Source organism: Musca autumnalis, unplaced genomic scaffold (assembly GCF_047663935.1).
Source record: "Musca autumnalis isolate F117 unplaced genomic scaffold, ASM4766393v1 scaffold_3, whole genome shotgun sequence".
In the NCBI taxonomy this organism is placed as follows: Eukaryota; Metazoa; Arthropoda; class Insecta; order Diptera; family Muscidae; genus Musca; species Musca autumnalis.
The window spans coordinates 251431732-251720089 of record NW_027411866.1 but is presented as its reverse complement, the minus strand read 5'-3'; the positions used below and the strand labels follow the sequence as shown (position 1 = coordinate 251720089).

The window sequence follows — 288358 nt, the reverse complement described above, 5'->3', positions numbered from 1 at the left end:
CTTTGTTTTTGAAGTGCTTACTTAAGCTAAAGTAGCATCTGTTGGCCAATACAATTATGTTCTTTATTTCACAACAGATGTCGTTTGTTGTGTTTACGGCGGTCGCGAGGTATACGAAGTCTTTTACTACCTCAAAATTATAGGAACCAAGTTCAACAGTTGGCCCGATCTCAATGGACTCATTGCGCGTCGACACCATCAACTTGGTCTTCTCGCCGTTTACCGCCAGACCCACTTCAGCAGATTCTCCTTCGACCTTCATAAAAGTATCGGTTACTTCTTTTACTGATCGTCACATGATGTCTATATCATCAGCAAAAGCAAGTAATATGTGGCTATTGGTGTAGGTTGTGCCACTTCTTTTGACGTTGTTGAAAAGATCACCCGAAAGGCTGTCTCCTTGCCTGAAACCTCTTTTGGTACAAAACTCTTCGGAGAGGTTCTTTCCTATTTTAACTGAAGATCTTGTGTCAGTTAGAGTCATTTTTCAAAGTCGAATGAGCTTTGCGGGGATACCAAATTCAGACATGGCTTGGAATACCTTTGAACGTAGCGGGCTGTCGAAGGCTACTTTATAATTGACAAAAAGGTGGTAGGTGTCGATCTGCATCTCTTGGGTCTTCTCCAGGATTTGCCGCAGGGTAAATATCTGGTCAATGATGGACTTGCCAGGTCTAAAGCCGCATTGGTATGGTCCAATTATTTCGTTGACCATGGGCTTTAGTCGTTCGCACAATATCCCTGACACTATCTTGCAGGCGATAGGGAGAATACTTATGCCCCTATATTTGGAGCATAAAGTCTTATCTCCTTTTTTATGGACGGGACACAGGATGCTCAGGTTCCAATCGTCGGGTACGCGTTCTTCCTGCCAGATGGAGCTAACTAGCTGATGCATACACATTATCAGCATGTCGCCTCCAGTTTTAAACAGCTTGGCTGGTAGGCCATCAGCTACTGCTGCCATATTATTCTTCAGCCGGTTGTTTGCTGTCTTTACCTCATTTTGGTAGGGTGGTATACATTCAATACCATGTTCTGGGATTGGATCTGTGGTATCTTCGTCGACTTCGCTACTATTGGGTACCAACAGTTTGGAAAAATGCTCTTTCCACATCCTAAGCACACTATCTGTATCAGTTACCAGTAGTGCGAATCTCTAACTCATTTTTCGAGTTACCGAAAAAATCAGTAAAATTAAAATACTTATAATTTTGGTAAAAAACAAAATTTTCGGTAAGTTAACAACCAAAATAAAGCTGTCGGTAAGTTCCACCGATATCAACAGTGTTGTCAACTTTTATTGATACTTTTCATTCATAATTTTGCGTTTTCATTACAGGATTCCACTACAGATTATCTTGCTGATCTCCACAGGAGGATGTGCAAGTTCCAAAGTTCTCTTCGGTAGCAGCACGACACTCCTGGTCATACCATGGATTCCTTGGTGGAGGTTTCTGGTATCCAAGTACTGATTTTTCGGCTGTTTGCATGGAGTGGGCAATGATTTGCCATTGTCCTGATATGTTATCGGGACGAGGAGTGCTTTGATTAAGCAGTTGGGTCAGTTGAGTGGAATATGCTGTGGCTATATGTTGTGATTGCAGCTTACCGATGTCCAACTTCCGTGTTGTGTCTGTTCGCACTTTGTGTGCTACGTTTAATCTGGTACGTACCTTTGCTGCAACAATTTAGTGGTCCGAGTCTATGTTTGCACCTCGGAACGATCCAACACGCTTGATGCATGTCTTCCATCTATCACAACGTGATCAATGGATTTCTTGTTCTTAGATCTGGCGATAGCCAGGAGCCCTTATGAATATCGAGATGCTTAAATCTGGTACTGCTAACTACCATGTTTCTTGCAGCTGCAAAGTCTATCAGCCTCATACCATTCACTGTGGAGACTGAATTTCCCGACTGTTGGGCCAAAGATATTCTCCTTTCCAATTTTGGCATTAAAATCGCCTAGTATAATTTTAAGGTCATGGGCAGGGCAACGGTCATAAGTTTCTTCTAAGCGCTCTTAAAATATATCTTTGTTCTGTTCGTCCTTGTCTTCAGTGGGAGCATGAGCGCAAATAAAACTGATGTTGAAGAATTCATTCACTGGGGTGAAGCTGGAGACGAGATGTTTTAACCTCCGACCAACTACAAATCCACAACCAAACTCTTGCATTGTGTCATGGCAGCTATAATACAGTGCGTCACATTTAGGTGTTGTTGTCACGCCTTTCCGTTCCATCGTATTTCCTGTATGGCAGTAATGTCGGCCTTGTATTTTTTAAGTACATCTGCCAATGCGTAAACTGGACCTTCTCTCTAAAGAGTGCAAACATTCCAGGTGCAGATTCGCAGATCATGGTTCGTCAACTTTAGAGGTTTTTTTCTTTTCTTTTGTCTTTTCATAGTAGGTTGTTTTTTTCTAGGGGAGGGTTACTAACCAGACGCCCACATCCAAGTTTTTAACGTTCTTATGGGTAAACGCGCGGCAAATCTTACTGACTCTTCTTTACTTGTTGTATTGTTAAAGAATGACGTCTGAACTTCATCTCAGTACCAAAGAATCAAGGGTCAGAAATATTACATAAAATTCAACCTATATCTGACAAAACAAAACCCAACTAGAATTTTTGTCATCTGGGTATTTACTTTCAAAAAATCCTTAGCTCAAATTGTTTGCACAAGATTACCTTAAAAATGTTGCACAGTGTTGACTTTGGGAATCTCTATTAATAAGTTGTCCATCTTACGCTCAATAAGTGCAATTTCTTGAATATTTTTAATTTCTTATTTTCTCTTCTCAAGTCAGTTTCACAACGAAAGGAAAAATAACCCTGCAACAACCCTCTCAATTTCCATTGAGAGTTTTCATTAGAAAGGATAACCAATTTTTCCTTTTTATTAGTATTAAAAAAGTATTAAATACTCCTGTAAGTGTTTTTGCGAAAACAAAGAGAGCAGTAAATGAGTATCCCGGTTGGTATATGTTTGTTTTAAAACTCATAGCTATTATAAGTACTAAATTTGGTACCGTTTTGATGTTGCATACAGAGATATAGCTGGAATTTCTAACATTTGTAATAGGGTCGATATTGGTGTTTAGATTTGGGGGAAGTACAATAAGTGTACTAGAATTATAATACTAAATATTGAAACACTGGTATTGAATGAACCGACAAATGAATTTTGTTTTCAAAATCACTGTTGAGATTAGATTAGAATATTTATGAAAATCCGCCTTTAAATGTATGAAATGTTTCTACATGTAATACCGTCGATTTTAAAAATTGTGCGTAATAGTGCAGTATTGCTTTCGTTATAATGCACTGAAATCAAAAAATCTGAACTTTTTAGAAAGTACATTTGAAAACGTAGATCTACACGACTATTGTTTTACAAGAAAATTTTACCATCTTAGAACAAAAAGGCCTAAATTAAAATGTCTTAAAAAGTTGTATAGGGGCAATGTCAAAGCGTGCGCATTAAGTAACATTTTTTAATAAATGTTTTCTTTATTTTGATATCACAAGTTCCGAAATTACAGCTACTTAGGATAAGAGATGGGCGCGTGCCTAAAAAATTTGGCACGAACAGGCACTAGCACGGACCAAAATTTTTATGCACATTTACGCACAAACACGGCTTTTTTCGAGAAGGCACGAACACGCACACTCACGCACGAAATTAAAAAAAAGAGAAATCGATATTGTAGGTGTATATTTATTTGTTCAAAAATATTCATATGGGGTTTTCTGAGTGAAATCGGACATTTTTTCAATACGAGATTTTTGATTTCCTTTATTTTTTGCTGTGGTGATGCTGCTCATCAACAAAACATTTCAATATATTTTCTGATTATTTTCGACCAACGCTACAGGGATTTGGCGTTGTGAAAAGGTCGAATTCTGTAAAAACTATATGCAAAGAAATTTTCATAACTTTTTTAATATTGGTTCAATTTGAAAAAATCCTTTTTTGTATATTTTGTTGTATTTAATAAAAATAAAAAACAATTTGGCATAGAGGACTCGGATTCAATTTTCGCGATTTAATATTTAAAATCAGTTTTTTCAATTTGATTTTCTTGAAATTTTTTTTGTATAAAACTACTATCTATTACAAAAATTTTAAATCCTATTTGGTAGTGGGACTCGAATGATTACTATTTTTTCTTAATTTTTCAAAATTTGTCAATATAAATTTTCCTTTATACAAGTTTGAAACATTTGTTATTTTACCAAAAAATTTAAAAAATATTTTTTTAACATTTGTTTTGTTGTTTTATTTAGGAATTTAGGAATTTTGAAAATGGATTAGCAATTATTGTACCAGCCGGACAATAAACTAACTAAGATGATGATGAAATAACTGCACCTCGGGGATTATATGAATGAGCATCCAAACCAAATATTAAAGGGTTTTTTTTCCAGAAGATTATTATTTAGATACGAAAGAAGATTTGAATATGAAATATGTAATGTTTCAACATATCGCGGGCAACAAAAAACTTCATTACAAAAATGTTAAGTCCCACTTAATAGTGGGATTCGAATAATAACTATTTTTTCTAATTTTTTTAAAATTTTGTCAATAACGTTTTTTCTATATACCACTGCGCAAAATATGTTATTATGTTTTTGGTAAAATAACATATTTTGCGCAGTGGTATATAGAAAAAACGTTATTGACATATTACGTTATTGACATATTATGTTTTTGGTAAAATAACATATTTCGCGCAGTGGTATATAGAAAAACGTTATTGACAAAATTTTCCAAGTGTACAGCCTTCTTGGGGGAAGACAGAACATTGTATTAGTTATATTCATTTTATGTTCTTGGCAGAACTGAACTAGTCTGTCGCTTTCATTCCTTTCACCTAGTCCATATAGTCCTGTTATTCCAGGAACTCTTTCTCCTCCTACCTTAGCATTAAAGTCACCTTGAATTATAGTTATTTCGTGTGGCTTTGTCATTTTTAATAGATCCTCGACTTCCTTGTAGAAAATTTCGATATCGTTATTGCTTTTATCAGCAGTTGGTGCATATACTTGAATAATGTTTATGTCAATAGGCTTGCATTTTAATTTAAGAAGTAAAGAGCGATCAGATTTCGGGATGAAGCCCGTAACACATTTCGCGACGGCATTTTTTAAAATTACTCCTACTCCATTCCTATGGTTTTGATTGTTATTGCCCGAGTAGTAAATTTTCATGTTTTGAGAAGTGAACTCTCCATTTTTGGGCCACCATGTCTCACTTATTCCGAGGATATCGACGTTTAGTCTTTCCATTTCCGATATAGTGTTGGCGAGTTTACCAGCCTCATAGAGGCTCCGCACATTCCATGTGCCAATTTTTAGATTTTGATTTGTTTTACCTCCGGGGATTCTTAGCACCCTCATGTTACCGGAGATTGAGGGCCATATATTTTTTTCTAGATTCATTAAATTAAATTAAATTGAGTGGTTTTCAAGGAAAAATATATTTCAGTGGTTTTCTGTGGCCTTCTGAAAGGTTTAGAGTTTTCCGTCTCCGTATTCAGCCGCTCCTCCTGAAGTTCAGACGCTGTTTGCTGCCGCCAATCCTTTGGTCAGACGCTGCCGTTTTCCATTTTTTTGTTTTGGTTCGCCCCGCATATTTTATTTCTGCGGTACCCGTCATATCTGATGGGCGTTCCCCTATCCACCACCTGGGGAGGCGTCCGATGGGAGAAAAAAAGTGAAAAAAAAACAACTCCGCACGGATCATTGCTTTTACATTAGCTAATAAAAAATCATCTCCTTAGACGGCGGAAATAAAAATGTCCCTATAAGATGTGTCATTGTTGGTACAAATCGTTTAAGAAATGATTGTTTAATTTTAGCTTTCAAATATTTAATGAATTGAGTGAATGGTATCAATTGAGCAGACTTTTAAAAGTTTTTTAGACCAATGGGCAAAAATGTGCATAGTTGGGTACATTTCCGAGCTAAATTTTTCGGAACACTCTTTGAATATTTTATGAAAATAGGGTATATTGCGTTAACCCTCTAAATAGTTTTTGTGTTTGCTTCTCTCATGAACAAAACAAATTGCAAACAAACATTATCTTTTTATCGCTCATACTCTGGCCTCTCCATAACAAAACAGCAATAAGTACCAGATTACAAAAACGAAGCAAATAATTTAAGGCATTTTTCGGTTTTATATTCTTGTTCGATTTTCGTGTTTAGTGTGGCCTCTTGTACGACTTCTAAAGGAAGACCAAAAATTTAGCACGATCGTGTCACATAGTGCATATCGTGCTTAGTCGTGTCGTGCAAAACCGTGTCGAACAAAAAAAACACGATCACGCACGGCCAAAAATGTATTCCGGCACGCCACGCACAAACACCGGCGTTTTTCGAGAAGGCACGAACACGCACTACTCACAGCACGACACGCGCCCACCTCTACTTCGGATGGAAAATGTTGATAAAATCTTCAAAATACACGTACCGTTCTGAAATTTAAAATGTGGGTCGCTGTTGATATACACTGTACAACATTTTTAAGGTGATCTTGTGCAAACAATTCGAACTGAGGATTTTTTGAAAGTAACGACCCAAACGACAAGAAACCCTAGTTGGGTTTTGTTGTCTCAGATCCAGCTCGGATTTTATGGCCCAATCTAAACATGGTTAAATATTGAGTTTTTAAAGAAATTCGGGGCTATATCTCCGAAACCAATGCGAATCTTCTTCTGACCTCTGAAGCAAACTTGTAAATAAGGACAAGATTAAAATATTTGGAGAAATAATGAACTCGAGAAACTACATTTATTGCCTCAAATTTCAAAATATATGCAAAAATACCACAATTTTAATACATTTCGCAGCGTATCTCCAAACCCGTTAATTTTTTCTGAATATTTTATTTCGGAAAAATATTTTCTGAAATGTAATACACAACTCTTCAGAACATGTCATTGTTGTAAAATGCCTCTATCCCGTTGTTTTCAGTACATTTTTTAACGACGATTTAATAAAAATGTCAATAATGTAGTGAAATCCGAAATGCGAGAATAAACTGTTGGTGTGAACTGTGTTTGAAATACGTGTTGTAATAGATATGATACAAAATACCGCTGAAACAACATGAAGTATGCAATTTAGAGTTTCAGAATGTTCTGGAAAATTTTTGCAAAAGGTTACTTGGTTCAACTCCCAATAGTTTAGCCGATACCGACCAGAATTTCAACAATTATGTAACATTTTCTATATTTTATAGATTTTGATGCCCTATATGGAGTTTTTCTTATGTGGTTTCTTCAAAAGATAAGTTCTACTAGTTTAGGGCTACAATATTGCTAAAGACAGCAAGGCCAAATTCCTATTCGTTTCTGAGATAAAAGCCTGATAAATGCAAGAAAGTGTAAATTTAGCCCGGTTTAGATGAGGCCATAAAATCCGAACTGGATCTGTCAGGACAAAACCCAACTAGGGTTTTTGTAGTCTAAATATGTACTTTCAAAAAATCCATACTTGAAGTTGTTTGCATTTTCAGTGTTGCACAGTGATACAACGGTGCGATGATTTTTGGAAATTCGAACTAAAGGTATACGAAGAGTATTTAAATGAAATTTCTATTAAAATAGATATTAGTACATCAACATTTTCAGTGTCCATGATTTTCATATTAAATATTGTTTATTTGTATATTATTCCCCCTCCGAATACCAAGTAGCGGACATTTTGCTAGTATCGCATAAAATTAAATCGATCCACAATCTGTTTTAAATTCCCATTTGCCTGAAATGACGGACATATGAAAAAAATATTATTACACGTGCATGCATACATTCAAACTGAGTCATGTGGGAAACCGTTAGATAATGTCGAAAAAGCAAAGTACGTACAAATCACAACAAACAATTTCTGTCAACTAAATAGCCACCATTCTTGTATGTCGTTGTGGATGAATGAATTTATATTCGGTATCAGATTATTTCTGTATGTGACAGTCTGTCAGGCATGGCGATATTATGTGACAGTACAAACATGACTATCGGCTATCTTGTCAAAAGAAATAATTATTTTCTTATCATGATGCTGCTACCTTATTGCCACCATTATTCCAAAGGTCAAGGTTATGAGTATAAAAATGCACAATAAGGAATAAAATCCAACAAAAGGAAACTTAAATCCGAAAAAATTTTCTTAAAAAAATAAATACTAAAAAATCCTTTGAAAATACCCTGCCAATTTGTTTAAATGCAGTGCAGCAATTCCCAATGCCCCCTTTACTAGTATTTACACTGCTTCTGTTTCTGCAGTGTAAGTTTCCATAAAACGGATTGCTATTTTTTTGAGAAAAACTTTGTCTTGCCATTTTTTTTTTTGAAAACTTTGTTCTTGATATCTTTGCCGTTTTTTGTTGTCATATGGAAATTTAACACACAAAACAGAAATTTAATTAGTGGGTGGCTTTGGTTTGTGGTATTGCTTGATATATTGTGTGAATTTCTAACGAACATGTGAGGTAAAGAAGAATGTGATAATGGAAATTTTATACTATCTACATTCAAATATACATACATAATATGTATCCAGATACACAAGTTGGAAAAATTAATATTTAAACTGAAAACGACACATATTTTTCATAAGAGTTGATTTTTTATTACTTTCATAAATCCAAAAAAATTAAAGGTATGAATTTTTAATTTTTTCGTAAACAAGAATCCTTTTGGTCCATTTTTGCGAGAATTATACTCCATTCATACATTTTGTCTTCTTTCCTGGTTAATGAAACAATATTCTTGAAATATCCAATCATATAAATTACCTCCCGTGAACATTAACTTAAGTTGACATTTCTATGAAAATGTGAGAATAAAACAATGTTTTCATATTCGTTTTCATAGCTCCTTCTTATATTAAATTTGCATAATATCAAAAAATGGTGATTCTAATTTGTTTTATGAAAACAATAGGTCTGTTCACCCAAAAGTTTGTAAAAATTTGTACAAACTGTTACAAAATGCTGTTCGATAACAAACTTGTAAGTAAAAGAGAGAGAGAGAGAGAATTAAGAGAGAACTTTGGAGAGTTTTGTTAATGACAACTTACAAGCTTTTGCAAGCAAAATTTTCCTTGTAAGAATTTGCAAGTTTGATCAGCGGATTTAAACTCAAATGTTTTGTGGCGGACTTTGCAATTTTTGGTAAAAAATTAAACAAACATTTGGTTATTAAAAAATTACAAGATAAAAAGGGAAAAAATGACAAAATAAATTATGAAATGAGTTAGAGAATCACACTACTGAACTTAATTTCATTCAATTTTCAGAAAATGTTCAGAGATGTCCAAAATGCTATATATTTGTAGACGAATTTCGGGGCCCTATTGTTTTATAATTGCTATATTTGTTAAAAATATGAGTACATCGGCGTTCATATAAATTTTTGAGACAACGGTGGTTGCGCCCGGGATGAAGAAAAGCGATATATTTAAAAATCTCCATCAGCCACGAACACTTAAACATATAAGTCTCAATAAGCGGGAGAATTCGAGAGAATTCCTAAGTAATCATATTACTAATGTTGCAGATTGTGACAGTTGTATAAAAGAAAATTGCTAAAAAAATTTTTCAGCAACATTTAGTAAGTAAAAAAAAAAAACTAATTATTTTGTTTTCATTACAAACACGCCATCAGAGGCATTTTTCAGATGACTGATTACAGCTGACAAAACCATTTGTTGTTATCCCTAGGCAAAGTGTGTTCACTTCACTTCAAACTGTTGCTTTCCTCGCAACACAAAATGCTGTGTGTTGTGTGCCAGTTATCCAGTTTGAGTCTGTGGTGCCACATGGAAAATGTTAGAGTTGAATGGTTTTCGGTAAATTAATATCGAAATGTATGACAAGCCGTTGTTTGGAAAAATACATAGATTTCTTTCCTTGTTTATCGACTGTATGTGTCTATTGAAACAAATTTGAATCTTGTCACCACAAATTGACCGAACAACTGTAATACGGGACTGGATGATTGATATACATATAAACTGCCATATATACGAATTCAATTTATGGCAGGCGAGCAACGGGATTGTATTGTCAAAAATCAATTTTTAATCAATTTTTTGTTTAAATACATACTTATTGTAAATACATACTTATATTGTTTTGTATCTTCTAAGAATAATAGAGCCCGAAAATATAGTGTTCGCCTCTTCTAAAGAAATTATAGAAATACGATGTGAAAAGGTTAAGTTAATTTTTAAAATTGAAAATAACTAACACAAGGTACGGGCAAAGTTGTAAATGTCAGAGCCCTTGATGTTGACATGAAGAGTTCGGCGGTGGAATTTTCTTTATTTTTTGGACCTGTAAATGTCCACAGCCAACGAAACTGGGTGGAACCCATCGATTTGCATTCACTTTCCTGAGATAAAATATCAATTTTTGGATTGGAAAGGTAGAATTTTAAATTATCTTTACCATATTTCCTCTGTTTCGGACTCATAAACCTATCAAATGTGACTTTTTTGTAATTTTATTGTAGTATAGAAAATTTTGAACATAATTCAGTATAAAATGTTGTCTTTATAAATTGTTTCTACCGATTTCTTCACAAAAATATTTTTTGGAGCTCTAAACATCGATTTACATCAAATTGCAAGACCCTTGTTGGCGTGATACCACTGACCGTCGATAGCACGATAATGCAATAGGAGTGTGACTCCTTCGAAAGTTAAATAGCAAGTGAAGTTGCAGGTGGGCAGAATAACGTTCACAAGGCCGTGACATCAACTACGACCGCAGCATTGGAAAGCGCCCCTCTGCATCCGAACTAAGCGAATACGGCTTCCAGGAGAGTGAGTAGAAAAGAGCAAGCTCTCTTCTACAATCCGAACTAGGCGAAGACGGCTCCTGGAAGAAGTGCAGAGAAGATATCCCCATAGGGCTCATAAGAGCGGCCAATTAGCGTGGGTAATTGGAATGCTCGGAAGGGGAAACAAAGTATAGAACATATACATTGGCGTAACCAATGTATCGAACTTATACATTTGCCGCCCACCTTGACGCGCTATCTGCAAGGCAACAGGGTTAGACTAAATTCGCGAGCAAACTTAAACTAGAGTTAGTAGGTTGTAAGGTGTGATTCGATTTAGAGGTACGTAACTGAACTTTTACAAGTGTGTGCGAGTTTTCGATTTACTAAACAACGATTTTGTTGAAATGGTTCGCTTTGATCGACTATGTAATTTGACTAGGTGGTATTGGGCCTGTAAGGATGTAACCGAATATAGTTTTCTGAGCCACCGGCGAATTCAAAACAATGTGAGGTGACTCAGCCGACAAAATTTTGGAATATAAATCTTCGCCCAATAGCAAATCTATCGGCTTGTCATCGCATGTATCTGCAAGACCGAGGTGAGATAATTTGGAACGCAGATTCGAAATTGATGACAACGACGACAAGTTTTTCGAAATGTTAGGTAAGACTAACACATTAGCGTTTAGGATACTTTCCGAATTTTTAGGTGATGAAAGATTCACCGAACAAATTTCTTTCGATGTACTATTAGTATTTACACCAGGCAGAGTGGTGTGACTTGTTCTCAAATGAAAGTTTTTGAAAGCGAGAACAGTGTCGAAGCAGATGATCTTGATTTGTGCACATCACACAAGAATGGTTCAACAACGATTTCGGGGAACTTTTAGATGGGAACTTTTTAGAAATTGAACAAATAATTGTTGATTTTTGTGGAGATCGACGAGGTTGAGAATGTGATTTCTTATGAGGTTCGACACCAATTATACTATCAAGACACGACAAGGTTTGAATTCTATCGGTAAGGAACGAATCTAGTTGTTTCCATGTAGATAAAGAAGATTTGTCTTTGATAGTTTGTTCCCAGAGAGCGACAGTGGTTATTGGTAAACGTTGTAAGCAAAAGTAAACTATTATTGGATCCCAGTGATCCGTTACTACGTCATAAACTGACATTGCAGAAATGCAACTATTTATGCCACGTTGAATTACTTTGAGACCAGAGATTGATTCATATTCAATAGTTGGAAGGCCGAAAAGGAGTTTGAGATGATTGTTTACGAGGATACGCTTATTATCGTACGCATCCACCAATGCCTTCCAAGCCAATTCAATACTACGATGGGTGAGTGGAAAATTCGAAACAATTTCCCGAGCTTCACCGCTGGTATTTTGAACCAGGTGACATAATCTTTCAATGTCACTCAATCGAGAATTCTTTATGAAAATTGTGCTAAAAAGATCTCGAAATGTTGGCCATGACATAAAATCTCCACTAAAGACTTCGATGTCGATAGGAGGCAAAACTAAATTGTGAGAAGGTGGATCGACAAGAGAGAAACGACTAATGGAGTGTGGTTGGGTTGAAATCGATGATGCGAGCGATTCGCTGGGATGTAAAGGAGAAGTTTGGCTTTCTTTACAATTATTTGGCACAAATGGTTTTGTGTTCAAACAAGTGAATGGTGGAGCAGATGCACTAACGTGGAATTCCTCCGAAGGTGGGAGGTGTTGAGGAAAAATTGGTGGATTGTTGGGTGGGGTTGGTCCATTCAAAGATGGAGAAGACTTGGACGATTTTAGCTCGTCTAGCTTCTGGTTAATTGCTGAAAGGCAATGTTGGTAAGCCCGAAAAGAGCTGTCGTATTTACCCTCGACGACATTTTTGTCAGAGGGTTGAGGACTCTGTGATGTCGCCAGATGGTCAAGACACTTCTGATGAGTGCTTTTGAATGTTGTCCATAATTGATTAAGCTCGGAACCGTATATTTCGAGATTAAATACGGTGTGCTTATCAGGATTTAGTCGTTCGAAATACGCCTCAAATTTAATAAGAGCGTCGGCAGCTCGAATGAAACGCACGAGGGGAGTTATGGACATGATTGCAACAAATTTAGGGGATGGGGACGAAAGAGGGAAACGAATCAGTTCCAAAAAGGTATGTCGGCTCAGAAGTTTAGGACAAGACTAACGAGTCCAAGCGTCGCAAATTTAGAAAAGCGATAACTATGGAAATACTTTAAGCGAAATTCAAACTATAGAAAATGCGAATCCTACTAACTGGGGAAAGAAAAAACCAAGGGGTACAAACGAGTGTGAATACTCAACCAATGAAAGGGTCGAAAACTATTCTAATTTGCGACAATGAAATATAAAATTCCACCAGTAAAGTATGAGAATTAAACAATGGATAAGAAATTGAACACAAGACTGGGACTAGGTGCCGACTAGGTTGTATAGATCTGACCAAATTCACAATATTATTTATGAAAGAATTGAACAATGACGACAAATATAAATTTTCAACTGAGAATTTAGCGCAAGCAACGAAAAACAAGAAGAAAATTTCCAAAAATTGCAAATTTTGTCAAATGTTTTACCCAAACCTAGCTTGCAGGGTGTAGGGTACAATGAACAAGACGTCAAAAAAGCCAAACAAATTTCAAGAACGAGATTTCTAAACGAAAGCAGCGGATGAAAATCAAAAAATATTTATATTGGTGGATTTTTTAAAGTTATTTGCTTCGACCAATGAGAAAATGTACCAGTACCGACTGTAGGGTACACGATTTTTAGATGCAAGATTTTTTCAAAAACGACTAATTTGTATAAACAATATCGATAAATAATATCGATATTATTTGTAATTCAATTCAACCAAATTCAATATAATTATTTTTATAAACTGCAAAAATGCCGAAAGTAGGGCGCCTTAACCAAAGACAAACAACAACAATTGGTATTGTAGCACCACACGAAGTAAAAAGCAAAAAAATCGAATCGAAAATATTCAACAAAAAATATAAGAAAAAATAAATATTTTGAGACAATATGTCCCACTGTGCGAGTGTCGACTACGAATACCACACAAAAGGTAATAAAACACAAGCAGAGAAATGGCAGCAAAGATCCCACTCAAGAACCGACGCTACAAACGACCAAGCAGTGATCGACAGAACTTTGTTGGTGTGTTTACAATGTAATCTAACCGACGCTTTATAATTGTGCGTGGAAAGATGTACGTTGTTATTGCAATTAGAATGCAAATTTTCAAATAGGAATATTAATACATCCAGGAGAATAAAAACTAATGCGTTTGGTTGGTGAAGAACGATCTATACAACAAATAATAGTCCGGTCAAAATAGACATGCGTATAAGGGGGAAATAGCAAAAATTCCCACAAAGCTGAATTTTGGTGGAGAGCTAGGGTTAGCCATTAGAAGCAACGTCCTAAAAGTCCCCATCGATCCCATGTGTGCAAAACAAGTTATTCGGGGTCAAAGGTCATTTTTGGAGGCATTATTCAGTTTTTTTAATTTTTCTCAAAAACGGTAAGACTTAGCAAAATCCGGCTAAAGTAAAAGTTGTAGATTCAATAATTGTCTACAAGAGTGGTCTTTATGATTCTTAAAAAAGACTTACCGTTTTTGAGATATCGCGATCTAAAAGTCAAATAAAGAATTAGCCGCGTAAGAACATTATGAGGCGAACCGGTTAAAGTAATGACACTATGTGTTAGATACTTCCGTAAGCTTTCAAACGATATCCACTTTGCAGTAATCGGTACAGTAGAACCGGGTCTAACCCGGTTTTTAAATTTGGCCTTTCGGGTCGAATAACCGGCGAACCGGATCCGCAACCGTTGAAAATTATACATTTCCGTAATCAGCGCAACAAACCCTACCTCCGGACAAAACTTGAAAAAAATCGGAGAGTTTTCGTTGGGGTCGTTCCCGTTGGGCTTTCGATTATACATGTGGGATAAATGGGCTATTTTCGCATAAAATGACTCTAACATTGAATAACTCTACTAAACACGCTCCGATTTTGTTGGAATTTTTTTTAGAAGATAGCTATAATTTCGCTCTTCAAGAAAATATATATTTTTTGGGGGGACAGACCCGATAACTTCGCTTATATTAGCCGGTTCGTCTAAATAATTGCATATTTCCCTTATAAGTGCATAAAAATCATGTGTTTTTTAGAACAGCTATATCTCAAGAATGGTTCCTCCTAGGAAAAAAATTATAAAAGTCAAACTTGTAGATAATTTTCCTGTCTACAATATTTACTTTAGTCACTTTTTGATTAGATCAACCGTTTTAAAAAAATAAATCCGAAAACCTAAAAAAACCCTTAAAATTTGACCTTTGACCCCGAATAATTTTTTTTGCACACATGGGGTCGATGGGGACTTTTAGGACGTTGCTTCTAATGGCAAACCCTAGCTCTCCACCAAAATTCAGCTCTGTGGGATTTTTTGCTATTTCACTGTCTATTTTGACCGGACTATAAACCAAACGACCGTATGACTGTAGCAATGTGCGTTGTTAATGTAAATTTGCCCATGCAAATTCTCAACTAAAGGGCTTCGTTAGAAAAGACCTTGGGGAATAACAACAACAATAATTACTAATAAAAGAGATTGAGAAACGAGATTTCAAGAAGTAGCCGCAAAGTTATTGGAAGAAAGGGTGTTGTTATTTCTCACTGCTGGCTGGGGATATCAACAAGAAAGCGGGGGTGTTTATGAAGCCTTTAAGTGAAAAATAAATAAACACTGCGAAATGAATAGCGAATAATTGTAGAGATATTGTTGTAATTATTTCTCTAAAAGGGTTCTGCCTTAGAAAGCAGAACCAAACGAGAAAAGTAGAAAACAACAAATTCAAAGGAACAGCACTGCTAGAAATGATCTCTGAAAAGATCAACGACAAATGGAAATTTGTTGTTGTGTTTGCTATTAAAGAGTTTTATTTTCGAAAATAGAACCAACATAATAAAGGGCAACAAAAAATTGAAATAAGCAGCACTGTTGGCGAGGATCACTACAATTACTGCTACGACTAAGTGGACTGTATGTAATGTGCGAAAGGTGAGGGAACAACAATGATACACTAGCGAAAGTGCAATTGACAAAGCGACCAATGCGCGATGTAGCGATCAATTTTTAGAGGAAAAATGTATTATTTTTCGAGAGATTATTATTTTTTTTTTTTAGACAACAAACACTCGCGTATGCTCAATTTTTTCACAGAAACTGTTTTACGTACCTGTGTTTTGTTGATGGAATGTATGATGATGGATGGATAATCATGCGAAATGATGAGTTAGATCCACCACAACGATAACAAAATGCTCTGATGGCAACAACAAAGAATCCAATGTCCGAGTTTCTTCTCTTCTTGAACAAATGTAATTTGTTTTGAGGGCAACAACAAATGGCTTCGACTGGAACAGATCCGGCTCGATTGGATCAAAATGTTGGCGTGATACCACTGACCTTCGATAGCTCAGGGATGAAAAGAGAAGAAAATAAAAGACAAACACGAGTGTAAAAGTTTCAAATATATTTTCGGTTTATTGGTGGTAAAAGTGAGTTTCTTGGTACAAGAAACAGTTACCTTTTGTATGTGAAGCTACGAAACGATATTGCAATAGGAGTGTGACTCCTTCGAAAGTTAAATAGCAAGTGAAGTTGCAGGTGGGCAGAATAACGTTCACAAGGCCGTGACATCAACTACGACCGCAGCATTGGAAAGCGCCCCTCTGCATCCGAACTAAGCGAATACGGCTTCCAGGAGAGTGAGTGGAAAAGAGCAAGGAATTCTCAAACTACAAGTGAAATGTTTCGAATTACAACTAAAATTATTCCATGTGAAAATGGTATAGAGACAACTGAATGATTTGATTCGATTGTTTGTATAAAACAATAGTATGTGGATAAATATTTTTTATTAAGGAGCATTAAAATGGAAATGAAACATTTATTGATTTAAACAAATCAGTAATAATATTTTAAATAAAAGACTTTGTCTTTTTGTTTTTGCATATAAATCATGACAATAGATTTATATGAGAAAACGTTTGTTTAAAATTTAAGCTCTTTAAACTCATTCCCCATTTCAATAATTGTTGTTTTGTAAAACGGTCGTTTTTATTATTATGAAGTTAAGTACAACCTTATGAAGCTATGTCCAAATAAAATTGACAAATAACACAAGCCAACAGTTATTACCGTTTTACAACTCCTAGTTTATGTCATGGCCTTTGTGGCGTATAAGTGTCGGCGCTATTAAATTTACCATCTGGCATAAAGTATACGCACCCGCTACTTATATTTGTTCAAACAAAAGGCATCAAGCTAATTTTGGTACTTTACCTGGAGTGTTGGCCAGGAAGAGTGGATTAAAAGGTATTCCCTAAAAAAATCTTCAAAAAACTATGTTCCCAGAGAAGTGTTCTGTGTATACGTATGGTATATTTAATACAGACATACATATAATTGTGCTAAGGGTTACATATATCGTATGCGGACTGATAAAAATATGTATGTATTGGCAATGTTTATTAGTGCGCACACAAATCTGTCATATGTTTCATACACACTTAATTTTTAAGTCAATAACAAATATTTACTCACATTGTGGCCTTTTTGTTGATCATGCATTTTGCATTTTCTGTTCATACGTATACTCAATTTTAAAACGTGCTTTGAAATTAAAGAAAATTTGAAATATTGAATGTTAAAAATACAAAAAGAGGTTTTGTGGAAAGCTTGTTAAAAAAGAGGATTACACAAGAAAACAGGAATATAAAATCATAGTATGAAATAAACATAACGGTCTATCAAGTTGATAAGCTTATAAATCACCCTATAATGTGATTACAAAAGAGGTGAATATATATTGTTGGTTCATTTCATTGGCCCAAGAATTTGAGATAATCGTCAAAGGAGCATCTACTATGAACGAAGCTAGAAAGGCACCCAAAATTTTCTTACAATTGGCACATATGACTACGACGATAACGGTTATTGCAGATATAGTCAGGAGTATGACACTTATTTAAATTAAGGTTATATCCCAATGCGGATCACATGCATCAAAATAATTAGTATCAATAGAAAGGTGAAGAGATGGTATTCTATGTATCCATAATATATGGCAACATTTTCAAAGTGATCTGTAGTGACTTGGTTGTCTTGGTGAATTAGCCTTTATCATATAGCCTCCGGATATACATACACAGTCCCACAATCTCCACAATGAAACTCATATCCATTTCCATGCCGGCTATAAAATACATGGCGATACTACTATGATACAACAAGAGTGTTAAGTGAGAAAAAATCTCACAAATTGGGTTTTACTTCAATTAAATGTTATGACTGTCATTCGTCTGAATATCTTTGGTGAAATTCCATCACTCTGTTTGATAATTATTGTTAGATCAGCAATTACACTTTGTAGTCGTTCTTTAAAACATTTTTTATAGATTAATGCAGCAGTATACATATATATGTAGATACAATTTTTTCATTGGTTGAGAAAATATAATTTTAAATTCGCGTTTTCAAGAGATTACACAATTTTATCGGCTAAGCCCCCTAGTTTTGTCCTTATTGAAATTTCTGTATGCAATTTCAAATGAAATATTTTTTTTTACAATACAAACATTCCTTTGTCTATTCTTAATGGTTTAATTCATGTATGAGTGTCATGGTTGTAGCGTAAGTGTGTTACTCAATAATTTTACTGACTTTCAGATAAATATCTTGTAACATAACTGAACATAAAAATGTCCCTTAGTCACTTTTAAACCAACATATTTTGGTCTGGTAATCATAACATTTTATCTGGTCTAAGAAACAAAAAAAGATACTTGTAGACCAATACCCGTACAAAGAAACCCGATAACGAAAAATCTTCAGAAAAGCAATTTATGTTTTTGGGTTTGATTGTAAATTTGGCTTAAATCCCATCGTAGGAATTTATTTTTTCACTTTTAATTAAATTTTTAAAATCACAATACCTACATCATCATTGTAATGTATCCTTAAATAAAGATAATGATTGAATTAATTATTAATAATCTGCCAAAAAAATATAATAATAGGCAATGATGAATGTGGTCAGTTTTAATCCGATTAGAATATTAAATTGTTTTAAGTTTAATCTTTGTGTGTAGGTTTCAAATGAAAAAATTTAATTATTAAAATAAATCATATAATATAATTTTCTTTCACAGCTGAAATATTTTGCAGGTTTAAAGGGAAATTACATCATCAGCTCCGATTGCATTTACGTAATACCATGGTATATATTTCATTTCAAGGAAACTTAAATGCAGAGATATTTCTAGGAAGGCCATTATTTATTAATTTTTATACCCTCCACCGTAGTATGGAGGGTATATTAAGTTTGTCATTCCGTTTGTAACACATCGAACTAATCATTTGCGACCCTATAAAGTATATATATTCTTGATCAGGATAAAATTCTAAGACGATCTAGCAATGTCCGTCTGTCCGCCTTTTGTAATCACTCTAGCGTCCGCAATAATTGAGATAGAGTGCTGAAAATTTGCACCCGAGGATCTTTTTTCCATAGGCAGGTCAAGTTCGAAGATGGGCTATATCGGTCCACTCTTTGGTATAGCCCCCATATAACGGTACCTCCGAATTTGAGGTATTTTGACGTTCTTCGCCACATTTGCAGACCGAATTAGCTATAATTTGGCACTTAGGGTTCCTAGTGATCAACAAACTTATTTCCCAAAGGATATGGGCATAGGTCTATGTTTTGGTATAGTCTCCATATAACGGTACCTTCCGATTTTCGATATTTTGAAAATTTTAGCCACAATTTTTAACCGAACTATCTGCTATTTGACATTTGAGGTTGTCAGTGGTCATGAACTATCCACACCAAGCATCATCAACATAGGTCCATGTTTTGGTATAGCCCCATATAACGGTACCTCCCGATTTTCGGTATTTTGAGAATTTTAGCCACAATTTGTAACCGAACTATATGCAATTTGATATTTGAGGTTCTCAGTGGTCACTAAACATATCCACCAAACATCGTCAACATAGGTCTATGTTTTGGTATGGCCCCCTTATAACCGTACCTCCCGATTTTCGGTATTTTGTGCATTTTAGTTACAATTTTTAACCGAACTAGCTGTAATTTGCCATTTGAGGTTCTCAGTGGTCATGAAACATCCCCACCAAACATCGTCAGCATAGGTCCATGTTTTGGTATAGCCCCCATATAACGGTACCTCCCAATTTTCGGTATTTTGAGAATTTTAGCTACAGTTTTTAACCGAAATAGCTGTAATTTGACATTTGAAGTTCTCAGTGGTCATAAAACATCTCCAACGAAACATCGTGAACATAGGACCATTTTTTGGTATAGCCCCCATATAACGGTATCTCCCGATTTTCGGTATTTTGAGAATTTTAGCTGCAATTTTTAACCGAACCAGCTATAATGATCGGTATTTTGAGAATTTTAGCTACAATTTTGTCTATTCAAAAATAATCGTCAATATAGGTCCATGTTTTGGTATATCCCCCATATAACGGTACCTCTCGATTTTCGGTATTTTGAGAATTTTACCTAACATTTTTAACCGAACTAGCTGTAATTTGCCATTTGAGGTTCTCAGTGGTCACGAAACATCCCCACCAAATATCGTCAACATAGGTCCATGTTTTGGTATAGCCCCCATATAACGGTACCTCCCATTTTTCGGTATTTTGAGAATTTTAGCTACAGTTTTTAACCGAAATAGCTGTAATTTGACATTACAAGTTCTCAGTGGTCATAAAACATCTCCAACGAAACATCGTCAACATAGGTCCATGTTTTTGTATAGCCCCCATATAACGGTATCTCCCGATTTTCGGTATTTTGAGAATTTTAGCTGTAATTTTTAACCGAACTAGCTGTAATGATCGGTATTTTGAGAATTTTAGCTACAATTTTGTATATTCAAAAATAATCGTCAAAATAGGTCCATGTTTTGGTATATCCCCCCATTTAACTGTACCTCACGATTTTCGGGAATTTTCAGTGGTCACGAAATTTCTTCACTAAAATTCGTCAACATGGGTCCATTTTTGAGGGTCTACATTGTTTTGATGAAACTACCCTCAATTTGACTCTTGAAGTTCCCTGCAGCTATAAAACTTTTCCGCCAAAAAATTTAAAGATAGGTTGACTCTTTGATATAGCCCGTAGGTGGTACCTTTCACCTAGCTGAACATATTTTTATAGATTAGATTAGATAACACTTTGCAACAAAATGGAGGTGAAAGTTTGGGGCACAGAAAATTCCTCTTGGGGAAGAAAGGCCTTGGTGAGTATATTATGAACCCCGAAGGACAGATCCGCCGTGAGTCGAACTTCCGCGTTATGGCGTTATGAAATTTTTGTTAGAGACCCTGTGGGCAATCAGGAATTAGCGTTATATCTTTGTTCACTGTTGCTTAAGTGCTCTACAACAAGTAAAAAAGTATCAGTCGGCTTTGCCGACAGAGATATACCCTCAGCCTGTGTATCAGAGCTCCGAATACTCGCTCGAATTCCACTCGCGAGTGAAACTCTTCTCGAATTCGAGCAAATTAAGGGGGGAAACTTGCCCCCTCCCCAACACCAAACAAAAACTTATCCCACCCCCAAATAAACTTGCCCCACAACGACCAAAAATATAGCAACCAAAAAAATTAGTACCTCCCACGGAAGAGATACTAAAAAGAATGGATCTCCCGTCACCACATATGGTACCATAGGGGGATTTTACACCTTTCGGGCTGTTTGCTCAAGAAGTATGGACTTGCCCCTGGAAAAACTTTTACCATCGCAATTGAGGCAGCGAATGTAAGTAGCTTCAACAAAAATCAAAGTGATTCCATGTCAGGTCATAAAGTGAACTTATTCGAACTTTTGTGTGGGAGGTACCGGACGGAGTGGACAAATATAGTCCATATTTGAACCTGATCTATATCTGGCAGATATATTATGGACCAATTCGGCCACTCCCTTCAAAAGTTACCGTGCGAACAATTTTTCCGAACATTTTTGAACTTTTGTGGGGGAGGTACCTGAAGAAGTGGACCGATGTGGCTTATCTTCGAACTTAAACTATGTTTGGACAAAATATTACTAAGGCCACATTTTGAATCGAATCGGCAGATCCGTTCGAGAGTTATCTTGCGCTCCAACCACCTCACACCGTGTCATAGGGGTTTTTTGCAACTTTCAAGCTATTTTCTCAGGAAGTGTGGACTTGATCCTGATGAAACTTGTACCGTCGTGTGGGGGGCAGTGAATACAAGTTGCTAAAACAAAAGTTAAAGCGATTCGAGAGATGGCCCTAAACTGAACTTTTCCGAAATTTTGTGTGGGAGGTACCCGAAGGAGTGGACCGATTGAGTCCATATTGAAACCTTATCTAAGTCTAGTACACATATCACGATGGACAAAGTATTTACCAAATCGGTTACTACCTTCAAGAGTTATCGTGCGCACAAATGTTCCGAACATTTTCGAACTTTTGTGTGAGAGGTACCGGAAGGAGTGGACCGATATAACCCATCTTCGAACTTAAACTAAGTTTGGGCAAAATATTACGAAAGCCAAAATTTGAACCGAATCGGTTCATCCGTTCGAGAGTTATCGTGCGCACCAGCCAGCCAGACAGACAGACAGACGGACGGACATTGCTAAATCAACTCCAAATTGTCTGAAACACATTTCGTCCAAACATACTTGGGGTCTAAATCCATTATTTCGATGAGGCACATTTTGCCCGTATGAAAGTGTATATACCCTTTCTAGCCTAAAGGCTGAGGGTATAAAAACAACAAACAAAGATATAATGCTAATTTAGGATGGCTTACAGGGTCTCTTTTGCAAAAACTTCATCACGCCATAACGTGGAAGTTCGACTCACGGCGGATTTGTCCTTCGGGGTTCATAATATACTCACCAATGCCTTCTTCGGGGTTTTAAATATACACACACCAAGGGCTTTCATCTCCAAAAGGAATTATCTCTGCCCCAAAATTTGTGTTCACAGTGTAATTTAAGCAATAGTGGGAGTCAGTAGGAATCTATCCATTGTCGAAAAGTTGTTCCACCTAAAATTGTGCAAGGACCCTAATTATTCAATTTTTATTAAGACTATTTTATAGTGGAGGGTATAAAAAGTTCGGCCCGGCCGAACTTAACGACTTTTTTCTTGTTATATTCTATAAATGTAATACTGAGCATGCCAAATTTTATAAAAGTTGGTGATATAGTTCATGAATTGTACCCAGATAAAAATTAATTATACAGTAATACAGTAGCATGAATGTAATTTCTTTAAAATCTAAAAAATATTTGTATCATTAGAGAGTATGATTAAATTATAACATTTTAATAGAGACTACAAAGACTTACCTCAGGTGCTAACTGAGTATTTGTGTAAGAGGTGCATGAAGAAGTGGCACTAAATATATGCGCATTTCGGGGCCCTTATCTCGGAGAGTAATGGATTTTCCTAGCAAAAAAAAAATCAACACGTTTCAAAAAGTGAACTTAAACTGGTTATAAGCGCAAAAAATGCAGTTCTTTGAAGAGGTACCTAACGGAAACACCGCAATCGTCCATCTTGGAACTTGATCATTGTTTTTCGTTTAATCTTTTTAAATTTTTAAAGCTTTCGGGCCATTATGATATCATTGTAAACAGGACTAAAAGAGCAATCTTCGCTAAATCCACCGTCCTCAAAAAGCCATTAAACTCTGCCGAAAATGTTGAATTTTTGTGGGGGAGATCTAGAAGTAAGTAGAATAATGTCAGCAATTATCATGTCAACCGGCCATTTAAGTTGGTTACCGTAGGATTTTCTACAGCTTTGAGGTCATTAAGTCAGGAAGCATGAACTTGTACGTTATGTACGAAATTTTAGGGCTTGTTATTTAAGTTAAGTTACTTAAGTTATTTTTTTCATAAGCCATTGGGGCCAATATTTTATGAAGTTAAATTATATTATTATTATTATCAGGAGTACAACAACTACCTTGGATAAAAATGCTCGAACTGCAATCAAATATATTTGAACTTTGTAGGGAAAGTATCTGAAGGCGTAGACTTAATCTTCAATTGAAAAGTGCCTAAATAAGCTTTTCATTGTAACCATAGTTATCGGGGACTCAACCAATTCTTCTGTAAAAGCCATGCTTATGATATTCCAATTTGGTTTACCTCAATCTTCTTCGATTTCAAAGCATTTATCTTTTAGAGACTAAAGGAAACTTATATTTCGAAAAAAAAAATTTTTGCAATAGTTGCTACATGTTACCATTTAGCACGGAGAAGAAAATACAATATATAAAGTTCTAGTTCAGGAATTAGTAGAATTTTTCAACCTTGTGGGATGCAGTTGTCTTTAGGAACACCAACTGTATTTTTATGAGATGTATTTAGGATGATATTCAGATTTCATTTTTTAAAACACAAAGGTTTTTAATGAAATTTGTAATCTGTCTTCAAGTGAAACTCTTGTGGAACTCTGCTCTATTCTTCTAAAACCTGGCACAAGGAAAAAAATATATTTCGAATACATGATAATAGTAGTAGCCATATTACAAGAGCTAGCAAAGGAGTATACAATATGTCCAACATAATGATACCTAAATTTGCTATGAACCAGCGTAGGTAGGAAAGAGGGGGTGAAATCAATAATTATGTTAAAAATATACATTTATACAGAGTTTTATTTAACTTGCTTCGGTGTCCGTTTATTTCAAATCTTGTAACCCATTTTTAACACAGTTGCCGTTGAACAATCGAACTGAATCTTTGCACACTTTTAAGATTTGGATGACAATACATGAATATGAAACCAAAACCAATATGAGTCCATTTTTTTCCTATAGCCCCCATATAGCGGTACCACCCGATTTCAGGTGTTTTGAGGATTTTGTCCTAATTTTTAGTCCGAATTGACTGTAATATGGCATTTGCAGTTCCAAATTTTACAGAAACTCCTCCACCAAAAATTGTGGACATGGGCTAGATTTTGGCGTAGCCCCCATATTTCAGTTTTCAGTTTCAGTGTTTTTATAAGTATATTCTTCCTTTTGATGGAATCCCTCAAATAAAACGCTTGCATTTAAATTAAACATGGTGACAAAATTAAACGACACGTGTTTTATTTGAGAGATTCCATCATGAGGAAAAATATACTTATTGAGGCTAAGCGACAAATTATTCTCGTTTATAAATCAAACACTGAAACTTATTTTTTTAAAATTATTTTTTTAATAATAAAACTATCCACTTTAGTCGATTTAACTACGAGAGCAGTTCGGAAACTTCTTAGCCTAGCACAAAAAGCGCGGTATAAACAGAAAAAAGTTAAATGTTTTGGAAACTTCAATCTCTGTTATGAACACATGTTAAATTTTGTTTCGATCTGGCAACTCCTTCATATAGAAACAGGTGTTCAAAAAAGACGCATCCGCAATTTTTTTACAATGGAAAAATTGGAAATGCGGGCTGTCATTAAATATTTACATAAAAAAGGTTTATCGGGACAAGAAATTCATAATGATATGGTGAATGTGTTAGGTAAAAGTGCTCCTTGATATGCAACAGTAAAAATTTGGATTGCTGAATTTAAACGTGGTCGTACAAGCATTGAAGATGAACCACGTAGTGGACGTCAAAAAACAGCAACAACCACATAAATTGTAGCCAAAGTGCATGATATGGTATTAAATGATCGACGAATAAAAGTGCGTGAAATTGCTAATATCATGGGCATCTCAAATGATCGAGTCCATTTAATTTTGCATGAAGAACTACAGATGAAAAAGCTTTCTGCAAGATGGATGCCGCATTTGTTAACAGTCGATCAAAAACGCATAAGAATGAACATTTCTCAAGCTTGTTTGGATCGTTTTAAGCGAAATAAAATGGATTTTATGCGTCGTTTCATAACTGTTGATGAGACATGGATCCACCACTATACTCCAGAGACAAAAGAACAATCCAAACAATGGACTGAAGCTGGAGGAAGTGCCCCAAAGAAGGCAAAAACAATTCAATCGGCTGGTAAGGTTATGGCAACGGTTTTTTGGGACTTCAAGGGTATTTTATTGATTGACTATCTACAAACGGGTAAAACAATAAATTCAGAGTACTATTGCAACCTTTTGGATCAATTAAATGTACAAATTCGAGAAAAACGTCCTGCCTTACAACACAAAAAAATAATTTTTCATCAAGACAACGCACCAGTGTTTTAACAATGGCTAAAATCAACGAATTAAAGTACGAGTTGCTTGACCACCCACCTTATTCTCCTGATTTAGCTCCCAGTGACTTTTACTTGTTCCCAAATCTAAAAAAATCCTTGCTGGCAAGCGTTTTACCTCAAATGAAGTAGCAATTACAGGTGTAAACCAATATTTTGTAGACCTTAAGGAACACTATTTTAATCAAGGGATAGAATTGCTAGAAAAACGTTGGACTAAGTGTATTGAAGTTTCAGAAGATTATATTGAAAAATTAAAATATTTTTTTGAAAAACTAACTATTCTCTTTCATTGATAAGCTAAGAAGTTTCCAAACCGCCCTCGTATATCCAGTAACCGATTTGGTCTAAATATTGCACATCGTAATATTTCTTCCAAACTAAGCATTAAATCGTGGTATTGGAAAATACTCCTTAAAAATATTTGTTAAAAATCTAGGAATGCTTGAATTGTTCATTTAATATTTTCAGCTTTGGCATAGTCATTAAACACCGATTTATACCCCACAGCTTTACGTTTTGCGTATTTTAACACAGAATGTCGACAAGAATTCGCCACTTCAAATTAATTTTTATACCTCCACCATAGTATGGAGGGTATATTAAGTTTGTTTTTCCGTTTGTAACGCATTGAAATACTCATTTGCGACCCAATAAAGTATATATATTCTTGATCAGGGTAAAATTCTGAGTCGATCTGTGCACGTCCGTCCGTCCGTCTGTGGTAATCACTCTAGCATCCACAAAAATGGAGATAGAACGCTGAAATTTTGGGAAAATGCGTCTTTTGTTTGCAGGCAGGTCAAGTTCGATGATGGGCTATATCGGTCCACGTTTTGGTATAGCCCCCATATAACGGTACCCCCCGATTTACGGTATTTTGACGTTTTTAGCTACATTTTCAGACCGATGTAGCTATAATTTGACAGTTAGGGTTCTTAAGTGTCAATAAACTTATATAAAAAAACTCGTGGACATAGGTCCACGTTTTGGTATAGCCCCCATATAACGGTACCCCCGATTTACGGTATTTTGACGTTTTTAGCTACATTTTCAGACCGATTTAGCTATAATTAGACATTTAGGGTTCTAAAGTGCCAATAAACTTATATAAGAAAACTTGTGGACATAGGTCCACGTTTTGGAATAGCCCCCATATAACGGTACCCCCGATTCATGGTATTTTGACGTTTTTAGCTACATTTTCAGACCGATGTAGCTATAATTTGACATTTAGTGTTCTTAAGTGTCAATAAACTTATATAACAAAAGTTGTGGACATAGTTCCACGTTTTGGTATAGCCCCCATATAACGGTACCCCCCGATTTACGGTATTTTGGCGTTTTTAGCTAGATTTTCAGACCGATTTAGCTATAATTTGACATTTAGGGTTCGTAAGTGCCAATATACTTATATAACACAACTAGTGGACATAGGTCTATATTTTGGAATAGCCCCCATATAACGTTACCGCCCGATTTCAGGTATTTTGACGTTTTAAGTCACATTTCTTGACCGAATTAGCTATAATTTGATATTTAGGGTTCTTAGTGACCAAAAAACTTATATTCGAAAAAATTATGAACATAGGTACATGTTTTGGTATAGCCCCATATAACGGTACCTCCCGATTTTCAGTATTTTGAGATTTTTATCTACAAGTTTTAACCGAATTAGCTGTAATTTGAACATTTAACATTTGAAGTTCTTAGTGGTCACCACACCTTTTCACCAAAATTCTCTGAAATTTTGGAAAAATGCGTTTTTTGTTTGCAGGCAGGTCAAGTTCGATGATGGGCTATATCGGTCCACGTTTTGGTATAGCCCGCATATAACGGTACCCCCTGATTTACGGTATTTTGACGTTTTTAGCTAGTTTTTCAGACCGATTTAGCTATAATTTCACATTTAGGGTTCTTAAGTGCCAATATACTTATATAACAAAACTAGTGGACATAGGTCCATGTTTTGGAGTAGCCCCCATATAACGTTACCGCCCGATTTCAGGTATTTTGACGTTTTAAGTCACATTTCTAGACCGAATTAGCTATAATTTGATATTTAGGGTTCTTAGTGACCAAAAAACTTATATTCGAAAAAATTATGAACATAGGTACATGTTTTGGTATAGCCCCATATAACGGTACCTCCCAATTTTCAGTAATTTTGCAATTTTAGCTACAATTTTTAACCGAACTAACTGTAATTTGACATTTGAAGGTTGTAGTGGTCACCACCCATCTGCATCAACAATTTTCAACATAGCCCCAATATAACGATACTACCCGATTTTCGGTACTTTGAGGATTTTACTTAAAATCTTTAACCAACGTATGTCCATGTTTTGGTATAGCCCCAAACAAACCTCCCGATTTTCCGTACCTTAGCTTTATTTTTTGGGCGAACTTTCTGTAATTTGAAATTTAAAAGCCAACAAAAATTCTGCAACAAAAATTGTTCATTTAAGTTCAAAATTGCGTATAGCCCACATACCTCCGAACTAGCTGTTAATGACATTTGAAGTTCCCACGTTATGTACCGATTTTCGGTATTTTGAGGATTCTAGCTGCAATTTTTATCCGAATTAGGAGTTATTTGACATTAAAGGCTCCCATCAAAAACTGACATTTTAACGTACCCACTTAAAGTTGGGGACAGGAATGAAAACTAATTATTCCATTTTAGTTCAGAATATGTTATGCTGGAGGGTATGAAAAGTTCGGCCCGGCCGAACTTAGCGCTTTTTTACTTCTTCTTTTTGTTTTTATCCGAAGAACAACTTTTCCAAAGGTACCAAAAACATTAGCAATAAAGTATTGCGAATATTTGGACTTGATTTCATGCCATAAAGTAAACGTTTCATACACATTGCAAATCATTATTTGAACAAAATTCTTTTACAAAACTTTTTCAAAGTATCGTAAAACACGAAGAACAACAAAAGAAGTTATGAAGAAATTATTTATGTGGGTATTTCTTAAAAACAAATCAATTTGCGATTTATTTTGCCATGGGCTTTAAAAATAACTAGTATGCAGATTCTATTGTAGGGACGGGGCCGACCAATTGCTATTCTTCACCACTCCACTTGTGCATATTTTTTTACCGGATCAAATTTCTGTTAGGATGGATGAAAAACTATTTATTCAAAACAAGAAATTATTAAAAACATTTATATTTCACACAGGTTATGTTGGAAAGTTTATAACAATGCCTTTGATAGTATTGATAATTGAGGATGCTAAAAATGAAATCATAACTCTGGCTTATGATGTCAAATGGCTAAAGGCTATCTGAAAAAAGAACTATAATCCCACTTTCTAAATCAATCATATTTTCATAAATGTATACGGATTATTTAAGAACAATATGGACACAAATAGTACTCATTTTAACGTAACCATCTAAAAAATTTTAGGTTGATGTCCACGATTTTACATGATTTCACCAAAATAAATACAATTACATAATTTGCGATTTTTAAGAAAATGTATCAATTAATTTAAAAGTTATGGCGATTAGAATAAAAACGCAAAAATGCAATATTAGGATTAATTGACACCTTTTACTATATATTTTATATTTTTCCACAGTCTACAACCTATTTGGTTTTGGTTTAAAGCTCTTCTGTTCATCTTTTGTAAGCAGTTTACACTATTTGAATTTATCTTTTAGAAGCAATGCATTTACCATTACGACTAACTATTTCAAAAATGAAAATTTGGATAGCTCATCGCATTTTGCAGCATTCTACCGTTACATCTGGAACATAATTTTTCACAAAGAATATACACTTAAAATATCTTAAGTTTTCAGAAGTGGTATTGATAAAGTGGTAGCTGGCAATTTGTTTGATCAACAAATTTTAAAAGTATTTAAAATTTATTTACTTTTTATTGAAAAATAATTTCAATGAAAATTTAAGATAAGAATGGCTTTGAAATGTTTAAGTCCAAAACACACAATATCTGCATAAGATATGGGATAAATATTTAACACTTTCAAACTGTATAGTTGTGGAACGGGGAATGACGAGTAGGTAGGCGATTTGGATGAGAACTATAAACTAGTTACGTGAATTTCTGCTTTTATTTCTTATTTGCATAGCTTATATATACAGTTCTCATGATATATTTAGGTTGCGTGAAGAAACTTATTTCCTCTCCACGATCCTTATAAATGTTTAAAGCTTTAAATATAATTTACAATGTATATGACGAAAAGTATAATACGCGAAATAATGCAATGCACCACGAAATATGACCATAAATGAATCAAACGAAGTGTTTTTGATCAAAGCTCAAAATTGTTGCTATAAAAGTTAATTTGCGCGGAAGTTATGACCGCGTAAATGAATGAAAATAGGTAAAACACGTTGAAGCAAACGAGTTTTTTATGTTGTTATTCGATTAGCGGTTCAACCGTTTAAAATACGGATATCTGTCCAAAGCAAAAGTAGAAGAATAGACAAGTGAAAAGTCGTTAAGTTCGGCCGGGCCGAACTTTTTATACCCTCCACCATAAAATAGTCTTAATTAAAATGGAATAATTAGGGTCCTTTTCCAATTTTAGGTGGAACAACTTTTCGGCAATGGTTAGACTCCTGCTGCCTCCCACTATTGCTTAAATTACACTGTGAACACAAATGTTGGGGCAGAGATAATTCCTTTTGGAGATGAAAGCCCTTGGTGTGTGTATATTAAAAACCCCGAAGGACAGATGCGCCGTGATTCGAACTTCCGCGTTATGACGTGATGAAATTTTTGTTAGAGAGCCTGTGGGCCATCAGGAATTAGCGTTATATCTTTGTTCACTGTTGCTGTGTAGACCCTCAAAAATGGACCCATGTTGACGAATTTTAGTGAAGAAATTTCGTGACCACTGAAAATTCCCGAAAATCGGGAGGTACAGTTATATGGGGGGATATACCAAAACATGGACCTATATTGACGATTATTCTTGAATAGACAAAATTGTACCTAAAATTCTCAAAATACCGATCATTACAGCTAGTTCGGTTAAAAATTGCAGCTAAAATTCTCAAAATACCGTAAATGGGGAGATACCGTTATATGGGGGCTATACCAAAACATAGACCTATGTAGACGATGTTTCGTTGGAGATGTTTTATGACCACTGAGAACTTCAAATGTCAAATTACAACTATTTCGGTTAAAAACTGTAGCTAAAATTCTCAAAATACTGAAAATTGGGAGGTACCGTTATATGGGGGCTATACCAAAACATGAACCTATGTTGACGATGTTTGGTGGAGATATTTCATGACCACTGAGAACCTCAAATGTCAAATTGCAGATATTTCGGTTACAAATTGTGGTTAAAATTCTCAAAATACCGAAAATCGGGAGGTACCGTTATATGGGGGCTATACAAAAACATGGACCTATGTTGACGATGCTTGATGGAGATGTTTCATGACCACTGAGAACCTCAAGTGGCAAATTACAGCTAGTTCGGTTAAAAATTGTAGCTAAAATTCTCAAAATACCGAAAATCGGGAGGTACCGTTATATGAGGACTATACCAAAACATTGACCTATGTTGACGATGTTTCGTGGAGATATTTCACGACCACTGAGAACCTCAAATGTCCAATTGCAGATAGTTCGGTTAAACATTGTGGCTAAAATTCTCAAAATACCGAAAATCGGGATGTACCGTTATATGGGGACTATACCAAAACATGTACCTATGCCCATATCCTTTGGGATATAAGCTTGTTGATCACTAGGAACCCTAAATCACAAATTATAGCTAATTCGGTCTGCAAATGTGGTGAAGAACGTCAAAATACCTCAAATCCGGAGGTACCGTTTTATGGGGGCTATACCAAAAAGTGGACCGATATAGCCCATCTTCGAACTTGACCTGCCTATGGAAAAAAGACCCTCGGGTGCAAAATTTCAGCACTCTATCTCAATTATTGCGGACGCTAGAGTGATTAAAACAGACAGACGGACATGGCTAGATTGTCTTAGAATTTTATCCTGATCAAGAATATATATACTTTATAGGGTCACAAATGATTAGTTCGATGTGTTACAAACAGAATGACAAACTTAACTATGGTGGAGGGTATAAAAATGAAGATTACACTTTTAGTGTATCACATTTCAAAATCTCCACTACATCCACCTTTTTATGGATGCTGACAGATTTTAGGTATTTTTTTGTAGTGATCTAACTGCGAGTCAATGAAGAAACTGACACATAACTCGCGTTTTTACGAAAACAGCGGTTTAAAAAATGTAGTGGCATAGGAACTGTATCCGGTTTATCCCAAAAAATAGTGTGTGATGCTACATGCACGGTTCTTGTTAGATTTTATCGAAATAGGTTTATGTCGATGATTATACTTTGTGCAAATTATTAGATTTATAGAGTTTGTTGCACACTAAACAGCAGACGATGCTACATCATAGCGGCCAAAGTAAATCCTGGCACATGTGTACAAATTAAAAGAGAAGAAGCCGCTGTATTGGTAAACCGCATGCGCATCAAGTTATTTTGAGGATTTCGCGATTTACACGCATTTCAAAATGAATATTAGCTGATACTAACTAAAAGAGAAGAAAAACTTCGACCTATTTCTTCTACATTTCCTTCGACTAACTCACAAAATAATATTTAACAAATATTTCTTTTGCAAAAATTTTATAAATTTCCTCAATACGTTTTTTTTTTTTTGCTATAATATGCAAACCACTAAACGGATTTGTATAGTTTAATTTTCATTTGATTACGTACATATTTATATATATATATATATATATATATATATATATATATATATATATATATATATATATATATATATATATATATATTTTAGATGAATAAACAGCTTGAATTTTAATAAAACAAGTTGCAAACTACCAATTGTTTTGAATTCTTTCCCAATTTCCGCGACAATTTACACATTTTTCACAAAACATATAGTATGTAGGAAGCCATAAATTAACAATAAAGCCATAAATTAACAATAAAAAGCATTTTTATAAGATTTTTTCTAATAATCAGAATTGAAACCGCCATAACTTTTGCGCGAAATATCCAAAATTAGTATCTCGAGCAGATTTGAGAATGTACCAAAAATTGTTCATGTAGCGTCAAAAAAAAATTTTTTTGCAGTGTTTTATTTAACTTGCTTTGGTCCGTTTAGTTCAAATCTGGTAACTCATTTTTAACACAGTTGCAGTTGACCAATCGAACTGAAACTTTGCACACTTTTCAGATTTAGATGACAATATATGAAACCAAATTTTAGTCCACTTTATAGTGTTTTAACGGTGCCGATTCGGTCCAAAATTTTGCCTTCGTCATATTTTGTTTAAGTTCGAAGACAAGCCATATCGATACAATCGAGTGCACTCCTTCAGGTAATGCCCCCACAAAAGTTCAAAAATGTTCGGAAAAAGTGTGCGCACGATAACTCTTGCAGGGAGTGACCGATGTAATCCATACTTTGCACATCCTAATATATCTAGCAGATATAGATCAGGTTCGAATATGGACTATAGTTGTCTACTCCTTCTGGTACCTCTCACACAAAATGTCGGATAAGTTCACTTTAAGACCTACTCTCGAAGCACTTTGATTTTTGTTGAAGCTATTTGCATTTGCTACCTCCATTATGACGGTAAAAGTTTTTTTCAGCGGCAACTACATATTTCTTGGGAAAGCAGCCCGAAGGTGTAAAAAACCCATATATCACTATATGTGGCGGTCGGAGAGCACGATAACTCTCGAGCTGTTCAACCCACAAAAGTTCAACATTTGTGCCTTAGTGCAGTTCATTCCTAATCCAGATTTTTGTCGGAAAATTCAATTGTCCAAAAAGGGCCACAAAATTCTGAAGAGACCTTAAATACATTCGATCAATCCGTAGGTTAAAGTTTCACTTCACATTGGCTGAGGGTATATATCTGTCGGCAAAGCCGACTGACACTTTTTTACTTGTTTAAATTGCATTTCAAATCTGGTACCTCAATTTTGACACAGTTGCAGTTGACCAATCTAACTGAAACGTTGCACACTTTTCAGATTTGGATGACAATACATGAATATGGGCCCAATTTTTTCCATAAAGCGGTACCACCCGATTTCATTTTTGTGAGGATTTTATCTTCATTTTTGCCCGAATTAGCTGTCATTTGGCATTTCCAATGACACAGACATTTCCCCACCAAAAATTGTTGACATAGGTCCAGGTTTTGGTATAGCCCACATATAGTGTTACCATCCGATTTCAAGTGTTTTAAGTATTTTTTCTTCATTTTTAGCCAGAATCGGCAGTAACTTGGCATTTGGAGTCCCCAATGGTACAGAAACTTCCCCACCAAAAATTATGGACATAAGTCCAGGTTTTGGTATAGCCTTTATATAACCCATCGATTTCAGGCATTTTAAAGTTTTTATCTAAAATTTCGGCCTAAATTGACAATAATTTTGTTCTCAGAGGTCAAAAAAATGTATTTACTAATAAAAAGTGAAAAATAAAATATAATTAAAAAAAATTAAGTTTCAGTGTTTTATTTAGAAATGCACTTAAAACTAGAAAATAATTTGTCGCTTAGCCTCAATAAAAATATACTCTCAAATAAAAACGCTTGCCGTTTAATTTTGCCTCCATTTGTAATTTAAATGCAAGTGTTTTATTTGAGAGATTCCATCATGAGAAAGAATATTCGTATTGAGGCTAAGCGACAAATTATTTTCTAGTTTTAAGTGCATTTCTTAATAAAACACTGAAACTTAATTTTTCAATTTCTTTTTTATTTTTAACTTTTTAGTAAATACATTTTTTTGAGAACTGAGATATCCATAACCAATTGCAGTCAATTTAGGCCGAAAATGTAGATAAAAACATTAAATTGCCTGAAACGAGTGGTACCGTTATATGGCTACACTAAAATCTGACCCAGGTCCAAAATTTTTGGTGGGTGTGTTTCTGTACAACTGGTAACTCCAAATTTAATGTTACAGCAAATTCGACAAAAAATTAAGACAAAATCACGAAAACACCTGAAATCTGGTGGTACCGCTATATTGGGGCTATAGAAAAAATGGATACAAATTAGTTTTGGTTTCATATTCATGTATTGTCATCCAAATCTGAAATGTGTAAAAGTTTCAGTTCGATTGGCCAACTGCAACTGTGTTAAAAATGATTACTAGATTTGAACTAAATCGGATGTTACGCTATATGACTATAGGAAAAATGGACAGCTATTGGCTTTGGTTTCATATTCATGTATTGTCATCCAAATCTGGAAAGTGTGCAAAGTTTCAGTTCTATTGGTCAACTGCAACTGTATTAAAAATGAGTGACTAGTTTTGAACTAAATCGCCCTGTACCATTATATGGGGACTATAGGAAAAAATTGACCTATATTGGTTTCGGTTTCATATTCATGTATTGTCATCCAAATCTAAAAATTTGTACAAAGTTTCAGTTCGATTGGTCAACTGCAACTGCGTTAAAAATGAGTTACTAAGTTTGAACTAAACGGACACCAAAAAAAGTTAAACAAAGCACTGTAATAAAAAGGTTCCACACCACCACTTTTAAATTTTATATTTATAAAAAATACTATGAAAAAAAATCTAAAAAAATATTTCGTGTTGCACGAATAGGTCAGTCATTTGACTATTGTTGACTATAATAATTATACCCTCAGCATTTAACGAGGGTATACACACTTTCATACGGGCAAAATGTGCCTCATCGAAATAATGGTTTTAGACCCAAAGTATGTTTGGACGAAATGTGTTTCAGACAATTTGGAGTCGATTTAGCAATGTCCGCCCGTCTGTCTGTCTGGCTGGTGCGCACGATAACTCTCGAACGGATGAACCGATTTGGTCCAAAATTTGGCGTTCGCGATATTTTTTCCAAACTTAGTTTAAGTTCGAAGATGGGTTATATCGGTCCACTCAATCCGGTACCTCCCCCACAAAAGTTCGAAAATGTTCGGAAAACTTGTGCGCACCATAACTCTTGAAGGAAATAACCGATTTGGTCCAAAAGTTGCGCATCGTGAAATTTCTACCAAACTTAGATGAAGTTCCAATATGGATTCATAGGTCCACAAAATTTCGTAAAAGTTGAGTTTTGGACCGCTCTCGAATCGTTTTGATTTTTCTTGTATACACGGCCCCCATACGGCGGTACAAATTTCATCAGGGGCAAAACACTACTTCCTGAAAAAATAGCCTGAAAGTTTCAAAAAACCCCTATGACACCGTGTGTAGTGGTTGGAGCGCAAGATAACTCTCGAACGGATCTGCCGATTCGATCCAAAATTTGGCCTTCATAATATTTTGTCCAAACTTAGTTTAAGTTCGAAGATAAACCATATCGGCTCACTCCTTTAGGTACCTCCCCCACAAAAGTTCAAAAATGTTCGGAAAAATTGTGCGGGCGGTAACTCTTTAAGGGACGGACCGATTTGGTCCATACTTTACGCATCATAATATATCTACCAGATTTAGATCAGGTTTGAATATGGACTATATTTGCCTATTCCTTCGGGTACCTCCCACACTAAATTTCGGATAAGTTAAATTTAAGACCTGCTCTTGACTAACTTTGATTTCTGTTAAAGAAACTTGCAATCGCTGTCTCAATTACAACGGGAAAAGTTTTTTCAGTGGCAAGTCCATACTTTTTGGGAAAACAGCCCGAAGGTTGTAAAAACCCCTATAACATCATATGTAGTAGTGGGAGAGCACAATAACTCTCGAACTGTCAGACCGATTTGGTCCAAAATTAGGCCTTCGTCATATTTTGTCCAAACTTAGTTTAACTTCTAAAATGGCCCATATCGGTCATCTCCATAGGATACCTCCCCCACAAAAGTTCAACACTTGTTTCCAAGTGCAGTTTAGGCTCTATTCGGAGATCCTTTTGAAATTTATACCGATGATGTACAGCCATATTATGTTCTCCGTGGACAAATCCATGCTTCCAGGCATACTGGTCCAACAGGTGTGCGATAATCCACTGAAATCGAAAAGATATGACTCTCAAAATAAAATCCACTTCCGTAATGCACTATGTCGGTCCATTCCGTCCTCCGTAAAACTTTTGAAATTAAATCCTAATCCACATTTTTGTCGGCAAGATCAAATATCCAAAAAGTGCCACAAAATTCTGAAAAGGCCCAAAATACATTCGATCTGTCCGTAGATGAAAGTTCCAATTCACATAGGCTGAGGGTATATCTCTATCGGCAAAGCCGACTGATACTTTTTTACTTGTTTTTATCCCATTTAAATATTGAAGAAGGTCCCGCAGAAGCCACTTTTAATTGATATGATATATGGAATAAAGCTATACATGATATAGTGTGATATATTGGTAATGATATGATAATAAAATTAGTTAGAAACAAGCAATTATGTCATGTTGATTATGTGGCCCTAAAACTTGATTTCGGTGACATATCTGCTTGCAGTGACTTAAAAAATTTACCAAAGTTCTAAAAAATATAAATTTTAAAAGCTTTTTGTGCCGAAGCTTTTTTATCGACGATTTTATCTAATCTTAAATAAAAATCAAAATATGTTACAGCGATACGAGGTTGTAAAAAAGTCATAACCTTAATGTATATCCTTAAACATTGCTCATGAAATTTTGCATTAAGTACCAGCGATATACGAACATTTTTTGGTGCCTCTTAAAAGCTTAGAAACACATTGATTAAAATTACCATCGACGATTGTAGTTGTCGTTGCAAATTTTATTTTCCAAAAAATTATAAACTTTTAATTTTGCTACAAAAACAGACTCTGTATAGCTATTGCGAATAGCAGTGCTTACTTAAATATTATTTACATATTCCATTATCGGTGATTTCACAACCAATCAATAAACTATTCCAAATAATAATAATACACAAATGTCCATATCAGAAAATTTATTGTGAAAAATAAATGGAAATTACTGATTTCCAAATTGCAAATTGTCATGTTTTCAACCATAATGCAAATTAGCTTTTAATTTTATTGGAAGCAATTTCAAATGTTTGTTTCAAATATACCAAAAACTACAATAAATGTTAACATCCCAGTCAGCATTTTTTGAAAATTGTAATCAAATTCGAGTCTTTTTTGATCCGACTGCACGATTAAAAAGCTAGAATATGAGCTCATTTTCTGATCATAAATGACTCCTTTGTCGGTAGGAAAACATAACCTCAGGCGACTCTTCTAAACAAATCACAAATGAGTTTTTTTCGAGTCGTATTTCAATCATTTATTGGTGTTTTGTTGATTAATTTCGGACCCTTTTTCGAGTCTTTTTAGAGTCATGTTTATAATCATTTATGAGTCTTTAGGGAGTCATTTATGAGTCTTTTTGTTAGACGAAATAAACTAAAAAAATTTTCTTTTTATTCTTCTTTGTTTCTTTCCTTTGTTTTATAGTCTTTTCTGCTTTGTTATGTCTTTTAATTATCCTTTATGTTGCTTGGTGGTTAGTATACTGCTTCTTCATTTCACTTGGCAAAACCTGTTGTGTTGTGTTTGTCTGTACCTTTAATATTATACGTTACATTTATATCAAAATGTTGTAGAAAGTGTATATGAGAATTTTATTTTTTTTATTTACAACCAAATAAAAATAAAACAAAACAATCAGTTTTTAATCACCTAACTGTTCAAAATATGATCAGAGTATACATAATTATAATCACTTTTCAAACACCTGTATGACCCTTTTTTGATTAAGCATTTTTCAATCTTCCAGATGATCAAAATGTGACAATAAATAACAAAAAATTGTCACATTTTAAACACCTCAATGATTTATTTGTGATTGCTACACATTTGTTGTTGTATTTTAAATTGAACTCTTTTTAATCATTACAGGGAGTCACTTTCGAGTCCCTTTCTGATCATACAAGTGACTTAATCAGTTTTTGATCACCAAAAGGACTCTAAAAAGACTCCTCAATGTGTTTTTTGAAAAAACAGTCTTCTAAATGCTATCTGGGATGAACAGTTGTTGCCGATAAATCCACATTGGGGTATATTGTTGGTATAAGCAAAAATGAAAATTTTAAATTTGTTTGCGGTTAACTCATAACCACATTCGGAACATTTTCAATTCAACTGTATCGTATTTGTTGTATATTGTAGTCATTGAATAAAATAAAATATTTTAACGAAAATACTTCTAATATTAGCCCAGCATAGAATGTATTTCCCAACGATTTGGTATTTAGCTATTAACGCAAATTCAAAACACCACAGGTTTTTAATGTCATCCATCCATCCACTAGGATTTTCACGATCTATGATTTATATGATCCGGACCGCCAAAAAACTAAAATATCTTGGGGTCCCAGCACAATCAAACGGATATTGTAAATACTGTACCCAAAAAATAGGGTGTTTCGAAAAAATATCGCACTAAATTTTGGACTTTGGCAGTGGATTACTGTGATGCTGTCTGGGCTACATAGTCAATATACATATATACAATATGCATATATTATGCGTAATCGCGAGTACGTTGATACAATTATTTTTTTTGAAATACCCGAATGCGCGTCGCAGTTAGATCAAAAATACAAAAAAACACCTAAAATCTGGCTTCAAAATGTCAGCATCCATAAAATATGGATGTAGTGGAGATTTTGAAATGTGATACATTAGAAGTGTAGTCTTCATTTTGTATTCTTTTACTTTTACATTGGACAGATATCCGTAATTTAAACGATTAAACCGCCAATCGAATAACAACGTAAAAAACTCGTTTGCTTCAACGTGTTTTTACCTATTTTTATTCATTCATAGCTTCCGGGAAAATTAACTTTTTTAGCCACATTTTTGAGCTTTGATTAAAAACACTCCGTTTCATCCAACTATGGTCACATTTCGTGGTACACTGCAATATTTCGCGAATTATAACAGTACAAACATTGGCTTCATCAATGTTTATTTTTTTTGACTTTTCGTCATATACTCTTTTGGTTGAGAACAAAATAACAGAATACATACACATGTTGATACGGACAAAAGCATGTATAGTTACCCAGCAAAATGTTCGATGCCAAAGAAGCTATTCAAGAATGGGTGCAAGTGAAATGGAATGTCATTTTTTCAGCATCTTCACTCATTCTTTTTACAAGAGCGTGACCCCCAAAAGATGCAATTCATTTTCAGATCCTAAGCATGTCATCTTTACTAACTCGATGGAATGACATCTTCAACAATTCTTTGGCATGACATCTATACCAATCCTTTGGCATGCCATCTTAACCAATTCCCAAGAATAGCATTTTCACTAATCTTTGGCATGTCATTTTCACCAACCCTTTGGCATGTAATTTTCATGTCTTGTTCGGAAAATGGAAAATGCTGTATAGAAAAATGATTTTCATTTTTTTATTTTATTAATTCAAAGTAAATAATGAAATAACTATAATTTATTTATCATCATAAAGTTTACATCTATAATTGCAGTTTGTTCTCGTTGTAACAGTAGTTAATATGTTTGTATTCTCATTTTTCTGCTTAATCTGACTCTGGGTCTATCAGTCGTAAGAATGTGGCTATTTCGCTATTTATATGGTTTGTAACCACAAAGCTGCAAACTTAAGTTTCTTAGCAGGATTGGTAGGGCAATTGAAAAGGAGCAGTGTGTCGTGGGGGCCTGAGCTGTATGCTGGGCAGATGTTTTCCACGGTGTCATCAGTACTTGTCCTATAGGAATTTTGACTGCTGCACCATCCCGAGCGTATTGACCCAAAACTACTCTTGTTTATCCTGACAGCTGGCGCTTCTCAGCTGCGATAGATGGTGGATGTTCTCCAAGGACCGCATTCACACGATAACTGTTTACTGCATCTGCGACTGCGTTCGTGTGAATGCTACTTAAACCTGGTTGAAAGGCTTGTTGATCTAGAGGTTGTCTCTTGTAACGTTAGACTTCTCTTTCTAGATTATGAGCACGGCTTGTTCTGAGTGAGTCCTCGGCTAATATGTGTGGAGATGGCCTTCAGCGCAGTTGTTGTGCTGCTTACGGATCCCATGCTATTGATCAACAACTGGAAAGTTATTTCTGATGCTGGAAGAACTATAGCCACAAGGGTCCTTTTGCTACGGGCGACAAAAACGAAATCGGTTTGTAAGATTCACCTTTGCTGGCATCCTTTTCGGGCTTCAGTAGCTGGCCTATTTTCCAGACATCGGGAACGATGTGTTTGGCAAACGACAGGTTGTAAATTTAAGTGAGAAACTTGACTTCCGGCCGTCCCAGCTGTTGCAGTCTAAACACCGCCGCTGCACGCAACAGAGTTTACTTCCTCCGCAACAGGGTTTGATTCATCTTACAAAAGGATTTTACTTCCCATCAGTGCAGTGCAGATTTCGACATTGACTACAACTGCAGATTACTATTTCGTGAATTTTATTTTACAACGTTTTCGAAATGTTTGTTGTTTTGTAGGGATCTACAAATCGACTTGTTGAGCAGGGTTCTCTAGAGCAGGCAAGGAAACTTTTATAGTTGGTATGTTCCTTTACTTTTAAAAATGGTAATTGTTGCAAAAATGGTAGAAGTGGTGAACTGCTCTCATATAAATTGTATGCTTTTAAAAGTAAGGAAACACTTTGGGGGTAAAAAGTGGTAACCTCAGGCACGTAAAGGAACACGACTAATACCAAAGAGTGCAGTCCGACTCTACTTTTAGCTCAATGATTGGGACTTCCTAGCATAATAAATCTTACATTGCTTTAAACGTACATATATAGATCAATAAAAGAATATATACATGTGTAAAAATAAAAACACAAAATTCATCTCTATTGGATCAATGGAATGGGTTCAAATGCTAAGGAAAAGATCGGATCTATCACGACTTCCTTTGAATTGGTTCAAACGCTGATGAAACGATCGGATCTTTCACGACTGCCTTCGAATGGGTTCAAATGCTGATGAAAAGATCGGATCTTTCACGACTTCATTTGAACCAATGCAAAAGATCTAGTGAAATCATGGTATCTCATGGAACCACTTCCATAAAATTTTGCTGGGTATGTATATTGTGGCTATACACTATAGGTAATTTGCCCTGTTTTTGAGACAAAAATTAATAATAGCGGAATTAAAGGATTTTTTAACTTTTTAAATTATTTATATGCAAAAGTGAGATAAAACAAAGATTTTTACAAATAAATTCGGATATAACGAACTACGGTTATAAGCAACTACGTATATAACGAACAAAGCTACTTTTTCCAATGCAATTTTCATTAGTTTTCTTATACACAACAAACTGTTGAAAACGATCATGGTAGTAAGAAACAAAAATTTTGTCCCCGCGAGTAGATTTCCAACGAATTGTTACTACAGTTTTGTATATTTTTTGAATATACGTTAATAAAGACGAGTTTAGTACTGCTCTAAGCCGTATCAATGATTAATATGTAATAGAGAGATAAAATAAAGCTTACTACTGCCGCACCGTTTATAGAAAACCACGGATATACCGAACAATTTGTCGCCATTACTTATTTTATTGCAATGAAATTGTAAACAACAACTTTTTTACGTTCATTGTTTATTTCGTTAAATCAAACTTCCACAATTTGAAGACTTTTTATTGAGAAGTAACCCAATAAAATCTCATAAATATCAAAAAACGGGCAAAATCGGGTTTTGAAACCTAGTAATAACAATGCAGAAGACTTTCAGTAATATGTTCTAGGTGGCAAAATCACGGCCAAACACAGCCAATTTAGTATAAGTCTATATGAAGTGAGTTTAAGAAAAATAAAATATTTATTTCTGACTTTTTGTGTGTTTTGGTCGCTACCCAAAATGTTTAAGCTATATTATATATGAAATAAATTCCTCTAGCAATTGCCAATCTATTTCATTTTACATATATTTATATTTGGTTTAATTTTCCGCGGTTTTAAATAAATTGAAATATGCCTTACAATGAAAAATATCATTCATATCAATAAATTTTGACATGTTCTTTTTTAATGCCAACTAAAAAATTATTATTATTAAAAGTTGCAAAATCGACTTTTTGCCTCAAAAACAGGGCAAATTACCTATAGTGCTATGGAGTAATATCAATATGTTTGTAGTTATATTTGTTCATTTGTATTATTCACATTCGATGTACCGTATGTAGATATTGTTGTTATTCAACATTTAATTGTTGAATGCATACAAAAAATTGTACAACTTTCATTGTGCAATGAAGAAGACAACAAGGTAGAATCACTCAAAGGCACTTATCCAGATACTTGAAACTCAAGTAACGAGCAACAATAGATAATATCACTACATAAAAAATCTTCATAAAATTATTGCCTTGCTTATTCTTGGGCTTCAATTCAGAAAATAAACTCATAATCCTATTTGCTTTAACTAAAAAGAGGAAGCAAAAATAAAATCTAGTTCGAAAATTCAATATAATTTCTCAAATATATTTATTATTTGTTTTAATTGATGTCATTTAAACCTTCTTGTATGGATCGTGGAAACAAATTCCCAGACTTTCCCGCAAATCCTCTTTATAAGGTACACAGAAAAAGCAATCACAAATAATCAATACAATAAATATGTACTTATTGAGTTATTGGTTTTGTGCGATACCCTCTTGCAACACACAACACAACTATCATGCATGCGATGTGTTCGCATAGTGCGACACACATACAATGTAAATAAAATACTTACACTACAAATAAATATTTTCATAACTCGTGCTGGCTTTTAACAGAAGAACCGACACTTTGTGCGCTAAAAATCCCTTTTTCGGTTAAAGCCATTGTGTCATTTAGACACGGTGAGTATGCTAGGAATTTCGAAGGACATATTTGCCAATCCTAGTCGAACTTTTGCGCTATGGCGTGATTAGTTTTTTTGCTGGTGACTCTAAGAAGTCTCAGATATCAGCGTTAAATCTTTCTTCGCTCTTGCTTTAGTATATAGTTGATTTTTCTGGAATAGATCCTTGGGACGCCTACGCCTAATTTCCGTTACATATTCTTCGCGTTAAGGTACTGGAAACCCCGTATAATTAAAAGAAACAACAATTAAGAAAGGACTATAGTCGGACAGGGCCGACCATGCGATACCCTACACCACTTTAGAAATTAGCTTTCATGGAATTTATTTTATATTATTGCGAAACATTATATGTTATTTTAAAATTTGTATTAAGAAAAAAACCGAAATTATTTAAAAACAAGTAAGCAAAGGTTATAGTCGGACGGGGCCGACCATGTGATACCCTACACCACTGTCCCTGGGAATTAGCTTTCAGCAAATCAAAATTCCTTTATGGAACAAATAAGCTTATTTAAGAAATACTTTTTTGGATTCTGCCACCTTATCACATTAAGCTTGGGACCTACAGTTTATCGCCGAGTCCGAAGGGCGTGTCGTAAGACACCATTTTTTGAGAAGTTTTATATGTCGCCAACATTACTGAGGTGTATTTTGCCACCGTTGAAAACTTGATGTTACCTCACCGAGGAATCGAACAGATGACAATCTGTGTTCAAGGCTGATGTAAAGTTGAAATATAGCTCCACTTTATTTTTTTTTTTTTGCTTTGATCATATCAAATGTCTCCGAAGTCTATTATTGAAAAATCGAAAAATGTTTTGACATATCTAATAGGGTTCCACCGTGGTGCAATGGTATGCACACCCGCTTTCACCCTGAATGCCCGGTTTCAGTTCCTAGGCCGGGCCACATGAAAGTTTCAACGGTGACAAAATACCTCTCAGCAATGATGGTCACATTTTCTGAGTATTTCAGCCATGAAAAACTTCTCTACATGCAGTGTCTTAGGACACGTCGTTTGGACTCGGCGATAAACATTAGGTCCCTAATCGTTGAGTTAGTATGAATAGGGGTGAACTCATTAATATTAGAGATGCCTGCCTTGTCCCTACTGGGATGTTTGTGGAACAATTATGTGTATCATTATACATTTCTAATAAAAGTTCCAAAATTGGAAAATTGACATTGGTAGCCTCTTCTGATACATCTATAAATTTTCTTTGAATATCAGGATCCTTTTTGGAATACACCTGATATAAATAAATATATAAGCCGCTGCAAATATACCCAATTAAAATGCAATTTGTCATTTCTGGCCGTGAAATTTTCGACAGAGGGACATTGCTCCAATTTTATTAAACACTGCAAATGCTATACACAAATTTTCAAAGAGAACATTGTGAGTTTAGCACGCCTCTAGCGTGCTTCTGATTACACTACAAACAAATAACTGGATATATGTATTAGGCTGTAACTCTGGTATCTGAGCACGTAAATCAACATAATTGGCATCAATGGAAAGGTCAAGAAATTACCTTCCAAATTTTATTTACGTGGGCGGAGTGTATCTTCAAGGAATACATATATAAGCTGTATATTAAAAATTTTCACAATTTTCATACAAAATTTGTGGTCCATTTAACCCGCTAAGTATTATCTGATCACTATATCAAATTGCAAGCTTCTTCTTTGTCATATACTCTTACCTTAGTTAAAATTTGATTCGATCGGACCATTTTTGCGAGCTACAGAGCAGCTACAAAATCGGATAAAAATTATGTATTTGGTCCATTTCACCCGCTAAATATTTCACGATCATCACCCATAACAATAGGTGTCTATTCTGGTCTGAACCCGACCTCCATGCAAAATTTCGTGACGATCGGTCCATAATTGCGGCCTGGAGTTTGATTAAAATTTATAGTGGACAGACCGACGGAAGGACGGACGGACACACATCTCAGAATCGCTCTATCTCGTCGAGATATGAAGATTGGTATACCACATTGGGGGTCTACGACCGATATTTCGTGGTGTTACATGAAACTTGTAATACCTAAACAAACTTATTATACCCTTTCCACATAGTGGTGTAGGGTATAAAAATACCTTTAGGTGATTTTTACCAAATTGACCAAAGAACAAGTAAGAAAGCACTAGTCAGATCTGCTGACGGACATATACCCTCTGCCTCTGACAAAAAAAGAAGCAAATACCATAATTATACCGTACATAAAAAATATTGATTTTGTATCACATACCGTAATGTGGGGCTATACCAAATCACTGACATACATATACCAAGAATTTGTAATAAGCAAATTTCTGATTCAAATCAATATAGTTTATATTCGAACCCGATATATAACTAGAACCCGCACATTCCAAATTTAATTGAAATCGGATATATATAGCGTGCTTCGTGCACTAAATGCTTTAAATCGGGCGAAGATATATATGGAGGCTATATCCAAATCTGAACTGATTTTTACCAAAATAAATAGCGTTCGTCCTTTGGCCAAAAAAACTATCTTCCCCAATTTTTATGCGAATCGGACAATAAATGCGACCTGTACTTTGTTTACAACAATACATGGACAGACAGACGGACATGCGTAAATCGACTCAGAAAGTGATTCTATGTATATCCCTAAAAGGAACTATGGGTCTATCTCGTTTCTTTTTGCATGTCACAAACTACTGCAGAAAGACATAATACACCTTACCACAAGGTGGTGTAGGGTATAATAATGATAAATGAACGCACTTTATGTTCGAGAGTAGCTCTGTTTTTTAACTGCTATATTGCTATAATTTGCATCAAGGTAGTTGTCAAGAGTTAGTTTTCAAGTTTAGCGTTCCTAATTTTTCGGAAAACGCACCCCAGAATTCAAACAAGTAAGCCAAGGCTATAGTCGGACGGGGCCGACCATGTAATACCCTACACCTTTACCCCTGGGAATTAGCTTTCCACATATCAAAATTTCTTTATGGAACAAATAAACTTATTGTAAGAGGTAAATATGTGGATTCTGGTACCGTATCACACCAAGCTTAAATAATAACATAATAATTGTTTCACAAGCATCCCCCAAAAGGGACAACGCTCAATGATATGGAACCCACAGCTTATCTCCGAGTCCGAACGGCGTGTCCTAAGACACCACTTGTAGAGTAGTTTTACATGACTGAAGTACTTAGGAAATGTCGCAAACCTTACTGAAGGATATTTTGCAAGCGTTGAAAATTTGATTTTGGCTGGCTGGGGAATCGTTTTGAAAAAAAGGCGGCAAAGGGACCCATTCTGCAATGTATGTATAACACGTAAGAAATTGTCAGTCGGCTTTGCCGACAGATATATACCCTCAGCCAATGTGAAGTGAAACTTTCACCTACGGACAGATCGAATGTATTTAAGGTCTCTTCAGAATTTTGTGGCCCTTTTTGGACATTCGAACTTGCCGACAAAAATGTAGATTAGGAATTAACTGCACTAAGACACAAATGTTGAACTTTTGTATGGGAGGTACCCTTAGGGAGGACCGATATGGGCCATTTTAGAAGTTAAACTAAATTTTGACAAAATATTAGGAGATCCAAAGTTTGGACCAAATTGGTTTCCCCATTGTCCTAGCATTTAAGTGACATTTTTTAAATATTGGGGAGAAGTACCGGAAGCTGTGGACCGGTATTGCCCCATGAAACTAAGTTTGGATATAATATGACGAAGACCTAATGTTGCACCAAATCGGTTGAACAGTTCGAGAGTTATCGTGCTCTCTGACCGCCACATATGGTGACATAGGGGTTTTTTTACACCTTTCGAGCTGTTTTCCCAAGAAATATGGACTTGCCCCTGAAAAAACTTTTAACGTCGTAATTGAGGTAGTGAATGCAAATCGCTTCAACAAAAATCAAAGTGATTCGAATGCAGGTCTTAAAGTGAACTTATCCGAAATTGTGTGTGCGAGTTACCAGAGGAGTAGACAAATATAGTACATATTCGAACCTGATCTATATCTGGTAGATATATTAGGATGTGCAAAGTATGGCTTACATCGGTCACTCCCTTCAAGAGTTATCGTGCGCACAATTTTTCCCGAACATTTTTGAACTTTTTTGGGGGAGGTACCTGAAGCAGGGGACCGATATGGCATATCTTAGAGTTTAAACTATGTTTGGACAAAATATTACGAAGGCCAAATTTTGGACCGAATCGGCAGATCCGTTCGAGAGTTATCTTGCGCTCCATCCACTACACACGGTGTTATAGGGGCTTTTTGCACCTTTCAGGCTCTTTTCTCAGGAAGTATGGACTTGCCCCTGATGAAACTTGTAGCGTCGTATGGGGGGCAATAAATACAAGTTGTTGCATCAAAAATCAAAGCGATTCGAGCGAGAGCAGGTCCTAGTCTGAACATATCCGAAATTTTGTGTGGGAGGTACCCGAAGGAGTGGACCGATTGGAACTTCATGTAAGTTTAGTAAAAATTTCACGATGTGCAAAGTATGGATCAAATCGGTTACTTATTTCAAGAGATATCGTGCGCAAAAATTTTCCGAACATTTTCGAACTTTTGTGGGGGAGGTACCGGAATGAGTGGACCGATATAGCCCATCTTCGAACTTAAACTAAGTTTGGACAAAATATTACGAAAGCCAAATTTTGGATCGAATCGGTTGATCCGTTAGAGAGTTATCGTGCGCTCCAGCCAGCCAGACAGACAGACAGACGGACGGACATTGCTCAATCGACTCCAAATTGTCTGAAACACATTTGGTCCAAACATACTTGGGGTCTAAAATCATTATTTCGATAAGGGACATTTTGCCCGTATGAAAGTGTATATACCTTCGTTAGCATAAATGCTGAGGGTATAAACATAGACAATAGACATTTCTGCGGTGGCAGATTTGTAAATAATTAAAATGTTAAGCAATTTGTGAGATTTTGTTTATTTTGTGTGTGTGTGTGTCAAGGAGAAAAGTTGCATAACTAAAAAATTTTTAAAATTTTAAATTCCTTTCCTCTTAATGCCTTTGCGTACAACAAAAGTAGCAAAATGTTCACTTTTCTTTAAACAAAAATGACGATGAATGAAGATCTCTTAAGAAGCTTTTTACACGAAAAATGTGGGCGAAGAAACAGTTTCAACATGTTTGGCAGATTCTGATTTGCCTGGACTTCGACTTTGACATTTGTTCCCGTTTTTGCCATTTTTTCGTTCCCATACTTTTTGTTTAACAAATTTGTATGGGGAACACATTTCTAGCATATCGCTCTCTTTTACGAAAGCACACATTCATATTTTTTCGAAAATTATATGAACCCAAAATACCATATCTGTCGTATGAGTTACGATGTGAATTAGCTATGTGCCATCTGAGATATGAGTACTTCTAAATAAAACAACATTAGAATTATTTACAATGACATGGATTAGTAACTCGCACTGTAGTGGACATTTGTAACTTCGCTTTGTAAAAATCGCTTAAATTAAAACGCAAAATTATGAATGAAAACCACCAGTAAAAATTTACAACACTTACGGTGTCGGTTGGCCCTTGCGGCAACTTTATATTGCTCGTTAAGATGTCGTCAAATTTTGTTCATTACCGAATTATAAGGATTATGAACATTTTTACCAATTTTTGTCGGTGCTGACTCTAAATTTTGTTCAGTTTTTTACATATAAAAGTTTTGCTTCTTTTTGCTGACATTCATACATGTAGCCATATACCTACGGAGAAAATGTTCGCCGGAAATGTCACGATAATTCCATTAATGCTGCTAATTCACCTATCCTTGAAAAGAAAAAAGTGCATTATGGGTGGAAGCAAAAACTCGATGCAAACGTTAAAAATTCAAAAGCTGAAAGAGCCACATCCAGTTTTTGTAAAGGAAAGAAAACATGAACATTTGTAAAATCCTTGTTTTATATTATTTTACAGTAAATGAAAACATACCATCTAACTTTCACTTAAAAAGAAGAATTTACGACATGTACAACTGAGTGAATTTTATGGTTTATAACGAAAGAGACAGATCAAAAGAAACTGGAAATATGTTGTAATAATTGGTTTCAAAATTGGCTGTGAGTTGAGACAGGTTAGCAAGGGCTTAATTGGGGATTGACCCTAAATGCTCTTCCGGTAAAATATTTTTAATTAAGGAAGTTAAAACGTAACAGCAAACCTAAAAGTTCTATATTAGGAACCACAATAGGTTCATCTTTCAATGATAAAAAATCACATTTAAAATTACAGAAATAGCTTATGTAAATTTGGCATAAAACTTTTTAGTGGGGAATTTCTTATTTTTATGACACTGCATTCTTTTTATCTCAATACCAAGTGACAAACACTTATGAATTTAAAAACCACAATGCAACCGCATAGCGCGTAACAAAAATATTAATCTGAAACAACTTTGTTTCCATTTTTTCTCTTCAAGGTTCTGTTGTTCGCGATAAATGTTGGCATTCCGCATGTATAATGACAAATGCCACAACATAACAATTTTAACGAATGTACTTCTCGTCTCTTTAATGTCTAATGTACTACTATAAATCCTTTACTATAACTTCTTTTAACTGTATTTCGGTCCTAAGTGAAGGGAACACAGCTTTTCAAAAGATTTTTCTACAATCGACGCGTTGTAAAAGCATTGTCGTTTCACTAAACAACCATCACCATATTTGTGTTAATGATTGAGTACTGTCAGCCACTGTAACAAATAAGCAATATGTGTGTGTGTGTTTACAAAATGTATACGCCCCAATGATATTTTCAACTTTGCATTACGATTCCCTTAATCAAAAACTCATACAACTTTTACGGGTGGAACTTTTTATGCCCACCACCATAAAATTTTCTGAACTAAAATTGAGTAATAAGTATTCTTTCCTGTCCACAATTATAAGTGGAGATATTTTATGACCACGGATACGTGAAATAACTACATCAGGTCACAAAATGTACCTAAAACCTATTCAAACGGGTAGCACCTTCATATGGGGCCTATATCAAAGTGTGGTCCAATGTTGACAATTTGTGTCGGAGAATGTTTAGTACCACTGGGAATCTCAGTCAAATTACAGATAGTTCGGTAAAAAATTGTTGTTTAAGTCTGGAATGTATTGAAAAACGGGAAGTACGGTTTATTGGGGCTGTGCAACACCAAAAATTTGCAGGAGTTCTGATGCATAAACTCGGTTTTGTGGGAGCCCAAGAAAGACGAAATCACCTTTGATTTCTTTGGGTCACTTCGTATTTTGATTTTATAATGGCAAATGTAGTGAAAATCGGGGTTTATAGGGTTTTCAATTTTAAAGGGCATAACTTCTGTTTTCACAAATGATGTCAATAGCATTTTTTGTTTTGAAAAGGGGGGAATATTGTCTTTTGAACAAGCCAGATTTCTTTAAAATCGGTTAACAAATGGCTATGTTATAGTGGAATAAGTGTGAAAACAATTCATTAAAAAGCAGAAAAACATAGAAGATACCAAAACATGTAATTAATTACCCCTGGCAAGAGCGAAATTTAGTCAGCTTTCCAGAATGGGAAAAACCAATGGAACCGGTTGCAAAATAGAAGAGTTATGCAATTTTGTTGTGTTTTAAATTTTTGTTTTTATACCCTATACCACATTGTGGAAAAGGATATTATAAGTTTGTTTTGGTAAAAATTCATGTAACACCGCGAAATATTCGTCGGAGACCCCCAATGTGGTATACCAATCCTCATACCTCGACGAGATAAAGCGATTTTGAGTTGTGGCTTGGCTAAAATCCACCTTCATAACAATACCAAAAAAACCCCATGCCAAAAAATGCAATGACTATCGTCTCATTAGTTTAATGAGTCACGCTCTTAAAATTTGTCTTAAAATTATCCAGAAGAGAATATATGAGAAATGTGAAAGGGAAATGGGAGAAACTCAATTTGGTTTTAAGGAAGGAAAGGGAACCCGTGAGGCTTTATTCTGCATATAAATACTCGTTCAAAAATGTAGAAATGTCCACAAAGACGTATTTTTATGCTTTATAGATTACGAAAAAGAATTCGACACTGTGCAGCATGATAAGCTCATGGAAATTCTCACAGCAATTGGAATCGATGAGAAAGAGATAAGGTGTATTAAAAGCTTGTACTGGCACCAGACTGCCCAAGTCAACATAAATGGAGATTTAACTGAAGATGTAGCAATATCTAAAGGAGTTCGACAAGGATGCATTTTATCCCCACAACTCTTCAGTATTTACTCCCAAAAAATTTTTCACGAAGCAGTAGATGGCATCCAAGAAGGTATATTGATAAACAACAATTACATAAATAATATCAGATATGCTGATGACACTACATTAATATCCGACAGCATATCAGGCCTACAAAATCTTGTTGATAGACTAACATCAAGTAGTGAGTATGGGCTAAAAATAAACACCCTCAAAACAAAATTTATGATAATAAGTAAGAACAACGCTTACAACGCACGGTGGTCGAAAGCACTGATCTAGCGGCGCAAAATTAATAACTTGCAAACGAATTGAGATACGTCACTGAAATTTGGCACAAACTCAGCTTGTACCTGTGGGTAATAATGGGCCAAATATGAACAATATCGGCTGATGTTTTGGTATAGCCCCCATATAACGGTACCTTAAGATTTTCGGTATTTTGAGGATTTAAGCCATAATTTCGTAGCAAATTACTTGTTACTTGTAATAATTTCACCAAAAATTATGGATATAAGTGCACGTTTTGATATAGCCCCCATGCAACCGTACATCCCAATTTAAGGTATTTTGAATATCATGACCACATTTTTAAACCAACTTGGCTGTAATTTTGCATTCCGTGTTCTCACTGCGTATAAAATCTTCTTGCAAAACATTTTCAACACGGATTTATGTTTCGATGTAGCCCCTTTTATGGTACCCCCGATTCGTTGAATTTTTACTTGTTATCCCATATTTAATAACATATTTAGCTATAATATAGTATTATACTGTCTCCAGGGGCAGAAATCCTCCTTGCAAACATTTCTCAAGATAGGTCCATATTTTGATTTAGCTCCCATACAAATGCACAGCTAAATTTGTATGAATTTCATGCAAAATCCCTTTTTTTAAAAGTGCAGTCATCAAAAGATTTGCAAATATTTGCAGCCCAAATGTGGTTATTCCGTATCCAGAGAGTCCAATTCCTTTAACCAAAAAATAATCGAACCTAAGTTCGGCTAAGTTTACAAGATGCACTCTATGGAACAAGCGCGTACAACCCATAAAAACACAAAAAAAAAAATGAATTTTTTGAAAATTTATTGCTATATAACTAAGTACCTCCAGACCCCAAACTAATTTTTATAATTGAAATCTGATCCTCTGCTATTAATTGAATATAAATCTTGTCCATTTTCATAAGTTCTAATAAGCCATGATATAAATGTTGCAACAAAATCTCGTTTAATAAAAGCGTATATATGGCCAGTCTTGTTATATTCAGTCGAAGTGTGGACGTTAAAAGCGGCAGATATCAAACGACTCGAAGCATTTGAGATGTGGGTGTACCGTCGAGCACTAAAAATACCATGGGTCCTGCATGTATCAAATACTGAAGTATTGCGAAGAATGAATACAACAAGAGAATGATTAAACAACATAAAGAAACGGAAAACGGCATATCTAGGGCACATTATGCGAAACCGTAAATACATCATTCTCCAGGAAATACTGCAAGCAAACATAGAAGGAAGACGTACCAGAGCAAGAAAAGAAATGTCATGGATTCAAAATATCCAACAATGGACAGAATTCCAGAACGCCGAAAATTTAATAAGCATAGCGAGAAATAGAGATATATTTTCCTATTTTGTTAATAATTTATAAAAACATAAATATGTAATTTTTTTGACAATTGTAATATGATCGCTAACATTCGAAAATCGAATAAGCAATAAAGAAGAAGAAGATATCACAAAGGAGAAGCTTGCAATTTAAGATGGCGATCGGATAATATTTAGAGGGTTAAATGGACCAAAACTTTTGTGTGAAAATTTTAAATATACAGCTTATATCTTAATTCCTGGAAGTGACATTCCGGACAAGTGAGATATACTTGGAAGTGGAAAGCTTGACCTTTCAATTGGTGCCAATTATGTTGGTGTGCATGATCAGATAACAGAGTTACAGCCTAATATATTCCGTTATTTGTTTGTAGTGTAATAATAAACTCGCTAGAAGTCGCAATTATACATCAATAGTCACGAAATTTTGCACCGGGTAAGAGTATAGGTCGAAAAAGATGCCTACAATTTTGAATGATGATCTGATATTCTTTAGTGGGTGAAATGGACTATTACTTTTTTATGAAAAATATAAAAATTTTATTTTTGGTCGATATTTTAATTCCTTGAGAACATATATATTTCGCAAAGTAGCCTACATATGGAAAAAAAACTACTGACCTTTCCTCTGATGTAAATTGCAATAAAGTGTTTGCCTAATATATAATGGGTTTCGTAGTGTTACATAAACTTTTGGAGAGACAATATGTAGCATGGGATAAAAATGTGGTTCTCTACCACATTTTTATCCCATGCTACATATTGTCTCTCCAAAAGTTTATGTAACACTACGAAATATTCGTCCTAGACCCCTTATTTTATTTGCCAACATTAATATCTCGACGAGATAAAGCGATTTAGCGATGTGTGTCCGTCCATTAAAAATTGTAAACAATCTTAACGCCGTAATTATGGACCGATTGTAACGAATTTTTTAAGGAGGTTGGGTTCGGGCCAGAATACAAATGATTAGTTTTTGGTGATGATCGTGAAATGTTCAGGGGATGAAATGGACCGAAAACAAAATTTTAACCAATTTTGTAGCGGCTCTGTAGGTCAAAATAATAACCCGCAAAATTTTAAACAAAGTTTGAGTTTATCATGAAGAAGAAGCGTACAAACCAACGTGAATATGAGATAATACTTAGCGGGTTAAATGGACTGAAGCTTTTGTGTGAAATTGGTAAAAATTTCAATAACGTAGCGGTTAAACAACGGAAGTAGTAGTACTACATAAGTGCGTTTCATTATATTTTAGTTTGTGTGAACTAAATTGTCCTTTCCTGCTACATAAATGTCTTTGTCATGCTAGATAACTTTTTGGTTTTGGTCATAAGTATTATACATTACATCTCTGATATTTGATAATTAAATTTTCACAATCATTGAAAAGAAATTCCGTGGAGAGCGATTGTCCAGGGATAGTGGTATAGGGTATCCCATGGTAGGCTCCGTCCGACTATAGACTTTTCTTACTTGTTTTATATGTTCCTTTATACAAAATTGGAACCTTAGTGCGTAATTATTAAGTAGAAAAATTACAATCAAGGTACCAATGTTTTATAAAGGAAAAAAAGTTAAAACACAAAAAATTTATAAATCTTCTATTTTTCAACCGATTTCATTTGTGTTTCGAAATGGAGGGAAGTTAAGTAGCTCCGAAAGGAGGACGTATGCGGGCAGAGACATAAAAACATCCAATGAATTTAAATATTGGGAGTCACCTTCACTCCAAAAATTAAGTTTCATAAAAAATTTCATTTGCAATGGCCTCAAACAATATTATATATTAATATCTAGAATGATATATGTCAAAACGTAGTAACATATACCAAACTGCAGTTAAATGAAGAACAGACATACACTGTGTCATAATTAAAAAATAGTTAATTCATATTTTTCCTACCAACTGTTGTATAAATAGAAGATGGTACAATTGCAACTCATCTCTTCATGTATAAAAAATAAAATTATTGTAATTACAAAACTTTTGCACTCAACAAAAAAAGAAAAGAAAATATCAAATTGAATAAGGAATATATTATTAACTGGAACTGCGTAGCAACAGCATTCTTTGGAAAATTTTACATTTAATGAAGTGTAATTATTCATAATTAGTTACGAAAGTAATGTAACCAACCCAAATTTCTAGAAAAAGGAAACTGTATAATTTCAGTTAATGTGTTTGATGTTATTTACTAAACGAGTTAAAAAAAGATATTTATAATTTCAATGTTTAATTTAAGATTTTTCCATGAAAAACATCAAATTGAATTTAACTTAAGGTTTTGCTAAAAGCTGGCAAATTTTTAAATTAAATCATTCGGATAAATTTAAATATTCTTCATTCATTTACATTTAGACAAAACTACAAATAAACAAAGTGGTTGTTGTGTTTAAATGTTTCATTGTAGGACATAATTTAATATGGTTGTAAAAATAATGCGACCAAAATATGGTTCAGATTCCTTTAGTGAAACTGAAACTGAGAATAAATTCTGGAGATTTCGATACGAATTTTTAAATAACATCTAATAGATGCAGAAATGAGTCTTATACATTAACCCATTTATAGGATTATCTTACCATGGAAAAGTTGTTATAATATTGATAATATCATGTCTTTTCAACAATTAAAATCTTTACTAATAGGAAAAGAGGATTTCTCTTTAGAGTTCAGCAACAAGGGGCGATCAACCATATGATAACTGAGGCAATTATTCAACACATCACATTTAAATGAAAGTATAGTAACAACTGACATACGTGGTTGAGAATCAACAATTAATTCCATTCCCTAAAGATTTTCAAATAAGATATGTAATAACAATTGATTACACTATACAACAAAATTGAACTTTTTTTAATTACAAGAAACCCCGCACAAATTATGAAAGTGGACCGAAAAAAAGAAGACATGTGTATCGGCGTTTTGAAAGTTTACGTCGGGAAGAAAGATCAAAATATTCTAAAGGGTGTTTTTTAAGCCCGATAGAACTTGAAATTGTAAAAAATAACACAAAAAATTAATTTGTAATCAAATTTTTTTTATTCGAAAGATCAATACGTGACTTTAACATTTGAAAATGATTTCGGGCATATGGGCACCGCGGCTGTTCTTGACGAAGTGCATTCTGGACGTTCAATTTTTGGCCACTTTTTCGAGCACTGCTGGCCGTATGTCACGAATAACACGAACAATGCTGGCCTCCAAGGCATCAATTGTTGCTGGTTTATCAGCATAAACCAGTGACTTCACGTAGCTCCACAGGAAATAATCGAGAGGTGTCAAATCGCACGACCTTGGAGCCCAATTGACAGGTCCACTTCTCGAAATCAACTTATCGCCAAATTTTGATTTCAATAAGTCGATGGTTGCGTTCGCCGTATGGCACGTAGCGCCATCCTGTTGAAACCACATCTCCTCCGGAGCAATGTCATCCATATTTTCAAACAAAATTGATCATGGTGCGGTAACGATCTCCATTGACCGTAACGTGAGCTCCGGCCTCATTTTTGAAGAAATAAGGTCCGATGATGCCACCAGCGTGAAAACCGCACCATACGGTGCATTTTTCTGGATGTAATGGAGTCTGTAGGGTCTCTTGTGGATTGGTCTCACTCCATATGCGGCAATTTGCCTTATTAACAAACCCGTTAAGCTAAAAATGCGCCTCATCGCTGAACACAATTTTGCGATAATTTTGCGTCTATAAGTTGCGCGAATCGACGACTGATTTTCAAAGTAAATTTGGATAATTTCGTAGCGTTGTTCAAGCGTGAGTCTATTCATGATGATTTGTCAGAGTATACTGAAACAAATAAAAAAAAGTTTCATCAAAATTTAATTTTTTGTGTTACATTTTACAATTTAAAGTTCTATCTAGCTTAAAAAACACCCTTTACAAAATAAATTTGGGTTAATTCAATCAATTTTGCCAGATCAGGTGTAGCTGTCAACATTGTAGTATTTAGGACCATGCCAAAATCATGTATGTTAGGACTCGTATGTTAGATATATTCACGGGACAATAGATGTAGACTATCCCCTCATTTCACATACAATATCAGGAACCTATGAATTATCCTGATGACGTTATTTTAGTTTATAGTACTAAACTACGTAATTTTACAAAGCCCGATCTGGGTTATCAATATTTTCCCTATATATATTCACCATAGATATTCCAAATGAAAATAAAATAGTGTGAAGTGAATACATAAGACAGATATTTAATGACAATAACCGATCGGTCAACGTTCCAGCTAACCAACAATCGCTCACTGGGAACCCAATCACTAAATCTGAGGTGGAATGTGCAATAAAATTACTACGTAATAAAAAAAGCTGTGGACCAGACGAAATTCCCTCCGAATTGTTAAAATTAATAGATGACGAAAACCTACAGCTTTTGGTAGTGCTATTTAATTACATATATGACTCAGGCCGATATCCTCAGGCCACTGGCTGAAATCAACTTTCATCACAATTCCAAAGAAAAGCCACCCAAGACAATGTAGCGACTACAGACTTATAAGTTTAATGAGCCACGCTCTCAAAATTTTTCTAAGAATCATTCACTCTAGAATTTATAAAAAATGTGAAGAAGCTATGGGACTATCTCAATTTGGATTTAAAGAAGGCATGGGTACAAGAGAAGCCCTACTCTCTATTCAAGTGTTAATGCAGAAATGCAGAAATGTACATAAAGATGTTTACCTATGTTTTGTGGATTACGAAAAAGCCTTCGACACCGTACAACATGACAAAATGGTGGAAATCCTCACATCTATTGGCATCCAAGGAAAAGAATTACAATGCATCAAGCAATTATATTGGAACCAAACAGCACAAGTCGACATTAATGGAGAACTGACAGAATGCATTGCAATATCGAAAGGAGTTAGACAGGGTTGTATATTGCCGCCATTATTATTCAATATCTATACCGAAAGAATTTTTGAAGAATCAATGTCCAACGCTCGTAAAGGCGTATATATTGGTGGAAAATTCGTCAACAATATCAGATATGCAGATGATACCACTTTAATTGCGAGTAGTGTATCAGAACTACAATTTCTTTTGAGTCGGCTAAATTCCTATAGCGAAAAGTATGGGTTAAAGATTAATATATCAAAAACTAAATATATGGTGATAACCAGGTCTAGAAACCAAAGTACAACCGAAATATATATAAATAATACACATATCGATAAAGTACAGAACTTTAAATATCTTGGCGTCAAAATAAATGAAAACTGGGACAACTCGAAAGAAATACGATGCAGAATTGAAATGGCAAGAGATGCATTTTTCAAATACAAAAATATTTTATGTAGTCATGACATAAATATGGAAACAAAAATACGATTTATTAAAACTTATGTCTGGTCGGTTCTGCTGTACGGCTCAGAAGTATGGACAGTAAAAACCGCTGAAATAAAGAAATTGGAAGCCTTTGAAATGTGGATCTACCGTCGTATCCTAAAAGTTCCATGGACACATCTAACACCAAATTCTGTGGTTCTTTCAAGGGTTAACCGTCAACGGGAACTCATTGGAACAATAAAAAGAAGAACAACATCATATCTTGGACATGTAATGAGGAACGCAAAATACAAACTACTCCAAACCATAATCACTGGAACAATAGAAGGGAAGCCATCCAGAGGACGGAAAGAAATATCATGGATTGACAATATTCTTAAATGGACCGGCATTGGAAATATCTCAACCCTACTGAGTGAAGCCAGAAATAGAGACGCCTTTATGGAGATCATGGAAAATATATGAACATACCTTAAAATTTGTAACATATAATTATATATAATTGTATTGGTCGCTTATATTCGGAGATCGAATATGCAAATAAAGAAGAAGAAGATATTCCAAAAACAGTTAGGATCGAGCACACATAATCTTCTGAAAGAATTTATTATGAAAAACATTAATAAAATATATTTTGTGACCGCAGATAACGAAAATGTGAATAAAAACGGTAGATTATGGTCCTAAATCATATGTAAAAAAGCGAAACCTTTTGGAGATGTTAAATATTATATCTACAAATTTCTTTTTTTTTTCTTTTGGCACAATCCCCAAAAAGTGAAGTATTTTAGGAGATTTTGTCTCAGTATGGAATACATTTTAATTAAGAGTCTAAAAGATTAACAAATAATTTCTACCTATAATATCTAATTTTGTAACGTCGTTTTCTTAACAAAGTATTTTTCGTAGATATCTTGTTTGTTCTAGGACTTACTGTAAAATTTTGTGTAGAATATTTCTTCTTTTAACACCATTCGTCTAAAACTTAATTTCATGTTACTTTCATGCATAAACTCAAAAAAAGAACAAAACTAATTTATTAAAAAAATATTTGGGTATTTTGTGGCCAAACTTGATGTAAATATTTTCTTGATATATATTGCAAATACATATTTCATTTATTCGGTAACTTATATTGAAATTTAATGGAAAATATTTTTGTCTTTGACGTCTTCTATCTAGCATGAAGTTTTGTGGGACAAAATTTAACAAGTAAGCCAAGGCTATAGTCGGACAGGGCCGAGCATGCAATACCCTACACCTTTACCCTTGGGAATTACCTTTCCACATATCGAAATTTCTATCCTAATAATTGTTTCGCTTTATTTCAATTTTCATCAGTGGGAAGATCAGTAGTTCTATTTTCATATGTAGTCTACTTTGCCGTTATATGCCCTCCAGGAAATAAAATATAGACCAAAAATATTTTTGTTGTATTTTTCATACAAAAGTAATGGTCCATTTCACCCGCTAAATAATATAAAATAATCATCCAAAATTATAGGCATCTTCCTCTACTTAACTCCCAACCTCGTGCAAAATTTCGTGTTTATTGGGCTATAATTGCGACCTCTAGCGTGTTTATCATTACACTACAAACAAATAACAGGGTGTATTAGGCTGTAACTCTGTTATCTTATCATGCACAACAACACAATTGACATCAATAGAAAGGTCAAGCGTTCCTCTTCCAAGTATATCTTACTTGCCCGGAATGTATCTTCCAAGAATAAAGATATAAGCTCTATACTAAAATTTTTCACAATTTTCACACAAAAGTTTTGGTCCAATTAACCCTCTAAATATTGTCTGATCGCCATCTCAAATTGCAAGCTACTTCTTCGTCATATACTCTTACCTTACTTAAAATTTCAAGGCGATCTGACTATTATTGCGACCTACAGAGCATCTACAAAATCGGATAAAAATTATGTTTTTGGTCTATTTCACCCGCTAAATATTTCACGATCATCACCAATTAAAATAGCGATCTATTCTGATGTGAAACCGACCTCCATACCAAATTTCGTGACGATCGGTCCATAATTGCGGTCTGGAGTTTGATTACAATTTATAATGGACAGACGGACGGACGGACACACATCTCAAAATCGCTTTATCTCGCCGAGATATGAAGATTGGTATACCACATTGGGGGTCTCTGACGAATATTTCGCGGTGTTACATGAAATTTTACCAAAACAAACTTATAATACCCTTTCCACATAGTGGTGTAGGGTATAAAAATATTTGAGTATTTTGTGGGCAAACTTGATGTATATATTTTCTTGATATATATTGCAAATACATATATTATTTATTCGGTAACTTATATTGAAATTTAATGGAGAATAGTTTTGTATTTGATGTCTTCTATATAGAATGAAGTTTTGTGGGACAAAGCTTAATTAACTCAGATAACCCTAAAACCCTAAAACGTGATTTTACTTTTGGCACATTCCTGGGGTTTAGGTACGATTTAGAGTTTTAGTGTATTCGGGGACCTATAGTAAAATTTTATGAAAAATAATTTTGTAGAATATTTTGATCTGATACGAACACACGTTAAAGGAGTTTTTAAACGTTTTTGAAAAAAGGGACCAAAAATACGCCTTTAGTGACTCGCATGAGGGTTAATTTTTTTTTAAAATGGATACCCCGTATTTTTGTCAGTAATATTGCCAAAGACACTTTATACCTAAAATGCAAGAATTCTAAGGAATCTGATATCGAATATTTCAAAACCTGTAGAAATGGGCGGAACTTGCCACGCCTATTTAGGTTTCTTTCCGACGTAAAGTTTCAAAACGCCGATATACGTGTCATCTTTTTTTTGGTCCTCTTTCATAATCTGGCCGATTTATCTAGTAATTACTTTTTGTGTTGTACAGTATTATTAGCACCAACATAAGTTGGGTCTTTTTTACTTTCCTATGGAATACTTAAAATCTTCATAATCGTAACACTTATTTGTAGTTAGTTTCCCTCTAGCAATTAATTTCTATTTATTTCTCCTTCGTAATTTTATTTAATATGTGTTTAATAACTCGATATGCAAACAGTTTCACGCAACAATTTTCATCAGTTAATCAATTCAGTTAATATAAATAGCATTATATTAATTAAGCAAATAATTCTGACTGTCGAGAATCATGTTATCTGAAATCAAGTGAACTGATATAATGATATCCCATAATACCAGAAAATTATATAATTTATCTCACTAATGTGAGCATATTTTTATACCCTACACCACTATGTGGGGAGGGTATTATAAGTTGGTTTTGGTCAAAAAGTTTGTAACGCATCAAAATAATGGTCGTAGACCCATAGTTATATATACCAAAATGAATGTCTCGACGAGCTGAGTCGATCTGGCTATGTGTATCCGTCCGTCAGTCCGTCCGTCCGTCCGTCTGTCCGTCTGTCCATCTAAACCTTGTAATCACGCTTGATCGGATCGTCACGAAATTTTGGATGTTGATGGGGGTCCCGGAGGTGAAGAAGCCTATTGATTTTGGTTATGGTCGGATAATATTTAGGGGTCGGAATGGGCAAAAAACGTATGTGGATAAAAAGACAACGTTTTTTTTTCAAAGCGAATATCTCAGCTTCTATACGGGGTATACCAAAAGCGATAAAAGTAGAAAATATCGCCTTTCTAATGATGTAAAGTAGGTTCTCGTAGGTGATCAAACAACGAAGATATCACAATAGTCGCAAATAAAACCCAAATTTTTTATTTTTGCGATTTTAATTATAATGACGAATATCACAGCTTTGGTTGGGGACTTTCCAAAAGCAAAGCCTGGCTATGAAAGTAGAAGATCCCATCTTTCAATGATGTAAACTAGGATGGCGCAGGTGACCAAATAACGGAGATATCGCAATAGTCGGTAATACATCCCATTTTTCCACTTTTTGGAAATCACGCTACAGGTCGCAATTTTGATCGGATCGTCACGAAATTTTGAGGGTTAATGGGGGTCACACAGATGAAGAAGCCTATTGATTTTGGTGATGGTCGGATAATATTTTTTCCTTTTTTTCCTAAGCGAATATCTCAGCTTCTATATGGGGTATACCAAAAGCAAAACCTGACGATAAAAGTAGAAAATATCGCCTTTCTAATGATGTAAAGTGGGTTCTCGTAGGTGATCAAACAACGAATATATCGCAATAACCGCTAATAGAACCCAACTTTCGGTTGGGGATCTTCCAAAAACAAAGTCTGACTATGAAAGTAGAAAATCCCATCTTTACAGTGATGCAAAGTAGGTTGGCGTAGGTGGCCACATAACGGAGATATCACAATAGTCGTCAATACATCCCATTTTTTATTTTTTTGTAATCACGCTACAGGTCGCAATTTTGATCGGATCGTCACGAAATTTCGGGGGGCTAATGGGGATCCTACAGCGAAAGAAGCCTATTGATTTTGGTGATGGTCGGATAATATTCGGGGGCCGGAATGGGCAAAAAACTTATTTGGAGAAAAAGTCAACGTTTTATTTCAAAGCGAATATCTCCGCTTCTAAAAGGGGTATATCCAAAGCAAAACCTGCTAATGAAAGTAGAAAATATCACCTTTGCAACGATGTTACGTAGGTTGTCGTAGATATCGCAAAAGCAGCTAATAGAACACAACTTTTCATTTTTGCGATTTTAATAATAATGACGAATATCACAGCTTTGGTTCTAGACCTTCCAAAAGCAAAGCCTGACAATGAAAGTAAAAAATCCCATCATTACAATGATATAAAGCAGGTTGGCGTAGGTATCCAAATAAGGGAGATATCGCAATATTCGGTAACACATCCCATTTTTCCACTTTTTTGGAAATCACGCTAAAGGTCGCAATTTTAATTGGATCGTCACGAAATTTTGGGTGTTTTTGGGGGTCCCACCTTTTGATTTTTGATAATGGTCGGATATTATTCAGGGGTCGGAATGTAAAAAAAAAATATTTGGAAAAAAGGCCAACGTTTTATTTCAAAGTTAATATATCCCTTCTGTAGGTGGTATATCGAAAGCAAAACCTGGCAAGGAAAGTAGAAAATATCACCTTTACAATGATGTGAAGTAGGTTGTCATAGTTGGTCAAACAACAGAGATATCGCAATAGTCGGTAATGCATCCCTTTTTCCATTTTTATGCAATCACACTACGAAATATTGATCGGATCCTCACGAAATTTTGGGGGTTGATGGGGGTCTAACAGAGAAAGAAGCCTATTGATGGCTGGCATACATCCCACTTTTCCATTTTTTATTTGGCTTGTACTGTCGATGCACTTAAATGCATTTCAAAAAAATTGACCTGTGTTAATGAAGACATTCAGAGCAGAGGCGCTAAGCTATCCCAATTTTAATATTTTAAATTTTATTAGTCAAAAGCTTATGAACAGGGGTAGTGGTGTAGGGTATCACATAGTCGGCCCCGACCCGACTATAGCCTTGGCTCACTTGTTTGTTTTCACTTTTTGTACATCCCATTGTATCTTATCCCGCCGTTTTCTAGTTTTGTTTTCCGATCTCATTTGCATAAAGCGATTGATAAACTGAAAAAAAAATCCGTTGAAAAACATTCACGTCCTTGCCGTTTGTTGTTGTAACATTATTTGAACAATTCTTATTTATGCCGGTGGATATATTTTGATTGTTATCAAATAACACTGTGAACCGAAATTTTGGGGGGGGTGGAAAATTCCTATTGGAGATGAAAGCCCTTGGTAAGTATATACAGAACCCCGAAGGACAGTTTCGCCGTGAGTCGAATATCGCGATATGGCGTGATGAATATTTTGCTGGAGACCCTAAAAGCCATCTGGAATCAGTGTTATATCTTTGTTCTCTGTTGTATAAGCTTGTATTTAAGATGACATGTCTTCAGTCAAATCAAATGAGGATTTTTTTCGTAGAACATTTCGACCTTCTAACTCGCTTCCTTCAATGTCCTTTTCGTCCTTTATTTCAAGAACCTAATAAAAGTGGCACAAGATGACATTTTTCAGCTTCGGAATATTCTACAAAAATGTCGCTCGGAAGATTTTAGGTACGGTTCCCAAAGACATAAAATCGATAAAATCTTGTTTAAGCGGTCGTTTTTCATTTTTATCCGAATCTTGCTCAGACAGCCCTATATCTATTTATTTCAATGTATTATTGTTAACCTATTGATGACCTAGAATTCTCGGAGTCATTTAAACAGTTGGATCACGTTTTACTAAGCACGTTAATTTAATTGTTTTTTTGGATTAAAGATCCGGATATCCGAATTATGGAACCGCTTATTCTGATATTAATCCCGAATTTTTATCCGGTTTTTATGAACCGATTAACCGTATATTTATATCATTAGAAAGCTATTAAGATTGTCAATCAGATATGATTAATATGCATTAGACATTTTAAGCGGCTTTGGCGCTGGAACAAGAAAAACGTATTTTTAACCGTTTCTTAACGCTTGTGAGGATACATTTCTGTTCGTGAACAAAATTATGATCATAACCTGGGGGGTGGAAAATTCTTTTTGGAGGTAAACATCCTTGGCGAGGACATACAGAACCCTGAAGGGCAGATACGAAGTGAGTCGAACCTTTGAGTTATGGCGGGTTGAATTCTGGAATGGTGACCCATTATTGCAAGTGTAAAAAGTTACGTAACTGAATTTCAAGTGGGTTTAGGGTTCTACTGCTATTTTTGATATTTCCAAGAAAAATGTAGAAATGTATTCAAATGGGAAGCGTTGATAGCAGTGCATTGTGTATGGATATTATATATGCCGTTTTTATGTCATTCAATGGAACCTTTTTATACATGTATTTCTTACTTCCAGAAGCAATACAACATCTACGCAAACAATGTGTGTGCGGGTGGATTGTTTTGGAATGTGAATATTATTTGTACAAACATAGAATTCGCATAAATTTATTATTATTTTATTAATTTTTTTTATTGTAAATTTCAAGAGAAAATTCATACAAAAACGTTTTGTTTTTTATCTGTTATTTTATAAAGGAAGTGTTACATTTAATTATCGGTGGAATTTATTTTAATAAAATTCCGGACTTCATTATTTGTAAATATTTATACCTTACACCACTATGTGGGGAGGGTATTATAAGTTGGTTTTGGCCAAAAAGTTTGTAACGTATCGAAATAATGTTCGTAGACCCATACTTATATATACCAAAATGAATGTCTCAACGAACTTAGTCGATTTGGCTATGTGTCCGACCCTCCTTCCGTCCGTCTGTCCATCTAAATTTTGTTATCATGCTACAGGTCGCAATTTTAATCGGATCGTCACCAAATTTTGGATGTTGATGGGGGTCCCGGAGGGGAAGAAGCCTATTGATTTTGGTGATGGTCGGATAATATTAAGGGGTCGGAATGGGCAAAAAACTTATTTAGAAAAAAAAAAATCAAAGTTGATTTCCAAAGCAAATATCTCAGCATCTATAATCCATGCAATTGATATGATGATATCGAATGCCGTTAGAAAGATAGATGCATAAGCATCCAAGTCTCGAGAAATAAAAGGGCCAGCATTGTCAAATCCATTACCTACAGTCATGTTTCTTACGACGCGTCGTTTGTTTCAATGAATTTAGAAAAGATCACCTTTCAAACGATGTAAAGTAGGTTGTCGTAGGTGGTCAAACAACAAATATATCGCAATAGCCGCTAATGAAACCCAACTTTTCAATTTTGCGATTATAAATATAATGACCAATATCACAGCTTTCTTTGGGGACCTTCCCAAAGCAAAGCCTGACTATGAAAGTAGAAAATCCCATTTTTACCGTAATGCAAAGTAGGTTGACGTAGGTGGCCAAATGATGGAGATATCGCAATAATAGGTAATACATCCCCTTTTTCCATTTTTTAATCACGCTACAGGTCGAAATTTTGATCGGATCGTCACGAAATTTTGAGGGTTAATGGGGGTCCCATAGAGAAAGAAGCCTATTGATTTTTGGGCAACAAATGATGTGGAGAATATCTCCACTCCTAGTAGGCGTATTCCAAAATGAAAGCCCGTCAATGGAAGAAGATAACATTTCCTCTACATTGTTGCAAAGTAGGTGGGCTTAGGTCAAACAACGGAAATATCGCAAAAGTGGGTAATGCATCCGATTTTGTTCATTTTTTGTAATCACGCTACAGGTCGCAAGTTTTAATAGCATCCTCACGAAATTTTGGTGGTTAATAGGGTTCCCAGAGAGGAAGAAGCGTATTGTGTTTGGTGATGGTCGGATAATATTCAAGAGTTGGAATGTCCAAAAATCGTATGTGGGCAAAAATTCTAAATTTTATTCTTATGCGAATATCTTCGCTTTTAGTAGTCTTATTTCAAAAGGAAAGCCAGTCACTGGATGAGAAAAACATAACCTTTAATATGATGTAAAAATAGGTTGGAGCACATCCCACTTTCCCATTTTTTATTTGAATTGTACTGACGAGTATCTCAGCTTTGGTTGGATCGGATTCAACAATGAAGACATTCTGAGCTTTAAAATGTTCCGAATCGCGTTTGCAAAATTGGGTGAAATGCGTGTGATGTTGAAAAAGGCGCTGGGATATCTCAATTTCCAATTTATGAAATTTTAGTTCCATGTCAGATATTTCTGCTTCTGTTAGACATATTCCAAGGAGAGAACATGACAATGAAACTAAGCCATTTCAGCTTTAAATTAATACAAAAATTTAGCATTTATAGTAAAATATCAGAGTTATGGGTGTGTCTACATATCAATAAATAACACTGTGTTTAGTTTTTTGAGTCATGTTTTATTAACCATATTCTGACACCGCAGTGTGATAGAAGACCAAAAAAGATAAGACACTTTTCTTGTCGGTTTTTCCTATCTCCTAAACTTTTGCGGTTATAGGCCTCCAAAGAATTGAAGCTTTGATGTCAAAATTGATAATTCTGAACCAAGACCGAGTAATGTCAAAAAGGACAATGAAAACAGGACAATATTGATTAGTTGCCAGCGATCTTGCCTAAAATATTTTGAGCCACATTTCTGTAGAATATTTGGATGTTGAAAAATCTCATCTTGTGGTATTTTTACTATGGCTTAAGAAATAAAGGACCAACAGGATATGAAAGCAATTTAATTACAACGATGAAATATTCTACGAAAATATTCGCCAATCGATTTGACTGAAGACATATTGTCTCTAAACAACACTACAATAACGCCAAACAGAAATATACAACTATATTCTCAGGCGCTATGGGAGGAAAGTAAAAAAAATCATCACGCGATATCTCACGCAAACCATGTGGTATTTGCATTTGTATTACTCACAGGAATGAGTCAATCCAAGCTTCAAATAAGTTCCTTGAATTTTAAATGCGTTTGAACGGTCCGGAAGATCATTGAACTGAAAACAGTTGACAAGGTTAAATGTAACGTTGGCTGCAATGTGTGTATGAATGATAATGACACCAATTTTCTGTACCAACTTCAACCTATTTTTAACGGAAATTGTGAAAATTAAATTATCCCACAAAGAAACGATGGAATTTTCGTGGTAATGGATGTGTTTATTATACACTGTTTATTTTCATTGTTTGTCTATGAGGATGTTTTCTTTCTGAATGTTGAAAGGAAGTTGAGGGCAATGAACTTTTGTTCAAAGTTAGCATAAAAGGAAAATACAAATGTGGATTGGATGAACGAAGGGTAAAAATAAGATAATCACACAATTGATTCAATTTGTGTACATATGTCAGTTGGTGGAAATATGTGTTGGACATTTAAATTATTGAATTTTCAATGTATTAAGTAAGATTGGCACATTTATTTCTAGAACGAATTCAGTCTTAAATTCTAAATTTCATCGAAATCGGACATATACATATAGCATGTTTGGTGCAGCAAATATTTGAAATCGGCCGAAAATATAAATGGCAGCTATATCCAATTCTGAACTGATTTTCACCAAAATCAATAGCGTTCTTCCTATGACTAAAAAATAATATTCCCCAACTTTCAGCGGAATCGTACAATAAATACAACCTGTACGGTGCGATCGGACGGACATGTATAAATCGACTCAGAAAGTAATTCTATGTATATCCCCAAAAGGAACTATGTATGGGTCTGTCTCGTTTCCTTATGCATGATACATACAAATCCACAAAGACATAACACCTTACCACAAGGTGGTATAGAGTACAACAAGTAAAAAAGTATCAGTCGGCTTTGTCGACAGAGATATACCCTCAGCCTATATGAATTGAATTCAGAATTTTTGTGGTCGTTTTTGGACATTTGAACTTGCCGGAGGAGGTACTTGAAGGAATGGTATGTCGGTCTATTATGGATGTGGATATTATTTTTGGAGTCATATAATTTCGATAGATATCGCGCCTACTAGTCATTTCAGTGGGCCGCCGTATAATTTTAGACCAGTATGCCAGGAAGCATGTACTTGTCCACGGAAAACGTAATATCGCTGTAAACATGACCACAACGAACAATATCGGTATACATTTCCAAAGGATCTTCGAACTGACCCTAAACTGCACTTAGGCACAAATGTTGAACTTTAGTGGGGGAGGCACCCTAAGTAGAGGACCGATATGATCCATCCAAATTAGCTGCCCCGTCCAATAGATATCGTGCATTCCTTTTCAATGACCTTTTTTTAAAATTGAATGAAGTACCGGAAACTAATGTTGGACAAATTATGACGAATGTAAAATTTTGGATCAAATCGGTTGATCAGTTCGAGAGTTATCGTGCTCTCCAGCCACTATATATTCTACACCTTTCCGGCTGTTTTCTCAAGAACTATAGCCTTGCTTCTGAAAAAACGTTTACCGCCGTAATTGAGTCAGCGAAAGCAAGTTGCTTCAACAAAAATCAAACTGACTCGAGCTCGGGTCTTAAAGTGAACTTATCCGAATTTTGTGTGGGAAGTACACGAAGGAGTGGACAAATATTGTTCATATTCGAAACTGATCTACATATATCTGGTAGATATATTAGGATATGTAAAGTATGGACCAAATCGGTCATTCCCATCAAGAGTTCACGTGCGTACACACGGTTTCATAGTGTTTTTTTGCAACTTTCAGGAAGTATGGTAGCAAATTCACGATGTGCAAAGTATGGACCAAATCGGCTACTTCCTTCAAAAGTTATCGTGCGCACAAATTTTCCGAATTTCAACTAAGTTTAGATAAAATTTTACGAAAGCCAAATTTTGGACCGAATCGGTTGATCCGTTCGACAGTTATCGTGCGCTTCAGCGAGCCAGACAGACAGACGGACGGACATGGCTAAATCACCTCCAAATTAATTGAAACGGATTTCGTCCTAACATACTTGGGGTCTAAAACCATTATTTCGATGAGGAACATTTTGCCCGTATGAAAGTGTATGTACACTCGTTAGAAGAAATACTGAGGGTATAAAAAACAAGTAAAAAGTATCAGTCGGCTTTGCCGACAGAGTTATACCCTCAGCCTGTGCTAATTGTGCTAATTTTTTTTCACGAAATAGGTATGTATTTTGGGTGTTTCACAATTTTGGTCGTATGAACCGACAAAAATTTTGATTTGGATTAAAGTTCAAAAATTTTGCGGAAAAGGTACTTAAAGGAATGGACCGACATAGACCATGGGGCTGGCATAGGGGGTTTTTGCACCCTTCGGGCTGTTTTCTCAAGAAGTATGGATTTGCCCCTGAAACAACTTTTACCATCGTATGTAAGTTGCTTCAGCAAACATCAAAGTGATTCAATAGCAGGTATTAAAGTGAACTTATCCAAAATTTTGTGAGGGAGGTACAAATATAGTCCATATTCGAACCTGGTCTATATCGGGTAGATATTATGAGAATGTGTAAAATATGGACCAAATCGGTCACTCCGAATATTTTTTAACTTTTGTGGGGTAGGTACCTGAAGGAGTGGACCGATATGGCTTTTCTACGAACTTAAACTAGGTTTGGAAACAATATTACGAAGGCCAAATTATGGCCGGAATCGGCATATCCATTCGAGAAATATCTTGCGCTTCCATCCATAAACATACTGTCATAGGGTTTGTTTTTCAACTTTCAGCCTATTTTTTCAAGAAGTATGGACTTGCCCCTGAGGAAACTTGTACCTTCGTATAGGAGACAGAGAATACAAGATGTTACAACAAAAACCAAGGCGATTCGAGAGCAGGTCCTAAACTGAATTTTCCTAAACTTTGTGTGGGAGGTACTCGAAGGAGTTTACCAATTCAGTCCATATTGGAACCTCATCTAAGTCTGGTAGAAATTTCATAATGTGCAACGTATGGACCAAATCGGTTACTCCCTTCAAGAGTTATCGTACGCAAAAATTTTCCGACCATTTTCGAACTTTTGTGGGGGAGGTACCGGAAGGAGTGGACCGATATAATCCATCTTTGAACTTGAACTAAGTTTGGGCAAAATATTACGAAAGCCAAATTTTGGACCGAATCGGCAGATCCGTTCTAGAGTTATCTTGCTCTCCAACCACTACACACGGTGTCATAGGGTTTTTTGTAACTTTCAGGCTATTTTCTCAGGAAGTATGGACTTGCCCCTAATGAAACTCACAGCGTCGTATAGAGGACAGCGAATACAACTTGCGTAAACAAAAATCAAAGCGATTCGAGACCAGGTCCTAAACTGAACTTTTCCGAAAATTTGTGTGGGAGTTACCCGAAGGAGTGGACCAATTGAGTCCATATTGGAACCTCATCTAAGTTTGGTAGAAATTACACGATGTGAAAAGTATGGACTAAATTAGCTATTCCCTACAAGAGTTATCGAGCGCACAAGTTTTGCTACAATTTTTGAACATTTGTGGGGGAGGTACCTGAAGGAGTGGACCTATATGGCCTATCTTCGAACTTAAATCGAATCTGGACAAAATAATTCGATACCCAAAAACTGAACCGAATCGATTGATCCGTTCGAGAGTTATCGTGCGCACCAGCCAGACAGACAGACAGACGGACAGACAGACAGACGGACATTACTAGATGTACTCAAAATTGTCTGAAACGGATATCGTACAAACTTACTTGGGGTCTAAAACCATTATTTCGATGAGGCACATTTTTGGTCGTATCAAAGTGTAAATACCCTCTTTAGCCTAAAGGCTGAGGGTATAAAGAAAAAAATGCCCTCAGCAGTTCTGTTTTTTGAAACAAAAACAAAAATGAAAATTAATTAAAACGACATATGAACCACAGTCGCACACTAAGCCCACCTGATTGTTATGTCTGTTGTCAAAAACATTATTGTGATTAAAAATACAAAGAAATTGAAATCACAATACTGTAAACTCTATTGTGTTTCTTGTTAAAAGTTGTTAACAGTATTCACGGTGTGCCTTAACCAAATTTAAATGGAAGGTGCTTACATCTGGGAAGTTTTTGCAGATTCTGAAACTGCAATGGTCATAGATGAGAAATATCAAGAAACAAAAAAAAATCGCCGGAGGGATTTTCAAATAAATCGCGATTTAAGTTCACATTTTTAGGGGTTCTTTTGATTTCACGATTTTGCTTGGAAACCGCGAGACCTATGTAAATGGGCATAAAAAAATATTGTAGCTGTGAAGATTCTCCACAAGATTGACCTTTATGATATTTTCGTAGGTTTTACTGTTTTTGTTATATATAAGTTCACATTGAGACAATGCAATGACTGTATCGCCTCCTTATAAAACAATATCATGCTCAGTGCGCCTTAACTAACTTTTGATGAAAACCGCTTACACATGGGAAGATTTCACGGATTCTGAAACAGCAATGTTCATAGATAAGAAAAATTAAAAAAATAAAAAAATCGCCGGAGTGATTTTTAAATAAATTGCGAACAAAATTTACAATTTTAGGATTTTTTTAGGTTTTCAAGATTTTGTTTGGAAACCGCAAGTCGTATCGAAATGAGTCTAAAGAAAATGTTGTAGCTGTGAAAATTCTCTACAAGACCGACCTTTAGGTTTTTTCGTAGGTTTTACCATTTTTGAGATATAGAGGTTCAGTTCAAATTTTTAGGTTTTTATCATAAGTCTTCAAGATTTTGCTTGGAAACCGCAAGTCATATCAAAATGGAACTAAGGAAAATGTTGAAGCTGTGAAAATTCTCTACAAGATAGGATGATTTATTTTTAGATTTATTTTTTCTTAGGTTGTGCCACTTTAAAGATACATAAGTTTAATTTGGGAAATTGCGGTAATGACATTGTTTTATAAGGAGGCGATACAGTCAGTACATTGTCTCAATATGAACTTCTATACCTCAAAAACAATAAAACCTACAAAATTATCATAAAAGTCAGTCTTGTGGAGAATTTTCACAGCTAGAACATTTTCATTAGCCCGATTTAGATAAGACTCGCGGTTTCCAAGTAAAATCGTGAAAACCTAAAGAACCCCTAAAAATGTGAACTTAAATCGCGATTTATTTGAAAAACCCTCCGGCGATTTTTTTTTTTTTTTTTGTTTCTTGATATTTTCCATCTATGAGCATTGTAGTTTCAGAATCTGCAACAATTTCCCAGGTGTAAGCACCTTCCATTTAAAATTAGTTAAGGCGCACCGTGTATTCTGAATGGCCCACCTTCTTTTGGGCTTGCTATAAACATAGCGTTTTTAGGTTATCTGAAAACAAAACAATGCATTAAAGCAAATATAATTTACATATCTGCTTTATGCTAATTCTAAATATTACTGTATGATATGTTCAAAACAAATATTATTATTGTGTGAAATTAAATACGTGCTATTATTTCACCAAAATTCAATTAAATTAATATAATTAAAAATTACTAATTTTTGGAAGTAGTCATACCAATAAAATAAAATATGGCTGATGTCGAGTACGGGTTTTTGTAAATATTAAGTTACGGAATATCATGTGTGTATCTTGTTTACGTTTATTTCTGTATGTATGTTTTTTATGTATATTGGATGAATAAGCATAATTTGGCGTTGATTAACAACTACTTAGGTGCTGGTTTATAAACACTCTCTATTACCATTAAAACCGAATAAAAGGGAAAACAAGCAATTCGGACTCTTTATAGAGAAGGTGCAGATATAGGGTTGGTGCTTTCGCCACATAAAAGTTGAAGAGTAGTGGTGACCCCTTGTTTGTTGCGTCTTTTTTTGTACACGGTTCCTCTGAACTCGACGTAGGACTGTCGTCCGGGCAAGTAGTTTGCCATCCATCTCTTCAACGGATTTGGCAGAGTAGTCTCTTTGATATCGTTCAGGAGTTTGGATTGACAGACTGTGCCAAAGGCCTTTGACAGGTGCAAGGCCACAAGTATTGATCTCTCGTGAAGTCTTCTACTATTGAATGACTCAGCTATGGTTGCTGTTATTTCGCATAGGGCTGTGGTCGTGCTCCTTCCCGAACGGAAACCGTGTTGGTGCCCTGCGAGTTGGAGGTGATGGGAGAAACTTGTGAGAAGTATAGCTTCAAGGATTTTTATCACCGGAGAAAGCAGGATGATTGGCCTGTAGTACGATCCTAGGTGTGGAGGCTTCCCGGGTTTGGGAATGGGGATAATTTTTGCCTATTTTCCAGATATCTGGTATATCGAGGGAGTTTATGCCAATATTGAAGGAGTGAGCTAAGAAGGAAAGGCCTTTATGACCGATGAGCTTTAGCATTTTGGTGGCCAAAGCTTACGAACCGATGGCCGTCGAACTTTGGGCAGTTTTGATGGCATTTGCAACATCTTTTTAGCTTATTTGGACGGGTGGCGCGTCTGGCTTTAATGCCTGGAAGTGACGTTTCAGCTTCCTGCGCATAGTATTTCTGTCCGTAGGGTGTTCTACGAATTGTCGACAAAAAGAGGAGACGGATTTCCCATGGCTTTTGGGAGTGTTGCTATCAAAACTAACTGCTATTTTGGAGAGGTTTTTGATAGTAGTCCATAATCTTTTGGTGCCCATGTCGGATTCTTCCAAGTGTTTTCTCCATTTGTCCCTTTTGTGATTCGCCACGAGTTTATCTATTTCTTTGTTCAGAGCAGGTATTCTCTGATCAGCTGGATCAGCTGATTCAGATTCTGCGGAGATGTTGATGCTTATGGGGAGGTGGTCCGAGTTAAGGGCTATGTTCACATGCCACGAAGTGATTGTGGCAAGATCGGGAATTGTGATGGTTATGTCGAGGTAGCTTCTACATGTTCCAGTGATGCGTGTGGGGTGGTCTTCGTTCATGGCACAAAAGTTCGAGTCATCAATCTGTTGGGCAATAAGGTTTCCTCTTTCGTCGTTATCTAGTTCTGAGAACCAGGACTCGTGGTGAGCATTTATGTCACCGAGAAGGATAGTGTTTCCCCCTGATAGGTAGGGTTGAAGCCTGTTCGGCATACTGACTCCGGAGGGAAGTATATGTTTATGAGTTTTAGATGTTTCCCGTCAATACGAATTGTTATACCCTGAATTTATATATGGAGGTCAGGGTTTAAGAGTGGAATGGGGATGTATGTTATTGAGTATTGTGTAGGCAGATGACTTTGTTAGGGTTTTTCTGCTGGTGGTCTTGGTTTCTTGTACCGCTGCGATAGGAATGCTCTTTCTGCCCATGAAGTCCTTGAGTTCTGTGATTTTAAGGATGAGTCCATTACAATTCCGTTGGAGGATTTTGGTTTTGCGAGGCTTGGTGTTTGTTGATGTATTGGAATTTTTTGCCATAAATGGGGAGGCTGGGTCAGGGTTGTTAGTTTGTAGTGAGTGCAAAGGGGTAGGAGTATAGTTTCATATTTGGGACCTACGACAGCAAGGGCCAACGACATTTGGGGTGTAGTTCCCAGATTTTCTCAGTCCTAAGCATCTTAAGTGCATGTGATGGTCACAGATTGAGCATTTAACAGGCTTTGCTGTCTTTGTGATATGCATATGCGGCATGGTTCGGTCTTGGTTGACGTGTGCGGTATGTTATTTATGTTTCTTGTAACTATGTTAGTGTTCATGCCAGTTGACCTAGGACTATTGTTAGTTCTTGAAGGTTTTGTGGAAGTTTGTGGACGCGTGGGGTTAGTGGTTGGGTTACATGCGAGTTTAGTTATATTGGGAATGGGGGTTACTGGTTTGGTTGGTGCGATGTTGTGTGCAGTGGGGTTTGTCATTGTACCTAATTGCGTACAGGTAGAGTAGCGGAAAGTATATGTGTAATCACCAGCCTTCCTGAGCCCTGAGCAACGTAGATGTACCCAGTTTTGGCACTCTCCGCATTGGACTGATCCTCCTTTCATGTATGTGATATTTGTGCAACAGACTGGACACATGTAAAGCGCCGGACCTGGATTCTGTTCAATGTCTCCGGCTAGTAGGAAGAGGAATCTGAACAGACTCGCCGGAAAAGCCTATTCAGCTAGGAGAAAAATGATGATAGGATAGGGTTGAAGGATGGAAAAAGTAGAAAAAGAGATATACATACATACGTGAGTGTCCCCTGCGTGGGGAGTTTGCAGTCCTTGGACAGGTGGGAACCTGCGTCGACCCCGGTACAAAGAACCAACTGCGATGAGGGTTGTTAAGATATGTAGATGTCTATTAAGCACAACATGTTAATATTTAAATAAAAATATACATACATAAGGGGTAGTTTACACTATATGTAAATGTCATATGACATGATATTTTCCATCATCATATAGTCGCTAATATGTGGAATATTGGGGATTTTCCTTACGCCTTTTACTTTGCGTGTCCACACCAGCAAAAATGTAATAAAATTAAGTCTCCACATGGCCTGCGTGGGTAGATATGGAATGTTTTTATTTCGTGTCATATGACATTCATAGATAGTGTAAACTACCTCTTACTTGTCATTCTCAGTGCAATATGGAACATATAGAAAAAACACGACAACTGCATCATTAAGTCAAAATCGAAATAAAATGTGTATACACTTTCAAGATAATTAACTATTTATATACTAATTTAGCTATGGTGGGCTACTTACTATTCTTTTCCCGATTAGTAGAAAAACGTTGTGTGCCAAATATATTCTGAATGCTTTCCAAATAAAGCCAAATGACTCTTATACATTATAAATGAAACGCCATTTGCAACTTTGTGGAAAAAGAGTTAGCAAAAAGATAAAAGCATAAAATTAGTCAGAAAGTATTTTCCATAGATGTATGTGCATATAGGTTTCCAGGAAAATTGTCACAAAGAGCTAAGTGCGGTTTCACTATGAATGTGGCAGTGTTACATTCACCCGTATAGCTAAACGGGTTTTAAGAGCAAATTACTAAAAAGGAGAAAGACAGTAAACACATAGCAAATATTATTTTTAGATCATGTTTTAATAACACTGTACAACATTTTTGAGTAAGTCGTGTGCAAACAACTTCTGCCCTGCATATTGTAAAAGTAAAGACTCAATATATAAAACCCGTATTTGGATTTTGCTTTCTTAGATCGGATTCGGACTTTATGGCCTTACCTAAACATGGTTAAATACTGACTTTAAAAACTAATCTGAAACCAATACGAATCTTAATTTGACCTCCGGTGCAAAGTTGTTCATAAGAGCAAAAAAAATATGTGGAGGAATAATGCACACGAAAAACTGAATTTATTGACACAATGTTTATGCTATATCCAAAAATGCCTTAATTTGTTTATATTTCGCAGCGTATCTCAAAAACTCTTAAAATATTCTCTCGAATGTAATGCACAACTCATCAAAACATTTCATTGTTGTAAAATTTCTCTAACCCATTGTTTCTAGCCTATTTTTCAACGAAAAATAAAATATATAAATATATGATAAATACACATAGCCCAGAAAGTCTGCGTTCACCTTACTACTTTTCAAAAACGATGCTAAAACTTTAATAAATAGGTGAATGAGATCAGTTTTTCTTTCATAAATATGTTATTGGCACTCTTTACTACCAGAATAAAAAGAAAAATTCCAGAAAATATATTATTATTACGAAGATAACGGTACAAAAGTGTTACAACTGCTAAATTAGAGCCCCAAAAAGTCTGCGTTCACATTGTATGTTGCAATAATACCGTTAGTTTTTTTGATTTTTTTGCAGTTTTCTCCCATTTTTAGTCAATATTGTCACAACTGGTCATTCTGTGAGATCGTTTGCACACTTAACTTAAAAAAGTAAAATATTTCAAAAATGGAAAATAAGGACAAAGAAATTGGCATCGATAAAAGGAAAATTCTAGGTAAATTATGGAAAAAGCTATCGAAATATTGGCGGAACTGTAGGTAGGACATATTAGTCTATACATAGAGTGATAATTAACTATAAAAAAAAAACGGAAGTTTGAAGTCAATGCCCAGATCTGGACGGTCAAAGCTCAGTTTTGGACGGTCAAAAATATTATCAGAACGGGAGAAGCGTAACATAACTAATATAGTTAAAACAAACAGTCCGATAATTACTTCAAACATTTTTGAAAATGTGAAAATGGCATCCAAAAAAAGTATTTGTGCACAAACCGCCAGAAAAATACTGCATAAAGCTGGATATCATGGTATAGTCGCACGGCGAAAGCTGTACATATCACTAGTGAACAGACAGAAGCATATTTAATTTGCTAATGAATACAAAAACAAGCCTCCAAGTATTCCGGAATCAAGTCATATTTTCGGCCGAAAGTATGTTCTATATGTTTGCAATGAAAGGACTTCAAACTGTTTAGAGAAAGCTCGAACAGCGCTTGAAAAACAAAATCTTGTTTTACACTGTAAAAAATGGTGAGGGTGCTGTTTTGGTTTGGGGTGTGTAGCAGCTTCTGGAGTGGGCCAAATTGCATTTGTTGAATCGACAATGGACAAGTGTGGATACCTAAACATCATGAAGCGCAATTTGAACCAAAATGCAGAAGAACTACGAAATTTTGGTTGCAACAACATAACGTTTCAAAGCATATTGCTGAGATTGTAAGGTTTTGGCTCCTATATAATGCCCAGATCTGGGTTTTGACGTAAAAATTCTTGTTTGTTTATAGTTAATTATTACTCTATGTATGGACTACCTACAGTTTCGCCAGTATTTCGATAGCTTTTTCCATAATTTACCTAGAATTTTCCTTTTATCGATGCCAATTTCTTTGTCCTTGTTTTCCATTTTTGAAATATTTTACTTTTTTAAGTTAAGTGTGCAAACGATCTCACAGAATGACCAGTTGTGACAATATTGACTAAAAATGGGAGAAAACTGCAAAAAAAAATCAAAAAAACTAACGGTAGTATTGCAACATACAATGTGAACGCAGACTTTTTGGGGCTCTAATTTAGCAGTTGTAACACTTTTGTACCGTTATCTTCGTAATAATAATATATTTTCAGGCATTTTTCTTTTTATTCTGGTAGTAAAGAGTGCCAGTAACATATTTATGAAAGAAAAACTGATCTCATTTACCTATTTATTAAAGTTTTAGCATCATTTTTGAAAAGTAGTACGGTGAACGCAGACTTTCTGGGCTATGTGTATATCAACAATGCATTGAAATTCCAAATATGTGCATAAACTGCCTGTGTGAACATTGTTTGAAAAAAAAAACTTTGTATAAGCATTTAAAATCAGCATTTTAGAGTTTCATATATGACTGTAAACAGGACCACAAAAAACATCATCGGTATAAATTTGCAAAGGATCTCCGAACAGACCCTAAGGAGAGGACCGAACAGAGTATGACTAAATCGGTTTATCAGTTCGAGAGTTATTGTGCTCTCCAGCAACTACATATGGTGCCATGTGGGCTGTTTTCCTAAGAAGTATGGACTTGCCACTGAAAAAACTTTTGCCGTTGTAATTGAGACAGCGATTGCAGGTTGCTTCGACAGAAATCAAAGTTAGTCAAGAGCAGGTCTTAAAGTGAACTTATCCGAAATTTTGTGTGGGCGGTACCCGATGGAATGGACAAATATAGTCCATATTCAAACCTGATCTATAGCTGGTAGATATATTAGGATATGTAAAGTATGAACCAAATCGGTCACTCCCCTCAAGAGTTATCGTGCGCACAATTTTTCCGAACATTTTTGGAACTTTTGTGGGGACGTTAATCCTTGATGGCAAAAGGCAAAATTTTGTCAGGTTCATATCTTCCAAACCGGTACTCTAAAATTGCATTCATTACTTTTATCAGACCAAACTCTTCCAATTCAAGGAGAGGACATTTAAAATTATAAAAATTGTTCATTATTCATTCATATGACCACACTTTCTGACAATTACTTACAATTATGAAAATTTTACACACAGCTTATGTAAATGTGTGATATAATGACATTGTCATCAAAACCGAACATTCATTTATAATTTTTGCGTAAAGTTAATTTTTCGTTAAAAAGTTAAAAAAGTGTCATATTTTAATTTTACTAACAAAATGTGGTTTTTATTTTCCGTAACATTATTCAATATTAATGTTGACGTTGTTGCCGTTTTTCCGACAATTATTATCATTTGTTGAAAAGAGTTGGTCATAATTAAAGTGCAATTATGAAGTCAGTATGAAAAATTAAATATTTGTTTGGTGAACACTTCCTGACGTAAAAAAACTTATTGTTCTACTTTAATTATTGGTCAAAGTTGTTTAAGATAGCCTTATAGTGTCTCCCTATAAATTATACCTACATCGATTCATCTGTTTAAACGTCTCACAAAAGTTAAAGAAAGCAAATAAAATCTCTAAACAGAATAACATAAATTTATTGTAGAAACGTTTTGGGTATTTTGAATTCAATGTCAATATGCAAAGTATTGATATTACGATACATAGAATAATAAATTCCAAAGAATCATTGCTTTTCAACAACCATAAATTTTTAACACGTTCCATACATTTTCACATCATTTATTTAGTATTCAATTCAGGTTGCAAAAAGTCAAGAGACATTTATTTCAATAAAATGGTGCTATTTCTAAAGGTTTTTTATTTTGCATAAAAACAACTTGGATTATGCTTAAAGTTCAAAAGGGTTGCATAGGAGGTACTTAAAGGAATGGACCGACTTAGTCCATTATGGAAATGGATCTTACTTTGGAAATCATATATTTTCGATAGATATCGCGCCCACTAGTCATTTCAGTGGGTCATCGTATAGCTTTTGGACCAGTATGCCAGGAAGCATGGACTTGTGCAAGGAAAACATAATATCGCTGTAAACAGGACCACAACGAACACCATCGGCATAAATTCCAATCTGCAAACTGCACTTAGACACAAATGTTGAACTTTTGTGGGGGAGATACCCTAAGCTACCTCCATTTTAGAGTTTAAACTAAATTTGGACAAAATATTAGGAGATCGAAAGTTTGGACCAAATTTGTTCAAGAGATATCGTGCATACCATTTCCTTGACATTTTATAATATTCGGAGGAAATACCGGAAGTTGTGGACCGGTATTGCCTATCTTTGAACTGAAACTATGACAAAATATGACGCAGGTCAAATCTTGGACCAAATTGGTTGATCAGTTCCAGAGTTATCGTGCTCTCTATCCACTACATACGGTGCCATACGGGTTTTATACACCTTTCGGGCTGTTTTCTCAAGAAGTATGGCCAAATTTTATACCAAATCGGTTGATCCGATCTAGAGTTATCGTGAGCTCCAAACCCTACACATGGTAGCATAAGGGGTTTTTAAACCTTTCGGATAATTTTCTCAAGAAGTATTGACTTGCCCTGATGAAACTTGTACCGTCGTATGGGGCAGTGAATACGTGAAGTTGTTACAACAAAAATAAATGCGGTTCGGGAGCAGGTCCTAAAGTGAACTTATCCGAAATTTTGTGTGATAGGTACCCGAAGGAGTGGACAAATATAGTCCATATTCGAACATGATTTATATCTGGTAGATATATTAGGAAGTGTAAAGTATGGACCCAATCGGTCGCTCCCTTCAAGAGTTATGGTGCGAATAATATTTCCGAACATTTTTGAACTTGGGGGGAGGGACCTAAAGGAGTGGACCGATATGGCTTATCTACGAACTTAAACTATAAGACAGAATATTTCGAAGGCCAACTTTAGGACCAAATCGGTTAATTTCTTCGAGAGTTATCTTGCGCTCCCACCACTTCACACGGTGTCATAGGGTCTTTTGCAACTTTCAGGCTATTTTCTCAGGAAGTATGGACTTGCCCCTGATAAAACTTGTACCGTGCAGGTCCTAAACTGAACTCCTTCGAAACTTTGTGTGGGAGGTACCCGAAGGAGTGGACCGATTGAGCCCATACTGGAACCTCATCTAAAAAAAATTTCACGATGTGTAAAGAATGGACCAAATGGTTACTCCCTTCAAGAATTATCGTGCGCACAAAATGTCCTTAAATTTTCGAACTTTTGGGGGGGAGGTACCGGAAGGAGTGGACAGATATAACCCACCTTCGAACTTAAACTAAGTTAGGACAAAATATTGCGCAAGCCAAATTTTGGACCAAATCGGTTAATCCGTTCGAGAGTTATCGTGCTCACCAGCCAGACAGACATACGGACAGACGGGCGGACATTGCTAAATCGACTCAATTGCAGCACATTTTGCCCGTATGAAATTGTATATACCCTCGTTCGCATAAATGCTGAGGGTATAAAAAGCAGGAATACATTTTAAAAATATTTTCGGACGACCCATAGCGAACAAATAATAAAAAAGCTAGGAAACACTTTTATTTTTACATTTTAATGAGGACACCCTTTCCTTAAGTCCTTGTACACTTTGACACAAAATACTTGCGTTTTCAATTCTAAAAATGTTTGCCGTAAAATATGTATATCATTCAGGAATTATATATAATTGAACAAAGCAAGAAATATAAAAATTAAAATAAATAACACACGAATATTGTTTTAAAAGTTGTATATTTTTTCAGTGAAATATTAGTCAAAGCATTTCCTTTGTCGTAGTCAATGTAAAATACTAACACAAAAACTGTAAAATTCTAACTTTCAACGTTTTCCCAACTTGCTTGAAAGGAAAAACAACATGGAAGTTGCATTTATGAATTACACTTCTTCTACAAAATAATTAACTGAAGGATATGATGCATAGTGAAACATATACTTTGAAGAATTTTTAATTTTCTAGTTTTCCATTTCAATTTGTGTCGTGTGGTAGCTTTATGAATAAAGATTTAGCTTTTACGTTAGGTTGCATTACTTTGTTATGTTTTCGCAAATATTACATTAGGGGATGCTGCAGGGGATCAGTGTGGAAGTTGGTGGGAAAACAAATTTGTGCGGTATTAAGCATGTTCCTTTTTATGGGAATATCTCTGCCTTTAAATAAAGGCTTGGGAAGGTTCTTTCCCATTGCAAACTGTTGATTTTGTGCCAATGAATGTTTTCTTGCATATTCGAATTAATTTGGCTGGAATGCAAAATTCAGAGTTTAAACTGTCAATGGCCTTATAGTCAACGAGGTGGAAATTATCGATCTGTTTTTCACTGGTCTTCATGATGATGTGGTCGATTGTAGATTTGCCAATTCTACAACTGCAATACGCAGCACATTATATGCGATGGCAATATGAGTAGCCTTTGTAGTTGGAACAAACCTTTCTTTTGAATGGGACATTACAGATTGAGTTACCAATTGTTAGGTATGTATTTCTGCAGCCAAAAAGAAGGGGATGGAGAATTTTCACTGCTATAACATTTACATTAGTCCCATTTCGATAGGACTTGCGGTTTCCAAGCAAAATCGTGAAAACCTATAAAACCCTAAAAACGTAAACTTTGATCGGGATTTATTTACTTATTTATTTTTCCCATCTATGACCATTGTAGTTTCAGGATCCGCAAACACTTCCCAGGTGTAAGCACCTTCCATTTAAAGTTCAGCTTCAGGCGCACCTTGATATACATATATATTCACCATATTAGTATGTCGTCACCGTCCTTGAACAATTTGGCAGGCAAGATTTCAGCTCCTACCGCCTTATTGTTATTCTGCTTATTTCTGGCGATCCGTCCCATTCCGTTGTTGGAAGTTTCCTAATAAAGGTAGCCTTTGTTTCCACAAATATATTTTCCCTTCCAATGTTCCTAGAACAATCATAAAGTCATTGCCAATGTAGTGGTGGTATGCTCTCCCTTAACCCTCGTAGAATATATTCTTATTCTGTTAATCTTTTTGTTCGGTCGGGGTGTGGGTGCTACTGTTGATACCAGGTTTTTATACCCTCAGCATTTATGCTAACGAGGGTATATACACTTTCATACGGGCAAAATGTGCCTCATCGAAATAATGGTTTTAGACCCCAAGTATGTTTGGACGAAATTTGTTTCAGACAATTTGGAGTCGACTTAGCAATGTCCGTCCGTCTGTCTGTCTGGCTGGCTGGAGCGCACCGATTCGGTCCAAAATTTGGATATCGTAATATTTTGCCCAAACTGGGTTATATCGATCCACTCCTTCCGGTACCTTCCCATACAAATGTTCGGAAAATTTGTGGGCACGATAACTCTTGAAGGAAGTAACCGATTTGTTCCATACTTTGCACATCGTGAAATTTCTACCAGACTTAGATGAGGTCCCAATATGGACTCAAACGCTATACTCTTTCGGGTACCTACCACACAAAATTTCGGAAAAGTTTAGGACCGGCTCTCGAATCGCTATGATTTGTGTTGTAGCAACTTGTATTTACGGCCCCTCATACGACGGTATAAGTTTTACCAGGGGGAAGTCCATACTTCCTGAGCAAATAGCCTGAAAGTTACAAAAAAACCCTATGACACCGTGTGTAGTGGTTGGAGCGCAAGGTAATTTTCAAACGGATCTGCCGATTCGGTCCAAAATGTGGAATTCGTAATATTTAGTGCAAACTTTGTTTATGTTCCCCCAAAAAAGTTCAAAAATGTTTGGAAAATTGTGCGCACGGTAACTCTTGATGGGAGTGACCGTTGGTCCATGCTGTACGCATCCTAATATATCTACCAGATATAGATCAGGTTCGAATAAAGATTATATTTGTCCACTCCTTCGGGTACATCCAACACAAAATTTTGAATAAATTCACTTTAAGACCTGCTCTCGAATCACTTTGATTTTTGTTAAAGTAACTTGAATTCGATGCCTCTATTACGACAGTATAAATTTTTGAGGGGCAAGTCCATACTTCTTGAGAAAACAGCCCGAAATTTGTAAAAAAAAAAAAAACCCTAAGGCTAGAGAGCACGAACCGAATAATGCGTTCATCCACACTTTGGATATTATAATATTTCTTCGAATATTATATGAAATTCGAAGGTAGTGCTTATAGGTCCACTCCTTCCGGTACCTCCCCTACAAAAGTTAGAAAATATTCGCTAAAATGGTACGCGCGAATTCTCATAGACGTAACAAGCGATTTGGTCCAAACTTTGGATCTCTAAATATTGTCGAAACTTAGTTTATGTTTAAGTTTGGTCCCTATCGGTCCAATCCTTGTGGTACCACGCCCACAAATGTTCAACATTTTTGTGTGGTTAAGAGTCTGTTAGCGACATTTTTACCGAAGGGTTTCCTAGTGATCCTGTTTACAGCGATATTAAGTTTTTCGTAGGCTTGTGTGATAAAAAGCCCTATCTGTCGATATCCCCGCAAATTTTTGAGCTTTATCCATACTTTTGTCTGATTATACGCCCAAAATGTTGAAAACCCCCCTAGATACATAAGTTTTTTGTGGGACAAAAAGTATTTCTATCCACACAGGCGGTATTTCTCTGCCGGCAAAGCCGACTGATACTTTTTACTTGTTAGTCTACGATATACCATTAATTCAACACCTAGCTCATGTTTCATTTCAATGCAGCTTTTATAAACCATTTGTAATGCTAACGTTGGTTCGATTCCATGCACTTCCTGTGTAAATGCAACTGCGAAATTTGTGTTCTTCCTATATACATCATACGAATAGCACTCTGACAGATCTTCACATCCCATGTCGTTTTATCTTCACAGTTAAATTCTTCAATTCGAAATAATGCCATTAGAATAGCTAATACAAACTGTTAAAATTTGATTACCTTACCTGCAATTCTGAAGATGCATGCACTTGCCAGTACGACAGCCGCATGTGGAAAATTTTTCACGCGAATAAACATGGGATACAAAATAAAGTCAAGAATTAAGTCATGACAGGTAATTTGATAGAATAGCGACATTTTAGTTATAGTGAACGTGCAGAGAAAAGCGTTGAAATATGTTACTAACCAAGAACTACTAAGTATTTTGTTTGAATATGTACCTCAGTAACTATTTAACACATCTGCTACAATCAATTCCCTAACAATATATTGTGTGAGTCAAATATGACGGTTACAGTCATAACAGCCTTGACATTTTCAAAAAATAATTTCCTGTTGCGAGAGTAAATACAATTTTGCCCACTAATTCATAAAATAACGTTTGTTCCATTTACGATTTTAAAAAAGTCCCGCACAAACCACATATAATGGGTATGATATTTGAAATAAACTTATATATGATTTTCGGTATTTTCGTGTATGCTTACAGTGAATTTAAAAAGCGTCCAAATTATTATTTATTGATTCAATAAAGATGTTATGTAACCTTAAGTTAAAAATCATCAAAATATGATAAAGGGATACAAGGTTGTTAAAAAGTCATAACCCAAATAAATAACAAATTAACGAACTGCAAACACCCAAAATCAATTTAACGTTTTATGTACTCAACAGTGTAAACCTTATTACGGTTCTTCTCTGCTTATTTAGTTATTTCAGCAACGTATTAATTCGCAAGTGTAAGCAGTAATATGATTATGAACCCTCGAAGACATTATTCTTCAATGATTTGTATTTTTCGTTAAATGGTTGCAGGTTCGTCCGTAAGTTATATAATAACCAATTCTGCAAATATTTATATTTACCAATTATCTTTCTTCATCAATGAAAACCACAAAAAAGCCATAAACAACATTGCATGATTTTCAAAGTGCAAATGATGTGGAGATTGAATTGAGCATTACCTTGGAGTACAAATGGTTAAAGTTATTGGGCGATAATAAATTAACAGAAACAAATTAAATTACTTTGCTTAATTGCCTGTAGTGTAAACCATAAGAAGATTTAAAGTAAATCTTGAGGTAAGCGTGTTACCTGAGTCATTTGATAAGTGAGTCAAGTATTACGGTTATATAGAAAATAATGCAGTGTGTGAAGAAACGATATGAAATTGCAATGATTTCGACATCGCAGTTTACGTGAATCAATAAAAAAAAGATCGATAATTATAGAATCACTAGATTTCAACAATGCAACAACTTTTGAAAAAAATATTGGTTTATTTTGAAACAATAAGAATAATATTTTGAATTCGATAGGAACAAATTAGAGTTTAAAGGAAAAAAATTTAGCGTAAATTCCCCGTGAATTTTTCTTTCCGCCGTTTCAACTTAAAGGAAAAAGTAAAAAAACCTCGGAAAATTTATGTTCAGAATAAACCCCTTGCGAATTGTATGTAGCATAGAACCAGTAAACGTGTGTTTCTCGAAATAGTATATTCGAAGTCGGTGTCCACTATAACTCGAAAACAGATGCACCTACCACCATATATTTTTGTTCAAAATATGCCTCATCAAAATAATGGTCCATACTTTGCACAATACGATGAGATTCCAATATAGACTCTATTGATCCACGGGTACTTGCCACACAAAATTTCGGAAAAGTTCAGTTTAGGACCTGCTTCCGAATCGCATTGATTTTTACGACGATACAAGTTTTATCGAACCGATCAGTCGATTCGGTCTTAAATTTTGCGTTCATTATATCTTGTCAAAACTTAGTTTAAGTTCGAAGATAGACCATATCGGTCCACTCTTTAAGGTACCTCCCCACAAAAGTTTAAAAGTGTTCGAAAAAATTGAACGCATGATAATTCTTGAAGAGAGTAACCGATTTGGTCCACGCTTGTCGTATCAAAATATCTATACGGGGCATAGATCAGGCTCTAGTATGGTCTACATAGGTCCACTGCTTCGAGTACCTCCCACACAAAATTTTTGTAACATCATGTATTCGCTGCCTCCATTACGATACCACACATTTTTTCAGGGGAAAGTCCATACTTTCTGAGAAAATAGTCCGAACCCCGGTATTCTGTAAACAAATTTTAACAACTCTTGTAAAAAATGAAATCATAAAAACAACACAAAGATTGTCGAAGTTTAAAAACCCACAACAATTTTGAATATAGTATTTGCCTTTGGTTTTTAAAATTTTGTGTGTATATTTTGTTTAGGAATACATTAGGCCCATACATATATACGTCCGTATACCCAGGGCGTGTGTGGTGAAAAAAGTAGAACACATGTATTCTTATGAGAATTACCGAAATACGTCGAGCGTATACTTTTTGTAAGTGGAAAAAATTTAACTTTGACAGAACGTTATTGTTTGTATATGTGTGTGTTTGTATTTTAAAAAACAAAAGCCCAACAAAACATGAAATACAATTCATTGCAATGGACAATTATTTGTTTTACGAGTGAACACATTTAAGTAAGTTTCGGTCGTGGATTTTGTGTTTTAAATGTGATTTTGGACTCAACGTATTTGGGTAATACGGATGCTCAGAGAGCGTTGCTGTGGTAGGTTGGTGAATAATTTTTGTACGTCGCGTTGAGAGTTAGGTATAGCTGGTAAAAACTGAAAGTTTTCGAAAGTATATCGACAATTTGTCAATTTTTTTTTCAGAATAGCACAATCGTTACTTGAAGAAATTTTTAGTTTCGACAACGTTGTCGATAATCGGATTATTAAAAAGTTACAGAATATGCCTACATGTGTCAGAATGGTGAATCCTGGGGAGCTGTGACTTCGTTCACTAAAATGGGGATCTATCATAACCAAGAGCTTAAATCAATGACCTTTGTTGCTATCTATTTTACTCTCCTAGGCTTTTTGATACTTTTATACGGTGCCCGGACATAAATCCCAAAATGATTTTGGGCGTTATGTCCGCTTTGTTTTGCGGACATAACTCCCAACGATTTTTTCTTAATTTCAAAATTATTTATTTGCTTAATTTTGAAATTATTGCTCATAAAAATTGTTATAAATTATAGAGTAGAAGTTAGAATGTAAGCGGAATTATACATTTGAAAAGGTCTAAGTGCCAACCAATGCCGAAGTATCCACAAAATCCTCCTGATTTCATAGAATTGTTTGAAAACGAAATTATGACAGTAGCAGTTCAGAGTTATTCGACGAAGACATTTTGTAAAAATCATAATTATTTAAGTTTTTCAATATAGAAGATTGAATATCTTTACAACAACTTTTGATCTTCATAAATTGTGAAAATATTTTTGTAAAAAATAGCGCGATTTTTTCAAAAATATTTTCGCCTGCGGCTCTTTTGGTTTTCCAGAAAGTAATTTTAATATTTTTACAAAAACTTTTTGTCTTCTTAAATTGTGAGGATATTCTTGAAAAAAATCACGAGATTTTTTCAAAAAAAATTTTCGCCTTCGGCGCTTTTCGTTTTCCAGAATGTATTTATTAAATATCTTTACAACAACTTTTGATCTTCATAAATTGTGAAAATATTTTTGTAAAAAATTGCTCGATTTTTTCAAAATATTTTCGCCGCGGCGCTTTTGGTTTTCCAGAAAGTAATGTGAAAATTTTTACAAAAACTTTTTATGATCTTAAATTGTCAAAATATTTTTGTAAAAAGTCGCGCGATTTTTTCAAAAATATTTTCACCTGCGGCGCTTTTTGTTTTTCTGAAAGTATTTAAACAGTATTACAAAAACTATTATTTTCTTAAATTGTGAAAATATTTTTTTAAAAATCGCACGATGTTTTTAAAAAATATTTTCGCCTGCTGCGCTTTTTGTTTTTCAGAAAGTATTTGGTAATTAAAAAAAACCATTTTTATTTTCTTACTTTATATTTCCTGCAGGCAGAATTTTTCATTTTAAATAGGTTTGAAGTCAAATTTTGAATATAGTTCGATTTGTATTGGCTACTATTAATATACATAATTTTCCTAAAAAAATTAAATCAATTAAAAATTATATTATGAAATGAAAAATAAAATAAATAAAAATCATTCAAATTTTAAAAACGGACTTAACTCCCATTGGGACTTATGTCCGCTAAGGGGGGTAGAACATAGGCCCCAAAAAATTTGGGAGTTATGTCCGTTGGGAGTTATGTAACGGCACCCTTTTATACATATATATGTATATTAGTATGCATTTAATGGTAAAACAATGAAATTTAAATACAATTTAACATTTTTTCACTTTAACCATCTTAAATTACACTTTTAATCTTGTAGAGTAAAAAAGTACATTTTACTATTATCAGTTTTTTGTTCATCCTATGACAACCTGAAGTAAAAACATTCCTCTATACTTTGTCCGCCAACAAGAAAAAATCTTAGACTATTTTTTTATAAATTTTTATTGAAATCTCAAGTAACGCATTAAAAACAACATATTCCTATATTATAAATTCAATAATTTTTACTAATTTAATTTATGGCCACAAAGTGGGATGCTAAGTTATGGTACTTCTAGTCCTTAGGGTTCCCCGATATTGTCCGCGTGACACTATAGATGCACAGACGCTATCCACACTGATTTATCTGAAAAACAAAGAAAAGAAACAAACGTGTCTTAAAATTTTTACGTACAAATACCCCTTTTAAACACGTTATCAACTGGTGTATTGTTAGGCTAAAGCTCGATGTTAAGCTTAAGAATTGCAGAGTTGTGTTGTCCAGAAGAATTACACGAAGATCCAGAGAGGTTTTTATTTTTTATTGGACTTTCGACAGTCTACGCTTCAATTGAATAACATACGATCCTTAAATTGATGAAACCGAAAACCTAAAACGAAAAAGAAATAAATTTAATGATGGTTTGCTAAACTGATTAAAGGCAATAAAACGTTCTACGTTCTAAATAATTTCAATATGGAACACTACTATTGAAAGTCTCCTAGAATGACAGATCATAGTGGTTGATAAGAATAAATATCCCATATCATTAAGTAATATATTAAAGGTCTAATCATAATTGTGTAGAATAAATTTCCGCGACCCACATTAATCCACAATTTTTTATTAAATTTTTCAACAGAAGAATATGAGTGGGCAGCGTAATGGAAGTACTTCCGTTGCTAAATGAGCAATATCCCTGTTGTTGTGTTGTCGAGAATACCACCTCTTAGCGACCGTAAAGGATAAAGAATGTGTGGGTATTTGAAACGTTACAATTTAATACTTTAACCTACGCAACCTGAAACAGATAAATTAAAAACAAGTGAGAAAAGGCTATAGTCGGTACGGGGCCGACTATGCGATACCCTACACCACTGCATAATCTTTTCACTCGAAAACATTTCTTTTAGGGAGATACGAAAGTTTTCACCTATCTGGCTTTTATACCATATGACTTAAGGCGATCTGAACCAAAATAATTAATATTTAATTTTATGTTTGACAACTATCGACATCACCAAAATCAATATGCTTCTATCTCTGTGAGTAAATTTCGTGGTGATCCGATCAAAATTCCGACCTGTAGTGTGATTGCAGAAAAAGTGAAAAATTGATGTATTAGGGATGTACTATTGCGATATCTCTATTATTTGACCACCTACGCCAACCCACTTTGCATAATTTTAACAATGGGAATTTCTACATTCTTAGTCAGGCTTTGCTGTTAGATGGTCCCAAACCGAAGGTGTGATATTCGTCATTATTATTAAAATCGCAAAAATGAAATTTTGGGTTTTATTTGCGACTATTGTGATATCTTCGTTGTTTGACCACCTACGGGAACCTGCTTTACATCATTAGAAAGGTGATATTTTCTACTCTCATTTGCTTTTGGTATACTCCATACAGAAGCTGAGATATTCGCTTTGGAAAAACGTTGTCTTTTTATCCACATAAGTTTTTTTGCCCATTCCGACCCCTAAATATGATCCGACCATCACTAAAATCAATAGGCTTCTTCCCCTCCGGGACCCCCATCAGCATCCAAAATTTCGTGACGATCCGATCAAAATTGCGACCTGTAGCGTGATTACAAGGTTTAGATGGACAGACGGACAGACGGACAGACGGACGGACGGACGGACGGACACACATAGCCAGATCGACTCAGCTCGTCGAAACATTCATTTTGGTATATATGAGTATGGGTCTACGACCATTATTTCGATGCGTTACAAACTTTTTGGCCAAAACCAACTTATAATACCCTCCCCACATAAGTGTGCTTAATAAAAAGAAGTGAAAGAAGTAAAATCTAAAGTTTTAAATATATATGGTAAACATGACTAATAGTTTCAGAATACAAAAATCAGAACATTGCAGGTTGATGAATCGTAACAACATTTTAATTCAGGATGTAAGACGGTTTGCCATTTCGTTTACTCTATCAACAATTTTATGTATTTATAATTTATTAATTAATGTGCATTGCGTATTTACCTCTACTACACATGTTAAAAGACTGTTTTATGGACTTCCACCAGCAGCAGAAGTAAAAGTTATGGAGAAAAATTTTTAACGTCACACAAGAATTAGAATCCAAAGATTTTCATATCCAACTTGAAGAAAAGAAATGAAATACTAACTATTTTTGGGATTTTAAGAGAGTATTTTGTTAAGAAAATGAAATTTACACATTCAGGGCCATGTTGGAAAATGTCATCTTTACCAAAATAAAGCATTTATGCTAACGAAGGTATACACACTTTCATACGGGCAAATTGTGCCTCATCGAAATACTGGTTTTAGACCCCTAGTATGTTTGGACGAAATGTGTTTCAGACAGTTTGGAGTTGATTTAGCCACGTCTGTCTGTCTGGCTGGAGCGCACGATAACTCCCGAACGGATTAACCGATTCGGTCCAAAATTTGTCTTTCGTAATATTTTGTCCAAACTTAGTTTAAGTTCGACTCCTTCCGGTACCAAAAGTTCGGAAATGTTCGGAAAATGTGTGCGCACGATAACTCTTGAAGGGAGTAACCGATTTGGTCCATACTTTGCACATCGTGAAATATCTACTAGACTTATGGGTCGATTCCGTAGTGTGAGGCGAGTAATATCGCGTCGTTTATCGTCTCTGTGACAAAATTTAAAAAAATGCACTACGTAAAGCGGTAGCAAATAATCGTCGATAACAAGTTATCGGTGATGTAGCGGAGCGTTTTTTGTTTTGATTTCAATAAATTAGAAAAAATATCAGAACAAGTTGTACACAAAAGTTATAGTTTTCTAAAATGATAAGCTCAGTGGAACTATTTTTTGATGATAGTGAAGAAGATATAGTTAACGTAGCATGTATCAGACGAAACTTAAGAGATAAATCTAATTCTTTAGAATTGTCATCAGTATTGCTAGTTTGTTTGGTTTCCAACATTCATCAAAATAATTTTATTTTTTTAGGTTTAAAGCCTATTTTCGGCTTCAAAAAAACGCTATTCTTCAGAGATTTAGAGATACATTGAAAAATTAGGAGTCTACCAAAGTCCCACGCATCCAACCATTACACTACGTTTCATGGGTGGTAAAGCCGATCTTCAGGTGTATTAGGATGTTGTTTTTGTGGCAGACGAAGGCAAAGCTTGGAAACTAGTATATATATCGCACTTCATTAGATAAATGTATATGCGAAATTATGTCAGTTAATTGAAACTCCAAACTTTTCCTATAGTCCTGCTTGGTAATCTCATTTTTCAATGTCTGGGTCTCCGACAACTGAGTGTCAAGGTTGCCGGCGTCTTAGCGTTCTAAGCCACCATCAACTTGTCAAAACTTGAGTAGACAATAATTGATGATCAAATCAAAAATAAAAAATCTTCTGATAAAGAAGAGCAATTACAAATGATGTAGGAATAAAACTTACCATAGTATTTGTGAACATTGAAAAATGAAATTACCAAGCAGGACTATAGGAAAAGTTTGGAGTTTCAATTAACTGACATAATTTCGCATATACATTTATCTAATGAAGTGCGATATATATACTAGTTTCTAAGCTTTGCCTTCGTCTGCCACAAAAACAACATCCTAATACACCTGAAGATCGGCTTTACCACCCGTGAAACGTAGTGTAATGGTTGGATGCGTGGGACTTCAGTAGACTCCTAATTTTTCAATGTATCTCTAAAGGCCTAACAGTTCAACTCGAAAGAGAATTGATTAAATATCGCTATAAATGGCCTTCGCCTTAATAAGGCAAAAATAAAAAAAAGTATTTTTATTCAAAAACAAATTTCCCGGGCGTTATCGGATGCATTGACGGAACACACGTATGTACATATAATGCGACCAAAGGAAGATGTTCGCCATTTATGTCTGAATAGAAAATGATATTTTAGTTTAAAGGTTTTGTTGGCAAGTACGTTGTTAATTTCTACTTCATTTTGAGGTTTTTCATTTTCTACCTCAGCAGATTGTCCAATTTCACTGTTATTATCATCCCATGTGTCTTCAATTCCGTAGATCGCACCTGCAGGATTTGAAACCATATTAATTGGCAGTAAGTCTGCTATCGCTTGCTCCATCGACGACAAAGATATTTCTTGTGATGGTCCTCCTGTAGCTGTAATGTTCCTATTTTAAGAAATTTGTTTCTTTTGTTTGGATTTAAAATTAGTCCATACTCTGTTCCATTCATCTGGTGTACGCACACAACTATTTAATTGCTCCACAGCATCCTTCCACACCTCATCAAAAGTGGCTTTAGTTTCGCCAAAAAGTCTGACTCCACGAGCTACGTTCAAATTGCTGTTTTGTAGTAATTTTACCAATATAAGTACTGAAACACCAAAAAACGTATATAATATTAATAAAATTCACTTAAAATAAATGAAAATGTGATCTACGTTTCATTTTTTTTTTTTTTTGTTTTTATTCGTTTGCAAAAATGCACGGCGACAGCTAATTTCTTGTCGCCTGAAAATGAACTTTATTGCGACAGAATTTGACGTCGTCGCTCGACTTTTGCCATACGTAATGGAAAAATTGCAATTGGCAACGCGACACGACTCGCGTCGCAGTACGGAATCGACCCAAAAAAAATCGATTCACTCCTTCGGGTACCAACCACACAAAATTTCGGAGAAGTTCAGTTTACGACCTGTTCTTGAATCGCTTCGTACGACGGTACAAGTTTCATCAGGGGCAGTTCCATACTTCCTGAGAAAATAGCCTGAAAGTTACAAAAAATCACTGTGACGGCGTGTGTACTCGTAGTTGCTGAAGCTCAAGATAACTCTTGAAAGGATCGGTCGATTCGGTCTATAATTTGGCCTTCGTAATATTTTTTTTTTTTGAAAATATAGTTTAAGTTCGAAGATAAGCCATATCGGTCCACTCCTTCAGTTACCTCCCTCACAAAAGTTCAAAAATGTGCAAAAAAATTCGACTGATTTGGTCCAAACTGTACACATCCTACCATATCTACCAGACATAGGTCAGGTTTGAATAGGGTTATATTTGTGTACTCATTCTGGTACCTGCCAAACAAAATTTCGGATAAGTTCCCTTTAAGACCAGCTCTCGAATCACTTTGATTTTTGTTGAACCAACTTGCATTCGCTGCATCCATTACGACGGTAAAAGTTTTTTCAGTGCAAATCCATACTTCCATACTTCTTGAGAAAACAGCCCGAAAGGTGTAAAAACCCCTATGGCACCATATGTAGTGGCTGAAGATAACTCTCGAACTGATTAACCGGTTTGGTCCAAAATTTGGCCTTCGTAGTATTTTGTGCAAATTTAGTTTCAGTTTTATGATGATTCGATGATTTCAATTCGAGATGGGCAATACTGGTCCACAATTGCAGGTGCTTCCCCCAATATTTAAAAAAAATTGCACTATAATGGTATGCACGATATCTCTTAAACGGGCCAACAAATTTGGTCCAAACTTGGGATCTTCTAATATTTAGTCCAAATTTTGTTTAACTTTTAAGTTCAAGGGCAAGTTCAAATGTCCAAAAAGGGTCACAAAATTCTGAAAAGACCCTAAATACATTCGATCTGTTCTCAGATGAAAGTTTCTATTCACATAGACTGAGGGTATATCTCTGTCGGCACAGTCGACTGAATCTCTTTTACTTGTTACCATATATATTTACAACTATTTTTGGTATATTATCTATACGTTTTTGTGGAGGACTGTTACATTTTGTACAATTTCCGGTTGGAAAAGAAAAATATTGTTGTTTGCCTCCCTCTGTGTTTGCTATTATGCGAATTTTATTCTTCCAGACCATTGGATTTTTCTGTCACGTGATTACCTGAACAGCATCGGAGTTTTTTCTTTTCTTTGATGACTACAAGTCCAGTTATATCTTCACCAAATTGTTTAACGGCTTGGTTTGCTGTAACGTTTCAACTTGTTTTTTTCGCTCTCGTTTTGTTAGTGGTTTACATAGGCGTTATCCAGCGCCAAGCATCCTTGCAATGGCTAACTTATGCTTCACTGGCTCTGTTGCCAGATATTTTCAATTCATTTGACAATTTAAGAGTCAAATGCTGTTTGACTTTTTGTTTTCGCTTTTACGGAAGTTGTTTTTATGGCTCTTCAACAATGATGCTCGGGCAGAACATTTGCATGTTATAAGGTTATTTTTCTTTTTAGTTTGGCAGGTCCTAGGCAATGACTTTCAATAACAAAACGTTATTGCCATGAAAAGTCAATAAAAATAAGCAAATAATTGTTTGTTTTGAGCTTTTTGTACTTTGGTCATCAACAGCAAATAATTTTTGCTTTCTATGTCAGTTCTGAGCAGTTCATTGATTTAATTTATTCAGATTAAGGTCTTGACGCAATAGCAAAAAAAAAAAATATTTTTTGCCCAACCACGTTGTTTGTTCCTTGTCTCTGGGTATTCATTAACAGGAGTTAACTTCCCTCTTTTTCTCCTCTGGCTACACCACTCGTATCCGGTGTAATTTTTATTACTTTTATCGCCCATTTATCGTCGTTGAAAGCAAACAACAATGTGACCAACCATTTGTCAATGATGTCCTGTGACTTTTGTGTTTCCGCCAGACAAACAACCAACGACGTTTTATATTATCTGCGTTTGCCATCCAACACTTTCTCACTTTTCGTGTGTGGGGTAGTTGACTATTAATTTGAATATATTCAGTTCCTGTCATCAGTTCAGTCGGGTCAAATTTATCCAAATATACATGTATATTTATCCACTCACCTGCTCGCAAGCAGTTTAATTAGTTTTTAAAACAATACCACCACAAGAGGTTAACCTCAGTGTGGTCATAATATATTATTTTATTGTAATTTTCGTTTGTGAAATATTAAACAGATTTTTTAACCATATGCTCTTGAAGCCTGATATTGGGTTATTTTTATTACGGTCCCTGTCGGTAGGAAAATGAAAGTGAAACTAATAATTGTTGGATTAATTTCTTACAAATCACAAGATTCTTATTGATTTATGTATAACCGGGGATATCCTAGTCCTCGGGTTATATATCAATAATGAATATAAATCAATACGATACCTCTACATTGCTGCTGAGAATTAACGTTAGTGAGTTCACAAGAAAAAAAACGAACATGTTTAACCTCGTCGAAAATATTATCTATGTATGTATGTAATGGTATCAACGAAAAAACTTCTAGTGGGGTTTGTCTTTAACCCTTTTTCTGGTAGCAAAATTTTATATTTATTCAGCAATACGAATGAATTATATTTTCATAATTCAATACACCAACACTCTGTCTTTGGCAAAAATTAAAAATTTCTGTTTTCGTCTCGTGTATTCTCTTGGCGCCAGATTTGCGAGTGGAAGTCCGGAAAAACAAGGTAATGTTCCAAGCTGAAAAAAAGGAAAACGACACCGATGCGCTTTGGCACGTGGTGCAAAAACGCCTTCAAGAAGGATACACCCACACATAGAAATAGATAAATATATTATTTTCAAGAGCAACTCACAACTCACAAGAGCAACTCACAACGACAACTTGTCTGCTATATGCCTTGTTGCTGTTTGCCTTTGTTGTGACCACAAAACCTTTTATTTTTTGTTCTGCCATCTCCCTTGTTTGGTAATTCATTGAGAATACTCTTTGTATTGATGGATGTTGCCAAAACGAACACAGCTTGAATAATTGTTTTCAAGGTTAACGTGCATGGGACAATAGCAAAAAAGATAAAGAAAAGCAAAACTATTTATCAAAACACCATCGAAAGTGGACGTGACTTTTGGAACTTTAACCCATTTATCACACGTTTGCTGCAACAAAGGGGTCCTTTTTCTCGGGTGAGTCACAACACTGTTGATTGGTAATGATGTAAGGGGAATTAGAAGAAAACCATTATTGAGACAAGTTTGGGATATTTAATGTTCGGAAAATATTTGTCCATATGTTATGTTAACTTGTTGACTTAAAGTTTATCAAACAAAGATTATATTTTTATTAAAGACGCTCGTTTAGCTAATAAAAATTATATAAACTTGAGTTGAGACATCAAATTGGATTACAAATTTTGATGAAAATCGAAAATTAAAACCAACGAAACTTCATTATATAGATAATTTCCACAACTATTCTAGTGGTATTCTAGTGAAGTGGTAAACACGGCCCGTTACCCGGAGAAGGTCTGCGGTTCAATTCCTGACCAGAACATGAACATTTTCGGCGGTGACATTTTCTGAGTATGTTAGTCATATAAAACTTCTCAAGTGTACGGCACCCATTTCGGACTCGGCAGTAAAAAGTAGGTCCCATATCATTGAGCTAATATGAATCGGGGTGCACTCTTCCTTGCCCCGTCTGTGATGTGTGTGGAAGAATTATTATTAATATATATTATTGTGGTTGTAATTCAAAATTATATTTGACTTAATCTGATATCCCCCTAGGTTCAGTAACTAAAAGGTCATAAGTCCATTTTTAGAAATTTTTCAGGAGGAAGAAAAACACATTCTACCACTTTCTGTATTAAAGATTTTTTTGTGGTGGTAAAATCTGTACTATTCCCTAATTTATTCTGATTCAATACCTTTGTTTGATGAAATTTTATTCCGTTGGGACACAATTGTAGGATTTTTTACTTCAGCGTTTGGACTTTTATACCCTCCTCCATAGTATGGAGGTTACATTTAGCTTGTTGTTCTGTTTTAACACATCGGACTAATCTTGCCATGTCCGTCTGTCCGTATGTTGTAATCACTCTACAAAAAATTGGTATAGCCCCTATCTAACGGTATCGTCCGATTTGATGTGTTCATTGTTTTTTTTTTTACTGTAGCGTTTACACTACATGAGCTATTTTATTTTTCCTCAGGTTCTACATTTTATGATATTGCAAATTTAATGGACTAGAACTTTAGTGGAGCAACATGAAACAATGTTCTGTTTTCACAGAAAGATGCTCGAGGGTCTCCTCTTTCAATCCATATATACTTTTGTACTAGTACCGTTCCGGCCGTTTAACACTTTTTTAAATTTATTGAAATAACATTGGTAAAAATGTTTGTTTTTTCATACCATTTCCAATATGAATTACTGCTTTTTAAACAAATGGACATTTTTTTTGAGTATATAAGTTTTTATACGAGTTATATAAGTTTTATGAAAACCAAAGGACTTTTTATTTTTTTTTTAATTTTTGAAAAAACTAAAATTTTTTGTATTTTTTTTTTTAAATTTGTGAAAAAATTGTTGAGCAATTTTTTTTAGTATTTTTATGGTTTATTTATTGGCGTTTGACCATCTTTAATATATAGGAAGATATAAAAAACACAAAAACACTGATATTTTGATGAAAAATAGTAAAAAAAACTCAAAAGTTTAACTTTGACCTTGAGTTTCTCTGCAACTACCAGACCGAATTTGACCACTTATAACACTGTGAACATAAATTTTGGGGCAGAGATAATTCCTTTTGGAGATGAAAGCTTTGGTGAGTATATTAAGAATCCCAAAGGACAGATTCGCCGTGAGTCAAACTTCCGCGTTATGGCGTGATGAAGTTTTTTCTGTAAGGCATCAGGAATTAGCGTTATATCTTTGTTCACTGTTGTTTTAGCTTATTTTTGAGATGACATGTCTACAGTCAAATCGAATGAGGATTATTTTCACTTCGACCTTCTAACTCGCTTCCTTCAATGTCGTTTTCGTCCTTTATTTTAAGAGCCGTTATAAAAGTACCACAAGATGACGTTTTTCAGCTTCAAAATGTTCTGCAAAAATGTCGCTCAGAAAATTTTAGGTACGGCTCTCATTGACAACAAATCGATTTGAAAAAACAATTCTGAACCACTCTGCGTCGTCCATTAAAAATTGTAATAAAACTCAAAGACACAAGTATGGACCAATCGTCCACAAAATTTGGAGAGGTAGAGTTCCGAACAGAAGATGTTGGCGATGATCATAAGGGGAAGTGGAACAAAACGAAAATGTTTTCTCGAGGTGGAGGAGGTGGAATTCTTGACCTTCTATTAATGTCAATTATATTGATGTACACGGTCAGATAGCAGAGTTTCGGCCTAATAATACTGGGATCCCACAGTTTTAATTGCTTGTATTGTAACCATAATCTCGATAGAGGTAGCTTTAATAGTTCAATATTGACAAAATTTTCCACGAGCTTATAGCTTAAGTCAAGGAAGATTCCAATGATCGGATAGACAAATTTAATTTTTGGTTTCCCTTTATGCAAATTACAAAAAATAAAGGTATCGTATGCTACGCACGAAAAGGTCGTAAGCCCACAAAACGTAGAAATTTGAGTACGAAAAGGTCGTTGGACCACAGGAAAATTTGTGTTTTATCAGAATACTACAGCTAATGTAGTTCAGATATAATGTTTAACGTCATCCATAATTGGGGTACATTGCAAAGAACTAGCCAACACCTGTGGATGACAATCGGAGCCAATGAACCAATATTTTGAACAAAAATCTTTTAATTTATATTTAATAATTTAGTTATTTATATTGCAACGAAACTTTGTACTTGACAGTATGAGTTCAAATGCCAAGCATATTGCAAAATGTGTAAAAAATTCCAATTCTTACTTTTTTTGTCGTATATATTACTTGAAATTTTATATGGTGCTTATGTAAAATTTGAAGGGAATCACTTCATAATTATAAATTGTGATATATTTTCAATCATCCCAAACAGTTTTATCGAATGCATCCACCTAAATAAAGAATTGGAGTAAGAAATAAAAACGTCCGTTTAAACGGACGCTATGCTTTAATGGGTTAATTTGCATCAATGGAAGAATGTTCAAAAGTGATTTTCCATATATTTTTTATCAACAAAGTACTAATTTTGGTGTTAGATGAAGGGATAGAACTGTAGTTTTTGAATTATGGTCACAAATGATGAGTAGGCTAATATGAGGGGAAAATTGGGACTATAAGCATACCAAATGTAGTGGAATGGAATATATCTGGGATTCCGAAGTTTGGTAACATGGTCGTTTTGGATCTATAAGTACTATAAACGTACGGAAAGTAATAAATGTTCTGTATTAGGGTCACTGCTGGTGCGTAGGGTTAAGATAAGGAGGTTGATTTTGAAATAGGTACTATAAATTTGGAATGGGTGTATTTGGTGTTAATACGAGCGAATTTGAATTCGAATCTTCTTACAGAAACCCGCCATACGAGTACGAAAAGTATTAATTTTGTGCCATTAGTATTAGGCATGTAAGGAATTGAATTTTGTATTTTTGAAAAATTTTTCATAGTTTACTTTATAAATTTTCAATGCTCAAAATATGAACGGCGTAAATAAAAAGTATGTTTGCATCATCTTTTCTATTTATGTGAACTTTTCGCTGACAAAGTAGCGGACACATGCTAGTATATGTATAAGTGTGTGGGAACTGCAATGCAGTTATTCCACTATACATTTCTCATATAAACTCTTCCATTGATGAGAAAAAATTCAGTTCAAACATACAATACTTGATTTTTTACTGATTTTTTTAAATTAAGATATACGATAAAAAACAGTAAAAATGTGGATTTTTACAAATTTTGCAATATGTGTGATATTTGAACGCATACATTATCACAATTGATATCAATGAAGAGGAAGACTTACGACCTATTCGTACTCAAAATTCCACATTTTCTGAACTTACGACCTTTTCCGACAGGGGAAAAACATATAGAAAAGCGCGAGACAATATCATTTTATTTATATCATACGACGAGTTTTGACTTGTACTATCATTCTGTAACAAAAACCGCGATTTCCAAAAATTGGACTTACGACGTTTTCTAATATGCCTGATGATCGTTTTTGAGACAGACGAAATATTGAAAAACAGAGATCTTCTTTGCATAACTTATGAATTTAAAAAATTCTATCTCTTGCCAGATAAATATCGTCCATTATTTTCAGTTCTTCCTTTTAAAGAGAGGATCTAGATATAGATAATTATAAATATATTATCACGTTCTGGTATACATATTTAGCTCCCATTTAAGTTTATTTAAAGTATTTTTAAAACTTTATTGGGTATATAATATTTGGTATAGTTATTCCTAACTACAAAGTAGAAAAAGCTACATAGATATTGTCGAAATAAATTACTATTTACATATCACACAATAGTAATTCTATGCACATTTGTCACTGAAGGCACATAAAACGGTTCCCCACAAAAAAGAAAAGTTAGATCTAAAAGAACTGTAGCATGACAGCATCATATCTACTTGGAAAATGCAAACAGCAAACAAGCCAAACGGAAGGAACTTTTACAAAATTGAAACGAAATGTATACCAAGTAAATATAATCACAAACAGAGAATAAAATAAACGAAATGAAAGTAATAGTATGCAAGTTTTTAACTCTCTATTTTTGCAATTCTCGACAACTCATAACTTGTTTCGTCAAAATAAGAACATCACGTAATGGTGACATTGTCATATTGTTACTTTAGGTTTTTTCTCCTCAGATAAATTTACATTTTTTCCTAAGGGGAACAAAAAAGGAAGTTCTCCACTTAAATAAGAAGATTCATATTACCAATCACCCTTTTCCCGCCCTCTTCACAAACAAATGCCAAATGAAAGCAGCAATGTTACAGGAAAAAGTATACGGAAGTTTCACTATTTTTATTCATTCCCTTTTCAATCTAATAAACAAAAACTTGTTGGTTGTCTTCTTTTCCGCAGACAAGGCTAACGTGTTCACGTTGTCTCGGCTTAACATACAAAGTTAAAGTTTCCATAAATTGTCATAACCCGCCCACAAATACAAAGATGAGACGCATTTGTATAAAGAACGACGTAAAACAAGAAACATCCCTGTAGGAAGTGTGGGGTCATGTGTTGACATGTCGCCACTTTGTCTACTAATATGGTGACAAAGTCAACAATTCTATAGCAAAGTACGAATTCTGAGGCGACTAACAACATTTGTGGTGAAATTTCGACAATTAGACATTATGTGGAACCTTTAGAGAAGATTGTGGAGCCTTATGTATATATTGTCCCGTCTCGCTGGAAATGCTGAATGCAAGCAACTAAACATAATAATGAATTACAATGTTGAAGAATTATATGGCAAAAATCGATTGTGAGATTTTTCCAATGTTATACAGCTGTAATAGGCAAACAAATTTAAGGACATATTTTTTAAATATGTTTATTTATACATGTTTATTCTTTTAAATTCCTAGATGTTATATCAACATTCAGCGAATCGCCTGATAAAACGTTAAGTGCAACAGAAGAAGAACTATTTTAAGCAGACAAGTCATTGGTGCGACTTGGCCAAGAAAATAAAACGAAAACGTTTTTTATTATTTATATGTTAAAATGTTTAAGCAGCCTTGAAAACATTCTCTTTATTTAGTAATTTTTACTTATGTGGAATCTTTGGCTTAGCCATTTAAAAAGATAACAAGTAAAAAAGCATTAAGTTCGGCCGGGCCGAACTTTTCATACCCTCCACCATAAAATATTCATTCCTGTCCCCAACTTTAAGTGAGTACGTTAAAATGTCAGATAATGTACATAAAATGCTTCATTCATATCGGTCTGAAAATGTAGCTAAATCCGTCAAAATACCGTAAATCGGGGGGTACCGTTATATGGAGGCTATACCAAAACGTGGACCTATGTCCACAACTTTTGTTATATAAGTTTACTGACATTTAAGAACCCTAAATGTCAAATATAGGTCTGAAAATGTAGCTAAAAACGTCAAAGTACCGTAAATCGGGGGCTACCGTTATATGGGGACTATACCAAAACGTGGACCTATGTCCACAAATTTTGTTATATAAGTTTATTGACACTTAAGAACCCTAAATGTCAAATTATAGCTAAATCGGTCTGAAAATGTAGCTACAAACGTCAAAATACCGCAAATCGGGGGTACCGTTATATGGGGGCTATACCAAAACGTGGACCTAGGTCCACAACTTTTGTTATATAAGTTTAGTTACACTTAAGAACCCTAAATGTCAAATAATAGCTATATCGGTCTGAAAGTGTAGCTAAAAACGTCAGAATACCGCAAATTGGGGGGTACCGTTATATGGGGGCTATACCAAAACGTGGACCTATGTCCACAACTTCTAATATATAAGTTTATTAACACTTAAGAACCCTAAATGTCAAATTATAGCTACATCGGTCTGATAATGTAGCTAAAAACGTCAAAATACCGTATATCGGGGGGTACCGTTATATGGGGGCTATACCAAAACGTGGGCCTATGTCCACAACTTTTGTTATATAAGTTTATTGACATTTAAGAACCCTAAATTTCAAATTATAGCTACATCGGTCTGAAAATGTATCTAAAAACGTCAAAATACCGCAAATCGGGGGGTACCGTTATACGGGGGCTATACCAAAACGTGGACCTATGTCCACAACTTCTAATATATAAGTTTATTAACACTTAAGAACCCTAAATGTCAAATTATAGCTACATCGGTCTGATAATGTAGCTAAAAACCTCAAAATACCGTATATCGGGGGGTACCGTTATATGGGGGCTATACCAAAACGTGGACCTATGTCCACAACTTTCGTTATATAAGTTTATTGATACTTAAGAACCCTAAATGTCAAATTATAGCTAAATCGGTCTAAAAATGTAGCTAAAAACGTCAAAATACCGCAAATCGGGGGGTACCGTTATATGGGGGCTATACCAAAACGTGGACCTATGTCCACCAGTTTTGTTATATATGTTTATTGACACTTAAGAACCCTAAATGTCAAATTATAGCCAAATCGGTCTGAAAATTTAGCTAAAAACATCAAAATACCGTAAATCGGGGGGTACCGTTATATGGGGGCTATACCAAAACGTGGACCGATATAGCCCATCATCGAACTTGACCTGCCTGCAAACAAAAGACGGATTTTCCCAAAATTTCAGCGTCCTATCTCCATTTTTGTGGATGCTAGAGTGATTACCACAGACGGACGGACGGACGGACGGACGTGCTCAGATCGACTTAGAATTTTACCCTGATCAAGAATATATATACTTTATAGGGTCGCAAATGAGTATTTCAATGCGTTACAAACGGAAAAACAAACTTAATATACCCTCCATACTATGGTGGAGGGTATAAAAATACTGTAATACGCAATTTGTACATTTTTAGCATTTTCAATATTATTTGTTTTATTCTTTAATAAAATATTGTATTTAAACAAATGTGTAGATTCATCTTCTTATTAAACGTACTATATAGCTGTTTTATCTATGAAAAGTTCTAAATAAGCTAAAAAGTTTAGTATTGAAAATCTGGTACTATTGACTCACTACCGCCAATGTCTATACTGACTAACTACCTCCATTGTCTATACTGACTTACTACCTCCAATGTCTATACTGACTTACTACCTCCAATGTCAACACATGGTTCCTCAGGAACTACAGACTTACTATTGACATACTAGTTCCATTGTCAGTACTGACTTTCGAATGACACGTTCATACAAAATGTCTATAGGAAATTACATTAGTTGTCTACAGTTTGTCAGTAGTACTGTTGACAATGTCAGTAGTAAGTCAGTATAGATTCACTATTGACATTTCCTACAGGGATGTTTCAAGGTTGTCGATTTTCATGAATGTGTTGGTGGAGCCATACCAAGAAATGAAAAAAGCAACAGTAAGTCGACACTGACTCTAACTGTTGCTTTTTCTTATAATTTACTAGAACTTGAGAAGACATTCTATTTTAGACTTTGCATCAGTCATTGGAAAAGTTAACAACATGCCACTAACTTAAAATAAAATGGCCTTAATAATGATTATAATGTTCATGGCCAAGGAAGGGAAAACCAAAATAGAAGAGAGTGAGTAACTTGTGATAACAAATATGTATTTAAGTAGCATTTAATGTTAGGGTAATAATTATGTGTGGCAATATGCAGTAATTGGTATTTGAATAAATAGTCAACATAAAATAAATAAACAAGAGTTGGACGTAAAAGAACACATGGTTACAAACATACATAAATATATGTCTCACGGTGCTCTTGCTAGATCAGAAAAATAAAAAAACGTCATCGTTACTTTCTGTTACAGAGAGTAATGTTTTTCAAAATGAACTGAAAGTGTTGGAAAATTTTACTGATCGCTACCAATATATTACGGGTTTGCCAAATTCACGGTATCAATGAGCAAGACGATCAGTATACGAAATGTTGTAAACCATATAAAATCTTCTTATTTTATTCTTATTATGACTGCGATGAAAACAAAAACATAATCTCATTCAAAATAATGTAAGCCAATTTACTCTGTAAACCAGAGACTAATTCTTTCTTCATCTGCCCTCCTTGCTTAAAATATTTTATAGCATCATCGTATTATGCGAACAATTTAATGTCGGTTAAGTGGCAATGACTTTAAATCCAGCTGTCATCCAGCTGGTATAACAGTTTATTTTATTTGCCAACGTTTTGTCACCAATGAATTAAATCTTGGTGAAGAAAAATCAATAAAAGTCAGGGAGAGATCAACAAAGAAATAAATTGTATATGACCATGACTTGTAAGTGCTTAGTGGAATACTTCGGAGTGCTACTTGGTATACTTGCAGCAATCAATCCCACAGACTATTATGGGATGTGCAATGGAAAAAGTAACAGAAAGGAAAGTAGCAAGCAGTTGAATAAGTTTTCAACGGTTGACCTCGATGTTGTTAACTTAATGTGGAGACACAAATTAATGTAAATCACAGAAGCCTGAAAAAAAATCTTTTAAGCGGTAAACGTAGAAAATATGTATGTAATAAAATAAAATAAAAATTATTTTTTTAAAAACTTAAGAGGCAACAAAAGACTGAGGGAAAAATTATCGTATTACCGGAAATTCAATGGATTGGAAATGGCGAAACAACAGCACCGAAAGGTGACGCCATATATTTTATAGTCCACATGAAACTGGATATGAGTTTGTCTGGATTGTGCATAGCCGGATGCAATAATATCTCTTTTCTGAAGGCAATTCGGTGAATAACAATGAACTATATGTGATAAAGTCTGATTGACTTCACTTCGCAAAATCCATAGGTCGCGGACAAATGTTATAGGCTCTTAGGTCACTACAAACCATTTTGATCATGTTGCTGTCAGATGAAAGAGGTGCGGTTTTATGCCTGGAGAGCAAACATGCGTTTCAACATATGTTAAATTCCTGCGTAATTGCCCATATATGTACAAACATATGTCCTTTTAATTTGTTAAAGAAATCAAAGACATCCTAAAATAGGGTGATTCAGCGAAAAAACCTCTAAAATTTGAATTTATCAGAAATATGGGCAATTTTTTTGAAGTCAATGTTAACAGATATATAATTAAAATAAACTTAACAGCCACATGATAGAGACAGACTCTTCGCCCGTTGGAAACGCTACAAAGTATCTTCTTTCCACGACGAATACAAAGAAGCCAAAGAAAAGAGGTTAAAATACAAATACAACGAGCGAAATCTTCGTTTTACGAACACAAATTTCGTTACGCAGCAGGCTCAAAAAAGAAATGGCAAGTTACCAAAGAAATTGGCATTGTCATAAGCAAAAATCATTCCCTAGATGATACAGTTAATGTAAATGAACTTAATAAACAATTTGTGGATCTTAATATAAATTCTCCTGTCGCACGAAACTCTTTTTCGCAATCAACACACCCTGCAGAATTACCAAGCCGTAATGCAACGGATATTTCTGTGAGGACTCTTGACTTCAATTGTTTCACACCATCTGAGGTCCTGTCGAGCTGCTTGGCAGTGAAATCTAATGCCATGGGATTTGACATGCTGCATCCAAGATTCTTTGAACTACTTCTACGTTTCATCCTTAGTCATGTTACTCATATCTTTAATACGATAATAACAACAAGCACATATCCAAATATTTGGAAACATGCCAAAATTATCCCTGTCATGAAACCAAACAAAGAATATAGGCCAATCGCAATACTACCATACCTCTCTAAAGTATTTGAAAAAATTATCCACATGCAAATCACGGACTATATTCATACTCACAAACTACCATTTGATCGTCAATCAGGCTTTAGAGCCCACCACAGCTGTATTACAGCACTAACGGATGTATGTGGATCAATTAGGAAAAGTATTGACTCCGGAAATATAACCTTACTGGTCTTATTAGACCACTCAAAAGCTTTTGACTGCGTAAATCATACGTTGTTGTGTTCCAAACTGAAAACATTTTTTAACTTTTCTAATACTGCGCTTCGTCTTATACAATCCTATCTGCATCTCAGATCCCAAGCTGTTGTTGGTAACCAAAAAGTATCCAGTGCATTACACCTTAAAACTGGGGTTCCCCAAGGTTCGATCCTTGGGCCACTGTTCTTCTCTATGTACATACAGGACCTACAGCATCACATCACACATTCAAAGTTCCACGTATACGCTGATGATGTACAACTCTATCTGAGTAGCCCAAAAAACAATATCCAACAAAGCATTGCAATGCTAAATGAGGACTTGCGAAATGTTCACTCGTGGGCAGAAAGCAACGGATTATTTTTAAACCCATCCAAGACGAAATGCCTTATAATAAGTAAAATGAAGAACACACAACCCCTAGTGCAACACGACATCATCCTGAACAACCAGACAATAAGTGTGGTAAAAGAAGTTAAAAATCTTGGAATATTCTTCAACGATCGTCTAACATGGCAAAACCACATTCAAATTTCCGCTGGTAGAGCATTCGGAATGCTCCGATCACTTTACGCAACACAAAATGTGACACCACTTCATATCAGAATACTACTGACAAAAACGTATATAGTTCCGCAATTATTATACGGATGTGAGCTCTTTGCATCATGCGACAAAAAAGTCACAATCGTTTAAATGTTGCATACAATGCTGTCCTGAGATATGTTTACTGTCTGGGAAGATATGATAGCATTTCATCATTTTCGCATAAACTATACGGTGTTACCTTTGATAATCTACTGAAAATAAAAGTGCTTACATATCTTCACAAAATCATATATACTATGGAACCGAGATACCTATTTGATAATCTGCAATTTGCTTTATCTAATAGAGGAAAAAAAATTAATCATCCCACGTCATCGAGGCAAATTTCCCGAGTGGCATTTTTTCATATACTCGACAAAACTTTGGAACCAATTACCCAATAACATCCAACTCCTTGGCAATGCTGTAACGTTTAAAAAGGCACTATTTAACCTGTTTGGACAAACATAGCGCTCATGGAGACTATCTTCGATTTACCATATATCATTATACACATTCTTTAAAAATTATTAGAATATTACTATATTTGTAGAAAATCATTCCTTTCTCACAAACTTGATCGCTAATTATTTTTGCTCTGTCCTAAAAAGATACAAAGTATACACTTTTCAAATTATTTTAAAGAAGTTATACACTAGCGGTCATCTGAATAGGTTTGAATTTTTTTCTTTTTATATTTTAAGGTATCTTCTGATGTATTCGCATTGCAGATCCATACTATTTAGTTTTTGAGAGTCCTATACTATGCCAACATTCCCAAGAAAAAGCTTGACGGTGTTGCCACATTTTCGGAAAATATCCCAATTATAATAAAAAATGTACAAAAAAGTGACCAATTTTTGCGATCATCAGAATAGGTTTGAATCAAATAAAATTGAAAAATTTTACTATTCAAGCAAATATTGCGCAGTTTTTTGATTTAGTTTAGTAAAATGGAATATTCTGATAAATCCTACAACAAATTTGACCCGCTTTAGTTGGAACGTGGGTTCAATTCTCAACATTGAAAAGTTACCAAGAACTTTCAGATAAAATCAAGAAATATTCAAACCAAAACGTTTTATAAAGTTGCTTTAAATGACTTTTTGAATTCGTTAGATCTCTTCTAGGCTTCGAAAATTGTCAGAAAGCAAATACCAAGTGTAGCCATATTATTAGGATCGATAAAATAGAAAGGTCATTGAAAATAGTTGGTATTTTAGTTCAAGTTTCATTTTTTAACTATCCTTGCAGTACAAATTTATGTGTTATGATGCTCACAAATCCACCATAGTTGACCACATGTATCATAAATGTTCGAAAATTGGTCTGGAAGAATGTTTCATCGACGACAATAAAGTAGAAAATTGTAATTCAAATTTAAGTCAAAGGGGCATGATATCACCGACTGTTATAGTGCTGTAATACCTATATAGTCAGGTCAAAAAGTTTTTATCTGTTCACAAGTCATAAAACAAACACGAATAAGTACAAAAGAATGAACTACTGAGGTTATACAGCACTATAAAAGTCGGTGATATCATGCCCCTTTGACTTAAATTTGAATTACAATTTTCTACTTTATTGTCGTCGATGAAACATTCTTCCAGACCAATTTTCGAACATTTATGATACATGTGGTCAACTATGGTGGATTTGTGAGCATCATAACACATAAATTTGTACTGCAAGGATAGTTAAAAAATGAAACTTGAACTAAAATACCAACTATTTTCAATGACCTTTCTATTTTATCGATCCTAATAATATGGCTACACTTGGTATTTGCTTTCTGACAATTTTCGAAGCCTAGAAGAGATCTAACGATTTCAAAAAGTCATTTAAAGCAACTTTATAAAACGTTTTGGTTTGAATATTTCTTGATTTTATCTGAAAGTTCTTGGTAACTTTTCAATGTTGAGAATTGAACCCACGTTCCAACTAAAGCGGGTCAAATTTGTTGTAGGATTTATCAGAATGTTCCATTTTACTAAACTAAATCAAAAAACTGCGCAATATTTGCTTGAATAGTAAAATTTTTCAATTTTATTTGATTCAAACCTATTCTGATGATCGCAAAAATTGGTCACTTTTTTGTACATTTTTTATTATAATTGGGATATTTTCCGAAAATATGGCAACACTGTCAAGTTTTTTCTTGGGAATGTTGGCATAGTATAGGACTCTCAAAAACTAAATAGTATGGATCTGCAATGCGAACACATCAGAAGATAACTTAACATATAAAAGGAAAAAAATTCAAACCTATTCAGATGACCGCTAGTGTATATGTAAGTTTCAATCCTATTTTTTCGTGTAATGTTTTTATTTTTATATTTAATTCTAATGTTTATTTGCTTTGATGTACACAAAATTTTAACACCCCACACTTTAACTTATAACACATTAGTGTTGTTGTGTGGGATATCAATAAATAAATAAATACAAATAAATACAAATACATCAGATAACCAAACTGACATAACATTTGTTTTCCATTATTTTTCTTTTTTTAATTCTGAGAATCAGAAAAATGTCGTAAACGCGTTTTTCAAAGATAAGATTTTTTCAAAGTGGTATTTCAATATTTGAATGGAATAAACGTTATTTAGTAGGCTTAAGTTTTTTCATTCGTACAACAGGAAATAATTTTTGAGATTTTTTTCTTTTCATAGATTTTTTTCAAAAAAATTATTTTTCTTTTTTAAATCGATTTGTGCTTGAACTTTTTTATATTTCAATGGAATAAACGACATTTTAGTGATTAATAGGCAAAAGTTCATTCATCTCTTATACAGGAAATCATTTTTGAGAAAAACTGTCGAAAAGTCATAAAACTAGTGACACACTCGTTACCACTGACGTATCACAGCCAAAAACTATGTACTGCACGAATTTACACCATAAGTTCAGAAATTGCCTTTCGGGCAGGATATAGTCCGTTGCTGCAAATGGAACATATAAGATAGGCAGATACGGTTAAATTTAATGATGAGTAGGTTGGTGGTAGATCTCATTTTTTGATTGGTCAACACAAATGTAAATTTAGGATTGAACAAGTAAAGAAGTATCAGTCGACTTTGCCGACAGAGGTATACCCTCAGCCTGTGTGAATTGAAACACCTTTTTCCCAAAAAAAACGTATGTATTTAGGTGTTCTTCAGATTGAGCATATGAACTTGCCGACAAAGATATGCACAGAAAGGCCGCAGAGAATAGTTGTTGTTTGTGGAGATGAGAATGGTGATACCGATAAAAGAGGAGAAAATAACACACAAATGTTTTTATTTTATATAAATAATAATATTGGTGTGGGTGAGACGCGTTCCAATTCGCGAGTAAACCGAGAAGTACTTCCGTACTGGTGAAGAGATGACTTATAAGTGATCTGTGTATAAAAACCGAGACCGAATCAAGGCTGTGGCAATCATGCTATAAGTAGCATACCCACCAGAATTTTTTTTTGTCATTAACAAAGTTGTAGCTTTTTAAATAAATCACGGTCAAAGTTCAAATTTGTTGGGGGTTTTTAGGTTTTCACGCCCTATCAAAATGGAATAAAGAAATTGTTGTAGCATCGAAAATTCTCTAAATAATTGTCCTTTATGATATTTTTGTAGGTTTTACCATTTTTAAGATATAGATGTTCAGATTAGGACAATGACTGCAATTTCCCCATTTTGACAATACATGCCGTTTTCAAGCAAACTCGCGAAAACCTAACAAAAAAACCTAAAACTGTGACCTGAACTTCTCTCAAAAATGGTTAAACCTAGGAACAAATCGTATGAGTAATCCTTTGTCTATATGATTCATTTTTTAACATCGAGTACAGAACAACTCAATTAAAAACACAATTTTAAAAACATCTTGTTCTAACAAAAGCTGTATGGGGTTAGTTTTTGACAGAATCGACATCCTCAGATGTAAAAGAAAATCTTGCAATTTTTCTCAAAAATCGACTTCGAAAAATGTTGAGTATTTTGGTCTGTTGTCTGTTGACAGCACTCAGCATGAGTAATCCTTTGTCTATACACTTCATTTGTCTATGCCCTTACCATAACTTACAGTTCTCCGAACTTTTCAGTATGTATTGCATTTTTATTTTCCAGGGCTGTGAGAGGGTTGCGCCATATTTTTTGGGTTCCGTCGTAATAGTGCAACATAATTTTCATCTCATCAGAAAATATAACGTCATCAAAGTACTTTAACGGGCTTGAAATCTTCTTAGTAGTAAATCTGATTCGTTCCTTTATATTTTACGGGGAGAGAACTTTTTCCTATCCCTTAGTTATGAATACTTGTTATGAAATACTTTTCTGCCTTTTACACGTAACACACATACTCCAAAATCGTTTTCAATTACAGAACCAATCTTTTGTCTCTGGTTTGGGGCCTATTATTGATTTCATTAATTATTTAGCGATTTCTTCAAATTACAGATTTTGAAATTGAAAGTTGAATAGTTATGACTGTACATCTCCATAGACGATAAAATTCTTAAATGCAAATAAATCGTGGTAATATGCACAATTTTATTGCACTTTCATTGATTTGCAAACATTTAGTTATTACCAAAAAGTCAGGTCCATACAGTTTTTAGTTGTTGTTATTTCTGGCCGATTTCTGCATTTATTCCCCTAATGTTGTCTTCAACAGCAACTCATTTGTTCAACAAACCCAACATTATTTATTGAAAGAATTTTTGTTTTAATTTTAAATTGAAAATCAAAATTTTTACAAATGCATCGTTTGCAATAATTTTTTCTAACTGGACTTTAACGAATGAAAATTTTTTGTGCGACACCTGTTATGTGAAAACAAAATCAGGATCGGTTTGTCTTTGTCTTTCTATTATTTAGTGGTTTACGATAAAATAAGTGCGCCTAGAAGTAAACTACAAAATTTAAAATTATGTGTGATCTTTTAAGGTATCAAGAAGTTATAGCATTGTTAATTTGACACATGTCTTGCAGAGGGCCAACTAAGTGGATAAGTACGTAATAATAATGAAAAATAAGGATTTTTGTTGTTGTTATTTTTTGTGGTTCCAGGACGAATTTTCTAAAACCCGGCTAAAAGCTAAAAGTTTTGAATTATTGTGGGGGAGTGGACCGATAAGGTCCATCTTAGAACTTGATTTAATTTTAGGCAAAATATTACGATTGCCAAATTTTGGATCGAATCGGTTTATCCGTTCGAGAGTCCATCCTTAACACATGGTGCCATAGCGGGTTTTTACAGCTTTCAGGCCATTTTCTCAGGAATTATGGATCTGCCCCTGAAAAAACTTGCTTCGTCGTAATGGGGACAGCGAATGCAAGTAGTTACAACAAAAATCAAAACGATCCGAGAGGAGCTCTTAAACTTCACTTTACCAGAATTTTGTGTGGCAGGTACCCGAAGTAGTGGACCGATATAGTCCATATTCGACCTTGAGCTGTGTCTCGGTTATAGGGTTTTTTTTTGCCATTTTCAGGCTATTTTCTCAGGAAGTATTGACTTGCCCCTGATGAAACTTGTACCTTCGTATGGAGGGCAGTGAATACAAGTTGCTAAAACAAAAATCGGAGCGATTCGAGAGATGACCCTAAACTGAACTTTTCCGAACTTGAACTTTTACTCCCTTCGATAGTTATCGTGCTCACAATTCAAGCAAACATTTTTGAACTTTTGTGAGGGAGGTGCCCAAAGGAGAAGACCGATAGGGCCCATCTTCGAACTTGAGCTTAGTGTGGACAAAATATTACGAATGCCAAATTTTGGACCCGATCGGTTGCTTCGTTTGAGAGTTATCGTGCACCCCAGTCAGACAGACAGGCAGACGGACGAACCATTATTTCAATATTTTGCCCGTATGAAAGTGCATATACCCTCGTTAGCATAAATGCTGAGGGTATAAAAAGAAAGAGGGAGAGAAAAAGCAAAAAAAAAACAGTGCAATTATTATCTTGAAAATTGTACAGAAAAAAAAAACAAGAAACATGCTTTTACGATTATTAAATGGTGGTGGTGGGTAGAGATAAAGAAAGGCAGAAAAAGAAAATTACAGATTTTGAATGAAAATATTTATTTTGGGGCCAAAACAAGTTTCCTTATGGGCAAGCAAATTATAATTGCAAATGAAAATTAATGTTGTCCTCTTCAAAGTCGGTTCTGTCTTAAATAGCCTAAACTCAAAATTACATATATGTATGTTCGGCCCTGTACATCTCTATGTTATACCCTAACTCAGATGAAATTTATCATATTCAATTTTGTTGGTCCAAACAGGAAATTTAATCATATTGATTATAATACGTTCAGGTGCCAACAGGGCAGGACAGGGTGTGCCATGTTTATTAGAATCAAAACTACTTTCGTCAATATTCATCTGCTACAATTCTCTTAGGATTGCATGCAACATCTAAATAAGTAGTTTTTCCATAAAAATACATTACCAGTTAGTGTTTAGTATTAAATTTAATTTTCTATTTTTTCCTACGAGGACATTTTCATTCGTAAAGAGAAAATATTCTTTTAGGTAAATGACACCTGGTGTACTTGTTCTACTGACCAATCAAGGACAATGTCGTTTGATGTCATATAAAACTTTATTCAGTCGGAATACATATTGTAGGTGCCTTCTCCTTATTTGAGTAAAGGTGATTCCTCTTCACATCAAGTGGCTAAAGTTTCCAAGAATGGCAAAAATACGAAAAAGACTCTGAAGAAATCGTTTCAAGGTGTTGTAGGTATGTGTATTTTTAATGTGAACTATAATAGGATGTATGTATACGTACATATAATTGATTTATTTATTTTAATAAAAACTTAACACTAATTCAATCCATGGCACAGTGTTTCCTGTCATTAGCAAAAAATAAAAAAGTGAATGTCAATTTTTTGGTACAACATACGGCAACCCTGAAAGCTATGACATGGACCTTTTTCAACATTTATTATTTTTGTTTCATTAGAACGCGTTAATCTTAAGAATAGTTCCAAAAGTCGAAACATTTGACTAACATTTTTTGTAGTGAGTACAACTTAAAATTTTCGTACAGGTTAATATATTCAAAATATTGCAAAACTGATACGTATTGCAAAATATTATATTGGATTTTAAAGAAGGAGATAATAGCTTAATTTTTGTTAGAAAAAAAATTGTGTTTCAACGTGTTGTAGAATTCCAGTTAGCTGTATGTTTTCGTGGTGTATTTTGTAATGCCAATTCGGTAATGAACTTAAAAGGTTTTAGTCATGTATCCCATCAGTGCCCAACTCGGGGATAATTTTCCAAAGTAAGTCATAGGTTCAAGATTATCCGGTATTAATATCTGCTGCCATCTAGTCGTAATGGTTTCTGTAACCAGCGTAGGGGGTAGCCATAGGGGTATTTAAACCTTTCGTACTATTTTCTCAGGAAGTATGGACATTCCCCCGAAAAAACGTGTACTGTGTACTGTACTGTAATGGAGGCAACGAATACAAATTTTTACAACAAAAACCAAAGCGATTGGCCTTCAAAGCCTTCACCTGCACTCTTCACAAATTTTGTGTGGGAAGTACTCGAAGGGGTGGACCTATATAGTCAATTTTCGAACCTGATCTATGTCCCGTAGAGATATTACGATACAAAGAGTATGGACCAAATCGGTTAGTAAATTCAAGAATTATCGTGCGCACAATTTTCCGAAAAGTTTCAAACTTTTGTGGGCGAGGTACCTGAAGAGGTACCGATAGAGTCCACATTGGAATCTCATTTATGTCTGGTAGAAATTTCACGATGTGTAAACTATGGAACAAATCGGTTATTACCTATAAGAGTGATCGTTCGCACAATTCTTCCGAACATTTTCGAACTTTTGTGGGGGAGGTACCTGAAGCAGTGTACCGATATGGTCCATCTTTGAACTTAACCTAAGTTTGGACAAAATATTATGAAGGCCACATATTGGACAAAATCGGCTCATTCGTTCGAGAGATATCGTGCGCACCAGCCAACCAGTCAAACGGACGGACAGACATTGCTAAATAGACTGTCTGAAACGTATTTAGTCCAAACATACTTGGGGTCTAAAAGCATTATTGCGATGAGACAGATTTTGCCCGTATGAAAGTGTAGATACCGTCGTTACCATAAATTGTGAAGGTATTAAAAATTTTATAAAACTGATATAAAGTTTGTGCATATTAAGACTAGATTTATGAAGAATTTACGAACTTATTGATATATGTTTACAATACATACATTTTATATATAATATAATGTAATAAAACCACATATTTATGGAAGTGCTTGTTAAAAAATGTTCACAAATGTTTAATTTTCGATACATTCCATTGTGCACCTACCAAGATATTTATAAAAGACATTGACTCTGGTAGGTAAGCTTTTGTTCTTATGTTACAAACACAAATTTCAAGCAAAAATCGTTGGATACGAACAAGCCCTACAAAGTGCCCTCGACAAAGTGTAAAACAAATGAAATCACAGGCATGGAACCAGACAAAAGCAACAACTACAAAATATTTGCAACAATGATATCTCACTTTCCATGGATTTTAATGAAAACAAAACCATCCTTAGGCAACGTAATTGGTTGTAATGCCAACATCTGCAAACGACAGTGTGTATTCTATTTAGCAGAATGAAATGGTGTGTGTTTCTAAGACTTAAAATCGTTATAATTGCCCGAAACGGTATATGTATAAAAAACAACATAACAATAGGATCTTAAAATAAGTCGGGCTCATCCCATCGTATACCTTGATATTTTATTTTTGCCGTTGTCTTTGATGCTTTTATCTTTAAGATTTTATTTTGGCACTTTGCCGTATCCTTGGGTTATTATACCCTACACCAAAATGTGGAAAGGGTATTATAAGTTTGTTTTTTCCAAAAATTCATATGACACTGCGAAATATATGTCGTAGACCCACTATGCGGTATACCAAAATTAATGTTTAAAAATTATAGTGGAATAAACACTTAAATGGAATACACGTTATTTTAATCACTAATAGACAAAAAATCATTCATTCCTGTTACCGGAGAGCTATAATTTCGTATACTTTCATATAACGTTGCTGTCGGAAAGGACAAATTAATACCTTATACTCGTTGCTAAACTTCTTTATAAAGATACTAAAATTTTCATTCATAAAAATGTACATTATAGGGAGTTTCGTTACTTTTTCTATCAATTTAAATATATAACCGTATAAGTTTGCATGCGATTTCGGTTGTTTTCGCTTGTTGACAATTTTTTTTCTTTTGCAAGTGTATCAAAAATATGTCAACAACATTTAAGGGTTGACAAAAACATAAATCAACAATTTGTTGTACCTCCGTGAAGTGCCTACCGCAACGCCTTCTTTAATTTGTGGGAATGTTTATTTAATAGTACAACGCCCCTAATAGAAAATTAATCTTTTAACACAGACATATTTCACAGAAATTTTCAAAACATTTAAATTCTTCTCGAAAATGCTCACACTATATACTTAAAAGAAAATTTAAAATGGCAGTCTTTTATGTGGATGTTGTTGTTTAGCACAATAAAAAATATATACATAGCTGTCATCAAATGCTGTATGTTTTTAACCCTAAAACAACAATGATTTCTTAAAGGTATCAGGTTAAATGGTTAAAAGCATGTTTATAAAGGACTAAAAATACAAATACTTATTTTGAGCATGTTATTGTAGTTGTTCATGAATAAATGTAATTTTTGTAGGAAGAAGAAGACGCATAAATGTGAGTGGAAAAATAATACAACGTAAAACAAATTTGCACTAAAGATGGGTAAAAAACGAATCCTACAAAAATTTTTGAAAATTGGATCAGATTTTGATGTAGCTATATAGAGTCGGTCCAAAATACCCAAAATCGGCCTATCGGAGCTATATCAAAATCCGAAGCGATTTTCAAAAATTTTTTGTAGGATTCGTTTTTTAGCCACAACAATGAACTGTTAAACTGTTCATCGATTAGACCATAATGATTTTAGAGTATTTTTTGAAAATGCACCTTAGGCCCCCATACAATTTACTACGAAACCAAAGATCGTCCGGGTGGCACGTCTTAACCTTTTCCGATCGTCATAAGATTTCATATATTAGATTTTTGCGTACCAATCAAAACATTTTTGTTTTTTGTCGGTCTAATGTATGTATTTTAGGAGGCAATATCAATATTATACCCTAGACAGACGGCAGCGTTAATTTGCATTAACTGCCTTAATTCAAATTAATTCGTGCATTATCCACATTCTTAATGCACAAAATCAAAGGAAATTTAAACTGAATTTAGCAATTTCAATATGGCAATGCTGTTGAAAATCAATTGTCTTTTGTCAAATTTCCATGTTTAAGAAAATAAAAATGGAAAGCAAATCAGCAATTTTCGCGTTTCTTCAAAATAAGTAGTGGTCTTTCGCGAGTAGAATAGCAGCTAATCGTTTTTCACGCCTTCTAACAAATCTCTTTTTCAAATTTTTATTTTCACAAAAAATTTCATTACCCACCATACCAATTCTATCGAAAATTATATCTTCCTCAAATGTTTTTTAAAGTTTTGCAATATTTTTATAATATTAAAAAGACTAAAAAATATCGCGAATAAATTAAATTTATTTTTGCTTCATCGTGGTGAAAAGATCAAAGGTAGAAAGTGTATTTGTTTCGCATATTTTGGCGAACTTTTGTAAAGCTTTATCAAATGGTCTGCTGGGTACAAACAAACAACACAAACAGCTTTTTCATAAATGCAGATACTATCGTCTGTCAGGGTGAAAAATTAATTCAAATTAGGACATTTTTAAGGCAAATTAACTCTGCCGTCTGTCTAGGGTATTAGACTCATATAAGTTTTGTTGCATAACCTTCAAAATAGTACTATTTTTCCAATTTTGTGCTGAAAACAGTTCCCGTGATCCAAAAAGTAGCAAAACTTGCACTTCTCTTTAAACAAAAATGGCGCTGAATGACGCTCTCTTCTGCTTTTTTTCTACCACACAAAGCTGATTGGCTGATACGTTGATTTTGACATTTCGACCAGATTGCTTGCAAATTTTGCCATTTTTCCGTTCCCATAGAAAAACTCTATGACAAAGAAAGTTTTGACAGTTTGCTCCTTGCTAGCTTTACAAATAAACAAGTACGGGAACGATAAATTTTGAAAAATTTTTGACAAATAACACTGTGACACACTGTGGAGATAAAAGTCCTTGGTGAGTATATTAAGAACCCAAATGGAAATTTTCTCCATAGGTCAAGTTTCTGAGATATCGCGTGATGATTTTTTTACATTTCCCTTATAATACTTGGGAAAATAGCTTCATATCTCTGTTTTTGTAGCTTCGTTTTGAGATTACATGCCTTCAGTCAAATCGATTGGCGAATAGTTTTGTAGAGCATTTCATTCTTATAACTCACTTCCTTTCATGCCCTTTTCGTTCTTTAAATCATGAACCGTAGTAAAAGTAGGTACCACAAAATGAGATTTTTCAAAATCCAAATATTCTACAAAAATATTGCCAGAAGATTTTAGGTACAGTTCTCATTGCCAACTAATCGATATTGTCCCGTTTTAGAGGTAATTTTTAACATTTACCCGGACTTGGTTCAGAATAAAACTATATTTTGTTCTTCTGTATATTCGTTATTGGTTATGTATTGGTATGTAGACATACCTATTGTTTATTGCCTATAAAGACATCTGGGGTACATCTGAAATGTTTACCATAAATAGCTCTCGTTATGCCGAACATGTTAATGACAAATCTTCTTGGAGGATAGATCTGGTTTTCTAAATTTGTAAGCCGGATATTCCAATATAAAACTCGGGTTTTGGAACGGTTTTAAGTAGCCGGTGAAAACAAATCGCTGATTGCAACTTTATTGGTTCCGACAAAAGAATAAAAAGAACCGTTTTCTTAAAATGTTTTTAAGGGAAAATATAACTGCGCGTGAATATGAAGATCAAAGTTTGGGGGGCGAAACATTCTTTTTGGTGATGAATGTCGATGAAGATAATATGATGAACCAGAAAGGGCAGTTCTATCATAGGTCAAACTTCGATTTGTTTTCACCGGTTACTTAAAACCGCTGATTGCTGATTGCAACTTTGTTGGTTCCGACAACAGAATAAAAAAACTGTTTTCTTAAAATGCTTTTAAGGGAAAATATAACTGCGCGTGAATATGAAGATCAAAGTTTGGGGGGCGAAAAATTCTTTTTGGTGATGGAAACTTCTATACCAAATTACAAAGCTCTATCTTAAAAATTGCGAGCTGTATCTTGATTTCAACAGACGGACGGACAGACGGACATGGTTATATCGACTTAGAATTTTACCCTGATCAGGAATATATATACTTTATAGGGTCTTGATGAATATTTCGATGTGTTACAAACGGAAATGACAAATTTAATTATACCCTCCATATTATGGTGGAGGGTATAATGACCCAAATGAACCAAAGTAGTTTGGTTGTACATGGATCTAACACTATAGAATTTTCGTATCAGAACGCTTGAATATTTTTCTGGTCAACTTTTATAGCCGAAAAACTTACAATGTCTCAATACCAAAACTACCTGAAGGAGCGTTACAATGCTTTTAGGATTTACTAGAGAGTTCTCAATTATTGTCTTAGTGTTGCGCCGAAAATCTCAATGGTTTGTCTGTTATATGCCAAAATATCCAAAAAACGTGGATAAAAAAAACTTCAAAATCGGGATGCTTTCCACAGTAGACATATGCTCTATTAGAGTTTTTTGCTCAGCACGATCCTGGGAATCAGAAACGCGACAAGCCCATTAAGGTTTTCAAACCGCCGCGGCCTTATGTCGGCCCATTCCTATAAGTACCCACTCCAAAAAAGTTCACTTTTGTGCTTCGAACCCGATATATTGGCCCTCAAATGTCCCAATATACAACGCTATAATCTCCATACTTCCGTCCGTGTGTCCGTCCGTCTGTCCATTATGAATTGTAATCAAAATCCAGTATTGCGATTCTCTAACTCATTTTTGAGTTACCGACAAAAATTTTTAAAATTAGAATGCTTATAATTTCGGTAATTAACGATGTTATTTGGCAAGTTAGCGACAAGTAAAAGTAGTCCTGAAGTTCTACCGATATTTGAATTCATTATCCATAATTTTGCTTTTTAGTGTTACCGATTTTTGTCCGCAATTCAAAAAATACGGTAGAGAATCGCACTACAGATCACAATTATGGACCGATAGATATAGGGTAGGGTTCAGATCAAAGTAAACACCTATTGATATCGGTAATGATCTTAAAACATTTAGAGGATCAAATGGACCAAAAACATAATTTTTATCCGATTTTGTTACTGCACTCTAGGTCGCAATAATAGTCCGATTGCACTCCTTTTATTATTTTGGCTTATCATTATAGAGAAAATTCCAGCTTTTCATTATTGCAAATCACGTGCAGCCTTAACTTATTAATTGTCCAATTTGTGTTTTTTACAAATATTGTAGAATGGGGTCCCTTCGCCATGTTTTTGTTCAAAATGTTCTCTAAGGCACACCTTTGAAGTTGTGTGAAATATTTTGTTCTGATGTTCTATGTCACTCTACATATGTGTCGATAATAATACTCGCAATAGCGAATTATTGCGGAGACCACAACATGAGCATAATATCGAAAACTGAACCCAAACGCTAAAGAGATTACGAATACACTCCGAAACATAGAAACATGATTTCACTGTGACATCTGATTACAAATTATGCCCATTTTAGCTTTATTTCATATTTTTACTTTATTCTTAAGACTCAAAGGCCTTAAACTCTATTTTATTACATTTATAGGGTTAGGGGAATTATTGAGCACAAAAATGACATTTTTCATCTGATAGATCACACCTTCAGCTACTTTTGGAATTTTTTGGTTGAAAAATATTGCACAGTGTTCCGACAAGTGGCCGCCTACGAAACACTGTTGTTACTAAAGCAGTTTGCGGTGCCCACTGTAGATCGAATACGAATAAACTGATCAACATATGTTTTTTTGTGGGATTATTAAGAACCTAATAATATTGTACTTAAGCGAAATGGAATTTAAAAATATCCATTTTTAGAAAAATCAAAGTCAATATTTTGATTTTAACTAAAAAAATTATAGCTTTTTCGTCATAAATCCATCAAAAAATTTGTTTAAAGTCTCTCTCTTAAGTACAAGCTTTTTATATGTATAATAATCCCACAAAAATATATAAAGGTCGAAGCATTCGTTTTTGAGCTACAGTGAGAACCGCAATCCAAAACGCCATTTTGGGAAAACCGCGTTTCAAATTTCGATGTTATATACAAAACATAATAAAATTTCTCTTTCTAACGCTCATATCTCAGCTAATTTTTGTCCTGTACTTTAAAATGAGTTAACAAAAAAATTTCGATTTTGTAAAATTTGTAAGTGGGCGTAATTCTTTAAATTAGATCAATTTTATCATTAAGATATCATAACAAAGAAAATTACATATGTTTTACTTTTAACATTTCTTAGAAAAGATAGCATGTCTTAATTTTTGTTAAGCGTTTAGGGTGTACTTTTGAACTGACATATTTGAAAACAAAAACAGAAGAGCAGAAAATACAAACACACAAAGTTTGCAGACATACATATGTGAGTTGACAACAATGCCTCTGCTACTACATAACCAACCTGTATGAGTACCTGTATTGTCAGCAAAACATGAATGTATGTTCTTGTCATGCCGCCCAACTTTCACCGTGAAAGTGTCGTCTCATTCTGTTAGCTGCTGTTGTGTTTGTTTTCTGATTACAGAGGAACAGAGAACAATATGCCATCTTGGCGGATTAGAAATGCTCAACAATGTGTTACAGTTACCTTACAATGATTATTGTGTTCTAGAAGCATATTTAAATATCAACAGAACAAAAATAGAGATAATGACGTTAAATGGAAACATGACAAATAATAGAGTGGTTAGTATGAATTCTATAATTTTAAGTATTATTTTTGTCCAAGTAACTGATAATCATTTATTAAGAAAAAATCCACATTAATTTTGCATGTTTTTGTATGTTACAGATGCAGAAGACTGCATTAATTTTTAAATAATAATTATTACTAAGAACCAGTCCCTTATAATAGAAACCCGATGGCACTTCTTGTGAATAATGACAATAACAATATAAATTCTTTGTAGTCGCAATATGTGAAGGCAATTTTCCAATTCAGTTGAAATTATACCACACACAAACGAGATGAGCACAACAACATCGAATGTCATGGCTACTTCATTTGTCAGAGCATTGGTATTTCATTTCCATATTGTTCATTTTCATTGTAAATTAGAAGGACCATAATGAAAATGCACACACTCTCATACGCAAAGAGTGACCAATATTTTGAAATAGCAAGCCACAAACCCACGCAGTACAAATACAAACACTTTTGCCTTTCCGTTCATTTCCAAGTCAAGCAAATGTTCATGCCATTCATGTCCTTGAACTAATTCACTGTAAGGTGTACTTAGAAGAATTTGTGGTTTGCTACGCAGTAGTCAGTCGTTCGTCAGTGTTGGAGCGCATTATACATTCTTGTAAAAGTGTTCTTTTGTTGTAGCGTTTCCACCAAGTATTTGTTGCATACAAGACCACTTGACAAGTTGCTATAGTCTGACGGTCGGCTAAGATCCATTACATTTATAGTTTACTCCTTGCGCTTGCTTGTGTGCAACTATGTCGTTTATAGTAACGTGCGTGTTCGTGAGTGTGTGTAAACGTGTTTACGTGCTACATTGAATGAACATGGGAAAATAGGACAGTAATGGCATTTTGTCATAATAGCCATACCCAAGGCATTTCAAAGAGATTGAATTTGTCGTTTTTTTGTCAGTGTTGATCTGGTAAATGTTTTACAGGTGAGAACATTTAAGAGAACTATACCCAGCAAAATGTTCGATGCCAAAGACGCTATTCAATCATGGGTGCAAGTGATGTGGCATGTCATATTTTTAGCATCTTCATCGATTAATTTAATATGAGCGTGGACCCCAAAAGGTGCTATTCATTTTTGGATCCAAAGCATGCCATTTTCAACAACGCTGTAGCAAGTCATTTTGACCAATGCTTTGACATGTAATTTTCACTAATGCTTGACATGTCATTTTCACCAGTGCTTTCACATGTCATTTTCACCAATGCTTTTACATGTCATTTCCACAAATGCTTTGACATATCATTTTCACCAACCCTTAGGCATGAAATGTTCACGTCTTGTTCGGAAAATGGAAAATATTGTATTGAAATATGATTTTCATGATGTTTTTATTAATACAAAGGAATTTATGAAATAGCTCTAATTTAATTATCATCAAAAAGTTTACATCCATAATTGCCGTTTGTTGTTGTAACAGTAGTTTATATGTTAATATTTCCGCTAATTTGACTCTGGGTCCATCAGATGTAAGAATGCGGTTATTTCGATGGCTTGTAACCACAAAGCTACATACTTAAGTTTGTTAGTAGGTTTGATAGGGCAGTTAAAAAGGTGCAGTGTGTCGTGCGGGCCTGTGCGGGCCCCTTGCCCTATAGGAATTTAGACGGCTGCACCATTTCGGACGTATTGATCCAAAACTACTCTGCTTTGTCCTGATAGCTGACGCTCCTCAGCTGCTATAGATGGTGGATGTTCTCCGAGGACCGCATTCACACGATAGTTGTTTACTGCATCTGCGACAGCATTCGTGTGAATGCTACTTAAACCTGCTTGAAAGGCTTGTTGATCTAGTGGTTCTCTCTTGTAACGTTGGCCTTCTCTTTCTAGATCATGAAGACATTCAACTCTATTGTTCTCAACTCTGCCGCCCAGGTGGTTAACAGAGTGGCCGTAGATTTATTGGCTGATATTTGTATATTCCTCGCGTGAAAAAAGGTGGTAAGATCAGAAAGAAAGGAGTTCAGACTTTCACAAATGTCATCAGGGAAGGCACCTGACGCCAACATCGTACAATCATCCGCATACTTTACGAGTTCAATGCCGTCTGCAGCGGTTGGAATTCAGGAGAGGTATAGGTTAAACAGTTCCGGCAATATTAACCCACCTTGGACAACGACTGCCGTCCACACATATAATTTATTATCCAACGTTTCAAACATGGCCGTAGCGTAGTGGGGGATATTCCGGAGCTTACATCATTTAAGTTGATCTTAGTCTTGAAGTCACTGCTTACTGTAGTTATCGTTCCCATCAGCAGCCATTTAGGTACTATTTAGAGCTTTCGGGCTATTATGTGAGGATTTATAGACTCACCCACGAAAAACATTAAATTTTTATAAACTGGGCTACAAAGACTACCTTCTGCAGATATTTTGATAAATCAAGCGCCACTATCACCGTTCTATCGCACGGCTTGCTCTGATTGAGTCCTCGACTAATATGTGTGGAGGTGGTCTACAGGGCAGTTGTTGTGCTGCTTGCGGATTCCATGCTATTGATCGGCAATTGGACAGTTATTTCTGATGCTGGGGAGGACTAAAGCCCCAAGGGTCTTTGCTACGGGCTACAAAAGCGATTCACCTTTACTGGCATCTTGGCAGGCTTCAGTAGCTGGTCTATTTCCCAGACTTCGGGAACGATGTGTGTGGCTAGCGACAGTTTGAGAACATAGGAAATGTATATTCTTTTGTTTTGTAGGATCTACAAATCGACTTGCTTTTAAGGTTCTTTAGAGCAGGGTAGTCTAGACCAGACAAGGAAACTTGGTATTAAAACCAAAGAGTGCAGTCGGACTATATTTTTAGCTCAATGATTGGAACTTCCTAGCTTAAAGGGTGTTTACACTAGCCATCAATGTCATATGACACGAAATGGAATATATCTGCCCACACAGACAATGTGGAGACGTAATTTCACTACATTTTTAATGGTGTGGACGCAAACAGTAAATGGCGTAATGAAAATCCCCAATATTGCACACATTAGCGATTGTACAACGATGGAAAATTTCAGGTCATATGACATTGATGGCTAGTGTAAACACACCTTTAATAAATCTTATATAGCTTTAAACTTTTTTAGATAAACAAAAGAAAATATACATGTGTATAAATAACACAAAATTCATCTCTATTGGATCGATGGAATGGGTTCAAATGCTGATGACAAGATAGGATCTTTCACGACTTCATTTGAACCACTGCAAAAGATCCAGTGAAATCATGGCATCTCGTAGAATTTTATAATATATCGTACTAAGGTTTTGTAGTGAAATATTGGTCTGTTCCAGAACGTCAAGAATCTACTAATTATACCCTACACCACTATGTGGAAAGGGTATTATAAGTTTGTTTTGGGGAAAATTCATGTAACACCGCGAAATATTCGTCGGAGACCCCCAATGTGGTATACCAATCTTCATATCTCGGCGAGATAAAGCGATTTTGAGATGTGTGTCCGTCCGTCCGTGTGTCCGTCTGTCCATTATAAATTGTAATCAAACTCCAGGCCGCAATTATGTACCGATCGTCACGAAATTTGGTATGGAGGTCGGTTTCACATCAGAATAGATCGCTATTTTAATTGGTGATGATCGTGAAATATTTAGCGAGTGAATTGGACCAAAAACATAATTTTTTTCCGATTTTGCACCTGCTCTGTAGGTCGCAATAATAGTCCGATCGCTTCGAAATTTCAAATAAGGTACGAGTATGTGACAAAGAGGAAGCTTGCAATTTGAGATGGCGATCAGATACAATTTAGAGGGTTAAATGGACCAGAACTTTTGTGTGGAAATTGTGAAAATTTTTAATAAACAGCTTATATCTTTGTTCCTGAAAGACACCTTCCCCCTCGTTAGTTATATTTGGAAGACGATCTCTTGACCTTTCAATTGATGTCAATTATGTTGATGTACGTTATCAGATAACGGAGTTACAGCCTTATATATCCAGTTTTTTGTTTGTAGTTTAATCATAAACCCGCTAGAGGTCGCAATTATAGCTCAATAGTCACGAAATTTTGCACGAGGTAAGAGTTTAGGTTGAAGAAAATGCCTATAATTTTGCATGATTATCTGATATTATTTAACGGTTGACATAGACCATTACTTTTGTATGAAAAATATACAAATTTTATTTTTGGACCCTATTTTCAGTCCTGGAGGGCATATACCGGCAAAGTAGCCTACATATGGAAAAATAAATACTGATCATTCCCCTGATGCAAATTGCAATAATGTGTCTGCTAGATAACGCACCTACTACCTGATATATAATGTGTTTTGTGCAGAGAACCACAATTTCCTCCCATGCTACAAATTGTCTCTATCATGACAGAGAAATTTTCAGTTCAGTTGTCAAATTGGATTTTTAGACAAATATTGCAACATGAGGCCGCCTCGCCACCTATTTTATTCCTCAGGATTTAGGGTAAAAGGGATACAAACAAAATACGACCAAAGATGTGTCGCATCGCAATATTGGTTTTAGACTCCAAGTATATTTAGAAGAAATGGCTAGTGCGCACGATAACTCTCGAATGGATCTACCGATTAGAAACAAATTATATACAATGTAACATTTTGCCTAAACTTTGTTTAAGTGCGAATGTAGGTGTACTTGTGTGAACGATAACTGGCGAAGTGAGCAATCGATTTGCTCCAAACTTTCCATATATTATTATTTCTTCCAGATATAGATCGGATAAGACTATATCGGTTCTTAGGGTACCTCCCACCCAAAATTCGGAAAAAGGAAATTTAAGAGTCCTCTAGAATCGTTTTGAATTTTGTTAAGCATATTTTACTTGCGCTGCAAATCCGCAAGTTAACTCTCAAGGGGATTTTCTGATTGGTCGAAACTTTACACATCGTATTATTTCATCCAGTCATGTGCCAGGTCGGAAAATGGACTATATCAGTCCGTCCTTCGAGTACCCCCCACACAAAATTTAGGAAAAGTGCAGTTTGAGGACCCGTATCGGATCTATTTGATTATTATTATTTTTATTTTTTTATTTTTTGTTGGCTTTGTATTGTTGGACTGCAAAATAATACTTGTTGTGTGTTTATTTCAGCTAAAGTCCATAATGTTTAACAGTGGGTAATGAAATTGATTACTACGAGCGGAGGCAGAGAAGACTATAGTTTCGGAAACAGCCAAACTTCCTCACCGCTGACTCCGTGTCGATATTTTTTTTTTTTTTTTTTTTTTTTTTAAAGAAGTTTCTTATTACGTTCCCTATTCTGGTCCCTTTCCGGGGTGAGTTATACTTCTTGAGATAATAGTCCAGAAGTTCCAAAAACCCCTGCCGGCTTCAACTAAAATTACATATCTGAAAAAATAATTCTCAAATATTTCCAAACCGTTAGCGCAGCTGACTTATACTACCTTCTTTGGTGTGGAATTGAACATGAGGGGGTAATCAATGTGAATTTTCCAATTTTCGAATATTTTTTAGAAATGTATAATTTATATATTTTCCGCAAACATCCAAGTAAGGACAAGGGAGGCTTTTCTTATATCAATGGATTCATATTAAGTTATTGATATGTCAACTAGATTTTATCGCCGAGTCCGAACGGCGTGTCCTAAGTTGCCACTTGTAGAGACGTTTTTTCATGGCTGAAATACTCAGGAAATATCTAAGGGGTATTTTGCCACCGTTGACAATTTGATGGGAATCGAACCCGGACATTCAGCGTGCAAGGTGGTTGCACATAGCTAATTCCTACAGGTTGTGGGGTAGGGTATCACATGGTCGGCCCTGTCCGACTATAGCCTATGCTTACTTGTTTTTACTATATTTATCGTAGTAAAAAATAGTAGCTTCTTGCAGGTTCTGGAACAAAGCATATGTCAACAGAAAGAATAATGGGTTTTGTACAGGATCTTTCGATTACAATTTGTTGTCCGGTTCATACAATTTGTTTGTCGACTATATGGCTGCTTTCGTAACCCTTAACGTTTACAGGTGTTTAAGAGCAAAGTTCATACGACTTTGTACAATAACATTAGCAGGCAGGGAGTCAATCATGAATGATGCTATTTTAAATGTATTTCTGGAAGAGGTCGTACAGGATCCACAAAGGGGAGAATACTAGTCTTTTCATACCGTAAGGTTTAGTGAGTCCATATGGAGACCCGTATGCGAGTGATCTTACCCAAAACCACGTTGCAGGGGAAAACGCTTCCACTAGTTATATTACAAACAAAAAGCCTTTTAAACATTTATAATAACAACATTTAGGCTAAAGAGTGTATAAACACATCGATCAACATGTGGTTTATCAAAATAATGGAAGTATATGTCAGATAATTTAGAGTCGGTTAAGCTTTATCCTAGCGTCTGTCTGGCTGGAGCCCAATACAAATCTCGAACAGATTAACCCATTCGGTCCAAAATTTGCATATTTCTGCGAACCTTGAATAAAGTTCGATGATGGTGAATACTTTTTCTAGTACCTCAATCACCAAAATTTTAAAATTATTTGCTAAAATCATACGCGTGAGCGGAACAACCAATTTGGTCAAAACTTTGAATCTCGTAATATTTTGTCGAAACTTAGTTTATGTTCCAAAATGGGTCGCTCCTTAGGGTAAATCCTTAAAAAAGGTTCAACATTTTTGTTAGGGTGTAGTTTAAGGTATGTACGAGAAATCTTTGGAATTAAGATCACACATATGTTAAGGCAAAACCGTAGGTCGGCGTTACCCAGTAAAATGTTCGATGACATATCATGAGTTGGGTCATGGGTGCAAGTGATCTGGCATGTCATCTTTTTGTCATTTTCACTCATTAATTTTATATGATCGTGACCCCCAAAAGATGACGTTCTTTTTTGGATCCTAAGCATGCCATTTTAACCAATGCGTTAACATGTCATTTCCACCAAAGCTTTGACATGTCATTTTAACCAATGCATTGACATGTCATTTTTACCAATGCGTTGGCATGAAATGTTCATGTCTTGTTCGGAAAATTAAAAATGATGTATTTCAATATGATTTTCATGACAAATAAAATTCTTTATTAATTCAAACGAATACATGAAATAATTACAATTAATTTATCAGCAAAAAACTTATATAAAAATTGCAATTTATCACCGTCACTATACCGCATCTTGCGAAATGTTTCTTTCTAATATCTTCCCAACCAGTTCAGATTTCGACATGGACTCCAACTGCACTCCTTCACGAATTTCTGGTTCGTGAATTATTTTCAATTTTATAACAAAATTTTGGAAATTTGTACTCTTTCATTTCGGGAAGAAATGATATCGCTACGTAGGGATCTACAAATCGATTTGATTTTTAGGGATCTCTAGAGAATCATATGTAACGAAAGGCGATGGGGGACTTTTTCAGGAAAATATCATTTATGCGTAAAGGTCTGAGTACAGGAGCTGCCTCGCCTGCTTGCTATTGATAAAAGAATAAAAAAGAAAAGGGCAACGGATCTATCGGATCCTTCACGATTTCGTTTGAACCAATGCAAAAGATGACATGAAATCACGTCATCCCACAGAACCTTCCAATTTTGCTTTGTAAGGAATAGCGCACACATAACTGTTCCAACCAATTTTATGTATTTTGAAAACCTGATCTTACTGCACTTTTGTGCGGGAAGTGAGTATATGAGAACATGGGGATATTCCGGACCTTATATCATTTAAGTTGATCTTAGTCTTGAAGTCACTGCTTACTGTAGTTATCTTCCCATCAGCAGCCATTGAGGGACTATTTAGAGCTCTCGGGCTAATATGTGAGGATTTATAGACTCACCCACGAAAAACATTAAATTTTTATAAACAGGGCTGCAAAGACTTCCTTCTGCAGATATTTCAAACGGATGCTCCTGCAGCCTTTGAATTCCATTATAGCCACGGCCACTTTTTCAATTTTAATCTCTTCTACAAAAACTACTGAACTAAATTTCCTCAAATTGTCATGGAATGTACAGGGATGGCCCCGGTGAATATAGACTACATATTTTGTTAAACTTAGGAAGGGGCGGGGTACTTCCCCTATACGCTATTTCTTTAAAAATGTTATATTTTTATAAATAAATATCAAATTTCGTTCGTTGGTAATGGCATCAGTTGAAAACAGCTGAAACGATTTGGATATTTTTTGTTTTGAAATTTTCGTTATAACCCAACTTAGGCTTTTATGCAAAGAACATTTCACCACGCCCATTTTCTTCAATTTTCAATCTTAATATTTTCTATAAAAACTACTGAATTGATTTTCCTGAAATTGTCAGGGAATGTACAGCGATGGCGCCAAGTGAAAATAGGCTACAGGATTAGTTTCGGAGGGGGCGGGATACTTCCCCTATACCCTATTTTTTTAAAAATGCTTTATTTAAAATAATTACGAATGTATCGGTTTGGAAATTAATTTGCGAGACAATTGTGGTTATGTCTCCGACCTTACCTACTTTTTAGGACTAAAAGATTTGACCACGCCCACTTCTTAAAATATGTTACATCTTCAAAACTAAAGAACCGATTTTCCTGAAATTTTCAGGAATGGCCCCCTGTGAAAATAGGATGCATATTTTTTTGAACCTAACCCCACTTAGGTTTTTATAGAAAGAAATTTTACCACGACCACTTTTCTCAATTTGATTTACTGCTACTACTGAAATACTGAACCTATTTTCCTGAAAGTGTCAAGGAATGTACCGGGATGACCTCCGAAAACAGGCTACATATTTTATTGAATTACAGAGGGGACGGGTTATCTCCGCTATGCAATATTTTTAAAAAGGGCTATATTTGTAAAAATGACGCATGTATCGGTTAAAAAAAATGTAGGATTAATAACAATCTAGGTACTTTTTGGGGGCCTAAAGACCTGGCCACGCCTTTTCTTAATATGTAATATCTCCAATACTACTGAACTCATTTCCATGAAATTTCCAGGAAAAGCTCAAGGTTTGCCGTTTTTATGCTTTTTTATGAATTTTGGAGGTGGTGAGGTACTTTATGATTATATCGGTTTGAGCATACATTTTGGGAGGTAATAGGGTTGCATGTACCCTAGGTACATATTTGGAGCCAAAATACCGGACAACGCCCACTTTTTAAACGCCCACTTGAAAACTGATGACCACACCCAATCTTTTCAATAATTTTTTTCCGCAACTACTGAACCTAATTTCATGCAATTTTCAGAAAATGTTCTAGAATGTCCCGTGGTCCAAAATGCTATACATTTGTAGGTAATTATCGGGGGCCTATTGTTTTATAATCGCTATATTTGCTAAAAATATGAGCGCATCGGCTTGCAAATTAATTTTCGAGACAACGGTGATTGCGCTGCGCCCCCGATCAAGAAAAAAACTATATATTTACAAATGTCCTCAAAGGGTGAAGCTCAACGATCCATCAGCCCTGAAAAACATACACATAAAAACAAAACGACTTAATTTTTATACCCTCAGCATTTATGCTAACGAGGATATATACACTTTCATACGGGTAAAATGTGCCTCATCGAAATAATGGATTTAGACCCCAAATATGTTTAGACGAAATGTGTTTCAGACAATTTGGAGTCGATTGAGCAATGTCCGTCCGTCTGTCTGTCTGGCTGGCTGGAGCGCACGATAGCTCTCTAACGGATCAACCGATTCGGTCCAAAATTTGGCTTTCATAATATTTTGTCCAAACATAGTTTAAGTTCGAAGAAGTTCGAAAATGTTCGGAAAATTTGTACTTACGATAACTCTTGAAGGAAGTAACCGATTTGGTCCATACTTTGCAAATCGCGAAAAGTCTACCAAACTTTGATAAAGTTTCAATATGGACTCAATCGGTCCACTCCTTCGGGTACCTCCCACACAAAATTTCAGATAAGTTCAGTTTAGGACCTGCTCTCGAATCTCGTTGGTTTTTGTTTTAGCAACTTGTATTCACTGCCCCCATACGACGGTACAAGTTTCATCAGGGGCGAGTTCATACTTCCTGAGAAAATAGCCTGAAAGTTGCACAAAACCCCTATGGCACCGTGTGAGATGGTTCGAGCGCAAGATAACTCTCGAACGGATCTGCTGATTGTGCCCAATATTTGGCCTTAGTAATATATTGTCCAAGCATAGTTTAAGTTCGAAGATAAGCCATATCGGTCCACTCCCCCAACAAAAGTTGAAAAATGTTCGCAAATATTGTTCGTACCTTAACTCTTGAAGGGAGTGGTCGAATTGGTCCATACTTTACACATCCTAATATATCTACCAAATATAGATCAGGTTCAAATACAGACTATATTTGTCCACTGCCTTAATTACTTCAAATTGTCCACCACTTATTAACCATTATTTAAATGAGACACATTAATTCTGTATACATTAGTATATGAACCCAATTCGACATTTTTTTATAGGTTAACTTTAAATATGTTACTTCAGTCTTTTTGAGTGAGAAGTTGAATGATCAATCTTTCGAAAAATGAATGTCCTACTATTAAATAAAATCACTTGCTTTAGACTTTATTTTAATTTTTCCCAGAAGTACTAAGCTTCCATATTCAATTACTTTTAGTTTACTCAGAAAACATTTGTTGAAAAAAGAAATGTTGTTTATTAAATTGCTAACAGGTCCACTTAAAAGAGGACAACACTTCATACGCATTGATGTGTATATCCGTGAACGAGCTTCTACACATACCAAGTATGACCAAAGCATTTCCGGGAAGACCGGTAAATCCAATAATACTAATGATGGCAGACACAATCATGGATACAACTCGTTCTTTTGGCCTCTAGTTCCATTTCGGCAGGAGTATCGGGAGTCAGGGTGGTATTCAGGCCATATACAGCTTATTCCAATGGCAAATGTGATATTGCTACATTCGTTTTGGCATATGCAATGGGCAATGATGATAATAATGTTTGCGCCTGTGGGGGTAATGTCTTTTGCTGTTGTTGTTGACACTGGTATGTTCGTGTGGATGCGCGGTTTGTTTGCAACTTTTCTCGGGAGATAACAAATCCAAATGAGAGCCATGCCAGCCGTTGTTTAACAAAGGGACATTACTCTCCCTACAATTCTCTCTCATTTATTTTGGACACCAATACTCGGGATTTTAAGCCTGGTTGGCTTTGATATTTTCTGCTCGGTATATGGCATTTTTTGTTATCGGTTTGTCTATTATAGGAGTCTAATTATTTTCTACTTGGTTAAGTGCTGTGTTCATTAACAGCATCAACTTGATTATATTGTGTTGTTTAGCAGTTTGTTTCATCAGCAACAAAGCTTTCAAGCTTTAACGGCTGGAATTGTTCTTTTTATTTCGTGAAATTTGTTATGCCTCATTTAAAGTTATTTCCTTTCCACTACTTCGTTTTCTAATGCTTTTGATTATTATTGTCATTTAATGTTGCGAATTTATGAGCATTTTCCGTCTCCGTTTTCTTTCAATGTAAACATTTCATATTAAAAACATGAAAATACCGTTGGATGTTTTGCCATGGAACTGTAATGAAAGAAGAAGAATGAAATTCTATCGTAAGTAATATTTAAAAACAGAGCAGAAGAACGTTTTTAATAAAGAAAAGATATGCTTAGTAAGCTACGTTAAAAACATCTCTACATGATAAAGTTAAGTAAAAAACATTATTTCATAATTTTATAAATACGTTTGAAGTGAAAGTTTAAAAAGGAGAAAATATTCTAAAACAAATATTTTCTCCTTCCTTTTTTGGTTGTGAATGTTTCTGCCAATTTCCTAGAGTGAATGTTACCGTTGAATATTAAATTACTTTTTAATTGGCACTTTAAAAAGGAAAACTTGTAGCTTTTGAAAGATTTCTTTTGATGCTTTATGTTTGTCTTATGTTCAACAGAAGACTGTGTCATCAAAGAACAACTTTTAGATGACCCACTGTGCCATCAAAGAACAAATTCTATATTACCCACTTAAGTGTGAACTACATGTATCATTCTATTTTCTGTTTGGGTATTTTGGGTCAAAATCTCCCTGTTTCCACATCAAGTTTTAAAAATCGATGAAAGTTATTGAAGATTTATTAGCCTCCTTTATGTGCCTCCTCTGGTATCTCACGTACAAATATTTTCTATTTTTCCTAATATAACAATAATTTGTTGGATGTCCAATAAAGACCTCATTAAACTCCTCTCTTCGATAACCTCCACTCGTGGTGTAGGAATTCAATGGAAAAATTTCAATGTTTTCTGCTATTCAAAATTGTGAAAACCGTGGATGGACACACAAAGTAAACATAAAGTTTCCATGTTTTTCTAGTATTGCTAAACTGCGTGTGTCAAAAACAATTTTCCTGGGTAACCTCAAGCCATTTACTGGAATTTGTTAAAAAGTCGATATAAAATTTGTTTCTTTTTCAAATGTATAAAGAACCGAAATAAGAAAATTGACTAATTATTGAGAACAAAGTTTACAGGAAGAAACAGCTGAAAGCCAATTGAATTATTAGCAGCAATACTTTAAATTTATATATATATATATATATATATATATATATATGGTAATTTTCAAAAATGTTTTACAATCGTTGAAGTTGAGGTTCACCATTTAATAAGTCGCGAACTGTCAATATATTTTATATAATATGAATATGTTTATATTAATTGAAGTGTTTTAGCCGGGGTCTCATAATATAGACTATAATAAATAAATTACGTGGAAGCTGTGTTGGTGGTAATATAAAAAAATGGGTAAAAATGTGTTGAAGGTAGCAAGTTTTTTTGTGTTTTTTCTTGATTTCTGGTAAAACCAGGGAAAATTCAGACCTGAGCTCAAAGAAAGAATTGAAGAATACCCCTTGGGAAATATGGTTGTAATGTATGACTTCTCGATATATACAGTGCATCCCCCTTAAATCGATGCTGACATTTTGAAGTTTTGAAATCGGGGTTTTTTGAATTTTTCTTATAATTAGAGGGCGCAACCAGATAATTAACTAAGCTATTTATTGGATTGTAGAACTCGTGATTCCACGTCGTTTGATGTATATCTCATGGGTGTGCTCCGTACAGCTCCCTAGTAATAGGAGTCCAAAGTCGAATTTTTGGTGCGTAATTTTTCTTTAAAAACCTATTTTTTGGCTTCAAAATTTACAGCTGTGATTCAGGTACCCTTGAACCCCGCTTGATTTTAGTTTTTTTCCGCGCCGGATTTAATGAGCCCTACCGCGATCGAATCCATCCACTAAAACCGCTGATATAGATACCCTGAAAATAGGAAAATAAGCACAATTTTATTTTGACTAATCCGCATACTAAACCGCGATTTCCCTTAAAATTTTTTACATAAATGGAATCCTTTATGCGCGATTATAATATTTGTCAAAAAGGTGTGTCATAAATTACAGAGATTCGGGAGTTGTATTCGTATTTAACCAAGAATAGAATCAGGTAGCACATCCGCGGTTCTTGACGAATCTGTATAAAATTTGTCTTGTTGACGTATTTTTAACAGGGGGTCACTAAAATCGGATGCGCCTTATAATTATATGAACATCGCGTCATTTTTACCCACATGAAGCATTTTGGTGTAGTAAGATGCAACTGATAGCACACTTTAGTCGCTGAATGAAACATGGAAAAATGCAAACATATTGACAGAGATGCACTCGCTCTATGCGAAAAGCACATGCGCCTCAACTGATTTTAACTATTTCGCGCGTTATACGGTTTTTAACTTTTACGTTTTTTCCTTTGATTGTAATGTCAATATCACTCTTTATTTCCTAATTCTAGTGCTTATCACACTAAGCAATTATACTTTCACGATGATAAGCTATTTTCCTTGAAGAGGTTTTAGCAAAATAATTCAGGTTTTGTTTGGAAATGTAGCGAAATAGTAGAATAACTCCCAAAAAATGTTCTCAAATTTTTCGTATTAAACGAAAAAATATATTCTTGAAATAATGTTCCAACAATAAACTTTTGTCATTTGTTGTAGCTGCAATATGTAATTTAAAATCCCAATCTATAAATTTTTGGTCTCACATTTTTCTGGACATTGTCTAGATTCTGTACGTATTTTTAATTTATTTTTTTAGAGATTTTTATGGACTCTGAGTTAAAATAAATAAAATTTACTCGAAGATTCCTTCATTATTTTTTGATTTTCCGCGAAAATGAAAATAAATTTAGCAAATATTAAGGCGTCTACGGATAGATATTAAATGTTGTTACCGATTTATATATACATTTTGGTATTACAACACAAAGGGAATTTTTAAATATTTTTTCTTTATAAGGGAATAAAACCCCCCATAACTTTTGGGCGCAGCATCCAATTTTGTGAACGCGAACAGATTTGAAACCTCGATTTTTTTCTTAACCCACGTACCAAAAATCGTGAATGTGCTTCTAAAAAAATGTTTTAATTTTTTTTCGATGGAATTGTAAAGGAAATTTGAAATTTACCATATATATATATATATATATATATATATTTTTTTTTTTTTTTTTTGATGCAAGTTATATGTGTATTACTTTTTGAAATGTGTTTTGTGAGTCTTTGGGTTTAAGTAATTTCAACTTTTCAGGAAAGTTCCAAAAGACAATTAAGCATGAGATGTTTAGTGCGCCGTGGACTCTAACGGAAAATTGCAACCTCTTTTGTTATAAGTAAATGAAGAATCTTTGAATCAGCTGAAGTAGAGAAGGTTACAACAAAAAATCATACATATTGAACCTAAAAAGTGTACCATTTAAAAAAAAAAAATAGTGTATTTATTCCCTCAGGTTTGTGGCTAATGAAAATAATAAATATGCATCTGGGAAATAATGATTTTAGACCCAACCTATATTAAGACGAACTCCTTGCATCATATTTTCTGGTACCACAAGGCTTGATTTTAACATTTTTGTCAGATTTTTTTACAATTTGTGTTACCTTTTCCGTTCTCGTACTCTTATAACGGTTTTGTGCCGGAAAATAATTTTTGACAGTTTACAATTAATAAGTAAACAAGTGAACAAAGGCAATAGTCGATAAGTGATACCCTAAGCCCCTGTGTATACGCTTTTCACTCGTAAACTTTTAGGTAGATACTAAAGTTGTGTCCTATCTGGTTTTTATTACAAATGACTTAAGGCGAACTGAACCAATATAATTATTTGACTACTGTCGACATCTACTTGGTACTGCTTGAAAGATTTGCTGGCCTTCTTGATTAGCATTTTACATGTCTTTAACACACTAAATATAAGCAGAGGTATTTATTATTAAAGGAAAAACTTCAAAATATGAATGTTTAGCGCCTTTTGCAATAACTCTAATATTTTACCATAAATGCCACATTTTGTATTAATTTAAAGCTCAGATGGATTAGTTGCATTATTAAGCTCTCTACTTGGTATATGTCCAACAGAAGCAGAAATATCTGACACCGAAATAAAATTCCTTAAATTGGAAATTGGGATATCCCTGCGTCTTTTTTCAACATCACAAGCATTTCGCCAATTTTGGTAACGCAATTGGGAACATTTTAAAGCTCTGAATGTCTTCATAATTGAAACGCATACAACCGAAGCTGAGATATTCGTCAGTACAATTCAAATAAAAATGGGTAAGTTGCATGTGTGCCAAGCTATTTTGAATCATAATAAAGGTGCTACTTTTCTAATCCATTGTCGGGCTTTCCTTTTGGAATAAATAAAAATAAACTTTGAATTTTTGTCCACATAAGTCTTTTGTCCGCTCCGACTCTTGAATATTATCTGACCATCATCAAATTCAATATGCTTCTTCCTCTCTGGGAGCCCTATTAACCACCAAAATTTAGTGACGATCCGATCAAAATTGCGACTTGGACAGACGGACGGACAAATGGACACAAATAACCAGACTCAGTTCGTAGAGACATTAATATTGGTATATAAAATATGGGTCTAAGACCACTATTTCGATGCGTTACAAACTGAAAAAAAAAAAAACTAAAAAAAGTATCAGTCAGTTGTGCCGACGGAGATATACACTAGCGGTCATTTGAATAGGTTTGAATTTTTTTCTTTTTATATGTTAAGGTATCTTCTGATGGGTTCGTATTGCAGATCCATACTATTTACTTTTTGAGAGTCCGATACTATGCCAACATTCCCAAGAAAAAACTTGACGGTGTTGCCATATTTTCGGAAAATATCCCAATTATAATAAAAAATGTACAAAAAGTGTCCAATTTTTGCGATCATCAGAATAGGTTTGAATCAAATAAAATTGAATAATTGTACTACCCATGCAAATATTGCGCAGTTTTTTGGTATAGTTTAGTAAAATGGAACATTCTGATAAATCTTACAACAAAGTTGACCCGCTTTATTAGGAACGTGGGTTCAATTCTCAACCTGGAAAAGTTACCAAGAACTTTCAGATAAAATCAAGAAATATTCCAACAAAAACGTTTTATAAACCTGCTTTAAATGACTTTTTGTTTTCGTTAGATCTCTTCTGAGCTCCGAAAATTGTCTGAAAGCAAATACGAAGTGTAGCCATATTATTATGATCGATAAATTAGAAAGGTCATTGAAAATAGTTGGTATTTTAGTTCAAGTTTCATTTTTTAACTATCCTTGCAGTACAAATTTAAGTATTATCATGCTCACAAATCCACTATAATTGACCACATGTATCATAAATGTTCGAAAATTGGTCTGGAAGAATGTTTCTTCGACGATAATAAAGTAAAAAATTTGTAATTCAAATTTAACTCAAAGGGGCATGATATCGCCGATTTTTATAGTGCTGTAATACCTATATAGTCAGGTCAAAAAGTTTTTTTCTGTTAACAAGTCATAAAACAAACACGAATAAGTACAAACGAATGGACTACTGAGGTTATACAGCACTATAAAAATCGGCGATATCATGCCCCTTTGAGTTAAATTTGAATTACAAATTTTTTACTTTATTATCGTCGAAGAAACATTCTTCCAGACCAATTTTCGAACATTTATGATACATGTGGTCAATTATAGTGGATTTGTGAGCATGATAATACTTAAATTTGTACTGCAAGGATAGTTAAAAAATGAAACTTGAACTAAAATACCAACTATTTTCAATGACCTTTCTAATTTATCGATCATAATAATATGGCTACACTTCGTATTTGCTTTCAGACAATTTTCGGAGCTCAGAAGAGATCTAACGAAAACAAAAAGTCATTTAAAGCAGGTTTATAAAACGTTTTTGTTGGAATATTTCTTGATTTTATCTGAAAGTTCTTGGTAACTTTTCCAGGTTGAGAATTGAACCCACGTTCCTAATAAAGCGGGTCAACTTTGTTGTAAGATTTATCAGAATGTTCCATTTTACTAAACTATACCAAAAAACTGCGCAATATTTGCATGGGTAGTACAATTATTCAATTTTATTTGATTCAAACCTATTCTGATGATCGCAAAAATTGGACACTTTTTGTACATTTTTTATTATAATTGGGATATTTTCCGAAAATATGGCAACACCGTCAAGTTTTTTCTTGGGAATGTTGGCATAGTACAGGACTCTCAAAAAGTAAATAGTATGGATCTGCAATACGAACCCATCAGAAGATACCTTAACATATAAAAAGAAAAAAAAATCAAACCTATTCAGATGACCGCTAGTGTACACTCAGTCTCTCAGTCGAAAACGGCCACACAACCTAGATCTTTATGTGCTTAGAGGGAGGCACCCTAATTTCAACTTAATTTGGACAACATGTTACGAAGGCCATATTTTATACCAAATTGGCTGATCTATTCGAGACTTGTCGTGAGCTCCATTTACTACATATGGTGTCACAAGGGATTTTTACGGCTTTCGGCGAATACAAGTTGTTACAACCACTGTACCATATGGTTCATTTTGGTTTTTAACAGCTTTCGGGTCATTTTCTGAGGAAGTAGGAACTAGGAACTAGGAACTTATACAGTCGTAATGGGGCAGCGAATACCAATTGTTACAACAAAAACCAAAGGGATAGCAGAGGAGGTCTTAGACTGCACTTTTCCGAAATTTTGTGTGGGAGGTACCAAAGGCAGTAAATCAACAGAGTCCGTATTGCAAACTCTTCTATGTCTGGTAGAAATTTTACGATGTACAAAGTTTGGAACAAATCGATTGGTACCTTCGAGAGTTATCGTTCACACAATTTTACAGAAAAAATTTTGAACTTTTGTAGGGGAGGTACCCGTAGGAGTGGGGAACACTATGAATACGCATATGACGGGGACACTATGAATACGCATATATCTTCTCTAGCCATAATGCTGAACGTACAAAACAAGGCAAGAAATATGATTACGAAATATTCAGCAAGCTGACTTTGTTTAGATTTTAAAAGAGCTTTATTTATTTTTTTCTTATATTTAAATATGCGCTTGTCTCCTTCCATGTCTCTCCCTATAAATCAATACCAATGTTATTATGCTAGACTTTCACAAAGAAGTTGTGAAACACCTGCAAGACCATTCTTAAGGTTTTCACATGTCTTCATCCTTAATATAAGTTAACAACATAAAGGTTTCCCACATCAACATAATTTCATGCAGACAATACAAGCATTTCCCACAGTCGCAAAGCAATAACAACAGATTATGTTGCAACACGCGCAGCCAAAATAAGGAATATGATCCAACCGCAAGAACAACAACTATTTATCATGTCATTAAGTAGCAGTGAACAAATTTCATTAAAGAATCCTTTATAAAGGGTGTTTTTTAAAGTCCGATGGAACTTGAAATTGTAAAAAATAGCACAAAAAACTAAATTGTAATCAAAAATTTTTTTTATTCGAAAGATCAATACGTGACATTAACATTTGAAAATGATTTCGGGCATATGGGCACCGCGGCTGTTCTTGACGAAGTGCATTCTGGACGTCCAATTTTTGGCCACTTTTTCGAGCACTGCTGGCCGTATGTCACGAATAACACGAACAATGCTGGCCTCCAAGGCATCAATTGTTGCTGGTTTATCAGCATAAACCAGTGACTTCACGTAGCCCCACAGGAAATAATCGAGCGGTGTCAAATCGCACGACCTTGGAGGCCAAACTTCTCGAAATCAACTTATCGCCAATTTTTGATTTCAATAAGTCGATGGTTGCGTTCGCCGTATGGAACGTAGCGCCATCCTGTTGAAACCACATCACCTCCGGATCAATGTCATCCATATTTTCAACCAAAAAATCATTGATCATGGAGTCTGTAGGGTCTCTTGTGGATTGGTCTCACTCCATATGCGGCAATTTTGCTTATTAACAAACCCGTTAAGCCAAAAATGCGCCTCATCGCTGAACACAATTTTGCGATAAAACAACGGGTCGAATCGACGACTGATTTTCAAAGTAAATTTGGATAATTTCGTAGCGTTGTTCAAGCGTGAGTCTATTCATGATGATTTGTCAGAGTATAAAAAAAAAAGTTTCATCAAAATTTAATTTTTTGTGTTACTTTTTACAATTTAAAGTTCTATCTAGCTTAAAAAACACCCTTTATTATCTATGTTTGACTTCTCTGCATGTAGTGCCATCCTATGTTTGACATGACATTGCGCAAAATATATAATCTTGCAATACTCTTTGATTACCCCCTTCTTGTCCCTCCCTTATGAAATGTTCGTGGGAAAAATATGTTGTATTTAGTTATTATTGAAAAATATTTGAAAATTTTAGGAACCCACAAATCATTTACGATAAATCCTTTCAATTAGACAAATTACTTTGTGCAAGTCGTAGCTTTCAACTGCCTTTATCAGACTAATTGACACTTAGTTACTTTCATTTTATGATTATTTTAATAACATTTTTTCAAACTATACCACAAACCACAACAATATTCAACATATTTTACTACTGACTATAAGGATTATTAAACAATAACAATACAAATGTATTTTGTACACACAAATACACATTCATATATATTTTTACATATACCCACATTCATATCAAAGTTAAGAAAGTATTTCCATAGGAATTTCACCACAACAACAATATCCGTTACTGCGCACCACATTGCCTAACCATTTCCAGTAATATGATGACATTTGGTTTACCACTCTTACTTTCCCACTACGCACACACATCAGCCGCTAGTATTTGTACACTAACTATGTATGCATGCATGTGGTGAAGACATTTCAAGTCGCATATTGCCATTGGTATGATTGTTTTGTGGTTGATTCTGCGGCAAGTGAGCCTCAGTCAATTACGACACTTCGATGCAATACACTTACTGAACAAGGTTTTAAAAGAGAACTAAGAAATAAATGGGATATATATGCAATGTGAATAAAAATGATACATGTGAATGGTCTAACAAATTTAAATTACTCGTATGATAGGATAATATTTATCGGCTGAAGTGGACAGTAGCAGTTGTGGTCCGTTCCGCACAGCTATAGTTTTTTTCTTAGTTGTTTTTATTTTCATATACTCGTACATACATGGGCCACCATGGTGCAATGGTATGCACACCCGCCTTGCACGCAGAAGGTCGTGGGTTCGAAAATTCCTGAGTATTTCAGCCATGTAAAACTTCTCTAAAAGTGGTGTCGTAGGACACGCCGTTCAGACTCGGCGATAAACTGTAGGTCCCGTATCATTGAGCTAAAATGAATCGGGGTGCACTCATTGATATGAAAGAAGTCTCCCTTGTCCCGCCTGGGATGTCTGTGGAACAATTATTATACTCGTACATACATATATGTATGTATTTATACTAATTCTTTTTCAATATGTATCTATTTGTCAGTCACGTGTAGCGTATGAGCTATGAATTATGTTTATTCACTAAAATACGCCACCATGTCCAGTTAGACAATTTTTTTCTTGTATAAAATTCAAATAAAATAATTAAACTAGAATAATTGAATAAGTGAAGTGAAAGTTGAAAATTCATTGATTAGCCATTGAAGCAAAAAATTGACACCTTAAAAGGAAACTATAAAAAACTAATCTAACACCAAAAACACTCCACGTCAGTAGAATAAGACAGCTAAATTTGTGTTAATTTTAGCTTATTTATTGCAGAAAAATTGTTTTTGTTGTTTTTCGCAAAATGCTTTTCTGATCATTTTTCATTATGGAGAGCTTGAGATAGTACATTTATATCAGAAAATTGCACTATTAAGAACAGTCGACATTGAAATAAGAACACATATACAATTTTAAGTGCAAAGGGTGTGTTCAATTTGAAAATATACTAATATTTTCCTCACGACATTAAAAAGCGGTTGTTTTCATATCAGATTACCTTTCGGTGAATGTGGGGCATATTTTCGAACATTTAAACGGCAGAATTGTTTTCGGAAAAGTAATTTTATTGACCATAATTTCATAATCTTTTTCTGAAGACTGCGACCTTATTAAAACCTTTTCGCTGTTATTTCGGTGTCCTTTCGGTGTCGAAATTAAAGGGTGTTGTTTTAAGCTAGATAGAACTTTAAATTGTAAAAAGTAACACAAAAAATTAAATTTTGATGAAACTTTTTTTATTTGTTTAAGTATGCTCTGACAAATCATCATGAATAGACTCACGCTTGAACAACGCTACGAAATTATCCAAATTTACTTTGAAAATCAGTCGTCGATTCGCGCAACTTATAGACGACTTCGTCATTTGTATGACGTACATAATCGTCCATCTGAACAAGCCATTTTTGGCTTAACGGGTTTGTTAATAAGCAAAATTGCCACATATGGAGTGAGACCAATCCACAAGAGACCCTACAGACTCCATTACATCCAGAAAAATGCACCGTATGGTGCGGTTTTCACGCTGGTGGCATCATCGGACCTTATTTCTTCAAAAATGAGGCCGGAGCTCGCGTTACGGTCAATGGAGATCGTTACCGCACCATGATCAATGATTTTTTGTTGGAAAATATGGATGACATTGATCCGGAGGAGATGTGGTTTCAACAGGATGGCGCTACGTGCCATACGGCGAACGTACCATCGACTTATTGAAATCAAAAATTGGCGATAAGTTGATTTCGAGAAGTGGACCTGTCAATTGGCCTCCAAGGTCGTGCGATTTGACACCTCTCGATTATTTCCTGTGGGGCTACGTGAAGTCACTGGTTTATGCTGATAAACCAGCAACAATTGATGCCTTGGAGGCCAGCATTGTTTGTGTTATTCGTGACATACGGCCAACAGTGCTCGAAAAAGTGGCCAAAAATTGGACGTCCAGAATGCACTTCGTCAAAAACAGCGGCGATGCCCATATGCCCGAAATCATTTTCAAATGTTAATGTCACGTATTGATCTTTCGAATAAAAAAAATTTTGATTACAATTTATTTTTTGTGTTATTTTTTACAATTTCAAGTTCTATCGGACTTAAAAAACACCCTTTATTTGGATTTTTTTAGAATTTTTATTTTATTCTCTGAATAATATCTCAATAATTCGCAAAAACGACATTATTGTCCTATCCTGATGACCCAAAACACCTATTTTTCATAGTACTATCAGAAAAATGATCAGAAAATCATTTCAAAAAGCTAGAAAAACAATTTTGCCTATGTTGATACCGAACATCATATACTTTAAATCCGTACAAGACTAAGAACATAGATTCATTCCTTTTGGGATGAATAAGCTACAACTAACCAAGAAAAAAAAAAAACAAATAAACCAAGGGCCGACCATGTTATACCCTACACCTGGGAATTTCAAAGCGAATATCTCCATTGGTATAAGAGGTCGGATAATATGCAGGGGTCGGAATGGGCAAAAACCTTATTTGGAGAAAAAGTCAACATTTTATTTCAAAGCGAATATCTCCGTTGCTATAAAGGGTATATCAAAAGCAATGAAAGTAGAAAATATCACCTTTGGAACGGTGTAACGTAGGTTGTCGTAGGTGGTCAAACAACGAAGATATCGCAATAGCCGCTAATAAAACACAATTTGCGATTTTAATAATAATGACCTTCGGTTGGGGACCATCAAAGGCAAAGTCTGACTATATAAGTAGAAAATCCCATATTTACAATGATGTCAAGCAGATTGGCTTAGGAAGCCAAATAACGGAGATATCGCAATAGTGGGTAGAGCATCCAATTTTTTATTTTTTTGTAATCACGCTACAGGTCGCAGTTTTGATTGGATGGTCATGAAATTTTGGGTGGAAAAAATCTGTTGACAACAGAGATATCGCAATAGTCGGTAATCCATCCCTTTTTCCATTTACATATGTGCAATCACACTATAATAATAATTGTTCCACAAACATCCCAGATGGGACAAGGGAGACTTCTCTCATATCAATGAGTGCACGCCGATTCATATTGGCTCAATGATATGGGACCTACTTTTTATTGCCGAGTCCGAACGGCGTGTCTTACGACACCACTTGTAGAGAAGTTTTTCATGGCTTAAATACTCAGGAAATGTCGCCAGCATTACTGAGGGGGAATTTTGCCACCGTTGAAAATTTGATGTTGCTTGGCCTGGGATTCAAACAGCAGACCTTCTGAGTGCAAGGCGGACGTGCTAACCATTGCAGCACGGTGGCCCCCGATCACACTACAGTTCGGATTTTTGATCGAATCCTCACCAAACCCACTTTGTGAGTTGTACTGAAGATGCCTTTAAATGCGTTTCAACAAAGGTGACCTGTATTAATGAAGACGTTCAGAGCAAAAGCGCTAAGATATACCAATTTCATTATTTTGAATTTTACCAGCCAAAAGTTTATGCACAGGGGTAGTGTAGTGTAGGGTATCACATAGTCCGTCCCGACCCGACTATAACTTTGGCTCACTTGTTGTAAGAAATAAATTTGTGGATTCCGGTTGTGATACGGTACCAGGATCCACAAAGTTATTGCAATTTGCATCAGGGGGAAGGTCAGGAAATAAAGTACACAACAAAAATAGTTTTTTTCCATACAAAAGTAATTGTCTATTTCACCCGCTAAATAATATCAGATCATCATCCAAAATTGTAGGCATCTTCTTCTACCTAAACTCCTACCTCGTGCAAAATTTCGTAATTAGTGTGTTTTTATTGCGACCTATAGCGTGTTTATGATTATACTACAAACAAAAAACTGGATATATTAGTTTGTAACTCTGTTATCTTATCATGTACAACAAAACAATTGACATCAAAAAAGTTCAATCGCTCCTATTCCAAGTATAACTTATTTGTCCAGAATATGTCTTCCAAGAATAAAGATATAAGCTGTATATTAAAAATTTACACAATTTTCACACAAAAGATGTGGTCCAAATTGCACATCACAGAGATACATTTTTGCCTTTAATGCAAGCAGGAAAAAATAAAACAACTAACTCAAATCTCCATTTCAAATTGCAAGCTTCTTTTTTGTCATATACTCTTACGGAACGGACTATTATTGTGTGCAACAGATTAGCTACAAAATCTGACAAAAATTATGTTTTTGGTCCATTTCATCCGATAAATATTTCACGATCATCACCAATAAAAATAGGGATTCTGGTCTGAACCCGACATCCATACAAAATTTCGTGACAATCGGTCCGTAACTGCAGCCTTGAGTTTTATTACAATTTATAATGGACAGACGGACGGACACACATCTCAAAATCGCTTAACCTCGTCGAGATATGAAGATTGGTATACCACATTGGGGGTCTACGAGGAATATTTCGCTGTGTTACATGAATTTGTAACAAAACAAACTTATAATACCCTTTCCACATACTGGTGTAGCGTATAATTAGTTGTCTTATTCTACTGACGTGGAGTATATGGTAATATTCAAAAATGTTTTACAATCGTTGAAGTTGAGGTTCACCATTTAATAAGTCGCGAACTGTCAATATATTTTATACAATATCAATATATTTATATTAATTGAAGTGTTTTAGTCGGGTTCGCATAAAAGGAACCATAACAAATAATTTATGTGGAAGCTGTGTTGGTGGTAATATTAAAAAATGGGTAAAAATGTGTTGAAGTTTACAAGTTTTTTTGTATTCTTTCTTGATTTCTGGTCAAAGCACGGAAAATTCAGACTTGAGCTCAAAGAAAGAATTTAAGAACACCCCTTGGGCAACATGGTTCTAATGTATGACTTTTTGATATATACACTGCATCCCCCTAACATCGATGCTGACATTTTGATGTTTTGAAATCAGGGTTTTTTGAATTTTTCTTAATTACCCAAACTATTTATTGGATTGTAGAACTCGTGATTCCACGTCGTATGATGTATATCTCATTAGTGTGCTTCATACAGCTCTCTAGTAATAAGAGTCCAAAGTCGAAATTTTGGTGCGGACATTTTCTTTAAAAACCTATTTTTTGACTTCAAAATTTACAACTGTGACTCAGGTACCCTTGAACCCCGCATGATTTTAGTTTTTTTACGCGTCGGATCTAATGAACCCTTCCGCTTTCAAATCCATCCACTAAAACGGCGGTAATAGATACCTTGAAAGTAGGAAATTCTGCAAAATTATCTTTTGATGATTCCGCGCATTGAACCGCGATTTTCTTTGGTTATTTTTACATAAATGGAATCCTTTATAAGCGATTATTTTCCAAAACCGTGTGGCATAAATTACCGAGATTCTGGAGTAATATTCGTATTTCGTATAAAATAGAATTTGGTAGCACATCCGCGGCTCTTGACGAATTTGTTTAAAATTTGTTATAATGACGTATTTTTTATAGGCGGTCACTGAAATCGGATGCGCCTTATAATCTTATGTACATCGCGCAATTTTTACCCACATAAAGGTTTTTTGGACAGTAATGTGCAGCTGACGGCACACTTTGGCCGCTGAATGAAAAGTGGAAAAATCGCTACATATTGATAGAGATGCACTCGCTGTATCTGAAAAGCGCATGCGCCTTAACTGATTTTAACGAATTCCCGAATTATACGTTTTTTAACCTTTATATTTTTTCTTTGGTTGTAATTTCAATATTACTTACTATTTCATAATCCTATTGTTTATCAAAGTAAGCAAATACACTTTCTGGTTTGTCGTCGCATTTTCCCTGAAGAAATTTCAGCGAAGTCCGTCAGTCCTTGCATCGAAATTTAGCGAAATAGTAGAATAATTCCCAGAAATATTTTTCTATTTTTCGTATTAAACAAAAAAATATATTTTTGAAATAATATTCCAACAATAAGTTTTCGTCTTTTGTTGTTGCTGTAATATGGCAGTTATAAATCCTATCGTTAAAATTTTGGTCTCATATTTTTCTACGCGTTGTCTAGAATCTGTACGTATTTTTAATTTATTTTTTTTTGAGTTTTATTTGGACTCTAAATTAGAATAAATTAAATTTACTCCAAGATTTTTTCAGTATTTCCTGATTTTCCGCGAAAATAAAAATACATTTAGTAAATATTTAGGCATCTACGGATAGATATTAAATGCTGTTAACGCTTTATATATACATTTTCTTATTACAGCAAAAATGGCATTTTTAAATATTTGTTCTTTATAAGGGAATAAAACCCCCCATAACTTTGGAGCGCAGCATCCAATTTTGTGAACGTGAACAGATTTGAAACCACGACTTTTTTTCTTAATCTATGTTCCAAAAATTGCGGATGTGCTCGCGAAATTTTTTTTAACATTTCTTCCAATGGAATTGCAAAAGAAATTTGAAATTTACCATATAAACTACACTTCTCTTGAAAACATAAATAAACAACAGTCTTCTGATAACTAATTTGTTGGCAATTTAAGTTTAACTTATTGCTTGCAATTAAAATTGAATTTTGTGCAATTAAATGAACATCAATCAAAAGATGTCAAGATGACAGTTTCGAATCTATTCAAACATGTGGGGCATGTAGCAGTAGCCTATGGATCTGCACAGCTGTCAAATACTGAATGTGATACTGGCACCATCAAAAGCTTGCTGCTGAATCAATGAATGATTGAATGACAGTTTTAATTGATCTATAATGCCTCCTCATTTTGTAATATAATTTTTTGTCTTAGATTTTTTGTTTTTTAAAAAAAAAACTGTGAACTGAGCCATCACAGTCTTTCAATGGCCAAGAATGATTTATGCAGCCCGAGTCTATTAGCCAAGGCAATTGTAATCAATGTGAAAATGTACAAACTGAATTACAATTCAGTCTGCCATAGCAAAAAAAATATAACAATTGTGTTACATTGTTCACAGATATTGCAATTAAAGCAGTTGAGTAGAATATGTACTACACAAAACGCCTACAACACATGTTCGATATTCTTTGTATTAATGAAGACAACGTTCACATTCAGTGATGCATGAGTAAGGACTGTAACATTTGTCTTAGACAACAGAGCCATTAGAGTGGATTATTGCAATGACTGTAGTGAAAACTTCCCCTTCCCTGTGTCCAACATTTAAATAACAATTCTTATTCATTTACAATTTCTCCCACAGATCTTGGCATAGTTTGTGGTTTATATACATCACAGAGATACATTTTTGCCTTTAATGTAAACAGGAAAAAATAAAACAACTAACCCAAATCTTCAAGATGATTCAAGATGACTTCATCTGCAAACAATGGTTGACATTTGCAGTAGATTTTGCATTTTTATTTACCTCACTTTTACAAGCAATGTACTCTAACACAGTCTTTAAGACAAGCACTTGCAAAACTTAGTCAGACTTTAGTTGGACAAACAAATAAAATTTCTTTTATTGGAAAACTTTTTATGAAAATATTAAAAATATATTTTATGGTTGGAACATGTGAAGAAGGAAGAAGAACAATGTCGTAAGAGTAACCGTTTATGTAATCGTTTTTCTACACGTTTTGAATTGTTTGTATGTGGAATTACACGTTTTTATGACACATATGATAAGTTAAATATACCACATACACACTCAACGCCTACATGAATCATCTTAAAATAAACCATAGAAATTATAATCCAATTGACCAATGGCATTGACATTGTCAATAAGTTCATCTACTTTGAGAGCAAAGTATGATTGAAAATCCTAAGGAATTTTCAAAGACGATTGCAAATACAACAAGCCAACAATGAAGAGGAGCAAAAAAGCACTCAATTTTTTACAAGATTTCCTACTAGGTTGGAATAAATTAAGTGCTTATTGAATACCAAAGAGATTTATGCGGAATATTGGCTAGTTAAATTAGAAAAAATATGGTCATGACCATTGATGATGACAATGGTTTTTGTGTCAACGATTCAATACTGCAATTTCTGAGACAATTAAAACTCTAAACGCGAGTGAAAATATTTTTGTTCCAGTTGCTAGTTGTAGCCGGAACAGTTTTAACAGAAAACCATATGTTCGTTAAAAGTTTGTACATTAATACATATATCCAAGTCCAGACTTTGTATATCGTAATATGTCTTCCTAACTTAGATCAAGGTTGGATATGGTTATCTCCCTGATAGTTTAAGAACTGTTCCGGTGTAGTCTTGACATTTTTTACCGTTGGTAGTCCTTGTGGTCCTGAGTATAATAATATATTTTTTGGGAAACCCATACAGTATCAACGCACTATGTCGCGAGTTCATATAAACGGTGACCAAAAATAGAAGGAGTTGGCGTAGGTGCCTGAATTTTGGTACAAGTATTTATCGTTGGCTGACAATGTCGAGGGCAAAAGATTAGGACGGTGGATCATCGTTTTGGTATAGCCCTTATATAACGGTACATCCCAATTCTCTACATTTTACTATTTTACATAAATTTATCCGCCAAATTGGCTGAATTTTAAGGTGCAGGGTTCACAGTTGACAAAAAAACTTTCCCGATAAAAATCATAGGCATATGTCCACGTTTTGATATAGACCCCATATAACGGTACCTCCCGATTTTCGATATTCCGAAATTTTTAGCTAAGTTTCTCGACCAAATTGGCTGAAATTTTGTCTTTGCATAAAAGGATTTTTATTAAAAAAGTGTTTTTTTCTAATGGTCAAACAAGTGAGAAAGTATCAGTTAGCTGTTCTGACGTAGATATACCCTCAGCCACTGACCAAAACAAAACAAACAACGAATAATATAGGGCTATACCAAATCAAACTTCTGCAGCTTGCAACTTTATACATTTGAAGTACTCAGTTGCCTCAATTAAAACAGCAATTAATATCGATATACACTTTTATACAATTTTTTCCCACTCCACTAATTTTAAAATTTGCTTTACAAAATTTATGAATTAAGAACAACAGGCCTGTGTACCTGTAAACAACAAATGTGAAGCCAAATTTACTACATCCAAAACAAAATCGTTTTATCATTTTTATAATGACCGTTACTTTAAATATTCAAAGATAATAATTGTTGTTTATTTTAGGAAAAATATGGAGAACAAGTAAAAAAGTATCAGTCGGCTTTGCCGACAGAGATATACCATCAGCCTGTGTGGATTGAAATATTTTTTCCAAAAAAAAAAAAAAAAAAACTTATTATTTAGGGCGGTTTTCGAAATTTTGGGCGTATGCACCGACAAAAGTATGGATAGGATTAAAGCTCAAAAATTAGCGGGGATATCGATAGATAGGGCTTTTTTATCACACTAGCTTACAAAAAAACATAATGTCGCTATAATTAGGGCCACTAGAACTAGGGCCACTAGAACCTCGAACAACACAAAAATGTTGAAGATTTGTGTAAGTGGTACCAAAAGGATTGGACAGATATGGCCAATATTTGATCCAAAGTTTGGACCAAATCGCTTGCTACGTCTATGAGAAAACGCGCGTACTATTTAAGCGAATACTTTCGAACTTTTGTGGGGGAGGTACCGTAAGGAGTGGACCTATAAGCACCACCTTCGAATTCCATCTAATATTCGAAGAAATATTACGATACCCAGAGTGTGGATGAACGCAGTATTCGGCTCGAGCTCTTCAGCCACTACATATGGTGCCATACGGGATTTTTACAACATTCGGGCTGTTTTCTCAAGAAGTATGGACTTGCCCCTGAAAAAAAACTTTTAATGCCGTTATTAAGGCAGCGAATGCAAACTGCTTCAATAAAAATCGAAGTGATTCGAGAGCAGGTCTTAAAGTGAATTTATACAAAATTTTGTTTGGGAGGTACCTGAAGGAGTGGACAAATATAGTCCATATTCTAACCTGATCTATATCTGGTAGATATTTTAGGATGTGTAAAGTATGGACCAAATCGGTCACTCCCATCAAGAGTTATCGTGCGCACAATTTTTCCGAACATTTTTCAACTTTTGCGGGGGAGGTACCTGAAGGAGTGGACCGATATGGCTTATCTTCGAACTTAAACTAAGTTCGGGCAAAATATTACGAAAGACAAATTTTGGACCGAATCGGCAGATCCGTTCGAGAGTTATCTTGCGCTCCAACCACTACACACGGTGTCATATGGCTTTTTTGTTATTTTCAGGCTATTTTCTCAGGAAGTATGGTCTTGTCCCTGATGAAACTTATACCGTTATATGGGGCAGTGAATAAAAGTTGCTACATTAAAAATCAAAGCGATTCGTGAACAGGTTCTAAACTGAACTTTTCCGAAATTTTGTGTGGGAGGTACCCGAAGGAGTGGACCGATTGAGTCCATATTGAAACCTTATGTATGTAAGTCTGGGAGAAATTTCACGATGTGCAAAGTATGGACCAAATCAGTTATTTCCTTCAAGAGTTATCGTGCGCATATAACCCATCTTCGAACTCAAACTAAGGTTGGAAAGCCATATTTTGGACCGAATCATCCGTTCGAGAGTTATCGTGCGATCCAGCCAAACAAACAGACAGACGGACGGACATGGCTAAATCAACTCCAAATTGTCTGAAGCACATTTCGCCCAAACATACTTGGGGTCTAAAACCATTATTTCGATGAGGCACATTTTGCCCGCATGAAACAGTAAATACCCTTGTTAGCATAAATACTGAGGGTATAAAAATGCAAATTGCCAACAATTATCGGATTTGAATCCTCATATAGACAAAACTACTTGACGTATCAATGTCAAAATTCAAAATCCTTCTAACTTGAATGTTTTCTATCGACTCCATTTTTGGCCGTTGTCGTGACACTGTGCGTCGGTTCTGTTATTAGATAAACAGTATTTTATTACTTTTACTTTAAATACATACAATATACAGTCGAAATCGCTTATAACGTCGTCGTTTATAACGTCATATCGCTTATAACGACGAAATCCTAAAGTCACGAATTTCTGCCCTTTTTATTTCACACAAATAAATATCGTTTATAACGTCATATCGGTTGTAACGTCGTTTTTTGTGAAATATTTTAATTTTGCAATCGGTTATAACGTCGAAGAAGAACAAATTTTCTCAATATTTTGTTATATGTATTTTTTTAAGCTAAAACAATTACGTTACGACAACTAAATTACGACCCACATGTAGGCGGTCTCAAGTCAATTAAAGGGGTGTTTACACTAGCCATCAATTTCATATGACCCGAAATAAAAACATTCCATATCTCCCACACAGACAATGTGGAGACGTAATTTCACTGCATTTTTGCTGGTGTGGACGCAGAAAGTAAATAGCGTAAGGAAAAGCCCCAATATTGCACACATTAGCGACGGCATAACGACGGAAAATGTCATTTCATATGACATTGATAGATAGTGCAAACTATCTCTAAGCTAGAACTTTTGCCGCCTGTTTTACAATCCATGGACCAATTTGTAATAAAATCATTAAAATTACATTGCCGGAATCGGCAAATGTCCACTATCCTGGCAAGAATAGAAAAGGATCAAAGAACGAAATTAAATGTGTTAGATGCCGTGTTATTGTTAGATGAAGTGTCAGAGGTGTGTCCAGCTATAGAAACTCTCCAAAAATTGATTTACTCAGAAGATGTTACAAGCCAAGCATGTGGTTTTGGAAACCCTTTCAAAACTCAGATCTAAGTTAAATTTAAAACTTATGTTGGAATTCAAAAGCCCAAACTAAAATAACAGACTATTTTAAAAAGAACCATATCCTATATAAACGTAATATATCTGCTGAAGACTGAATGAATAAAGGATGAAAAATAAAAAAAATTAATTGAATTTATTTATTTACTTAATAAAACAATGTATTTGTCACTATACATAATATAATTTTACCTCTCTTATAAATATCGTTTATAACGACTATCGCTTATAGCGTCCGATTTTGGTCGGTCCCTTGACCAACGTTATAAGCGATTTCGACTGTAATATTTTAATTAGATGTTTCTCATGATGTGAATAATACATGTGCGAATCGAAATGATGTCGAAATGGCTGTCATATATATTTTTTCGTAGAAATTCTAAAATTGAACTATTTAACAAGCAAATTCATGGTAATTGCCAATTTGCGCCGAGTGCCTTAAATGCGTTTTAATTGGAACGATTACTTTGATGGATAGATAGGTTTATTAACTAACTCCATGCCTCATTTGAAAAAGCTCATATTCTGGAACTAATTTGCCAAACTATGTTTTGACTTTTGTATTTTTGTTGGTGTTTAATGCCGATAACATTTAGCACAGACATTATAAGCACACACACAAACTTATGAACGACGAGTGATATTCGATACCATATTTGTGACAATAACACTTCGCTAGAACTGAGAACTCTCATGCAAATTAAATGATTTCAGCTGTAATTAATTTTTCCCCAAGTTTTTATGTAGTTCGTTCTCTATTAATTGGTAATTATATTCGGAAATGGTGCTATCATTTTACTATGATAGGGGAATTGTGTGCGTGTTGGTTTTAGATTTACTCATATGTATGTATGTGTATCGAATGTTCTGTTTTTAAATTAAAATAATAAAGTTTCTTAAAGTAAATTTTAGCTAAATCCATGCTAGTAGACTTTTTATTAAGAATATTTTATCAGGGGTCATAAGACCTATAATATTTGAAATGTCCTCTATATAACGAAACCACCCAATTTTTAGTATTTTAAAGAAATAATCGACCAAAATGAGTTAAACTTGGCAGTTGATATTTCCTATTTCCATTTTTCAGTATTGTTACCGCCACTTACATAATCCCCAAGTCGTGCTTAACATTGGGCAAAGCTTAGTTGTCTTCATTATGTAACATTTACTATACGGGAAAATATTTACATAAATGCCAATCTGTTTTATTGTAAATTAGTTTTTTGTCATTACTAGCGCCATGTACTAATTATAATGAAATATTTGTTTTTGGATTCAAAATGCTTTAAAGCTTCTTTGTTTGATACTCAATTTTTGTAAACTTCCACACCCTTAATTTGTTCAATTCAAATTATGATATCATGAGAAGCTATAAGCGTGTCTAATAACATGCAGAAAAATGAAAAGAAAGTATCAAATTTGCGTTAATTAAAAAATTATCATGTTCAGCGTTACCAGATCTCTGATTAGGTGATGTGGAAGAAATGCAAACCAAATATAATTAAATGTCTGATTACATTTTGTTTTAATGTGAAATTATGTAAAATAATTAAACGATGAAGAGTGAATAACAAATTCGTGGTTTGTTTTTCGTTTTATTTGCCTTTGTTTTTGAGAATACTTTTATGAGAAGCGTGTAATGAATTTAATTATGATTTGATAAAATCCTGTTTATTCACTTGGAAGCTAACTAAAATAAGCAATGTGCCTGCCAGCCATCAGCTGCCATATCAATCTGTATGCATCTTGGCAAAACAGCAAATAAACATAATTCAAGGTTTTGTGTGTCGCTGAAATTAAATTTATGTGTGCATGGGTGAAAAAATTTAAATAAAAAAGAATTAGGAAGAAATGCTATAAAAGGGCCGCATAATATAACAATCGTTCAATACAAAATTCCATTGGAACCATATTGCATTGTCATGTGATTCCATTCAGTTTCAGCTTTGGTTATTTTTTCTGTCTTTACTCCATGTTGTAAGCCAATGTGGTCACTTCTTGCCTTGCTTTAAATACGACAAGTTACGTGTATACTTCCGTCTAACTTTTCCTGCACGTTTTTGCAATTTCCAAAAAGGATAATAAATTTTTTTCCACGTCTAGCTAAAGTAAAACTTTTACACAGATTATATTTTGTTCTGTCTTCGTCGGTAATAAATTTATCATCATAGTAAGCGGGTAGCAAAAATATTTACTTACAAAGTGGAGCCTCTGTCTTTGTGTGTGCATTTTGCAGGACCTTGTGGCGGTAGCTTCTATTGTTGCTTTAATTGCTTATGAAAACAAGCTGAAGGAGAAGCATGGCACAATGTGATCTAATTTAGAAACTGCAAATTGAAGCGACGCCTTTGTTTTGTTGCGCTTTCCAAGGAGGGACAGCGACGGTTAGTTTCACCGGTCAGCTGCATAAAATATAGTAATTATGTTACGTCCATGTGACTTTAACTTGACACTTTTTATCTTGTCATCTACTACGTGAGACATAGAGAATAGAAACCCACAGAAATAAAGTGTTTTGGTTTGTTTGGTATCCGTTGAAGACTTATAGTGGAACTTCTAAGTCCCCAGAGGGGACGAGGAAAACTTTTCTCATATGGGTGTACCCCTAATCATATAAGCTCAATTATATGGGACCTACTGGTTATAGCCATGCCCGAAAGGCGTGTCTTAAGGGGTTAAAGCTAGTTGTCAATTTGAAAGAAAGCCGCAAAAAATTTCAAAGTCGATCGGAGCAAAATTAGCTGAGATATGATCTTTCAAAGCGAAGAACCCGTAGTGGTTTATGTGTTTAGGCGTACTTTATTGGTTTATTATACCACTTCATTTTGCATAATTTTAATGTACCTCGAAGTTTAGTACAAAGTAACAAAAAGCTTGGAGGCAAAGGAATGTTGACAGGAAAATTGATTGACAAACTCCCTGTCTACTATGGACTTGCAATTCGACGCCAATCGAATTCAATTCACGATATGCAGGAGGCAATATGGGCGACCTTTGATCACTACAGTTCAAGCCCTACAAATCCACTTCACGAGAGATGTTCAACCGGTGAAGACTCGTGGTGTTCATATCAACGGGCTCGGGCAGGAAAGGAGGCTTACATACACGATTACAGACTACTTCCATCAAATGTTTTGGATGTTATAAGACCTGTATGCAGTGCAGTGCATAAGTAAAGAGTCTTTACTCGAAAGATGCGTCGGCGGCTTCAATCAAAATAGCAACGAAAGCTTTAATCAATTTATTTGGAAATTTTGCCCCAAAACCCATTCAAGTGGAGCACACGTTGTAAATTTAGCAGCATACATTGCTATTGTTCTTTTTAACGAAGGTACAAAATCATTGTTGTTTTATTTGAGATCGATCGGAGTGAGCTGTGGAAAAAATACACACGAATATGCTAAAACAATCGACCAAGCACGAATTGCACTGGCAGAGAAACGTGCGGCCGAGTGCACTCGAGAAGAAAGAATGTTGCGAAGGCAACACCAAATTTCCATTTTATAAGCTACATCGTCGGCGGAAGAGATCCTGTATGGACCAGGAAAAGATGACTCCTTGTAATCTTACCACAAATACATTTTTTATTCATGTAATCCGAAATAAAATCTTAAAACGCATTTTTCTCGAAATGTCATTTTTGAAGTCGGTGCCAGCGATAGCTCGAAAACGGATAGACCGATCTTCGTATATTTTGGTGAGCTTATTAAATACATAAAAACCATGTCTTTATGCGAGACGGATTTTTATACCCTCAGCATTTATGCTAACGAAGGTATATACACTTTCATACGGGCAAAATGTGCCTCATCGAAATAATGGTCTTAGACCCCAAGTATGTTTGGACGAAATGTGTTTCAGACAATTTGGAGTCGATTGAGCAATGTCCGTCCGTCTGTCTGTCTGGCTGGCTGGAGCGCACGATAACTCTCGAACGGATAAACCGATTCAGTTCAAATTTTGGTTTTCGTAATATTTTACCCAAACTTAGTCTAAGTTCGAAGATGGGCTATATTGGTCCACTCCTTCCGGTACCTCCCGCACAAAAGTTCGAAAATGTTCGGAAAATTTGTGCGCACGATAACTCTTGAAGGAAGTAACCGATTTGGTCCACACTTTGCCCATCGTGAAATGTGTACCAGACTTAAATAAAGTTTCAATCGGTCCTTTCCGTCGGGTACCTCCAACACAAAATTTCGGAAAAATTCTCTCGAATCGCTTTGATTTTTGTTTTAGCAGATTGTATTCACTGCCCTCCATACGACGGTACATGCTTCATCAGGGGCAAGTCCATACTTCCTGAGAAAATAGCCTGAAAGTTGCAAAAAAAAACCCTATGACAGCGTGTGAGGTGGTTGGAGCGCAAGATAACTCTCGAACGGATCTGCCAATTCGGTCCAAAATATGGCCTTTGTAATATTTTGTCCAACCACAGTTTAAGTTTGAAGATAAAGATCAAAAATGTTCGGAAAAATTGTTTTTATGGTCAATCTTGAAGGGAGTGGCCGGATTGGTCTATAGTTTACACATCCTAATATAACTACCAGATATAGATCAGGTTCAAATATGGACTATATTTGTCCGGTATCCCCCACACAAAATTTCGGATAAGTTCACTTTAAGACCTGATATCGAATCACTTTGATTTTTGTTGAAGCAACTTGAATTCGCTGCCTCAATTACGATGGTAAAAGTTTTTTAGGGGCAAGTCCATACTTCTTGAGCAAACAGTCCGAAGAGTGTAAAAACCCCCTATGGCACCATATGTTATGGCTGGAGATCCACTTCCATTACGGTCAATGTCGATCCATTTCTTTTAGTATCTCCTCCGCAAAACTTTTCATCTTTAATCCTAATCAACATTTTTGTCGGTTCAAACGCCCAAAATTTTTAAAACCGCCTAAAGACATACGTATTTTGGAAAAAAATTTATACACAGGCTAAGGGTAAATCTCTGCCGGCAAAGCCGAATGATACTTTTTTACTTGTTTTTAAATTTTATGCCCGATTTTTAGGCAAAAATCGGTCCATTTTTGTCATTAAAATCTAAATTTTGAATTTTACAGGTCACTATTTTTGTTAAAATAGATTTTTGAAAGTTCTGTCTCGCTTAATGACATGATTATTAGGTCCTTAAAACGCGCACCAAAATATATGAAGAACGGCCCATTCGTTTTGGAGCAAGCGTTGGCACCACAAAACGCTTTTACAAAAAATGGGTTTTCGCAGGTAGCCATTTGCCACAAAACTGTGCAATATTTTTCAACAACAAAAATTCCAAGGGTAGTTTAAGATGTGCTCTTTCATAGGAATAAAAGATTTACCTAAAGATATTGGTAGTTTTCTCGGAAAAAAATTATAACAATTGAGTTTTTTGGCCAGCACAACTAGGGATAACCCCTTAAGACACCACTTGTAGATAAATTTTGCATGGCTGAAATACTCAGGAAATGTCGCCCACATTACTGAGGGATATTTTGCCACCGTTGAAAATTTTGATGTGCATGGCCGGTGAATCGAACCCACGACCTTCAGCGTGCAAGACGGGTGTGCATACCATTACACCACGGTGGCACCCACTACAACAAATTAAAGATCACAATATTTATTATTATTTTGACCGTACAAAAACGATTGGGGCATGGAGTTCTATATTTCTTTGGTGAAAAAGATAAACAACTCGTCTTCAATGGGCTTCGACATTTTAAGGCGACACTTTGGAGGATATAAATTTTCAATTGTCATAACAAAAAGAGAATTTTAAATGAAATACTTTTAAGTCCTCTAGGCCAAACACACATACAAAAATATAGTACAATAATTGATTTAGGAAAAATGTGCCGTTACATGCCAATAAAAATGAATGAAAAAATTAAAAATAATTTTTATCGGCATGTAACGGCAAATTTCTCCTAAATCAATTATTGTACTCTATCTTTGTATGTGTGTTTGGCCTAGAGGGCTTAAAAGTATTTCATTTAAAATTCTCTTTTTGTTATGACAATTGAAAATTTATATCCTCCAAATTGTCGCCTCAAAATGTCGAAGGCCACTGAAGACGAGTGGTTTATCTTTATTTAATTTTCACCAAAGAAAAATAAAACTTCATGCCCTAATCGGTTTTTTGTGCGGTCAAAATAAGAGTTCCGTTTATTGGTGGAAATCTAATTTTCATTTATCTGCCATTAAACGCCAACATCCAAACATTGAATGGACGTTTAAATCTTGAGTTTGGCCATAAATGTTGTTTCGTTTCTTAATGTTTTTTTTTTAAGTTCCTTTCTTTCAATTATCTGTTTATATGTACTGTTAAGAAGTTAAGGATATATTTTCAATTTGGGATTTGGGCAAAAACCACTTAAATAATGGGGCTTTCGATGCCAGGAAAAAGTAATTGAAAAATGTCAACTTATATAGTCGAAGTTTTTACTGGTGTGGGAGTAGATAACAATAATTTGGAGGTCAGCGCCAACCGAAAAATTAAGACAGTCTACAAGAGCTAGAGATTGCAGGTCGGACACAAACAACACCACGTATGGAAAGGTTTCACACAGCTGAATTAAGTGTTATTACATATGTATGTCTTGACAGAATTTCGAATAGAGAATTTTGTGTGCATTGTCACACAGTAAAGTGAATGCATAATTTAGCGTTTTTTGTTTTCTAAAAGTAATAGTGCTTTTTAGTAAATGAAACCCCAATACATTTTATAATTGGAAGTTTTATAATTGAATCCAAAAAGGAAAATGAAAATATGATGTGAGTCAAAAAAGAAATCGCATTTGATATTGTTAATAACATTAATACATTTTTATACCCTCAGCATTTATGCTAACGATGGTATAACACCACTATTTTTGAAAAGTTAACATAGCTGAAGCCAAGGTTTACCCTTTTAGAACACGCGACTTGTGATTGTGTATTATACAAATTAAATATTTTTTGGATAAAATGAAATGTTTTTGGACGTGGCAAAAAATATTGGCCTTAAAAGACAATTTGCTTGGAAGCTGTGGCTATATTTATGTTAAACAAGTAAAAAGTATCAGTCGGCTTTGCCGACAGAGATATACCCTCAGCCTGTGCAAATTGAAACACTTTTTTTCACAAAAAACGTATGTATTTAGGGGGTTTCAAAATTTTGATCGAATGAACCAACAAAAATGTTGATTAGGATTAAAGTTCAAACATTTTGCGGAAAAGGTACTTAAAGGAATGGACCGACATAGACCATGGGGGTGCCATAGTGGGTTTCTACACCCTTCGGGCTGTTTTCTCAAGAAGTATGGACTTGCCCCTGAAACAACTTTTACCATCGTAATTGAGGCAGATGTAAGTAACAAAAATCAAAGTGATTTAATAGCAGGTCTTAAAGTGAACTTATCCAAAATTTTGTGTGGGAGGTACGGGATGGAGTGGACCGGTATAATCCATCTTTGAACTTGAACTAAGCTTGGACAAAATATTAAGAAAGCCAAATTTTGGACCGAATCGGCATTTCCGTTCGAGAATTATCTTGCGCTTCCACCCATAAACATGGTGTCATAGGGTTTGTTTTTCAACTTTCAGGCTATTTTTTCAGGAAGTATGGACTTTCCCCTGAGGAAACTTGTACCTTCGTATAGGGGCCAGTGAATACAAGATGTTACAACAAAAGCCAAGGCGATTCGAGAGCAGGTCCTAAACTGAACTTTTCCGAAATTTTGTGTGGGAGGTACTCGAAGGAGTTAACCGATTGAGTCCATATTGGAACCTCATCTAAGTCTGGTAGAAATTTCATAATGTGCAAAGTATGGAACAAATCTCTTACTCCCTTCAAGAGTTATCGTACGCACAAATTTTCCGAACATTTTCGAACTTTCGTGGGGGAGTTACCGGAAGGAGTGGACCGATATAATCCATCTTTGAACTTGAACTAAGTTTGGACAAAATATTACGAAAGTCAAATTTTGGACCGAATCGGCAGATCCGTTCGAGAGTTATCTTGCGATCCAACCACTACACACGGTGTCAATGGGGTTTTTGTAACTTTCAGGCTATTTTCTCAGGAAGTATGGACTTGCCCCTAATGAAACTTACAGCGTCGTATAGAGAACAGCGAATACAACTTGCGTAAACAAAAATCAAAGCGATTCGAGAACAGGTCCTAAACTGAACTTTTCCTAAATTTTGTGTGGGAGGTACCCGAAGGAGTGGACCGATTGACTTCATATTGGAACCTCTTCTAAGTTTGGTAGAAATTATACGATGTGCAAATTATGGACGAAATCGGTTATTCCCTACAAGAGTTATCGTTCGCACAAGTTTTGCTACAATTTTTTAACATTTGTGGGGGAGGTACCTGAAGGGGTGGACCTATATGACCCATCTTCGAACTTAAATCGAATCTGGACAAAAGATTTCGATACCCAAAATTTGAACCGAATCGATTGATCCGTTCGAGAGTTATCGGGCGCACCAGCCTGCCAGACGGACGGACATTGCTAGATCTACTCAAAATAGTCTGAAACGGATATCGTACAAACATACTTGGGGTCTAAAACCATTATTTCGATGAAACACATTTTTGATCGTATCAAAGTGTAACAATACCCTCTTTAGCATAAAGGCTGAGGGTATAAAAATGGGTAAAAATTGGTTGAAGCCAACAAGTCTTTTTTTGTTTTCTCTCGATTTGTGAGTAAACCACACTTTTCTCGATTTTCCTGTCAAAGTAAAAGTAAAAGCAAACTAAATAAGGATCATCGTACTAATGTATTACTTTTCAAAATTTGAACTGTTTCTACCATTAAATGATGCTGACATTTTCAAGCCAGATTTACAGTGTTTTTTGAAATTTTCTTCTAATTTTATTCCGTAAACAGGTTTTTCAAAAAATCATAAATATGATTGTAATACTTGCGATTCTGAGTTATTTGATACGTATATTGTGAATGTAGTCTGCACAGCTTCATAGAAATCTGCATCCAAATGCTGAAATTTTGTGCGAACATTTTTCTAGAAATCATATTTTTCGGGTCTAGTATTTGCAATAGTCTCTAGAATACTTCGTACTCCATTGCACATTTTAGTTTTTTACGTTCCGGATCCAATAAATCATTCCTCTTGAAAATCCATCTACTAAAACGCGAGAAATTCCAAAGTAGAAAAATCACCTAAAATTGATTTTGAAAATATCGCACATTTTATCGGGTTTTCTGCGGATCGTTTCCACTGCAATGAAAAAACTAGTGCAACATCTTCGTTTTAGCGGAAACAGAGATTTAAAAACTTCACTGATAGGGAAGCTGCATTCATTTTATCCCAAAAAATAGTGTGTGATGCTACATCCACGGTTCTTGATTGATCGCCTTCAAATAGATATATATCGATGTAGATTTTCATGGTGGAAACTGAAATCGGATGCTGGCAAAAATTGTAGGCACTTTGCGCAAATTAGCGATATTTTATAGGCTTTTTAAGGCAATGATGCAGACGATGCTACATCTTAGAGTCCAAATTATATTTCGAAAAATATATACAAATGAAAAGATATGGTCTTGCTTTACATGAAAGTCACATGCGGACAAAATGATTTTGATAATTACGCGATTTACGCGTATTTTAAAATGCATATAAATTAAAATAGGTTATTTGACATCTATTTCCATTTCGGAAGCTTTGAGATATATCCTCATCAACCCAATTAAATTCCCTAATGGGAAAGATTTAATATAAATGTCAATAAAGCAAAATCTGTCTCCTTTATTGGGAGATTTAAGCAAAATGATGTTTACAATATTTTCTACTACATAATGCATGTGATAAAATATTTTTTCAAACAAAAAATTATTTTTTAGACAAAAATATGTACTTATTTTGGCTGTAACATCGAAGCTATAACATCAATCTGTATGATTGTAGTCTCATTTGATTCGCCGTGAAGTTTTGATCCACAACAAATTTTTGTGTAATTTTATGACCACTAAATGCGCCTTAATTTTGAAAAAAGTTGACTTATATTCAATAATTTATCAATTTTATAAACATTCCGCGAATTCTGTGTAACATTTTGCAGGTATTATGCAATCTACTCGCTGAAGTCACTTCGAGAGAACATTTTTGTAACAATTGTGCTCATTAAAATAATAAGCGTTTTTTAAATATTTCCTTTCTTAATAAGCGAAATAAAAGCGCCATAACTTTTGTCCGCAACAACCAAAAATTGGCTGGCGACCAGATTCGTACTGGGATTTTATTTTTAACCTACATATCAAAAATCGTTTATGCAGCGCGAAAAAAATTATCCATATTTTCTGAAATGGAATATGAAATAATTGACAATATTCGTGATATGCACTTTCATACGGGCAAAATGTGCCTAATCGAAATAATGGTTTTAGACCCCAAGTATGTTTGGACGAAATCCGTTTTAGACAATTTGGAGTCGATTTAGCAATGTCCGTCCGTCTTTCTGGCTGGTGCGCACGATAACTCTATTTGGATAAACCGATTGGTCCAAAATTTGGCCTTCGTAATATTTTGTCCAAACTTAGTTTAAGTTCGAAGATGATCCATATCGATCCACTTCTTCTGGTGCCTCCCCCACAAAAGTTCGAAAAATTTCGGAAAATTTGTGCGCACGATAACTCTTGAAGGGAGTAACCGATTTGGTCCATACTTTGCACATCGTAAAATTTCTACCAGACTATTTGAGGTTCCATTATGAACTCTATCGGGCCACTCCTTCGGGTACCTCCCCCACAAAATTTCGGAAAAGTTCAGTTTAGGACCTGCTCTCGAATCGCTTTGATTGTTGTTGTAGCAATATGTATTCACCGCCCTTCATACGACGGTATAAGTTTCATCAGGGGCAAGTCCATGCTTCCTGAGAAAATATCCTGAAAGAGTCAAAAAACCCTATGACACCGTGTGTAGTTGTTGATGGATTGATGTGCTCTTTAGAGCGATTTCTTTAAAATTTGTATGGGGCAAAAGGCGAATTTGTATGGGACCAAAGGCGAGTTTTCACAAAATAACTCTACAGACCACATTTATTGTCCAATCGATGAAAACGGTTTACCAGTTCTTTGTAAAGGCTTAACAAGTAATCCTACAAAAAATTTTAAAAATCGGGTCAGATTTTAATTTTAGCTATATAAAGGGCCCATGGAAATTTTGAGGCCTCAGTGGCACGTGTTAACATATTCCGATTGAGCTTAAACTTTATTTTTTATTATTTTTTAACAAAACTAAACATTTTAGGGGGGTGCCGCATAAAAAAATTCGACATCGATTTTTTTCTCTTTGGGTTAAAACCAGTCTAAGGTCCACGGTATAGTCCACTCCAGAATTTTACAACCGCAGAGAATTGCAATTGTTTTTGCTATCACAAGATTTTCAGTATTTCGAAGATCTTAGATTAGATTTTGGGATTCCTCTTAATCAACTCCCTATATTATATTTCTATTAACTCTTTTTCGACTACTATTAATTAAATACCTCGAAAAAGAAGACTAACTCGAATCCGCGAGTGCATCTTGGACTTCTATATCCAGATATTGTGTCGATAACTTAAGAATAAAATATTATTTTATGTCATAAAAACGCCATATTTGCTTCTTTACTACAAGTGGTAGAGTCTATGCATGACATCAGAAATTTAAAATCGCTCGATACAGACTACGACTCATATACTCCGAATCCTTCTCGCAGTACTGTATGAGGCTACGAAACTCATGTTTGGGCTATGCCAAAGCATGCTCGAATAAATATCTGAGAAACCAATATCAGAAATCAATCGGCAAACTCTTAGCTAAATCGTGACAAAACACTTTAAGTCGAAAAAATTTCACCATTGTTGTTACGGTTGTATTCTCTACTTTTGGTATAATGTTACAGAAGAAGCATTTTTTTTAATTGTACCAGTGGACGTTTTTGGACTCGATGATATTAACACTTTGCTGGACTCAGTTCTTGCAACTAATTGGAACTAGAATTTAAATATTTCTTAAATTAAATACAAATATTGACAAATAACAATCGATCCTTAAAGAATCCCACATAATTATTCGCTAATAATAAGCTAATTAATCAAGAAGGACCACTTGTGTCCAAAAGAGTTTTATATTTGTCATACTTGTAATCGGTTGGCAACGAATTAAATAAATCGTATTTTGAGCTTTGTCAGGAAGCGTGAAAATAGGATATCGTGCCCACGAAAAATAGGATATCGAAGTAAACAGGACTAGAAGTGTCAACAAAAAGAAATGTCCAAAGGATCCTCGAACAGTCTTTAAACTGCGCTTATGTTGAACTTTTGTGAGGGACATAACTGAAGATGTTGTCCAAACATATTCTCTTGGAACTTGATGTACATTTGGAAGTAATTTTACGATATTTGAATTAGCGGACCGATATAACCCATATTAGGTTCGATCTATGTCAAGGAAGAAATATTGCGATGTGCAAAGTTTAGATAGAATCGATTACTCTTTTCGAGAGTTATAGTATTTCGAGATCCAAAACTTTGACCAACTCAGTTGATCCGGTCGACAGTTATCATGCGCTCCATCCTGCCAGACAAACAGAGATACAGACAGACGGGTTGTGCTAAAGGCCCTAAAGGCTGAGGGTACAATTATTCTGTGCTAAAATGCTAACAACTTCTAATATACATTTTTCGTTTCGATTTTTATGGCTTCATATAGTCTAAAACGACCTTCTTTCGCATTATTTGTTTTTCAGTCTTTAGCAATATTGTAGCCCGACCCCAGGCAGCAGAACATGCTATACAAAAAAAAAAAAAAAAAAAAAAAAACGATTAAATATAAAAAAAATTTACATCATTTCTGAAATTCTAGTCAATAGCCTCTAATCCATTGGGAGCTGAACCATGTTACCTTTACAGGAAATGTTCCAAAAAGTGCTCTTTACAATTCCTTGGAACATTGTGAAGATGTAAAATGCTTTCTTCGTGTTGTTTTTACATCATGTATATCAAACACTGTTGACACGAAGACATTATTCTCATATTTGGCGTGGTGAATTATTGATATATTTATTAAATGATCGTTGGAAAATATTCTAGGTACACCGTGATAGAGACATTAGACAACAAAGGCATGTTCAAATGAATTGTGTATCACATTCAAGCGAATATTTTTTTCCAATATATCATTACGACAAAAATGAAAGTTTTAAGTTTGCTAAGAAGGTCAAAACAAAATTCGAATTAGTTTGCGAGATATAGCCCCGATTTGATCGAAAAATTTAATATTTAGCAATTTTTAGATGAGGACATAAGATCTTAGCTGGATCTGACAAAACAATATCCAACTAGAGTTTTTGTCGTTTGGGGCAGCACTTTCATAAAATCCTCGGTAGAAGTTGTTTGCACACGACTACTTTAAAAATGTTGGACAGTGCTATACTATGTTGATTATAGGGAAAAAATTCAAGTGGATTTGCCAAATATAGCAGTTTTTGATGCAAACAAATTCATTTTACGTCATTATTTTCTCCTACTGTTTAGCAACAAATTTGTCTAAAATAGGATAACAAAATTTTGGTAAAGCGAATGAGACAAATTTCTAATTGGCTTTAAGATATAGTCCACGCAAAACCCTAAATACATTTTGTCCAATAGACATTTTGCCATGCGCGTCCATTGAGTGTTATGCCTCGAGACCTCTATATACATACATCGAATATGATATAACAAACATGAAGTATGTTCATTACGGAATTCGTATTTAATAGTGCTTTACACATCCTAATATTTCTACCAGATATAGATCAGGTTCGAATATGGACTATATTTGTCACTCCTTAAGATAACTCCCACACAAAATTTTGAATAAGTTCACTTTAAGAGCTGCTCTCGATCACTTCGATTTTTGTTGAAGCAACTTGCATTCGCTGCTTCAAATACGACGGTAACAATTTTTTCAGGGACATGTCCATACTTCTTAAGAAAACAGCCCGAAAGGTGTAAAAACTAAAAAAGTCACTAAAATATTCTGCACGATATCTTTTGAACGGGGCAACAATTTTGGACAAAATTTGGATCTCCTAATATTTTGTTCAAATTTAGTTTAACTTCTAAAATGGTCCATATCGGTCCTCTCCTTAGGGTACTTCCCCCACAAAACTTCAACATTTGTGTCTAAGTGCAGTTTAGGGTCTGTTCGAAGATCCTCTTGAAATGTATACTGATGCTGTTCGTTGTGGTCCTGTTTACAGCGATATTATGTTTTTCATCGTCAAGTCCATGCTTCCTGGCATACCGTTCCAAACTGAAATGACTAGTGGGCTCAATATCTATCGAAAAGATATGATCGCAAAATAAGATCCACTTCCATAATAGCCTGTGTCGGTTCATTTCTTTGACCACCTTTGGAAAATCGTCACAATATCATAATGAAGGCTGTAACTAATAAAAATCAATCAAGTGTGTACTAATTATTGACCCATAACTAATATTTGTCTACCTTTTGCATGCTTCATCATTGATATAAGTACCTACGAAAAAATAATTGCAATTCAACCTAATTTTCAATATTAAATAATGCCCCCTATAGTGGTATAATATAGTTACCTATACATTCGACTAAAGTCTTCTGCACGTTTTTGCAATTTTTAGAAAAAAAATATAACATTTTCCGTTTCAACTTGAAATTAATTTTTACACATATTATGTTTTGTGTTCTATTCTTTGACAGCATTTTCTCTTCATCACAGTAAGGCGGTTGCGAACATACATAGTTACATAATAAAAACTGAAACCTCAGTCTTTGTGTGCATTTTCCACTGGGGACGAGACCTTGTGGTGGTAGTTTCTATTGTTGTTTAATTGCTTATGAAAACAAGCTGAAGGAGAAGCATGACACAATTTCTCAACTATAAACATTATAGTCCATTGCACGTAACAGGTTTGTGTTGATATTATTGTTGACAACCATTCTCTGTGAAAACAGATGGAAAATCATCCTTTAACTGTAATTGTCAATTTACAACGAATTTCGCAATGCAACGATTTTCAATGAATTACGAATATTGCTCCTTTCGGAACGTTGTATCGTTTCTTCTTTATCCGAAAAAATATCGTATAAATTGCAATGCAATATGTCAAGTTTTTGTACAATTTCCATTTCCATGTTCGTTTCCGTCATTCTATAATCTCATTCTGATTGGAAATGTTTTTGAATATGAAATAATAGCTGTGTTCCAGAACCTACAAGAAGCTACTATTTTTTACTACGATAAAATTTTTTTCTTTATGTTATCGGAAAAAATAGTAAAAATTAGTAGATTCTTGCAGTACTGGAACAGACCAAATATTGTACGTTGATTTTATTTTATATTCATTCGACGATATAAATACAACAAGAAAAAAGTATCATTTCGACTTTGCCGACAGAGATATACCCTCAGCCTATGTGAATTGAAACTTTCATCTACGGACAGATCGAATGTATTTAGGGTATTTTCAGATTTTTGAAGCAATTTCCATTATGGAAGTGAATCGTATTTTCTTTTCTTTTCCTAGCCCCTTAAGAATTTTGAGGCCATTTTCGGACATTTCAACTTGCCGACAAAAATGTGGATGAGGATTAAAGTTCGAAAGTGTTGCGGAGGAGATTTTATAATGGAAGTGTATCTTATTTTGGGAGTCATATCTCTTCGATAGATATCGCACCCACTAGTCATTTCAGTGAATCATAGTATAGCTTTTGAACCAATATGTCAGGAAGTATTGACTTGTCCACGAAAAACATACTATCGCTGTAAGCAGAACCACAAGGAACAGCATCGGTATACATTTCCAAAGAATCTTCGAACAGACGCTCAACTGCACTTAGACACAAATGTTGAACTTTTGTGGGTAGCTACCCTAAGGAGACGACAGATATGGACCATTTTATAAGTTAAACTAACTTTGGACAAAATATTGGGAGATCCAAAGTTTGGACCAAATTGGTTGTCTCGTTCAAGAGATATCGTGCATACCACTTTAGTGAATTTTTTTTAAATATTGGGGGAAGCAACGGGAGTTTTGGGCCTATATTGCCCATCTTCGAACTGAAACTAAGTTTGGAAAAAATATGATGAAGGCAAAATTTTGGGCCAAATCGGTTGATCAGTTCGAGAGTTATCGTGCTCTCCAGCCACTACATATGGTGCCATAGGGGTTTTTTACACCTTTCGGACTGTTTTCTCGTGAAATATGGACTTGCGGATAAAAAACTTTTACCGTCGTAGTTATGGCAGTGAATGCAAATTACTTCAACAAAAATCAAAGTGATTCGAGACCAGGTCTTAAAGTGGATTTATCCAAAATTTTGTGTGGCAGTTACTCGAAGGAGTGTACAAATATAGTACATATTCGAACCTGATATATATCAGGCAGATATATTAGGATGTATAAAGTATGGACCAAATCGGTCATTTCATTCAAGAGTTATCGTGCTCACAATTTTTCCGAACACTTTTGAACTTTTATGGGAAAGGTTCCTGAAGGAGTAGACCGATATGACGAATGCCAAATTTTGGACCGAATCGGCAGATCCGTTCGTAAGTTATCTTGCGCTCCAACCACTATACCTGGTGTCATAGTGGGTTTTTCCACCTTTTTGGCTATTTTCTCAGGAAGAATGGACTAGCGCCTGATGAAACTTGTATCGTCATATGGGGGGCACTGAATTCAAGTTGTTACAACAAAAATCAAAGCGATTCGAGATCAGGTCCCATACTGAACTTTTGCGAAACTGGTAGAAATTTCACGATGTGCAAAGTATGGACCAAATCGGCTACTCCCTTTAAGAGTTATCGTGCGCACAAATTTTCTGAACATTTTCGAAATTTGGTCGAAGAAGTGGACCGATATAAGCCATTTACGAACTTGAACTACGTTTGGACAAAATATTACGAAAGCTAAATTTTGGAACGAATTGGTTGATCCGTTCGAGAGTTATCGTGCGCTTCAGACAGATAGTGAGACGGACGGACATACTTGGTGTCTAAAACCATTATTTTGATGAGGCAAATTTTGCCCGTATGAAAGTGTATATCACAAATATTGACAATTATTTCATATTCAATTTCAAAAAAAGCTATTTTTATTTCGCGCTGCATCAAAGATTTTTAGTACATACTTTAAGAACAAATTTCCAAGTACGAATCTGCTCGCGAGCCAATTGTTGGTTGTTGCGGACAAAAGTTATGGTGGTTTTATTACGACTTTTAAGAAAAAATATTATAAAAACGCTACCCAGCAAAATGTTCGATGCCAAGGATGCTATTGAATCATGGGTGCAAGTGATCTGGCATGTCATCTTTTTAGCATTTTCACTCATGAATTATATGAGCGTGACCACCATAAGATGACTTTCAGTTTCGGATCTTAAGATGATATTCATTGTCGGATCCTAAGCATGCCATTTTGACCAATTATTTGATATGCCATTTTCACCAACCCTTTGACATGACATTTTGATGTCTTGTTTGGAAAATGGAAAATTCTGTATTCAAATATGATTTTCATGACAAACCAAACTCTTTATTAATTCAAACTAATTCATGAAATAACTAGAACTAATTTATCAGCATAAAGTTTACAACCAAAATTTCAATTTAATCACCGCCGCTGCACCGCAACCGAGTTTACTTCGTCCACTCTCAGCCACTGATTTTGTTTCATCTTGCAAAAGCTTTTCTATTATCTTCTCATCACCAGTTCAGATTTCGTCACGGACTCCAACAGCACACCTTTAAGAATTTCTAGTTCGTGAACCTACATTTAATTTGTAATTTTGTAATTTTATAACAAAAATTTTGGAAATGTATACTCTTTTGTTTTGATGTCGCTACTTGTAGGGATGTACATACAAATCGACTTGTTTGTTTGTAGTGATCTGTACAAATGATTCAAATGCTAATGAAAAGATCGGACCTTTCACGACTTCCTTTGCATGGGTTTAAATGCTAATGAAAAGATCGGATCTTTCACGACTTGCTTTGAACCAATGCAAAATATGCCATGAAATCACGTCATCGCATAGAACCCCTTCCTTCAAATTTTGCTGGATAATTACACTGTGTAACAAAATGGTGGTGAAAGTCTGGGGCACAGAAAATTCCTCTTGTTGTAGATCAAAACTTGACGGCGAATCAAATGAGACTAAAATCATACGGATTGGTATTAGAGTTTCGATGTTACAGCCGAAATAAAAACATATTTTGGTCAAACAAATATTTTTTTGTTTGAAAACATATTTTTTCACATGCATTATATAGTTGAAAATATTGGGAAAATCTATAGGAGTACTTCCTTCATTTTGCTGAAATCTCCCAATAAAATAGATCGATTTTGCTTTATGCATTTATATTAAAGCTATCCCCTTGAAGAAGATAACTGAAAAGTAATACATTAGTGAGATCACCCTCATTTAATTTGCTTCTACTTTTACTTTGACGGGAAATTCGGGAAAAGAAACGAGAGAAAACAAAAAGAGACAAGTTGGCTTCAACCCATTTTTATCCATTTTTTGACATAAACATAGCCACAGTTTCCAATATTTTTTGCCACGTCCAAAAACATTTCCTTTTTCCAAAAATATTTAATTTGTATAATATACAATCACAAGTGGCGTGTTTTAAAAGGGTAAACCTTAGCTTCATCCATGTTAAATTTTAAAAAATATTGTTGATATACCCTCGTTAGCATAAATTCTGATGGTATTAAAATGTTGTTAAATTGTACTCTAAACCATTATATTAATTTAAATTATAGTGCACTTATTAATTTTTAATAAAACTAACTTTGTTTTGTAGTTTATCTGGAACAACACTTCTAAAGCTTTCCTATTTAATTTTGCAACTCATGGTTTCGACATTATCATAAGTACAGTTTTTATTGTAAAACAGTTTTCAAAAACAAAAAACTAATTGTCCGCTAAATGAATATTACAATTAGGGAAAGTGTGTTCAGTTAATGTACACAACGTGTATTTCAGGAACGTAGTAAGAAATGCGTCTTAAAACCAATGGGGGCCCACAGGACAAAATTTCATGTTTTGTGAGTAAAATATACAAAACATGTCTTAAAAATTACTATTTCGGGAAGGGCTCTGGCATCCTGGCTACGTCGGTGATGTATTTTACAAACGACAGACAAGATAGTGTGACAAAAAACTACATACGTACAACCGATGAGGCGAAGGCGTGTAGAAATTAAACTACACATTCACTAAACAAAGAATGTACGCAACGTTTTAATAGAGACGGTTTTTAGCGGATCAACATTGCCAGCTTATAATACCAGATGATAACGGAACCAAAGCAAATGCAGTCTTTTATGCATCGATTACCTCAAAGCTACTATATCATATAAAACACAATATCGACACAATCAGTCATCAGAAAAACGAAATACCTGGATGGGGATAGGTCGATGCATTATTTTAATATATAAAAGAGCCCAGACGAAACGGCTAAAGCTAGAAGCTTGAAATTTTGAGTGTGGGTTGTCCTTGGTGTGTAGACATGAGATAAGTGGTTTTGGAAATTTAACCTAGGAGGGTTCGAAAAGTACTAAGTGTGGTACCCTATGTATTAGGCAAACGGGAAGAGCTAGAATTCTGAAAGTTGGAATGAGGGTCACTTCCAATCTTGAAACTTGGTATGGGAATCAAGGTAGGAAAGTGGTGTTGTTATATTGAAATGATTATGGAAATTGTACTTATGTGTTTCGTACAAATGCTACTTAATTTAGTACAACTTGGATTTGTTTGAACGGACAAAGCTGGAAACCTGAAATTTGGAATTAAAACAAGTAAAAAGTATCAGTCGGCTTTGCTGACAGAGATATACCCTCAGCCGGTATAAATTGAAACAATTTTTTCCCAAAAAAACGTATGTATTTAGGGGTTTTTAAAAATTTTGTTCGTTTGAACCAACAAAAATTTTGATTCGGATTAAAGAACAAAAGTTTTGAGGAGGAAATATTAAAAGGAATGGATCTACATTCACCATTATGGAAGTGGATCTCCAGCACTACATATGGCGCCATAGGGGGTTGCCCCTAAAAAACTTTACCATCATAATTGAGGCAGCGAATGCAAGTTGCTTCAACAAAAGTCAAAGTGGTTCGATAGCAGGTCCTTAAAGTGAACTTATCCGAAATTTTGTGTGGGAGATACTGGATCGAATGGACAAATATAGTCCATATTTGAACCTGATCTTTATCTAGTAGATATATTAGGATGTGTAAAGTATGGGCCAATTCGGCCACTCCCTTCAAGAGTTACCGTACGAACAAATTTTCCGAACATTTTTGAACTTTTGTGAGGGAGGTACCTGAAGGAGTGGACCGATATGACTTTTCTTCGAACTTAAAATATGTGTGGACAAAATATTATGAAAGATAAATTTGAACCAAATCGGTGCATCCGTTCGAGAGTTGTCGTGCGCTCCAGCCAGACAGACCGACAGACAGACAGACAGACGGACGGACATTGCTCAATCGACTCCAAATTGTCTGAAACACATTTCGTCCAAACATACTTGGGGTCTAAAACCATTATTTCGATGAGTCACATTTTGCCCGTATGAAAGTGTATATACCCTCGTTAGCATAAATGCTGAGGGTATAATTACTGATGGAGTGTAGGAGGTACTTTTGGAAATTCGAACTTGTGTGTTCGAAAAATACTAAATGGTATTAAATTTGGTACAATTGGATTTGGGTGAACGGATAGAGCTGGAAAGCTGAAATTTCGAATTAATATTACTGTTTGAGTATAGGATTCAGACATGGAGGTACTAAATAGTACTAAATTTATTAAAATTTGGATTTGTGTGAACGGTTAGAGCTGGAAACCTGAAACTTGGAATTTTGATTACTGTTAGAGTATTGTACTGAGATAATTTTGGAAATTCGTATTTATGTGCACGAAAAAACACTAAATGGTACTAAATTTGGTACAATTTTAATTTGCGGAGACCGAATAGAGCTGGAATCTGAAATTTGGAATTAAGATTATTGTCGGAGTGTAGAATTGGGATATTCATGTAGTTTTACTCGTACTTATGTGTACTAAATGGCACTCAATTATGTTTAATTTAGTTTGCGTGAAAGAATGTAATTATATCCTAAAGTCTGGAATTAAGATTTCTGTTGGTGTATAGGATGGAGGTAGTTTAGAAAATTCGAACTTTTGGGTATCAAAAATCGCAAATGGTACTAAATTTGGTACGATTGAGATTTGGGTGAACGGATAAAGAAAAAATCCTGACATTTAGAATTTAGATTACTGTTGGTGTGTATGATTGAGGTAGTTTTGGAAAATTATACTTATAGGTACGAAAAGTACTAAATTTGGTACAACTTGGTTTTGGGGAACTGAAAGAGCTGGAATCTTGAAATTTGGAATTAAGTTTAGGTTTCAGATATGGAAGTAGTTTTGGAATCATACCTTTGTGTGTAGGATAAAGATGTGTGTGGGTGAATGGATATCGCTGGAGTCATGACATTTGGAACTAAAATTAGCAGAAATATGGATGTATTTTAGAAATTTGTTATTATGCGTACGAAAATTACTACATGGTAATAAATTTGGTACAATCTAGAACTGGATGAATTGAAATTTGGAATAAAGATTACCGTTGGAGTAAATGTTTGAGATATTGTGGTAATTTAGGAAGTCGTACTTTGTGTACTATATTTTAGAATTGGGTAAACGGGTGCCACAGTGGTGCAATGGTATGCACACCCGCCTTGCACACTGAAGTTCGTGGGTTCGATTCCACGGCCAAGCAACATCAAATTTCAACGGTGCAAAATACCCCGCAGTAATGTTGGCGACATCATCATCATACTTCAGTCATGTAAAACTTCTCTACAAGTGGTGTCTTAGAACACGCCGTTCGGACTCGGCAATAACCTATGGGGTCTACAGGTTATTGCCGAGTCCGAACGGCGTGTTCTAGACACCACTTGTAGAGAAGTTTTACATGACTGAAGTATGATGATGATGTCGCCAACATTACTGCGGGGTATTTTGCACCGTTGAAAATTTGATGTTGCTTGGCCGTGGAATCGAACCCACGAATCGTTGAGCTAATATTAATCGAGGCGCACTCATTGATATGAGGGAAGTCTCCATTATCCCTTCTGTGATGTCTGTGGAATAATTATATAAAATATAAAATATATATAAACGGGAATGCTGAAATTTGGAACTAAGAGCAGGGTTGATATATGAAAGTTGTTTCGGAAATTCGTACGAAAAGTGTTAAATGGTACTCTTGGTACCATAAGTATACGGAAAGTACTAAATGGTAGTCAATTTGATATTGGATGTTAGGGATAGAGCTGGAGTGTCGCGTTGGTATATGGATGCCGTTTAGGAAATATATAAGTACGATAAATGTACGAAAAGTACTAAATCGTTCTAAATTTGGAATTTGGTGCACGGCAGCCCCGGATCTTAAAAAAGTGCTATTAGAGTCTCAACGTTGGTGTGTGGAGTTTCAGCCAACCCCTTTACTGTTGGATTGTAGGATTGAGATATGTGGGTTAGAGTTGGGCGATTTGAACACCATCACGGGCGCCTGGAGATTCTGATTTTTGGGATTGTACTGAGCAAAAAAGTCAACTAGACCATATGTCTACGGTGAAAATCGAGCCCCGGATTTTGACTTGAAGTTTTTTTTCAAGGATTTTTGGATATTTTGGCATATAACAACCAAACCACTGAGATTTTCCATCCAACACAAAGACAACAATTGTAGCCAAGACAATAATAAAAAACTCTCTAGTACATCGCAAAAGCATTGGAACGCTCCTTCAGGTAGTTATGGCATCGAGAAGGTGCACATTTTTCGGAAAATATCGATAAACGACACTGTGCTACAAAATGGAACTCAAAGTCAGTGGGTGGACAATTTCTTTTGGAGATGAAAGCCCTTGGTGAGTGTACTGAGAACCCAAAAGGAAATTTTCACCATAGGTCACGTTTCCGAGATATTGCGTGATTAATGGTTTATTTTGGCCCCTTAATTTGTTGTAAAATAGCTTTATATCTCTCTAAAGCGTTATTGTAGCTTCATTTTGACATTACATGTCTTCAGTCAAATCGAATGGTGAATCTTTTTGTAGAATATTTCATCCCTCTAACTCAATTCCTTTCATGTCCTTTTCGTCCTTTATTTTTGAACCGTAGTAAAAGTACCACAAGGCGAGATTTTACAGCATCCAAATACTCTACAAAAATGTTGTTCAGAAGATTTTAGGTACGTTTCTCATTGATGACCAATCGATATTACCCCGTTTTCATGGTCCTTTTTGAAATTTTACCGGTTTTTGTTCAGAAAACTATGTTTTGTTTTTATGTATATTCGTTATTGGTCTGCGGTGCTTCTGAAATACTTACCATAAATAGATCTTGTAATGACGAACACGTTAATAACAAATTTTATTGGAGGACAGATCCGGTTATCTAAATTTTTGAACCGGATATTCTGATATTATAACCGATTTTGGAACCGGTTTTAAGTTACAGATTATGTATATCATTAGAAAGCCAATAAAATGGTAAATTAAATGACAGCAAGTAGCTGATTATAACTTTTTTGGTTACGAAGCTAGAACAAAAAACCGCGTTCTTAAACCGATTTTGATGTAAAATATCACTGGGTTCTTTTTGGCGATGAAATGATATACATATTCTAATGATATACATTTGGGTTCTCAGTACACTCACCAAGGGTTTTCATCTCCAAAAGAAATTTTCCACCCACTGACTTTGAGTTCCATTTTGTAGCACAGTGTCGTTTATCGATATTTTCCGAAAAATGTGCACCTTCTCGAGGCCATAACTACCTGAAGGAGCATTCCAATGCTTTTGCGATGTACTAAAGAGTTCTTTATTATTGTCTTGGCTACAATTGTTGTCTTTGTGTTGGATCGAAAATCTCAATGGTTTGATTGTTATATGCCAAATTATCCAAAAATCCTTGAAAAAAAACTTCAAGTCAAAATCCGGGGGCTCGATTTTCACTGTAGGACATATGGTCTAGTTGACTTTTTTGCTCAGTACAATCCCAAAAATCAGAATCCCCAGGCGCTCGATAACACTTTTTTCCTTCCATACAAATCGCCCCGGCCCAATGTGGGTAGTTTTGCAAATTCTTATTTATGAGTACGAAAAGTACTAAATGGTACTAAATTTGGTACAGTGTGGATTTGGGTGAACGGATTGAGCTGGAATCCTGAAATGGGGAATAAGGATTACTGTTGGGGTGTAGGTATGAGATATGGAGGTAGTTTTGGAAATTCGTAGTTATGTGTACGAAAAGTATAAAATGGTACTAAATTTGGTCTTTAGTGTATTTTTTAGAAGAATGTTTTACCTTCTGAGGATAGAAATGCCTTAATTAAAATGCCTCAAAAATGTGGCTCGCCGTTGATGTGTGGATGAGATAAGACTGATTTTTTTTCTTTTTTTTGAAAATCGAACTAGTACTTAAAAAAGTAAGAAAGTATTAGTCAGCTGTGCTGACGCAGATATACCCTCAGCCTGTGATCAAACACTGAAGCAAAATATATTGATTTTGTATCACGAGTTTGCTTCCAAATACGTGGAATATGTAGGTACCATAATGTGAAGTGTGCATATCCCAAATTGTTGACATATACCAAAAAGGGTCTGTGGAAGCACCCAGAAACGAAGAAATTAAAAGAGATTAGGGTTTTCTTACACACTAGCCATTGTGCAAATTATCTCAGGAAGTATGGATTTACTCTGGAAAAAATGTTCAAATATGCACATATATCCGAGACGAGTCCTCAAACTGCACTTTTGCCCAAATTTTGTGTGGGAGGTACCAGTAGGACGGGACCGTTATATTCCATATTCCGATCTGATACATGGCTGGCTGAAATAATACTATGTTTGGACCAATCAGAAACTCCCTGCGACAATTTTAGTTGGTGCCATCATGGTTTCTTGGAGCTTTCTGGCTATTATCTCAGGAAGTATGGACTTGGGGCCGCAAGAACAACCTGCTGAAAAAAATGCATAACGATCCGAGAGGAGGTCTTAAACTGCACTTTTCCCAAGTTTTGTGTTGGATATACCCGAAAGAGTGGACCGATATAGTCCATATTCGAACCTGATCTATATATGGAAGGAATAATACGATGTGCAATGTTTAGACCAAATCGATGACTCCTTTCGACAGTTATCGTTCACAACATTTTACAGAAAAATGTTAATCATTCGTGGGGAGGTACCCGAGGGAGTGGACTGATATGGCCCATCTTCAAACTTAAACTGTTTGAGCAAAATATATGAGAGTTATCGTACACACTAGCCAGACGGACGTATATGACTAAATCGACTCGAAATTGTCTGAAACTAATTTCGTCAAACGATGCTTCGGTTTTACAACGATTATTTCGATTAGGCACATTTTTTGTCGTATCAAAGTGTATACACCCTTATAAGCATAAAGGCTGAGGGTAAATATTAATTAAATTTGGTATTAGTACAATAACATTTTCAATGTTCACCATTTCCATATTAAATATTGTTTATTTATTTTTTAAATCCTTTTCGCATACGAAGTAGTGGGCACTTTGCTTGTAAATAAATAAAAATGCACCTGTGCCGAAAACACTTATATTGTGTATTGTAAATGTTGACAAGCTGAGCAGGATAAATACGTATTGCTTCATTGTAATAAATTCGGCCGAAAAAGTGTGGCAAAGATTAGCCACAGATAATGAAGGGCCAAACATAAGCGAAATACATAGATCTATTTCAAACTGTGACAACAATCAATGGCTTAACAAGTAAAAAAGTATCAGTCGGCTTTGCCGACAGAGATATACCCTCAGCCTGTGTATATTGAAACAATTTTTTTCCCCAAAACGCATGTATTTAGGGAGTTTTAAGAATTTTGGGCGTTTGAACTGACAAAAATGTTGATTAGGATTTAATATCAAAAGTTTTGCGGAGGAGATACTAAAAAGAATGGATCTCCAGCCACTATATATGGTACCATAGGGGTTTTTTAGAACTTCAGGGATGTTTGCTCAAGAAGTATGAACTTGCCCCTGAAACAACTTTTACCATCGCAATTGAGGCAGCGAATGCAAGTTGCTTCAACAAAAATCAAAGTGATTCGAAAGCAGGTCTTAAAGTGAACATGTATCCGAAATTTTGAGTGGGAGGTACCGGATGGAGTGGACAAATATAGTCCATATTTGAACCTGATCTATATCTGGTAGATATATTACGATGTGTAAAGTATGGACCAATTCGGCCACTCTCTTCAAGAGTTATCGTACGCACAATTTTTCCGAACATTTTTGAACTTTTGTGGGGGAGGTACCTGAAGGAGTGGACCGATATGGTTTATCTTCGAACTTAAACTATGTTTGGACAAAAATATTACTAAGGCCAAACTTTGGACCGAATCGGCAGACCTGTTCGAGAGTTATTTTGCCCTCCAACCTCCTCACACGGTGTCATAGGGGTTTTTTGCAACTTTCAGGCTATTTTCTCAGGAAGTATGGACTTGCCCCTGATGAAACTTATACCGTCGTATGGAGGGCAGTGAATACAAGTTGCTAAAGCAAAAATCAAAGCTATTCGAGAGATGTTCCCTAAACTGAACTTTTCCAAAATTTTGTGTGGGAGGTACCCGACGGAGTGGACCGATTGAGTCCATATTAAAACCTGATCTTAGTCTGGTACACGCTCCACAATGGGCAAAGTATGGACCAAATCGGTTACACCCTTCAAGAGTTATCGTGCGTACAAATTTTCCAAACATTTTCGAACTTTTGTGGGGGAGGTACCGGAAGGAGTGGACCGATATAGCTCACCTTCGAACTTAAACTAAGTTTGGACAAAGTATTACGAAAGCCAAAATTTGAACCGAATCGGTTCATCCCTTCGAGAGTTATCGTGCGCTCCAGCCAGCCAGACGGACGGACATTGCTCAATCGACTCCAAATTGTCTGAAACACATTTCGTCCAAACATACTTGGGGTCTAAAACCATTATTTCGATGAGGCACATTTTGCCCGTATGAAAGTGTATATACCCTTCATAGCCTAAAGGCTGAGGGTATAAAAACCTGAATTATTTTGCTGAATTCTAAGCATGTTATAAGCGAGTCTAGCATCAGACCACATTGTGGTTTAGTGTACTTGTATTTTTCAAAGTTTCCTTTCCGTTATTTTTAACTTTGTATAATTTTTCATATGGGTGAAAGTGAAATTGAACTTTAACCCAAAGACAACGAATGGCAGACTGTTTGTGTAGCTTTAAAACATGCAATCACCCCAATCACACTGTATCATCGAAATACCACGTCGTTGGTTATGAACTTTCACATCTTTCTGTTGGAATGTTACAGTAAACACAATCATAATAACGTAAGTTGAAGAAACACAGTTAAAGGGGATTTCTGTTAAATTATTCCCAAACATTCAACTACGTAGAGGGGAAAAGTGAAAATGGTGAAATGAACGGTTGGGTGTCCTAAAGACAATAATGATGTCATGAGATTTTTATTTCGTGTACTCTTTGGATGCTGTACGTAGGTGTGCACATGTTATGAAGAGAGAAGAATACCGTCATTGATATCCTGCAAGTTAACTGAACCATGGTCGATATTTTTTTATTGCTTTTTAACTCATATTCGTTTTTTATAGGTGTGTATTTTGTGTTTCCTGAAGGTAGGAATGTTAGTTTTAACTTTCCGTATCCCGTTTATTTCTTGATGTGATAACGAATTACCTTCACTTGACATCATGTGTGTTTGAAGAAATTTGACATGTGGGTGTGAGGTGTTGTGGTTATGCTTGTTGTTAAATTTTTTATTTATTTTTTTAATTTAATATTTCCCGTTATGCTTTTGACATGCCAGAAAGATAACATGTTTTATTTTACGTTTATAAGATATAAATGTATCTGATGTCTTCTTTAAAATACACCACATGTCTACACCAACAATTCTTTATCATATATTACTTTTTTAATTCTTAATCACAATCTTAATTGGCATACCTTTCCACGTGTTTTCCATTTAAAACACAAACTTTGATTATGTTCTTCTTTTGATTGAGTCTTATAAAATGTTACAATATAATATGCGAGATATTTGACAACCCGGTATGTTAACAATGAAGGCTTTCCTGGTTGAAATTTTCTTTTTTAAGTGTTAAGAATCTAAATCTGCCATTGGGCTCATAGTGCACCGGTAGATTTAGAAACGACTTTGAAAACTAATTTTGTTTTACAGTATTGAGTAAAGTTGTATACATGCTAGTATAAGAAATCCTTCCCAAACGGTTTAGAGCCCTTTTGCTACATTTTTTATGCATCTTTATTTCAGTATATATTAACTAATCTCGCGAAGCTTTTGGCTGCAATGACCGTAATACCGTAAGAGCTCATCATAACGTAGACAAACTTTTGATTGATATCGGAGGACATTTTGATCGTCTTTAATATTCATATTTATCTTCTTAGAATTTTTCCACATTTTTCAAACAACAAAATATATTTCTAAAAAAGGTGACCGTCACTTTGCTTTTGAAGGTTTTAATGAGTTATCATGACATACTGTACGTAAAAGTTCCAAAAAAATATTGTATTCGTCTATAACGAGAAATTAATTAAAAAATTAATAAAAAATGACCTTCGCCTAATAAGCAAAATTTTCAAATAAAAATAAAAATCAGCTTGAGCCAGGCTGGGGTTCGAACCCACGTCCTTGAAAAACACATGGAAAAAGTGTGGTCACGGCGTGTTTTGTAGTGTTCAGAACCAAACTCATAACTTTCAAAGCTACGCTAAGCGTTTGTCATGAAAGCCACACAAAGATTTGAACAAACAATTCAACTTTGTAAAAAAAAAAACAAATTGCATTTGAAAGAGGGAAAAAGTTAGATGATAGCGAAGCCGCCCCACAATCGATGTGTCTGAGGAGCCTTCCTAAACCAAAGGCGAAACATGTCATGTCACACAGTGGTGGTTGTGTGGGTTCGTATCGTCGGCTTTCCTTTTTCAAAAAGCATCTTGGTCAGTAAGCTGGTCTCTAACGTGAAATTAATTAAAAAAATTATTTTATTTCTTTTCTATCGAAAAGGTTTTATTAAAGACTAGGTATAAAACAAAATGCAAGAAAAAAATCATATTAAACTCTGATTTACACAATGTATGCAAGTGCAATGTAGGTATCAGCAGTGAATACTTATCGTTGTTTGCTTGTGAGAATCCAAAAATTTAAGAACGAGTTCTGAGTACAAAACATATTATGAAACCCAAATTCTCCTTACAAAATTAAACAACTCATTCCAATATTCCACCAAAAAACATATGAGCCAATATACACTGAGACCTGAATAGACAAAAAGCACACATATTAAATGAATTCACTTATAATTTCTAATGTTTATCTACAAACATTGCTGTGTATAAACAGACACAGTGTAACCGGATCAGTGCAGGTACATTTGAGCGACGTCGTGGGCACCAACAAATACCTTACGGCAGAGCTTAAGCTGTGGTTTTTGCTGTGCTCATATTGTAAGAAAAATGTTAAAGAGGACTGGAATATTAGAATAATGATGAGTGGAGCAATTATTAATCTCATAATTTGAATCTCTCTCAAGCAATTATTGGAATCTCAATGTGCAAATTCTTCACATGTTATGAAAGTAAATATGTAATGCAAAACATAGAAAGTAGAATAATATGCTTACTAGACAGTGGCTCATAAAACATTTTTATAAACATGAACTATTAATATGGTATTAATTAGTATCATAATATTTCAAAGAAATTATAGTTAGTTGGTGAAAGAATAATTTTCGCCAACACAAAAAAATTTAGAATTTGCAACAAATTTATAAAAGAATATTTTACGATTTTGCCATAAAAAATGTGACATTAATATCTTGTTTAAATAAAAACTGCAATGTGCAATCAAATTATGTGTTTATGAAAAAATAATTCAATTTGTATGTGTCATGGCTCGTTAAATTTTAAATTGCTCCAACAGCAGGATGCTGTTGTGTTTGCAGAATATAGCTAAAGTAGAATAAGAAGAAGAAAGTTTTAGCTTTTAAAATATGACAAATTTACTCTTGGCTTTATTGCATGCAATTTGTCCCATGTCAAAAAGATGGATAATTTAAATAATTTGCCATAAGCTTAAAAGAAAAGTGTTCCAAATTCCAGCTGTCAACCCAGCTGTTGAAATTGTTGGTCTCACTTAACATAGCCACCAATATAAACCTCAACCAAACACCACAAATATCCAACGGATGGAAAGAAGATAAACGTTGAAACCAACAAATATGTGACCCCAACTTTTGCAAGTCATTAGCAGCTGATCAATTTGATTTACATTTGGTTTGTTTGTTTGTAAGTTCGTCCGTCAAACTTTTGCTGAGTATGTTCAAAAGGAAAACAGCTACAGATGGATAAATAAGTTTTGCACTGTTCGTGTTTGTAAATGGCTGCTACTGAATATGGTTTAAAAATAGACGAATTTATGATCTTCTAGGGAGGGACCTTGTGGTCTCCTTACTAAAATATTACCCTATGATCTTCTTGGTGTCTTGTATAAGAAGGTATGTAATAATACATTTATGAAGACATCAACTTGAGGTCTTGGATAAGCTGACTTGTAATATTCTACAAGAAGACCTGGTAATATTATAAGGAAGATCTTCTATGAAAATGCCTTGTGGACTTCTATTAGAAGAATTTGTGGTCCTCTGTAGGAAGACTTTGTGGTCTTCCATAAGAATTCTTTGGGGTCTTCTAGAGGAAGACTTTGTAGTCGTCTATAAGAATACTTTGGGGTCTATAAGAAGACAGTATGATCTTCTATAAGGAGATCTTCTGTCTTCTATAAGAAGACGGTATGGTAATTGTGACTTTCCATACGAAGATCTTACAATATTCTATTCGAAGACCTTGTGTTCTTCTATAAGAATAGCGTGTAATCTTCTATAAGAAGATCTTCTATATGAACAACTCGCGTTCTTATATAAGAATAGTCTTCTATAAGATACTTTGTGATCTTCAAAAGAAGAATTAATTATTTTCTATAAAAAGTCGTCAAGGACTTCTATAAGAATACCTGAGTAGTTTTCTAACAAAAAACTTGTCTGGATCAGAATAAGATGACCTGAGTCGTCTTCTATAAGAAAATCTGTCTGGCCTTCTATAAGCAGACCTAATAGGTGATCTATAAGATGATCTGAAAAATCTTCTATAAGAAGACCTATGTTTTTTATATGGAGGCCTGAGTGGTATTCTTTAAGATGACCTGAGTGATCTTCTATAAGATTACCTGACTGGTCTTCTATAATAAGACCGGAGTGTTTTTCTATAGGATGGCCCGAGTGGTATTCTATAAGAAGACTTGATTGGTCTTCTATGGGAAGACATGTGTGGTCTTCTTTAAGAATACCTTATTTGTTTTCTGTAAGTTGGGCTGAAGAAGACCTATGAGGGTTTCTATATGTAGACCTGAGTGGTTTTCTATAAGATGACCTGAGTGATCTTCTATAAGAAGAAGTTGACTTTCTACAGGAAGATCTTATGGTATTCTCTAAGAAACCCTTGGTCTTCTGTAAGAAGAATTGAAAGTCTTCTACGAGAACCTTTTTTATCATCTAAAAGGATAAATAAAGAAGACCTTGTGATTTGTTATATGAAGACCTTGTGTTCTTCTATTGGAAGACATATGATCGTCTATAATAATATCTTGTGGTCTTCTGCGAAGAGATCTTGCGGTCATCTACGTCTTCTATAGGAAGTCACTGTGGTCTTCTAAAAGGTCATGTTGGGATTTCCGTGAGTAGATTTTTGTCTTCTAAATAAAGTCCTAATATCATTTTATAAGAGGACGTTGTGTAACGCGATGTTGTCATAGACTGGTGTTGGTGTTGTCATAGGGCCCACTAAACCTTATCTTACCTCGATTATCCACGTCGAAAGTTGTGAAAAACAAGTAAAAACGTGTCAGTCGGCTTTGCCGACAGATATATACCCTCAGCCAGATCGAATGTATTTAAGGTGTCTTCAGAATTTTGTGGCCATTTTTGGACATTTAAACTTGCCGACAAAAATGGGGAATAGGAATTAACTGCACTAAGACACAAATTTTGAACTTTTGCAGGGCAGGTACCCTTAGAGAGGACCGATATGGGCCATTTTAGAAGTTAAACTAATTTTTGATAAAATATTAGGAGATCCAAAGTTTGAACCAAATTGGTTGCCCCATTCAAGTGGTATCGTCCTAGCATTTTAGTGACATTTTTTAAATATTGGAGAGAAGTACCGAAAGTTGTGGACCGGTATTGCCCATGAAACTATAGTCCATATTGGAACCTCATCTAAGTCTGACAGAAATTTCACGATGTGCAAAGTATGGACCAAATCGTTTACTGTCTTCAAGAGTTATAATGCCCACAAATTTTCCGAACATTTTGGAACTTTTGTAGGGGAGGTACCGGAAGGAGTGGACCGATATAGCTCATCTTCGAACTTAAACTAAGTTTGGACAAAATATTACGAAAGCCAAAATTTGAACCTTATCGGTTCATCCGTTCGAGAGTTATCGTGCGCACCAGCCAGCCAGACAGACGGACAAACGGACGAACAGACGGACGGACATTGCTAAATCAACTCCAAATTGTCTGAAACACATTTCGTCCAAACATTCTTAGGGTCTAAAACCATTATTTCGATGAGGCACATTTTGCCGGTATGAAAGTGTGTATACCCTTTCTAGCCTAAAGGCTGAGGGTATAATTATCGGACGAAAATGTTAGCAAATAAATTCCATTTTTACAGTATTTTATTTAACTTGCTTTGGTCCGTTTAGTCAAAATCTGGTAACTCATTTTTAACACAGTTGCAGTTGACCAATCGAACTGAAACTTTGTACATTTTTCAGATTTGGATGACAAGACATGAATATGGGCCCCCATATAGCGGTACCACCCGATTTCATGTATTTCTTTATTATACCTTCAGCCTTTAGGCTAAAGAGGGTATTTACACTTTGATACGACCAAAAATGTGCCTCATCGAAATAATGGTTTTAGACCCCAAGTATGTTTGTACGATATCCGTTTCAGACAATTTTGAGTAGATCTAGCAATGTCCATCCACTGTCTGTCTGTCCGTCTGTCTGTCTGTCTGGCTGGTGCGCACGATAACTCTCGAACGGATCAATCGATTCGGTTAAAATTTTGGGTATCGAATTATTTTGTCCAGATTCGATTTAAGTTCGAAGATGGGCCATATAGGTCCACTCCTTCAGGTACCTCCCCCACAAATGTTCAAAAATTGTCGCAAAACTTGTGCGCACGATAACTCTTGTATGGAATAACCGATTTGGTCCATACTTTGCACATCGTGTAATTTCTACCAAACTTAGATGAGGTTTCAATATGGACTTAATCGGTCCACTCCTTCAGGTACCTCCCACACAAAATTTCGGAAAAGTTCAGTTTAGGACCTGGTCTCGAATCGCCTTGATTTTTGTTTACGCAAGTTGTATTCGCTGTCCTCTATACGACGCTGTAAGTTTTATTAGGGGCAAGTCCATACTTCCTGAGGAAATATCCTGAAAGTTACAAAAAGCCCTATGACACCATGTGTAATGGTTGGAGCGCAAGATAACCCTTGAACGGATCTGCCGATTCGGTCCAAAATTTGGCTTTCGTAATATTTTGTCCAAACTTAGTTCAAGTTCAAAGATGGATTATATCGGTCCACTCCTTCCGGTACCTCCCCCACAAAAGTTCGAAAATGTTCGGAAAATTTGTGCGTACGATAACTCTTGAAGGAAGTTACTGATTTGGTCATTACTTTGCACATTATGAAATTTCTACCAGACTTAGATGAGGTTCCAATATGGACTCAATCGGTAAACTCCTTCGAGTACCTCCCACATAAAATTTCGGAAAAGTTCAGTTTAGGGCCTGCTCACGAATCGCCTTGGTTTTTGTTGTAACATCTTGTATTCACTGTCCCCTATACGAAGGTACAAGTTTCCTCAGGGGCAAGTCCATACTTCCTGAAAAAATAGCCTGAAAGTTGAAAAACAAACACTATGACACCATGTTTATAGGTGGAAGCGCAAGATAATTCTCGAATGGAAATGCCGATTCCGGCCAAAATTTGTCGTTCGTAATATTGTTTCCAAACTTAGTTTAAGTTCGTAGATAAGCCATATCGGTCCACTCCTTCAGGTACCTACCCCACAAAAGTTCAAAAATATTCGGAAAACTTGTGCGCACGATAACTCTTGATGGGAGAGACCGATTTGGTCCATACTTTACACATTCTCATAATATCTACCAGATATAGATCAGGTTCGAATATGGACTATATTTGTCCACTCCATCCCGTACCTCCCACATAAAATTTTGGATAATTTCCTTTAAGACTTGCTATTGAATCACTTTGATTTTTGTTGAAGCAACTTACATCTGCCTTAATTACGATGGTAAAAATTGTTTCAGGGCAAGTCCATACTTCTTGAGAAAACAGCCCGAAGGGTGTAAAAAACCCCTATGGCACCCCCATGGTCTATGTCGGTCCATTCCTTTAAGTACCTTTTCCGCAAAAATTTTGAACTTTAATCCTAATCAACATTTTTGTCGGTTCATACGACCAAAATTTTGAAACCCCCTAACTACATATGTAAGTTTTTTGTGAAAAAAGTGTTTCAATTTGCCCATGCTGAGGGTATATCTCTGTCGGCAAAGCCGACTGATACTTTTTTACTTGTTTTATCTTCATTTTTGCCCGAATTAGCTGTCATTTGGGATTTCCAATGATACAGGCATTTCCCCACCAAGAATTGTGAACATAGGTCCAGGTTTTGGTATGGCCCTCATATAGTGGTACAGTGGAATAGTGGTACCATTCGATTTCAAGTGTTTTAAGGATTTTACCTTAATTTTGAGCCAGAATTGGCTGTAACTTGGCATTTGGAGTCCCAAATGGTACAGAAACTTCCCACCAAAAATTATGACATAAGTCCAGGTTTTGGTATAGCCTTTATATAACGGTACTACACGATTTCAGGCATTTTAAAGTTTTTATCTAAATTTTCGGCTTAAATTGACTATAATTATGCTCTCAGTGGTCAAAAAAATGTATTTACTAAAAAGTTAAAAATAAAATATACTTTAAAAAATTAAGTTTCAGTGTTTTATTTAGAAATGCACTTAAAACTAGGAAAAAATTTTTCGCTTAGCCTCAATAAATATATTCTTTCTCATGATGGAATCTCTCAAATAAAACGCTTGCATTTAAATTATAAATGGTGGCAGAATTAAACGACAAGCCTTTTATTTGAGAGATTCCATCATGAGAAAGAATATATTATTTGAGGCTAAGCGACAAATTATTTTCTAGTTTTAAGTGCATTTCTAAAACTAAATTTACCTTAAACTTAATTTTTTTAAATTATATTTTACTAGCGAAATGCCCGCTACTTCGTAAGCGGAAAAGGAATAATATTCAAATAAACAAAATTTAATATTGTGAACACTGAAAATTTTTATGTACTAATACCTATTTGAATTGATATTTAATTTCTTTCAAGTACTGTTCGTACACGTTTTCTTCGAATCTCAAAAAAAGGAACTCTACACTTAACAGCGGCCTACATTTTAAATTTCAGTCCATGTTTTATTAGAACGGTATGGGTATTTTGAAAATTTTATCCACATTTTCCAACCGAACTTCTCTACAAGTTTTGTCGTAAGGCACGCCGTTCGTTTCCTTTGTCCCGTCTGGGATGTTTGTGGAACAATTATTACATTACTTAGAAACCGAATTCGTGTTAATATAGAAACAATAGTACATTATTCATTACAATTTTAAGAATCCAGAACCTTAGCTCATATGTTACAGTTTTACTTGTTCACTCAATGCCAATGGTATTACATGTAGAAACCTTTCATACATTTAAAGGTGGATTTTAATAAACATTCTGATCCAATCTCAACAGTGATCCTCACAACAAATTTCGTTTACCGATTCACTCAATACCAGTGCTTCAATATTTAGTATTACTTAATACTTCTAGTACATTTATTGTACGACCACTTTTAACAATGAACCTGACAAATATATAATATACCATATCTCAACCCTACACATCAAGAGGGTCTATAATACCAAATTTCCGAATTCCATCTTTATTCATAATACCATTAATACTTTGAAAGTACGAATTTCAATAACTATCTCCAAGAGTAATTCCAAATTTCAGGATTGTACCCTATCCTTTGATCCAAAACTAAATTGTACCAAATTTAGTACCATTTAGTACTTTTCGTAACCATAGGTACGAACTTCCAAAACTATCTCAGTCCTACACCCCAACAGTAATCTAAATTTCAGGATTCCAGCTCTCTCCGTTCACCCAAATCCAAATTGAACCAAATTTTGTACCATTTAGTACTTTTCGTACCCATAAGTTAGAATTTCCAAAACTTCCTTAAACCTACACTCCAACGATAACATTAAGTCGAAATTTCTGGATTCCTGCTCAATCCATTCACCCAAATAGAAATTGTACCCAATTTAGTACCATTTAAAACATTCCGTACCCATAAATAAATAAACTACCTTAATCCTACACTCCATAGGTAATCTTAATTATAAATTTCAGGATTCCAGCTCTATCTGTTCACCCAAATCCAAAATGTACCAAACTTAGTACTTTCCGTACCCACAAGTACGAACTTCCGAAACTACCTCAATTCTACACGCCATAAATAATCTTAATTCCAAATTTCAGGATTCCAGCTCTATCGGTCCACCTAAATTTAAATTGTACCAAATTTAGTACCATTTAGTACTTTCCGTACCCATAGGTACGAATTTCCAAGACTAACTCAATCCTACAATCCAACAGTAATCTTAATTCCAAATTTCAGTTTTCCAGGTCTATCCAAATCCAAATTTCACCAAATATAATACCATTTAGTACTTTACATACCCATAAGTACGAATTCCCAAAACTACACTCAAAAAGTAATCTTAATTACAAATTTCAGCCTTCCAGCTCTATACAAATTTTCGTACACCTAATACGAATTTCCAAAACTACCTAAATCCTACACTAAATAAATTCAAAATTTCAGGATTCCAGCTCTATCCGTTCACCCAAATCCAATTTGTACCAAATTTAGTACCGTTTACTACTTTTCGTACCCATAAGTACGAATTTCTAAAACTAACTCAGTCCTTCACTCCATCAGTAATCTTAATTCCAAATTTCAGTTTTCCAGGTCTATCCAAATCCAAATTATACCAAATTTGGTACCATTAAGTACTTTTCGTACACATAAGTATGAATTTCGAAAACTATCCCCATATTTCACTTCGACTGTAATCTAAATTCGAAATTTCAGGTTTTTAGCTCTATCCGTTCACCCAAATCCAAATTGTACCAAATTTAGTACCATTTATTACTTCTCGTAAACATAAGTACAAACTTCCAAAATCATTTCCTTATATCAACACCACTTCCCAACCTTGATTCCCATACCAAATTTGAAGATTGTAGCTATATCCGCTCAAAATATACAATTGGTACCAAATTTAGTAACTTTCAGTACTTTTCGTACACTTATAGGTGGAATTTCCAAAAACCATACAAAAGGGTTCTTTCTATAACCCTCCATCAGTGACCCTCGTTCCAAATTTCAAATTCTAGCTCTTCCCGTTTGCCTAATACCATGGATACCATATTAGTACGAAATAAGTACGAAATTGCTGGGTTCCAGCTCTATCCATTCAACCAAATGCACATTGTACCAAATTTAGTACATAAGTACTAAAGCTACCCCATATATCAATCGTACACTGCAACAGTTATCCTTATTCGAAAATTCAAGTTTCCAGCCCTATCCGTTCACCCAAATCCAAGTTGTACAAAATTTAGTACCATTTATAACTTGTCGTACACATAAGTACAAATTTCGAAAACTACCCCCATACCGCAATCCTATACTCCGTTAGTAATCTTAATTCTAAATTTCAGGTTTCTAGCTCTATCCGTTCATCCAAATCCAAGTTGTACTAAATTTAGTACTTTTCGTACACATAAGTACAAATTTCCAAAACTACCCTACACCTCAATCCTATACTCCGTCAGTAATCTTAATTCCAAATTTCAGATTTCCAGCTCTATCCCTTCACCCAAATCCAAATTGTACTAAATTTAGTACCATTTAGTACTTTTCGTACACATGAGTACGAATTTCACAAACCATTTCCTTTTCTAAACACCACTTCCCAACCTTCATTTCCATACCAAATTCCAAGTTTTTAGCAAAACCCGTTCAAAATATACAATTGGTACCAAATTTAGTACTTCTCGTACACTTAGAGAGAATTTCCAAAAACCCTTTGGTACATCTTTCTAACTCTCCATCAGTTACCCTCATTCCAAATTTCAGAATTCTAGCTCTTCCCGTTTGCCTAATACAAAGGGTACCATATTTAGTACCTTTTAGTACTTTTCGTACCCTTCTAGGTCGAATTTCCAAAAACCCAACCTTATCTCACCCCTACACACCGACAGCAACCCACAGTCAAAATTTCAGCTTTCTAGCTTCAGCGGTTTCGTCTGGGCGATGATATACATGTCACTCACTCACTCACTCACTCAGTCATCGCTAAGCTCTTTTATATATATAGATTTGCAAAGTGATTTTTTCAAGTCACTGTAAACAACACAACATATGGTCGTATGTCAAACTGTCCTGAGTACGCTTAGTTTAAAAACTGTCAAACTTTCCAAAAAAAGTCAATAAGAATGATCGATTCGGTGATTCGTTCCTGTGTAGTAAATGATTTGAAGATGATCGGGAATGCTATGCTTTGTTGTTCGGTTGAATAGATATCCAATGTTCGTGCTGTGGGTATTCTGCCAGTTGGTGGTTCGGTGTTCGTGTTAAGGTTGAGGTTGATCGGGTAGTCGATCGCCACTCGACAATTCAATGATCGTGGCGAGGTGGGTCGGCCACTCGGGGATTCGGCGTTAGAGTCGATATGGTTGGGAAATTCGGGGATCGTGTTGAGGTTGTTCGGCAACGCAGCGATTCGGTGGTCGTGTTGAGGTGGTTCGTCCACTCAGCGATTCAGTGTTCGAATTGGTTGTCCGGGCACTTGGTTCTCATGTTGTAGATGTTCGGTCACTCAATTATTCAGTGTTCGTATTGGTTGTTCGGGCACTCGACTTTCGTGTTGTAGATGTTCGGTCACCCAATTATTCGGTGATTCGGTGCCCGCACTGTATGTTCGGTCACTTGGCGATTCGATGTTCGTAACGTGTTTCGGGCACTTAATTACTCAGCGTTGGGATCGGTTGTTCTGGTACTGGAGCTGGATTCTTGTTCAATGAAAATTTGAAATGAAAAATATTTTCTTTATAAAATGTTTCATTTGAAATTTGTTTCCTTTATAAACATTTTCATTTCAAATTTTCAAGACCAAACCTATAAATCTGCGTGTTGCGTGTGCGTTCAAAAATACAAAAATAAGCAGAGTTATAGGTTTGGCCTTCATAGAACAAGAATTAGGCCCCTGGCAGCTTGTGCTATCGTCGTTCTTTTGTACTAGTGCTATGCTAACCTGTAAAGTATACTACAATTACTGACTAGTGGAATAACAACCGAAGGAGGAGTATAAATTTATTACCCACCACAAATAAATGGGTGGCTTCCAAAAAGTAATTTCCAACATTCCCTACACTCCTGTGTCAGTTGGCGGATTATGAACAGTCAAGTGCAGTAGCAAGCCTACCATTCCCACAACAAATACATACCCAGCAAAATTTATTTGAAGTTGTTCCTTGTGAAGTAGTGATTGAATAGCTTTTTTTGAAGCAGTCCTCGCAGAGTCATGAAAAATGCAGTCCGTTCTTCACATTTCGACAATGTCCGATTTGAATACATTTCATAAATTTTTCACATTTTAGAAATTTCAAAATTTTGCAAAAAAAAAAACTTAAAAAGACAAAGAACCTAATTTGTTTCTTGTTAATTATAATGCAAACATATTGTTGCATCCATAAAGAGTAATTTGTATACAAAAAATAATAAAAGTGATTTCGAACTACATCTTTGTTTGTAGCCAAAGAAGTAGTTGAATCATATGTTGTTGTGGTTTATTCACTACAAAGAACTAATGCAAAATGTGTGCTTAAGAAGTAAATTAGACAGTATCCTCACTGCACCATGCCCTTGTAAAAATCATGACTTCTTTCACGTAAAAAGATGTAGTCCGGAATCACTTGCACTCATGATTTAACTACTTCTTTGGCTACAAACATTTTGCTGGGTAAGTGTATAGTCGTACGGAGTAATTGAGAATTACTCAACTGTTGTTATACTGGCTTTGCTGTTGTTGCTTTTATGTACGTGATCATTTTGTCACGTTACAGTTTTGGTATCCTAACTTGTCATCTTCTGTAAGAAGACTACATGGTGTGCTGTGAGAAAACCTCAGAGTTCTATTAGTATACCTTGTTATCTTCTATAAAGAAAACCGAGGTGTTCTTATAGGAGAAAAAAAGATAAAAAGTAAAAAGTCTTCTACAAGAAGGCGTTGGCCGACTATTGTAATAAATTTTATTCCGCTTAACAAAAAAAATCAAATTTATTATCTCAGTGACAATGTTCCCATTATCCCCAATCACACACCAATATGCGGACAAGTTTGGACATTTAAGAACTGATTAAAACAAATGTTTATTAAACGACGGACAAATGTTAAAGGGAATGAGTAAAACGTGAACATTCAACGTTTATCTGGCGTGCTTTGTAAAGCCATTGTGAGTCGAGGGTCTATCAAGGTGAAAAATGTACACAATTCTTAATAAGAAACTGTTATGTCCGTGTCCCGAGTTACAACATTATTTTCTCCCTTTTAATTCTCAAAGCTATACAACTTACTCTCGTATCCACATACTTTATATAAAAAACATTGTTACATACGAAACAACCACACCATGATGTATACAACAAGTGACGGCCACTGCTACTAGTCTGTCCTTGGGCAGTTAGTAAGCTTTTGGTTATATTGACACATTCCCTGCAACACTTGGGGTGGTACTGAACTGAGATTTAAATATGCAAGGACGCCATGTCCTGAGCTAAAGCTGAATTTTCATGTGGACAAGAAAAGTGCAATAAAATTGCCTCGGGGATAGTGATTTCAAAGAAGAGATAAAATTGCAGAAAGCAAAAAAGCGAAATCAGACAGTAATTTATTTAAATTTAACACTCGGTGCATTGCATGCTTCTATGCATGTGTTGGTTTCTGTTCAGTCAGTAGTTTCGCAACCAAATTTTATTTCTTACACTGCAATATAAATACCAAAAATATGGAAATTTCATGTTTTTCGTGTGGAAAATGTTGGGTGAAACCCCAATTCGTTTTTTGTTTCTCCTTTTGAGGCATGTTTTTCCTTAGTTAGTACATTTTTAAAGATCTCAAATTAATTTAAGAAATTATTTAATTTATTTAAATGTTCAAAAGTGGGTGTCAAATATTTAATGAAAGAAAGAAACCTAATTTATACGACTTGTATCACAAACGTCTAATATATATGTTTTGGTGTGATATTTCAAAGGTATTTAAAATTTCGCTGTACATTTAATTAATATGAAATCACATACCTTAACAAGATTAATGCACTAACCCCACACCTGAAAATAAATAAGAATTGACAAAACATACCCATTATTATATAACATACACAGTATATACATTATTATGCACTTTTTTATCATCGTAATTATCCATAAATTATTTAAATGTTTTCTTTTAATCAAACGATTTATATTATATTTTCATATGTACGTAAGTGTACCCGGATTTATTATTCATTGGCCAAAAAGTTAAGAATAATACAAAGAGTTACCAAACCATTGTCTGACACTTGTCTGGTACCACAATTTTTATTATACCCTCCACCATAGTATAAATGGTATTTGAAGTTATTTTTCTTTTTGCAACGTATTGAGGTAATCATTTGCGACCCTATTAAGTGTACATATTTTTGATCAATCACTCTAGCATCTGCAATAATCGAGTGTCTTCGTTCCATAGGCATGTCAAGGTCAAAGATGGGTTATATCGACCCACGTTTTGGTATAGCGTTATGATATATAGTTGTACCTTCCGATTTTCGGTGTTTTGGGGGTCTTATGTACAATTAATGAAAATAATGAAAACGCTAATACTTATCATTGGGTGACGTAGGGGATGGAAGATACCAAGGAACGGTCCTGACCGGTTTTAACATGACAAAGCCCAGGATTTATCTTAGTCCTCTCAAGTGGACACTGACCTCCCCGTGGTGTCACCTGGGGAACTGCCTTTAACACCCTTTAATGGTAGTGAACTAAAATGTGCCGCGCGTTGGGCGTCGGGTTAGTAACCCTCCCCTAGAAAAAAAAATCCTACTATGAAAAGACGAAGGAAAAGAAAAACAAACCCCTCTAAACTTGACGAACCCCGAAAACGTTTTAAGGACCATGATCTGCGAATCTGCACCAGGAATGTTCGCACTCTTTATAGAGAAGGTGCAGTCTTCGCATTGGGAGACGTACTTGAAAATTACAAGGCCGATATTACTGCCATACAGGAAATACGATGGAGTGGGAAAGGCGTCACAACAACACCTAAAAATGACGCACTGTATTATAGCTGCTATGGCGTAAAGCATGAGTTTGGTTGCGGATTCGTAGTTAGTCGGAGACAAAAACATCTGTTTTTCAGCTTCACCCCAGTGAATGAAAGACTTGCTGCAATTCGAATAAAAGCTAAATTCTTCAAAAATCAAGATGTACAGGAGTCAGAACGAAGTCCGAAAATTCTACCAAAGAGTGAAACATCAAACACAGGCACATCCTCCTGTAGAGACCAGCAAGGTAATCTGGTAACAGATACAGATAGCGTGTTTAGGATATGGAAGGAACATTTCTCCAATCTGCTGGTATCCAATTGTAGCGAAGACGATGAGACCACATATCCAATCCCAGAAGATGGTATAGAATGTATACCTCCCGGCCAATATGAGGTAAACAGCAATCAACCGGCTGAAGAATAATAAAGCAGCAGGAGCCGATGGCTTACCAGCCGAGCTGTTTAAAAACGGAGGCGACGCGCTGATAAGGTGTATGCACCATCTGGCTAGTTAGCACCATCTGGCAGGAAGAACGCGTACCCGACGATTGGAACCTGAGCATCCTATGTCCCGTCCACAAGAAAGGAGATAAGACTGTATGCTCTAACTATAGGGGCATAAGTCTTCTCCCTATTGCCTATTAGATAGTGTCAGGGATATTGTGCGAACTACTAAAGCCAATGGTCAACGAAATTGACCAGGTATTTACCCTGCGGCAAATCCTAGAGAAAACCCAAGAGAGGCAGATAGACACATATCACCTTTTTGTCGATTATAAAGCAGCATTCGACAGTCCCCTCCGATCAAATTTATTCCAGGCAATGTCTGAATTTGGTATCCCCGCAAAGCTCATCCGGCTTTGTAAGATGACTTTAACTGATACTAGGTCCTCAGTTAAAATTGGAAAGAACATCTCCGAAGAATTTGGTACCAAAAGAGGTTTCAGACAAGGACACAGCCTTTCGTGTGACCTATTCAACATTTTGCTGGAAGAGGTAATACGAGATGCAAATGTCAAAAGAAATGGCACAATTTACACCAATAGCCACATGTTACTTGCTTTTGCTGATGACATAGACATCATGGGACGATCAGTAAAGGAAGTAACTGATACCTTTTGGAAGGTCGAAGCAGAATCTGCGAAAGTGGGTCTGGGGTAAACGGCGAAAAGACCAAATTGATGGTGTCGACGTGCAAAGCGTTCATAGAGCTCGGACCAACTGTGGAAGCTGGTACCTATAACTTTGAGGTAGTTAAAGACTTTGGCTACCTCGGTACTGCCAAACACACAACAAACAACATCAGTTGTGAAATAAGAAGAAGAATTGTATTGCCCAATAGATGCTACTATGGTTTAAATAAGCAATTTAAAAACAAAGCCACATCTGGTCAAACAAAAATAGCACTATACAAAACGCTGATACTGCCCGTGCTAATGTATGGCTCCGAAGCATAAGTACTTGCGCAAGCAGATAAGGCAGTGGTTGGTGTGTTTGAGAGGAAAATTCTTCGAAAGATCTACGGGCCGATTTGCGTTGACGGTGAATATCGACGTCGTATGAACCACGAGCTATATCAGCTATACAAAGACATGAATATAGTTAAACGTATCGAGATGCAACGATTGCGTTGGCTAGGCCATATCATAAGAATGAACGATGATGAACCCGTTAAAAAGGCGTATGAATACATGCCACATGGCGGTGCACGCAGAATCGGGAGGCCTAAGCTCGATGAAGCATACAAGTGTATGAATATATGAAAAGGCGCGGTATTCCAAAATGCGAAGCGAAAAACAAAGAGGATTGGAGATCTTTTCTTAGTTCGGTCTATGGAACAAATGTTCTGTAATGGGCCAGCTAAGTAAGTAATATTTATCATTAGAATTTTTTTCGTTGCTTTCATAAGTATAATCTCTGCATACCACTTTTCAAACGAGATATTCCAATCTAGCAAAAAAAGTCAAAAGAGCTGCGAAAAAGGACAAAAGGAAATACTTGGATGCAATGGCCAGCGAGGCGGAAGCAGGGGCAAATAACATGAAAGAATTGCATCAAATTATCAACCAACTATCAAATAAAAATGGAAACCAAAGCCATGTCGTAAAAGACAAAAATGGTAATATCTTGACAGGCACTGCTGATCAAACACGCAGATGGAGACAGCACTTCATGGAAATTAGCAATTGTGGAAACGCAAATAGTTCAGAAACCCCTGTGTCACCAAATGAGGATTATATAGTGGACCACCGAATATCATCAGAACATCCAAGCGTAGAAGAAATCGCTAGTGTAATTAAAAAACTAAAAACAAATAAATCGCCAGGAGAAGATGGTATACCCCCGGAGCTTTTACAGTCAAACCCAATCGCTTCGGCCGAATTACTATTCCCACACATATTTGAAGCATGGTCCAACGAATTATTTCCCAGCCAGTGGACAATCGGTGCCATTATAAAGCTACACAATAAAAACGACCGGAAAGACTGTAACAATTGGAGAGGCATCACGTTAATACAGTATAATACAGTATACAAAATAGTAGCCACTATAATCAACAACAGGTTACACTGTGTGGAAGAATCTTTACGCGAAGAACAAGCTGGGTTCAGACCACATCGGAGTTGTGTGGACCAGACTAACACACTGCGCATCATAATCGAACAGTCAGTCGAATGGAGGTCCCCACTTTACTTGGTATTCGTCGACTTCAAAAAAGCATTTGATTCTGTACGACGAAGTGCAATTTGGTCGGCATTGAAGAAAAAGGGAGTACCGCAGAAAATAATAAATCTATTTAAAGCTATGTATTCAAACACAAAACTACATGTGCGCCACAACAGAACAACTAGCGATTTATTCGAAACAAATACAGGAGTTAAACAGGGGTGTCCGCTATCCCCGCTCCTGTTTGCCGTCATGTTGGATCAAATAATGCTACAACTCGAATCCAAGAAAAGAGGAATTGTTTGGAATTTATATCGGAAATTAGAGGACCTTGACTTCGCAGATGACATTTGCTTACTATCCCATAAATTTACCGATATGCAAGAAAAACTCAACGAGCTTGCCAAAACGAATTGGCCAAAAAAACGGGTTTAGAAATAAACATAGAAAAGTTCAAAGCAATGCGGATAAACAACACTACAAATATGCACATACATATAGAGAATTAACGATAGAATACGTATCGTCCTTTTGCTACCTGGGTAGCGTAATGTCAGAAGATGGAGGAATCGATAATGATGTTAATAACCGACTCAGTAAAGCACGCGCAGCTTTTGGTCGACTGAATAAAATATGGCGAGGCACACAAATTTCACTGAAGACGAAAATACGAATCTTCAACGCTTGTGTAAAATCCACCCTACTTTATGGTAGCGAAACTTGGAAAACTACGACAAATGTGATCCATAGACTACAGGCATTCGTGAACAAATGCCTCCGTATAATTGTCGTATATTTTGCCCAAACCGAATCACAAATTCTGATCTGTGGATAATGACAAGTGAAGAACCCATAATCCGCCAAATAACAAGAAGGAAGTGGAAATGGATAGGCCATACGCTACGGATGCCGCAGCATAGTATTGCTAGAATGGCCCTAGAATGGAACCCCCAAGGTAGCAGACGTCCTGGACGACCAAGAAGCACATGGCGAAGAACGATATTGCATGAAATGGAAAAGCAAAACACAAACTTTGAAAATTTAAAAAATATTTGTTACGATAAAGTAAGATGGAATTCTCTTGTAGAAGCCCTATGTTCCCAAGCGGAATAAATAAAGGAATAAAAAATACCACTTTGGTTCCTAAAGCGAATTCTTTGGTCAAAAGTAAATTTTTGACACCCTCCTTTTTGAGTTTTTCTTCATAATAATATAGTAAACACTCCAAAACAAGAAAAACAAATTTGTATGTACAAAATTTGCATTTACCGTTAAACGAGAAGTTGTCAAAATTGAGATTTATTTACTGTGTTTTTAATAAAGCTGTACGTGCATTATTTTGCGATAATTTCTGTACTAATAACATCACAAGAAGAAAATTAAAAAGAATAAATAAACGAAGTTATCAACACATTTCTGGAAAACTATTTAATTATAAATTTTGTCTTTAAATTCAAAATTTGGACTGAAAAAATTTTGAGTGAGAGTGAGCGGTGTTATAAGGTTACCCCATATAAAAGGTATTTCGAAGGTTTTTGACTCGTTTTCAAGCCGATTCTGCTGAAATTTTACATTTTGACATCTTATGTGGTAGAAACTCTTCGTACCAAAAATTATCAATATAGCTCAAATTTTTAGCACATACAAAGGGATCACTCTGTTCAATGTATTTTGACGGCTTTTTTAATGTTTTGGCTGAAAGTATATCTGAATCAATATTTTGTGGCAATTAATATGAATAATTTTACGGAATTAAGGTTTGAACTTAATCACGTGTAAACGTTGTTTTATTTCCCGATACGATTTACTTCAGTTATAAACACAAAACTCTACTTCAATTGGTTTTCACTTTACTGCTTCACTTACACTTTCGGCTTAAGATCGCGTTCAATTCAAAACTAACTCCCAGCTTCTTCTTTTCTAGTCTCCTTGATCTATGAGCTTCTACAATGTTCAGACGAACTGGTAACCAATTGGCACATACGCACATGTACGCACACTAAGAGACCGGCTAGTTTTTACAACTAGTAATGGGGCTGTTCATGTAAATAAGGGAGAAGAGAAGGGGTTACAATGCAGAAGCATAATTGAATAGTCAAAGTAAAGAGAAAGAAAGAGTACAACAACAGCAGCTACGTAAACAGCGTAAATTAAGACTAAGCGATAATTTCATAATTACAATGAACTTTATACAGTTGTTGTTGTAAAAATAAATAACAGAGAGCTGAAAGAGCACAACAAGATCATAGCAAAGATAAAAAAGTAGTGATTGATATTCTTATAGAATAATTTAATGAAATTTACGTTAAAATTCAAATTCTTAAATTAACAGAAATTAATCTAAATTAACTTAAATCTTTATGTTACATTCGTAACAAAAATAATAAATGTCAATACAAAAACTACATAGAAAACCACGATTTTTTTCGTAACCCATGTACCAAAAATGGCGGATGTGCTAGCCAAAAAAGTTTTTAATTTTTTTTTCTATGTAATTGTAAAGGAAATTTGAAATTTACCATATATACATTTATGTTGTTTTATATTAAAACAAAAAACATAATCATTTCCCTCAAATTGGCAGCCACTTCGCAGTTTTAACTGTTTTTTACATCCGGCCACCAATATAAAAGGATTTATTTGGATGAATTATTTACAATCAACATGCAGTGTGACGCCCGAGTAACAAGTGAAGAAGTGCTGGCCAAAAATGGCAAAAGTACACGTACCACTGCCACTTTCATAAAATGTATGTATTATTTATGCCTTAAGCGAAAACAACGGACAAATAAAAAGCACACATCATGAAATGAAAATAAAAACGGATATTATTTAAGAACATAAATGCTACAATGTTGTGAATATTGCATATTAATGGAAAAAGGATTTATTAAAATTATATTAAAATGATTTATTTAAAATGTTGCATGTATTGCAAATTTGGTTTTTGTAAACAATTCTAAAATTTTATTTCATACTTTAAATCACGGGTTATGTTAAATTGGATTTACCCTTACTGAAAAAAGATTAATATGTTTTATTTAAATCCGCAAAGATCGTATATAAAAAGTTTTGTCATCAACATTAAATATAAACTTGGAATCAAAAATAATATGTGTACTTTATTGTTGCCTTATTAAGACGAAGGTCATTTATAGTGATATTTTAATTTAACTAATTTACTTTTGAGTTATACTGTTATGAACTAAGGGTACATTGATAAATTAGGAGTCTACCGGAGTCCCTGTTTAGCCCATAATCTTATTTGGATCAGCCATCAATACGTCTTCTTAGACGTTATTGTAGCAATAAGGTAGAATAACTTTGTGAGAAAGAATATAATAATACTTTTAAACATATCAAAGCAAACCCTTGCAACATCTAGAAAATTAGTAGCTAAATAAGCTTTCAAAGTCCAGTCCACTCTTTCAAGTACCTCCCCCCAAAAGTTTAAAAACGTTCGGAAAAATTGTGCGCAAGATAACTCTTGAAGGGAGTGACCGATTTGGTCCATACTTTACTCATACTAAACATCTACCAGATATAGATCAGGTTCGACTATGGACTATATTTATCCACGGGTATCTTCTACACATAATTTCGGATAAATTCACTTTAAGACCTGTTCTCGAATCACTTTGCTTTCTGTTGAAGCAACTTACATTCGCTGCTTCAATTACGACGGTAAAAGTTTATTCAGGGGCAAGTCCATAGTTCTTGAGAAAACAGCCCGAAAGGTGTAAAAAACACCTATGACACCACATGTTGTGGCTGGAGAGCTCGAACCGAATACTGCGTTCGTCGACAATTTGGATATCATAATATTTATTCGAATATTATATGAAATTTGAAGGTGGTGCTTGTAGGACGACTACTTCCGGTACCTCTTCCACAAAAGTTCGAAAATATTTCCTAAATGGTACGCGCGATATTTCATAAACGTAGCAACCGATTTGGTCCAAACATTGAATTTCTTAATATTTTGTCCAAACGTAGTTTTTGTTCAAATGTGGGCCCTATCGGTCCAATCCTTTGGGTACCACCCACACAAATGTTCAACATTTTGTTGTGGTTATGAATCTGTTCGAGGATCCTTTGAAAATTTTACCGAAGGTTTTCCTAGTGGATATGTTTACAGCGATATTATGTTTTTCGTAGAAAAGTATGGCACAAAAGCCCTATCTATCGATATGCCAATCCATATTTTTGTCGGTTCATACGCCCAAAATGTTGAAAACCCCCTAAATACATATGGTAATATTCAAAAATGTTTTACAATCGTTGAAGTTGAGGTTCACCATTTAATAAGTCGCGAACTGTCAATATATTTTATACAATATGAATATATTTATATTAATTGAAGTGTTTTAGCCGGGCTCGCATAAAATGAACCATAACAAATAATTTATGTGGAAGCTGTGTTGGTGGTAATATTAAAAAATGGGTAAAAATGTGTTGAAGTTTACAATTTTTTTGTGTCCTTTCTTGATTTCTGGTCAAACCACGGAAAATTTAGACTTGAGCTCAAAGAACGAATTGAAGAATACCCCTTGGGCAACGTAGTTCTGATGTATGACTTTTCGATATATACACTGCACCCCCCTAAAATCGATGCTGACATTTTGAAGTTTTGAAATCTGGGTTTTTTGAATTTTTCTTATAATTGGAGGGCGCAACCAGATAATTACCCAAACTATTTATTAGATTGTAGAACTCGTGATTCCACGTCGTTTGATGTATATCTCATGAATGTGCTTCACACAGCTCCCTAGTAATAGGAGTCCAAAGTCGAAATTTTGGTGCGTAAATTTTCTGTAAAAACCTATTTTTTGGCTTCAAAATTTACAACTGTGACTTAGGTACCCTTGAACCCCGCGTGATTTTAGTTTTTAATGAACCCTTCCGCTTTCAAATCCATCCACTAAAACTGCGGTTATTGATACCTTAAAAGTAGGAAATTCTGCAAAATTATATTTTGATGATTCCGCGCATTGAACCGCGATTTTCTTTGGTTATTTTTACATAAATGGAATCTTTTATACGCGATGATATTATTTTCCAAAACCGTGTGGCATAAATTACCGAGATTCTGGAGTAATATTCGTATTTCATATAAAATAGAATTTGGTAGCACATCCGCGGTTCTTGACGAAATTGTTTAAAATTTGTTACAATGACGTATTTTTTATAGGCGGTCACTGAAATCGGATGCGCCTTATAATCTTATGTACACCGCGCAATTTTTACCCACATAAAGGTTTTTTGAACAGTAAAATGCAGCTGACGGCACACTTTGGCCGCTGAATGAAAAGTGGAAAAATCGCTACATATTGATGGAGATGCACTCGCTGTATCTGAAAAGCGCATGCGCCTTAACTGATTTTAACGAATTCGCGAATTATACATGTTTTAACTTTTATGTTTTTTCTTTGGTTGTAATTTCAATATTACTTTCTATTTCATAATCCTATTGTTTATCAAAGTAAGCAAATACAATTTCGGGTTTGTCATCGCATGTTCCCTAAAGAAGTTTCAGCAATGTCCGTCAATCCTTGCATCGAAATTTAGCGAAGTAGTAGAATAACTCTCAAAAATGTTTTTTCTATTTTTCGTATATACAAAAAAATATATTTTTGAAATAATATTCCAACAATATGTTTTCGTCTTTTGTTGTTGCTGTAATATGGCAGTTATAAATCCTATCTTAAAAATTTTGGTCTCATATTTTTCTACGCGTTGTCTAGAATCTGTACGTATTTTTAATTTATTTTTTCGAGTTTTATTTGGACTCTAAATTTAGAATAAATTAAATTTACTCCAAGATTTTTTTAGTATTTCTTGATTTTCCGCGAAAATAGAAATACATTTAGTAAATATTTAGGCATCTACGGATAGATATTAAATGCTGTTAACGCTTTATATATACATTTTCTTATTACAGCAAAAATGGAATTTTTAAATATTTTTTCTTTATAAGGGAATAAAACCCCCCATAACTTTGGAGCGCAGCATCCAATTTTGTGAACGCGAACAGATTTGAAACCACGACTTTTTTCTTAAAATTGCGGATGTGCTCGCAAAAAATTTTTTAACATTTTTTCCAATGGAATTGCAAAAGAAATTTGAAATTTACCATATGTTTTTGTTTTAAGAAAAAATTTTTTAAATCCACACAGGCTGAGGGAAAGCAAAGCCGACTGATACTTGTTTAATTGTTTATACCATTTTTAATCCATACAACTTTGTAATTTTGTTATATTGTTAAGCCATGAAATTTACAATATGTTATCACATGGCTTCAACACATCCCAAAATGTTTTTGCTCCTAGTCAAATTCACCATTTTTAAAGTGGTTTATGTTTTATTTTTAACAAATTTAACAAATACTAACTGAAGTAAATCTTGATATTTATTTTTTATTATTGTTCCCATAAACATCTCTGAATGGACAAGCAAGACTTCTCTAATGTCAATGAGTGCACCCCGATTCATATTAATCCCTTTTTATCGCCGAGTTCGAAAGGGGTATCAAATGATATCAATCGAGGAGTAGTTTTACATTGTTGAAATGTCGCCAACGTTATGCTGAGGTGTACTTTGCCCCGGCCTGGGAATCGAACCCGAGTATTCAAAGTGCAAGGCGGGTGTGCATACCATTACACTAGCCATTCACTTTTAGCTAACTAAATACAAACAACGTTTACTACTACTATCCCTAACTAGATGTCTAGGCTAATATATACCATTTTTAAGAAAGGATTCCTTTCCGCCATCTAGGCGAAATCTTAGTACGTTTTGACATCACCCGTTAATTCCTATACCAATACCTTATATACAAAATCTATTTTATAAAAATTTTAAAATTTTAATTTAGTGTCCGTAGTTGGTCACCATTGCACGATGGGGCCATTGGCAAGTTTTTGAGGCAAAAATCATTTTGTGATTGAAATCAAATAATAACGGAATTAAATCCTTAACACTTTTAAACCTCCAAAACCAAAAGATTACAATCGGGCAACGGCCCCCGGCGACATGCCAAGCTGCCAAAGATGATATAATTTTCATTCCGTTTATTTCTGCCATTCAGTCGTAATTAAACATTTTAATTATTTTGGCGCCAAAACCTGATCTGTTGATATTATATATTTTTTAAAAATGGAAAATACGGGTAATATTATGTAAATCAAGATTATTAGCAAAAATGTAAATGTAATATTAGATGTGGTCAATAATTTGTTGTGTCAGTAAGTGATGTTTTTTGATGTAGTCTGTGGTATCGGCCATGTGTTCTTTGGAGTAGAACTTTCGGTATCGGGGTGTATTCTCGTAAAAATATTTATCTGGTGTATGGTGACAATGCCGGCTAACAGATTTTGAAAATAAATTTTGCGTATACTTACAAATAAAAAAATTATGAATTTCCAGATTTCGTAAAACTTAAAAATTTGTATATTTTTAATTTTTGGTTGGAAAATCAGCGAAAACCTAAACACGATATAGACTGGATTTGTGCGAAATTTAATCGAGGTGTTAAAAACAACTTCGTGACGGGAGTTAAAAACAAGTTTATAACATTTATACAGCCCTAACCAAAAATGGATAAAAAATTGGAGGTCAAAAAATCGTGTATTACAATTTGAAATTTTATGGTTAGCTAGCGACACAGTATTTACGCTAGAACAAGGTAATGATACAAAGAAGAGAGGGCGCCCTAATGTGGATTATAGTGAAGGAAGAAAACTTGCTTCGGAAGTCTCCTATGAACACGGCAACAATACCAAGCTCTTTATTCAAGCCGCCTCTCTTTCGGCCAATTTGTAAAAGAAAAATATATAAACTATGTTCTCAAGGAAGTTCGGTATCAACCAACTAAAATGAGAAAACAATTAACTTCGACAGAGAAAATTTATGAACGATATATGAGGCGTTCAGAGCACACTTCGACTAACTCCATAAAACAAAAAGTTGAGAAAATCAATGATGAAGTGCATATTGTTTTTTAAAATTCCCCTGATAATATGGATTCAAATATATAATGTAGAATGCATAATAGCAGGTATAGCTTTTATCTAACGGTATATAAAATAAAATAAAAACAATAGTCAACAAACAATCGTTAGTAATGTTGTGGTAATGGTGGAGTTAATCGAAGTGTGCACTGAAAAAAGTAATAAAGTTAGGTCTTGAATTTTTTTATTAACGAAAAACTTAGTTTTATGCACATATATTACAGGTTATACATAAAAATTAATGTTGGCAGTTCGGTTATAAAACAATATTTGTAATTGATTCATGTTAGCTTCATGTTAGCGTCATTCTTCATGGCTAGGTTTACGACGTTTCCGACGTATGTAATATACGTCAAAAATGTATGTTATATACGTCATAATTTTCTAAAGGCCATCTATGGTTTCAACAAACAACATTGCATGTAAAAATGTACACGTTGCGAGCAAAGCCACATTTGAATGTGGAGTTAATCGAAGTGTGCACTGAAAAAAATTGCATATTATTCAGTGGTCAATAAAAACTTGTTATTTAAAGGTGCTCATCTTTATTATTCAGGAAAGATATTATAATCATAAATAGATATGGCGTTATCAAAGGCTTTGACACTAAAATCTCAAATTTTTCAAAAAGTGGAGTTAGTCGAAGTGTGCACTGAGCGGCTCATATCCAAGTCTACACCAAATTCCGTCAGACATTTTAAATTTTATCACAATTGGACATATATAGAGTGATTGATGCACGAAATACCTAAAATCGGGTGAAAATATATGGGAGCTATATCCAAATCTGAACCGATTTCGATATAATTTAGCATACTTATTTCTAGATATAATTCCGTCACACATTTCAAATTACATCGAAATCGGACAGAAATTGCGTGTTTGTTGCACCAAATACCTCAAATCGGGCGAAAATATATATGGGAGCTATATCCAAATCTGAACCGATTTTAAGATAACTTGGCAAACTTATTTCCAGTCCGAATTCCGCCACATATTCCAAATATCATCAGAATTTTCGTGTTTGGTCCATCAATTACTCGAAATCGGGCGAACGTATATATGAGAGCTATATCTATATATGAAGCGATATCAACCAAATTTGGCAGATTAGTTTCTAGGCCGATTATAAACATCTGCACCAAATTTTGAATGTCTACCTTGCCCCTGTGATTTTTTGCCTCAAAATCCTGTCATCGGCCCCTTCGTTCATTGTACACCAATCCTTTTGTCACGCCCCTTACATTTCACAGATTCAAGATTTATTAAAAATCTAAAAATTTCGAAGTATTTATTAAAGTGCAACCCAGCTTACCAACTGTAGTTCTAGTGATGAACAGACTACTGTTGTAGAGGTTGTGACTAGAATTGCAAACGTCTGTTGTTGTCTAATACGTGCCGGTGATGGCTTCTGTTGTTTTTGTAATATAAGCAAAATGTACATGTTTTTTTTATAAAAATAAAACATAAATTGGTGGGTTTGACTAGGAGCAAAAACATGTTTGCACGTGTTGAAGCCATGTGTTCAAATTTTGTAAATTTCATGGGTTACCAATATTATAAAATTACAAAGTTGCGTGGATTGCAAATTGGTTGGTACAAAAACTTATTTACAAATTGTAGATGAAAAGAGTAATAATAGTTTGGTTTAATTGGTTTAATATTTGTATTATATTATACATATTTTTGCATCAAAAGAATTAGATTGAGAAAGATGACCGGATTTTATAATGATGTTTAAGTGGAAGGAAATATGTAATGCTATTCTTTAGTTACTAAGTTTCAGATTTGTATCTTATTGCTAAATGTTGCAATGTTTTATTTTAGTAATATGTTTAAAAGTGTTTGTATATTATACCTCATAATGCTATTCCAATTTATATCCTATTGTTACAATAACTTTGAACAAGATGTGCTAATGTCTGATCCAAATAAGATTATAAGTCAAACTACGTTTAGAATAATTTAGCCATACTATGTACATATTATTTTTGATTCCAGACACAAGTTTAAATTTAATTTTGATATCATAACTTTCTGGAGATCATCTTAGTGGATTTAAGTAAAACATATTTATCGCTTTATTCAGTATGAGTAAATCCAATTTATGTAAATTTTTTTCACGCTGCTGACGATGTGAAAATGATTTTCCAGTTGCTTTTCCATTTGGCTGGTATCGGGACGAAAGGTAACCAACAGTAACATCGACATAGCCACTGATGCGAAACATCTTGGCTGGCGAAGCATTAAATGTCTTTCCAAGAACATACTTACACATGCTATCGTTGAAGTTGCCATCATAAAAACGATATATTTCATTTGTGAAAAAAACCCCGGAGACACTTGCGTGTGTATACGTACGTATCCTTACTTTAGAGCATTTATCCTAACAGAGCTACATGTATATCAAGTGTTATTTGAATGAATAAACATCTGTAATGTGTCAAGCATATTAAGCAGTAAAACGTATCTGAAACTATTTGCAAAAACAAAAAAGAACACATATGACACTATGGATCAGATATTTTATAGCATAGTGATATAAAAATTACGAGACCACCATATTGATGTTTTTTGTTTAATTAATCGTAAATATGGCAAGATATAATACTAAAATTATTATTATATTTTTCAAATGAACATTGGTAGCGTTTTTGTTGGGATAGCTGTTTGCAATTTTGGTTTTCAAAATAATCTGGCTTAATTATTTTAGTTTTCATTATTTTTAGTTTAGTTAATAAAAAATTGCAAAAAAATTCTTCTAATTTTTTTCAACTCACTTAAATTCTTTCTTTTTCTACTAAAAGCAACATGAGAATATTATTCTACGGAATACAAAATTACAACCCCATACTTGTTTGCTTCTGTTTCATATAAAAAATTAACAACAACTACATTCACAATATGTCTCCATGCGAGTTATCCCACATGAAAGATAAACAAATGAAAGGAATATTTAAAACAAAATGATATCCATATGACTGACTGACAGTATTACATTAACCCATAGAAGCCAGGAAATATTCTGTAGAGGAATTCTTAACGATGTATAGAACGGCTAAACGAAATTTTAGGTATGTACATATGTCTTCTGGGGACTGAGCTATGAATGCCTAAATCATTACGAATATAAACGAACGAACAAAAATTAGTTACAAAAGCACGGGGATAAAATATGAAGTAAAATTTTATAAATTTTTAAGGTATTTAAAAAAATAAATTTGCAATTCATGCAACATGTAAAATAAATAAATGCATTTATCATTTTCCATCCATACGCAATATTCATCATTTATGTTATTAAATAATATCCGTTTTTATTTTCATTTAATATTTTAAATGCTACATGATTTGTGTTTTATTTGCCCAACGTTGTCGCTTAAGGCATAAATAATGCATAACATTTATGAAAGTGGCAGTGGTGCGTATACGTTTGCCATTTTTTGCACTTATTCACTTGTTACTCATGCGTCACACTGTCTGTTGATAGTCAATATGTAGTTCATGCAAATATTGAATATTCGTAAAGGTTGTTTATCATAATAATACAACTGTTGACACTGTTTTGTTATATTTTTGATAAATATGTTTATGCAGATGGTTGTTGTTTGTTTAATTTTACTCGGCGTGCTTTCCGTGTTATGATTTTTGCATAATACATTTTTTATACCCTCAGCAATTATGCTAACGAGGGTATATACACTTTCATACGGGCAAAATGTCCCTCATCGAAATAATGGTTTTAGACCCCAAGTATGTTTGGACAAAATGTGTTTCAGACAATTTGCAGTCGATATAGCAATGTCCGTCCGTCTGTCTGTCTGGCTGGCTGGAGCGCACGACAACTCTCGAACGGATGAACCGATTCGGTTCAAATTTTGGCGTTCGTAATATTTTGCCCTAACTTAGTTTAAGTTCGAAGATGGGCTATATCGGTCCACTCCTATCGGTACCTCCCCCACAAAAGTTCGAATAATTTGTGCGCACGATAACTCTTGAAGGGAGTAACCGATTTGGTCCATACTTTGGCCATCGTGAAATGTGTACCAGACTAAGATAAGGTTTCAATATGGACTCAATCGGTCCACTCCTTTGGGTACCTCCCACACAAAATTTCGGAAAAATTCAGTTTAGGTCCATCTCTCGAATCGCTGATTTTTGTTTTAGCAACTTCTATTCACTGCCCCCCATACGACGATATAAGTTTCATCAGGGGCAAGTCCATACTTCCTGAGAAAATAGCCTAAAAGGTGCAAAAAACACCCATAACACTGTGTGTAGTGATTGTAGCGCAAGATAACTCTCGAACGGATATGCGGATTCGGGTACCTCCCACACAAAATTTCGGATAAATTCACTTTAAGACCCGCTTTCGAATTACTATGATTTCTGTTGAAGCAATTTGCATGCGCTGACTCCTTCACGTCGGTAAGAGTATTTCAAGAGGGATGTCCATACTTCTTGAGAAAATATGCTGAAAGTTGTAAAAAAACCCTAGGGACGCAAGATATCTCTCGAACGGATCAACCGATTTGGTCCAACATTTCTTCTTTATTTGCTTATTCGATTTTCGAATATTAGCGATCATACAATTACATATTTCTATTTTTATTAAATGTTATTTATGATTTGACTAAAGAGTTCTCTATTTCGTGATGTGTTGATAAGGTGCTCTGCGTTATGATATCCGGTCCATTGCTGTGTGTTCTTGAGCCAGGTTGTTTCTTTTCTACCTCTGGAATTTCTACCTTCTATATTTGCTAGGAGAATTAATTGGAGTTGTTTATATTTGGGATTCCTCATAATGTGCCCTAGGTATGCACTCTTTTGCTTTTTAATATGCGTTGTAAGTTCTCGGGTGCGGTTCATTCTTCTGAGAACCTCTTCGTTCGATATGTGAGCTGCCCAGGGTATTTTTAGTATTCTTCTGTAAACCCATATCTCAAATGCCTCGAGTCTTTTAATGTCTACAGCTTTAATGATCCAAATTTCAACTGCATATAGCAATACTGACCAAATATAATTTTTAACGAATCTTGTCTTCGTTTCAATGTTTATGTTATGGCTTGTTAACACTTTTTATATTTGGAAAACGCGTCCTTTACCATCTCTATTCTGCATTTAATTTCTTTGCTGTTGTCCCATTCCTCATTAATTAGAACGCCTAAGTATTTAAAACATTTTACTCTTTCAATAGTAGAGTTATGTATTTTTAATGATGTGTCCGTGTGCGAATTCTTTCTACTAATCACCATGAACTTAGTCTTTCGGATATTAATTTTTAGCCCATATTTTTCGCTATATTTAGTGAGTCTGTTCATAAGACTTTGTAGTCCCGACATAGTATCAGCCGGAATAGTGGTGTCGTCGGCGTATCGGATGTTGTTCATATATTTATTTCTGATTTTTATACCTTCTTGAATATTTAAAAATGCTTCTTGAAATATTTTTTCAGAGTATATATTGAATAGTAGTGGAGATAAGACACATCCTTCTCGAACTCCTTTGGATATCATTATTTCTTCTGTTGTATCTCCGTTGACATCAATTTGGGCAGTTTGATGCCAGTATAAACTTTTTATGCATCTTATTTCTTTGTCTTCTATTCCAATAGACTTGATTGAGTGGAAATTGTCCTGTGTCATATATATGGTTGAAAAGTTTGGTAAATAGTTGTAGATTGTTTCCATCAATGAGTTTTAATATTTCTGAAGGTATCTCGTCAGGCCCCGTTGCTTTTTTGTCCCTCAAAGATTTAATGGCCCATTCTACTTCAGAATCCGTTATGCTCGTTCCAGACAATATTTGCGTGGATTGATTTTCGTAGCATGATCTTTTATCATCTGTAAAGAGCTTTTGTATATAGTCTTTCCAATTTTTTTTCTCGCTAATTTCAGTCACTATTTCATTGCTCTCATTGTATAGTACAGCAGAAGTTGTTTTACGATATACACTAGCAGCTTCCTTTAATTTCTTGTGTAGGTTGTAATCATCGTGTAGGTTTCTCAATCTTTCTATTTCTTCGCACTGATTATTCAAATAAGCGGTTTTTGCAGCTCGTATGGCTGTTTGAAATTCTCTGTTGAGCTTCCAATACAGTTCGTAATTTGAATTTTTGTATTTTCGGCGTTCATCGATAAGGTGTAGAATTTCATCCGTCATCCAGTTATTCTTTAGTTTTGTGTAGTTTCCCAGATCATGTTGAGATATGGTGTTTATGGTAGTTTTAACTCTTTCCCATATATTTTCAACCTCATCAGCATTAATTGTGTTCAGTTGCAAATTTAAGTTATGCGTTATATTACTTTTAATGAGGGGATTTGCAAGTTATTCAATATCAAGTTTTTTACGATGTGTTTTTTTTGGATTTAGATATAATCTTTGTGCACATATTTGCCATAAGAAGATTATGATCAGAAGGAACATCTGCTCCTGGGTATGTCGAGGCCTTCGTTATAGACGTAAAGTGGCGCGTATCTATGAGAATGAAATCAATTTGGTTTCTAATTGTGTTTCCTGTTCTATCTTGTGGCGATTTCCACGTGTACAGTCGTCGGGGGGGTAGGCAGAAATATGTGTTTGCTACTTTCATTCGGTGTTCTTGGCAGAATTCTATTAGTCTGTCACCTCTTTCATTTCTATTTCCCAATCCATACTGTCCGCTTGTTCCTGGGACAGCGATGCTTCCTACCTTCGCGTTGAAGTCTCCCTGAACAATCGTTATTTCATGTGGTTTTGTCAGATTAAGGAGTTCACCAATTTCATTATAAAAGAGTTCTACTTCTTGGTTGGTTTTGTCAGCTGTAGGAGCATATACTTGCAAAATATTTATATTAAGTGGCTTGGCCATTATTTTTATCATCATGGTCCTGTCAGATTTTAAAATAACACTTGTGATACATTTGGCAATATGGGCTTTGACAATTATTGCAACGCCGTTTCTATGATTTCTGTTAAGGTTTCCCGAGTAATAAATTTTCAAATTTTGGGATAGAAATTCACCTGCTTCTGGCCACCATGTTTCACATACGCCGAGTATATCAATATTATGTCTTTCCATTTCATTAAGTGTGTTGGCTAGTTTGCCAGGCTCGAATAAACTGCGGACATTCCATGTTCCAATTTTTAGTTTTTGTTTTGTTTTACCTCCGGGGATTCTTAGCACCCTCGAGTTACCGGAGATTGAGGGCCGTATGTTTTGTGTTGTATTCATAATTGCATGATTTTCAAGGGATGGTACATCAGTGGTTTCCCGTTGCCTTCTGATGGGTATATAGTTTTCCTTCTAGAATTCAGCCGCTCCTCTGGAGTACAGACGCTGTTTGTAGTCGCCCAATGTGGAAACAGACACTACGTTGCAATCGGGTTCCTTTAAGATGTGAGGCTGATTAGACCACAACATCCGATCCTAGCGTTGGGATTGCCAACAAAACCCTCTAGGCCGGGTCGCCTTCTCACTCTAGCTATCGACAAACGATTGTCTGTACGATATTACCAGGGAATACTTGATTTAAAATCGGAAGTAGTGAGCTGCTTGGAAAATTCAGCAAATGAATCATCTCTGGCCATTCCCAAGTGAGTGGCGATCAGAGACTTTCCGTACCGAAGTACACATCTGAGAAGATCCCCATTCCCCGTCCAACATTTGGTCTTCGTTATATTTGGTCCAAACTTAATTTCAGTTCGAAAATGGGCAATATCGGTATTTCCCACAATATTTAAAAATTTTCACTAAAATGGTATGCACGATATATCTTGAACGGGGCAACCAATTTTGTCCAAACTTTCGATCTCCTAATATTTTGTCCAAATGTAGTATAACTTCTAAAATGGCACCTCCCCCAAAAATGTTAAACATTTATGTCCAAATGCAGATTTTTCATGGACAAGTCCATGCTTTCTGGCATACTGATTCAAAATTTGTACTATGACCCACCAAAGTGACTAGTGGGCGCCATATCAATCGAAAAGATATGTATATAACTGTCCATTCTTGCAAGTGCCTCCTCTGCAACATTTTGAACTTTAATCCTAATCTACATCCTATACAGCATTTTCTATATTTATATTAATTATTACTTGGAAAATATAGAAGACCCATATCAGAAATTGTAAAAACTGCGTATTTTGAGGCATTACATCTGAGATTTTGGAGATAAATACATTTTGCCTGCCTTGTCAATTTTTACGAAACTCATTTTCTATATATTTACCTTTATAAAATCAATTTAAGAAGTAATCTAAAAAAACCAATGTTATTTTCGTCTTCTACGGACTCCAAAAAAAAAAAACTGAATTGGTACATGAGAACCCCTGTTTAATGTTTTTCTCAAGTTTTAGTTTTGACATTTCAATACTAAACAACATTATATGCAAATAATTTTATACTCTTTGATAGCAATTTACTGTTATAACTCTACCAAAATACCCTAAAGATAAACATGTTCCTCACCGAAGGCCGTAGAAGATGAAATCATGAAATGAAAGATTAGCCATTAGTGTTAATTAACTAAAATTGAAAGATGAGAGGAAAACAAAAGAATATCTTTAAACAATATTGAAATAAAAGGATAATGAGAATTGTAGTTTGTGTAAAGGTTTGCAAGAAGTAGTTCAAAATTAAAATTGTGGTTTTATTGTTTCGCAATCAAGGAATACAAATATTATGATGCAATTTTATGGTAATTAATATTCAAAATTACCTTTTGCTACAGGGATATATATACTCTTACCTGCAAGTAGAACGAGAGAGAAAATTAAATTCACTATTAAAAAATACATAAAGATTTACATTTTTATAGTCTTTGCAACGTTTACCTAATATTTGTCTAAAAAGCCACCAGCTATTAAGATCATTATGAAATTGACAATTTCATTACCAGCAATATATTAAGAAAAACTTTAATACTAAATAGAGGTACTTGAAGTAAGAAAAACTAATTTTAAAGTGTATCTGTTTATGATATGATACAAATCCAATCAGCAGCAACCATCCGTTACATCCTCTTCATATGGTACCCGAATAAATTGTGAAGCGTGAAATGTAAGAATATTGCCACCAGAGATTTCTATTACGTTGCGATAAACTATATCAGCGGTTATTTTCAAATAAATTTCAAGTATTACAAGGACTTAAGGACATCGAATGTGAAAGAAAATAGCGGAAAACACACAAAACAAAAATATGATTGTCTGTTGCTGTGTTATGTCGGATACGTATAGAGCAACTACATGTGTACATTGTTTATATATTACATGTTGTTTCTGGGAATCCACTCCTGTAGAGTAGGAAGCATCTTGAACACACGTATAATAGATTTTCCCTAAGTAAGCTCTGATGTAAGTATAGCAAAGATATGTGTGTGTTGTATTGTTTATTACAAGAATAGAATGAAAAACACGGAGACGGTCAGTCAGTAGTGGATGTGGAAGTGATTGAATTGAAAAATAGATTCTTTAGAAACACATTAAATTACAAGAAAAGTTCTAAACAACTTTTCGCAAGCAATTCGGAACAGCACACAGTGGTCTAAATCACTGATCTAGCGGCGCGAAATTAATAACTTGCAAACGAATGGAGATATTTACACAAATGTAGTATGTGTCCGTGGGTAATAATGGACTAAATATCAACAACTTCGGCTAATATTTTGTTATAGCCCCCATATAACGGTACCTCCTGATATTCGGTATTTTGAGGATTTAAGCAATCAATTCCTTTCAAATAAGTTGCAATTTGGTACTTAGGATTTCTAGTGGTCTCTAAACCTTTCCACCAAAAATTGTGGACCTTCCGATTAGGTACATTCCGATTTTCAGTATCTTGGGGGATTTAAGCTACATTTTACGCACAAATTAGGTTAATTTGGTATTTGGAATTCCCAGTGATCGCAAACATTCTCCACTAAAAATTGTGGACATAGGTCTACTTTTTGATATTGCCCCCACATAACGGTACCTCCCAATATTTGGAATTTTGAATATTTTGTCCACATTTTCAGACCGAACTAGCTGAATTTTGACATTGGAAGTTCTCGTTGGTTATACATCTTCTCCACCAAAATTTGTGAACATTCGTCAACGTTTTGATGTAGCCCCATATAACTATACCATTTTCCATGCATTAAAAATACTCTTTGTTTATTTTTATTAAGAATTTATTTAACAATTAAACAAATATGAAGTTCGACATTTCGCTACAATTTCTTAAAATCCGATCAGCAAAGTTTCTTGCAATGGATAGTGAATAGCTGAGAGAATATTTACAACAACAACAAAATAGAAATAAAATATTAGTCACCAGAGTGTCTGTACTGGATACAATGGAAAACAATTCTCAGTATTATACTTTGATTTTTTTTATTTTCGCCCCGCTAGATCAGTTGTTTCGACCAGTGTGCAGCGTAGAGAAATTTCACACTCCTCATCCTCCTCATTTCTACTCGTTTCTTTCATTTTAAACTCTTAACAAGTAAAAAGTCGTTAAGTTCGGCCGGGCCGAACTTTTTATACCCTCCACCATAAAATAGTCTTAATTAAAATGGAATAATTAGGGTCCTTTTACAATTTTAGGTGGAACAACTTTTCGACAATGGTTAGTTGTTTGTTGTTTTTGTAGAGCACTTAAGCAACAGTGAACAAAGATATAACGCTAATTCCTGATGGCCCACAGGGTCTCAACAAAAATTTCATCACGCCATAACGCGGAAGTTCGACTCACGGCGGATCTGTCCTTCGGGGTTCATAATATACTCACCAAGGCCTTTCTTCCCCAAGAGGAATTTTCCGTGCCCCAGACTTTCACCTCCATTTTGTTGCACAGTGTTATCTGATCTAATCTAAAAAAATGTGTTCAGCTAGGGGAAAGGTACCACCTACGGGGCTATATCAAAGAGTCAACCTATCTTTAAATTTTTTGGCGGAAAAGTTTTATAGCTGCAGGGAACTTCAAGAGTCAAATTGAGGGTAGTTTCATCAAAACAATGTAGACCCTCAAAAATGGGCCCATGTTGACGAATTTTAGTGAAGAAATTTCGTGACCACTGAAAATTCCCGAAAATCGGGAGGTACAGTTATATGGGGGATATACCAAAACATGGACCTATATTGACGATTATTTTTGAATAGACAAAATTGTACCTAAAATTCTCAAAATACCGATCATTACAGCTAGTTCGGTTAAAAATTGCAGCTAAAATTCTCAAAATACCGTAAATGGGGAGATACCGTTATATGGGTGCTATACCAAAACATGGACCTATGTAGACGATGTTTCGTGGAGATATTTCATGACCACTGAGAACCTCAAATGTCAAATTGCAGATAGTTCGGTTAAAAATTGTGGCTAAAATTCTCAAAATACCGAAAATCGGGAGGTACCGTTATATGGGGGCTATACCAAAACATGAACCTATGTTGACGATGTTTGGTGGAGATATTTCATGACCACTGAGAACCTCAAATGTCAAATTGCAGATATTTCGGTTAAACATTGTGGCTAAAATTCTCAAAATACCGAACATCGGGAGGTACCGTTATATGGGGACTATACCAAAACATGGACCTATGTCCATATCCTTTGGGATATAAGTTTGTTGATAACTAGGAACCCTAAATCCCAAATTATAGCTAATTCGGTCTGCAAATGTGGCGAAGAACGTCAAAATACCTCAAATCCGAAGGTACCGTTATATGGGGGCTATACCAAAAAGTGGACCGATATAGCCCATCTTCGAACTTGACCCTCGGGTGCAAAATTTCAGCACTCTATCTCAATTATTGCGGACGCTAGAGTGATTACAACAGACGGACAGACGGACAGACAGACGGACAGACGGACAGACGGACATGGCTAGATCGTCTTAGAATTTTATCCTGATCAATAATATATATACTTTATAGGGTCGCAAATGATTAGTTCGATGTGTTACAAACAGAATGACAAACTTAATATACCCTCCATACTATGGTGGAGGGTATAAAAAGGCCAAAAAATCATCCAATCTTAGTAGCTTACACCAAAAAACATCATCAACAATGTTTATCCGGTACGTTGTATAAATGCCACTTTCTATTGCGTCTTAAGTCATAAGGATGATGTTGAATAGTCCAGCAACCGACAAAGAGAAAAAAAACAACAAAAGTTGTTAAAACATCATTCAGCAGTGATTTCCTTTAACCTTTCTCTTACCATTACATCCCTTAATCATCTTTCTTCGTGATTGAAAGTAAAGAACATTTTCTATTTATTTTGGAATTTATGGCTGGTTGGAAAGCAAAGCCATGACCAATGACAAACTTAGGGACAACTTTAAGAAGACTTTGGTGTTTTTCAGTAACTTTATAAAAAAGTAAGAGCGTTATCAACTGTCATAAGCAATAAGAGAGAGGGACATGGATTTAATGTGTTTGATAAAAGAACAAATGTCCATCCATTGAATTCCGATGCTGCTGTCCATTGTTAATTGAAGGCGATTATATTAAGAGTAATTATTTAAGGATCGTCGTTAAGGATTTTTTTTTGATGATATTATATTTGATATTAAATAATTTTATTAGGAATGGTAGAATTTTTTTTTTAAAAACTGGGGTATAAGGGATAGAATTAATAAAGTGTCAAAAATGTACATGACCATCAGAAATTTTAGTTATTTCCAGAATTTTATGAGATTGGAAATATTAAAATATATATTTTAGGGTAATAATCTAGACTTAAAAACAATCAAATGAAATATATACTTTAAAATGGTACACGCTTTTTAAATTGTTGGTTGTTGTTCGGGGAGGTGGAAAACTTAGGAACAACTTTAACGACGTAAAAAAATTGAACATTATATCAAAATCAACTTTATTGTAAGAGTTATTTCGAAATAGGGGATAGTAAATACTAAGCCGCGGTACTGATATGGATTATCATAACAATGTCCAGGATTTATATTGGTATATGTATCGTCTCAAGTAGGCACTGGGTGACACACAATGTTTCAGGAATCGATTTTCCGGCCCAAAACCCCCATTTTGTGTTGTCACCGATTGTTAATTTATATATGAGATTCGATAGTAAATATACTGAAACTAAGGGAACCAAAAAATTAGATCAAAATATTGGAAGATGTGGACGTGGAGTGCTCCGAAAAAAACTGCGATGTTTCCCCAATTTTGGAAAATATATAATGTTCGCAAATTTCTGGACAAAGAAATAGCTATTTATCGAAAACTATACCAAATATTCTATTCATTGTTTTTTTTAGGTAGGTACGGTTGTTGCCTTTAAGAATCGTTTTAATGAATTACCGTAGCATTTACACGAAGTGAACCATTTTATTTTTCCTCAGGTTCTAAATTTTAGTGAAATTAAACATTTATTGAAGTAGAATTTTAGGGAACAGAGCGCTGCCTGAGAGTGTCCTCTTTCAGCCCATATATACCCGTCCCGTTCCGTCCGTTGAACCATTTATTTTTTAAATTTATTGAAATTACATGGGCAAAAATGTGTATTTTTTCTCTCCGTTTTCCCATATGAATTATAGCATTTTTACACAAATGAAAATTTTTTGACATAAATGAGTTTTTACATCAGTTATGAGGGCTTATGAAAACTCAAGGAGTACTTTTTTAATTGTTTAACAAATTTTACATTTTTTTCTTGAAAAAATTTTGTCCAAAGTTTTTTTTCATTTTTTGCGTGTTTCTTTTTTTATACCCTCCACCATAAGATGTGGGGTATATTAAGTTTGTCATTCCGTTTGTAACTACTAGAAATAATCATTGTAAACCCCCATAAACTATATATATTCTTGATCAGCGTGCAATTCTACATCGATATAGCCATGGCCGTCCGTCTGTCCGTCTCTGGAAATAACTCTAGCGTCCGAACGGATTGAAGTAGGTGGATGAAGTTTTGAAAGAATCTATTATATGTACGTAGGATTTTTGGTATTGAAAGCGGGCTATGTAGGTCCACGTTTTCGTATAGCCCCCATACAAAGTCACGCGTGACGAGTCGTCATTTTAAGATATTTGTCCCATTTTACCACCGAATTGGTTGTAATTTGGTATTTTGTGTCTCCGGAGGCTAAAAAACATTTGTACCAAAGTTTGTTGATATAGGTCCACAATTTGGTATAGCCCCCATATAACGCTTCATATATATCGGTCAAGGGACCGACCAAATTCGGACGCTATAAGCGATAGTCGTTATAAACGATATTAATAGAAGAGATCAAATTATATTATGTATAGTGACTTTTGGGTACGAATACGTTGTTTTATTAAGTAAATAAAAAAAATTTCCAGTAGAATACAAGTGGATTCTATCGTTAGGGAAAAAGTTTGCAATCCCAATAGATAGAGATAACTTCTCACCACTACATACACTAGCTGACATAGAGCACTGTATACAAATGTCAGAAGAAAATGAAAAGGATACATGTAGAACAAAAATAGGTAACAGGGTTACCACTTTCAAAAGAAATATAAAAATCAGCCCCAAAGAAAAGTTCATATTGACCATTTATAAAAAAACTTCAAAATTTCTAAAACAATATGACGATGTCATAATTACTCAAACGGATAAAGGGAATAAAACGGTTGCCATGTACAAGGAAGAGTACAAAAATAAAATGGGGAAACTTCTTGAAGATAAAAACACATACAGAAAACTAAGAGAAGACCCAACAACAAAACTTCAAAAATCAAACAACAATATAATTACGGATCTACACAAGAACGATATAATTGATCAATATGAAAAAAAGAATTTATACTGCTCGGCTGCCACAGCACCAAGAATGTATGGCTTACCAAAGACACATAAACCTGATATGCCCCTTAGACCCATTGTATCGTCCGTAAACGTACCATGCTATGGTTTATCCAAATACATTGGGAAAATACTGAAACATATTATTTCAGATTTGTACAATATTAAAAATTCCATAGATCTAAAACAAAAACTTAAAGATATACAAATTGAAAGCGACGAGGTCTTGGTATCTTTTGATGTTATTTCGTTATTTACGAACATACCAGTCAATTTGGCGATTAAAATAATTATGAACAAATGGGAATCAATTAAAACACACACAAAAATACCAAAAACAAAATTCCTAAACATACTAAATTTCTGTCTTAAAGACAATAATTATTTCAATTACGACAATAATATATATCACCAGGTATTCGGAATGCCTATGGGGAACCCCCTTTCCCCCACAGTAGCAGATATTGTTTTGGATGACCTTCTTGATAACACTATTCATGAATTAAGTAAAAAAGACATAAAAATGAAATTTATAACCAAATATGTGGACGATACATTTTCTATTATCAAGAAGAAAGACATAAATGAAATTCTCAATACACTCAACAAGTACCACGAAAAAATACAATTCACTTATGAAGTTGTAACAAACAATTGTATTGCATATTTGGATACAAAACTAATAACAAACGGAAGTTCCATTAAATTTGACTGGTATCATAAAAACATTGCTTCTGGTAGAATCATGAACTACCACACAACACAACCAAAATCCCAAATAATCAATACAGCCAAAAGTTTTATCATGAGAATACTACGCATAAGCGATCAAGAATTTCATAAAAACAACATTAAAGAAATCACAACCATTTTAACTAACAATAGTTTCCCCAAAAAATTACTACCAAAACTTATTCAAGACAGCTTACGAAAATTAAATGATGGCAACCCTACCAACCAAGAAGAAACCAAAAAATACTGCAGCCTAAAATATATTCCTGGTCTAACAGACAACAAAAGTATGGGAATGGTAATAAACAAAACACAAAACATATGTTATGCGTACAAAGCAAACCAAACATTAAACAGAATATTCACTAACGTCAAAACACCCATTGAGAAACAACAACAACATAACGTAGTCTACGAAATATAATGTATGGGCAATGATAAACAAAGCTGTGATCTTGTGTACATTGGCACAACACAACGAACACTTCAAACGAGAATGGGAGAACACATAACTGACATTGAAAAGGGAACACAGAAAACAGCACTTGCGCAACATATTGCCAAAACTGGCCACAAAGCAGATTTTACAAATGTCAAAATTCTTGATAAAGAGAACAAAGATAACAAAAGATATACAATAGAAAGCTTACGGATACAGCAGAAAATAAACAAAACAATGAACCTCAAAGAAGACACGAATAACATAAGCGTTAGCTATAGAATTGCAATATAGATGCCTGTGATAATAGTTTTTTAAGCAGCCGTTAAAATAAATTAAGGCTTTACAATAATTTAAATTTGTGCACTGACGAAAATATACTTCATGTAAACTTTATCTAACTTATTGTAAGTTGTATAAATTAACATGAAGAATTTGATGTAATGTAATGTTTTTAATTAAATAGACGCATCCCCTGAAGATGTCAACAAAAATTGACGAAACGTCGGGATAAATGAAATAAAAGGATTTTTATTTACTAAACTTAGGTCTGCAAGCTTAAAAAAAAAATAAAAAAAAAATCCAAACGAATAAATCTAATTGGACCAAGAACATCAAAAATCAAAAAAAAATCAATTCAATTTTGGAACCTTTTATTCTATTTACTTTCGTATAAAGACTTAAAAACAAAATAATAAATAAATAAAAATAGGTAAAAAAACTTTTTAAGTTAAACGGTTTTATGTTAAACATACATTGCAATGTTTAAGAAAAATTTACTAAAAACCAAAAAATAATAAAATAGATACAGTCGTGGGAATTATAAACATATGCATAGACTAGACTAAAATAAAACCGTGGGGCACGTCAATTGTCTACAATCGCTGATTAAAATTTTTGTTTTGTAATGTTACACTATAATTAGGCAGTTGTTCAACCGACAACGATGGACGTGTGATAAGTAGGGCTAGAATGTGGAAACAAGCTAGCAAGCTCGATTATAAGCGAGTTTTAGGGTTTCATAGTGGTGAGCGAGTAGTACTTTGTCGGTTATAGACAAACTACGAGCAGTGAAACGATACCTCGCCAGCCAGCAGTGTGAATGTCCAACGATAAACTAGTTGAAACATCTCTTTTATTTACATGGAGTGTATAACTATTGGAATTTCCATGAGCAAGAAAATAGTAAGTAATTTCCTCACCGTCTGCGGGCCAACTGCCTAACGACGAATTAAACGATTCTTCTATCGCACATTAAGTCGATAATTTGTAGATAATTGACGTGCCCCATGGTTTTATTTTAGTCTAGTCTGTGCATATGTTTATAATTCCCAAGACTGTATCTATTTTATTATTTTTTGGTTTTTAGTCAATTTTTCTTAAACATTGCAATGTATGTTTAACATAAAACCGTTTAACTTAAAAAGTTTTTTACCTATTTTTATTTTCTAGTTTTTAGTTTTTATTTCGCATTCTGTTTAATTCATTTAGTGCTTTATTATTGCAAGGTTTCTTGCCCGTTAGTTTATTGCAGTCCAACTCCTCCATACGTAGTACCTGCAAAGATCTTACTCTACTAAGAGCCACGTAGGCTTGACCTTCTTCAAACAGTTTCGCACCGAAGTATACGAATGCGTGATCCACAGTGCTGCCCTGCATTTTATGTATTGTAGAAGCCCATGATAGTATTAAAGGCAACACACATCTGTGTGTATCGCTCCCGTTGTTTTGTTAACCTGGCTTCATATTCTTCAGGCGTTTCTGACGCTTTCATTTGTGTATATCGCTGACGTTGCTTTGTTAACCTGGCCTCATATTGCACAGGTGTTTTTGACGCTAATTGTTCCCGTCGTTTCTGTAATCGACTATTTCTATCACCTTCACTTTCTTTAGCTCGTTTTGCTTTATACTTTTCTTTCGCTTTTTGAAGCCTTCGTTTACGCTGTGTTGCAGTTTCTGTTTTATTTGTGTTTGTATTTTTTATATTTTTTTACCATTTTGTTCCCACGAGTAATGGACATTTAAACGGTCGACCCCCCAGAGGTCCAATAAAGGGGCAAGGCTATGTACAACAAGATGCGCCTGAGTCTTCAGGGGAAAACGCTAACGACATATCATTTTTATCCATCCTAATGCCATACAGTTCTCGGCGCGTTTTAACCTTTCACCTTAACTTGGGTGGTGTACCGCTAACGACGTATCATTTTTAGCCACCCTAACGCCACACAGTCCTCAACACGATAAAAAATCTTGACTTGGGTGGTGGATTCAGGCTGGATTAATCAGATACCTAAATTACAGATTCAATTTCTAAATTTAAATCTTAATTATACGCCATTTAGTGGCTGCGCCCATCTTAAATATTGAAGTTGTATAGTGCACTGTATTCTTCTTGTCAAGCCCTTTTATTTGATACCCATATTGTTGGGATTGATAATTTGGGAGATTTCAATTTTTCATTAGATACCCATGTTGATGGGATTGATAAAACCTAAGTTATCCGCCATTTTGTAGAGGCCGCCATCTTGGATTTTAATTTTATATAGTACATTGTATTCTACTGGCTGAGCACTTTAATTTGATACCCATATTGATGGGATTGATAAAACCTACGTTATCCGCCATTTTGTAGCGGCAGCCATCTTGGACTTAAAATTTTTATAGTATATTGTATTAAGCTTGTTGAGCCCTTTCATTTGATACCCATATTGATGGGATTGATAAAATCTACGTTATCCGCCATGTTGTAGCGGCCGCCATCTGGGATTTCAATTTTTTATAGTATATTGCATTCTGGTTGTTGAGCCCTTTCATTTGATACCCATATTGATGGGATTAATAAAACCTACGTTATCCGCCATTTTGTAGCGGCCGCCATCTTGGATTTAAATTTTTTATAGTATATTGTATTCTGCTTGTTGAGCCCTTTCATTTGATACCCATATTGATGGGATTGATAAAACCTACGTTATCCGCCATTTTGTAGCGGCCGCCATTTTGGATTTATAATGATAATGAATAAACATAATTGTATTGTCACCAAAATCCAAAGTGTATACAAAATTTCAGATTAATCGGTTGACAGGAAGAGGGTGAAATTTGAATTACTAAATTTGACCCAAGAATAATGAATAAAACAAACAGGGTGAGCTAAATAAAACCATTTAAAAATAAAGACATTAAATTCATTCGTCAGCAGATATTTTACGGTATATGATATGGTTTTATTTAAAATAGCCTGTTATTTAAGCTTTGGTTTTTTTTTTTTGAATTCCTAAGTTTAAATCTAACTCAGATCTGAGTTTTGAAAGGGTTTTCAAAACACATTCTGTGTTGTAACGTCTTCTGAGTAAATAAATTTTTACAGATTTTCTACTGTTTTTTCTACTGAAATTCTGGTTCTGTAGTATCCTCAATTTCTTCGGTAGAATTGCCTTCATCTAAAACTTCCAATATTTTGTCCTCGTCATTATACATGGCTTCGATGGTAACTAATTCATCAAAAATGACAATGTTATGAATGCAATTAGCAATGACAGAAGACTCTACATTTTTCATGGCTTCAGCTAACAATAACACTGTATCCAACCAATTTAATTCCGTACTTTCTTCCTTTTCTATTCTTGCAACGTTTGGTGGTTTGTTGTTTGAGTTCAAAAAAATACATACAACAAAATATTGAGAAAAATTGTTCTTCCTTGTATGATTCGACGTTATAACCGATAGCAAAATTCAAATATTTCACAAAAATCCGACGTAACAACCGATATGCCGCTATAAGCGATGACGTTATAAGCGATATTTATTTGTGTGGAATATAAGGGGCAGAAATTCGGGACTTTTGGATTTCGACGTTATAAGCGATATGACGTTATAAACGACGACCTTATAAGCCTGTATTCTGAATGTATTAGTCTCATTTGACCACAGAATCGGTTGTAACTTTCCAGAGGCTAAGAAACATTTCTACCATAAAATGTTTATATATGTCCACGTTTTGATATAGACCCCAAAGGACGATATCTCCTGATTTTCGGTATTTTGAAGGTTGTGGCCACATTAATCCACCGAAATGGCTGAAATTTGGTATTTGGTCTTCGTTTGGGATATAAAACTTTCCCCCGAAATTTGTAGGTATCGGTCCGCGCCTTCATATAGTCCCCATATAACGGTTCCTCCCGATTTTCGGTATTTTGAAGTTTGTGGCCACATAAATCCACCGAAATGGCTGAAATTTGGTATTTGGGGTACTAAACGTTCCATATGAAACTTGTTGGCATAGGTCCACGCTTTTATATAGCCCCCAAAGAACTTACCTCCCGATTTTCGGCGTTTTGAAGGTTGTTGCCTCAATATTCCTCAGAAATGGCTTATATTTGATATTTAGTCTCCGTTGGGGGTATAAAACTTTCCCCCAGAAACTTGTCGGTACAGATCCACGCCTTAGTATAGTCCCCATAGAACGGTAATTCCCTACTTTCGATAGTTTGAAGGTTGTGGCCTCAATATTCCACCGAAATGGCTGAGATTTGGTATTTAGTCTTCGTTGGAGGTATTCAACTTTCCAGCGGAAATTTGTCGGTATACGTCCACGTCTTCATATAGCCCCATAGAACGGTACCTCCTGATTTTCGTTATTTCGAAGCTTTTGACCTCAATATCCCACGGATATTGGCTCTGCGAACAGTGGCCCCAAAACAAAATCACCCCAAATACAAAGTGCAAAATGACCCCAAAAAAATATATGGGCTACAACAACACGAAATTTGGGGCTATTTTTCACCTTTTTTGCATATATTTTTTGGGGCAAAATTGCATTTAAATGAAAATGAAAAATTGCCCCAAATTATTAAAATGCAATAAAACCCCAAAGTTCTACGTTGTTTATTGTTTGGGGCCATTTACGTTTCATAGTTATTTTGTAAATGTAAATTTTTCTGAAAATGCAAAATTGCCCCAAAAAATGCCTTGTAATTTTTGGGGTCATTTTGCACTTTGTTAAAATTTGTAATTCAGTTTACATTCTGACTAAAATAACGGGACAATCGTAGTTTCTAAAAAAATATGAATGGTTTGTTGTAAGAACTTTCAATTTCATCATTCTTAAAAGTTCTACAAAGCTGTGAAGAAGTGCCAATTTGAATATACAAACTAATAATATGATGGAGTGCGTATTTTTTGCGGGTAAAAAAATCAATTCAAATCTTCTTTTTTTAAAAGAAGATAAGATGATTTACAAAAAAAAAAAAAATCAGTGTATAAAGACGTAGTTAAGTACGAGTGTTGGAGAGATGGGTGTAAGTCCCGACTTAATTATTTACCTTGCGAATATCCAAAAAAGTTTGTAAGCCATAACCATCCCCAACAGGAAGAAGAATTTAAAAAACTTTGTGCCCTCAACGAAATTAAGGAGGAAAGCGCAAACATTTCAAAAACTCTTGGGGCTCAGCCCAACGCTATAAGCAGTGCCAGAACTGCTTTTAGAAATGTCTCTGAAAGGTAAGTACTAAGTGAACTATGAATGATGAAGTGTTTATAATTAAAAAAGTCTTAATTCGAGGTTACAAAATGAAACAAAGGACTTCGAATTCCAGAAATTAAGGCGGGGGCTACAATACATTGCGTCCAAGAATTTCATTACATCTCCAAAAAATGGAAAGGAGATCATTGATGCATTTACAATGGAGGCAGTGTGGGAGGCTTATGGAAAATCCCAAGATATGGAAAATCCTAGACCTTTTTATACCGCCTGTATTGTCGAGGATGAGTTTACATATTGTATTTTTACATCTCAAAAATCTCTCAATTTAATTGTTGATAATGTCACTGATAATCAACGAAAATGGCTTATCGATGGAACATTTAGTATTGTTCCTAGTGGATGTTTTACCCAGCTGTTGGTAATATACATCGAGTACTGTGACCACGTAAGTAAAACATCATTCGTTCTATTTTTTTAAAATAGTTTTTAATATATGATTTTTTTCAGATATTTCCAATATTTTTTGTGCTAACTGACAAAAAGTCTTCTCAGATGTATGAGAACCTTTTCAAATATATAAAGGAAAATGTTTTCGACATAAATCCGGCTGTGGTAATAACAGATTATGAACAAGGATTGAGGAAGGCTTTGAAGACTGTGTTCCCAAATGTAAAGTGTATTGGATGTTGGTAAGATTTTATACCATATACAATCATTTTTTTTTTTTCAAGAAATTCAAATGTGACAAAATATATCATGTATACATTTGTAAAAAGATATTGATAAGGATAAGGATGCCGTACGGCAGCCTTTACCATTCTGACACAACACATCCTTATCAATATCTTTTTACAAATGTATACATGATATATTTGCTAATAGTTGCAGAATCCAATTGAAAAATATTGACTGATATTGATTTTTGCGTCCGGAGGGCGAAGGATGTCGGAAGGGGAAACAAAAAAATCGCGCGCGCGATTTGTTTATTTCCCCTTCCGACATCCTTCGCCCTCCGGACGCAAAAATCAATATCAATCAATATTTTTCAATTGAATACTCATAAGAGCAGTTTCAAATAGTTGGTGCAAATTTTACGATTTTCCTTCTTATATAAATATATACATTTAACTGTAGGTTTCACTTTTGTCAAGCTGTCAGAAGAAATTCGATCAAATGTAAAGACTTCATTAACTATCTGAGACAATCAAAGCCAGCTTCAAAAGCTTACTATAAACTTTTGGCACTCCCCCTGCTTCCTTCAGCGTTAATAAAAGATGGATTTCGTCAAGTTCGGACGGAAATTAATTTAATGGACAGTGAAAGGAAATTCTCAAAGTTCCTCAAATATTTTGAAAATCAATGGATAAAGAAAGTAAGTTAAATCTGTTAATAATACATTTTTCTAAATCATAATTTTCCTCAAATCGGATGCGAAAATTTGAGCGTTTCCAGCCAAAATACCCGCACAACTTCCGCTGTTGAAGCCTATAACGGTATTTTGAAAAAATGCATTCCTGCCAATGGCAACTTTTTCAAATTTGTCAATTATTTACGCCGAGAAGAATTTTTTAAAAGCCGAGAGTTTGAAATGCTTGCCAAAAGTGGCGGTACACTCAAAAAATACCGCAAAAAAAATTATGTTGCTAGGGATGCCATAATTGAGGAAGCAACCAATTTCTTAAACGGTGGAAAAATTACTGTTGCAACATTTTTAACAAGATTAATTTACAACAATAATATGAATCAACTTATTCCACCTGAAAATATATTTGGAGAAGAACCAGATGAGGAATGTCTATCCGGTGAAGAAGAAATAACAACGGCGAATACTGAGGATGAAAACAACGAAAGAGAATGTGTTGTTTGCAAGGATAATTTAGCAAATGTAGTACTTCTCCCTTGTAGTCATTTGAAGTGCTGTTCCTCATGCACTACAACATTATCAAATTAAGCACACTTCCTTTGTCCATACTGCAGGGAGTCAGTTAAAGACAGTATTTTAGTTTTTATTTAATAAAAAGTTGAATTTTTTTGGGGTAAATTTGTATTTTTTATTTTGGGGTGAAAAATGTAATGAAATATGGCCCCAAATTTGGGGCCATTTTTCATTTTGGTTTTGGGGTAATTTTGTCTTTTTTTGGGGCCAAAATGCTGGACACATAATGGGGCCAAACTTCGCAATGCACTCAGACCCCAAATTTGGGGCCATTTTGCATTTTAAGTTTGGGGTGATTTTGTTTTGGGGCCACTGTTCGCAGAGCCACGGATATTACTATAATGTGGTAGTAATTCTTCACTAAGAGTATACTACTTTCCACCTGAAATTTGTCGGTATAGGTCCACCCTCTCATAGCCCCCATAGAAGGATATCTCCAAATTGTCGCTAGTTTTGAAGGTTTTAGCTATATTATCCTACCAAAATGGCTGAAATTAGACATTTCGTCCTCCTTTGGGATGTAAAACTTTCTCCCAGCAATTTATCGGTATGGGTCCATGTTTTGATGTACACCCATGGAAAGGTACATCCCAATTTTCGGTATTTTGAAGGGCTTCGCCTCATTACAACACAGTAATGGCTAAAATTTGGTACATAGTCTTCGTTGAGGGTATAAATCTTTCCTCCTGAAATTGATCGGTATAGATCAACGTCTTCATATAGCTCCCGATTTCCGGTATTTTGATGGTTTTAGCCTCATTATTCCACCGAAGTGGCTGAAATTTGGTATTTGATTTTTTTCTGGGCTACAAAAATTTCCCACAAAAATTTGTTGGTATACGTCCACGTTTTGATGTACCCCCATAGAACGGTAAATACGAATTTACGGTATTTTGACGGTTTTAGCCTAATTATAACATGGAAATGGATGCATGTTGGTACTTAGTCTTCGTTGAGGGTATAAAATTGTCCTGAAATTTTTCGGTATAGGTCCATGTCTTCATATAGCCCCCATAGAACAGTACCTCCCGATTTTCGATATTTTGAGAGTTGCTGCTCAATATCCCATCGAAATGACTGACATGTATGGTAGTTAGTCTTCGTTTGAATGATGTGTCATCAATATCCCATCGAAAAGAATGATATTTAATAGTCCGTTGGCGGTTTTCAAACTATCCACATGAAATTTTCCGGCATTGTTCCATGTTTTTATAGCCCCCATAGAAAGGTCCCTCCCAAATTTCGGTATTTTGAAAGTTTTAGCCACATTATTCAACGGGTATAACTGAAATTTGGTATTTATTCTTCGCTGGTGTTACGAAACTTTCCTCCAGAAATTTATCGGTACACGTTAAAGTTTTATACAGCCTCCATAGAACGGTGCTCCCAATGTTGTTAACTATCCAAATCTAGAATATCCAGGTTTAGGTCTAGTCGGTATTGCCCAATTTTATGTATTTCGCTCAATTCGGAAAATTGTAGATATTAGTCCATGTTTTGGAAAGAACAAAAATGTCGCCCCATATGAGCTGTTTTGAATGGAGTATTATCAGTTTAAAAAGTTCGGCCCGGCGGAACTTAACGCTTATCTTACATGCTTTTTGGTTTGTTTATTGGTATTTGACCGTTTTTTAATAGCATGAAACATATGAAAAACTCAAAAACATTCATATTTTAACATTGACCTTGAATTCCTCTGCTAAACCGGCATTTACTGCTTACAATGCATCAGAATTATGAAAATATCTCTAGCCGTTCAAAAGCTACATAGTTTTGTCCAAGAGAAAAAGATTCTGAACCACTGTGCACCGTAGCGAAATGGCAATCACGCTCGTCTTACACTCACGCTCGTCTTACACTCTGAGTGCATGCGTTCCATTCCGATGCCTGACAACTAGAGTTGGGTAAGCTAGTTCCTAGCTCACTGTACTAGTTCATAAATGTACGAGTGACGTCATAAAATCTAACGTGTGATATTACGTATACACAGTTTTTCATGCAAACGGTGTGGGCCATTGCATAGAATGACCAGCGTTGTCATACTGCAAAAGCATGAAATTTGAAAAATTTAAATGGTAAATTTAGATTGAAGACATTTGAAAAACATCAATCGGATTTTTCAAACTGCTAGGGTACATAGCAATGAATAGGAAAAACCATACTGGCTTCAAACTGGACAGAAAATTTGCTCGGTAACAAATTTTTAATACTGGGAACGGAAATAAAGCCATATTTCCCTATATTTAACCAACAACTGCAAAAATATTTTTAGGAAATTCCGTGTTGAAAACTCCAATTGCGGGTGTTCTCACAGAAATGAAGGGCGGTTGGTTTTCTGCTGTGAGCCTCGAAAATATTTCAGTAGTGGAAATATTTTTCTCAAGATTCATCCACCAAGGAATATAGAAATGGAAAAAAGGAAAGAAAATGCAATGTATTAGGATTCTGTAGTAAGAACAATAACACTGTGCTACAAAAGTAGACAAAATGTTTTTGCAGGGGTTCTGATGCATATATTCAGTTTTGTGGGAGTCCATGGAAGACGAAAATACCTTTGCTTTCTTTGGGTCACTTCGTTTTTTGATTTTATAACGGTAAAAACGCATTAAAAAACAGGAAAATGCTTTTCCTCGTGCTCTAGGCTGCATAGAAGACACCAAACTGCGTAAGTAATTACTTTTATCAAGAAGGAAATTTAGTTAGCTTTACAAAGTGACCGAAAGAAACCAAAGGTATTTTCGTCTTCCATTGACTCCCACAATACCGAATTTATGCATCAGAACCCCTGCAAATTTTCACTGTAGCACAGTGTAATGGTTCTTTATTGAATTCGTTGAACCGGGACGACTGCTTAGGGGTAGTTTACACTATATGTAAATGTCATATGACATGAAATTTTCCATCATTATATAGTCGCTAATATGTGCAATATTTAGGATTTTCCTTACGCCATTTACTTTGCGTGTCCACACCAGCAAAAATGTAATAAAACTACGTCTCCACATTGCCTGCGTGGGTAGATATGGAATTTTTTTTTATTTCGTGTTATATGACATTTACATATAGTGTAAACTACCCCTTACCAAGGACAACAGTATTGGTTGATGCTTAGTTAACAAGTGTTTTATATTCAAGAAAAGTTTTAAGGAACAGCTAAGTATGACAATTCAGAGAGAGAGAGAGAGAGAGAGAGAATAAGAGCATACAAAACACAATTCTGAGCAGAACCAGGGATGCCGATTGCAAATATTTCGGAACATAGAAGAATGGAAATAGGGTTGCCAGTTGGGGAAATACGGCGTAAACACGTATCCATATCGTAGATAAAATTTATAGTTTTACTCCCACTTTTGTGGTGAGGTAATCAAAGTAATGATTCGGATGGTCCATCTACGAAACCGTTCTAGTGTTGAAAGAAAAAGGGCCATGATTTGCGAATGTGCCCCTGGAATATCCGGACTCGTTTTAGGAAAGGTGCAGTTACGCACTGGCGGTATTTGCAAAGTACAAGGAAAATACGATGGATTGGGAAAGGCGCACAGTGTTGCCGCTTCCATACAAAAGTGGACAAAAATAGAAGGAATTGACCTAGGTGATTTTTTTTCACAAGTACTTACGAGGGCGGTTCGGAAACTTCTTATCCTATCAATGAAAGAGAATAGTTAGTTTTTCAAAAATATTTTTATTTTTCAATATAATCTCCTTAGACTTCAATACACTTAGTCCAACGCTTATCTAGCAATTCTATCCCTTGATTAAAATAGTTTTCATCAAGGTCTTAAAAATAACCTTAAGAAAATATCACATATAAAATTTTAAGGCTATTCGATCAAAATTGACCGAGTTATAGCAAAATCGGGAATGGATATATATGGGGGCTATATCCAAATTTGAATCCCAGAAGATGGACAGTTGTAAACAGGTTGAAGATTAATAAGGCCGCAGGAGCCGATGGCCTACCAGCAGAGCTGTTTACGGCTTGAGGCAACACGCTGATAAGGTTTATGCATCAGCTAGTTAGCAGCATCTGGCAGGAAGAGCGCGTACCCGGCGATTGGAACCTGAGCATTCTATATCCCGTCCAATGGTCAACGAAATAATTGGACCATATCAGTTTTGCTTTAGTCCGGGCAAAGATATTTGGTTTGAAGCAGATCCTGGAAAAGACCCAAGAATCGATCTGCATTTATTGGGTCTTTTCCACCATCCATCCATCTTTTTGTCGATTATAAAGTGGTCTTCGACACTCCTATACGTTCAAAGGGCGTTCCAAGCCATGTCTGATTTTGGTATCCCCGCAAAGCTCATTCGGCTTTGCAAGATGGCATTGACTGCTACTCGGTCCTCAGTTAAAATAGAAAAGAACCTCTCCGATGAGTTTACTACCAAAAGAGGTTTCAGACAAGGAGACGGACTGTTTTGTGATCTCTTCAACATTTTGTTGGAAAAGGTTGTACGATATGTGAAAGAAGTGGAACAATATATACAAAAAGCCACATATTACTTGCTTATCGATCGGTAAAAGAAGTAACTGATACTTTTGAAAAGGTCGAAAGACAATCTGCTAAAGTCGGTCTGGCAGTTAACAGCGATAAAACTAAGTTGATGCTATCGAGACGTAATACGTACACAGATCTCGCACCAACTGTGAATGATGGTACGTATAATTTTGAGGTAGTAAAAGGCAACGCCTACCTCGGCACCGTCATTAACACAACAAAAGAATAGTGCTGGCCAACATATGCTACTTTTGGCTAAGTAAGCAATTTAAGAATAAAGCCACACCACGTCAAGCAACATTAAGGCTCTACAAAACACTGATACTACCCGTGCTAATGCAGTTTTCGAAGCATGTGTACTTGCGCAATCAGAAAAGGCACGAGCTGTATCGCTTATACAAGTGGAAGGCCAAGGCTTAGATGGAATAAATAAGAAAACACCCTAATTGGCAAAATATTGCAACAAAATGAGAGGAATGGTATTCTTTCCTTAGTTCGGTTTATGGAAAAACTTTTCTGTAACGGTCACCTAAATAAGTATGTTTAAAGAATGCGCAATGCACCATGAGGTTACTCTTCTTAAGACTTAACGTCCGCATCACCCATTCTAGATGGTGCCCGAAGAATATTTTTAACACTTTCAGGCATTTATGTTAGAAAGCACGTTGTTTTCAAAAAAGGCAATTCCAGGTTTCTTTGATAAAAATCTTTCAGAAGGTTTATTTGGATAACAATCGATAAAATTAAAGGAAATGCTTCAATTACACTGTGCAACATTTTAATGGTAATCTTGTGCAAACAATTTGAGCTGAGGATTTTTGAATGTACAGACCCAATCGACAAAAACCCTAGTTGGATTTTGTTGTGTCAGATCCAGCTTGGATTTTATGGCCCCATCTAAACATGGTTAAATATTGATTTTTTAAAGCAATTCTGGGCTATATCTCTGAAACCTATGTGAATCTTCATCTGACCTCTGAAGCAAATTTGTAGATAAGGGCAAGAATAAAATATTTGGAGAAATAGCGAACTCGAAAAACTACAATTATTGCCTCAAATTTTATAAAATATCAAAAATTTCCATAATTTGTGTACATTTCGCACCATATATCGAAAATGGTTAATTTTTTCTTAATATTTGCTTTTGAAAAAATATTCTCTGGAATGTAATACACAACCCTTCAGAACATACTATTGTTGTGAAACGCCTCTATCACGTTGTTTCAGAATATTTTTCAACGAAGATTTAATAAATATGTCAATAATGTGGTGAGTTTCAGAATGTTCTGAAGAACTGCTGAGAACTTTATTTGGAAGATTTTTGCCAAAGGTTACTTGGTTCAACTCCCAATAGTTAGCTGATACTGACCAGAATTTCAGCAATTATGTAAAATGTTCAATATCTTATCGATTTTGATGCCATAAAATCCGAACTGGATCTGACAGGACAAACCCCTACTAGGGTTTTTGTAGTCTCAATATGTACTTTCACAAAATGCATACTAAAAGTTGTTTGCATTTTCAGTTTTGCATAGTGTTATCTTTCGGATATAGCTGGAATGGTCTATACTTATGTCTGTCCACTTACTATTAAAAAAAAAAAAAATATTCTGTGTATAATTTTTGGACCAGGCCTCCATTTTTAATGCATTTTTCTTACTTGATTTCTATATTTATTTTTAACATAATATAATATATAATAACATCCAAATAACATCCGTCTATATAAAATATAAATAACATCCAGCGGAGTGGGATCTTCCTTGAATATGGTTCAATTTTAGAAATCCATTAAATTGTTATCTTTTTGCACTTAGATGTAAAAAAAAAGAATTTTGTATTTAATAACATATTTTTTCCATTATTAATTTCAGGAAAATAATTATTGAAAGGAGCAGATATGTTGTCACAACGTCAATATACAATTTTTACAAAGGCAAACTTCAATTCCCCCCTTTGAAAATTATGTAAGAACATACAAGGTGTATTAAATCTATTAGTCGATCGATGGGTTTAAACTCATTCCTAAATATCTTAAAAGACTCTTTATTCATTATTATTTCAATTAAAAAATTACCTCATTCAAAATGCAGTATACAATTTAGCAGCATTTACATAATTTATGAATAAAATGGCGTAGCAATGGCACTCGCTGAGAAATTTCTCACATAATGAGGTGTAATTATGCATAATTAATTACAACTAAAGGAATATAACAAAGTAAAATTCAGAGAAATAATTCAACTGTGTAAATTTAAACAGTAACCTTGTCTTCATAGTTTCTACATTGCACTTCTTAGGAAGAAAACAAATTACAAGAGTTTTGCCTTAAACTGTTTATAAATAATTCTATGGCAAATTATTTTTTATAATTTTAAAGTTTTCCCCTTTTTAACAATATCATTGGCGAAAAGAAAAAAAATGTTTAAAGAAATTCGTCAATTAATGCAATTAATTTCTTGGAAATCTTTCCTTTTTCTTTTGTTGTAGTTACCCACCCAAAGGCAAAAAGTTGACAATTCTTAGAAGAATTCGTGGAATTAGGGTATGTTATTCTTTTTTCATTGCTGGTTATAAGTAGGCGAATAATTGTGAATAGCATTTAAATGTCTTTATTGAGTAGACTATAATTAAAGATGTGTTCAGTTAATGCCAATGAAAATAAGCTTTTTAATTATTGTTCATGGAAGATTAGTGGGGATAATCTTTTTAGCAATTATTGAGTTGTCATTTAAGATTTTTTTATTTATTTGAAAATTTTCCCTTTTTTAGGCGAGTATAATTTTATAGATGTTTTTATTGGGCTTTTTTGGTCAGGTTAATAAATGAAAATAAAAGAATTTATTTCATGTTTGCTCAACGTTTCGTTGGCTTGTTTCCAACTTTTTCAAGAGCGACTTTTTATTCAATTCTAGTAACAGATGAGAAAATTTTTTTCATTACATTTTTTGTTTTGTGAAATATTGTGTTTCGTTTAACTTACATTAAATATTTTGCATTATTATAAATTTCTTATTATTAAAAAAACGGGACTCCACAACATTTAATTAATAAAAATAAATAATAAATAATCAAAAATATAAAAATCACAGTTAAACTTAAAACAAAAAATGTAATGAAAAAAATTTTCTCATCTGTTACTAGAATTGAATAAAAAGTCGCTCTTGAAAAAGTTGGAAACAAGCCAACGAAACGTTGAGCAAACATGAAATAAATTCTTTTATTTTCATTTATTAACCTGACCAAAAAAGCCCAATAAAAACATCTATAATAATATCAACAGTGGTCAACAAAACACTCATCAGAGTATAATTTTAAGCATTAACTTTTTAATTAATTTCTCATTGGAATAGAGCTTTATGATCAAAGGAAAGCCAACGATTCGAAATCGCCATTTTCAAAACAAAAATCGTTTTTAGGTAAAAAAAAAAATCCCAATGCTAAATTAGGCTACGATGGTATCTTGTCCAGTTCATCCCATTCGCAAAAGCCAACAATACATACATTTGTATAAAACTGAATAGAATTATATCTCGTGTTATGTTATTACCTTAATACTTACTTAGCTGGCCCATTACATAACATTTGTTCTATAGGCCGAACTAAGAAAAGATCTCCAATTCTCTCTATTTGTTGCTTCGCACTCTGGAATACCGCGCCTTTTCATTTCATCATCCGCTTGTTTGCGCCATCTATTCCTTGGCCTGCCAAATCTGCGTGCACCGCCAAGCGGTCCGTGTTTATACACCTTTTTAGCGGGGTCATCATCGCTCATTCTTATGATATGGCCTAGCCAACGCAATCGTTGCATCTCGATACGTTTAACTATATGCATGTCTTTGTATAGCTGATACAGCTCGTGGTTCATGCGACGTCGATATTCACCGTCAACGCAGATTGGTCCGTAGATCTTTCGAAGAATTTTTCTATCAAACATACCAAGCATTGCCATGTCTGCTTGCGCAAGTACCTAGGCTTCGGATCCATACATCAGCATGGGTAGTATCAGTGTTTTGTAGAGCGTTATTTTTGTTGTTTTTTTTTTTTTTTTTTTTTTTTTTTTGACGAGATGTGGCTTTGTTTTTATACTGCTTACTTAAACCAAAGTAGCATCTGTTGGCCGATACAATTCTTTTTTTTATTTCACAACTGATGTCGTTTGTTGTGTTTACGGAGGTGCCGAGGTAGACGAAGTCTTTTACTACCTCAATATTATAGGAACCAACTTCCGCAGTCGGTCCGAGCTCAATGGACGCATTGCGCCTCGACACCATCAACTTGGTCTTCTCACCGTTTACCGCCAGACCCACTTTAGCAGATTCTTCTTTGACCTTCATAAAGGTATCAGTTACTTCTTTTACTGATCGGCCTATGATGTCTATATCATCAGCATAAGCAAGTAACATGTGACTATTGGTGTAGATTGATCACACGAAAGGCTGTCTCCTTGTCTGAAACCTCTTTTGGTACCAAACTCTTCGGAGAGGTTCTTTCCGATTTAAACTGAGGTCCTCGTGTCATTTAAAGTCATTTTACAAAGCCGAATGAGCTTTGCGGGGATACCAAATTCAGACATGGCTTGGCATACCTTTGAACGCAGCGGGCTGTCGAAGGCTGCTTTATAATCGACAAAAAGGTGGTACGTGTCGATCTGCATCTCTTGGGTCTTCTCCAGGATTTGCAGCAGGGTAAATATCTGGTCAATGGTGGACTTGCCAGGTCTAAAGCCGCATTGGTATGGTCCAATTATCTTGTAGGCTTTAGTCGTTCGCACAATATCCCTGACACGATCTTGTAGGCAATAGGGAGTAGACTTAAGCCCATATAGTTAGAGCATAAAGTCTTGTGGACGGGGCACAGGATACTCAGGTTCCAATCGTCGGGTACTCGTTCTTCCTGCCAGATGGTGCTCATTAGCTGATGAATACACCTTATCAGCGTGTCGCCTCCGGTTTTGAACAGCTCGGCTGGTAAGCCATCGACTCTTGCTGCCTTATTATTCTTCAGCCGATTTATTGCTGTCTTTACCTCATCTTGGCTGGGCGGTATACATTCAATACCATCTTCTGGGATTGGGACTGTGGTATCTTCGTCGTCTTCGCTGCTATTGGATACCAACAGTTTTGAAAAATGTTCTTTCTATATCCTGAGTACACTATCTGTATCAGTTACCAAATTACCTTGCTGGTCTCTACAGGAGGATGCGTCTGTACCAAAGCCATCAGTTTGGTAGAATTTTCGGACTTCATTCTGGCTCCTGTACATCTCGATTTTTTCACACTCCCGCTTTTCCATCTCTCTCTTTTTCCTGCGGAAAAGACGTTTCTCCTCTCTCCTTTTCTCCCTGTATCTCTCTCGTGCGCTACGCTTGCTACGGATTTAACAGTAGCCCTATATGCTGCATTTTTCTCTTCGGTGGCAGCACGACACTCCTGATCATACCCTGGATTCCTTGGTGGAGGCCTCTGGTATCGAAGTATGGACTTTGCGGCTGTTTATTACCTTAATACTGAAAACTATATACTTCAACTATCTATATATATAAAAAAGGATGATGTTAGTTACTACGCTTATAACTCAAGAACGGCTGAACCGATTTTGACAATTTGCGCCAATTCGGAATCGTCTCATGACAGAAAAGGATAAAACCTAAAGAAATTTAAAAAAACGCGAAAAAAAACACGAAGATATTTTGTAATTTTGTTTGTTTGTGTGTTTCTTTTTTTTGTCAATTTCGAACGTTGTATATAAAATATTTTTTCCAATTTGACTATTGATATTGAATTGATTGTTTGTACCAACCAAAAACCAATTTAAAAGAGAAACCCGATTCTTAAAAGCGCGTTGAAAATTAATTCGAAAATTGTGCATAGCAATATACAGGATAAAGACGTGCATACATACATATGTATGTATGTATATGTGTGTTTATTGGATTGTGATTTGGAGAAAAATCAGGAATTATTCGTTATTTATTTCAGGGCTATTAACGAATTTGGTGGAAAATCAAGATTTATCCGAGCTTCCTGTCATTCTGAGTGTTTCATTTGGTGGAAAACGTAAGTTTTATTCCCGGTTCATTGAAGTGTGATTTATACATTTTGTCAATGTTTCTTCGTGTCTTATTGTAGTTGTAAGTTTGGTCAAGACATTTTCGTGGTTCGTTTCAATTTGAATAATTCATTTGGTGGAAAACTTACATATTCGCGAGAACGACTTATTTGCTGTTCATTTTATTGTGATTGTTTAATTTGCTGAGTTAGAATTCCATCTTTGATCGTAAGTAACCACACATATGTTTTATTGTGAGGCTGCTGGATATTTTTTTCATTTACCAGTGTTATTCACAATGCCGCGAACCAGAAGATCAAATGTTTCACGTCGAACTCGAAATGCAACTCGAGTTAGGAATATTGCATATGAATTAAATAGGGCTGATCAAGAAACTGCACGGGAACAGCGCCGCGCAAGTATGGCCAGGCTTCGTGAATCCCAAACCCAAGACCAAAGACAAGCAATCAATGAAATTTCCAACATTGCGATGAGAAATCGTCGAGCTTACCAACCAACACAACAACGCCAAAATTTGAATCAACGCGCAAGAAGAAATGCTGTTAGTGCGGATTTGAATCGCGTTGCGTTTCATTACGATTGTTCCATAGACTACAGCTCACATCCATCTATTCAAATTGGGCCGATGAATATTGTATGTATCCACTGTGGTGCTTTGAAGTTCTCTGGAGAAACAAATGGATTATGCTGCCTCGGTGGTAAGGTAAAATTACCGCAATTGTCCATACCTCCAGAGCCATTGTATTCCTTGCTACGTGGTGAAACACCGGAGTCGCGTCATTTTCTTTGCAACACGCAGCAATACAATGCATGTTTCCAAATGACTTCGTTTGGTGCGGAAATCATTGAAGAAAACGGATTCAACCCTACATTTAAGGTATTAAGTCGCTGTTGTTATAATAAGGCATATCATTTTTAGTTTTAAAAGCCATCGTTAGTTCGGTTTTAAAACTTGCAAGAATCCACTATATAAAGCAGAAAAATGTTTGTTTAGTAGTTCGTACCTTATGCACTCAAAAAACACTGAACGAATTTAGCTTAAATTTTAAGAGTATGTTAGAGCATACATATATATTACAGCAGTGAATATCTTTAGAATGGTAACAGATATATTCTCCAAATTTAGAATGTGTGCTGCAATTTGACCCAGAAATTTATATGCGAAATTACATTGAAATCTCTTCTCATCTGGATATAGCTCCTATCGGCCGAATATATTTGGCCGATTTTATGCACCAAACACACTGTTTATGCCCAATTTCAATTAAATTTGGAATATGTGGCGGAAATTTAAATAAATTTGTGAAATTATATTGAAATCTGTTCACATCTGGATATAGCTTCCAAATATATTTTTTGGGAATATTTTCATGAAAGTGGGAATATGGATATAGCTCTCATATATATATTTGGCCGATTTTATCCATTTCACCAAATACGGAATGTATCCACAATGTCTATCAAATTTGGAATGTGTGACTGAATGTGGTCTAGAAATAAATTTACGAGATTATATATAAATCGATTCAGCTCTGGATATAGCTCTCATATATATTTTTGACAGATTTTGCGCATTTGATGCACCAAAAACGCTATGTATGTCCAATTTTAATGAAATTTGGAGCGTGTGATGGAATTAGTGTAGAAATAAATTTGCGATTTTATATGTGTATGCAAAACTTCCAAATTTTAAAATCCACAAAATATTAATATTAAATGAATAAAAATCTTAAGTGGTGTAGCAAAGCACACGGGGTTCAACTATTTCTTTACAAATTTTAACTTTTACAAGTTTTGGAGTATATGGACACATATTTTACTTATTTATATACATTTTGTCGTTGACTATGTAGATTCAAGGGCAAATTCACCATCGAATTGGTTCGCTGCTACCGTTAGAAGACGCACAAAATAAATTTCTTCAAATATATTTCATGGGTAATGCGGAAAATGAACTGGATCAGCGACAAACAATAAATGCTAGAATGAGACGAATAATTCTTGGCGGCTTGCAACAATTAATTCATGAACATAATGCCCTGGTTCGCTTATTCAAAAGTGCCTTGCAGCGAATGCCAAGTGATGAATATAAAATATTAATCAGGGCAGATAAACGACCTGCTGGAACGCATGAACGGCAATATAATGCTCCAACAATTGATGAGGTTGCAGTTGTTATTGTAGGTGAAAATCGGGAGTCACGCGATATTGTGCTCACACGCCGCGGATCGGGGCAATTGCAACGAATATCAGAAACACATCGTTCATACGATGCGTTACAATACCCACTGATATTCTGGCAAGGGGACGATGGCTACTATATCAATATAAAAATTATTAATCCATCGACAGGTGCGTCTCGACATTTTAATTGCAATATTATATCACATGATGCCAATGATATTTTTAGGTGAAGAAACCAACAAGAATGTCAGTGCAAAGAGTTTTTACGCGTATCGGTTGATGATTCGCCAGAATGTAGAAAATTATATACTACGATATCGCCGACTATTTCAGCAATTTTGCGTGGATATGTATGCCAAAATCGAGTCTGAGCGTCTCCTCTTTATCAAATTAAACCAAACAAAACTACGTACGGAGGAGTACATTCATTTACGAGATGCAATTTCCAACGAAATAAGTACATCTAATATTGGTCGTTTGACCATTTTACCTGCGACATTCGTTGGAAGCCCACGTCATATGCATGAATATGCGCAAGATGCTATGACATATGTACGTTACTATGGTCGTCCCGATCTGTTCATCACCTTCACGTGCAATCCAAAGTGGGTGGAAATTGTTCAACAGCTACTTCCTGGCCAAACATCAAGTGACCGGCATGATATCACCGCACGTGTATTCCGGCAAAAAATTCGGTCACTCATGGACTATATCATTAAGCATCGTGTTTTCGGAAATACTCGATGTTGGATGTACTCGATTGAATGGCAAAAACGAGGCTTGCCCCATGCTCACATTCTCATTTGGTTAATAGATAAAATACAACCGGACCAAGTTGATGATATAATATGTGCTGAGATTCCTGACCCTGAAACCGATCCTGAACTGCATGAAGTGGTAATAAAAAATATGATTCACGGTCCGTGTGGAGTCAATAATCCTCAGTCTCCGTGCATGGTCGACGGCAAGTGTTCCAAGCGTTACCCACGAAACATTACTAATGAGACCATTAGTGGCATTGATGGTTATCCACTGTATCGGCGCCGATCGCCTGACGATGGTGGTAAAACAATTACTGTTAAAATAAAAGGAGAAGATTTCGTCGTCAACAACTCATGGGTTGTACCATATTCCCCGCTTCTTTCCAAGACATTTAAGGCTCATTGCAACGTAGAGTATTGCAACTCAGTTAAGTCAATTAAGTACATTTGCAAATATGTCACGAAAGGTAGTGATATGGCGGCTTTTGGTCTTCAAGCACTTGACCCAAATGATGAAATTGCACAGTATCAAGTTGGTCGATACATAAGCTGTAATGAAGCGATTTGGCGTATATTCTCTTTTCCTATTCACGAACGATTTCCGACCGTTACACATTTGGCAGTTCATCTGGAGAATGGTCAACGTGTTTATTTCACTGAAGCAAATGCTATTCAACGTGCGCAAACCCCACCACCGACAACGTTGACAAGTTTCTTCTCGATTTGTCAAAGTGATTCCTTCGCACGGACATTACTTTACACAGACATGCCACGTTATTACACATGGAATGCTGCTACGAAACAGTTTCAACGAAGAAAGCGAGGCGATGTAGTTCTTGGGTATCCAGATATACGTTCTTCTGAAGCTCTTGGCCGCATTTATACTGTTCACCCAAAAAATGATGAGTGTTTTTATCTGAGATTATTGTTGGTCAATGTCCGTGGTCCCACATCTTTTGAGTCGCTTCGAACTGTCAATGGCATTGTTTTACCTACATTTCGTGCTGCATGCTATGAACTAAATTTGCTTGAAAATGATTCGCATTGGGACACGACAATCGCTGAAGCAGCTCTTTCCGCATCCCCATGTCAGATACGCACATTATTTGCAATCATAATATCTACATGTTTTCCATCGAATCCACGTGAGTTGTGGGACAAATTCAAGGATTATATGTCGGAAGACATCTTGCACCAAGTACGTGTCCATTCATCGAATCCTAACCTTGATATGACTAACGAGATACACAACAGGGCTTTGGTTATGATTGAAGATATGTGCTATACCATGTGCGGCAGTTTGTTGATTAGACTAGGAATGCCATCACCAAATCGGGGAATGAACGAGGCTTTTGAACGAGAACTACATCGTGAACATGAATACGATACAAACACATTAAGCCAAATGATTCGAACGAATGTGCCCTTATTGAATCCTCAACAAAAAGAAGTGTATGTCACAGTTATGAAAGCAATTGATGAAGGAAATGGTGGCATGTTTTTCCTTGATGCTCCAGGCGGCACTGGGAAGACATTCCTTATATCATTAATCTTAGCTACAGTACGCGCGAGATCAGAAATTGCTCTAGCAGTTGCTTCATCGGGAATAGCGGCTACACTTCTGGAAGGTTGCCGAACCGCTCATTCGGCGTTGAAACTACCACTAAACCTTCAATCAGTACAAGAACCAATATGTAACATATCGAAAAATTCATCAATGGCCAAAGTGTTGAGAGCAAGCAAGATCATTATCTGGGATGAATGCACAATGTCGCATAAACGTGCGTTAGAAGCACTGAATCGAACTATGAAAGATTTGCGGGATGACACAAGGCGTTTTGGGGGTGCTTTAATTCTACTCTCGGGTGATTTTCGGCAAACGCTTCCAGTTATACCACGATCCACAGCTGCCGATGAGATCAATGCTTGCCTGAAGTCATCCTCATTGTGGCCACATTTCCAGAAACTTGAACTAAGTACTAATATGCGGGTTTCATTGCAAAATGATCCCTTAGCTGAAGTTTTCTCCAAACAACTATTAGAAATTGGCAATGGTCAAATCCCTGTAGACCCTATGAATGGTCGGATTTCATTTCCGCCAAATTTTTGCACTTTCGTGTCGACTAAAGATGAGCTTATCAACAACGTGTTCCCGAACATTATTTATAACCACAAAAATTACGATTGGTTAAGTGAAAGAGCAATTTTAGCGCCTAAAAACCTCGATGTGGACAATTTGAATTGCACAATACAAAACAATATCGTTGGTGCTCTGCACACTTTTAAATCTATTGATTGTGTAACAAACGAGGACGATGCAACCAACTATCCCACTGAATTCTTGAATTCGTTGGACGTACCTGGGTTGCCACCACACAACTTGGAACTGAAGCGTGGGTCAGTAGTTATAATGCTTCGGAACATCAACCAACCAAAATTATGCAACGGAACGCGTTTGGTGATCATAAAACTCTTAAGAAATATTATTCATGCCATTATTTTAAAAGGGAAATTTAAAGGAGAGGAAGTTCTCATTCCGAGGATTCCAATGATTCCAACCGACATGCCATTCGAGTTCAAGCGAATACAATTTCCAATTCGTCTCGCATTCGCCATGACAATAAACAAATCGCAAGGTCAATCTTTGAGTGTGTGTGGCTTGAATCTTGAAAATGAATGTTTTTCACATGGTCAATTGTACGTCGGGTGCTCCCGTGTCGGTAAACCATCCGATTTGATAATTTTTGCTCCTAATAATAGAAGTAAAAATATAGTTTATCATAAAGTACTTCGCTGATTTAAAAATCTGTTCTGACATCAATAAAGTAACATCAATTTAGCAAGTATCCAATAACTTTGTCGATTATTAAACAATGGAACATTTAACATACAAATACTGCGAGACGAAGTTCGCCGGGTCCACTAGTAACATATAAATATGTCTTTTTCCCTTTTGTAGGTTAACTCTATGAGTCATACATGAAGACCAGGGATTTTATACACATAACGTACATCGTAATATGAGCTCTATAATTCTATTAGTATGAATGATTCATTTGCTGATTGCATTTTATATTGAACGAAAAAAAAAAAAGAAACAGAAACTAAATCACCTCAATTTTCTTAATGGACAAAATGAGGCAAAAATTTGCAATGCATTTTTTTCTGTGCGAAAAATAGTAGAATTTGCATGAAGATGGGATTATATGCATGAATGGTGGTAATAAACACACATGTGTCATGTACCCACATATGTACGTATGTGCGTACATATGTGTGGATAATAAATAATGTTATAAATCCAGTTTGTATTAAAACCTCTGGTGTGTTTAATCGCATAAAAACACGCCACTCAAATAATAATTAAAATTTCTGTGGAATTTTAACATGTTATACGGAATCATTTACACTTAAATAACTATATATAAATAACTGTATGAATGTAATTTGATCAAACAATATAAATCATCATTTTGCAATAATCTGTGTAAAAATTAAAATTGAAGCAACTTTTAATAGATATATTTTGACTCTACTTGGGTAGACTTTTAAACATTTTATTAATAAAATACTTTACCTTTCCCCCAAATATTTGTTAAAGTCGTTTTAACAATGTCCATTCAGGGTAATTATCTCTTTCCTAATCCATTCAAACTTCTATTGTTTATTATTAAAACTAAAAACTGAAATGTTTTCCCATAAAAACTCTCCATAATAAAATATTAATTAATTTATGTATGTGCGCTTGTGGAGCACCAATTAATTTCGCACATAAAGTATTTCCATTGAATTAATTGCAGTTGTTTTATGAGAATTTTATATGTAACATTACGAATCATAGTCGTCATCCTCATTATCATCATCGCAATACTGCAATTCATTTCTAGAACAGATGACATGTGGGTTTATAGTTATGAGTTGTTGTTTTTCTTTTTTTTTTTTTTTTTGTTTGGATCGTTACAAATTAAATGGGATTAATGAATCCATATGCAAACAGGGGTGCATACAACCAATTTCATCAGTTAATGAATTATTTTTTATATTTATTCAGCAAATGTTTGTAAGAATTATGTGATAAACAAACAAAAACCCGCGCTGTTTTCTGTTTTTTTAGTATCTCCCACAACAATTATGAAAACAACTTCAGTTCTATTTTAGCAAATATATTACTAAAACAATAATGAATATACAGACATACTTATGCATGTATTTAACGTTAATTAATAAACAATTTGTTTTAATTTCCATTAATTATCTACTAAATGCTTACACATGGCATTACACAAAGGCAGGCTATTAACGATAGGAAGATTTACCAAGTGTTTTGTAGCTTTTTTCCGCCTCAAATTGACATTAATCAACACTTGAAAGTATCCTAGCTGATAATTGATTTTAAGTGATGTTGAATGAAATGCAAAGAATAATCATTATTATACATTAAACATACAGCAGACACAAATTATTATTGGTAATGAAAAGTGAGTTTTCTAATCATAATATGGCTTGCTAGAAAGGATCATTATATGAAAGAGAGACACCACAACGACAAGACATTAGACGCAGTTGCTGATGCCATAAACAAGCATCATATAAATACCTTCGTCGTAGCATATTAACGCCAGCTCCCTCGACCAACCAGAACGGTTTTGTTTTTTATTTTTGCCTTATTATGGCGAAGGTCATTTATAGTGATATTTATTTAATCAATTCTCTTTCGAGTTGAGCTGTTGATACATTGAAAAATTAGGAGTCTACCGAAGTCCCACGCATCCAAACATTATGCTACGTTTCATAGGTGGTTAGGCCGATCTGCAGGCATATTAGGATGTTGTTTTTGTGGCCGACGAAGGCAAAGCTTGGGAACTAGTATATATACGGAATTCATTAGATAAATGTATATGCGAAATTATGCCAGTTAATTGAAACTCCAAACTTTTCCTATAGTCCTGCTTAGTAATCCCATTTTTCAACGTTCACAAATACTATGGTAAGTTTTATTTCTACGTCATTAGTACTTGTTCTTCTATATTAGAAGAATTTGATCATCAACTATTGTCTACTAATATTTTGACAAGTTTGGTTTAGCGTGCAAAACATCTGCCAAGAATATGCTACAGGGGCAACTTTGCTCGACCTGGTCAAAAAAGAAGCAAACATCATTACAAAGAGTTTATCAGAACGTCATTCCAAAGGTATGGAGAAATGTCCGTTTAATAGAAATAGTGTAAAAAGAAAAGTCGATCCATATAACATACTCCAATGAGTGACCTCATTCTTTGAAACAATACTTACATACTTAGCTGGCCCATTACAACAGATTTGTTCCATAAGCCGAACTAAGAAAAGATCTCCAGTTCTCTCTGTATGTTGCTTCGCTTTTTGAAATACCGCGTCATTCCATCTATTTTTCAACTTGTTCGCTCCATTGAAGTCTTGGCCTGCCAGTTCTGCGTATATCCAGGAAAAAAGTCATTACCAATTAATTACTTTATTCAGTAAATTTTTGCAGTCATTATTTTTACATGGGGATGTCTTACCCCCAGTTTTTGTAAAAATTTGTATTCTTCTCACACGAATTGTCAAATTTTGTAGATCGATTTACTCGCTTTAGCGCAAATGTAGAGCGCTGATTTTTAAATGAGGAATCCTTAACGATATATGGAACGGGTATATTAAAAATTAGATGTGTATGTCATCTGGGGGCTGAACTATGAATGCCTAAATTATTACGAATATAGACGAACGAACAAAAATAAGTTACAAAAACTGGGGGTTAGGAAGGAAGTATTTCCTTAAATGTGTATTTTAAGTACATATTTAACCACTTATTTTATTATTTCTTGTTTTTGTTTCTTCTTTTTCTTTTATTCCGCTCACTGCTGGTGTCGAACACATGAACTTCTGATTTCTAGCCAAACACACTACACACTAGGTCACTCGTACAAATAGTAAGGGTTATTTAAAAACACCCCCCATAACATTGCTACGCAAACGATCCGTTTTCGAATGTTTTTCGATAGTTTTGCGGATATTTTGTTCGAAAACGACACTCGAGAAAGAATTAAAAATGATTCATTCGTCGCTTAGTTTGTGGCATGAAAACCTTGGAATTCGAATGTCGTTAATAATATTATTAGCGAATGAAAGATGATAGTTTTTACAATAGTGCCGAAAAGCATTTTGATTTTATGACATGTTTAACTTTATCTGACGTCTCTTGATTTTTCTGTTATGTACCTTTTCTTCTTTGTAATGTTTGCGATTCAATGCGTGTAACAGTTTATAAACATTGTTGTCTTGTATTTGTAACCAAGCTATATGTTGTGTTTATCATCACTTCTTGTTAAGTAGCATTTATATCGAAAATATTTGAAAAAAGCAAATGGGAATTTTTTACAAACAACGTACAATTATTTTTTTGAAACAAAAAAATTCCGAAGTAAAAGAATGTTTCTCGTAACATATTTTCTTGTGAACAAAAAACATTCGCCAAATGTTAGAAAACGATATTGTTTTTAAACTTTTTACGAACAAAAGAGCAACCTGCTTGTATACACCCGAAAAACATTTGCCAATTCTTCGAATGTGATATGGTTTTCGAAAGTTGTGTGGAACATTTGAATAATATCCGCAATTGGTATGAGGGGCATCCATGTACATCAACATTTCTTCGTAATTTTGTCAACAAAAAACTCCCATGCCGACGGAGAGATTCGAACACACAAACCTACGATTTGTAGTCGGACACACTAGCTCTGTGCCACCGTACTTATTCCTTAGTAAGTAAGCAGTAAGTAATGAAGTAAGTAGTTATGTGTAAACCATTATATATACACTACTTGATAATGCGGATTTTAATGAGAACTCATTACTCGGTACTGCATCAAGTAATGACATGTGCTTACCAAATTTTTGCTGGGTACCGCCACGTGGCCCCGTATTAAGCGCATTTGTAGGGGGTTTATCATAGCTCATTCTTATGATGTGGCCTAGCCAACGCAATCGTTGCATCTCGATACGTTTATCTATACTGATGTCGTTGTATAGCAGATACAGCTCATGGTTCATACGACGTCGATGCTCACCGTTAACGCAGATTGGCCCGTACATCTTACGAAGAATTTTTTCTCTCAAACACACCAAGCACTGTCTTGTCTGCTTTCGCAAGTACCCAGGCTTCAGAACAATACATCTGCACACGTATCACTGTTTTGTAAAGCATTCTTTTTGTTTGACGATATGTGGCCTTGCTTTTAAACTGCTTACTTAAGCCAAAGTAGCATCTGTTGGCCAACACAATTCTTCTCTTTATTTCACAACTGATGTTGTTTGTTGTGTTTATGGCGGTGGCGAAGTATTTTACTGCCTCAAAATTATAGGAATCAACTTCCACTGTTAGTCCTAGCTCTATGGACGAATTGCGAGTCAACACCATCAACTTTGTCTTTTCGCCGTTTACTGCCAGACACACATTTGCTGTTTCTCCTTCGACCTTCTTTAAGGTATCAGTTACTCCTTTACTGATCGTCCCATGATGTCAATGTTATCAGCATAAGCAAGTAACATGTGGCTGTTGCTGTATATTGTGTCATTTCTTTTGAAATTTGCATCTCGTATAACCTTATCCAGCAGGATTTTGAACAGGTCACGCGAAAGGCTGTCTCCTTGTTTGAAAACCCTTTTGGTACTGAATTGCTGGGAGAGGTTCTTTCCTATTTTAACTGAGAACCTAGTATCAGTTAAAGCCATTTTACAAAGCTGAGCTTTGCGGGGATGCCAAATTCAGACATGACTTGGAATACCTTTGAACGTCGAAGTCTGCTTTATAATCGACAAAAAGGAGGTATGTGTCGATCTTGGATCTTCTCCTGGATTTGCCGCAAGGTAAATATGTGGTCAATGGTGGTTTCGCCAGGTCTAAAGCCGCATTGGTATGGTCCAATAATTTCGTTCGCAATAAAGTCGTTCGCACAATATCACTGGCACTATTTTGTAGGCAATAGTAAGAAGACTTATGCCCCTATAGTAAGAGCATTCAATTTTATCTCCTTTCTTGTGGACGGGGCACAGAATGCTCAGATTCCAATCGTTGGGTACGTGTTCCTCCTCCCACATGGTGCTAACTAGCTGATGCATACACCTTATTAACATGTCGCCTCAGGTTTTGAACATCTCGGCTGGTAGCCCATGGGCTCCTGCTGCCATATTATTCTTAAGCTGGTTTATTGCTGTATTTACCTCATTTTGGCCGGGTGGTATACATTCAATACCATCTTCTGGGATTGGATCTGTGGTATGTTCGTCGTCTTCAGTACTATTATTAGAATATCGCTCTTTTCATAACATTAGCACACTATCTGTATAAGTTACCAAATTACCTTGCTGATCCATGCAGGAGGATGTGCCAGTGCCAAAGATATCAGATTGGTGTTTCACTCTTTGGTAGAATTTACGGACTTCATTTTGGCTCTTGTACATCTCGACATTTTACACTCCCGCTTTTCCATCTCTCTACTTTTCCTGCTGATAAGACCTATCTCCTCTCTCCTTTTCTCCCTATACCTCTCTCGAGCGCTACGCGTTGCTACCGATGGTAAAGTAGCCCTATATGGCGCATTTTTCTTCGGTAGCAGCACGACACTCCTGGTCATACCATAGATTCCTTGGTGGAGGTCTCTGGTATCTGGTATCATTTAGGCCAGTTGAGCGGAATATGCTGTGGCTATCTGCTGTGATTGCAGCTTACCGATGTCCAATTTCACAGTTATGTCTGTTCGTACCTTATTTGCTACGTTTAATCTGGTACGCACCTCTGCTGCAACAAGGTGGTGGTCAGAGTCTATGTTGGCTCCTCGGAACTATCGCACATCCAACACGCTCGATGAATGTCTTCCATCTATCGCAACGTGATCAATTTGATTTCTTGTTCTTTTATCTGGAGACAGCCGGGTACCCTTATGAATATCGAGATGCTTAAATCTGGCGCTGCTAACTACCATGTTTATTGCCGCTGCGAAGTCTATCATTCTCATTCCATAGTTCGATGTTTCACTATGGAGATTGAATTTCCCGACTGTAGGGCCAAAGATATTCTCCTTTCCAATTTTGACATTAAAATCGTCTAGAATAAGTTTAACATCATGGGCAGGGCAACGGTCATATGTTTCTTTTAAGCGCTCGTAGAATATAACTTTGGTCTGTTCGTCCTTGTCTTCGGTTGGAGCATGAGTGTATATAAAGCTAATGTTGAAGCATTTTGCTTCTATCTGGGTGAAGCTGGAGCTGAAGCTAGGGAAGGGTTACTAACCCGACGCCCAAACCCAAGTTTTTAACGTTCTTATGGGAGAACGCGCGGCACATGTTAGCTCACTACCTTTAACGGGTGTTAAAGGCAGTTCCCCAGGTGACACCACGGGGAGGTCAGTGTCCATTTGAGATGAAGGAGGGACCAAGATAAATCCTGGACTTTACCATGTTAAAACCGCTCAGGACCGTTCTTTCTAACAAAAATGTATTATTGTGAGATGTGTTCCACAACACAACATTTGCCAAGTGTTGTTAATCCCATCAGTAGGGGAATTCTCTTTTTTTTTTGGGTTACCGACAAAAATGGGCAAAATTATGAATGAAATGTACACGTAAAAATTGGCAAAGCCCTTGGTATTGTTTGGGTTTAGCTACAACTTCATTTTGGTTCATAACTTACTGACAATTTTTTTAATTACAAATACTACAAACATTTAAATTGTATAGAATTTTGTAGACAATGGCAAAATGAGCTTTAAAAATTCCGCCATATTAAAAAATATCATTTTAGTTTGTTTTTGGAACTTTCGGTCCAATGTGCAGGACGTATACACTTCCTCAATAATATACTGATATCATAATAAACTGTAGGTTCCATATCAATGAGCTAATATGAATCAGGGTGCACTCATTGATATGAGAGGGGTCTCCCTTGTCCCGGGATGTTTGTGGAACAATCCAATCGGTTTATCTATTCCTGAGATATCGTGCCATTTTTATTGGTGGCGGTATGGGTTTTAATCTTTTGAGCCATTGTCTCAGAAAGTATAGACTTAAGAATTACCTTCGTTAAAATTTTTAAAACTATCCTCGAACTGGTTTGATGTTGAACTTAATATAAAATCCTCAGATTTTGTTGGGAGGTATCTAGGAAATATCATCTAAAATATGCTGATGGATTTTTTTGCATACCACAACAACAATAAACTAACCGCCTTACTTATTGTTTATGGTAGACATATCTTTTAATTTATATTCCGATTGGTGTTATGAATAAATAATTTCTAAGCCAGTTGCCACGAAACTTTAATTGAAATTTCTTTATCCTATTATATATCCTTAAATATGACAGACAACTCGGGAGAAAGAAATAGAAGAAGTCAAATGACAAATTTTGTGGTTTACAAATTAATGTGGTTTACGACCACTGGATTTCTAACAATAGAACATTGAGCCAAAAAAATTGTCAGCCCGTGTTATGACTCTGCGAACGAAACATGATTGAACCCAACGGGTTTGTTAAAGGGATTAAAAATGATGGCCGAATGGTAGTACAGAATTAAGGGTGCCACCTTCATTCTTAACCTTTACGGTACATTTATTGGATATGTTGTAATTTTCTTCCTCTTTTTATGTTTCCTGCTCTTCTTATTTCTTATTTGTGAGCGTTAATTAAGGTACTTCAATCACAAATTGGTAAATTCCTTAAATAAATGTTTTTGAAACTTCCTATTTGGCTAATAACGAATGACGGAGATGGAGATGGGTCATAGTCTGCCGACTCTCCTACTCTCCTATAACCATGCAGACTGTCTTTATATGATATCCCATGCCATTGACAAATGTGAAATTACCAGGTAAAGGAAACGTTAGCTTAATCAATTATGAAGAAAATATTGGGTTTTTATACACTCAGCCTTTAGACTAGAAAGGGTATATCGGCCTTTTTGTAGAAAATTTACTTCTGTTGAAACTGAGGTATGGGGTATTGTATCTCGCGAATTGTTGTAATATACCATAACTTTTGAACGCATTTATGTAAAATAAACTGTTTTAGCACGATTCACCGATGGATTTCCTAAAATTATAATTTGAGCGGAAGCTGTGGTCATATTAATGTAAAAAAATAGGAAAAAATCGTTGAAGGAAACGAGTTTTTTTCAGTCAATTTTCAATTAGTGGCTTTACAATACAATCTAGAGTATAATGTTCAAAGAAGAAGTTAAAGAATACACTTCAGAGATGAAGTTTCTAATGTATGATTTTTTAATATAACCATCGCATCAATCTCAAACGGATGCTGACATTTTGAAGACTGAAAAATTGGGTTTTTTGAATTTTTGCTCTAATCGGAACGCGCAACTGTACTCGTTTAGAAACTGATTATGAGATTGTAGTACTCGCGATTACGCATTTTTTGATGTATAACTCGGCCGTGTAGCCTTCAAAGGTTCACAGCAATCTCAGCTTAAAATCGAAATTTTTGTGCGTATTTTTTTTTTAAAAACAGTTTTTTGGATTCAAAACTTACAAATGCCTTTCGATTGCAGTGGAAACCCGCGTGAATTTAGTTTTTTTACGTTCTGAATCTAACAAGCCTTTGCGCATCTAAAACCATCCACTAGATCGGCGGATATGATACCCCTCAAATTTCGAAAAAATGCAAAAAATATTTTTGAAAATATCGCGTATTTAGACGCGTTTTAGATGTGTTATTCCTACTTAGATAAAAGGAGCGAACGCATATTTAAAATGTGCGAAAACAGATATTGAAAAACGTTCGCGAATCCGGAGACATAATAGATTTTTTCTAAAAACTGAGTGCGATGCTACATCCACGGTTCTTGATGGATGGCATTAAAATGACATAGGATGATGTATTTTTAATAGTGATCATTGAAATCGGATGCGCATAAAATACAAATGTACTTCGTGGAAATTATGGGAATTTTACTGTTTTTTGCACCCTAACATGCAACTGATGCTACATCGTGGTCATCAAATGGAATTTCACAAAGTGTATATCAAATAAGAGGGATTGATTCGCTGTTTTGGAAAATCAGATGCGCATCTTGTGATTTCCACTATTGCGCGGTTTCTATGCGTTTCAAATGTTGTAATATTCAATTTAACATTATTTTAATGTTATGCCACAATTGGAATTCCTTGTGATTTAATAAAATGTTCTAAAAATATTCGCCAATAGGAAAACTATAAGTGAAAAAGTTGTTGCAACGGAATATCTTCATTATTGCGTGAAATTTGGACGAAAATGACGAAGAACTCAATCATTTTGTCTTCAACATTTCCTATAAAACCATAAAAAAATAAAATTAGAATAACATAATTTTTATTTTTTTCGTCACATTTTCATTGTATTTTTGCAAATAACACGAATACTATAGCTCCAAACTTCACGACTTAGGTTTCATTTTATTCCTCACAATGTCTGGATGCTGCTATAATTTTTTTATAAGCATAAGCGCGATTGTTTCAAAAATTTGTTTGTAAATACGTGAAATTATTTAACAAATTTAATTTTTCGCGAATCCATTGAAACTTTTTGAATTTTTTTTTTTTGCATATTCTCAAAGGGTGCGAATTCAGTTAACGACAATTGGATATAACAGCTTACTATATTAAGCCGCGATTTTTTTAGAATTTTTTCTAATTAGCATAATTTAAACGGTCATATCTTTTGCGCGCAACAATCAAAGTTGGTAACGAAAACAGATTTGGAATGACGATTTTTTTTCTTAATCTATGTACCAAAAATCATAGATGTAGTATCAAAATTTTTTTTTTTGATTTTTTTGAAATGGAAAAGACGATTTTAGACATTTTTGCTGATATACACTTTCATACGGGCAAAATGTGCCTCATCGAAATAATGGTTTTAGACCCCAAGTATGTTTGGACGAAATGTGTTTCAGACAATTTGGAGTCGATTTAGCAATGTCCGTCCGTCTGTCTGGCTGGCTAGAGCGCACGATAACTCTCGAACCGATAAACCTTCAAATTTTTGCTTTCGTAATATTTTACCCAAACTTAGTTTAAGTTCGGATATGGGCTATATCGGTCCACTCCTTCCGGTACCTCCCCCACAAAAGTTCGAAAATGTTCGGAAAATTTTGGGCACGATAAGTCTTGAAGGGAGTAACCGATTTGGTCCATACTTTGTCCATCGTAACACTTATACCAGACTTAAATAAGGTTTCAATATGGACTCAATCGGTCCACTCCTTCGGGTACCTCCCACACAAAATTTGGGAAAAGTTCAGTTCAGGGTCATCTCTCGAATCGCTTTGATTTTTGTTTTAGCAACTTGTATTCACTGCCCTCCATACGACGGTACACGTTTCATCAGGGGCAAGTCCATACTTCCTGAGAGAAGTTGCAAAAAAACCCCTATGACACCGTGTAAGGTGGTTGGAGCGCAAGATAACTCTCGAACGGATCGGCCGATTTGGTCCAAAATTTGGCCTTAGTAATATTTTGTCCAGACATAGTTTAAGTTTGAAGATAAACCATATCGGTCCACTCCTTCAGGTACCTCCCCCACAAAAGTTCAAAAATGATCGGAAAAATTGTTCGTACGGTAACTCTTGAAGGGAGGGGCCGAATTGGTCTATACTTTACACATCCTAATATATCTACCAGATATAGATCAGGTTCAAATATGGACTATATTTGTCCACTCCATCCGGTACCTCCCACACAAAATTTCGGATGAGTTCACTTTAAGACCTGATATCGAATCACTTTGATTTTTGTTGAAGCAACTTGAATTCGCTGCCTCAATTACAATGGTTAAAGTTTTTTAGGGGCAAGTCCATACTTCTTGAGCAAACAGCCCCAAGAGTGTAAAAACCCCCTATGGCACCATATGTTGTGGCTGGAGATCCACTTCCATAACGGTCAATGTCGATCCATTCCTTTTAGTATCTCCTCCGTAAAACTTTTGATCTTTAACCCTAATGAACATTTTTGTCGGTTCAAACGCCCAAAATTTTTAAAACCCCTAAATACATACATATTTTGGGAAAAAATGATTCAATATACACAGGCTGAGGGTATATCTCAGTCGGCAAACCGACTGATACTTTTTACTTGTTAGTTTCACATGTACACAAAAACACGTATTTATATACCAATATACATATGTATAATGTACATACGTGCATTTTACACAAAGAAAATTTGATATGTTATCCGATGTCGTGCTTTAAAGCGGCAAAATAAAATGCGTGCTAAATCGACGAGAGCTTTAGTGTGTGTTTTGTTTCGATCCATTTTTCAATAGCAAAAATTTTAGTTTTTAGATAAAGACATCATTGTTTCGTTGTGCGCAATGGGAATATTTAACTATACCTAGAGTTCTTGTTTTCGATATAATCATAAACATAAACAATCATAAACAATTTCTGAAATGACAGTTTCAACAACTCATTTTTATTTCAATGGATCTCTGTGTTTGACAGTGGAATTTGTTTTTAATTTAGATGTGTTGTTGTTTGTGTTGTTTTTCTAATGGATGATACTTTTTTTGCCTCATACTGTAAGAAACTAATAATATAATTTTTTTCACAACAAATACTGGTTGGAATATGAATAATATTATGTGGCCATAAATCTGTTATTCACTTTCTTCTTACGTTGGTAACAAGGACATTTGTTTCATAACACGAACTTTGTTTCATAACCCAAACAGAGGGATTGAGCAAAATTGTCAACAACAGATCCATCACCGGGCATTTAAACTCTTATTTATACCCTCGGTATTATGGCTAAAGAGGGTATACAGTGAGAGACCAAAAATAAACCTCGTCGAAATTAAGGCTTTTAACTCTTCATATTTTAATCGTCTGGAGGTCGGGTTCCGACCAAAAACAAAATTTTTATCCGATTTTATAGCGATGTGAAATTTCATGTAAGGTTTGGTTTTACGACAAAAAGAAACTTGTAATTTACCATGATGATCAGATAATATTTAGCGAGTTAGGTGCACCAAACTTTTGTGTGAAAATTGGTAAATTGTAAGTTTAATTACTTTGTCTTTAGTCCTGGAATATATGTTCCTCTCACATACGTTATATTTAGAACAGGAACTCTTGACTTTTCCATTGATGCAAATTATGTTATTGTAGGAGGTCAGATAACAGAGTTACAGCCCAATATACGCAGGGACCAACACAACGTTTATTAGAAATATGAACTCAACTCAATATTATACACCATTTCACACGAAAAAAATCCTATTAAAAATTTGTAGATGCTAAAAAGCATTTGAATTAAATGGCCAATACTTTTGCTGTCGATGTGTCTATTTCTATGCAATGTAAACAAACACACCCACACATGAAGATATACCCATTAAATTTCTAAAATACCATAAAAGCAGAACCCTTTTAATATACAAAGTGGCACATTCCAGACATATGCCAAAATAGCTATACACACGTCATGCACACGCATGTAATGAATGCTGGATTTTCTACAGTCAAACATGGATAAATTGTCTCCTATATTTGGTAGCCATAGTTCTATTAAGATTTTAATATTTTACACATTTATGCCCACTTGACTGTATAACCCACATATGTATGCCTCTTTGAACAATCATAAGGATATGGCTGCGAATTCCATCTGGACTATTTACACTATATTTCTCAACTGACATTGAGGAGAAACCCAACAAACGCTACCAAACTCATTTTCAAATTCCTCTACTTGTATCGAATGTCACGTATCCTATTTCTAGCAAACATATCCTCGCCTGCCTCTCCCTTCCGTTTAACATTTGGTTGCCGTTGTGTAATTCATCCAAATGTTTTTCATTAGGCATGAGTAACACGTTACTGATTCTTTTCGAATCATGTTAATGGTTTTCCATACACAAGTGTCTTTGTATGAGTCCTCTTGCTGTTAATCGAACTCTCAACACCCATTCATTTATTTAACCCTGTCCTTTGTACAAATAAACATTTATTGGTTTCCAATTGCAAAGCAATGTAGGTCGGCTATCGAACAAATTTGATGAAATATAGACATGAAGTGTGAACGGTTGTTTTTTTTCGCAGTTAAGTGGAAAATGAGCAGTGAAGAGTGAATGAATAAGAAAATTGATTATTATTTGAATGGTATTGATAATTTTGACAGGAAGGGGCAAATTTTGTATGCGAATATCCATAGAAAGAATATATACAAAAATCTCCAAATTTTGTAAGTGTGTAGAAATAAATTTCCCAAATTATATTGAAATTGTTTTAGATTTGGATTTAGATGAAAAAATTAAAATTGGAATGTGTGCCGCAAATTGGCCATGAAATAAATTTGCAAAATTATATCGAAATAGGGTTAGATATATATTTTATATATAATTTCGGCCGATTTGATCTATTTGATACTCTTTAACAAGGAAAACTGAGCATATTATTATAGCTAAATATATAAGACGCGTGTATCAGCGTTGTTAAAGTTTACATCGGGAAGTGACCAAAATTGGCGGGGCAAGGTCCGCTCAATTCTAGTTTTTTTTCCGAAATATTCGAGTTAAGATATCTTGGAATCCTTGCATTTTAGGTATATATTGTATTTGGCAACTTTACTGAGGAGGATGTGAGGAATATTTTTGTTATTATTTTAACCCTCATACTGTTCATCAAAGGGGTAATTTTGGTCCCTTTTCGAAAATCGTTGAAAACTCCCTTTATAATGTGATAATTTCAAATCCAAATATTCTACAAAATTGGTCCTCATAACATTTTACTATAGGTATCAGAATACACCAAATCCGTAAATCTTATCTAATCGCCCAGAATGTCTAAAATGAAAAACACATTTTAAGGTTAAAGTCGGACTTTATCTGAGTTTATTTAAAAATTTTCCCACGAAACACAATTTTAGAGGGATGACGTCAAAGACAAAAATATTCTGCGTCAAATTTCATTGCAGGTCACCAAAGGAATGAAGTCTTTATTTACATTTAGAAGAAATATCGCGAAATGTTACTAAAGTCGTGATGGTGAAGGGTGTCAAATAGTCGGACACGCCGGCTTTGATCCTTTCCTTTCTGGTTTTCACCTAAATGTAGCTAATGGACTTTTCAAGGGTCACTTCAACATGTTTTACCGCAGTTAATTGTTGTGGCTGCGAATAACAGCTATACAATTTGAATACCTTCCACCATAATATGGAGTGTATCACTATGCAACACTGAAAATGCAAACAATTTCTAGTGTGCATTTTTTGATAGTACATATTTAGGCTACAAAAACCCTAGTAGGGTTTTGCCCTGTCAGATCCAGTTCGTATTTTATGGCCGCATCTAAACCGGGCTAAAATTACACTTTTTTGCATTTGTCGGGCCTTTACCTCAGAAACGATTAGGAATTTGGCCTTGCTGTCTTTAGCAATATTGTAGCCCTAAACTAGTAGAACTTATCCTTTGAACAGACCATATAGGAAAAACTCCATCTAGGGCATCAAAATCTATAAAATATAGAAAATTTTACATAATTGCTGAAATTCTGGTTAGTATCGGCTAAACTATTGGGAGTTGAACCAAGTAACCTTTTGCAAAGATCTTCCAAATAATGTTCTCAACAATTCTTTAAAACTGTCTGAAACACTAAAATGCTTAATTCATGTTGTTTCAGCGGTATTTTGTATCATATCTTTTACAACACGTATTTCAAACACAGTTCACACCAACAGTTTATTCTCGCATTTCGGATTTCACTACATTATTGACATTTTTATTAAATCGTCATTGAAAAATGTACTGAAAATAGAGGCATAAAGGCATTTTACAACAATGACATGTTCTGAAGAGTTGTGTATTACATTCCAGAGAATATTTTTGCAAAAGTAAATATTCAGAAAAAATGAACGGTTTTGGAGATACGTTGTGAACTGTATAAAAATTGTGGAATTTTTGCATATATTTTGAAATTTGAGGCAATAAATGTAGTTTTTCGAGTTCATTATTTCCCCAAATATTTTATTCTTGTTCTTATTTACAATTTGCTTCAAAGGTCAGAAGAAGATTCGCATTGGTTTCAGAGATATAGCCCTGAATTTCTTTCAAAACTCATTATTTAACCAGGTTTAGATGGGGCCATAAAATCCGAGCTGGATCTGACACAACAAAACCCAACTAGGGTTTCTTGTCGTTTGGGTGTGTACTTTCAAAAAATCCTCAGTTCGAATTGTTTGCACAAGATCACCTTAAAAATGTTGCACAGTGTTTTCTATTAGACCATAATATGGAGTGTATTCTATTACCCCTGTCCGTCTGTTGAAATCAGGATACAGATTTTAGTTTGGTACAGAAGTTTATATTACTCCTAGAATGATTGATATTGAAAATGGGATATATCGAACCACGTTTTGATATAGACCCCATAGAACGGTACCTCCCGCTTTTGATTATTTTGAAGTTTGTTGCCGCATTATGTCATCCAAATGTCTGCAATTGGGATACGCAGCATTCGTGCAAGGAATTACATATCGGTATAGGACCACGCTTTCATATAGCCCACGGTACCTCCCAATTTTAGGTATTTTGAAAGTTTTAGCTACATTATCCTACCGAAATGACAGAAGTTTGGTATTTATTATTCGATATGGGTGTAAAACATGCCTACAGATAATTGTTTATCGATACACGTTTTAATATAGTCCCCATAGAAGAGGTATTACGGATTCTCAGATTGGAATTTACTACGGATTGTCTACTGAAGTGGCTCTAATTTGGTATTTCGGATTCTCAATGGGTATGTTCTCCATATGAAGAAACCTCAAGCTTTTACGTATTTTGAAGGTTGTAGATGCAAATAACTGGATGGAAAACGTCGATGTCTCATTAGTATTAAATCTATTGAATTAGAGTGGCGGAAGAGCTGAGTAGTTTCATAAACGAAAAAACTAATTGTTCCATTTTACTTCAACACAACTCGTGATGAAGGGTACCAAATTCGGCCGTCCGTCCGTTATTGGCAGTTATTACTTGTTTCCTTAAGGAACTACGTACTTAAAGCTATAATATACATAATGTTCTGCAAATTCTCTTTTAAGACCGTTGCGCGCGTTAATCACGAGAGGAATTACCGACTTAATTCATATTTCACATATAATATTCCTTCCGGATCTAAATCAAACTGTGTATCGATCACTCTTTCATTTCAAGTGTACACTGACGTCTGCGTTGTATCATTGTTTATGGTAGTTAGTGATGGGCTAGTAACCGATAGTAAAAGCAACATACTATGAAAACACAAAGAAAAATAAACCCCTCTAGAGTTGACGATCCCCGCAAACGTGACGTACTGTATTATAGCTCCCTTACATAAACATGAGTTTGGTTGCGAATTTGTGGTTAGCTGGGGGTTAAAATGTCTGCTTTCCAGCTTCACACCACCGAATGAAAGACTTGCAAACTATGGATAAAAGCAAAATTTTTAATATCTGCTTTATTTGCGAACAGTCCAAAGATATCTTTTACGAGCGCTTATAACAAACATATGACATGAGTGCTACCGTGGTGCAAGGTAATCACACGCGCCTTGCACGCTAAAGTCGTGGGTTCGATTTCCCGGCCAGGCAACTTAAAAAACTTTCAACGGTGGCAAAACACTTCTCAGTAATGTTGGCGACATTTCCTGAGTAATACTTCTCCACAAGTGGTGTCTTAGACACGCCGTTCGGACTCGGCGATAAGCAGTAGGTCCAATATCATTGAGCTAACGTGAATCCGGGTGCACTCATTGATATGAGAGCAGTCTCAATTGTCCCATCTGGGATGTTTGTGGAACAATTATATATTATGGCGTGACATTAAAATTATTCTAGGCGACATTAATGTGGATAGGAAATTCAATCTTCACAGTGAAACATTTGACAATGGAATGTAAAGTATGGTAGTTTTCAGTACCAGATTTAAGAACTTCGACTTTCATTAGGGCTACTAGCTGTCTCCAGACCGAAAAACAAGAAATCAAACAATCACGTTGGATATACGATCAGTCCGAGCAGCAAACATAACCTCGGACCACCACATTGATGAAGCAAAGAGTGCACCCGATTAAACGTAGCAAATAAAATACGGTCAGAGACAAGAGGGTAGTTTTACATCGGTAAGCTGCAATCAACACAGATAGCCACATTATATTTCACTCAAATGGCCCAATTGTTTAATCAAAGCACCCCTTCCCGATAACTTGTCGTCAGCACAGTGGCATAGTGTTGCTCACTCCATAAAAATAACCGCAAACTTCTTACTAGAATGCCAAAGACCCACACCAAGGAACCCATGGAATGACCAGCAGTGTTGTGCTGGTACCGAAGAACAAAATGCTGCAAAATGGCTACTCTACAATCAGTAGCAACGCGTAGCGCAAGTCTTTTCCGCAGGAAAAAGAGAGAAATGGAAAAGGGAGAGTGTGATAAAATCGAGATGTACAGGAGCCAGAATGATTCAGGTACCGAAAATTGCTCCAAACAGTGAAACATAAAACTGACCACTTTGGAACAGGCACATCTTCCTGCAAAAACCAGTATGGTAATTTGGTAACTGATACAGATATGCTCTGTTCGTTTACGTGCCTAAAGTTACCATTCCTTACCAATTTTGACCTAAAAAGCGTTCATTTTAATTGAGACCCGTTCACCACTTTTAAAATTTTTGGCACTGTTACCATGTTTAAAAGTCAAGGAACAGACCAATAGTGTTCTCAGGATATGGAAAGAGCATTTTTCCAAACTACATATTGTTATTCAATACTAGCGAAGACGATGAATATACGGCAGACCCAATCCTAGAAGATGGTACTGAATGCATGTGTGGTAAAAACCAAAAATATTTTACAATCGATGAACCCAAGTTTCACCCGTTCAGATTTCGCGAACTGTTAACATATTATATATAAAGTATGACAAAAATTGTTAAAAATGAAGTGTTTTAGGAGTGTTTAATAGTCGGGACGCACAACAAGATAGAATTCCATACGCATACTAGAATTATAGAAATTGTGATTTTACATTGATTAATGTATATCGCATGAGTGTGTTCCTTACAGTATCCTGGTAATTGGAGTCTAAAGGCCAAAATTGGATGCGTGAATTTTCTTAAAAACCCAATTTTTGCGTTGCCTCAACACAACGTTAGTTGCCTCAACACAAAAGTTTAAAATTTTTACGAAGTTTGTAGTCACTTCTCTGATTGTGTTTAAATTTTACAGAAATGGTCAATGTGTAAATATCAAAATCAATATCTACAGTTTGTTTAGTGGACATCTTCCAGAGCAATTGCAAAAGATGTATGGCTTTCTTAAATTTAATTACCCAGCAAAATAAATTGGAAGTGCCTCTTTCCGGGGTCACTCCCTTGTAAAAATCATGAGTGAAAATGCATAATTTGATGCACTTCCAAATCACATGTACATATCATTTAACTGCCTCTTTGGAGGCAAACTTTTCGCGAAGTATTTTTAAATTTTTTTTAATCGCAAATTATTCTTTAGTCACTAATGTAATCTGATACAGTTTTGCCTTGACGGTTTCTAAAATTTCTAAATTCCTGCAGCCATGGCCCAGAAAATACTGCATATAATAATTTCTGGACCAACGCCATTTTAAATGTGGCTCTGAACCAGAAAGAGAACCAGTGGACATGGATAGGTGACATTCTTGCGGAAACTCCAGTCAGCATCGTAAAATACTTGAATGAGAACCCCAAGGATGTAGAAGCCGTGGACATCTTCATGGTCGTGGTGTTTGAGTCGTCATCGAAAGCATGTCCACCTTGCACGCAGAAGGTCTTTTGTTTAATATCCATGCTACGAGTATTGTAGGTACTTCTATTTCACCTTTTGCTAATACTCACATATAATTTTGGGTATTTTATTATTTGACAGATTTATGATACATTTTATATTTATTTATAGTTAACATATATTAAATTTGATTCTAAGCTTTTACAAAATTGTAAATATTAAAATTGAAACTTGTTTACATACATAAATAAGGGTTATTTTCTTCCCTATGTCCCTAGACATAAACTTTCCGATATATCATTAAAGTTGGTAAGCTTGGTGAGAAAGGATAGAATAAAATCCCCAACACACGCACACAAAAATTTGTTACATGATAAACATTTGCACACATCAAAACATCATATGTACATATACAGTTGGACAACAAATGTATTGCAAAGGCCAACATTGTAAACAATTTTATATTAATTGTTCGTTTATGGCAACAAATTATGTAAAAACTATACGGTTGTTTGTGCAAATCCCTTGCTATTGGTCCATAAAACAATATTCCATCAACATTTGCATAGTTTATACGGTTAAAAATAAGAATTAACTACTAGTTGTAGGTGACAATAAATGTATTGCAAAAAAGTTATGTTCCTTAATGAGTTGTCTATCCACTTTGGACATTCATTGGTTAAACCAAATTTTAAGGCTCGGCATGTTACACTCTAAGGGTACTGGTTCCCCACTTTTTATTAAATCCTGATGTTTGGTAGGAAGATTTTTTTCGAGTTCTTTTTTTCTGTACCAAAAAATTTATAAGGGTTGATACAAGTAGTGTGGCCCGAGGTATTTATAAGTTTTGTTTTGTTAAATTAAATCAGCAACTTGCACAAATAAGATTAATATGTCATGATCTGGCCTATGGAATGGTGGTATTTGAACGTGTTTGAGTTTTTGGGCCCGATTTAACGACTTTCAGAATAATGAGTATTAAATATTTCCTAATGATGTCAGTGGGGATGTCTTCCCAATCATTATTATGCCCGTGAACCCGATTTTGCATGCTTTTTTGCTTGGTAAAAATATAGTACCCAAAAATTCGGTATTCCAGCTTTTCTAGAAGGTGTATAATTTCCATATTTGATGGGTTTTATTTGGCGCACTTTTTGGTTTTATTATGATATCCGAGTATAATATCTATCCATTTAGTAAAAATGAAGTCATTCTAATATTATTGAGAGAGGAAATAGGGCTCTGTTGTAGGTCTTTCAAAGTAATACACTGAGGGTATATTTTACCCTATAGTGTCCAGAGGTGTTTCAATGTTTTCAAAATCAAAATCGAACTGTTTTGCATTGGTCCATTATTCGACAATACATATTGAGTCAAATATTCATTCTTTGCATACTTGTCTGCGGACGTTACGTCATTGTTTATTGTCAATATGGTCTCATACGATTTTTACCTGTCTGAAGACCCTCCACGACGGCTTTTATTATCACTGAACTTTATTACATTCAATACTGTTAGTCCGTTATTAGCAGCAAAAATGCATAATGACTGCAAAAATGTTCAACAATGATTAGTTTTATAGTACTGTTTTTCCCTATGCAATACATTTATTGTCACCTCGAAGTAGTACGTAAATCTTATTTTAGTCCGTATTTGTTATAAATTACCAAAAAAAACTTTGTATATTTCGACGGAATATTTTTTGAGGACCAACAGCAAGAGTTGTGAACAAAAAACCGTATAGTTTTTACATAATTTGTTGCCATAAGCGATCAATTAATATGACATTTTTTACAATTTTGGCCTTTGTAATACATTTGTTGTCAAACTGTATGTTTGTTTTTTTGCATACAAATCGTAAACAACAATAGCAAGAAAGAAAACAATGTTCATATACCTTATCCACAAGATACAGAAAGACAATAGAGAAAAAGTTTACCATGAAAAATAGGAAACCATCGACAACAAGGTTTATGATGATGGCAGCGATGCCGACAATGATTATTACACTATGCAACACTGAAAATGCAAACAACTTCTAGTATTAATTTTTTGAAAGTACATATTTAGACTACAAAAACCCTAGATGGGTTTTGTCCTGTCAGATCCAGTTCGGATTTTATGGCCTCATCTAAACCGGGCTAAATCTACACTTTTTTGCATTTATCAGGCCTTTATCTCAGAAACGAATAGGAATTTGGCTTTGCTGTTCTGAAACTCTAAAATGCTTATTTCATGTTGTTTCAGCGGTATTTTGCATCATATCTTTTACAACAAGTATTTTAAACACAGTTCACACCAACAGTTTATTCTCGCATTTCGGATTTCACTACATTATTGACATTTTTATTAAATCGTCGTTGAAAAATGTGTTGAAAACAACGGGATAGAGGCATTTTACAACAATGACATGTTCTGAAGAGTTTTTTTCCAAAAGAAAATATTCAGAGAAAATTAACGGTTTTGGAGATACGGTGCGAAATGTATAAAAATTGTGGTATTTTTGCATATATTTTGAAATTTGAGGCAATACATGTAGTTTTTCGAGTTCATTATTTCTCCAAATATTGTTTTCTTGTCCTTATCTACAAATTTGCTCCAGAGGTCAGAAGAAGATTCGCATTGGCTTCAGAGATATAGCCCCGAATTTCTTTAAAAACTCAATATTTAACCATGTTTAGATGGGGCCATAAAATCCGAGCTGGATCTGACACAACAAAACCCAACTAGGGTTTCTAGGCGTTTGGGCGTGTACTTTCAAAAAATCTTCAGTTCGAATTGTTTGCACAAGATCACCTTAAAAATGTTGCACAGTGTTACCAACCATCATCATCATTATTGTTGTTCATCATGAGTCCGCATGCAACAAAAACAACTTTTTTAGAAAAAAAATCTCTAGGCAATATTTTAGGTTAACTACCTTTACTACCCACCATTAAAGTTGTATTGTTTGGTGGTGTTATTTTTGTTGTCTTAGCTTGTCAATACATTGAACTTCAAATTTTTTCCAGCAACGTTAAACACAGCTTTAATATAAAGAACAAAATTTGTTCTATGTCATTCACATGGCAGTCTGTGGCCTTGGGGGAGGATAGTATGATTAATACTTTGTTGTTTTTTTTTCTGTTCATTGACTTTGGGGAAATATATTATTAACTTGTCCATCTTACTTTCATTGAGTTTCATTTCTTGGTCATTTTTAATTCCTTATTTTCCCCTTTCAACTAAGCTTTACAAAGAGAAAAAACAACAAAAAGCAACGACATTGAGAGTTTTTATTCGAAGGAATCACCACATTTTGAAATTTTTATGAAAAAATCGACATAATAACAGAAAACTTTATTTGTCAGTTTTTTAGTATTTATTTAATTCCCAATGGCGGGGAACGAAGGACAGATGAAAAAAAAATATCTTTGCATGTGCATCCGCACGGCCAGTAATGAGCAAAGCCGCAAGGTATTGTCGAAAACGCAAAGTACACATAAATCACAAACAAAAAATTGTTCTGTCAACTTAGTAACTACATTTCTGTTATGGAATGGTCGGTCAAATTAATTTAAATTTGTATGTGTCAGGCCGTCAGATGTGGTGATATTATGTGAGAATACAAATGTGAATATCAGTTATTTGTTTACCTAATTCCCACGGATATTCCAAAAGGCCAAGAGTGATAAATATAAAACCTGCATAGTATGGAGTAAAATCCAACAAATGAGCATAAAGTCCGAAAACGTTATTAGATGAAGCAGAAAAGTTACGGTTTCCGGCATATATAATGACGGAATTTTGGTAATTGACAGAAATAGTATGCTGAAGACCTTTAAAAACTTTTTATTAAGTCTTTGGTTACTGAAGTTAACGGAGATGAATATTTAAGAGAAAGAATGTGGTAACAAGGTAATAAAGTTATAGAGTTGTAATAGAAACCCTATGGTGTACCTAAAGTAAAAACTTGAATTCAACTGCACTTTGGAACATGATGTGATGATGGTGTAAATATAATGAGAAGTAAAGACTTTCCTAGAAAAAATTGAACCCTGTTCTTATGATCATAAACGAGCAATCCAACACAACCCTGATTACAATTTTTATTTGATCCGAGATGTACTTGGACATAGGGGCTTTTGTAGTGTTCTAAACATTTGTCCACTAAAAAATCATATCGCTATAAACAGACTTCGCTGAAAATTTGAAAACGATTTTAAAATGATCTTAAAGGAATATTTTGATCTTTTTCGAGGGAGATGCCCGAAGTAGTTGCTGATGTAGCTAATGTTACAATGACCAAATCGGGTATACTCTTTAAGAGCTTTAATAATTTTCTCGTTTAAGTTGAGCTTAATGATAGAAGATTTTCTTCTTTCAAGTGAAAAGGGAAAGCCACACAACCACCAAATTATGTGTTCGGTTTCGCTGTTAGTTAGGTAGCTCATCAGTCGACAGCGGAATTTTATGCACCCCCTGTTTTTGTTCCTATTCATGTACAATTTTGGGACTGGGCATAGTTTTGGCTTCTGATTAAATTGCAATTGAAACATATAACATATGCAAAATTCATAAATTTTCCATATGCAAAAAAATAATATGTGCATATGCAAAATTTATGCATTTTACATATTTTCGTATGCAACAAATATTTCAATAATAGGTAAAAAAACGTTTGTGTGTACAATTTTTCTGTTTAAAATTCTCTTCAGACAAGTCAATAAAATAGAGAAATGTATAACCAAAGCCGCAACCTACAAAATACCGAACATACGCAGGTACCGTTCTATGGGGACTATATGAAGACGTGGACCTATACCGACAAATGTAAGGTGAAAAGTTGTGTACCCCAACGAAGACTAAATACCAAATTTCAGTCATTTCGGTGGGATATTGGGGCCACAACCCTATGGGACTATATGAAGACGTGGATCTAACCGAGAAATTAAGGGTGAAAAGTTTTGTACTCCCAACGAAGACTAAATACCATATTCAGTAATTTCGGTGGGATATTGGGGGCACAACCTTCAAAATACCGAAAATCGGGAGGTACCGTTCTATGGGGCCTATATGAAGACGTGGACCTATACCGATAAATTTCAGGTGAAAAGTTGTATACCCCCACGAAGACTAAATAATAAATTTCAGCCATTTCGATGGGATAGTGAGGCTACAACTTTCAAAATACCGAAAATCGACAGGTACCGGCGGCTATATGAAGACGTGGACCTATATTGACAAATTTCATGTGGAAACGTTTATACTTCCAACGAAAACTTAATACAAAATGTCAGGTATTTCAGTGTCATGTTGAGGCAACAACCTTCAAAATATCGGAAATCGGGAGGTACCGTTCTATGGGGGCTATATGAAGATGTGGATCTATGCGGACAAATTTCAGGTGTAAAGTTTTATACCCCTAGCGAAGGCTTAATATCGAATTTCAGCCATTCCGGTGGGATATTTAGACCACAAATCCTTGTATATATTTGTATATATTTTTGCACAGTATATATTTTTGCATAGTACAATTATTCTTATTATTTCAAAACTGATGTTGTTTGTTGGGGTTATGGCGGTGGCGAAGTCTTTTAATACCTTAAAACTTTATAAACCAGCTTCAACAGTTAGTCCGAGTTCTAGGGACGCATTGTGCGTCGATATCGTTAACTTTGTCTTTTCGCCGTTTACTATCGGCCCACTTTAGCAGATTCTCTCCCAACCTTCTTAAATGTATCAGTTGCTTCTTTTACTGATCGACACATAATGTCAATATTGTCAGCATAAGCAAGTAACATGTGGACATTGGTGTATATTGAGCATTGCTTTTGATGTTTGCATCTCGTATAACCTTTTCCGTGTCTGAAAACTTTTTTTGTTGTACTGAACTGTTAGGAAACGTTCTTTCCTATTTTGGCTGTGGACTGAGTATCAGTTAAAAGCATCTTACAAAGCCGAATGAGCTTTGCGGGGATAACAAATTCAGACATGGCTTGGAATACCATAAACCGTAGGTGGCTGTCGAAGGCTGTTCTTTAATCGACAAACGATGGTGTTGATCTACATCTCTTGGCTCTTCTCCAGGATATGCTGCAGGGTAAATATCACTGTGTGTAATTTTTGAGTCATGGTTTATTAACCATATTCTGACACCGCAGCGTGATAGAAGACCCGGCGTTTTTCTCTATCACTTCAACTTTCGCGGTTATGGGCCCCAAAGACCTGAGGCCTTGATGTCAAAAGGGATCATTTTGTCAGGCACATATCTTCAAAACCGCTAAGAATTTGGGTTTACTCGAACAAGAAAAGCTGTAGGTCTCGTCTTAATGAATAATAATTGTGAACACATAAAATCCATTCAACCTCACCTTCAAGGTAAAAATCGTCTAGGTGAAAATTCACTTTTAATTTTTTTCGGATTTTAGTCTACAGATATCAAACCGATCAAAATTTAAGGAAACAACCAACAAAAAAAATTTAACTTAGATCTTAGTAAACAACTTTGTAGAACATACGGTTCTTAATGGTCAAAATAGCAAATCAAATGCTATTTTTTTCCTCTTTTCTCGGTCCCTGCTCCATAGATACTAAACCGTTCAAAATTCAAGAAAACAATGGACCACAATAATGTGGAAAAGATATCAACGAACAACTTTCTGGAACATACGAAATGTCTACGACCGATTCTTAAATGTAAAAAAAGCCAAAAACTTTTGAAAATATTCGATTTTTATACTTTTTCCTCCGATTCCGGTCCACAGACACCGAACCGCCCAAAAATTAAGGATACAGTCAACTACAAAAATATACCTAAGATTTCAATAAACAACTTTCTAGAATATAAAAATATTGTGTGAACGGTGCAGATTCGCAGATCATATATAATCGTTTTACAAACATCCCAGAAGGGACAAGGGAGACTTATCTCATATCAATGAGTACACCCCGATTCATATTAGCTCAATAATATGGGACCTACTGTTTATCGCCGAGTCCGAACGACGTGTCGTAAAACACCACTTGTAGAGAAGTTTTACATGGATGAAATACTCAGAAAATGTCGTTACATTACTAAGGGGTATTTTGCCACCGTTGAAAATTTCATATTTCTTGGTTGGGGAATCGTACCCACGACCTTCATCGTGCAAGGCGGGTGTGCACACCATAACACCAGCCAAGATTCATTGTCATAGCAAAAAACTTTCCCGCTTCCCTACTTTTTTGTCACTTGATTTCAAAACAATTTTTAAGCAATTAACATAAATTTATCCACTATTTGTTTGTTAATATTTTAAAAGGGTTTCAATTCTCAAGGGAAATAAATGTAAATGACATCGCAGCTACCATCAGTTTTTTAAATTATCCTTTCCCTATCATCACTGGTTTGTGTGTTATTCTCCCATGTCGGACGCCTCTTCTGTAAATTTCCATAAAACGATTGATAACCGACACCAGTACCGAGTCTGGGATTGCTTTTTGTAAAAAACTTTGTTTTTGATACCCTTATTGTTGATTGTTGTCATATGGAAATTTAACAGACAGAGTGATATGTATTTGAGTGGGTGGCTTTGGTCGTCGTATTGCTTGATATAAATTGTTTGTGAAACAGGCACATAAAAAAATTGCATTAGGGTTTACTGAAGAACATATGTTGTAACGAAGTATGTGGAAATGGAAAGTTTTTAACAACGTATATACATACATAGTTGAAAACTTGTCTTTAATTTTTAAACTGCAAAGGGCGTATTTTTTATTATTTATTTTAATCAAAATAATATTTTTTCCAAGAACAATGCCTTAGGTTTGAGGACGTGACGATATTCGGCAGCTACTCTACTCTAAAAATGTTGACAATATTCTATGATGGAATATATCATCCATTCACACAAAATTTTAATTGTTGTTTTTAAATCCATCTAAATGATTTCTTTGGAAAGTTCATTCGTCTCCAGCTTGTTTATGCTTATATCATATTTAGCCTAACTTTTATTCTGGGCTCATATTTCAATGATACCTCTCATGAGGGCACTTAGATTAACAAATGCTTTTGTTTGCTGTTCCTCGAAAAAAAAATTTAAAATTAAAATTTATTCAAGTGGAACTTATTCATGTGGAAAGAACTATTTTATTTTGATATATAGCAAATGTTTACACATTTTTTATGTTGATAAATTAAATAAAGGACAAAACAACCACAAAAAATTTTGTACACCAATTGAAAAAATTACACCCGGCTCTTATTTCTGCTCCTCCCTTCTTAATGCCCAATAAAATGGCAGACAAAGTGAAAACAATTTCCCCCTTCAAGTGTAATGAAAAATTATACTTTTCATGTTTCTCAAGACATAGAAGACAGTAATGGGAATAAACAAACATATTTCTATGGAATCAACAACAACTCAACAAATAAGTGAAAATAATTTAAATAGAAATAAATATTACAATTTTTCTATATAAATTCTGTGTAGATAAATGTAAATGTGAGAGTAGATAAATTGCTTGTTTGCAGTTCTGTTTCTGCAAAGTCAGCTAGCAAATAATGTTGTTGGTGGGCACACACAAAGTCACAAATGACATTTCACTATTCATTATACAGATAGACAACGTTTATTTCTACCGACCACTTGTTGGAACACTTGCTGCCTGTGTTGTTGTAAAATTTGTTCCAAGAAAGATGAATATATGTACTTACATACATACATACATATGTACATATGTAGAAATGCGTAAATGTCGAAAAACTCATTTGTTTTGTTACAGAACAAATGTCATGTCTATGTCATTAAGGATGTGACATATTGACATTGAATACAACATATTAAAGAGCCTAAAGGCATTTAGATTTCTTAAATATTTGTGACCTTGAAGAATTGGACTATTGTTTAATATTCTCCTACATTTAGTTCTCTTAAATATTTGTGACTTTGAAGGTTTGCAATAATATTTAAGTTTCTCATATGCAAATATTAACAGGATTTTAGTTCCAAGATAGAAATGGGGACAATATTTTGCGGAAACGACGGAAATTTTTCTTCAAAAGATAAATATTCTTTAAAGAAATGAATGTAATAGATTTCGCTCGCGCTGAATTGGTACTTGATTACAAGACACCAAGGTGCACATCCTAGCACCAAGAGAATAATGCAGAATGAAGGACAAAATAATTTTGAATCAGGAAGATAGAATGAAATACTTAATCGCCTTCTACAGGTGTCAGAACGAAGTATGAAAATTTGAAATAAGTGTAATATCTATCAAATCGATATAACACATTTTATGTATGTTAATCTGGACAAATTCGGAATGTGGTCACAACAGAAAATAAAATCTTACAAATATAGATCATCAGAGGATGGAAATATTTTCTAAAAATTGATGACTCTGATTCTGATTCTTATTTTTATAACAAAACAGCGTAGATGTCAAAATCAATGCCTAGTTGTTTTTGGCTCAGGAGGTGACAGTGAATGCTGTTACGATTTGTTCTTGAATTTCACCTTTTGCACAGTCTACACTACTAAGGCCATCTGATTGTTATGTTTGTTGTCAAAAACATTATTGTGATTAAAAAAAAAGAAATTCAAATCACAATAATGTAAAATCCATGACTATGTGGGTTCGAATCCATGGCTTTCCTTTTTCACTTGCAAATAATTTCAGATCATTAAGCTTAACTCTAAACGAGAAAATTAATAAAATCATTATAAAAAATGATCTTCGCCCTAACAGGCAAAATTTCAAAAAATAAAAAATAGGCTGAGCCCGGCTGGGATTTGAACCCACGTCCTTGAAAACATATCAAAAAAATGTTGTCACGGCGTGTTAGCGTTCAAAGCCAAAACTCATAACTTCAAAGGCATCGCAAAAAGCGGTTGTTGTGAAGAAAATACATTTTCAACGGCCAAATATCCGTTAATGTATAAAAACACATTTGCATTTGAAAAACGATAAGTTCTAGGACAGAGAAGCCATTACATAGTCGATACGTCCGAAGATTTGCTTTACCACCAATGAAACCAGGTAACGTAATTTGGTGACTATGTGGGTTCGAGTCCATGGCTTTCCTTTTTCACTTGCAAATAATTTCAGATCATTAAGCTTAACTCTAAACGAGAAAATTAATAAAATCCATTATGTTTGCTGTCACAATTTGTTAACAGTGACAATGCAATCATCTGCAGTTCTTGGTTCATATGACGTCGATATTCACCGTCTACGCAGATCGGTCCGTAGATCTTTCGAAGACTTTTTCTCTCAAAGCCACCAAGCAATGCCTTGTCTGCTTGTGCAAGTGCCCAGACTTCGGAGCCACACATCAGCAGGGGTGGTATCAGAGTTTTGTAAAGTGTGATTTTTATTTGACGAAATGTGACATTGTTTCAAACTGCTTACTTTAGATAAATGCTGCTTACTGATGTTGGTTGTTGTGTTTACGGCAGTGCCGAGGTAGACGAAGTCTTTTACTACCTCAAAATTATAGGAAACAATTTGGCTTGTAATACCTTTGAACGTAGTTGGCTGTCGAAGGCTTCTTCGTAATCGGCAAAAAGGTGGTAGGTGTCGATCTGCATCTCTAGGGTCTTCTCCAGGATTTGCCACAGGGCAAATATCTGATCAGTGGTGGATTTGCCAGGTCTAAATCGGCATTGGTATGGTCCAATTATTTTAATGACCATAGGCTTTATTCGTTCGCATAATATCCCTGACAATATCCTGTAGTCTATAGGAAGAAGACTTATGCCCCAACAGTTAGAGCATACAGTCTTATCTCCCTTCTTGTGGACAGGGCATATGATGCTTAGGTTCCATCTTCTGGCATTGGGTCTGTGGTATCTTCGCCGTCTTCGCTACTATCGGATACCAACAGTTTGGAATAATGTCCTTTCCATATCCTGAGAAAACTATCTGTATCAGCTACCAAGTTACCTTGCTGGTCTCTACAGGAGGATGTGCATGTACCAAAGACATCAGTTTGATGTTTCACTCTTTGGTAGAACTTTCCTTCTTCCCGATACCTCTCAAGTGCTCTACGCGTTGGATTTTGCGGCTGTTTACATGAAGTGGGCAATATTTTGCTATTGTGCTGATATGTTATCTGGACGAGGAGTGCTTTCATTAAGCAATTGGGCTAGTTGAGTGGAATATGCTGTGGCTATCTTTTGTGTTTACTGCCTACTGATGTCCAACTTTCGCGTTGTATCTGTTCGTGTTTTACTTGCAACGTTTAGACGGGTGCACACATTTGCTGCAACAAGTTGGTGGTTCTAGTCTATGTTTGCACCTCAGTACTATCGTACATCATTACGTGATCAATTTGATTTCTTTTTGTTTGTGATGGAGACTGGCAGGTGCACTTATTAATATCGAGGTTTGTTTCTTCTTTTTTTTTGGTTTTTTCATAGTAGGCTGTTTTGTTAGGGGAGGATTACTAACCCCACGCCCAAATCGAAATTTTAAACGTTATTATAGGTGAAAGCGCGGCATATTTTAGCTCACTTACTTTAACAGGTGTTTGGCAGCTCCCCAGTTGAAACCACGGGCAGGTCAGTGTCCACTTGAGACAATGACAGCTCAACTTGAAATAGAAGTAAATCAAATATCACTCAGCGCTCTAAGCCGCCATAAACTTATAAAAGCTTCCGATGACAAATATTGATGATCAAATCTCCTGATCCAAAATGGCAAATACAAATAAAGGTGGAAAAAGCTACCATAGTATTTGTGATAAGCATTGAAAAATAGTGTTGCCTGCCAAGTCGGACTATAGGCAAATCTGCATCTTTAAAGTTGGGATTCTTTATGGAGAGGGTGTGGTATAAGTATTTACAGACGTACATATGGAAAAATATACATTAAAGTTAGAATTGGCAGCGGTGTTGACGAGGTCTCAGTATCTATCCCAGATCGAATATATACTGCCCAGCAATAGTGAGGTTAAGACAAAAGTAAGTCGACTAATAAATAATTAAGCAGCAGGAACTGATGGGCTACCAGCTGTGCCAGCTGTTTAAAACCAACGGCCACGACTGAAACTTGCGCATTCAATGTCATGTACATACATAAAAAGTATACAATACTGTATGTTCCAAATAAGTCTGCTCTCCATCGCTTATAAAATCTATCCAGCGTATTATGCGAACGACAAAAGCCCAGGATCACGAAGATAATGGGACGATATAAGTGCGGATTTAGATCTTCAGCAGATCTTCACCTTACGCAAATTAAAAATAAACTCAAGAGAGGCTGGTCGATGCCTACAATTGTTTTTATTTTATTATTATTGTTTTTTTTGTTTTTGAATATGAGGTTGCTTTCGACAGTCCTTGACGTTCAAGGCATGTCATGCCATGCCTGATTATCACTTTTCCATATCCTGCTGCAAAAGATCATACGAAAGATGAGCGCGTGTCATGATCATGACACTAGTAGGGATTAAAGGAAGCGGTGAAAAGATGGTATCAAAGCGCAATGCGACCAATGAACTCATACAAACTGTGGAGGTTGAGGTAGTTTACGACTTCGTCTGGCTCGTCACTATAAGTAGTACAAACAACATCAGTTCTACTTTGGACTAATTAAGTAGTTTAAGAACAAAGCCCATCTCATCAAAATAAAACAAGTGAACAAAGGCTTTAGTCGAGACGGGGCCGGCTATATAATACCCTACACCCTACCTCTGTACATAGGTTTTTTTTACTGGAAAACATTTTTAAGGAGAAAGTAAAGTTCTAATCTCTCCTTGCTTTTATACCAAATGACTTAGCGCTAACTGAACCAAAATAAAAAAACTGTTGATTATCTACTTGGTACTGATTGAACGCTTTGCAGAAGAGAATCATAGAATCATCATATTTGTCATTAAAATAAAAACTTCAAAATATTAAAATTGGGATAGCGTAGTGCCTTTTGTAATAAGTCAGATATTTTACCATCAACGCCACATTTGCCTTAGGATATGTACAACATATCCAAACCTGGAATATTCGTGAGTACAAATCAAATAAAAAATGGAAAGGTAGGATGTTCGTTACCCTATTTTGCATCATTGTAAAGCTTATCTTTTTTCCATTGAAGGGCTTTTCTTTTGGAATACCCATTCCGACCAGTGAATATTATTCGACCATCACCAATCTAAAAATGCATCTTCGTTTGTGGAACCTCAGCAGCCACCAACTTGTCGTGACGATCTGACCAAAATTGCTTGACAATTGTTTGACCATCTACGTCAGCCTGCTTTTCATCATAAGAATGGCGTATACTTATAATCCACAAACAAAATCAGGTAGGCTACGAATTCAATGCAAACTACAGTTAAAATATAACATCGATTTCCGTAGTATCCCCAAAACGGGGAATATGCAATGTATATGTATAGATTGGCTAAGAACACAAATCCCTGCAAACCATTGGAAGATTGTTGGACGATTTTTCGACCAGATTTTTCTTCAACGATTCTTTCCGGCGATCTTTTAGCGAATTTTTATATAAAATTCACCCATGCGAGTAATTCGCTACGACAAATTACCTGTTATGCTTCTCGGTGATCTTTCCGCGAAGTTGTGTTATGTTCCGCTATTGCTAGAGCAGGCGAAAAATATATTATTCTTCCGAACCCAGATCACGCGATTGTTATTAAAATTTTTGATTTGGTTGCTTATAATTCTCATATACACATTCTGCATAACTTTGGTATAAATGGCACGTATTATATTATGAGTATTGACAAACATAGTACATGTCCGGGTTTTGCCAAGTGAAATTAAGAAAGGCCCGAGAAGCAGTATAAACCAATATATCATAAGGAATGATAAAAAATTATAACAAATCAGAAAATAAAACAAAAAGTATACAAATCAAAGACAACAAACGAAAGAAACAAAAAACAAAGAAGAATAAAAAATACATTTCCTTTAATTTTTTGTTTATATTTTATTCTCTTTAAGATCTTCCAAATGATTCGTCAGCGAATCTTGGTCGCGATTCGCATTCCATAAACACTTACTTTAGGTTGGTGTTACTCGGAAGATTTTAGGCGATATCGCCTGCGAAAAATTATCCGCCCAGGGAAATCGCGTATTATTCTTAGGCGATAGAAATGGTTTGCAGGGAATGTTCCTTTTAGGGTACCCAGATAGCATTTAGAAGACTGTTTTTTTCAAAAATCACATTGAGGAGTCTTTTTAGAGTCCTTTTGGTGATCAAAAATTGATTAAGTCGCTTGTGTGATCAGAAAGGGACTCGAAAGTGACTCCCTGTAATGATTAAAAAGAGTTCAATTTAAAATACAACAACAAATGTGTAGCAATCACAAATAAATCATTGAGGTGTTTAAAATGTGACAATTTTTTGTTATTTATTGTCACATTTTGATCATCTGGAAGATTGAAAAATGCTTAATCAGAAAAGGGTCATACAGGTGTTTGAAAAGTGATTATAATTATGTATACTCTGATCATATTTTGAACAGTTAGGTGCTTAAAAACTGATTGTTTTGTTTTATTTTTATTTGGTTGTAAATAAAAAATAAAATTCTCATATACACTTTCTACAAAATTTTGATATAAATGTAACGTATAATATTAAAGGTACAGACAAACACAACACAATAGGTTTTGCCAAGTGAAATGAAGAAGCAGTATACTAACCACCAAGCAACATAAAGGATAATTAAAAGACATAACAAAGCAGAAAAGACTATAAAACAAAGGAAAGAAACAAAGAAGAATAAAAAGAAAATTTTTTTAATTTATTTCGTCTAACAAAAAGACTTATAAATGACTCCCTAAAGACTCATAAATGATTATAAACATGACTCTAAAAAGACTCGAAAAAGGGTCCGAAATTAATCAACAAAACACCAATAAATGATTGAAATACGACTCGAAAAAGACTCATTTGCGATTTGTTTAGAAGAGTCGCCTGAGGTTATGTTTTCCTACCGACAAAGGAGTCATTTATGATCAGAAAATGAGCTCATATTCTAGCTTTTTAATCGTGCAGTCGGATCAAAAAAGACTCGAATTTGATTACAATTTTCAAAAAATGCTGACTGGGTAGGCCTGCCCACACACATACAAATACATTTTGTTATTGTGTTGGTTTTGATATACACAAATTTCAATGTTTTCATTTTGCCTCTGTAGACTGTGAGAAATATTGTTTTTTTTTATTTTATGTTTCAAAATTTAAAGTAGAAGAATTATTTTAATTTGACTAAATATGACTGTTGATGTTGTAATTTGTTGCAAATCAAGTTCGTGACAAACCAAAGTGCGATGACAAACCAAACACTCTAATTTGCCGTAATAATTTTCGGCAAATAAAAATTCGTATTCAGTATCTTCATTCATTTTTTCAGTGTACGCATATAAATTCATAGACAAAATCGAAAACAGAACCTTCCTCATTGAATGTTCAATAGAGACTGATTGGTAATTTTGAAAATATTCAAAACAAAAACAAACCCAGCCAGCATTTTTGGAAAATTTTAATCAAATTCGAGTTTTTTTTGATCCGTCTGCACGATTAAAAAGCTGGAACTTGAGCTCATTTTCTGATCATAAATGACTTCTTTGTCGGTAGGAAAACAAATGAGTCTTCCTCTGCATTATTTTCGAGTCATTTTTGCCCATTTTCTGGTGGTATATAGCGTCTTTTTCGAGTCGTATTTCAATAATTTATTGGTGATTTATTGATTACTTTGGGACTCTTTTTAGAGTCTTTTTTGGGTCATGTTTATAATTGTTTATGAGTCTTTAGAGAGTTATATATGAGAATTATTTACAAACAAACAAAAATAAAACAAAACAATCAATTTTAATCACCTAAATGTTCAAAATATGATAAGAAGATACATAATTATAATCACTTTTCAAACACCTGCACGACCCTTTTTTGATTAAGCATTTTTCAATCTTCCAGATGATGAAAATGTGACAATAAATAACAATAAAATGTTCACATTTTAAACATCTGAATGATTTATTTGTGATTACTACATATTTGTTGTTGTATTTTAAATTGAACTCTTTTTAATCATTATAGGGAGTCACTTTCGGGTCCCTTTCCGTTCATACAAGCGACTTTATCAATTTTTGATCACCAAAAGGACTCTTAAAAGACTCCTCAATGTGATTTTTGAAAAAACAGTCTTCCAAATGCTAGCTGGGAAAAGCTGTCTTTTTAAACAGGGGAAGTGCGCACTTTGAACAGCCTTGTTTTAGGGTTATACATATAATGGCTAACTGAGTCCTTTTATGCATGTCCGTCCCTATGTACATGTATTTTGTAACCAAAGTATAGGTCGAATTTATTGTCCGATTCAAATAAATCATGGGGAAAATCATTTTTTTGGCCAAAAGACGAGCGCTACTTATTTAGGTAAATATGGTTTCAGATTTGGATATAGCTCCCAAATATATTTTCTCTCTGTAAATTTATATTTCAATGTTTTTAAAGCTTCCATCGACCCCAAAACCGCAATCCCGTTTTTTTATTATGTTCACATTGTTGTTGCGATTTTCTTTTAGACAATAATTTTGTTATTGCTTTTGAAGGATTCTTTGAAACACACAATTTTTATTAAATCCATGTTTTGCAAACATATTTTATCCTTAAAAACATATAACATAATCCTTAACAGGCAAACATAAAATAATCCAAATTGTTTATCTTATCCGGTATGAACATATGTATGTATGTGAGCGTTTCACTGACTTGCTTACCTTTTGTTAAAATTATATAATAGAAACGAGTATCCTCTGATATAGCTCGCTTAGGAAGCTCCTCCTAGTTTTAACATCACCGTGATTTATTACTATTTCGTTTTGTTACACACGAAATTGTTTTTAATTTCGTTACATTTGTTTTGTAAAATGAAACTGTTAGCCTTTTGGACATAAATTAGCCACAGGTGCTTGTTTCCTTTTTGGGTTACACATTTAATTATCATTCATTTATTTTTCATCACAAAAAAGCAGATTTATTTGGATATTTTACATTTTTTAATAATATATTTTTCTTTAACAATAAATATTTTTTTTAATTTAAATTCCAATTGGCCGTTATGATGTATTTTCCGTAGTTAACACTTTTTTGTTTTCTTTACAGACACACAAAACATGCTCACAAAACAGTGGAAAGCGCCGTTCGTAAAGACATTCGCCAGATGACTGGTTACAGCTGACAAAACCATTTGTTGTTATCCTCCTTAGCAATGTGCGTTCGCTTCAATTCAAATTGTTGCTTTCCTCCTAACACGACATGATGTTTGTTGTGTGTCAGTCATCCGGTTTAAAGTCTGTGCTACAATATGAAAATATAAGCTCAAATTGTATTTTGTTCTCTTCACTCAAATGTTAGGGTTGCCGTTCAAAATTAATATTTTTATTTGATTACTTTTAAAAAGCGATTTTATGCTGACTTTGGAATTTGTTCTGTTTTGCAAGAGAACGAAATAAGACTTACTTATTCTCTTTTACATAGACTAATGAAAAGATAGACGACGGAATGCTCTCACCGAGTATGTTCGAATTGAGTATGCTTACAGAGGTACTCAAAATAAAATGCCAAAAAATACAAGTTAATAAATATTTTGTTTTGGCAAAAGGCTACATGGGGTTAGTTTTTGATGGGAACAGTATCCTCAGACAAAAATATCCATGAAATATTGCAATTTTCCGCAAAAATCGTCTTCGAACTTTTTTGAGTTTTCGTGTTTGAGTAGGTTTACGGCGCAAAATTGAGTATTCCTTCGTCTATCTTTTTATTAGTCTATGCTCTTTTATACAATAAAAAAAAGAGTATACCCATATGCAGCACACTTGAGTATTTCTCTTTGTACATTTATGAATGAAATTTAAAACAATGGTGGCCATAGTAAAAAAGAGGGTGAAAAGACTACAATTTTGCAAGTCGCCGATGAGTGATGGCAAAGGGGAGTTTCTGTATTCAGAGATGGGATACACCATAGTAATACACCATAGTAATCTGCAATCTTTCTTTTCCCTTACGGACTTTGTCGGATTTTTTCGCTCATTGATGGCGTTTAGGATTTACATATTATCGTCCATGTCCTCTGTTTTTGTCCTAAAGCTATCTAATTATAAGAGTTAAATAAAAAAATGGTTAAGTCGAATTCTCCCACTTATTGAGACTTATATGTTTTAGTTTTTCATGGCTGATGGAACTTTGAAAGAGTATGCGTGCTCATTAGTTTTCAAGATATAAGATATTTAAAAATCATTCTAGGCGATTTTATTGCCAAAATTGGAAAGGAGAATATCTTTGGCCCAACAGTCGGGAAATTCAGTCTCCGCAGTAGATGTTTCACTGCGGAGACTGGTATGAGGCTGATAGACTTTGCAGCTGCAAAAAAAATGGTAGTTAGCAGTACCAGATTTAATCATCTCGATATTCATAAGGACACCTGGCTGTCTTCAGATCAGAAAACAAGAAATCAAATTGATCATGTTGTGATAGATGGAAGACATTCATCGAGCGTGTTGGATGTACGATCGTTCCGAGGCGCAAACATTGATTCGGTAAAGGTACGCACCCGCTTAAAACGTATCAAACAAAGTACGAACAGACACAAAACGAAAGTTAGACATCGGTAAGCTGCAATCACAACAGATAGCCACAGCATATTCCACTCAACTAGCCCAATTGCTTAATCAAAGCACTCCGCATCCCGATAACATATCAGTGCAATGGCATATCATTGCCCACTCCATGCAAACAGCCGCAAAATCCATACTTGGATACCAGAGATCTCCACCAAGGAATCCATGGTATGATCAGGAGTGTCGTGCTGCCACCGAAGATAAAAATGCGGCATATAGGGCTACTTTACAAACCGTAGCAATGCGTAGCGCAAGAGAAAGATACTGGGAGAAAAGGAGAGAGGAGAAACGCATTTTCCGCAGGAAAAAGAGAGAGATGGAAAAGCGGCAATGTGAAAAAATCGAGATGTACAGGAGCCAGAATGAAGTCCGAAAATTCTACCAAAGAGTCAAGCATCAAACTGATGGCTTTGGTACAGGCACATCCTCCTGTAGAGACCCAGCAAGGTAATTTGGTAACTGATACAGATAGTGTACTCAGGACATGGAAAGAACATTTTTCAAAACTGTTGGTATCCAATAGCAGCGAAGACGACGAAGATACCACAGTCCCAATCCCAGAAGATGGTATTGAATGTATACCGCCCAGCCAAGATGAGGTAAGGACAGCAATAAATCGGCTGAAGAATAATAAGGCAGCAAGAGTCGATAACTTACCAGCCGAGCTGTTTAAAACCGGAGGCTACACGCTGATAAGGTGTAAGCATCAACTAGTTAGCTCCATCTGGCAGGAAGAACGCGTACCCGACGATTGGAACCTGAGCATCCCGTGTCCCGTCCATAAGAAGGGAGATAAGACTGTATGCTTTACTCGTAACTATAGGGGCAGAAGCCTACTCCCAAGATCGTGTCAGGGATATTGTGCGAACGACTAAAGCCTATGGTCAACGAGATAATTGGACCATACCAATGCGGCTTTAGACCTGGCAAGTCCACCATTGACCAGATATTTACCCTGCGGCAAATCCTGGAGAAGACCCAAGATATGCAGATCGACACCTACCACCTTTTTGTCGATTATAAAGCAGCCTTCGACAGCCCGCTGCGCTGAAAGGTATTCAAAGCCATGTCTGAATTTGGTATCCCTGCAAAGCTCATCCGGCTTTGTAAAATGACTTTAACTGACACGAGGTCCTCAGTTAAAATAGGAAAGAACCTCTCCGAAGAGTTTGGTACCAAAGGAGGTTTCAGACAAGGAGATACCCTTATGAAGGTCGAAGGAGAATCTGCTAAAGTGGGTCTGGCGGTAAACGGTGAGAAGACCAAGTTGATGGTGTCGACGCGCAATGCGTCCATTGAGCTCGGACCGACTGCGGAAGTTGGTTCCTATAATATTGAGGTAGTAAAAGACTTCGTCTACCTCGGCACCTCTGTAAACACAACAAACGACATCAGTTGT

General features: G+C 35.1%; 1 protein-coding gene and 1 long non-coding RNA gene across 3 annotated transcripts; one reads left to right on the top strand and one right to left on the bottom strand.

Annotated features, from left to right (window-relative positions):
• Window positions 1–90550: 90550 nt before the first annotated feature.
• Window positions 90551–285519, bottom strand: LOC141397384 (uncharacterized). Of its 2 annotated transcripts, XR_012411390.1 has the most exons (5): window positions 285061–285519; window positions 197998–198027; window positions 135067–135874; window positions 90807–90996; window positions 90553–90752 (listed from the first exon to the last, which is right to left on the bottom strand). It is a non-coding gene; the product is annotated as an uncharacterized lncRNA (long non-coding RNA). The 2 variants fall into 2 exon arrangements; XR_012411389.1 differs by having other exon boundaries at window positions 90551–90996.
• LOC141396808 (uncharacterized) lies at window positions 246493–249523 on the top strand. The gene is made up of 2 exons (XM_073972463.1): window positions 246493–248948; window positions 249511–249523. Exons 1-2 carry the CDS (start codon window positions 246493–246495, stop codon window positions 249521–249523), a joined length of 2469 nt encoding a protein of 822 aa, XP_073828564.1.
• Window positions 285520–288358: the final 2839 nt, after the last annotated feature.

Excerpts from the sequence above, each read along its gene's own strand:
- LOC141396808 (XM_073972463.1), top strand. The coding sequence starts at position 246,493 with ATGGACTATATCATTAAGCATCGTGTTTTCGGAAATACTCGATGTTGG.